Source organism: Hesperophylax consimilis, chromosome 8 (assembly GCF_061612785.1).
Source record: "Hesperophylax consimilis isolate HC1 chromosome 8, BYU_Hcon_1.0, whole genome shotgun sequence".
In the NCBI taxonomy this organism is placed as follows: domain Eukaryota; kingdom Metazoa; phylum Arthropoda; class Insecta; order Trichoptera; family Limnephilidae; genus Hesperophylax; species Hesperophylax consimilis.
The window spans coordinates 40,156,519-40,400,311 of NC_142843.1; the positions used below are offsets into that span (position 1 = coordinate 40,156,519).

Sequence of the window (243,793 nt, forward strand, 5' to 3'; positions counted from 1 at the left end):
TTAAATAGCCCCACAAGAAGAAGTCACATACCGTGAGGTCCGGTGAGCGAGGGGGCCAATGGAGATCTCCATTACGGGAAATCAAACGGCCAGGGAAAAGAGCGCGCACAGCTTGCATTGATATCCTAGCGGTATGTGCAGTTGCCCCGTCTTGTTGGAACCACATATTGTCCATGTCGTAATTGTTCTCTTCAAGTTGTGGGAGAAGAAATTCTTCAATCATGTTCACATAACGCTGCGAATTAACAGTAACCGCCTGCTCCCTTTCATTTTCAAAAAAGTAAGGCCCAATTATCCCTACCTTAGAAACCCCACACCAAACCGTCACTTTGTGACTATGGAGAGGCCGTTGGTGTAGGTCTCTTGGGTTAGTGTCGGCCCAGTAACGGCAATTTTGCTTGTTGACGTAGCCGTTAATGTGAAAGTGAGCCTCGTCAGACATCATGATAATCAGGTTTTCATCTTCCAATAACTCCAACATCCGTTGGCTAGACTGAAGCCTTTGAAGATGGTCTGTTGGGAGAATCTTCTGGACCACCATGATTTTATAGGGGTGGAATTTCAGTTCTTTGTTAAGAATCCTTTGAAGGCTTCGACGTGACATTCCAAGAGCTTGAGCACGATGTCTCGTTGATCGACGTGGGCTCGTAATGACATCGCGTCTCACACGCTCCACGTTCTGAGGCGTTCTTATTTTTCGAGGTCCAGACGTCCATTTTGGAGCACATGAACCAGTAGTGCGGAAATTATGCACCCAACTCAATATCGTATCTCGCTTAGGAACACTACCTCGAGTTGGGATGTTGAAACGCTTGCGAAAGGCACGCGTCACAGCAACAATTGACTCGTTATTGCGTATAAACTCTTCCACTGCGAAAACACGATGCTCAACGGACCACGTAGCCATCGCGATTGACTGCCAGTCTGCAACTGAAACTTCCCGTCCCCCCCACCACAGCACGAAGACCGCCGAACACCTGGCTCCCCCACTCCAGACGTACAGTCCACTTCATAACCACCCGATACCCGGAATTCAGGAGTTGAAGGCAGCAATTCACAACGAAATCACATTAATTCCTGGTGATGTGCTTGAGCGGGCAATGCGGAACGTTAAGGACCGACTCCAAGAATGCGTCGCTCGAGAAGGAGGGCATTTGATGGATGTAATTTTTAAAAACTAGCTTTACCAATTGTTTGTTAATAAACTTCCATTGTAACTACACGTTTTGCACTTTATTTCAATCCAATACCTTTAAAATTGACAGTTTTACAAGTATTTTAAAACCACCCGATCCATCTGCGCCACCCAGTACAACATGAGTATCAGATATTTATAAAGATTCAAAGAAGTCATTGCAGGTGATAAAGTTATCCATAACTATAAATTAAGTGGTACAAACCTCATGAACATGTAAAGGGCTGCAGTGGATACGGCAAAAATGATGAAAGAATATGCTCCGATCCAGAACTGCAGTGTAGGAAACAACATCCCCACTATGAAATTCCCTCCCCAGTTACTTAGAGACCCTAAAGCCATGGCAGCAGGCCTGGGACCAACTTCAAATAATTCTGAAATAAATTATAATAACTATTAATGACAAAATGAAAAATAAATTGCTTTTATTTTTTGATTTTATAAATTCACATTGTGATACTATGTATGTATTTGAGTTGGAAAATTAATTAATTTTTTAGAAATCTTCATAAAACTTGCCGTAACTCTTTCTAGAAAAAAAGCGATTTAAAATTTTGTATGTATTTTGATGCATGTACGAGGAATTCTCAAAGACGTATTTGATAATATGAAGGTTGGTACACTTACCCGATGCAATAAAATACGGGATTGGTCCAATTCCCAATCCATAGAACAAGACATAAAATAAAACGGCTGCAATACACAGCTTAGGCATCCAATCTTCGTAGACATCCTGTAATAAGATTAAAAAAAACATTATAATGGATTTAACAGAATATGTACAAAATTTATTGATGAAAAAGTCTGAACCCTAACATTCTTTGTGCCTCCTTTCTGTATTCAAAAGGGAAAAAATTATGACCGCTACAGAAGATATTCTTGATCGTTTTAATGCCAGCATATCCCTAGTGGACACACTAGCACCTGAACCGCACTTGACTCGATTTTATGGTATTTTGAGCTTTAAAAAATGCTCTTACCATATATTTTATTCACTTGGCAAGGTAATAATATTTCTTAATATTACTCTAGCTTGTTTCGTTACATGCAAACATATTTATTTTATCTGTGAAAAATTGAGTTGCCATTGTAGAAGTGTCATCGACCTATTACAAAAATAAATTTCGAATTACGAATTAACGAATTTCAAATTAAAAAACCATTTTGAATGAAATTTTTTTTCTGGGTATAATAATATTTTTTGGCGAAAATTTCGAATTACGCGTTTTTTAGAAGTATCGGGCTTCGAATTAACGGTGTTCTACCATTATATAATTATTTCTATATTTATTTAGACATAAATATCATATTATTTCAAGGGTACAACACAAATTTTTAAGATTTATTAACTTTAAACTGAATATTCCAATCCAAAATATAAATTATATCCAACTCATGCATCAACTAAATTTGATTACGCTATCAGATAGGCGAATTATCTCCGACCTTGTTCTACTAAATAAAATTATTAATTATAGAATCGACAACCCTGAAATTCTTGCCACAATAAAATTATTTGTACCTTCCAAAAATACAAGACAAAATTCCACCTTTTTCTGTGACAATTTCAAATCTAATTATCATGCGCACATATCGTTAAATCGAATACAAAATTTTGGTAATAAATTTGGTAATGTTGTTGATATATTTAGAGATTCCGTAGCAGTGCTTAAACAAAATCTACATAAACACTTTGCTGAAATGTATGACTTCTCCACTCCATAGTGAAAAACCCATTTTTTAGCTTCTGTTTTTTCACTCTTTTCTTTTATGACTTTTTAACTTTAATATATATGTTTTAACTTTACAAATTAATATTGTAATTTAAATAACAATTCGAATATGATTTTAAGTCCCTATAAATGCTGATTAATTTCAATCCATTTATTTTTCTAAGTAAAAAAAAAAACTGTTCTCCATAATGGTATTCTGTATTATTTGTAAAACATTTATGTACTACAGATATAATAACTATTTTATTTATATATGTACGTAAACTTTTAAATGTCACATAGTTAATGTAATAACACTAATAACAATGTATGTAAAAGCCCAATGGGCGTTTAAATAAATAAATAAATAAATTATTTTATTTGTGAAGGACACTTGCCGAGTCTTTTGCCGGAAGCGAATTCCACTCCTACCACTACATTTTTAGGTGAGTTTTGGCTCCAGGAAGGTTCAAGAATGCTTTGAATAAACTACGACATCAGTTGAATGTTGACCGCCCAAGAGCACACATTCAAATAACCGGACCCAGAAAGTAAAGTTTGCTAAAGTAAGACAATGATTCACAGTGCAGTCCATAGTGGGACTTTTCTGCACCGGATGTGAATGTTCGTAAAAAACGGTCAAAAAACCAAGCCGCCTTAAAATCAGGTTGCATAGCGATGCTAAAAATGAGTGAGATGGGTTAATTATAACACATCTGTTAAAGTGTCTAACTAAATAGTGTAATAAAACATTCAATTTTGGAAACACATCCAAACTTTTGTTTCCCTGATTTGGGATTTGTAGTTCTGTTTTATGCAGCCAATAGTTTGCAGGCTATTATAGAAAGGACTAGTAATCCTTAAGTAGTAATTATTTTCACAGACTAAATGTTGATATTACAATACGAGTTGCCTGTATATTGTCAGAAAGCATTAGTCACTGGCAGTCGGCCTATAAGTGAAGTGATTTGAACGGCCGTCTTAAGTAAATTTAACTTACAATTAAATTGATGGTAAGGCACAGGGCGAGCAGGCAGATGGTGGAGGCGAGTGCGGAGGCCAGGGCGAGGGGGCGACGGCCGCAGCGGGACATGAGCGGGATGGCGAGCACGCCCATGGTGAGATTCACCACGCCCGCGCCGATGGTGGCCATTTGCGCTTCGTGCTCGTCCAGCTTGGCCTTCTTGAATATGGAGGCGGAGTAGTAGAACACCTACAATATACGCATTTACAAAGCATTACATTATCATTATCTTCAAGAACACAATATGTTGCATAAAGTGAAACGTCTTTCTATCGTTTTTGAAAGGGACCTATTGAAAAAAACGATGAATGTGGGACACTTAGGACCGGTTATTTCGGAGAATTTGAACAATTCATCAAATTTCAACGTTAATTTGCGAGTTCTGTGAAAGTCCTATTCAAGTTCTGATATTATATCATTATAGGCTAGTTTCTTGACAGAACTGAAATAATAACAGAACTAGAAAATATCTTTCACAGAGCTCGCAAATTAACATTGAAATTTGAAGAATTGTTCAAATTCTCCGAAACAACCCGTCCTTAAAAATGCTAAATTCTTACAAATGTCATTTTTTTTATATTTACTCCACACAGGAGGCCCTGAAGAAAATAATTTCCCTCAGGGCCTATGTCATCTTTGGGGATGCTGTGTGGAGGGTCTTTTTGTGGAGAGGAAGGAGTGAACATGGGTCTTGAAGAGTCCCATGTTGTAGGAGGGAGGAAACACAGAGGCCGGCAGTTGGTTCCACAGCCGAGCTGTTGAACTTAAGAACGAATCGTAGAAGCGACCCGTTCTCATGTGATAAATGTCAACCGTGTACAAATGTTGGGCGCGCATTTGGCGTGTATCCCGACTACGCACCGGTGCCGAAGGGATCAATGACGCTAGTTCCTCATGTCTCTTGGGTGAGCTACACACCAAGCGCGGTCCCTGCATACGTACTTTGGATGCAACACGTCCCTTATTTTGAAGAGTAAAAAATATTAATAATAATTTTTTGAGCGGTCAGTAGCTGCGTTGGCATCGCGTTTGGGTCCCAGGCATCGCACATTCAATTCCTGGGCGGGCTAAGTCGTCCATAACAACACAAACAATATTTTCCGCTTACCGTGGTGGTAGTCAGAGATTTTTAAATATTGTCAGTTTATTCGTAACCCGAGAATGTTTGTCTTTCTTTAAAAAAAAATTTAAAATAATGATTAATTCTGAAAAAAAGCTTTGAAATTATTTTTTCTAGCTAAGTGTAAAAAGGACAAACATTACTGTCATCTTACATTTTTTTGTCATTTTATATAAAAATAATTAATAAAAAATTTGTCAAAAGGGTCATAATTTTTTTTTGAATTGCAGTCGGAACCTTTGGTTTCATAAAGGTGCCTATTTTAATCCTTCTGTGGATAACTCCCAGATTTGAATGAAAAGCGTGGTGTTTTCTTTTTATAGAACCGTTTAGACCATATTTATCACCATGACAGTAAGGTAGACACAACGATTCTTATGAGAGTTGTTCCCAAAAGCGAACAAATTAACCTGAGGGGTTAATATTAAAGAACTCCTTTTGTGAATGAGGTTACAGTCTAATTAAATAGAATGAACTTATTGCCAAAAAGTGGACTTACCTATTTTTATCAGAGCTATGAAGAAATTTGAAAAACATTTACAGTCTTACTAAAAAAAGTGGTGAAAATTTTATTCAATTGATAAACGACCATGTATGTGAAAATCTTACTAATTTAAATGTAAAATAGAAACTGACTTTAAATAGTTCATGGAAAGATATATACATTGCTTATCCAGTCAAAGGGGGTTGTTTATCTGCTGTGTAAACTTGAAATAATAATAATTTCTCATAAAATTTCGGAATTTTTTAAATGTTCTATTTATTTGATTATTTTGAAGATGCAGTAAAAACAAATACCATTTTGGAAACTAGATAAAATGACCTTTTTTTTATTTTTTTGTATTTTGTAATGTACTTTCATATTTAAAAAGTGCAATATTTTAATTACAAACATGAAATAAGTAGAAAAAAAGCTGATCACAAACATTTTTGATCAAAATGTCGAAAAATTTCACAGAATTCAAAATACACAGTCCTGAGTGAGTCTGCCAAAGGGCTATGTTGTCGGATATTTTTTTTCGAAAGACATTTTTTATTAGTAATAATTCTAATTAGAAATTGTACAGTGTGTAACAAAAACACCGTTTAACGTTTGTGAAGTGATTTTTTTTATTAGTAAGATTGTTAATGTTTTAATAAAGGACACATACAGCGTTAATTCCTGAGGTCTGTTGTCCCATCTGCATGGCACAGACCAGCAACAGTGGAAGTCGTAGATCAGAAGATTTGAGGAGTTGGAGTATTCCCCACTTCTTTCCGTCTTCCGAGTCGTCATCTGCTTCTCCCTCCAGGACAGCTATTTCATCATTCAGGTCTGCGGGGGGCTTGTTGGTGATTCGAGATAAAGCTACAAATAATATAATAAAGATATTATGTATTTATGTGTGCAAAAAAAATCAAAATAGAAATTAATTACAATAGATACTTTGGAGATAAATCAATTTAATTTGTTTTGTGTTCACATGTTTGATTGATCTAGGAGAAAGGCCTGAGGTATGAATATTACGATTAAAAGCTATAATTACCTTGAATTGCCATCTCAGGATCAGACTTTACGATGAATAAGTATTTTGGGCTTTCTGGCAGGAAAAGCAGAAGCGGAGTGAATACTATGACAAGAATTCCATAGAAACCCAACAAGTAGTGCCAGTCGTCATCCGAACCTATTAACCAAGAAGTCATTATTGCTTGCAGCAGAATATAGAAGATACACACTACAAATGGCCACCAACACATTTCAACTAACTAACTAACTAACCATCACGCCGTTTCTCGGCAGGGGTAGGCAGAGAGGACGGACCGCCATACAACTCGGTCACACCACACACTCCTTGCCTCATTCACATTCATACATCGTCTCATACATACTCTTCTATTGTTCTGACTCTTGACATGGCCCGACTCAAGTATCTGATTCACTTGGTCGTGCCATGTCTTTCTCGGGCGTCCCCGACTTCTGCTACCATTCACATTTGCATTGTATATTCTCCTTACACTCCTTTCTTCGCTCATTCGCTCTACATGCCCAAACCATCTAAGCGTCCCTTTCTTGATCTTACTCATTACGCTTACATCAGCCTTGCACTCTTTGCGGATCTCCACATTCCTCACACGATCATACATGGTTTTACCACACATACGCCTCAGAGATCTCATTTCAACAGCATTCAATCTACTTTCATCCTTTCTTTGCCAGTTCCATGCCTCACTTCCATACATCAGGGTAGGCACCAGCACTCCATTGTGGACTGCTAACTTCGCTTCTTTGGACAATTTTTTGTTAGCGCCAACTGCGTTCAGTCCTCCATTAATGGAGTTACCTGCATTTACTCTTCTTTCAATATCTCTGTCAGGCTTCCCATCTCTCGTAAACATGCTTCCTAAATACACAAACTCATCCACCTGCTCCAAGTATTCCTGTTTTACCAATAGTTTAATTGAAAGCTGTTAAGAACTATTTAGTGTTATTTTCAATGGTGATATAGGAGTGCACCATGTGAAGCAAACATTATAAAATATACATTATTTTCTTATTACCCAATAGTGATTTCAGTCCCATAACTTGTCCAATGAGCACACCGGTGGTGACTCCCAGGGGACACAGAACGCCCATCGCTCCACGTAGCTTCATTGGAGACAGCTCTGTAAGGTACATGGGAACAATACTGGTAGCCAGGCCTAGAACAAACAAGTCCAATCAATTTGAATAGCAAAAAAGACAAATATTATTATGTACAAAGCTTCAAGACAATTTAGTGGATTAATAACTAGAGATTCTTACCTCCCGATAATCCAATAATCAACCGCCCAAGAAATAACATTTCTACCGAGTTAGCCGAAAGACTGGCCACAAATAGAATTGAGGCAATAAAAGACAATCCATTGACAACAATTATTCCTCCTTTCCTAAAAAATTACACAATTTTTAATAACCCATTCGTATTATAAGCAAAACACTAACCATCTACTTATACATTGTTTGGGCAATATCTTTACCACATTTCCAAGGAAATGACCAACTGATAACTTATCCTACTCATGTGTAAAAATAAACACCTTCAATAAAAATAAAATTAACTATTAGGATTAACTTATTGAAGTTTAAACCTCATTGTAATATTATCAAGTATAAAGAGTACAAGGAAAAAAATTTCATTTTAGATTTCATTTTTTCAATCTCTGGTATCTTTATGCGATATCAAATTAAAAAATATGAATCAATTAAAATGAATGAATCACCCAAAACAAGTACCCACAGTTTATAAATTTGAAATCTGTCTTCTGAAAAGTTTTTGTTTTTGACTTGTACTCTTTATGCTTAGTCTCACTGTTCTGAGCTACGGAAACCTAATTAAGAGAAACTTCAATTTGGAATTGAGGCCAAAATACCCAAGGAAACTGAAAAATTACTTTATTAATCAAAAGGTATTGCAAATATTTAGTATGGATATGTGCTGCTTTATTTATATGTTTTAATTTATAAAATAATGGACATTTAAGAATTCAATTTTTCATGATTTTAGAGGCAATTATTTGGGAGTTAATATTAATTAAAAAAAAATTCTCTATCTACAACACAAATATGATGAAATATAAAATGAAAAATAATTTAATTTAAATGGAACACAAATTAACACAGTAGGTAGGGCAAGTTTTTTTTTTTAATAATTACAATAAAATCACAAAAAAATGCCAAAGTTGGCTAAATTATTTAATGGCCTATATTTATACCATAATTTAATTATTTAATGGCCTATATGTATACCATAATTTAATTATTTAATGGCCTATATGAATACCATAATTTGATTATTTAATGGCCTATATGTATACCATAATTTAATTATTTAATGGCCTATATGTATACCATAATTTAATTATTTAATGGCCTATATGTATACCATAATTTAATTATTTAATGGCCTATATGTATACCATAATTTAATTATTTAATGGCCTATATGTATACCATAATTTAAGATTTCGTCAACTGCAATCCATCACTGCGTAAGACATCGGATTATATAACATAGGATTTTTTCAATGTAAGGGAATAGTTCTACAATGAAAATAGTATCACTGCGCATCTAAAATGCCTTTCGTTTAGGTAAAATCATCGGCAGTTTGTCTCTCCTGAAAGTGGCAAAATATGATTTACGCAGTGATGGATTGCCATCAATTATTTGCTTTTGATTTTAAAATATATATATTATTCAGTTTGGTTAGGTACTGTAGCCTCAAATCCAACTTAAAGTTTTGTATGAAAAAGGCCGTTTCTCTTAATTTCGGTATTTTATTCAAATAGTGTCTTATTCCATTTTCATTGAGAGTTGTTAACATTAATAATTGATGAAATGTTGAAAGGAACTAACCTTCCGATATTATCAGCTATAGTAGCCCCCAGACAGGATCCAGTAACTCCCCCAATTATAAATATGGACACAATAGAAGACCACAGCAGATTTAGGGAGGCGGAACTGAGATGGCTGTCGAATCTACTGATTAAACTCTCATTGCAAAATTGTTTAATTACCTACAAAATAAATAATAAATGTTTTAAATGATTGAAGGGCAGTTATCACAGAAAACATTATGAGTAACAAGATGAAAATAGAAAATATATGACGCACAGAAGTAAGAGATTGAGTCTAGTTCTAATGAACTGAATATACTCAACTTTTTGTCAATGATGTGGTTTTTAAATATTGAATCATGTTATATTTATTTTGCTTAAAAAATCATACTATATATTTTGATTTGTCTAATTGTTCCTTGCAAGATACGTACGAGGTGACTTAACCCATATTTGACTGCTACCAGTTTGTGATGTTGGATATTAGAAATGACTAAGGCCATTCGTACATGGAGATACTTACAAGCGACGAGCTAGTGCGCGTAGCGTACGCACCGCTTGTGAGTACCCGCCATTCTATTTTGTAACTGTTCGTACACGACGCTACGTGTCGACTACTGGTTTGACGTTAGTTGCATGCTACTGATAGTGCTATTAGCGCGCTACGCAAGATGCATTCGTATCTGCTACTCGTTTGACAGAAATGACGTCCGAGCATGATTTGAACATGTTAAATTTGTTCTATAGGTTGGAAAATGTCCATGTTTAACTATAATTTCCCGGAATACGTTAAAAAGGCTTTAGCGGAGAAGGCGTGGATTGAGGTTGGAAAGAAAAGTTCATTTGACATCATTCCCATGGAGTTCTTTGGCGGCAACAAATGCCCTATAATTAACATTTATTTCGTTGTATGGGTAAACCCAAAATATTCTTTTAGATCGTTTTTTATGCTTGTAAATATAAAGAAGAACAATATGATTGTCTTCGTCGTTGGAATCATGTTCAGTATAATTGAGTTAGCGCCGTGTATGGAAACCAGTTTTATCGAGTAGCATATCGGTAGGTTACCTGTGGTTGCATTACAGTTACATAGCTTGTACGATATAGTATCTCCATGTCTGAAGGGCCTAAAACTTTTTCACATGTTAAAGATAATGTTTATTTAAAAACACATTACCCGACCCGAGCGCCATATTTTGACAAACTATGGAGAACCCAAGTACAAAACCAAATTTGTTTTGCCTGTTTTCTTCTAATCTAACAGTATGACCTTTTTAATGATTGCTTGAAGAAATAATGGTTATTCCTTATCAATTGTTCAAAATATGACCAGCATGCTGGCCATTGCGTTTTTGCACTATCAGCGTAATATGGGTTAAGTGAAACTTAAACTATTTTGCTCATCCCCTTCTTCCTTTCGCAAACAGAATAATGCAGGAGGATAAACTTACGTCCGCTGGTGTGTTGACTACTCCTATATTGTATCCTACGGGGAGTGAAGATCCGAGGGTAGTGACAATGCCGGCCAGGACTAAAGTGTATGTCCATTCTGACCAAAAGGTTTTTCTACTGCCGGCTACGTTCTCCTAAAATAGACGGAACCGAAAAATAACATACATTCGAACTTGAATTACATGTGAAAAATGTCAAAATATAACTAGTATTAAAAAATATAGAGAATAACTTAACTACTACAATAATTGATTTACGTCGGGATTGATGGTAAAAGATGCATTTTTATTCAAAGTTTAAAATTTACCTTATAAAACAATCCCTTTGCCACCATTTTGGACTTTTTTGTATAGAGTGGTACTTAAGAATGTTTTGTTTCAGTATAAATTACTTAACTAACCCAAACTAAGAACCTAATAACCTATTTTGTGCATGTAAATATTTGTTCGCTGTAGTAATTTCCATAATCTGTGCCTAAAAGTGCGGCGGTTAGGGAAATATTTATTGAATATAGCATGTTTAAATAATATTTCAGGATTTGAGAAACATTCATTTGTTTATAAAAAAAATATATCAAAATTTTATATATGAACACACATGAAACCGCTTTCAGATTAGTGACTTGTCACAATTAATGAGCGTTTTCTTAAAACTCAACAAAAAATGCTTTGCTCAATTTCATAACATATTTTTTTTTAAATTTACGGTTAAACTGTACATCAAAATTTGTTACGCTTCTTGTATTTATATTCATCGCAAATGTTTTAACGATAATATTCGAGTTTTATTACAATTTCCCTTTTTGACACAAAGCAATTTTAGAAAACAAATTTTCCCGAAAAAAAATGCATACCTGCATAAGTTTTGAAAAAACGCTCCTCAATTTCACAAATGTTAATGATAAATTTAATTGCCATGCATGTGATGAAATAATTTTGTCAAACATTACTTATAACTACAGTAAAAATATATCACCAAGCAAACCATTTTAGAATGTTAAAGGTTATTAAAATTCAGCAGGTGACAATGTCCAAAAGATACGTTTTCTAAAAACAACATCAAATTTTAAAATGACATATTGTACTGCACACGTCTATTCTGCCGTTGTAAGTTATGACATTACGACGTATAAAGTAGTTATGAATAACAATTTGATTGTTATTTTATGGCTTTGGCAGTTTTCATTAAAAATATACTTATCCATATTTCGCTCAAAGTTGTTGAGTACCTACAAAACTAACTTGTAAATTTTCCGGCCTCATCGAGAATTTTTTTTTATCACCGTCCGATTGATGGCCTTAGACAATGTAAACTGTAAAAATTTGTAAAAGTCGTTACTTTTAACCGACTTCCAAATGGAAACTGAGGTAAATCAAAATAATATATATCTTGTTCTCAAATAGTAAGTAGACAATACATATAATGTCATCCGTAGTCGTTGAATGGCTTGTACTAAATGTCGAAGGACGAGATGTCGTTTTCAGTTTGGGTAAAGGTCGGCAGCGAGCAAAGAAAACCTTATTGGTAGAACAGGGTTGTGTGAAGCATAACGTAATGATTTGTAGGCAAATATGAAGAAAAAAAAGTAAGGCATTACACTAGTGTGGAGTGTAAGGCAGTCGTCCCACGGGTCGGTAAAGAATCGACAAAAACCGAGTGCAGTATACCGAGAACCCACCGATTCATATATTTGTATTGTATCGGGGCCAGCAAACAGGTCAGGGGCTAGAGGGAATGATGCAATGTACTTCCCGTATACAATTAGCGGTACCAGGTTTCAATGGGCACTTGATATTTATCGCAACACCGCAGATATCAAAAAACGAATTTCATTTTGATCAATAACATCAATTTATTTTAGTTGAAAATGATTTAAAAATATTATGAATTTATTATTTAGGCACATTATTAATCACGAAAAATTACACAATCTCATTGTCACTTGGCGACCGACTTGATTCGCGGTCGTTTGTTATTGTTTACACATTCACACACCATTTAGCCGTCTTCTCAGTCTCTCGTCAATTTACATTAATATATTGAATTACCTGTTACAATGCTGCTGTGGTAAATAAAATCACAGAATCTTCCTTGAGAGTCTCAAGTTTATTTATGTATTGTGTTTTTAGTTACCGCAGCAGAATAGTACTCTTATAATAGTACCCGTGAGTAAATTCGCCAATGATAAGAGAATGACATTCAGCGTAAAGGCGGTAAATGCGAAAACAGAAATCTGCAATACCGACTGTTAGCTTGTAGGTCATACAAGCTACATAGCTTATCTGCTGTCTACAGAGATCGTGCAACATTTCTTGCGTCTTTACAGCACTCAGTTTTTGTCGATTCCTTACCGACCCATGGGACGACTGCCTTAATTTTCTTTTTAATAAGAATTATTTTTATTGATATAGTTGGCTAACTTATCAAACTACGTATTTGTCATATTTACATCACAGGTTGTAGAGAATTTTTTGCCTCATCAAATGGGGGAAGATGGTAGATTCCAATTAAAAAAACAGTATTTGCATAATACTTGAATAAGAAAAAGTACCTACTTATTATGAACATAATTTTTTTCACTTCATTTGGCTCTCCTGAACTATTTGCCGAAATGTAGATGAACAGTTTGAAAGGCTGACAATATAATGTAACCTTTGGTTCTGAACTTATTTAAATTATGTATTTTTTATAAATAGCTTCAGGCTGTGAGACACGTCATATCATTTGGAAGAGGGTTTCACATGAGAAGCACTTTTGAATTCTTTTAGATTTTGAATTATAAAAATATGTTTACAATACATTGTTTCCAACAAGCAACAGAGCAGTTTATCAAAAACTATTCTCATATCTCGGTCCTAAAATATGTATATAACAAAATCACTTCACAGCTGAAACTGTGGGAATTGTCATCCTTTGGTCCAAAAATAACAAAATGGTTATGAGATCTAGGCAGGACTGATTCCGAAATATTACTAAAAAATGTAATCTGATAATTATTTATCACAAGCGCCTAGTTGTATCTTCGCTTTTACATACTTATTTTCTCTCAAATTTTAAATTTTTTATTTTTCTTATATTGCCATTAGTGTATTAACTACTCAATTGTCATATAATTCAACAAGATAGTGTTACTATTATGTAATTGTGTTACTATCAGAGATGTGCAAAATGGGTACCCAAAACCATTTGAAATGCAAAATGGAAATGGGTCAAAATTTTTCCATTTGAAAATGCAAAATGGTTTTTAGAAAAGCATTTCAAATGCAAAATGCAAAATACCTATTTTCAAAATGCATTGAAAATGCAAAATGGTTTCTCAGGTCAAACAATAAAATAATTATAGAATTTCTAAATATTTTTGTCATTTAATAATGGATATCAATGTAGAACAAACATATTACATGATGGTAAATCCAAAAACACCACGACTACCGTAAAAACATAGAAACTTAGCAGTTAATATTACAGCGTCATGGCCCCATGTTCAGTTTTTGAATCAGTATTTTTTGTAATGGTATCACTAAATTGCCAGGGCTCCTAACAGAGAGCAACTTGACAAATGTAAATTATCTCTCATAGCGAGGTTGAGGACCGACTGATATTTGGGGCTTATGAAAAAAAGATGAGTGGAGATAGTAGGAAGAATGTTGCAAAAAAGCATTTAAAATAGAAAATGCATTAAGAAAAGCATTTAAAATGCAAAATGGTTTTTAGAAAAGCATTTAAAATGCAAAATGGAAAATACCCATTTTGCATTTCCATTTGAAATGGATTTATTTGAAATAAAGCACATCTCTGGTTACTATTATGTAATTGTGTTACTATTATGTATCATGTAATGTTACTGTTATGTAATTGTGTACATGTATAATCTGAAACCTGTTAATTTGACTGTCCTAAAAGGGGAAACCTTCCTAGTTGGACAGTCAAAAGCTTCCTTCCATATAATGTAATGTATCTTTTCAAATAAATAAATACTATCTTCACTTTATCATAATTTTTTTCAAATACTACAATTAAAAAATAACAAAAGTAATTCATATCTATCATATCAATAATCTAAGCCAAACATATTTCAAGATGCGTACTATAAATTAAGTGATAAAATGAAAATGAATGTTACCAAACAGTGTTTTTTCTGTTACCACAAAGATTACCGATCAAATTGATTACTCTTTCCTATTTTATTTATCAAGATTTTAGATGTTTTCTTAAAATGATTAACTGCGAACACATATTCCAGTGATGCAAAAAAAAAATACAACCTCGCAAATAATTTCTAACATTCCATTAAAGAGATAATGAAAAACAGTTATAGAGATATCCATTTGTAAAATACCAGCAACGATTTTCCAATACCAAATCAGCAACTAGAGTTCCATTACCAGTTAATAATAACAATAATAAAAACATTTAGCTAGCGAAAATCATTTTATTATCGTTTTATAAACACAGATATCACAGTAATAAGATCAAGCACGAACGGGAACACGGAACAGAATACAAATATGAACCAAAACCAGCCACACTGCCAAGAGTCCAGGATGAAGTAGGTTAACACTACGGTGGCCATTCCGTGGCATCCTGTAGCTGGGATTCAACAGGTTAAGGAAGCAATTGTCAACCAATGCAGTCAGTAATAATCAATTTAAGAATACATACAGTGAAACCCGCATTCAAGGATAAAAGTTTAGTTTTCTCGGTCCCTTGAAACGGGAAATTTAAAAAATGACCCAATTTATCCCATATACAAAGTTTTCTCACATAAGTTTACTTTCCTTGTCCACTGAAGTACCTTATAAGAGAGTTTCACAGTATTTGAATTAATAAAAAAATAGGCAAGCAACAGCATTGTCCAATGTTAAAATACTGAATATGTATAGCAATTTCATAAATTACACTGCAATAATTCAAAAAATGTCAGACTGAGATAATGGAAATTGAAGTTTGCTGTTCTTTTAAAGATATACTATCTATAGTTTCAATTCAAAACACCTGATTTTTTACTTATAACAATGTAGTTGCTGATGAGAAAAATGGTCACTAGAAGAGCCTATAGCCTGATAGCCCAGTGCACATCGTAGATCTCCATCCTATTTGAATTCATAATCACGGTTTTGTATAGGAAATGTAATCCTCGATTAGGCAAATATTGTATAATGAAATACGTCCACAAGGCACTCGTGTTATTCTGTATTCTATGAAAATGGTCAAGAGAAGCAAGCTAGTAACAGCCGCTCAGTGACTCATTCAAATATGGTTTTTGATTTCTAATTGATATACAAATTGATTGAGAAGTAGTCATTCTTGCATTATTTTGAAATCTGAAGCCAACACAATAACCTTTCTTTAGGCTGCCTTTACGCTTGTAAGTTTTTTCCTGTAAGTTGATCACGTAAGCGACTTATGACAAATTTACCAATGTAAACGACACCATAAGTCGCTTACCGTAATTTATACCAAGTTACAGAAGTTTTTCTTACGTAAGTTTTTGACAGGTCTAAACGCTCTCGCAGGAATTTACGGCTCTCTCACAGCTTATCAAAATAGATTGATAAGTTGAGACGCTCACAGTAAGTTTGGACTTTATTGTCGGGATGGTAAAACAGAAATCTGCAACACCGAAAGTAAGATTCAGTCTTCTGCCGTTGCTCCTCGGGACTTCTTATTTCTAATACTTATTGCATACATATTTATTTTTAAATATTCTTAATCTAGTAAGTTTTTAGATTCTCACGGCCAAAAGCATTTTTGTTTTTTGTTTTTGGGGTGTTATGCCGTGTTGCGCTAACTCCTTCTTTAGCCGACGTTTCGGACAGCGTTGCAGTGTCCATCATCAGGGCAGATCCGGTAGATCCGAAGATGTGTTCCTTCGGATCTACCGGATCTGCCCTGATGATGGACACTGCAACGCTGTCCGAAACGTCGGCTAAAGAAGGAGTTAGCGCAACACGGCATAACACCCCAAAAACAAACAACAACAAAAAAAAAATTCTTAATCTAAGTACTTTTTTATATATTAAATAATATTACTTTGTAAACCACTTTATATATATTTTTTTTAATAAATATTGCCAACCGGTTTCGAAAACACCGTTCCTTCTTCAGGGCAAAGTATAAAAATATAATATTTTGACAATTTGAATTTAAAAAAATATAATAGGTGAACATAATATTTACATGGGTGGTATCCAGGATACCCGATTGTTTATTCAGGAATTTGTAATTTTTAAATTTATTTTTAATTTGGATTGAATGGAAACGTGTCCAATATATTTATTTCACTGGGAACTAAGCTATACATTTGGACATCTTTATATACATAGTAAACATTTTTGATTTATTCAATCTTTATAATGTTTTCTTTCTGTCCTGTATGGTGTGTGTGGAAGTCTTCATTGTAATGAAATTTGTCTCTATAGCAAGTTGATAGTAAATTGTTGGTTTAACACTCATTATATCTAATTCCGGCCGGCATAGTCCAGTGGTAACGCATTGGACTGCCATTCCGAAGGTCGCGGGTTCGAACCCGGCGTGCGCAAATAAATTTTATTTGATTAATTTGTGTTATTTCACAATTAATTAATTAAAATAATATATAGTATATTTGCGGCACGTTCCAGAGTGGAAGATACTACCAGTATCGCCCTGGTGTAAGACCACCATTCAGAATTGAAACGTTGCTCCAAATGGCTTTAGCCGTGTTTAGTGACTAGATCTGAATAGCCAGGTACTTCCCCACCTTCCTCTTTCCCTTCCCCACTTACCTTCAGCCTCACAACATCCCCCAATTGGGGATGCCATTGTCTCACTGGCTCCAGACGGGAGCAGTTGGGACTCTTGTGAGGTATTCACTATAAAAAAAAAAAAAAAAAATTCCTTAGTACACTTCAATATTAGTCTCATTGCTCTATTCTGGATTATTTCCAGTTTTTTTAAGCTACTTGCATTACTAAGATAGAGAATATGTATTCAAAGTCAGTTGCTGTCATTCGGATAAAATTAAAGAATTGTTGTTGATCCTCAATTCTTAATTCTGCCGTTAAACGAACGAAAGCCCCACCAGTACTTCTTCTTTGAAGCCAACTCATAATCCAACACTCTCTATGGCCCCTCACATTTTTGTTTGACAAAATTGTGCATATTATCGCAGCGGCAATCCGTTGTGTGCGGAAATGGGGATCCATGATCTAACCGTAAATAAATTCTCGACTTTATGAAAAGTAAATAAACAAATCCATAACAAATCCCTGTTATCAAATGTTACTGACTGACAGCTGTCAAAGTCGGCAGCAACGCGTTGTTGTCAGGAAGCCATCTTACCAAAAATAGAATTACTGGTGTAGCGGTCTCTGTGAAAACTTCGTAAATTAAACTTCTAAACAGCTTGCGTGAGCGTTATTTACGATAAGTTGGATGCATATGTAAGCGCTCCTGTGAGTAACTTATCAAAAATTTACGAAAGTCGTAAATTTTACTTACAGGTGTAAACCCAGCCTTATACAGGGTGTTAAGGGATATATTTGACTTACTTGATTGTGTAATGATTCCTGACATTATTTGGAGCAAAATATGTAAATGAAATGGTCGTATACTGGTAGCTTAGAATGCATTCCGATCTGCCACGGTGGTTATAGGCGAATTACATATGGAAACTGTACTGAAAATACTTGTTATTTTCCTCAATCCTATCCAATATCCTCCATTAAGTTAAGAGATTGGGTGAACGTAGTTTTAAATTGTACCTCTCAGATTAAGAAAATAATACAAACCGAATATTGTAGAAATAAGACAGGAGGGCACCAAAACGAATGTATTATTTGGTAAAACCGAAGAAAGTAATTTTCAGGAACCACTTTTTCTTTTTAACTTACTTTGAAGATTATACCCATCAATGTAATATTTCATTGAAGTTACACATTTTTTACCATAAAACTAATAATATACTCACGTTTGTAAGATTTATGTGTAATTATTGTAAAAAAAAAACAATTTTACATTGGTATTTCAACAAAAGGATAGTATATTATTTGTTAGTGAAATAATGCAATTCCTGGAATGAGGGATTTTATGACCGTGAAACCCGATTCGAATCTTTCTCCGTTCCGCACCCACTCAACTTCTATGTGCAAGCGAGGGAGAGATGTCGGGCGTATTTAAAGAAAGCAGGTATGTATGGGCAAATACCGATAGGCAGACCGTAATAAACATATTAAAAGGTTAATTGAGTTGCATTTCAAATAATATTCGATTTTAGTTTAGTACTTTTATAGCTTGGGTATGCTGAGTTACTATGTAAAAAAATTTATTAAAATATTTTAAATATTTTCAAAGATATAGCGATTTAAAACAAATTAAAGAAATTCGCAGGGGATCTTTAGTTTCGCATGGACTCAGCATAGCGCCAGCGCAAAAAATACCCGGCCGAAATGTGCCAATTAATTTAATAATTAAATAGTGATTACATATTTAATTTGCGGTTAGAACAATGTGCATATATATTATCGGATTGATTTGAATAATACTCAGGAAACTGATATGTGGTCATTGATATGTAGTGCAATTTAAGAGGAAGTATAAATTTTATTTACAAGTTGGGTATGTGATTTCAGCCATGTTTTTAAAACTTGTGTAAAATTTATTCATACTAATAATCATTTTCAATTATAATTTTGAGATTTATTTTAATTGGTGCTAATTCGATTCACATCAAATGAAAAACCAACACTCAAATACAGGGTGTCCGGAAACTCGTAGTACAAGCGGGGAACTGGTGAATCTACATCACATTTGGAGTCGATTTTGTAGTAAATTTTTTTTTGATTTGAGCTTTCGTTATCGAGTAAATCGAGTTAGAAGTTGATTTTTTTTTTTTTTTTAATCAAATTCTTATAAATTATTACTGAAGATCAAAGTACCCAACTAATTAAAACTATTTGAAAGTAAAACAAATGAAGAAACTCGGATTTGAAGCATTATTTTGAAATCACCCTTCATTTAATCCGGTGTAATCATAAAATATTTCTGCTCTGCAGGGTTAAAACTTCTGTTGTTCAACCCTAAACACCAGAAAAAACTTTAACCCTAAAATAGCCGAAAAATATTTTTTTTTGGTTTTTTTTTTTTTTTTGTGAAAATGCTCAAATCAAAAAACTTTATGTTTATTTGGGTTCCCCATGTGGTGTAGATTCTCCAGTTTCCCGCTTGTACTACGAGTTTCCGGACACCATGTATACAACAGTTTATCAGAGTTTAAAAAGTCGTTAAGCTGGCAGCCAACATGATGAATTAAGAACCATTTTTTTTTAAACCACAGTATCATGGGTGATAATTCCTACAGTGTATTATCTAGTCATAACAAAGAAACCACAATTATTCAGTCATAACCTCAAAACAGTATAGGGTTGGATCAACCGTTTATTGATGTTGAACCATTCTACCCATGATAACCCAACACAATGACAATTCAACACACCTTTAAAAAGTGATATAAACTCATTAACCTCTCAGACAAAGACTTTTATTTACTGTGTGTTCCTTTGAGAACTGTCAAAACGTGATAATTTTTGTGTTATTTACGAGTTTTGCTAAAAGCTTCATAACTCACGTTTTGGGAAACATAGCCTCATTCTAAAAAATGTTTTGGAAAGATTATGAAATCCACTATCGCATTGTGTTGTTATACGTAAATATTTGCGTTTCTAAATATACATTTTATGAAAACGTCAAAAATATGTAAGAATCGCTTACCATTATTTCAAAGCCGTGAAAAATGTACTTTTTTCTGAGTATCATAAAGAAATAACACTTTATATATTGAAGAAATATAATTAAAAACTATTAGTCACCTCAAAATATTAACCGTCCAAACTAAAATATTTTTAATAAATTATTTAGAAACGCAATAAATTATGAACGAACAAGATGACAGATTCAATCGGCTTAGATAATGCACTTCTACGTTCCATAGATATTCTTGAATACAGACGCGTAGCGTTATTCATTATCGATACTCTGTTTTTTAAATCATGGCAGTCCGTATACTAGTGATGGAAATAAATCGATTTTTGTAAAATCTCGCGCGTTGACATGAAAAGACGTTCTAATGTCTTGACCGCTATTATCATATTTACGTCTTTTGACGTTCTAATGTTCTGAGTGGTTAAAAGCCATGAAAAAAAAACCTAACCTGAAAACCTAGCCTACTTAACCTAGTTTGTTTCATCACTTTTTAACATTTCCGCGCTGCAATAAAATCCAAATACATGGAATATTTCTGAACATATGTTTTAGAAAGTTGATACACATTGAAAATTTATTATTATTTAAAAAATATAATTTTTGATATATTTGAAATTTTCAGTGTGAACATAAAAAAAAATTTAAAATGGCTCATCTTACGTAACTGTTTTGATAATAAAAAAAAAAAAGGGTGAAATGCAGATCACGCCAAACTCTGGGAATTGAATAAAAATGCACTTTCTAGATGAGAAAAGTGTGTAGAAATTCATTAAAAAAAGAATTAAGGCGCGGAAGAATAAATTGAGGGAGATACAGCCGATCAAAGTTTAATAAAATTGCACTTCGCGATCTGAGGGTAAAATTCGGTTTATGGGAGTATAACCGAAATTGAACTTGATTTAGACTAATTTAGGGCTGGGGAATCCGAATCCGAAAGAATTAGGTGGGGGTCGGCACTATTAACTGAGTTATAGGGTTTTGAAACTTCGTACGCGATACATATAAACCATGTTTTATTTATCAATTATGACTTGAAAATCAAATTAACAACTATGTATTTACTTTTGAAATTTCAGTAGTGCCAACCAAAAAAAGAAAAGTGTTGCCATATAATAATAATATTTTTTTACAAAATAGGTTAGGTTTTTAGTTTGGGTTAGAGTAGGCAGAAGAACATGGGAAAAAGGTATTAGAATTAAATCACAAACCAGTCTATACAAACCTAGCGTAGCCCACAAACTACTTGAAAACTGGGATATAACTCTAAAGGGGACGCGAGTGGGCGTTATTAAAGGGGCAATTTTGTGTAACAGGAAATAACATGGAAAAAAGGTATTAGTATTAAATCACAAACCGTCTATACAAACCTAGCGTAGCCCACAAACTACTTGAAAACTGGGATAAAACTCTAAAGGGGACGCGAGTGGGCGTTATTAAAGGGTCATTTTTTGTTATGGAAAATCACAGTTAGGTTAGGTTATATTTATACATAAATTAAGTATTTACAAGATTTTAAATAATAAACTACCAATCTGGCAAATGATATTTAATTTTCAGAATTTTCCATGCATTGATATTATTATATGGCAACACTTTTTATTTCTTGGATGGCACTGCTGAAATTTCAAAAGTAAATACATAGTTGTTAATTTGATTTTCGTGACAAAATATGGCGGCGGACTGTCATAATGTGGTAATAATATCAGATCGCGAAGTGCAATTTATTAAACTTTGATCGGCTGTATCTCCCTCAATTTATTCTTCCGCGCCTTAATTCTTTTTTTAATGAATTTCTACACACTTTTCTCATCTAGAAAGTGCATTTTTATTCAATTCCCAGAGTTTGGCGTGATCTGCATTCCTCCCAAAAAAAAAACCCATGTATTGTATTAAACAAATGTATTACAAAGTTATTATCAATTCACATTTTTGTTGTTTCATATAAAAATAATTTATAAAAATATTCACGGAATTTCATATATATATTTTTTTAAATTTGTTAGGAACCTTTGGTTTCATAAAGTTGAACATTTTAATTCTTTTGTGGTTAATTTCAATAGTTGAATATAAAGCGTGGTGTTTTCTCTTTCTTACACTGTTTAGATCACATTTCTCACCATGACAGTAAGGGAGATATAATGATTTCCATGAGACCATATGAGTTGTTCCCAAAAACCAACAAATTAGCCTAAAGGATTAATAAAGGTGTGTTGAATTGTCAATGTGTTGCGTTAACCGGTTAACGAATTGTATATAATTTTGCGTACACGGTAGAAGTGAAGGTAATGAAAACCAATTCAGTAATTGATAACCCAAGAGATTTCTTATGAAACTAAAGCCAGTTATATTTGTTTGTTTGTGTTTTTAATGTTAAAAATGCTCACAACCGTCTGGAGAAAGTGAGACTGGCATCCCCAATTGAGGTATGTTGTGAGGCTGAAGGTAGTTGGGAGGCGAAGGAGACGAGGAAGGGGAAGGTGGCAAAGTAACTGGCTATTCAGATCTGATCACCAAAAATGGCAACAGCCATTTCAAGCAAATTCAATTCTGAATGGTGATCTTTCACCAGGGCGATACTGACAGTATCTTCCACTCTGGAATGTGCTGTAAATATACTACATATTATTTTACTAATTAATTATACAATTGTGAAACAATACAAATGATTTGAATCCCTAATTTACAGATTCACAGTGGAGAACCTTATCACTTATTTGCTATACATTTTTATGGTTTCTTGGGTGACGAAAAGAACCAGAGAACATAGGAGGAACAACTGGATCTCCAGATCTGGTCACTAAGTAAGTTCATGGCCCGACTCTAGTATCAGATACTAGAGTCGGGCCATGTCAAGAGTCAGAATAATAGAAGAGTATGTATGAGACGATGTATGAATGTGAATGAGGCAAGGAGTGTGTGCCAAGACCGAGTTGTTTGGCGGTCCGTCCTCTCTGCCTACCCCTGCGGAGAAACGGCGTGATGGTTAGTTAGTTAGTTAGTTAACTAAAGTTGACATGGCATTTATTATAAATATTATTAGAAGTAAAGTATTTACTGTAAAAACCAAATGGCATTCACCATTTCATTAATATTAAAATAACAATGCATTTCAATAAAATGCAAATTATGTATTGTACATATAGTTTTGTATTTGTGATCGACGAACCGGTGGATGTAATACTTAGTCTAGTATATGGTTATTGGTGGGATAGATCATTGTAGAAATAGATTATATATTTGTACAGCACCCTTGAGGTGATTTTTTACAAATACGGCGGTATACAAATATTATTATTAACAGGCTAGATGGATCATTTTTACCAGTGAGGAATGACTAACACTAATACAATTCCGTGGAGCAAACTCTTCAACTGGAAAGTTGTTATATGTTACAGGGTTTATAAATAAAATATTTTTCAATGTGCCAATATATTTTGCATTGTTGTGGGACCAATGGCAGTGAAAGAGTTAAGTGATAGCTTTGCAATACATATAGAAAAGTCAATTAATAAGGTTCCTTAATTTTTTTTATAGAATTTACTTTAAACGAATTCTTTTAGTGAATTATGTACATAATATTATACAAATTGGCAGAATTTTCCTGAATGTACAAATTTGTAAAACAGGAATCGGGCAGATAAGAGTTCCAGTACGATATATTATATCCAGTACAGATAAAGAATGCTATCAATATTTACACAGCATGCAAACCAGGCTTCAACAAATCTAATAATAACCCTTTTACAAAAAATGTTAATTTAATATCAAATTTATGCTAAATTAAATTGTTTGATTTGCATTCCTCGAGCATTTAATTAAATCCTATTTTAGACAAATAGTTTTTAACTGCACAAGAGATACAACTGCCTGGAGCTTTGTGATTATGGCGCTATCAATATTGCAGGGGCGTAAGAAAAGGGATTTCTAATTATAATCAGGTCTACAACCTAATTGTTCAACCTTACAGTGTTTGTAGCGACAATTAATGATTATGACAGTGGATAACACAACATTCAGCTGCCCACAGTTTGATAACTGACATTGAAATCTAATAAGGTATTGTACAATGTAGCATTTTTAATTCTCAGCTTGCGGGAAGCATCTAATGTCATTTCAATGCGCTTGCCTCTCATGAGGGAGCCGAATTAAGTCATTTCAAGGTTTGAGTCCTTGCTGTATTGCGTACAAACACATTACAAAACCGAAATTCATTTGCAAAAATTTTGCATTCATATATATAGAAATATGTTTAAGTAAATTTATTTATTTATCTTGGGTAAGGATTTAAAGTGACCAGACAGGTTTTCCCTTTCAGCTCGATTCAAATCTCCCGAGCCGGTACAAATGGCCTAGTTCGGCGTGCAGAAGCAATAAACAATTATTGCAATATCTGAAGAAAAGTGCGCTGATTTTCATTTTACGATGATTTTGCGACTAAAAGAATAGTCATCTAAAAAATGTGCAATATTCAGATGACTAATAGTTGTGTACAATATTTTGATATGTTAAATGTATAAACCACAAAAAAGAAATGTTTATGATAATTATTATTATTTACTTATCTTTGCCCTAAACAGAGATAACATTTTATTAAATCAAGGTGGGTTGTGGTAGCACCGGCATCGAATTGATAAGAAGTCAAATGTTATCTTAAGCGCAATAGAATCATTTGAAATCAATTCACTAAATTAATAATTGATACATGGTTGGTTTGTTAATAGCTAAATGTATTAATAAGGAATGTTAATAAAAAGGATACAGACAAAGGCTGTGGTGGAAGCAAACATGGTTATACCGGACAGGAATGTAATTAGTTCAATGCAAATAAAGGCAATTGAAGCACCATAACCACCAATCAATCTGAAATAAATATACTTGCATTAGCGCAACCGATCAATCAAGCACCCTCTAAATTTACAATGTTTTATTATAGCAGGCAGCATAGCAATTAAATAAGGAAGTATTCATGATGTATTGAAATATGAATTAAAGCAAGAAAGAACAACTTTTATCTGTTGAGTGTATGTCGGCCGAAAGGGTTTCGTCAACAAGAGAAACATACAATAACAAATCGATATAATGTTCTTCAGAGAATGAGAATGCAATTTATGGTATGACTGAAATGAATGTATTTATAAATTAAGTAGGGCATGGAAAGCAGCCAACTCAAGTTTTACAATGATGTGACTTACTGCTTCTGGAGCGACTTTAAATGTGTTTCGTGGAACTCCATCGGTAAACAATGTTTCACGCTCTGCTGGCTCTCCCATAGTAACGTTACAACAACACACAAGTGGGCAACTAAAGTGAGAAATCTAGCAGGAATAAGATTTCCCCTCATACCACGACCACTTTTATAGAATATTAAAATATCTGGTTATGTTATGCTATAAAGTTTCTTTCGTTTTTTATACATAAATTATAAGGTTGGCCTTAAAACTTTGACAAGGTAAAAAAAAACTTCGAACTCAGATCATGTAAAGAATTCTTGAAAGTGAAAGGTCATACAAGCGTTACTCGCCTTATCAATATTCAAGAAAATCTTAGCTTTATAACATCAATGTTAGTCACAATTTTATCAATTCTGAAAACTAAATAAGCTGAGCTCACGCCAGTAAACAAACTTGAAAATTAAAAAAATACTAATGAAAAACGATAAACCATAGAAACGAAATTTGAACTTTGACAATTCACATAAATGTTTCACACGACTAAACTTTGCTTTTACTTTTGTTGTGCTGTTTGTTGAGGTGCTGGAAGACTAGTCGGCGTCGCCGAGCGGTAACCGGCCGGTTTTTTCAGCGAGACAATTCACCGACTGTCGGGCGATTGTTGCAAACTGTACGAGTCAGTTGTGCGTTGGCGCCCAAATACGACATGTACAATGAAATAATAGAATCGAATAATATAGACATAAAACTGAGAATACTCCTCATCAAGACGTATGTATGGAGTATCTTGATGTACGGCTGCGAAACATGGTGCCTATCCGAAAGAGATAAACGGAGACTAGAGGCTTTTGAGATGTGGTCCTATAGAAGACTGTTAGGAATTTCCTGGAGAGACCATATTACAAATGAGGAGGTTCTCCAAAGAATCGAAGGAGGAAGGCACCTGCTCAGGACCTTGTCTGAAAGGCGTGCAAGATGGATCGGCCATGTTGTACGACAAGAAGGCCTCTTGCATGTCATAATGGAGGGTATGACCGAGGGGACCAACTCTAGGGGACGCCCACGCCGAGAGTACCTGGAGGACCTGCTGGTGGACGTGCGCTGCTCATCATATGCAGAAGTCAAAAGAGCCGCACAAGACAGGGAAGAATGGAAGAGGAGATTAGATGAAATTGCTGCAAACCAATCCCAGGATTGAAACCAGAGAGAGAGAGAATGAAATATTGAAAGTGAATTCTACAGAATAAAAAAAAAAAATACTTGCCTGAGAATATGGAACCCCTCGATCCCAATGAGAATCTAGCAACATATAAATTAATTAAAGCTTCAAAGGAGATTATATTAAATTGCCTCCGCGTTGATAACTTGAATTGTTCATACGATTTTTTTTTGTCATACAGGGTGTCCGGGGTGAAAGTGTAGTAACTTCGGGAGGTGATTCTACATGATGGTAGAAGTAAAAAAGAAAAAAAACTTTTTTCGAAATTTCAACTTTTAGATGTACTTTTCAGCTACAAACGAAAAATTGCGCTGGCGTGTGCGTTCGGCATTATTATTGCTTTTGGATCATTTGAAATCGACCGGCCGATCTTAGAACTAACACCCGCTACCCCCCGTAACAGAACAGCTGTGATTTGTTTACTTTAAAGAAATATCATAAACAAATACCTCACATGTACTCACTATACATGTGGGTTACATAACTCGATAATGGGTTAGAGGGCCTGAAGGCCACCCATTACGTAACAAGAGATTCATTCATTATTTCTTCTTAAAGCTGAATACTTCAATGATCGTTTCATGCCATGAAAAAGATAAGGATTTTTAATCCACATTTACGACAACATACCTCTCAACGACGGAAACTTCAACGAATACCTACAGTTGGAAGACACCAACACACTTTGCAACAAGGTACGAGTTGTAAATAATATCACTTTACGTTTACATACTTGCATGCAAGCTGAAGGTGGACATTATGAAAATCTGTTATATTAGTAAAAAAGCGATGACATTAGTTAAGTGTTCAATAAGATATTAATATGTTTTATCGTTTAAAGTGTAAATTCGTATTATTATTTTAGTGCAGTTCTCTTTGTTCTTCGAATTTGGTTTAAAACATCATAAAACGGACAATTTTGAAGCCCAGTGTTATAACTTCGAACTGGTTTACGCGTAACTGACAAATAATAAACAACGTCACCAGTCTCGCGCTCGACAAGCACACAGCGAATTTATCGGGTAAGTGTGTACCTCCACTAAGGATTTTTAGTAGGTATGTCTTTTTGTATGGAAAAAAAGTTGGAATTTCAGAAAAAGTTATTTTTCTTTTTTGCTCATACCATCGTCAATCACCTCCCGAAGTTACTTGGTGACCTCGGACACCCTGTATAATTAATTGTCAATTTGTCAGCGCGCAACGTCTTATTGTCGCCTACCGGGCCCGATGCTAGCTATGCTCCCGGTTCGCATACTGCCTTTACGATCCCATACGGGGTCGGTGTACGTAAATTACCTTGCGTGTAGTGCAATAGAAATCAGCACCGGCCGAAGAAAATCGGCGCGTCTGTTAGCACACTTCCGGCTATTTTCATACGATTTTCCCGCCATAGGTATCTGCCAGTTTAGGTTGTTGACGGCTTTTCGAAAAATATTAATAATTAACCCATGAAAAGAATGCATCATTTTCGGTGATTATTTCAGATGACTGAAATTACACTTTGTTTCAACAATCACTACAAGAAACAACTATTTACAAGCACTGGTAGGTTCTTAGTTTGGGTTAATTAATTAATTTATGCGTATTTAGAGTGAAACGAAAAAGTCGCAATGTCACTCCATAAAAACAAAGTCCAAAATGGCGGAAAAGGGTGAATTGTGAATAAAAATGTGATTATAACGCATCTTTTACCATTTATTCCGATGTAAATCGTTTTTTGTAGTAATTAAGTTGAAACGCAGCGTCTTTTTCATAATCTCAGCCTATTAAAAGTGCACCGGTTAGGGAAATATTTACCTCATTTTTAATTATTTGTTGATGGTGCTGGTGAGCAATTAATAAATAATGATTAATGTTTTATTTTTACAACTCACTATATTTAGAATAAATAATGATAATTGTTTCAAATAAAACCCATGTCTAAGAATTTATTTAGTCAAACATTGTATTTTAAACTATCTGTTGTGGACCGTGGACCGAAGATATAAATGTTTTTACGGAGTTCCAATTCCTCTTTTCATGGAAATGTTTTGATTTGTATTTTTTAAATGTGCCTACATATCAAAGAAGTAATTAAGTAGTCTCACATGAGCACTGTATTCTCATAATGGCTTGGCCTGTTTATTCAGTGTTGCCACAACAATTAAATTTTATAGTTCACAGACAGTATTTTCTGTGCGTTTATATGTTTTGTCACTTGAAGCTTTTCATTTTAATTTGGAAATATGTAGCTCATAATGGGCAGATAATGGATGGATCGATGCTCTGTAGGAGGGGGGGGGGGGGTAAATTCAGTTTTAAAAGTCAAAAATCTAAAAAAAATTTATGTAGAAAGGTATTACAAAATTGGCACATAAGTATAAAACACTCAAGGCGAGGCACTACACAGTAATGCAAAATCATTTGTTCTTTGTTTGAAAATTTATCACTTAAAAATATTTTACATGCGTTAACCGCTTCATGCTTTTTAACGAGTCACGCTCGCACGCTAAATGCGTTCCAATTTCTGCTAGCCCGGGTGACGCTTGCCGGTTTCGACTTGCAGCCTTCTATTTTTAGCTAACACGAGTAACGCTCGTTAGCGATGTGTTTTACTCAGTTTGAATTTGCCTGCAGTTGAGATCGGTCATGTTTTTGAGCTGCTTATTTCGTTCTTATTTATATTTTAATTGAAAAATGTATAAACATTGAATAAAACATTTAAAAGAAAAAACTTTTTATTAAAAAACCCTAGCATTAAGTGGTTAATTAAGTACTGAGAGTAGAACACACCTTGGCCTTTGAAATAATCAAGCATTTTTGCTAGTCTTTTTTATAAGCCCAGAAAACAATTAATCAGGGCTATAAAAACTACTTTAAAGTTCAAAATGTCCTACTTACAAACCTCTTTTCTGTTTTATTGCATAATGTGGAAAATTAAGTTCATTAGAAAATGATCATAAAACATTTAAATATTTGTGCATGAAATTCGCAAAATAAAATAAAACACACTTTTGATGATAAATCAAAACAAGAGACTGGTGTGGGAAACTAGGAGTAGGAATTTAAACTTTATCACCAGCTACATAAGGAGTGTTATTGTTAGCGGGACAATTCGAAATGTTACACAACGCAGTGCATCGCCTTTAGTAATTAGATAATATTATTCTTGTAAACAGGATCGATTAATTAATTTATTTAGAGTCTGTCAACTTTTCTTTGATCACTGCAACTTGTTCCGAGTATTCTATATAAAGTCTCTGCCATCTCAGGTGCTTTCCTACTATTGCTAATATTTCATCTAGCAGTAGATGTTTGTCAAAACCCTGCAAAATATTGTATGTTAATAAACATCACAAAGTCAATCATCTTTATTTTAAAATGAAATAAAAGCTATTATTTTTGGAAAAATTTAATGAGTAAAACCTCAAATTGTAATATTTAATCATCGGCGAACAAATGAAAATTTGAAACACAAAAAACAGGAAAAGATTCAGTTACATCTAGTATTTTCCTAGATTTTTCTGTTTCAAATTTCCATTTGAGAGTTTACTTTCCATTTGGATTAATATTGTCTTCAATGATTAAATAAAACGTGTTTTTTGAGAATTTGATATTTGGAAAAATTAGAAATTTCAGCATTTCATCAGCGTTTATAAGTGAGAGGCAAAAATTATTGTTACCATTAAGGTTGTTTATAAGTGAGAGGCAAAAAATATTGTTACCATTAAGGTTGTTTATAAGTGAGAGGCAAAAATTTGCTACCATTAAGGCTGTTTCCATTAAGGTTGTTTATAAGTGTGAGGCAAAAATTATTGTTACCATTAAGGTTGTTTCCCATGATTTTGATTTTGATGTGCAATGACTTGGTCCCATGAGATCATCCAGAATATTTCTTAGTCTAGTTTCAGGACCTAGAAGAAAAATAAATGGTCACCACATATTATATCCTGTTTTTACAGATTGTTCACAGGCATGGCCAACAATCAACATGTACTTGTACATATCCTGTTTTTACAGATTGTTCACAAGCATGGCCAAGAATCAACATGTACTTGTACATATTACATTCTGTTTTTACAAATTGTTCACAGGCATGGCCAACAATCAACATGTACTTATACATATTATATCTTGTTTTTACAGATTATTCACAAGCTGTGGAGCAATCCAATTATAAAAATTCTGTTGAAAGATACAAAATGAAATGGTTTCGGTTGCCTCCTTATTGTACCTTTTTTAAATGTCTTCTCAGAAGATTCTCAATTCTGAGCACAAACTGCCTTCTGTTTTATATTATGTTTTAGTTTTAATATTCTTGTTTTGTCCTGACCTGCTGTTATTGTTATTCTAAGTTTTGTCATCACTTTGTATAAACAGTATATTTAGTGTTATGATATTAGATCTGTATTGGGTAAGGCACACTGTAGGAATAATTTTAAGAACATTGTTTGTTATAGTAAAGCGCACTTGAAGTGAAATGACACTAAACTGCGCTATATAAATGCTATGTTATTATTATTAAAGAAGATATTAAAAAATAGACGAATAGTCAAAATGAAAGAAAAAAGGAGAAGAGAATACCGTTATAATAATGTGAATACCTTGTTGCATCAAATGTGAAGCCAGTGCCAAGAGCCAATGTTTGTACTCGGCAGGAGAGTCGACGAGCTGACTGTTTGCTAGTTGCCCTTCCAAATAACTCTGAATAGCTCCCGAGTGAAAACTCCTGAAAATAATATCACTAACTCAAATTTCAACGCACTCAAAGGTGGTTTAAAACATGAACGTACATATGAATACACTCTGATGGCTAATCAACATTTCTAAGATAATCATTTCAATGGCCTGTCTGTGACCTTATGGCGCGTTCTCTTCTCATTTATTCCATAATATATTTCATACACTATAGTCATAGATTGTTGCAACCTCATAAAGGTTAACCCTTATGTTATGATTATCTTCTAGATACTGCTTTATAATTTTCATTCTGTAATATTTTAATATAAAAAAACTAGACCTAATTTATAATTCATACATAAAACTATGTACAATGTGACCTGAGAACGGGGTACCCCAGTATGGTCACATTCTTTTCAACCTTTGTAAAAAAATATAAAATAATAATAGAATCTATGAAATAGATCACTGAGAACAGGCTTTCTACGCCATAGAACGCCTGGTAGAAAGAGAAACCCAATTTTGAATCAACTTCATTTTTCGTTTCTATTCTACAAAAAATCGAGAATAGAATATAACATGTTTGAATGAAATAGAATAGATCATTCTATGAAATGGATCAGGTGGATTCCCAGCAGAGTCGAAAGGTCTTATGTAATTTGGCGACATCAGTTTTCATTAAAATCGATATACAATGTACTTCAAACGGTTTATCTATTTAGTGGAATTGTAATCGAATAAACCAAAACAGTTACAAAAGAGAGCATAATAAAATAATATGTTGGGTTGAATTAGTTTTTTTTGTTTATCATTTTTCATGACTATATCACTTTTAAAAAGTGTTCTGTTTTGTCACTGTTCTGTTATTTCATGGAACAAGTGGAACATACCCTTGTTGGAAGAGGGACTGTGAGCCATGAGGGGGCCTCCCTCGGAAGGTGGCTTGCTGCAGGGCAGCCAGGGGCCCAACGGGGACGACATTGCTAGTGGGGCCCGGGGAGGGGGCGGGCAGGGGCACGCCCCCGGATCCCCGCCCCAGCCCCCCTCGGGCACACTTCCACAGGGGGTCCGTGCCGTCGCAAGCTAGAACCCTGGAAGTAAGAGAGATGATAATACATAACATTTTTACATCATTTATAAATTAAAAATGAAATCAATGTGTTGTTTGGTCGTTTATAATGCTGTCTAAAATAAAGGCAAAAGATTTAGAAATGATTATATTTACCAACTGCACATCTTTCTACAGTAGATGTATCCTTTCCCATTGGTTAAGGAGACCATGGGACTGCCATCATCAGATAAATTACAACTTGATACAGTCACTGCAAAAAAATTAAATCATTGAAATAATCTACAAGCAAAACTGCAACAGAAATTTAGCTTTGTCAGGCAGAAAGAAAATATATTATGTGTGTCACATTAAATTATGCATTATGGTGTAATCATTAACCTGCAACATCATAAATTTAATATTATATACGCCTTCATTTATTTGTAATATTTTTATATATTATTCATTAGTATTGTGTAGGGCAGGGGTCAGCAGACTTTCAAGTGAGAAGAGCCAAGTTATCAAGGAAACAGGATAAGAAATGCATCAGAGAGCCATACATATATTTATATTATATTAATTACACAGCTGTGCACAGCTTGCAGATAGGCGGATTTTTCTGACGATGTTCTCAATCCTAAAATAAAATTATATGTACCTACGAGAAATACGAGACAGAGTGCTAACTTTTTCTGTGACAATTTAAAAACAAATTATCAGGCTCATAAACCTATAAATCGATAGCATAATATTGGTAATAGATTTGGGAATGTTGTAGACATGTTTATAGATTCCTTATTAGTGGTGAAAAGAATTTTTCATAATTAATTTTCCGAATTGTCCGAGTTTACCTCTCCGCAGTGAATATATATCTTTTTCTGTCTCTTTATTTTTATATATTCCTGAATTATTTTTTTAAATACTTTTATATTTGGTTATAATTTACACTATTTAATTAAATTAGTTAATGTTATTTATTATTTTAAAGAAGTGAGTTGTCTAATATTATTTCAAATGTACTAAACTTAAATGTGATGTAAATTTATTTATTTTATAAATCAATACCATGTACTTGCTTTACCATTGTTACAATGTACAACTAATACCTAGTTAACACAACTGTATTACTTGCATTTATATTTACTTCATGTAAAAGCCCACTGGAGAGTAAATAAATAGATGTATCAGAGTATGAGAGATGCTGTTTATGAAAGTTTGTTGGGCGGTTCCATCTCATAAGGCTGGATAAGTTGAGGTGAAATTGGAGGCGTAAACCGATGGCGTAGGGCAGACTGCGGATCTTCAGTCATCAACTCCCAATAATTTCTCCTCCACTCAACCAGTCTTATGAGATGGAGCCGCCGAAAGACCTTTGACTCGAACAGCATCAGTGTTGCCAACTCAGCTATTTTAAAACAAGGTTTTTGTCGTTATTCTAGCTATTAACATGAATTAACACGTAAAAATGAGATTCGAGACCTTGGCGTAATTTTTGAAGCAAATCTCTCTTTCAAATCCCATATATCTGATATTGTCTCCCGTGCCAACAAAATGCTTGGATTTGTTCTTCGTAATTCAAGATCATTTACCAACGGAATCGCAATCCGAAGAACGTATGAAGCACTTGTTCGCAGTATCTTGGAATATAGCTCCATTATTTGGGCCCCTTCTGAGCAAAACCATATTCTCGAAATAGAAAAAGTACAAAAGAGATTCATGCGTTACCTATATATGAGGGAATATATGTACTACCCTTTCCTGTATCCATCCTTATTCTTAGCAGGAATGCTCGATCTTAATACATTAGAAGCCCGCCGAAAAATATTTTTAGGAAAACATTTTTTTAAGATAATCTCTGGAACTATACATAATCCACCTATTTTGAAAGAGATTAACTTATATGTCTCAGACAAGTATACTCGTGGAAGGTCCCATACCCTTTTTTATGCTCCAAAAGCGAGGACTTCTGCCTATCAGAACGCCCCAGTCAACAGAGCGACTGAACTGCTCAACGAGTCTGCATTGACCATCGACATTTTTAACGTAACCTACAGGCAGTTTAACAATTATCTTTTGACGTATGTCACAAAGTAGTGAAACTGACCTTTTTATGTGTTTTGCTATACTTTTTGTCTAATTTGTAATCTTCTCCATAATGTATTGGTGAATAACCGTTTTACGGAGAACATGAAAAATAAATAAATAAAATAAATAAATAAATAAATTTATTTTATACAGAACTCGGAACTTTACTGATTTAATAAAAGTATAATTCAAAAGTTATTAACTATTGAATTTAGCATCATTTTGTGGCAATATTTATTAGATAATATATAACATACGGGTTCAGAAAACAATCGGCATTAATCTCTAAATAGTATAAAACAAAGTCGCTATCCGCGTCTGGTCTGTTTGCGCGCTTAGCTCTTCTAAACTAGGTAACGGATTTTGATAGGGTTTTCACTATCATTCAGACAATTTCTTCCGGAAGGATATAAACATGCATATTATGTTTATAATAGAAAGTAGAGAAAAGTCGACTCATGTACTCAAGTTATAGTAAAGAGTGTAAAAAAAAAATATTTTCAGGCGCTTACATTAAGCTGGCTAAACCTTATGAGATACATCAAAATAATGTACTACGGAAATGTCCAACAGAAAAGTCCGCAATGGTATATGTCTATCTTATAAGGATAACCCCCAACAATGGCGGGTACACGTCAGCTAGTAAGAAACATAGTGGTTTAAACAAATCGTATTGTGAGATATTTGTATTATTCAGTGTTCCTTTCAAATCACATATAAAATTTAACCACTCAGAACATTAGAACGTCAAAAGACGTAAATATGATAAAAGCGGTCAAGACATTAGAACATCTTTTCACGTAAACGCGCGAGATTTTACAAAAATCGATTTATTTCCATCACTAGTATACGGATTGCCATGATTTAAAAAACAGAGTATCGATAATGAATAGCGCTACACGTCTGTATTCAAGAATATCTATGGAATGTAGAGGTGCATTATCTAAGTCGATTGGATCTGTCATCTTGTTCATTCATAATTTATTGCGTTTCTAAATAATTTATTAAAAATATTTTAGTTTGGACGGTTAATATTTTGAGGTGACTAATAGTTTTTAATTATAAATCTTCAATATATAAAGTGTTATTTCTTTATGATACTCAGAAAAAAGTACATTTTTCACAGCTTTGAAATAATGGTCAGCGATTTTTACATATTTTTGACATTTTCAGAAAATGTATATTTAGAAACGCAAATATTTACGAATAACAATACATTACGATAGTGAATTTCATAATCTTTCCAAAACATTTTTTAGAATGAAGCTACGTTTCCCAAAACGTGAGTTATGAAGCTTTTAACAAAACTCGTAAATATCACAAAAATTTTCACGTTTTGACAGTTCGCAAAGGAACACAAAGTAAATAAAAGTCTTTTTCTGAGAGGTTAACATAACTAAGACCATCATTGCAATCCACAGTAACTGACCACCATTCTGCATCAGATATCTAAGCGATATTGGCTGTAGAGCACACTTCCTCTCGTTCATATTCCAGACGGTGAGAGCGGCGGAGGTGGTGATGGCGCACAGGTGAGTGCCCCCGAAGTGGGGCGCCAGCGTGACGAGGGCAAGGCGGGCGGCGGGGGCCCCCAGGGCCAGGGTGCCCACCTCGCGCCGACCCGTGCCGGTGGCCAGTGTGTGCAGGGTGGCATCCTCGCAGCCCACGCAGATCCAGGTGGCGTCGCAGGCTATACTGTTGCACGGTGAACCTGGACATTAAACAATATATTAACCTTTGAGCTCCGGTGCCGTGTATTCAATACTGAGGGGGTACACATTTAGAATTTAATCGTTTTAAAAACGAATAAAAATTATTAGTTTACATTTTTATTACGAAATAAATCTTATGTAAGACACTACTAATGAAAACTGCGCATCGTGGAACGGTGAGTGTAATCCCATACCCCTCTCACTCACTACCGCACCACTCGGCAAGTTATTAATGCGCGCAGACAAACATATATACAAATGATTTTTTTTCCTCAGCAATACATTTATACACCTAAAATATGAACTATGTGTTTGGTATATGTACAGAGATATTGAAATAATTATAGGCATGTGAAATCACTTGACAGCACCGGTAAGGAAGGGTTAACGATTTGTTCACAATTCATTAGTTTGGTACAGACTCCTAGGGCGTGCAACAACTGGGCTAGAAAAGATCAAACAAATATCAAGCAATAGTTGAGCACTAATGGAAATATCCGACTACATATATATTACTGCACACACATAGTCACAATAATTGATTTGATACACTCTATTGGGCCCCTTTGAGGGCTTAATTATTTATATGCTAGTTGGGAATATGTGTTAGGCATTATGTGGACTATTTGGACGGAGCTATTAAGAAATAGTACATTTAATTCCAAATATAATATTTTTTTTAAATATGTATATTGATTTCACTTTCGTTTTCGTGAATGAATGGAATTCTTGGAAGTGGAATTTATCCCACTTCCCGATATCCGATCAAGCTGAAACTCGGGAAATACATTCATCGTCGATGACAATGCATTATATCAATTTTTGGTGGCAATCACGCATACACACATGGACATATACGCCTTTCTCTGAAATTCGATAACATTACAGCAGTTAATACACGTAATAAATGTCTGTTCTATCCAATCGGGATTTGGCTCGGTTGGTAGAGTTGTCGACTCCAGTTTCTGGGTAGGAAGGTTCATTCCTCAGTAAAAGCCAAAAAAAAAAATTAAGTTTTAAAAGAGATTTGAAAATAGATATATAAATATACACGGTGTCCGGAAACTCGTAGTACAAGCGGGAAACTGGAGAATCTACACCACATGGGGAACCCAAATAAACATAAAGTTTTTTGATTTGAGCATTTTCACAAAAAAAAAAAAAAAAACAAAAAAAAATATTTTTCGGCTATTTTAGGGAGTGTTTTCTGGTGTTTAGGGTTGAACAACAGATGTTTTAACCCTGCAGAGCAGAAATATTTTATGATTACACCGGATTAAATGAAGGGTGATTTCAAAATAATGCTTCAAATCCGAGTTTCTTCATTTGTTTTACTTTCAAATAGTTTTAATTAGTTGGGTACTTTGATCTTCAGTAATAATTTATTAGAATTTGATTAAAAAAAAAAAATAAATAAAAAAAATCAACTTCTAACTCGATTTACTCGATAACGAAAGCTCAAATCAAAAAAATATATACTACAAAATCAACTCCAAATGTGATGAAGATTCACCAGTTTCCCGCTTGTACTACGAGTTTCCGGACACCCTGTATATTTATATAAATATGTAAAAAAGAACCTAAGTGAAATAAATAAAATTACCTTGTTTTAAACCACTTTATTCAGTTATATAGTCGACCTATATAAAGTGGTTTGAAACAAAGTAAAAAAAAAAATCATTAATAATGTCAAGCCACAAAGTGTTTGCCTTCTTAGATAAAAAATAATAATTAAATAAGGGTATATTTTTTAAAAATTATGGGAGACCCTGAAGAAAATAATTTCCATTCCGGTAAACTGAAATACCGGCCCTTAGTGACAACAATGGCAGCCTTTTTATGGCTATCATTGGCAGGTTTTAAACCTCATGGGACGAGAACTGGCCTAGAAACCCAGGTATATCGAAATAAATATGTAGCATTCAAAATTTGCTTCTGTGTCAGGTAATAATATTTCGCTGATTGAAAGTCGGTTTACATGTAACAAAGTTCTCAAAGAGAAAATCCACAAAATTCAATTGAGGCCCCTAGAAACAAAGACGGAAGTGTCCACCAAACGTCAAAAATGAGTTGAATATGCAGTTTTATAGAGAAAGGTTCATTCTATCTCGAGAATATATCTGTTTTTAATATAATTGTCATTAAACCATAGTATTTTGGCTTTAAAGTTTTGTTGTTGTAACAAATACGGCAGTGTCCACCTCCTTCCGAAACAAAAGCGGCAGTTTTTCAAATAGCCAATCAGGAGCCTTTATTCATAATGGCGGCCGTACTTGAATTCATACAAACTCGTGCGGAAGCGTCAGTGAATCGTGTAGTGAAAAGTTGTTATTTTTTGTGGAAATAACCATTTATTGTTAGTGGACGTCAAATATTCCAAGAATGGAAACTTTCCCCGATATATTGCCACCGGAATCAGTGAGAAAACGTGTCAAACAACCGCATAAATGGAAGGCAAACATCGCCAAGAAAAAAAGGTAAACCGTCATCATGTTGTAGGCAAATGTCAAAATATGACATTTTTAGATTTATCTGAATTTGTTCACAATTTTTTTTCGCAATTAATCAAGTAAGGGGAGATGTCTACTAAATAATAGTAACTAATCGTTTTAATATTATTCACAGATATTCTCCAACGTGTTTACCATCTGCTCCCGCTTGCAACCACAAAACTTCAAAAAGTTTTCAATGCAGTAGCATTAAAATGACAGATTTGATACGTTTTCACAAGATTTTTTACTCACGTAAGGACAAAAAATATCAAGATGCACTAATTTTCAACTTTCCATAATATCTGCAAGAGGAATTTAACTGCAAATATGATAAATCCCAGTTTAATTGAGGCTAATCAAATTTCGGTTAATCCTTTAAAATTACGAGATGTTGCAAAACTGCTAAATATCCACTTTGGCGGTGACTGGAGAAATATTCCCGAATTGAATTTCTACTTGAAATTATGTCCAACTACTTCTCTTGTACCTCAAGAAGAAGAAGATGATTATGTTCACATAGAATGTAATGAGGAATCGGCAGAAATCGTGTCAGACTTATTAATGATTTAGTTAATTTTTGTATTATATTATAATTTAGTTAACTTTTCTTTAAATCTATTTTTACCTTTAATTAAATCTATTTTACCTTTTTTAAATTTATTTTCTGTTATCCAGAATTTATGAAAATTTCTAAGATAGAAGTGACCTATCAACTTTCAATAATATCTTCAAGAGGGACTCAACTGCAACTTTTTCAATAAAAAAAATCTTCTTAAAAATATTGTTTTCTTACATTGACTGCAACATCTTTGAAATTGTCATTTACATCAAAAGCGGCAGTTTCCAACTGTTTGTGAAACAAAACAGCAAGTGTCCAAAATGGTCAAAATGATTGAAACAAAAACGGAAGTGTCCATCAAAAAAATTCATTTTTTAAAGAAACTGGGGCATTTAGATACATACATGATTTAAAATAGTATTCTTAAACCGGTTTACTATCATATTATTAAAATTTCCTTGCATATTGATGAATAACGGACTGATTAAACGTTTTTTTTAGATTGCCAACAATTTAACAAAGTGGACACTTCCGTCTTTGTTTCTAGGGGCCTCAATTGTTTGTTTTCAAAATTTGAATATTTCAAAATTGTATATTTATTTTTAATAACAAAATTTGAAAGCGTATTTCATCACCTTTCAAAAACAGTTTTTAGTTTTCGGATGTTCAGAAATATTCCATTTGTTGGATTTTATTGCAAAGTGGAAATATGTACACACAAATTCTCTGACTTTCTGACAGCGTCTTTAAGAAATATAACGGTCAATATTGCAGATGCCTGACGGATTGAGTACAATTATTTCTACACAGTACTTAATTTTTTTACAGTAAATTATGAAGTTTGTAACACGTTTGGTACCAACCTAGAAAGCTTTCCCAGATGGGATCATTGGAAGCAGAGTTTCCTGGCAGTAACTGTATCCTGGAGAGTTTACCATGGGGAGTATTACAAGCATTATTCAATACCTGCAATCAAAACATCATCAAATTTATCATCTTTATCGCCAAGCAAAGTACAGTATATACAGTCGATTCCGTTCAATTGGTACACATCGGGACGGCCGGTTGTTTGGGCCAAAACCCAAGGAACAGAAACCAAATAAAGAAACTTCTGATTTTTCTGTTTCAGATTTTCGTTTAGAAATCGCTAATATTGTCTTCAATAATTAAATATTACAATTTGAGGTTTTACTCAATAAAGTTATTCCGAAAAATAAATAATACTAATTTACTTCAGTTATCTGGGACATCATTCCGTTTAATTGGGACAAATTCCCATCTGAAGTCGATAGTAAGTCCTAATTAGTTAGCACATAATTATATATATTTTTTTAAATTAATAAAGCTTCAAAACACATTCCAGAGAACTCAAATAATAGAGTGTAATACATACATATATGCACATAAAAAAAGCTAATTTAATTAATTAATTAAACACATAATTTTATTTACCCACCTACATTAAATTTCGCTTCTTTTGGACATCTGCTTATTTGGGACAGTCGTTTAATTGGGACAGCCGCTTATTGCAGCCCGCCGTGCATTGGCTGGGCTTATTGTTGAAATAACTTACTTGTTTTTTGCATAATGATGTTTTTGTAAATTTTACCGTCTTACTAGATAATGTGTTTACATATTTATAGACATTGCATACATCGATCATAACTAGTATAAGAGAAATGATTCTTAGTATTATAACGAAAATAAAACGTTTCCACAATGGCCGCGCATTTGTTCAAAAATAAAATTAGGTAAAACAACAGGATAGAATAATATTATATCCTTGCAAGCAAATAAAATATAATTTTGTTAGCTAGCAGCATTTTCTTAAGGCCAAAATCCCAAAACAAGAAATAATGTTTTTACCTTTCTGAAAGGCGAGGCTGAGGGTGCAACAGAAATATTTTTTACATTTAACCACTCAGAACATTAGAACGTCAAAAGACGTAAATATGATAAAAGCGGTCAAGACATTAGAACGCCTTTTCACGTAAACGCGCGAGATTTTACAAAAATTGATTTATTTCCATCACTAGTATACGGATTCCCATGATTTAAAAAACAGAGTATCGATAATGAATAACGCTACGCGTCTGTATTCAAGAATATCTATGGAACGTAGAGGTGCATTATCTAAGCCGATTGAAACTGTCAAGATGTTCGTTAATAATTTATTGCGTTTCTAAATAATTTATTAAAAATATTTTAGTTTGGACGGTTAATATTTTGAGGTGACTAATAGTTTTTAAATATATTTCTTCAATATATAAAGTGTTATTTCTTTATGATACTCAGAAAAAAGTACATTTTTCAAGGCTTTGAAATAATGGTAAGCGATTTTTACATACTTTGACGTTTTCATAAAATGTATATTTAGAAACGCAAATATTTACGTATAACAACACAATGCGATAGTGGATTTCATAATCTTTCCAAAAAAATTTTTAGAATGAGGCTACGTTTCCCAAAACGTGAGTTATGAAGCTTTCAGTAAAACTCGTAAATAACACAAAAATTATCTTCTCAAAGGGACACATAATAAATAAAATTCTATGTCTGAGAGGTTAATTCTTTTTAAAAATCATTTTGAAGATAAAAAAGATTACAGAGAAAAGAAAGGCGATAGACAAAATAAAATGCAGAAATGTATTTACAAACCTGTACTCTATATTTCCCAGCATGCCTAACTATAGGTCCCGCGGTTCCCAAAGTTGGTTTGGCCATCCTCTCCACGTTATCTTGGTGCACGGCCGGCGCCTGAACCCAAGTGCTCTCGGCGGGCTTCACGCTCGTCAGTTTCTGCCTCTTTGTCACATCGTCCACTTTGGGTCCAGGAAGGATTTCACCTCGACGCTTCAGACGGGTATCCAGTTGACTACAAAAATAAATACCTACATGAAACTTTTAATTTTGACAGGAAGAACTACACAGAACAATTTAGTAAATATTTTTAACCCATACAAATTCAATCTGTTAACTCGCATATGCCAAACTATATTACATAGTGTTTTTTTAACTTGAAATTGTTAATTGAAATAATCTTTATAGCTTTCCACTTGCGTTTGAGGGCTCAGTTCATTTTACAAACTCATTGGTGATATCTAAAGCATGTGTACTCTGTACTGTATTTTTGACATAAATAATAAACACCTACAGATTACCAGAAAGTGGCCCGTCATAGTTCACTAATACAAATAAACAAAGAGATAATATGATCATATGCACATCTCACTAACATAATCGTAATTAACTCTTTGCACGTGGCCGTATCAACTGTTGTTACGGCAAAAAGTCTATACTCACACGCCGCTGTATCAACAGTTGATACGGAAACTTTGACGGCCGATATTCCAGCGCTCTTTCGTCATAAATGTATTTCTTGCTCACTTGGACTAGAACTATCACAATGCTGACATCTATAAGAATTTCTCAAAAATAAAATTGTATTTCATAAAAAAAGATTGATAATCAAGTGCGCCTCTTCGCGCCTTTAAGTCGTTTAGTTTATATTTTTGTCAACGGATGGCGTTAGTACTAGTATGTCATTCATAACTTTTCTTAACTAAAAATGATAGAGATCATGGTGTCCCACTTGTGTCTATCAACGCAGGGGCCTCAGTACACACACGCCGAGTGAATAGCGGGACCACATTCAAAAGATGCGGTACGTCTTTGTATGAAATTTTATGTTTTTGTTTTTATAAACATCTAAGAGTGTTGACACACGAGGATTTGTTTTCATATTGTGGAGAATAATCTGTTCTGTCTATATAGTCCAATAAATCATGCGAGAATGCTATAATTTGACATTTAATTGCGTGCATAGGTATTTGAAAATATGTACCGCGTACGGGTATAGATAAAACAGAGCAAATTAACGCTTTCAAAAGGTTAAGAGTCTCTGCAATGATTCTCCAACATTCACTATAATATATTGTAATCGGTCACTTTTCTTGATTTTAGTCTAACTTTTGTGTTTGAAGAAACATAACAGTTTTATTCCCAGTATTTTCTCAAATTCGTAGTCAAGATCGAGAAATAATTCTCTGATATAAGCAAGCGCGCGCGGCTCTATATAAACGCAGTCACATCGCGGCGCAGTTCAGTCTACATCAACACACCGTGTCCGCGCAGGGCCGCCTTTCATCCAGCCACCGCCCGCCACGCGTTGAGCACGGAATCACATCCCGTCTGTGACCTACATGCATTCCATCTTGATGCACATATGCACAACTACACTGACTACAAAAATAAAGACACTGTGATGCTATCATTGTTTCTACCTAAGCAGCCAAAGGTGCGCATGGTAGCCAAAGGATTAAAAAGTAAGGACGGGTTGTTTCGGAGGATTTGAACAATTCATCAAATTTCAATGTTGATTTCCGGGTTCTGTGAAAGTCCTATTCAAGTTCTGTTATTATATCAGCATAGGGTAGTTGCTTGACAGAACTGAAATAAAAACAGAACTTGAAAAAATCTTTCACAGAACCTGAAAATTAACTTTGAAATTTGAAGAATTGTTCAAATTCTCCGAAACAACCCGTCCTTAGTAAGTAGGGAAAATATCCTGATTAACATTACCAAAAAAAACCACATATTAGAGAAGGCTTACAAATCTTGATAGTCGGAAGTTATTCCAACAATGTCGTGGAAACTATCAAGAGAAATGTAATGTCATTAATCTATTAATCCATATAAATAAAAATGTAAATGTTCCTTTGTTAAAAATCTTAAATCCAGCCAGCACTGAGCCAACGCGGTGCGAGTAAAATGTTAATGTCCATTCTTAAAACCAGAAGACGCCTAGGTAGGTGATCACAGTGGTCAATAATATTCTCAAAGGCGATGTGTTAGAACTGGTAGGTGTCAAATAATTTATTCAAAATTTTTTTTTAATTTCAATTCTTCGATGAAGGTGGTTGGGGCCCCCCTAGGTGGCTGGGGGCAAGACTCTGGCGTGATTGCTGACGTTGGGTACGGTGATGATGACGTCTATCTTCTCCACTATTATTAGAATTGTCCTAGTTAGTATAATGAACGTAATCTCACTTGTCGGCAGGTGGGTTGGTAACTCCGATGAAGGTGTTGGGGCCCCCCTGGGTGGCTGGGGGCAGGACGCTGGCGTGATTGCTGACGTTGGGTACGATGATGATGTCGTCTCGCTTCTCCACTATTATTTTACTCTTCGCCTGCGAAGAGCTGCTGAAGCAACCGTCTGTATTTGTGGCATTGGTGAAACTTTCACTGCAAAACAAAATGTTTTCTTTAGGAAATTAATTACCAATTAAATATATAATCGAGAGCTTAGTGACAAACAACATTATCGACAAAAAATGTACAGTAAATTCTTGATCTGAAAGTTAAACAAACTTATCTACAAAGACATAACATTAATTCGAGGACTTAAAGTTAAACAATGTTATCTGCAAAAAATGTACAGTAAATTCTTGATCTGAAAGTTAAAGAAACTTATCTACAAAAACATAACATTAATTTGAGGACTTAAAGTCAAACAATGTTATCTGCAAAAAAGACATCCCAATTATTATAACTGGTATTTTCTAGAAATTATTATTTGACTTTGAGCCCTCGAATTGTTTGCACTTTTTTTAATCTCTCTTAATGTCAATAAATTTTCATTGGTTAACTTTTGGACTGTCGACTGAAGTCGCACCAAAAAAAGGGTCCTCATTATCCTGGTGATTTTTAACATTGTGAAGCCGGGCTACTTACTGATGATCCGAGGGATGGTTAAGAGGTATAAACATGGGTGTGATCCTCCTCTTCCCGTCTGAGGTCCTGGTCTCTATCTGCCGGTTAATAGGCCGCACCGGAGAGATCATGGACAAGGAGTTGTTGACCGTGTTCACAGTTGTGACATTCTTGTCGTCCACAGTCCCATTGCTGGTGACAGGCCTAAAAATTAAACAATCAATGGGAATACAGTGAGAAAGAAATGCTTGAAAACTCTTCTAGCAAATACTGCATTTCAGCCAGTTTGTTTATAAATTTGCCAGGAAGATAAGGGATCTTACTTGGGTTTATTCTCTGCAGATAAAGCTATCTTTGTTGCTTCCTTTTTATCCAATTCCTCCCGCACTTTGAGTATTTCGGGCGTTTCCACAAGTAAGTTGGCATATGACAAGTCATTGTCTGTAGCGGAAGCTAGCGATTTCCCGTACATTCTCTCATATAAAACATTCTGAAAATAAATTATAAATAAGTAAAGCAAAATAAATACCACAAAATATACAGACATTATTGATCGAATTCAGTTAACAAAATTACCTTTTCTTGTGTGGATAAAGGAAGGCCAATTTCTTTCTTTGTAAACTGAATGCACGCCACTGTGCCATCCCAACTGCAGGCCAAAAGGTTCAAGCCTGGAATAAAGGTACAGTCCGTCAAAAGTTTAAAAATTGAATAAAATGGAACTAAAAAAATCACTGTGGCAACACTGATTTGGGAACTAATTTTAGTAAATTAAAATGTGAGGTTATGTATATTATTACAATTCTTGACAATCTTTGATATTTGTTGCATCACTTGTTTCTTATTACTAATCCTTATTTATTAAATTTAATATTTTACTATGTACGTATCATGCAAGTAATGTAATAAAATGTAAAAGTCTAAAAGGGTAAGAAAAAAAAAATAATACAAGACGTTGTTGCGACGTTCCTGACATTTGTAGAAAAATGGCATAAGCCTTTAAAAATATTTTTGCTAAAACTGCTTGTAAGACATTATTTTTTTACAAATTAAAGAAAATGAGTCTAACATTAATCTAACGCTAATCTAACTTAAAACCTAAATTATTATTATTATTTAATGAGCAGGCAGCAAGTTAATCCTATCTTCTCTCCAAATAAGAATCTAATCGAGTTTTAAAAAGGTTTGTATTAGTAGAATGGATGACTAGTTGTGGAAGTTTGTTCCATGCATCCACTACTCTATGGTAGAATGGATGACATGTTGTGGAAGTTTGTTCCATGCATCCACTACTCTATACATATTAGAATGGATGACATGTTGTGGAAGTTTGTTCCATGCATCCACTACTCTTTAGTAGAGTGGATGACATGTTGTGGAAGTTTGTTCCATGCATCCACTACTCTTTAGTAGAGTGGATGACATGTTGTGGAAGTTTGTTCCATGCATCCACTACTCTTTAGTAGAGTGGATGACATGATGTGGAAGTTTGTTTCATGCATCCAGCACTCTATTTGCAAAGAAGTGTTTCCTAGGATTGGATGCAAAAGGTGTTTTATTAATTTTGTGTCCACAGAAACATATATTTTAGAAAAAAAAAGAAATAATAATAAATGACCAAGACCAAATCAACAAGACGCAGAAAAATAAAAAGATAACGGTCTCAACTTATTATTATTATTTATATTTTTGTTAATGGTGAAAATTTTTTGGATGCCAGGGCAACTATAATGTCCAGTTAAAATAATTAAATTATGAACAGATATAATAATCAGACCGCAGAAATATTATATTTTAAGTAACCTTATAGCTGCTACAATATTGATTGTACATATATCTTCCACATAAGTTTTAGATTTAAAAAAAAGAAATTTATGAAAATACGAACCATCTTTGCTCCAAGAGAGATCCAGCACGCTGTCGGTGAAGAGTTCGTGTATCACGACGAGGGGGCGCTTGAGTGCCGTGCACCAGACGGACAGTGAGCGGTCGCGTGAACCAATGGCGGCGCAGCAATAGTACTGCAGGCCCCGTGAGCCCCCCGACCGACAGCGGCTTAGGATGTTGGAGTTGAAGCGCTGAAAACATACTATTCTAAATTTCTAAGCTCCAGATATTTTTAAAGTATACAATTTGATGACCATCACTTTTGATGACCATCACATTTGATGATCATTATATTTGATGACCGTCACATCGTCACATGAAATCCCAAATCCCAACAAGAGCGCTTACAGGATATAGAGTAATGATAACGAAGCATCAGCTTGAGAACCAATAGAAAGTTCAAATATTCACTAACAAAGTACCATTTCATATTAGTGGATTTCGCAATACATACCTACCATCACTTTTATATTTCAACTTACTAGAAAATATAGATAATATTATCAGATAACTCTCTTGAAGTGGAAGTGTTACAGAATTATTGATAAGAGAATAAAGCAAAAAAATATCTGCTAATTGCAAAAACAGCCTGATTTACAATTGGTTTATGCCAAAAATGTATTTTTCAGTCCCAAACATTCAAAATATCGATGCTAAGCTAAACATTTAACATTTCAGGCCTCTTGCACATTGACCGTTATATTTTTTAAAGATGCTGACAGAAAAACAGAAGAATTTGTGTGTATTTCCACTTCACAATAAAATCTAAATATGTAAATGGAATATTTCTGAACCTATCCAAAAACTAAAAACTGGTTTTGAAATGTGATGCAATACGCTTTCAAATTTTGTTAATAAAAATAAATATATCATTTTTGTAAACAAACATAATTTTTTTTTAAAGTGGCTCACACTTCTAGATATTTTCGGTACAGTGGCTGATACTTTTAGGGGGTATTTCACTATCTCTGATTATGTTCTGACCAAGCACTAATCCGCGGATTAGTCATTTTTTCGTTTTCACTATATCTGAATAACGCTAACGCTCGGGTTAAAGTTAGATTTGACTAATCAGTGCTCGAACTTCACGTTAGGCGCTATTCCTCGAATCAAAGATGGCGTCAAAACATTCCGAGTTTAACAGCTGAGAAGTGAGTTGAATTTGGTAGAATGAATTTGAATGCTTGTATGATCCATCCTGAATTATTTGATTGTGTTCAAAATAAGAAACAATGTATTAATTCGACACGAATCTATCTAAAATGACCTGATAATCAACATAACATAACCAAAAAAATGCACATTCGCGGTGTGCGGACTGTGACGCATGACAGCCGTGGCAGTAGATGGAGTAACTGCAAACATTTTGCGATGTTGCCAGACTATTTCGAGTGTTATCTATCCGTAAGCTCGAAACAATGGTGAAACGGTCGCCGTTGAATAACGAAGTTATTCTGATCTTTAAAGCCAGCCAACGGATAGTTAGTCAGATATTTAGCCCGGACATAGTGAAATACCCCCTTAGCCTGGTTAAGATTTTAGTAAAATTAAAAGTCAGCAACTTACCACACAAGTGACGGCTTTCCGATGTCCCACAAAATCCTTGTCACATCTCCAGCCGTCCCTCTCCACAATCTGCGCCGTGGGCCCCCCTCCATTCATGGCATGAGCACTCACCACGTACTGTCCATCGGGGGACCAAGACAGTCGCAGCACGTGAGTTGTTCCTGGAGAAAATATTGCAGATTGATTATCACTATTTATATATTTGTAGCATATTTGAATGAACCATAATGCAGCATTTAACGGGGGCGAAATCGCTGCTAACGCATTGTGGCGCGTAATAACAAGTAGTCTCCAACACTTGTAAGTATCCTACGTGACAAATAACACGTGACCTGCGGTGCGATGCAGCGCGGGACAGACGCGAGTGAGATTTACACATTTTCGTGCGGAGTGGACATGGCAGACAATTGAGTATTATATTAGATAATCATTACTTAAATGTTTTAATAAGACACCGTTGTGCTTGGCGTAGCTTCGCTTTGCATCTCATCAAACCGCGTCGCAATCGCGCTTACATCGTCTACATAAGTTTGTCACAAGTAATAAAACCTCATACGATTTTATTATTATTTAGAATGACAGTCATTTATTATTACGAAAATACATCATTCTTTATTTACCATTTTAATGACATGTGAAAGAAAACTAAAAAATCTTTCCGAATATACGTACAAACATAGCTATTCTATATTCAATAATTTTATTAACACACATTTTTCGTGAATACATAATATTAACCTCTCAGACATAGAATTTTATTTATTATGTGTCCCTTTGAGAACTGTCAGAACGTGATAATTTTTGTGTTATTTACGAGTTTTACTAAAAGCTTCATAACTCACGTTTTGGGAAACGTAGCCTCATTCTAAAAAATGTTTTGGAAAGATTATGAAATCCACTATCGCATTGTGTTGTTATACGTAAATATTTGCGTTTCTAAATATACATTTTATGAAAACGTCAAAAATATGTAAAAATCGCTTACCATTATTTCAAAGCCTTGAAAAATGTACTTTTTTCAGAGTAGCATAAAGAAATAACACTTTATATATTGAAGAAATATATTTGTAGCGGTTATGTCACCGCTCCTAGAGGCATCAAAATCATAACCAGACGGCATGTGTTAAAACAGCCGAGACAGCAATTATTCTTTCAAGACTTCAATAATAATATCAGTACCATCATACGTAGACTGCTGACTTGCATATAGGGTGATGCAAACGCCCAGACAGTAAACCGAGTCAGCGGTCCTGCGAGTTCGAAGTCCAGACGCTACTCCAACCCGTGGCAGACGAGAACAAAGAAGTCGGCAGCTATATAAGCGGTGGAGGACTTGAGTACATCAGTCAGTCATCATCGGTCTTTATACCACATCACTCCAGTCAACAAGTTCCACGCGACATCATCCTACTCGAGATCTCCGACTCAGCGTAATGGAGGAATCGGCCACCATGGCCGGTTCCCCCCACGTCACGCTTCGATCCTTCTTCACCTCAAGTCAGTCAGTCATTCATTCCACATCGTTCCAGTGACAACTGGGGGGCCCGCGCCCCTCCACGAAGGACATATACCCGGCTTAGCCCTTACCATCATGGACTCTACTGGGACATCAACCTAGCGCCTTGTCCGGATCGTCGTCCCTGGCAAGCGCTACTCGGATTACAAGCGCCCTGGTCCCAGCGTCTCTGACCAGCGCTTCTTCCACGCATCATGACCACCACGAGGACACGCAGCATCCTCACTGGTCACACCGCGCCCGTTCAACTGCCTACAAGGTCCACCGCACCTTTGGCCGTCTCGTCAGCACTGGAGTGCCTGAAGACCTACGTTCTTCGCCAGTACCTGACCTTCATCCCGGAGTCCCGGTCACCAGCGCCCGGCGTCGACTCACTGACCCGCGCTTGACAACCACATCATCGCAGCAACCGGAGTATTCAACATCTGTCCTACATCATCTCCTCGTCACGGCAACTGACTCAATAAATGTATTATCCTGACTCTTAATAAACACTACAACAACAACATCCATATCTTACATTGTCTCACTACCAATTCCCAAATATTTAAAAACTATTAGTCACCTCAAAATATTAACCGTCCAAACTAAAATATTTTTAATAAATTATTTAGAAACGCAATAAATTATTAACGAACATCTTGACAGTTTCAATCGGCTTAGATAATGCACCTCTACGTTCCATAGATATTCTTGAATACAGACGCGTAGCGTTATTCATTAGAGATACTCTGTTTTTTAAATCATGGGAATCCGTATACTAGATGGAAATAAATCAATTTTTGTAAAATCTTGCACGTTTACGTGAAAAGACGTTCTAATGTCTTGACCGCTATTATCATATTTACGTCTTTTGACGTTCTAATGTTCTGAGTGGTTAAATACTTATACATTATCTGATAATTTAGTGATGGAGCAATTTAAAAAACATCATTTTGTAAAACTTAGGTTAGTAATTGCAGTCAGCAAGGTCATGGCGCGCAGAACCTCTCTTATGCCCAGAACAAGACACTGTAGGTTAAACCATTTTCTCTAACTCTTCCTGTATATTACTCGCCTTCATGTTAATAATACGGGTATCCGATGAGACAAGGAATGGTATACATATGCCATTTAAAAATTTAAGTAGGTTTTGGCATTTACCACACATCTCCCCTCACCCCGCGACTTCAAATTGTTCTAGAATTGCTCCGTCCAGGGCTTTTTAGGTCCATGATTGAAATTGACTCATTATCTTTTCTTTAGTTCACTTCAAAAATGGAACACATTCAAATGCAAACAAAAATCTTAAAAGATAAGTACCTAGCCTAATTTCATAACAATAATATGTGTATTACATTTATGCAAATTAACTTGGCCAGTATCCAATTTTAAAACCTACCTCCGCATTCTTCAAAGGGATCAGTGACTACAGCTTCCTGTGTCCAATCTGCCGTTTTCCAAATTCTCAAACTCTTATCATCTGATTGAGAAGCTAAGTATTTGCCAACCTGAAAAATAAAATGTGATTGAGAAAATTACAAAAAATATACATTATTTAGGCATAGTGATGTGCACCCATAAATAATCCCCAAACTAATATAACTTCCCAGAAGTCGGGAATTTTTGTTTTTACTAAGAAAGTTCTTTATTTTTATCTATTTATGCATTTTCACATATCTATTGTACAATCAATGTGTATATCTATATGGGACAAGTGGGATTGCACTAACCTCCCCACATCCTGGAATAAATTTCTTTTTCCGATTTTATGTCCGGGTTAAATATTCCCCATAGGAAAAACTAAACCCTTCCACACACTTTTCCACAAATGATCATCTAGTCAATCAACATTATGCAAGTGCATTATATAAGCATAATAAATACAAGAACAACACGTCAACCCACCAGAGATCAAATGGGAACATAATTCACCGACTCCAGATATTTTCATATCAGAGGGTTCGGCTCGGTAGAACTCCTAACAGGGCCTATAAATCCTACTGATCCCTCAACATAAAATTATTATTATTATTATGTATTCTGAATGAAATAGTTTTTTTTCAATGAAAATGTATTATATTTAAAAAAGTTAATAACTAACGTAAAATTAGTTTTACGATATCACAAACATGACGAAGTTATGAGCTTTCAAAGTAAACTTGGGTAATACATATACAATCACGTCTCGTGATGTCACACGAGATACTATTCGGTACAGTTCATAATTCTAATTGCGGTGCTGCAGTACTGTTACGCCATTCATTTTACCATTTAGATTAAAATTCCCGTAATATTCCCTATTTCGGGAATGTTCCCCAAAAATAATTTACACATATTATTGGGGCATAATACAAAAAAAACTATAACTTACTGGATCCCAAGCTACTCCTTTCACCAGACCAGAATGCCCATTAAGCACACAGACCATTTCAGGAAACTTCTCAGCATTCCAGACTATCACCGAGTTGTCCACACTGCAGCTGGCCAGCCATTTGTCCAAGGGAGACCACGCCAAGTCTAATACATCTCCTGTAAGAAACAATTCAAAACTCATTCATTTGATGGATCAATAACCTCAAAATAGTGACTACAAAAGTTTATATTTTATATTTTATCTGGAAACCCTGATATCTCACAAACATGTGCCATTCACTTAATTTCAAAGCAAACGGGTATTGGGCTACACACCATCAAATATACATTATTGCGGTATACAAGAACCGGTGAAGTTAAATCGCCAAATAAAAAGAGAAAGCGACTGAACTTTTTTGCTAAAATTGATGATTTCGATAAAAATGCCATAAGATCAAAGATTCACACTTTTTACATGGAAAAGCAATATCTTACAATAAAAAAAGTTTTTCAGAATGTCAATAACGATGATTCCTTGCCAAATTTTAAGCGCAACACTTTCCACAAGGTAATCAAAGAATTGGGTTTTCAATATTGTAATCGAAAACGTGACAGTTTGTTGACGGAGCGTGAAGACTTAATTCTTTGGCGTAGAGATTACTTAAGAGCAATCGAGAGACACCGTAGGGAAGGTTGTACGATATACTACCTCGATGAAACCTGGATTAATGCTGGTGATGTATCAAAAAAAAATTGGGTTGATAATACTGTTAAATCGAGACGAGATGCTTTCGCACGCGGCCTTTCCGTAGGATCCCCTAATCCAACCGGTAAGGGAAAACGGTTAATAGTGTTACACATTGGAAGTGCTGCAGGATTTGTTCCAAATGATAAATCTGATGCCAAATAAAGTACAATATGTATTGTAATACTATCATCATCATTATTTGAATGTATAAAATGTTTTAATAATATAAAATGTTTTAATACCGACAAATAAAATAAAATAATTAATTTATTAAAATAGTGGGTCTGAATGTGTTAACGCTCGTCCTTGTAGAAGTGGGGAGAAGGGGCGGAGAAATGCACGTCCACGGGTTGTTCTAATGTTGGACCGAGAATAGAAATAAGTCATTTTACCAGCATGTCCTCGGAGAGTGGCCACGCACCTCCAGGTCTCTGCATTGAGTTTTCCATTGCCCCCAAACACAGCGGATCCCCCCGAGCCGGACATCTTCCACACCATCACCAGCTTGTCGTCTCCGCCGGACGCCAGATATTGCCCTCCACGACTCCATCGGACACAGTTCACACAGGCTGGAAAATATTAAACATCATTTCCTATGGGTGAACTTTTCAAAAGTGAAACTGATGGAGGTGCTGAGAAAAATATATAAAGAATCTTTCCAAATAGAAAATATGCAAGTCTAGTTACACTCCGATTTTTCACAGGCAACAAACATATTTATTGTTTGTCCCTTTCTAAACAAATATCCTCTCTTCTATCAAGCCATATGTAAAATTGCCTACCCCTCTGTTCAACATCTCCTCTCTTCTTATGAAATTTGCCCGAATAAAATGAATATATAAATTTACCTTCCCCCTCTTCATAATTTGACATTATGGCGTAGAACGCCCTCAAAGGGTGAGACAGAATATTAGAAAAAAAAAAATTATATTCACTTGACCGATTTTCGGCATATTATGCCAAGTTTGCAAAAACATTTTGAGCGATCGCTTACCTAAGAATATGGGATAAAATTAATATTTCGATGAATGGTATAAATTAAATAATGGTATATGTATATATGATGATGATACCAATCGCTCGAGTGGATATAAGACAAATAAATAACAGATAAAACAGATTCAGTAATACCTACGCACGTAATATAACATAACAGATAAATAATTCACGTTAAGATGTCTGAAGGTATTAGCTATTTGACGGGCTTCATTGCAGAGGAGCTGTGTGGTGTTTCACAATAGAATTTCCAATTATTTGGTTACTACCGGCATGACTAATTACCTCAGTTTTAGAGATTCGTTTACTATTTATTTGGGGAAAACCTTATTGAATTGTTTTCATCTAATTACAGTTGTCAGGCAGGTGTCTATTGCTAATATTATTGTATTCTCGGTAACATGGGATTATTTAATTGAAATTTGTTATGTCAGACTTTAACGGGACATTTTATGTATCAAAAATAGAAATATCCTTTCTATAGTTGAAGATTACAATGGAGAGGCCGCCATTTAAATATATGCTCTGTAATAGCTTTAATTATCTTTCAATCGGTTTATCCTAGCGATCCTCTTCCATTTTCCCTTGTAAATTTCCCTTTGCCTCATAATAAATTCTTAACAAATAGGGTTCTTGCATATCTTGTGAAAATAATTAACACATTACTGAGAGCTACTAGAGCTCTAGTTAAGTAATACTAATCTCTCGGAGATATATTATCAATCATAGTATTGTATCTCTTCAAAAGCATCTAGAATGAATATATAAAAAAATTAAAATAAAACTAGGTACCTAAGTGATTATCCATCTGGCACAGCATCTTTGGAATAGTGGGGTCCAGTTCTGCAGACTCCTGCATCACAGCGTTCAGGTTCCACACTACCACCCGACCCGAGTCGCCCCCTTGGCCCCCGGTGGCGAACCTGCCCCCCGCCGGGTGGATGTCCACGGAGAATATTGGCTTCTCTGTCGACAAATAAACATAAAGCCATGCACTAATTTATTCAGTAGATAGGTTTGCATTTTGCACAAAAATGATGTACATATTAATCTGCCTTCCAGTGACAAATAAAGAACTGTTGAACAATTTAGGTAGTCAATATTACAATTTTTCATTCTATAAATGAAAATCTATTCGTATGTTTGAAGAATCAAGCAAATAAAATTATCCTGTGTACATTTATCCCGGTAATATGTGTTTGAAATACATACCATCGTGAGAAACCCAAGCCGGTTTTAGAAGTTTCATTTTTAATGCGATATTCTTTTATAAAGGCATTTTGTTTATTCACATACGATGTTTACGTGCAAAAATAATTTATTAGCCGCCCGCTTGCCGCAAATAAATAATGTCAAGCTCGTTTTATGTCATCTTTTGACATCGTTTCATCTGTGGTTTTCAAAACAAAAAATGTAAGTAGGTACCGACTAAGAGTAATTTTTTTTTTAATTTCATAGAAGGCTAGATAATATTTTGCGCAATCTACCAAAAAAAATAAAACATCAACTGTCAAAATATGAAAATAACACTGAGTCGAATGGTCGAGATAACACGTATTCAAATTAAAACAAGAACTCGACTCCGAATTTCCGATGTTCTCACTGTTCAAGGCCTGCTTAGTATTTTAGTAATAATTGTGCAGTTATAGCTCATATCAATATGTCTAATATATTTTCTGAAAATTTGCGAGAATGGAAAGAGACCGTCGGCGATCTCGCTGTCATAGTCACCCTACTGCAGTTTTTATCTGGATCGTAATAATATTAACCTTACATGTCTTTAAACATAATTAAATTAGGATAATAATCTATGAGCGAAAATTCAATGTTTTTAATTTTTAAATATATTTTCAGAATTGTATGCTTGCGATATATGAAAACATATTCTACTGGTGACTCTTCAGGGTTCTCATTTGTGTGCGGATTTTTTTCGTAAGTCTTGGAAGCTGCTTTTATTGTTATCAGTACGATTGGTCTCTTCAATAACATGACTCAATAATTATCCTCAATAGAGCTTATCTGAAGTACCTGTTCATCGTATTATGACCTTGATCTTCCTTTCAACTTAATTTATGCATTGATGTAATAAAGCTTTATTTTTACAGGTGTAATCTGTGGCTAAAATATGGGTTACTAAAACATGACGATCTTGTAATCTTAGTAAATTTGGTCGGAGCATTCCTTTTCTTTGTATATGTATGCATATATTTCCGGTATGTGGCCCACAAGTCAACTATTGTTTATCAATTTTTGTCAATTTGCCTCTTGCTGTGTGTATTTCACGTATACATCGCATTTGAAGCAAGTCCTCTTGTCGCCCTCAATCGAACTGGTAAGTTCCTGGATTTATTTGGATTCTTATTTATTTATTAACACCCTTTCTAGGGGTTACACATGACTAGCAAAAATTATACATAACTAAACTGCCTCAGTAACAATCTTTTGTATTTGTTAAGTGATAACTTGAGGATGTCCACTGACTCAGTATAGTTATTTCCCTCTGTAAGAATTCTGGGAAATGAGGAATACTCTAGACTCTAGGCTCTAGGATCTAGGCTCTGTAGGCCCTAGGCCCTAGGCTCTAGGCTCTATAGGCCCTAGGCCCTGGGCTCTAGGCACTAGGCTCTTGGCCCTAGGCTCTAGGCCCTACTCTAGGCCCTAGGCTTTAGGTTGGTTGGTGATTACTTTGATAAATAATATTTGGATGATTTGTTTTATTGTGTAGCTTCATTTTTATAAAAAATAATCTCAAGGGCGATGTACTAGGTATTATCAGCCCCTTGGCAATTGGGCACCCGGAGCCGACAGCTTCAATTTTCGCCTGCATAGGGCCGGCCCTGTATTCGCCCATAGTAAAATACCGTAGTCAACATTCATGCTCTCTCCCACATTAAATAAACTTTATTGTAAGACAATAATGTTTAAAATGAAACAAATAATGCATTCATCTTATCCATATTTGCCTAATTTTTATAGTTCTCTTATTGTGAAACATCACGTCACTTGCATTGAGCTTGTACTTGTATCTTTCAAGTTGTGTAGATATTCTTCAATGGGAAATCCAACTTAGTGTACGCAAATGTATTGATATGTAATGCGTAATTTAATTTTGTAGGTTTTATAAGTTGCGTGGTAACATTGATATTCATTGCCTCTCCGCTGACCATGCTGTTCCATGTGATACGAGTGCGCAGTACGGAAACACTGCCATTCCCCATCATCTTGACGTCCTTCTTCGTGTCCGCCCTATGGTACATCTACGGTTCTATCATTGAGGATGCATTCATGGAGGTAAATATATCTCTCCGGCCTAGAATGGTGACAGAAACCTTACTTTACTTTATTAACCATTAATTTATTTATCAAACACTTACAATCAATAATGCCAGTTATTTAACATTAAGTGTGAATACATAAAGATAATACATTGAGTACTTAAAGTTATAGGTTGAAGTTAAAAGTTTATTTCTAAAAACATGAAATTATACTCGTAAAAGATAGTTTAATAGTATATTTCGACCATAAAAAAAATGCTATTCCCTAGCTTTATCTGGACTGAAGCAAAAGGAGTAATGAATTCTGGCGAACTAGTAATAAATCACGCCCTTTCTGCGTGGCAACAGATATGCGTCTACACCAGTGGCGGCCAGCTAATATGTGCTCCCGAGCGCCGAACAACCAACGAGATTTCCGACATGGCTAATCACAATACGAAACTCTGTTCGGTTATAGTATCTCATTCAAAAGGTACCTACTTATTAAGCGCGCTTAACTTGCAGACCGACTTGTGCCTATCTTCGTAGCAGTTCGTTTTCGATTGCGATCCAAAATTTAACTGCTTTGTCGCATATTCTGTTGAACAGTCGAAAGCGTGGGTACATACCAATGCATACTATTCTTTGCAAATAATACCATATAAAGGACGGCGTTCGGGGTTTTACCACCACATCAGAAGGAACGGTTTATTCAGAAGAAAATTAAATTAAAACGCGTATGTTTGATATTATTGTCGAAATCGTGGTTTCAATTTACCATCTGCTATTTTTCAGCGAATGTTCCGCTTCTTCGATACAAGCATACAGGATAAAACTTGTCATTAAGAGATGAGTGAGAGTCAGATTACTTATTATCAGTTCAGTCAGTACTCGCCGTTGCCGGGCATTGTCTGTTGCAATTGAAACTTTTCTTACTCTGCGAAAGTTTTGAAGTTTAATTTGCAGGTTATATCGATCTTGTATATCAATTATTAATAAGGCATATCAATTGCAGGTTATACTAATTTATGATTACTTTGTGTTTGTTCAACGTATAAATTAGGAATGAGTTTGAATGTGGAATACATTAAGAACAATAGGTCGAGATTTGAAAAAAAAGTGATAATAAAAAATGCCGGTTCACCTAAACCTGAACTGATAATAAAACAAGAGTGCAAATCTGGATCGAAGAAGTTTACTCGATCATTTAACAAAACAATGTATAACAAAGCTTCGTGGCTCTGTGGATGTGATCAATTGAATAGTTTATTTTGTTTTCCGTATTTAATTTACGATGTTGATTCAGTTTGGACAATCAGCGGTGTTTCTGATGTAACTCACCTTTCTGATAAAATCAAAAAACATAATTCTTGTCATTTACATTTACAAAAAATTTTGGGCTTAAAGGTTTTAGGAAAAGTTGACATAAGAATGCAATTGGATTCAGTCTACCGTGCCTAAGTTAAACACCATAATGAGCTAGTTAATAAAAATCGATACAGGTCAAATTTCCCACAACATGATTACAATGTGAAGCTTAAAACATATGACTTCCTAAATAAAGTTCAGTTAAAAGGTGAACTCTGTGCAATTTACGCCCGCGACGATTTTTCAAAAGCTAACGGCGCTTTATCAATTTTACAACTTTTTTATAGTACTTGTTTATTAGAAGACTTTTCCGAGACTGTGAAATTACTAAAACGTGTGTTCACCATTCATGACCTTTGGGATGACCTCAGTTGAAAGCTAAAGATGTTTCTCAACGTTAAAAAGAATAAAATCATTTAAACACGTTGAGCCCGGACAGACTGAACGTAATATCAGTGTTAAGCATTGAAAAAAGGTTTATTCAGTCTATGCCTGATTTCAACACGAGAATCATAGAGGTCTTCGCTAAACAAAATGAGCGGAGAAAAGAACTTCTTTATTAATACGTATGTACTTTTATTTAATTTATTTTCTGACTTAATGTTGTAATCCGGTGAACCCCCACATATTTTGACCACCGGCCGCCACTGGTCTACACACCTTGTTTTGTTTGCGGTCTAGCTATAATTATGTGCATTTAAAATCTTTCTTACCCACAGGCCAGAACACCATTCTTCATTCTTTCAATAACATTTCATTATTGTGAAATTAAATTAAACTAAATTTACCAACAAAAGGATTGAGTTTATTAAATTAAAGAAAAATGCTAGAACCTGCAGACAAGCTGCCTCGTGGTAGCTTTGCGTGACTAATTTTTTGTTATTTTTAAAATTCAAGTAATATCAATGTTTTATAGTAAAAACAATAACTACATAAATTTGTTTTAAATCATTAATTTTGACCGAGTTTTGACAATTATCGTGATTTGTTATCGGTTTTTGGGGTATTATACATCCTTCTTTAGCCAACGTTTCACGCTGCTTTCAGAGCACACCTAATTACGGAGGCAATTGAAATCCATAAAACCACATTAATATGAAAAGAGACAACGGGGCTAGGCTTAGTTCTTAGTAGCCCGTACTTGACAGCTACACCAAACCTAAACACCAGTCCTTAGGATTGGAGTGTACAACACGGTATCGCATCTACATAAGCACACACTACAACACGGTATCGCATCTACATAAGCACACACTCCAACACAATCTACAATTACACATCTGCCCTGATGATGGCCACTGCAAAGCTGTCCGAAAGAGGTAGTGCAACACGACATAATACCCCAAAAATAAATCACGATAGTACTTTTAGTCGTGAAAATCTCAAACCAAATCTGAGTGTTAACAAGTTTTGTTTTATTTTATTTTTCAGTTTCCGAATGCCCTCGGTGCCGTACTGTCGGCTTTCCAGCTTTCATTATTCGTATTCTGCCCGAGTTCCAGCGCCTCTTTGCCACAATATAATAAATTGAGACAAGTTATCTAAAACTAATTCCAATTTTATTATAATATTACTGTATGCTGTATAATAAGTTTTTAACGATAATTATTCTTAAGACATTTATAATTAACTTTAAATGGCCAAAATTTTGAAAGAATCTCATTAGTAGATTATACATAGTTAGCAAATCAGATTAACTTACTTGATGAAAGCTGTCGAAATATTTACCCATTTTACGCCCAAGATTTAGTACCAACTTATGTTGAGGTTTTTGATGGCCTCCGTTGGCCGACTATGAATCTGGAGGTCGCGGGTTAAAATCCCAGCGTGCGCACATACATTTTATTGAATTACTACTTGTTGTTACACAATTAATTAATTTAAAATAATATATTATAGTATATTTTCAGCACATTCCAGAGTGGAAGATACTCTTAGTATCGCCCTGATGAAAAGCAATCATTCAGATTTGAAACATTGATTAAATGGCTTTAGCCGTGTTTGGTTAACAGATCTGAATAGTCATGTACCTTCTCTGTCCCATATCCTTCCCCTCCTCACTACCTTGAGCCTGGTACATCCTTACCACAGTTAGGGATGTCGTATTCTCACTGGCTCCAGAACTGACTCCTCGGTCGCAGTTGGGACTCTTGTGTGGTACAGTAGAACCCCTTTAATTTGAACCCCGATAATTCGAAAAAACGCGTAATTCGAAATTTTTGCCAAAAAAATTTAAACAGAAATTTTTTTCATACAAAATGGTTTTTGTATGAATATACTTCAAATATATGCATTTAAAAGGCCGGCCGCGACGAAAATCTGCCGAGAAAATTCGATTTACGCGGAAATATATCGTATTTTTACGAATTTATTATAAATATCTGACTTTAAAGGGTCGGCCACGACGAAAATCGGCCGCGAAATCTCGATTTACGCTTAAATATATTGCATTTTTACGAGTTTATTTCAAATATCTGAGTTTCAAAGATCCAGTGCGACGGAAATCGGCTCCGAATTTTCAATTTAAGCGGAAATATATCGTATTTTTGCTAAATTTACTTTGAATATCTCAGTTAAAAGATCCGTCGCTACGGAAATCGGCCGCAAAAATTTCGATTCACGCGGAAATATGACGTATTTTTACGAAATTTACTTAAAATATCTGAATTTAAAGGATCGTCCACTACCGAAATCGGCCGCAAAATTTCGGTTTACGAATAAATATATCGTATTTTTCGAATATCCGAGTTTAAAGGACCGGTCGCGACGTTAATCGGCCGCGAAAATTTGATTTACGCAGAAATGTGTGGTATTTTTATGAATTTGCTTAGAATAACTGAACTTGAAGGGCCAATCGCGACGGAAATCGGGTGCAAAAATTCGATTTAAACGGGAATAATTGGTATCAATACGAGTTTACTCCAAAGATACCAACCGAATTTGAAGGGGCGGCCGAAGAACTCGATTTTCGCCGTCTTTTTTTTTTTTTGTTCATAAAATTTCGAATTACGTGGGAATTCGTTAATTCGAAATTTGATTTTTGATGTCCGCTGGATTTCGAATTAACGAGGTTCTACTGTATTCACATAAAAAAGACAAAATAGTCATAATACCAAAAAAAGAGTATCAGAAGATGGAAGAATGTGACGATTGAAGAGCAGATATTTGTGCTGCAATCCCTGCAGCGAGTGTATTATCTAGTTGTGAATATTTCCGTAAATCTTGCTTTTAACGAATAATCGGTACGCATAAGTTTTTTCACATGAAAGATGTTAGTGTTAAGCGCGTGCATGAATTGTATATGAGAAGGAGCCATTGGCAGTGGTGTGATAAAAATCTGGTAACGGCAATGAATAAATAACATTTTTAATTATGACATTGTTTTCGGCATGACTGCAGTTTTCTAGTGATGTCTCTACAAAGCATTTAATAGTGGTGAGAAATTCTTTGCTGTGATATAAAAAGAAGTCTACAGGAAGAAGAGATTGCTATGAAATCTGGTTTAATCCCCATTAATTTATTAAATAGGATTGTGCCAATGTACTAAATTTTAAACCAAAAATGGCAAGTTATAAATTATTTTTGTTTCAAAATTTTATTTTTCATCCTTTTGTAAATTCAAGTTAAATGGTCTAATCCAGTGATTCCTAATTAGTTTTTGCTGAGTACCCCTTCGAGAATGAGCCCAAATTCGCTTACCCCTTGTAGCCAAAATGATCGTACCGAAGTGTCCATACAATGCATGCTATGGGGGTACGCGTACCACTAGTTGGGAACCATTGTGTTTTTGTATTTTCTCAGTATAATTGTTTGTACTTAGATATACTGAGATTTGTTGCATTTCATCACATTTATCCTGTCAGATTTAATTATTTTACTCAATGTTTCTTCTCAATGTACTTAATAATATACCTATTATTAATCTATGTATTAATATTTCATTATCTTATCTTTCTCTTTTGTAGCCTATGTAGTTACATAATAGTTAATAAATTATCATTATTGTGAAGAAATTATTATTATAATAATCTTCAGGAATCAGTAGTACAAAAAAAAGTTTGCCATCAAGATAACAAATATTTAAGTACATACTTAGAACTTACATAAGGGCATTCTAAAATGTACATGTGTGTAATCTCTCAATAATATTAATTCATGAATTTCCCGAGATAAAAGACTTGGGGGGCGGGGGACGAGCTCAGAACATTTTCCTATCCAGATAATTGAGCACTACCCCTGCTGATTATAATGTTACCAGTATCTCCAGTGATAATTTACATGAATGTAAAATGATATGGAATGAAAAAAATTGACATTTAGTCAAATTATTATTTCACCTTGTGTATGTATGTTCATAATTATTATTCTACCTTATAATATGTGTATTGTTTGATTGACGAGGACTAAATTATATAAATTGTTAAATAATAAAGAATTTTAATATGCGTGCTATGATTGTAATTTTTACACCTTTTCACAAGTGTGTCAAGATCATAATAAGAATTAAGTAATGCTAAATGTTAAAAGACGGTCAAATGAGCAAATGGACTTCTGCACTTAACTTCTTGTGCGCCAGCTGATTTTCGTAATAAATTACTTGTTTTTTTTTGCAAAATGATGTTTTGTAAATTATACCGATGTGTTTATATATTTATAAAAATAGTTTATAATCTACCGTAAGAGTTTCCCCAGAATAGCTAGTTATATTCAGACAAATAATTTTTTTTCAAATAATAATGATAGCGCAAATAGTGCTGAAAGTGATACTTTACTAGGCCCAAGGACAAACAAATAAATGCTGTTGATTCTTAGCATTCAAAAAGTTTTATATAAAAGATTATAAAAACGCTTTTGCCACGAAATCTTTTTGAATTTTATGAAATCTAAACCTTTAAATTGCATCGAACGTAGATCTCAACAAAAAGTTCTGAATTATCTAGTGAGTTTGTCAATAACCCAGAATTGTGTTAACCCCTACAGTGCAGCTGGCTACAATTGCAGTCCAGTGTAATTTTGACTACCTTGAGGTCCACTGCAGTTACTGCAGAGTATGTCGTGTAGAGCTATGTTTTAGAAGTTTTGAATGTATTTCTTTACTGTTCCAAAGTAAAAAAAGTTGATATTGTAGAAGCGTCAATTTTTTCAATTATAATTTTCAATATTATATTTGCTTTGAGATATTTACTAAATATCACCTGTCTCATAGGGATTAAAATCACCTCCAAAAGCACTTTTAATTGTTGATTGCCCCACAAGCAACTTAAATCGCCCAAACACATAGTTGGCAATTTTGCCCACGATGGGATCCACCGATCTACTAACTACTTACTTACTACAAACTTAACATCTTTACAGCGGCGAGTAGCAGGCGTCCCCGGTACGGGCCAAAACTGTTGGTAAATTTTGCCAACATTCGCGGCCTGCACACAAATTTAAATTCCGTCCATCACCATCTTTTGTCCCAACCTTCTTTTCCTATCCGAAACTCAGATAGCCGAGCCGCCAGACTCCTCCTATCTGGACTGCCCGGGCTTTACCCTCGCAAGCAAATTCCGACTGAAAGGAGGAGTCTGCCTCTATAGTCGAGCTGACGTCAACTGTGTGCGACTATTGAGTCTGGAAAACTCCAGATTCGACGTAATGTGGGTGCGCGTCAATCTTGCCAGTACGGCAAGATTCTACGCATGTCTATACCGCTCACCGAACCATAGCGAATCAGACACTTCCGAGCTCTTCAAACATTTGAGCGATACTATTGATGATCTCTTGCCCCGCTACCCTTCGGCCGAGTTTGTTGTTCTGGGGGACTTCAACGTTCATAACGAACCATGGTTGAAGTTCTCAGGCCCAACGGACTCGGCTGGCCGACAGGCGGAATCCTTTGCCATTTGCTACGGATTAGAGCAATTGGTTCAGGAGCCTACAAGGGTTCCTGATGTCCAGACTCACCGCTCCAATCTGTTAGACCTATTCTTAACTACTGTGCCACACGGTTATAAGATTGACGTCACAGCGCCTCTGGGATCATCTGACCACTGCCTAGTGACGACATCAATCCCCGTTAGCCTCAGACCAACCAATGAGAGGCTGAGGAGAAAAGTGTGGCACTATAGGTCAGCAGATTGGTTCGGTATGCGGGCCCATTTCAATGCTTTTCCGTGGTCAGCTGTTTGTTTTCGGACTTCGGACCCTTCAAGATGTGCCCAGGAGATTGGTGAAGTCATCAATTCGGCGATGGATGGCTTCATACAATCGACTACTAAAGAAACTGGTGTGGGCTCAAAGCCGTGGTTCAGTCGACAATGCTCCGAAGCAGTTCGACGAAAAAACGCGGCTTACCGAGCCTACAACACATCTCGAACGCCCGAAAGCAGATCAGCATACAACAAATCGGCAAAGGAATGCAAGAGAATCATCAATAGGTCAAAATTCGAACACGACCTGCAGATCAGCAAAAAGCTGGCTGCCTGCCCGCATGGCAGCAGAGCATTCTGGTCGCTTGCGGGCTCAATAGGTCGAAATTTTTGCAAACCCAGTTTGCCACCTCTTACCAGACCTGACGGCTCACTAGCAAACACCGCCACCGAAAAGGCAAACCTTTTAGGGAAAATGTTTGCGGAAAACTCGACCCTCGACGACGGGGGTGCTGTTCCGCCGTCGGTTCCTCACTGCGGCTTCTATATGAAAAAGCTGAGGATCCGGCATCGGGATGTACTCCACGTCATACGGGGGCTCGATGTTAACAAAGCTAGTGGACCTGATGGAATACCTGCCCTGGTATTGCAGAGGTGTGCTGCGGAAATAGTTCCAGTTTTGACAAAGCTCTTCAAAATGTCCCTGAAGTGTGGCACTGTGCCCTCTGGTTGGAAAAAAGCGGTAATTCACCCTATTCCCAAGAAAGGTGACCGCTCCAACCCGGCCAACTACCGCCCCATAGCGATCACATCAGTTCTGTCCAAAGTGATGGAACGTGTGATCAACGACAAACTGCTCACATACCTCGAGAAGAACAAAATTATCAACGACCGTCAATACGGATTCCGGCGGAACCGCTCGTGCGGTGATCTTCTCGCGTATGTGACGCATGTTTGGGGGCGGTGCCTGGAACGTCACGGTGAGACCCAAACGGTCGCACTAGACATATCACATATCCAAGGCCTTTGACCGGGTCTGGCACCGAGGACTTGTCAACAAATTGCATTCTTACGGACTTCCCGCATCCCTGTGTACGTGGATTGCTGACTTTTTAAGGGATAGGTCGATTCAGGCGGTTGCTGAAGGTTTCACCTCTTCCTCGCACTCCATAAATGCTGGCGTCCCACAGGGATCGGTTCTGTCTCCGACTTTGTTTTTGTTGCACATCAATGACCTTTTGACATGTGCACCGATTCATTGTTACGCGGATGACAGTACAGTTCATGATAGCTTTTTGTTTGACAAGCCCCCAAAGGGCACACAAACTCCAACGGCTCGGAGGGCTTTGAAGCAGAGAATGGACGGTTATCTCGAGAGTATTTCCTCCTGGGGTAAAAATAATCTCGTCGAATTTAATGTTTCAAAGACCCAATCCTGTCTGATTACGTCTAAAAGGGATCCAAATGATAATCTAGTCTCCTTCAACGGAAGCAATCTTCCGAACAGGCCTTCCATTGATATGCTTGGTGTAACTATAAGTGACCAGCTCAGGTACGGGGGCTCCATCGAAGCTAGAGTAAAGTTAGCCTCTCAGAAGCTGGGCGTACTGTACAGGGCCCGCAGATACTTTAATAGTACACAACTGCTCACCCTGTACAAATCGCAAGTGCGCCCTACTGTCGAATTTGGCAGCCATCTCTGGTCTGGAGCCCCAAAATACCTGAAAAAAACCCTTGACTCTGTGCAGAAACGGGCGGTCCGTTTGATAGATTCCCCAATCTTAACAAACGGACTGCAATCTTTAGAGCACAGGCGTCAGGTAGGTATGCTGTCCTTGTTCTATCGGTATTACAATGGAAGATGCTCTGAGGAACTAGCGTCATTGATCCCTTCGGCACCGGTGCGTAGTCGGGATACACGCCAAACGCGCGCCCAACATTTGTACACAGTTGACACTTGTCACATGAGAACGGGTCGCTTCTATGATTCGTTCTTAAGTTCAACAGCTCGGCTGTGGAACGAACTGCCGGCCTCTGTGTTTCCTCCCTCCTACAACATGGGACTCTTCAAGACCCATGTTCACTCCTTCCTCTCCACAAAAAGACCCTCCACACAGCATCCCCAAAGATGACATAGGCCCTGAGGGAAATTATTTTCTTCAGGGCCTCCTGTGTGGAGTAAATATAAAAAAAAAAAAAAAAAACTTACAACGACACTTGTGCCCCAGTCGTCTATGTACGAAAGTAAGCTCCAGTTGTAATTCCTGCCAGGTCATTATTTGAGCTATCTTCTAGTACAAGATTCCCGCAGAAGAGCAAGCGGGCACAGAAACATGTTTTACTATACCACTGAAACAGCATCGGGCGGTATCGAGACAGCCCGACCTAGCCAAAACGGTGACATGAGCGAAACAGATTACACTCTTAACGTCAAATCACGTGTTAGAGCAGTGCAGATATATAACTCATCCTGTGCATTATCGAAGCGCCTTGACGGCGAGTTTTTTGAGAATTTTGCAACACTTTGATCGCGTCTTCGTAATTTAAATGTGTCTGGAATGTATTTCCTTAGAAATACTAATGTATAATGTTAGCGCTACGACATTTACACATTGGAACTTGTTCGGTGAATTCAAACCAGTATTATTTAACAATTGTTTTACAAATATAACTTGAAGAATGAATTGCAGTAGGTAATTTGCTCCACCTAAATAACACACTAGCTACATTTTAAAAGTGAAATGCAGTGCTGGCAATTTCAGTCAAGGGCCGCCTCTGGTCACAGCCCAAGTCAAAGCGTTGAGAGCAGGAAGTAATGAAGAAGATGTATTATCAGGGTGGCCACAGACCTGGAAAACCGGGAAAACCGGGAATTATCAGGGAATTTTACCGAACCGGGAATTATCAGGGAAATGTCAGGGAATTTTAAAATATTCTTAAAATATCAGGGAATTCCAACAATAAAACGAAATTCGTTATTTACGATTTGTGAAGTCCCAAAGTTGTGTTTTATTACTTTTACTTGCGGCCTGTGTAACAAAAGATATGCCTACAAAGACAAACTAAATAAGTAGGTATTTTTTATTATTATTTTCGTAAATAGCCCTTGCAACACAATCATGTCGTAAACCACCCGCCTTGATTTTTACCCTATACTATGTAGGTGCGAAATCTGTAAAGAAAAAGCTAGCAAAGTTACAACAAAGTGTCAAAAGGGTCGGACACCCAGTACGGTCGTAATAAAATTTAAAGATCATCATTATCAACATTTTTACAAAGTATCAATACAGTAGAACCTTGTTAATTCGAAATCCACGGGACATCAAAAATCAAATTTCGAATTAAGGAATTCCCACGTAATTCGAATTTTTATGAAAAAAAAAATAGGCCGAAAATCGATTTTCTCGGCCGCCTCTTCAAATCCGGGTGGTATTTTAGTTGTAAATTCGTATTAATACCAATTATTTCTTTATTTTCGCGGCCGATTACCGTAGCGGCGGGCCCTTTAAATTCAGATATTCGCAATAAATTCGTAAAAATGCTATATATTTACGCGTAAATCGAGATTTCGCTGCCGATTTCGGTCGCGGCCTACCATTTAAATTGAGATATTCGTAAAAATACGATATATTTCCGCGTAAATCGAGATTTCGCGGTAATTTTCCGTCGTAGCCGGCACATTATTTCAAATATCTGAATTTAAATTCGTAAAAATACGATATATTTCCGCGTTAAACGAGAATTCGCGGCCGTATTCCGTCGCGGCCAGCTCTTAAAATTCAGATTCGAAAAAAATTCGCAAAAATACGATATATTTCCGTGTAAATCGAGAATGCGCGGCCGATTTCGGTCGCGGCCTACCCTTTAAATTGAGATATTCGTAAAAATACGATATATTTCCGCGTAAATCGAGATTTCGCGGTAATTTTCCGTCGCAGCCGGCACATTATTTCAAATATCTGAATTTAAATTCGTAAAAATACGATATATTTCCGCGTTAAACGAGAATTCGCGGCCGTATTCCGTCGCGGCCAGCTCTTAAAATTCAGATTCGAAAAAAATTCTCAAAAATACGATATATTTCCGTGTAAATCAAGAATGCGCGGCCGATTTCCGTCGCGGCCGACCCTTTAAATTAAGATATTTCATGTAAATTCGTAAAAATATGAAATATTTCCGCGTAAATCGAATTTTATCGGCAGTTTTTCGTCGCGGCCGGCCTTTTAAGTTCAGATATTTGAAGTAAATTCGTAAAAATATGTCATATTTCGGCGTGAATCGAAATTTTTCGGCCAACTTTCCGTCACGCCGTATTTTTTAACTCGGATATTCGAAGTAAAGTTGGTAAAAATACGATATATTTCCGCGTAAATTGAAATTTCGCGTCCGATTTCCGTCGCGGCGGGCCCTTAAAATTTCAGATATTCGAAATAAATTCGTAAAAATACGAACTATTTACGCGTAAATCGAGATTTCGAGGCCGATTTCGTCGCAGCGGGCCATTTAAATTCAAATATTCGAAATAAATTCGTAAATATACGATACATTTACGCGTAAATCGAAATTTCGCGGCCGAGTTTCGTCGCGGCCGACCCTTTAAATACTATATTTGGTGTAAACTCGTAAAACTACGACATATATCCGCGTAAAACGTATTTTCTCCGCCCTTCAAACTCGGATATTCGAAATAAATTTGAAAAAATACAACATTCCAGTGTAAATCGATTCAGATTTACACAATAATAATACTAATTAGGATGATGTATAACCACGTAAAAATACATTTTTCGGCGTTTTACCGCCACGGCTGACTTTTAGATTCAGATTTACGAAATATTATGATTTATTTTCGCAAAAATCAAATTTTTTCGAATTTCACGAACAAATTTTCGTGCGCGGAGAAAAATAAATTTCGAATTACGAATTAACGAATTTCGAATTAAAAAAAATTTTGTATGAAAAATTTTTTTGGCGAAAATTTCGAATTACGCGTTTTTTCGAATTATCGGGGTTCTACTGTACTTACTTTTGTTTATTTGTCTATTTTTGTCTGGTCTTTTCATTTGTACACAAATTGTCTTCAGGCGAAATATCATAAATGCGGAATATACACAAAAGAAAATTGGTAAAAAAATATCTTTTTTGGGAAGAATTCGCCAAAAACTGTCGAAAAAACTGCAATCACCATTTATAACTCCATTATTGCTCCACATTTTAATTACTGCTTAACTATCCTTTTCCTGTGTAACGACCGAGAGCAAAATAAATTTCAAATTCTCCAAAATAGGGCAATGAGAATAATACTCAGACGAAATAGGTATTCAAAAGTAAATAAAATGTTAAACGAACTAAATTGGCTAACGGTGAAACAGATGTTGACCTTGAACACGATGATATTTTTACACAAAATTGTAAACAACCTGCTACCCAAATATTTTTCGAATAAAATTGTATACAACAAGGACATACACAAACATAAAACTAGGACGTACAATCAAATTAGACTACCAAAGAAGGACAAAGCGAATACCCAGAATAGTATATTATATAAAGGGATGAAATACTATAACGCGCTGCCGGAAAACCTTAAGTCTGCCCCAATTGAAAAGTTCAAGATGTTGTGTAGGAGCCACATCTAACAAGAAAAAAAACATAGTATATTTGTATGTAATAATTAATTAGTCATTTGTAAACTTAAATGTACAAATTACTAAAATAAAAACAATAAATAAAAAATAAAAAAAAAATAAAAAAATTGTAATAAGTGTATTTTGTTTTGAATAGATCATTGTGGTGCAAAGAAATAATAAATGCTTTAGATGACGGAATTCCTTTTATTTATGTATCTGTTCTAATTTTCTGGCGTAGATGAAAATCGTGTTTCAAAAATAAAATTTTGAACGATATGTCCTTTATACCAAATAAAACATATCAGGGAAAAATATAGAAACTGCCCTGGAAAACCTGGAATTATCAGGGAATTTTGAAATCCGTTTTTTGTGGCCACCCTGATTATGGGATAGCAAAAAACAATAAATAATCGTAATCATCTTTTATTTCAATGAATGAAATGTCATTTCAGTTGTGCTGTACATAATATTTATTACTTACAAAAATATTTAAAACCAACCTTATAATTTTGAGGACTTAATAATAATTTTCAATATTTTAACAATAAATGTTATTATTCCATATTATCACAATCATGTTGTATACATTTTTATATACCATTTATTTGATTTGTTAACGAGCTGTCTTTGAATTAAATGACACTATAAAACTAATCAAACAAGAAATGCATAAAAATACATGGATTTCCAGTGAATACAAACCCTAAACTTTTGTACTCAAGTTAAGGCACATTTCCAATTATTATTAATTTACTAGACATAATGTATTATTGCTATACTGACTATAATTACATACTTTCTTGCTTGTGAATTAATGAAAAGGGCATGATAATCTATCCAGTGAAAGGAATGTATTAAAAGTAGTTAATAATCCTACACATGAAGTCAATAACAATAAATCTAATGTGATTAATGGAATCATTACAAAGGCTACTTTCTTCTCTGAAAATATTGCTTTTTAATTTATATATATAATCATTTACAACTATGTATAATGGAAGTGGTTAAGCATCAAGAGTCCAAGCACCAAAGAATACAAACAGTACAAACTGTATACACTTTTTGTGTCTTTGTAAATAATAATAGATTATTGGTGGTTAGCTGGTTGATGCATAACATTGTTATTTTGTAAACAATGAAAAAATGTGTACGGTTATTGTACTAAATTTGGCTAGACGGTACAAAAAATTTACTAATATTAATTAGAGGTTCCTAATTAGTTTTCTTAACTTTATTCTTCTTGGTTTCAGCCTTGACCGGCTTGGCGGGGTAGATGGCCATCAGGGTCAACTGGATCGCACTCAAGGCAAGACCCATCAGGTTCTGCAGCTAAAATTATAAATTTTTTTATTTATTTTTTTATAAAATCCAAAAAATTAACCCTTGGAATGCTACCTTCCTTGCCGCGATCGAGTACTTCGTAGTGTGCCGGGGGTAAAATGCAGATCGCCCGCCGTACGCCGGTTGACATTATTTTCATAATCACTTGCTTGTTTTTTTGCAAAGTTATGTTTTTGTAAATTGCACCGTCTTACCGAATAATGTGTTTACATATTTATAAAAATTGTATGTGTCTATCTTCTGTAGTTTCTCCTGGATAGTTACTAATATTGATAGAAATGGTTTTTTTTTATGTTATAAAAAATTATAATATAACGAAGACATACGAAAATATCCTTGAGTTTTACAGCTAAATAAGCGTTCTTCACAATATGAGGCTTTCCTGTAAATGAATATGGTTCTATGACTTTTTAAAATCGGAATTATGACAGTTGACAAGGAATTTAATGAAATGACAAGATACAATATTTATATATTTAGAAGCAATTTTTAAGGTTCAAAATATCATAAAATCTAGGCAAGTGAGATGAACTACTAGCAAATCTACAGTGGCTTTGCCAGCACACGACAGATACAAACGTTATAAATCCACGGTGGATTTCTTAGCGTTCAAAAAATGTTTGTAGAGAAATTTATTCGCTATGATGAAGGGTCACAGGTTAGGGAGAAAAACAAGAATAATATTGGTAAACTTACAACAATGAAGTCATTCCTCAAGATGATTCCATAAAGCAGCCAAAGGAATGTTACGATTGTTCCAGAAAAGATGATTGGGAAAGGCATTCCAGCGGTGCTTTTTGTTCTAATTATGGTGGGCTGAAAATATTAATAACATTTCTTTAAAAAAACTCAAGTAGGTATATTACTGCATAAAAGAAAGAAAACAGATCCAAAGTGAGAAATAAAAAGCAGTATGTTTGTCAGATTCAAAAGTATTATTGTTTGTTTTTGGGGTATTGTGCCGTGATGCGTTTCCTCCTTCTTTAGCCAATGTTTTACGCAGTGTTACAGTGTCCGATACGTTGGCTAAAAGAGGAGGAAGCGAAATACGGCAAAATATCCCAAAAATTAATCGCTATAAAAATATGACTGTCATTAAGATTTTAGAAGTTAACTTGTATCCACACTTCATCAAAGTTGTATAGTATTAAAAACCCAAAAGGCATCTAAGAAATTAATAAATTGTAAGTTGTAAAAAAAGTTATTGTTTCTATTATTTCATTTATGCTTGTTACACACGAGTTTGACACATAATATATAAATTTTTGTGGGCATCGCTTATATCACAATATCGCTAGCCATACAGTCTCATTGGGAGCTCTTATAATTCCTACGGCTAACGCATGGCAATGGCACAAACAAAGCAAAAAAAGTATGTTCTTTAATCACAATAATACTGCGGTTCCTTCTTACACACTAAATAATAGAGTACAAGAAAGAGCTGTTGAAAATGAGATAAGATGTACGTATGTCTGCTTCCCCCAAAAGAAAAATGTAATCATTTCACATCCCCTTCAAATGAATCATATACCTCGTACCAAAGAAATGAAACAAATTAAAATGTAGAAATTATAAAAGCACCCATACAATCATCACAGACGGGTAATATACAGCGCCCTTGAGGTGATTTTGCACAAAAACGGCGCTATACAAATCATCCAAATATTATTATCCGTGTTGACTGTATGGCAGGCGTAGGCCACGTCCATAAATATCTATATATTATATTCCTTTTGTGTAACAAGCTTTATAATATCACACCACAAAGCATTTTTTTTAAAATGAAAACATTTGTTTAAATTATTTTGTCAACAATATTATGTCTAATTTATGATGCATTAATGTTAATGATAGGCGTTTAATGACAAGGTCATTTAAGAGGAACATTAAATGCACATCATTAAAGGTGTTATCGACACCATAAAGCACATTCAAGGTAACACATCTGGAAAACATTTTAGATTTGTTGATATTTTGTGAACTCACAAAAAGAATCCAAACATGCTCCCGTTTGCAAATGTTTTATGCCGAGGTATTTAACTGATGATGACGAAAATTTAACTGACGTAGATGATGATTTAACTGATAACGAAAAAACTTACTAGGTTAAACAAAGGCGAAGCGATCAAGATCATCATCATAGTGGTGACGATCAAGCCCAGTCGGTATTCTCCGATGGCGGGTTCCTGCTGCAGCGTGTAGCCGATAATGGCGGCGGTAAAGGCGCCCCCAAGCCCCGTCTGCATCCAGGCCGCCCCCTTGTTCTCGGTGTACACGTAATAGATCATGAAGTATATGATGTTGAGGAACACTCCCGCAAAGCTGACCCGGATCATGGTGTCGTCCCTCAGCATGAGACCATACTGGAGATTGAGCACACCACTGCAACAATTAAACACTTCATAAGTCATCTACCAGTGTTCCTTTCTACAGTTTTAGAGGCCTAAAGGTCTATTGGAAGGTCTTGGGGAAATAAAGATCCAAATCCAGACAAACCACTGCTACAGCAACATTAAATTGTCAATATTTTGGAATTCAATAATAATAGTTTTATTGCAATTAAAACTATGTGTTCATCTTCATCTCTTCGTGGCTTCATCAGAATTACTCAATCACACTCCACTCCTGGCAGAACATAATAGTATGTATGTTATGATAAATGAAAAATCCATGTAAATATGCAATGCGTTGCATGGGAATCAAACCCGCAACCTCTGACTCCTAGTGAAATTTAATTAATTAATTTATTGAACGAATTTTACTAATATAATGTGTACAAGTCATATTTTAGATAGTGCACAAATATAATGTATAGCAGTACAGTGCAGTAGTGGTAGTTTTAGATGTTCGTAACAGATATCAATCACAGGTTGGTAAAATAACAGATAATAATGGATAATTGGGAACAACTTCAAAAAGTGTACATGTAAGGTACTGCAGAGCAAAATAGTAACATGTTAGGTGCTGCAGAACAAAATAGTAACATGCAAGGAACAATATAAAATGCGAAAATTATCTAAGGTGAGTCAGGGAAAATGGAAACCGGGTATGTACATCTATCAGGATTTATGAGAAACATAAGCAATTTGTGACTATGGGTGACATCTAGGAACACACTATATACTAAACCCGTTGCAGTTTACTAGTGCTAGATGGCTGTGTGCGAGCCAATTTTTTTTCTGACAGCCATTTTATTTTTGGTGTGATTTTTAGTCCCTGAAAGTAGTAAAACCCTTCTTTACTTGTTTTTGATTATGTCGCCAAACTGCAAGAGCTGGCGTATAAAGTCAATTTTCAGTATATTAATAAATTTCTGTATTCATTCTAAAAATTAAATAATAACGGTTAGATGGACATACCCCATTTAACGGGTGAAAGGTGACAGCTTTTACTAAAATGATTATATTACATTCTACAATGCCTTTATGGCTCCCGCCCCCCGCCCCCCCATATGTATCCGCCACTGCCATACTTCGACTAAGAAGTACCAACATTATTTTCATTTTCTTAAAGCATATTTTTATTGGCTAATAAATTGTAAGATTGCAAGATTCATCCCAAACTAAATGCAATCTAGAGAGTGTCTTGGATAAATAAATCCATTTTTATTTTTATGTGCGACATCTATTGACTTTTCTACAAGTCTAGGATAAATAATATTATATTTTATTAGATTTTATGCCTAGGTGGGGTTTTACATATGCTGCACTTCCCCTGGCTGACCTTACCTGAGCTGTATTTTTGTGTGGATGAATGTGTTAAACTCATCTAGCATCATTGGAAATCTCAAATGGCTTTTAATTTTAAAGACACTAACAATTGCACAGACAAAAACATCGAAATATATAAATCCATTACACCATACACTTATGCCTTCAATTTAAATTTAAAGTTGTGAATTAAACGTTGCAATTTCATGGTGGTGTAGTTGAAGGTCAAATAATTGAGACAATTGGACATATAAATGATGAAGCATGTTATTCTCACGTACATGTACGGCAGAAAAATGGTGGGTGGCACCGACAAGGTACTAGACAACTTCCGCACTCATTTCTGTACCTGAGAGGCCAATGGTATTACGTTAAAAAAATGCAAAATACATTTGTAATGGTGTTTGTGTGTCTATGTAATAGCAAAGATCTTTAACTATCCAACTGCAAAACAAACAAACAAAATTATATGAATTTCTCTGCCTCTACACTGTACAGACAGGGGCGCTCTTGTGAGATGTCAAATATAGTTTAATATAAGTTTGGTCTGTTTGATGTGTTTTGTTAGGAATAAGGTATTGAGGTACAAGGACTTACAGCACAATACCACCGAGGAAGGGCATGATGGGAATGCCGCGGGTGTTGCCCTGCTTGCGCATGTCATTGCACAGGAAGGCCGGCGAGAAGAACTGCCCCACGGTGCAGATGGCCGCTGTGTTGCCCACCAGCTCCTTGTACCCCTCCAGGGATTGGGCCAAAACCTCCATTTTCTATTATCAAACCAACTGAACAGTTAAATACACATCTTACTATCATGTATGTACATTGAAATGAAAATAACAATGTTTTACTATGTACATATTACTAAATATCTTTAGAATTATGTCTTTGAGCAATGTCTGGGTTATATTATGTATCATCAAATATGTAAAGATTACCAACATTGTATCAATCACAGTTACTGATATACATACAAGTCCAAGTCACTTGTAGTTCACTGTCAAACATACATACATAACTTCATATTATTTTGTAGGTGCAAGTTGTCATGAGTTCAGAGATGTGCTTTATTTCAAATAAATCCATTTCAAATGGAAATGCAAAATGGGTATTTTCCATTTTGCATTTTAAATGTTTTTCTAAAAACCATTTTGCATTTTAAATGCTTTTCTCAACGCATTTTCCATTTTAAATGCTTTTTTGCAACATTCTTCCTACTATCTCCACTCATCTTTTTTTCATAAGCCCCAAATATCAGTCGGTCCTCAACCTCGCTATGAGAGATAATTTACATTTGTCAAGTTGCTCCCTGGTAGGAGCCCTGGCAATTGAGTGATACCATTACAAAAAATACTGATTCAAATACTGAACATGGGGCCATGACGCTGTAATATTAAATATTAGATAGCAGTTTCTATGTTTTTACGTTGGCAACATTAGATCCGCGCAAATTTTTTGTGGTTTCATAATCTGTAGTCGTGGTGTTTTTGGATGTACCATCATGTAATATGTTTGTTCTACATTGATGTCCATTATTAAATGACAAAATTGTTTAAAAATTCTATAATTATTTTAATTGTTTGACCTGAGAAACCATTTTGCATTTTCAATGCATTTTGAAAATAGGTATTTTGCATTTTGCATTTGAAATGCTTTTCTAAAAACCATTTTGCATTTTCAAATGGAAAAGTTTTGACCCATTTCCATTTTGCATTTCAAATGGTTTTGGGTACCCATTTTGCACATCTCTGCATGAGTTACACATAATAATTATATAATAATAAAGCATCATTTAAGAAGATAATACTAATATATCTAAATGAAACATGACAGAAAGACACAGACAAATAAAAAGATAAAGGTCACAACTACGAATCGAACCCAGGATCTCCTTGTCTCACCAGGACAAGCGTCTTAAACCACTCGACCATTGGGATCTATTTATGAAGCGTCATATTTGTCAATCTAATATTTAAAATTCAGAATTAGCAATACCATCTTGCAACTAATTTTTCCCATATTTTTGGCATCTACCTTTTTATATGGAAACAAAGTTTCTTTCAATAACAAAAATATATAATAATAATAATATTCAAACAATCTTTCTTGTAATAATCAGTTAGGTAATATGATTACATGGTAATTGCATGATAATCAGAATTCATATTGTGTTGTCAGCGATGATGATTAGCTATTTTTCTAATCTTAGAATTGATATTCAAATAAATCATTGCATCCCTCTGACTTTCTGGTTGGAATGCAAGGAGGACTAAAAGGAGAACAATTGCAATGGTGATAGATACACATAAACTGCTCAATGGACATATTTGCAAACTAGGCAGAGAGCTAGGCAGCACAGGCATTTTTATTTTTCCAAGAAGCAGGACCAATCTACCAATGATCGTGCCTCTGGGGAGAATGACTACACTTTTAAACCAACTTCCTCCAGAGATAGACATTTTTCAGTCAAACCTCAGTGAATTCAAGATTAGAATAAGTATTTTTCAGTCCAACCTCAGTAAACTCAAGATTAGAATAAGTATTTTTCAGTTCAACCTCAGTGAATTCAAGATTAGAATAAGTATTTTTTTATATAAGACTGCATCGCATCTCATATAATTAATGTATGTAATTGGTTTTTCACAATATACAATAAATAAATGTAGGATAGAAACTGTGTAGGTCTACTAGTGTAATAATATACAGTCCTTAACTAAACAGGAATAAACAACACCTACAGGACATTAAATCAGTAGGAGCAGAAGGATGAAATGATCTGTTTGAATTGCAAATACCAATTTAAGAGCTGTGAGGGGGGCCTGAACTGCAAATGTAAATATCCTCTACACGCAAACCTAATGTATGCATATAAATAACCACTCGTATCTGACAAGTCAAATCTAATACGCGTATATTCATTTATCCTAATTGTTTCCCAGCTACGGCACGTAACCACATGTTACTAAAGCCAAAATGTAGCTCCAAAATCTTATTGCGATGCTACAACTTATCCCTAATGACGGCTCAGTAAACTTTATTTATTTTTTTGAGTTAGGTACTATTTTTTTTTCTTTTGACTGCTAGAAAGTCTACTACTATCTACTTGTTCAATTGGTACTGCCCCCCGGGAAAAATCTATTGGATAACCAACACCTCTGCCACAGGTCACCCCAAGTGGTTCGCTATGTTTGGTGACCTAGCAGGGGTGCCCGGGTTCATTGGGTGAGGTTTGTCTACATCTTGGCGGTGGATAAGTCTGCCCACCTACTGCGTAGCGGCCAGGATAGGGAGACACTGGTTAACGGAGACCCTTTGACCTCTCTAGCAGAACTCTATTGACCCATCGCCTTGCACCGCAGTGGGAGAAATGGATTCATACATCCGTCACTCCTACACATACTAATCCCCATCCTCACACCTGTTTCCTTCCCAGAGCTTCCTCTCCTTTATTTCCTTAAAAATACCATCTACACAGCATCCCCAAAGGTGACATGGGACATTATTTTCCTCAGGGCCTACTGTGTGGAGCTAATGTAACAAAAAGGAAAGGCTCAGAGATTTGAAACAGTCTGAAACAGACAAAATAGCGGACAATATTCTGTGTGGCAAATACCTCTTTTAACTCCAACCCACAGCAAATGTTATCAGACTGCTTGAATTTATTTATTCAAGCCAATATTTGCAATTAGATGACACTAATTTATTATCAACATTACCTCATTTAGCAATAAATAATATCAGTAAGGCGACACAAGACTCTAATAAGGAGGATTTGCTCGAAGCTTACAATTTAATTATTTCTGATGAATGTATTATTAACATCTCAAATGTTTCTAGAGGGATCACTGCGGGTGTAAGTCATTTGTATTTAAAATTAATAAAAACAGGACCTTACCATTAAAATATGTTATATAAAACGGTTCGATAATTTTATAACACGTTTTTCAACTATAAATTAGTGGTAAGCACCTGATTCTATTATTCTAGATGATGAATTAGTAACTTCTCGAGGGATACCTATAGAAACATTTGAGATTTTGGTATACTTTCATTGGAAATAATTGAAATAAACCTCACGGAAAGATCGATTTTTCATAGTCAACCAAAGGTCCGTCTATTACGCCGGGCCACGCGCCGAATATTTTTTTTACACAATTTCATCACTTTTGTCATTTAGATTTTCGCTTTATTTAGGATATTTGATAGGGCAAATTCAACCGCAGGTTTGTCCAATACACCAGGGCTGCATGTCGTATATTTTTGTGCACAGCTGCTTCACTTACGTCTTTAAGATTCTGGCTTTATTTATAATACATCAATAATATGAAGATAGACACAAGGAACTAAGATTACCAATGTTACAATAAAGACTTGATTGAGACTTTCAAAATTTTATCTGGACATTATAATTACCCTGGCATCCAAGAAATCTTCTCCACCAGCAAAACTTTAAACTGTAATTAATAAAACACCTTTTGCATCCAATCCTACAAAACACAAATAGAGTAGTAGATGCAAGGAAAAAACTTCCACAACATGTGTCATCGATGAGTGTGTCTTTCACAACATCTTATCGATTCTACTAATACAAACCAATTTAAAGTTTGATTGAATTAGATTTAAAACAACTCAATTACTGTTAAACTTATTGTGAAATCAGATATGAGCATATCAGCAGAATGCTGCCAGCTCATTAAATAATAACAATAATCATTATTATTATATTATATTGCAGTTATTTTTATTTTTTTAATAGAAAGACAAACATTCCCGGGTTATGAATAACCTGACAATATTTGAAAATCTCCTACTACTACCACAGTAAGCGGAAAATGTTGCTTGTGTTGTGATAAAGGATTAAGCCAGCTGAGGTATTGAACACACTACGCCTGGGTGGGACCCAAACGCGATGTCAACTCAGCCACCAAGCGGTCAAAAAGATTATTTTATTGCATGTAATATTATTATGTACATAAATTCCCATATTCACATTTTGTAATATATAAATTAGAGATGTTCCGACTAGTCGGTAAAGCCGACTATCCGGCCACTATTGTAGTCGGCGACTAATCGGCAAAGAGCGCCGACTATCCGGCTTCTTACGTTGTATGTATTTCTCAATAATATGAATGCAGGGGAACTACATGAAATAAAAACCTTGATTATATAAATTTTTTTTTTATAATCAGTCATATACATTAAAAAATGTAAAGCAATCTTTCCTTTGGTAATCAGTTTTTAAAATTACTTGCTTGTAAAGAAAACATAATTATGACATTTATTGAACAAAATTAGTATCTATCCTAATTAACATAAAAAAACAACATAATATCTTCTTATCTTCAATGAACATTTATAAGTATTTCTTATTATTAAAATAAAAAGTAGATTTTTTAAATTAACAAACTGAGTTTTTTGTATTAAATCAAGATTGTATGTACAAGATGCACAGTAATATATGTATATATTATATATATATCCAAAAATTCTAAACATGAACTGTTTGATAAAAACAAAAAAAAATGAAAAAAACATATTTCTTATAACCATACCTACATAATCTAATCAAATCAAAGTCACAATTGTGACAACCAAAAATATCATAATCTCCTTATATTTTTTATAACTTACTTATATTTTTTAATTAAGGGTAAATTATGATGTAAGAAGACTAAAGCTTCTGCCCTTTCTGGTAGCAATCGATTTCTTTTTGTTTCATATATGTTTCCGGCCTCTGAGAACAGCCTCTCACTGTAAACAGAACTTGCGGGACAGCAGAGGTACACTTTGGCCATGCGCGACATTTCAGGGTACCTAGAACTATCCCCGAAACCGTAATCGGCTTAGCCGACTAGTCGGCCGACTAGTCGGTCTTATTACAACCGACTAATCGGCTAGTCGACTAGTCGGCGAAAGTCATAATCGGCACATCTCTAATATAAATATAATTAAAATTTAGAACTTATTTTAAATATATAAAAAATTCTACATTTTCATACGAGTGTGGGAAGATACCGAGAGGGGAAATTGTATGCACCAAGAAGTTACTATCTACTTACAAAATATAAACAAATTGTTATTATAGCCACTGTGCCAGTGAGCTTAGAACTATGCTGATGCTAGATAACAAAATGAATTTCAATTTCAGTATTTTACACAAGTTAAACTGAAATCAGAACCAAATAAGAAAATTTTATTTATTATATTCATGTACATTTTGGTCAGTACAAAATTCGGTTTTAAACAGTCGTTCAGATTATTATTTTTGTTAATAATTGTGGTAAGAGATTGGTTATCAATTTGTTTGCTTCTGATAAGAAGTACGAAGAGTCTGAATACTCTACTACTTATTGGTGGTTGTTTCTCGAACTCTTTTATTCAAGACAATGGCCTTTGAATCTACTCCTCTTATCTCTAACACATGAGAACTAAAATGTTGACTGTATTTACTGGGATTTACAAAATCAGGAGGTTTTTCCACGATGAGGTGAATCAAATGGTGACAAAATATGGTGGATAAATCATCACAATGATAATTCATCACAACTTTAAAAAGCTATATAAAGTCATGGAAAGTGATGAAACAAAAACTTTATTAACTGGGTTAAGTAGGTTAGGTTAGGTTAAAAAATATATAATTCATCATTTATAATGACTTTATATCACTTTTTAAAAGTGTGTTGAGTTATCATGGAACCGAATCAAATATCTACAAAAATTATCTTTTTCAATTGATAATGTATTTCCACCGTAAAACTACACCCAATTTTCTAGAATTCATAACTTCAAACCATTAATAACCCCATGCAAGGTCGGGTTCACTTCAGCTATTTATTTAAAGAAGATTGTCTGTGGCAGCCGGCGTTTGGTTGTTTTTTTATACAAATCTACAGTTTTATTCCGAGATTGATGAAATTTTGCACACCTGACCTTCAAAAAAAGCAGAACATCACTATCTAAGTCTGATTTAGAAAAAGTCTGTATAAAACCCGAGCAACGCCGACAAGTTTAGCTAGTTTCCAATAATGAAGGATATCATTTCAATTCAAGGATTTATATTATGTGAAAAACTTTGTAATTAATTTGGTAAACAAAAATAACCTTTATTCATTTTAATCAAATTTGAGCTTCCTCGCATAATTACTTTCAAAACTGTCGCATAAAATTAAAGATAAATAGCAAATAAAATAATCACATGAGAGTTTGGCTTTCAAAGCACATACTTTTTTTTTTTTCAAATTGTGTAACTAACTCATTGACTTATGTAGGTCCAACGGGAGATAAGAAAAATCTAATATTTTTATACTTGACACAATAATTCATTATCAAGTGTTTGCACAATAATTGAGGTGGGAAAATAAAACCTTAAGGCGATGCCATACGTAGTAATGCAAAATCATGTGTTTTTGATTTGAAAATTTGGTCGCCTAGAAATGTTTCAGATGCTTTAATTAAATACTGCGAGTAGAATACATCTTGGCCTTTGAAATAATCGAGTATTTTTTAGATAAGTCTTTTTAAAAGCCCAGAAAAAAATAATGTATAAGGCCTATGAAAACTGCTTTAAAGTTCAAAATCTCCTACTTACGAACCCATTTTCAGCTATGATTTAATTGTATAATGTGGAAAATTAAGTTATTTATAAAATTATTGAAAAAAAATTTAATATTTATGCCTGAACATCCACAAAATAAAATAAAAGGCACTTTTTGGCTATGTTTTTTTCTTGCCTAAATCAAAACAGCTGGATGGTGTTAAGCTAAGTAAGTAACTTTTTAACTTCTGCAGAGAGAAATAATGTAAAGTATTTTATTTTCATTTAATCAAATTATTAAATTTAAATAGGTATTCAATTAGATTCTGACAGGTGACACGGACGGAAATATTCATTCTGAGCTGAGTTTTCTCAAAGAGCTGAAAGTGAAAGTGATTATAATTGAATGCTGAAATTATGTACGGTTTTGTTGGCAAGACAATATTTGTTACACGAACTGTTGATAACTCAAGCAAAGAAGAGAATGTTTAACTTTAAAAAAAACGTTGTTAGTAATTTTATCAGTTAAAACACGGAGAGATCTTTAAGACTTCAGAGTTTCATTTCATAATAGATGCATCGTAGAATCGTCATCGACAATCGACATCGTTAGAATCGGGGTTATAATTATCAAAATATCGGATATACAGGGTGTCCGGGGGTAAAGTGCACAAACTTTGGGAGGTGATTCTACATGATGGTAGAAGATATACAGGGTGTCCGGGGGTAAAGTGCACAAACTTTGGGAGGTGATTCTACATGATGGTAGAAGATATACAGGGTGTCCGGGGGTAAAGTGCACAAACTTTGGGAGGTGATTCTACATGATGGTAGAAGATATACAGGGTGTCCGGGGGTAAAGTGCACAAACTTTGGGAGGTGATTCTACATGATGGTAGAAGATATACAGGGTGTCCGGTAAAGTGCACAAACTTCGGGAGGTGATTCTACATGATGGTAGAATATATACAGGGTGTCCGGTAAAGTGCGAAAACTTTGGGAGGTTATTCTACATGATGGTAGAAGATATACAGGGTGTCCGGTAAAGTGCACAAACTTCGGGAGGTGATTCTACATTATGGTAGAAGATATACAGGGTGTCCGGGGGTAAAGTGCACAAACTTCTGTAGTTGATTCTACATGATGGTAGAATATATACAGGGTGTCCGGTAAAGTGCGAAAACTTTGGGAGGTTATTCTACATGATGGGAGAAGATATACAGGGTGTCCGGTAAAGTGCACAAACTTCGGTAGGTGATTCTACATGGTGGTAGAATATATACAGGGTGTCCGGTAAAGTGCGAAAACTTTGGGAGGTTATTCTACATGATGGTAGAAGATATACAGGGTGTCCGGGGGTAAAGTGCACAAACTTTGGGAGGTGATTCTACATGATGGTAGAAGATATACAGGGTGTCCGGGGGTAAAGTGCACAAACTTTGGGAGGTGATTCTACATGATGGTAGAAGATATACAGGGTGTCCGGGGGTAAAGTGCACAAACTTTGGGAGGTGATTCTACATGATGGTAGAAGATATACAGGGTGTCCGGGGGTAAAGTGCACAAACTTTGGGAGGTGATTCTACATGATGGTAGAAGATATACAGGGTGTCCGGGGGTAAAGTGCACAAACTTTGGGAGGTGATTCTACATGATGGTAGAAGATATACAGGGTGTCCGGGGGTAAAGTGCACAAACTTTGGGAGGTGATTCTACATGATGGTAGAAGATATACAGGGTGTCCGGTAAAGTGCACAAACTTCGGGAGGTGATTCTACATGATGGTAGAATATATACAGGGTGTCCGGTAAAGTGCGAAAACTTTGGGAGGTTATTCTACATGATGGTAGAAGATATACAGGGTGTCCGGTAAAGTGCACAAACTTCGGGAGGTGATTCTACATTATGGTAGAAGATATACAGGGTGTCCGGGGGTAAAGTGCACAAACTTCTGTAGTTGATTCTACATGATGGTAGAATATATACAGGGTGTCCGGTAAAGTGCGAAAACTTTGGGAGGTTATTCTACATGATGGGAGAAGATATACAGGGTGTCCGGTAAAGTGCACAAACTTCGGTAGGTGATTCTACATGGTGGTAGAATATATACAGGGTGTCCGGTAAAGTGCGAAAACTTTGGGAGGTTATTCTACATGATGGTAGAAGATATACAGGGTGTCCGGGGGTAAAGTGCACAAACTTTGGGAGGTGATTCTACATGATGGTAGAAGATATACAGGGTGTCCGGGGGTAAAGTGCACAAACTTTGGGAGGTGATTCTACATGATGGTAGAAGATATACAGGGTGTCCGGGGGTAAAGTGCACAAACTTTGGGAGGTGATTCTACATGATGGTAGAAGATATACAGGGTGTCCGGGGGTAAAGTGCACAAACTTTGGGAGGTGATTCTACATGATGGTAGAAGATATACAGGGTGTCCGGGGGTAAAGTGCACAAACTTTGGGAGGTGATTCTACATGATGGTAGAAGATATACAGGGTGTCCGGTAAAGTGCACAAACTTCGGGAGGTGATTCTACATGATGGTAGAATATATACAGGGTGTCCGGTAAAGTGCGAAAACTTTGGGAGGTTATTCTACATGATGGTAGAAGATATACAGGGTGTCCGGTAAAGTGCACAAACTTCGGGAGGTGATTCTACATTATGGTAGAAGATATACAGGGTGTCCGGGGGTAAAGTGCACAAACTTCTGTAGTTGATTCTACATGATGGTAGAATATATACAGGGTGTCCGGTAAAGTGCGAAAACTTTGGGAGGTTATTCTACATGATGGGAGAAGATATACAGGGTGTCCGGTAAAGTGCACAAACTTCGGTAGGTGATTCTACATGGTGGTAGAATATATACAGGGTGTCCGGTAAAGTGCGAAAACTTTGGGAGGTTATTCTACATGATGGTAGAAGATATACAGGGTGTCCGGGGGTAAAGTGCACAAACTTTGGGAGGTGATTCTACATGATGGTAGAAGATATACAGGGTGTCCGGTAAAGTGCACAAACTTCTGTAGTTGATTCTACATGATGGTAGAATATATACAGGGTGTCCGGTAAAGTGCGAAAACTTTGGGAGGTTATTCTACATGATGGTAGAAGATATACAGGGTGTCCGGTAAAGTGCACAAACTTTGGGAGGTGATTCTACATGATGGTAGAAGATATACAGGGTGTCCGGTAAAGTGCACAAACTTCGGGAGGTGATTCTACATGATGGTAGAATATATACAGGGTGTCCGGTAAAGTGCGAAAACTTTGGGAGGTTATTCTACATGATGGTAGAAGATATACAGGGTGTCCGGTAAAGTGCACAAACTTCGGGAGGTGATTCTACATTATGGTAGAAGATATACAGGGTGTCCGGGGGTAAAGTGCACAAACTTCTGTAGTTGATTCTACATGATGGTAGAATATATACAGGGTGTCCGGTAAAGTGCGAAAACTTTGGGAGGTTATTCTACATGATGGGAGAAGATATACAGGGTGTCCGGTAAAGTGCACAAACTTCGGTAGGTGATTCTACATGGTGGTAGAATATATACAGGGTGTCCGGTAAAGTGCGAAAACTTTGGGAGGTTATTCTACATGATGGTAGAAGATATACAGGGTGTCCGGGGGTAAAGTGCACAAACTTTGGGAGGTGATTCTACATGATGGTAGAAGATATACAGGGTGTCCGGTAAAGTGCACAAACTTCTGTAGTTGATTCTACATGATGGTAGAATATATACAGGGTGTCCGGTAAAGTGCGAAAACTTTGGGAGGTTATTCTACATGATGGTAGAAGATATACAGGGTGTCCGGTAAAGTGCACAAACTTCGGGAGGTGATTCTACGTGATGGTAGAAGATATACAGGGTGTCCGGGGGTAAAGTGCACAAACTTTGGGAGGTGATTCTACATGATGGTAGAAGATATACAGGGTGTCCGGGGGTAAAGTGCACAAACTTCGGGAGGTGATTTTACATGATGGTAGAAGATATACAGGGTGTCCGGTAAAGTGCACAAACTTCGGGAGGTGATTCTACGTGATGGTAGAAGATATACAGGGTGTCCGGGGGTAAAGTGCACAAACTTCGGGAGGTGATTCTATATGATGGTACAAGTAAAAGAGATAAATAACTTTTTTCGAAATCCCAATGTATTTTCCCATCCTAGAATATTTTTCCTTGGAAGAATATTTATTTTTCCATAAAAAACAATTCAACTTATTTACCTTGAACTCAAACTTTAAGCCATTTTTTACTTGCATAATCATGTTGAATCACCTCTCAAAGTTAGTGCACTTTACCCCGGACACATTGTATTATTTCGATGTGTATCCAATATAAATCAAAAAATAATATGTATTTATTTTATAATAACACATTAGAAACACAGTTTTAAAAAGGATGCAAAGTATCTCTCTAGAGTTGTTACTGCATGAGTAGTAATTTTTGTTAGTAATTTGACTGGTCAGTGGCTGAATTGACATCGCGTTTGGGTCCCACCCAGGCTTCATGAGTTCTATTCCTGGGCTGGCTTAGTCACTACCATCACGACACAAGCAACAATTTCTGCTTACTGTGACGGTAGTAGAAGATTTTCATATATAGTCAGGTTATTCGTAACCAGGGAATGTTAGTCTTTCTTTTTAAAGTTAGTTATTTAATAATCGATTTTTTTCATTTAAAGACAACCTGGAGGCAAACCACAAGACCATATTTTTGGCACCAGAAGGGTTCGAGGTTGCTTTGAATAAACTATGGCATCAGTCGTACACTGACCAAGAGCGCACATTGAAAAAACCAACCTATGCACGGAAAATTAAAGTTTGCTAAAATAAGGCAACGGTTTGCAGCGCAGTCCATTGTGGGAGTTTTCTGCGCGAATGTTAAAAAACTAAACCGCCTTTAAATCGGGTTGCGTAGAGACGCTAAAAATGAGTGAGGTGGAAAAATTATAACACTTTGTATAAGTGTCTAATTAAATAGTGTAAAAAATTTAAAATTTCAAAAACAACTTCCGAACATTTGTTTAACCGATTTGGGATATGTAGTTAAGTTTTTTACTTAGCCACCAATGTGCGCTCCATTGTAAAAAGCACTAGTAATTCGTAAACAGACTTTATTTTTGAGGACCGAATGGTGATATTTCAATGTGAGTTGCCTGTATACTGTCAGATTCATTTAGTGACAAATCACCGAAAGTGGGACAGTCCCACCGTCCCCTGCGCTTAGTGCAAGTTGGTTTGTTCCCCTTTTCCTGATTGGCTTGTTTATTAATTTTTATGTTAATAAACATAAAAAATATTATATTTAATGCACACTTCACTTCTATCCACAAGCGAATTCTTAAAGAAAGAGAAGTACAAATCATATTATAATATATCAAACTTATTGTGGATTGTAAAACATAACTTGTATGTTTTATTAAAACATAAATGGCGGGAGATTGGAGCCGCCAAGAATTAGGGACATTGTTTTTGAAGTAAAGATAATTTATTCTTGAATGTTTCAACAGAATATGTCAATGGAATAAACAATAGGCCACATTCATGCATTCCTCAATATTTAAATTTGTATCTTGGATGCCGCTCGATCACACACGTGTGCGTCAGCTGCGCCGTGGGTTTGACTTTACAAATCACATAACGTGTGAATCAGCCGCCGATAAAAAAATTATTTTATGACGGAAAAGAACACGTTACTAGAGTTTTGGAAAGTTGCCAATGAGTATATGAGGGCAGAAGAACTGTAAAATTTTTGGAACTCTAAATGTAATTAAAACCAAACATCGTACAAATCAAGTTAAAAAAAGGAAAATATACAGAAGAGTGGAACACGGCTAATACACACATTTTAATTTAAAAACTTTTTGTATCAGTTAGATAACATTTTAATAGTTATTTTGTTAAAATTAAAGTCGATTGTTCACTTGGCAGCCATTTTTATTGATGTAAAAGTCTTAGGGTTAGTTTTCTTCTTTTATTTAACCCAAAAAATGAACCTAAAATTTAGTTAATCTTTTTTTTTAAATAAATTTATAAAAACTAGCCTGAAAAACCTGTTTTAGTACTAACTGTGTCCCGCATTTCTGTATATTTACTAAAAAATATATATGATGCAATTGTAAAATTTATTACATTTTAAAATCTCAGACTTCTCATAAAATCTGGTCCCAGCAAGCAACTGCTTTGCAGTAGATAGGGATTCACTAATTGCAGATAAACTGGTACCTCTTAGATTGCCTCTAATTGCTTCACCACTTCATTATCTACAATCTCAATATTAGCTTTCAGGCTGTAACTTCAATTAAGTTAATTTTAGCCAACTAAATAATAAACGAAATAGGTACTAAACAGAACATTTTAAAATAATTGTAAGCCCGAAGCTTTTGGGTTTTCATGTTATATTATATTTTTATTTATTAAAAACTCGAGTTTTATTGCTATTCCATCCGTTTGGATTGGAATTAGAAACCAAGCAGAACACTAAAATTCTAACAGATTGTTCCTGGTAGTGTAATTAGTGCTAAATGATAAAAGGAAATAAATTCAATCCAAAATTCACAGTAATAATCATAATATATATATTTACCAATAAGGATAAAAGCCGCACTTAAAAGGTAATGTCATTTATTACAACTGATCAATACATCATAGTAAATTGACATTCGTGATTCCTTTGCACAAATAATTAGGATGTGGAGGTCAAACATTCACTTCTATCTCGATAATTAATTACACCGACATAAGTAACACCATTAGTTACCAGAAAAATATTATGCCCCAAATTCGTGAAAAACATTCAAATTTTAATTTATGATCTTAAAATTTGTAAGTAAGCGTAATATTTTTACCTTATAAGTGATCCGATTAAAACTCAAAATTTAACACTAGTCTCCCGCCTCCACGAATTGCAAGTGACGTGAAGTGACAAGCGTGACAAGTGACCATAAATATACCACTCAAGTGACGTTGTTTTCTGACAATCTGATAAAAAAAACTCAGATGAAAACTAACCTCCAAGGCCATTCCGTGCTGTCACTTTTGTTTTATAGAGATGATATTACATGTTGAACCTATCACAATCACATAGTTATCATTGATTTGAAGGTTCTGACGTCACAAAATGTAAATGTTGACTCATAAAGCACGATAATTTCATAGACAACGTAATATTTTTATGAAAATTTGAGCCATGTGAAACAATGCTGTATTGTGAAGTTTGTGAGGGTGTCCTGCGTCTATTTTCGGATCAGTGACTGATAGCAAATCAAAAATTACCCCTGCTTCCTCCATCTGTGAACAATTTCATGGCAATGATCAATATTTTGGAAATTTTATATAAATTGTGAATTTCGAGTCAGTTCGTTTCTCATATTGATAATTCTTAATGAATTCACTCATCTAAAAATTGTAAAATGAGATGGAAATGGGGGAGTCTGAGCCCACTGAGATTGGCAGTGTACTTTATTTTTATATTATGTTTAAGCTCTTTAGTAGCTTTGCAAAATATAGATGACCCTTATAAGATTTTAGGGATAAATCGTCGCGCCAGCCTCCAGGATATAAGGAGAGCGTATAAACAACTAGCGAAGGAATGGTAAGGAAAATAATTCTTAATTTATCATTATGTTGCTCAAAACACGCCAAATGTCAGATCACATTTTTTATAGAAGTATTTTGTTTTAGATAATATAAGCTCTTTTTTGAATAAATGCTTGTTGTGTGTGAACCCCGTCCACTATAAAGAGGCATATTTGCTACTAGGATACTTAAAATCCATTTAAGAATAGAAACATAGTGACGAAGTTATTAAAATAATAATTTGTTAAATTTAATAAGCCATTGGGACGAATTTTGGCAATTTGTAACTCCAATTATATGTGATATTCCAGGCACCCTGATAAGAACGAGAAGCCCAATGCAGAGGATAAGTTCGTTGAGATCAAGCAGGCCTATGAGCTGTTGTCAGACTCTGAACGAAGGAAAGCCTATGACTTGCACGGAATAACATCAGAAGACAGCACTTTATACAAAGAAAGACATGATTATAGTCTGTATGGAAGATTCAGGTATTTAGCTCTGTTTAAATTCTTTATTTTTTGTATGGATCTTTCAAATATTTAGGTTTGTTGTTCCATGTTTCCATCGATTTGTGTAGATCAAAACTATAAGGTACTTATTTAATTACTTTATTTTCAGAAATGATCCCTTTGAGGATCTCTTTGGAGGACGTTTCCACTTCCAAGACCAGGATATTACTTTGTTCCATAAGCTTTCTGTCACAACTCGGTAAGATTCTTCATACAACAGTTTTATAAGAAAATGTATGAATATCACAAAGAGTGCCGCGCAAGCCTGTTATTGTATGTACGTACATACAGTGACATTTATTGCTCTATGAACAAAGGTATCCTATTCATATCGATCAGGTGCATGACAACGCTAGTGAACAAAATCTCAGTTTTCATTATTTTAAGTTGGCGTTGTTATTATTACGTTTATTTTTGTTGGTTTTTCTACTACAATTTGTTTATTTTACTTTCAGCTCTTTTATTCATTGGACATGTATACTACTAATAAATATAGGATACAGACAATGGCTGATGCTGATCATATATGCACATATCTATCAATATAGATATGTTTCTACTAAGCTGATGATTTAAAAATATATTAACTTCCCTGTATAAATATGCGCAATGTCCTTTGTCTTGTTTAGGCCTAGCAGAAAAGAGACAGTTAATATGTTTAAGGTGTTAGAATATTCTTAGAGCGCATTCCTTCATTGTTTATTACGCATCTGAATTCATTCCTGGAGATTATCAAATTCAGATAAACTATTTTAATAATCTTCAGTACTTAAACAACAATGAAATAAAACAATATTCAGCATGCTAAAATGCATTCTATATAACCAACTTCAACACGCTTTGGCTTCGAACTCTGAATTGTGAAATAATCATCAATTGTTTTTATTTTTTATTAAATTGTAAACGAAATTCGCTGTATGTAAGTTATGCATCTATGGGAGTACCGTGATGAATTCAACTAAGGTTGTTAAGACTTATACCAACAGATTGAACTGATTCTTACATTTGTGGTATGAACAAAAAGGGACGTCCTTTTTCAACAATAACACAACGGAGTCTTCCCTTGAACATGCTTTATGCAAACATGTACTTTGTGTAAAATACAACATTTGAGTATGACGTGTGCGTCATTTCACATACTTAGTTCCTGCTTTTGACACGTTTTAGTAGGGCGGTTGGCATTTTTTAAAGCGTAGATTAATTTCTTGTAATAATTTTTACCCATTGTATATTTGTAGCCACTTTGAAAACAAACTGGTGGAAAAGAGCAGTCGCGAAGTGGTGCTCGTCTTGTTCTACTCGGACTGGTGCATGGAGTGCCTGAGGGTGGCCCCCGCGTGGCGCCGCCTGGTGGAAGCGCTGCGCCCCCGTGGGGTCACCCTGGCCACAGTGCACGCGGGCCACGAACCCCTGCTGGCCCGACAGCTGGGGCTCGCGGGCCTGCCTGGGCTCGTGGCACTGGTCAACAGGCGGGCTTATGTCTACAGGGAGACTACTTTGTCCGTGCAAAAAGTTGTCGGTAAGGAATCACAATTTTTTTAATAAATTGCCTTTAATTGGTTAATTAAATCATAAAATTCTCTTGAATATAATTTAGAATCCTTTCAGAAAGTACCACTAATTTCTGAACACCGTTTGGTTAAAGTAAAACATATGCACTTGGACCATTGTATTTCTTTTAAACTTACTTTCATTTTCCTATGAGCCATCTTGGTGCTGCATTTAAAGCCATTTAAAAATATTTTAATAATCGCAGTGCCATCAATTTCTGTCTATTATTAAAAGTCAGGCTTTGTTTATATGATTTGGACAAAGTACACTACATAATGTATGTTTCTCAATATGATCTTTTTTTAATCATTGTTTTTACCAAAATTCCTTTCTAGAATTTATTAAAAGCAAGATGCCTTATAAGCTGGTGAAGACTATAACTGATGACACGGTGGACAATTTCCTGGCGGGCTGGGAGGACAACAAGGTCCGTGGGCTGATCTTTGAAGACAAGCAGTCCGTCAGGCTGCGCTATCTCCTGGCTGCTTATCACTTCAGGGACCGCGTCACCTTCGGGTAAGTCCAATTGTTGTTTACCCATTTTTATATTTATTATATTCGTTTTACGCCCAGTTAAGCTTTTACATGGATTTTAAGAACAGAATATACCAAGTGAGCTATCTAAAATTATACACAAAAAAATTAAAACATGATATAACAGTAAACTGAATATGAAACAATATTAGTAAAACATGTAACAGTAATATCAAATAATATAGAAACTAGAACAATACTACATACAAGAAATATCACTAAAACTACCATAATTTGTAGGATTCAACCAAGTGCTGGTATAGATTGTGCTTAATTGTATAAATGGAGTCAATAAATATATCAATAGTACCCCTAAACTTGTTGCCCAGATCATGCATCCTATTGGTTAGTGAGTTTGTCTGATAGTTGGTTGTGTATGTATTGCAGAAGAATGTTACAGTTTGTCTTGTGTTTCTAGTTGGCACATGATATTTAATAGTTGCAACAATAGCAGGGCTGTCAATTAAGTTGTTAATGACTCTGTGTAGCACAACCAGGTTTGGCATAATTCTCCTGTCAGATCAGACAGCGTTATTAGATGCAATTGATTAATCAATTAATGACATAATTCATGTATTCAATTGTAATTTTGTTCTTAAAATTTACATACCTAAGAAATTTGTGCTGAACTCTTTCTATATTGTTAGAGTGAACTTTATACAAAGGGGACCAAATAGCTGAATTTTATTTTACTTGACTTCTAACCAACGAAATATACAGGGATCTCACACAATCTAAGGACTTAAAATCTGTCATGGAGTCATATTATCCTCTATAAAATAATCTTGCAGTTACAGACAATACGTGGGAGACAATATGCTTGCGCTTTTAAACACCTATACTATAAAGGTAAAAGCATCCTTTTTTGAAAACCAGCGTCATATGTTGGGTGTAAAAGCAAAACACGCTATTGTTTCTCTATCTGTACAGACAGACAGTGCCACAGCGGGGTACAGCTAGGTCACAAAGGTTTTATAATTATTATTTGCTTGTTCACTCACTTGGAGATTAAAAAAATAAATAAAAACTCAAAATTTAAATATCGAAATCTCCAGTATCGCTGGGAACTATTTACATTAACTTCTTCAGAATCACTGTCCAATTCAAAAATGTCGTATCCTCTGGATCTCTTCATATTGATAAACAGTAGTCAAATTCAAGAAAAATATTTTTTAAAAACACCAATGTGCACTTAACAAACGTAGTTTTTCGCATTAAAATTTTGACGAGCCAACCAGAGCACAGCGCACCATCTTCTTTTCAGAGTAGTTTGAAAGATCAAGTAGGTATCGAATATCGTACTCAATGAAGAAAATAATTACACCCCGATCGTGTTTCTAAATAGTAAAAATATGTATGTTTGAAGCGTAAACAGGCATAAAACGAAAAATTCTGTTTATTTCAATCAGTGACGTTTGTCATACCAAAATATTCCAAATTAACTAAAAATGCTGTTTTACCGACAAAGTCAATAATGCTTTTGGAAATAAATTAATGATATTCTATTATTTAGTGACATCTGTATTCCGGAAGATAATCGGTGCAAACAATAATTTACCTCCCTAAAATAATAGGGGAACTCCCGAAAAAACATTTTTATTTTGCCCTAAATGTTGAGTGACATCTGTGTGGATTCTTAGTGTGCAAGATTGAACCCCAAACACTTTTTCTGCTATTACTTCCCGAGTCTATGGGCGGAGCTCAAGCCGCCGCGGTATGGCGTGCGGTATTTGGACGCGAAAGAAACGCAATGCCCGATCGCGGCGGCAGATACGCCGATGAGTTAAGGGTACAGTGGAAAATATCAATATATCTTAGGGCATTATAAGATTTGCAGATACGTCTGAGCAAAAAGTTTTGTGCTTATTTCGATTTGAAACATGGTGTATAAAATAAGATAATCGATCTGGTATTGCGTTCAGGGAAACGAAGAGCAATCCTTTCTTATAGAGTTGGTGATTCAATAAGGCAGTTCACGATCTTATACAGAACAGCACATCAAAAATTTGTAAAGAGTTAATAACACAGGTGATTCAAATTTTTTTTAATATTTTTTTATTTGGTCAATATATGTTTGGTATTGAGGATTCCAAATGACAAAGATCTTACATATGCCATATATAGTATTTCAAGTGTAAAAAGTTTATTGAATGGATATGTGTAGAATGAATCCCTTTTGTTTGTAGGCTTTTTCTAAGATGTGTTCAATATGATCTCTACAGTCAAGTAATACCCCAAGGTCTCTAATTTTTTTTACTCGTCGAAGAGGAACATGGTCCAGGTGGTAAGTATGTAGCATAAGAGAAACGTGATGTAGTGTTATCTGGACAAATGGATTCTAAAGGCAGATGGGCGCATTACAAAGGAACTGCACCAATGCCACATGTCTAAAGCTTGTTGTCCAGTTCTTCAACCACATTGCCCAGAGAGACCCCAGCTCAAATCCATTTACTTTATTAACTAACAAACCATCTCACTGTTTTTCGCAGGGGTAAGCAGAGAGGATGGACTGCTAAATATTTGATTCATTTAATAGTGCCATGTCTTCCTCAGGCGTCTCCGACTTCTTCTATCATTCACATTCAAATTATTTGATTGATTTAAATTTTGATGTTAAATTCAACTGCCAAAAAGCTATTACATTTATTTGTGATTGCTGTTTCAATCATCGCTATAAAATCTATTGTCCTATTCCTGAAAATTGTCATCCCTTGCTGCAGATTTGTGGACCTGACCTCTCCAGAGACTGAGAAGTTGAGGAGTCGCTATGCCGTGCAGTCGGGGCTGGACACGGTGATGCTGTTCCGTGAAGACTGGACGCGCGCGGCCGCCTCGGTCAGCATGGCTGATATCCCCACCACAACCCTGCATCAGGTTATTGCAGATAACCAACTGCTCACGCTGCCACGGCTGTCTTCCCAGGTAATTCTGTTTTATTTTCTTCTCCTTCTTGAGCCAACGTTTTGGACAACCTTGCAGAGTCACCTGGACTATTAAGGCAGATTTGATGAAATGGTGGAAAATGCAAGACTGTCAACTCACCTAACAACGCACAAGAGACTTTGACCGTGAAAATCTCATTTCATATCTGTAGGATTAGCCAAAATATAATTATTTTGCATAATCATTTCTTTTTTTTTGTTATTTGTTTTTGGGGTGTTGCGCTAACTCCTTCTTTAGCCAACGTTTCGGACAGCATTGCAGTGTCCATCATCAGGGCAGATGTGTTATTTAAATAACACTTATATAACTGTCCGAAACGTTGGCTAAAGAAGGAGTTAGCGCAACACGGCATAACACCCAAAAACAAATAACAAAAATACTTTTGGCCGTGAAAATCTTAAATCATATTTAATCATTTCTTGTTGTAAATGCTATAAACACAGAATTGCTGGCATCATTATTACAGCTAAAACCTTTTATTATCAACATTGTTGAACTTGTTTTATGTCTAGACAAATTTACCGTAGATTATTAAAAATTCTTGATTAAGATTTATGACCCCATGACAGATGATAATTTAGTAATTTAAAAACAAAATTCATACATTGTAAACTAATATATGTGATCAAATAAATTTACAGGGCATCCTAGAGACGGTATGCCCAGCGGAGTGGCAGGGCGGGCGCCGCCGGCTGTGCGCTGTGCTGGTGTCGCGCGAGGGCGCTGCGCACGAGGCAGCACGCACTCGCCTGCGACGCTACGCCGGCTCTGCCCCGCTGCCGCAGGACCGCGTACGCTTTGCGCATGTCTACATGGACGTACAGAAGCAGTTTGTGGAGGCTCTCGCATCCACTGGTTAGTTTCTTGTCTTAATAAATACTTGTTTCTTTCTTTCGTTCCTCGTGGAAAATTATTCCCTTCATCTTGACATTTCTGTCCTTTTTTTATATCACCAGATTCGCAATGAGGAAATTGCACAAATTATCAAATTTTGTAACAGCGAAAAATTGACCGCTTTCTACAAATAACCCAGAGGTTGCAAGTATTACATAATAAAAGTAGTGAGGATTTTTTCTGATATTTATATTAAAAGCTCTTTTTTTTCTTTATGTACTGGTTTAAAATATTGAGTTAGTATGTAACTTTAAGGTGAAACGTAAGCGGCAATTTTCATACAAACTGTTTGTTTGCCCCATTCGAAATTTACAGATAATATTTTATTTATTTTAGTACTGAAAAATAATACTAATAATGATTTTTTTGCGCGAACGCAAATTTTACTGTTATATTACTTATAATAACCGAGTAATTACATTAACAAAAGTCATTATTTTTCATCTAATTACTGTAAGTGTTAGTGACACAAGTAGGTAAAAACGCTACTCTAGCCTGTCCGTACACTAGAAGAGATATACTTCTGTGGGAGCAGTTCCGATATATATTTCACAAGAACGTTTGCAACACATTCCTACGGTTCTAAAGTACCTAGTTAGATGCATTTGTAGTAAAAATGTCAAGTTGCATGGAATGGTTTTTTATGCTGATAGAATAATGTTTTCGCTTTTTTATAAATGTTCCAGTATTACTGAGCGCACGGAATATTTGCGACGGAGGCTTACAGTAAAAGGGCTAAATTAACTGTCTTACGATAACAATTACGACTTTAATAATTTAGAACTTTCTTGAATCTGTAAAAATTACTATAGATAGACTTGCCTAGTTATTTTGATGTACTAAACAATAAAATGCATAGATCGAGCTACGTAGGTACCTATATACTCTAGCATAACATTATCTGTCTGCCACTTGCCACGGGTTTGAGATGTTATAAAAAACTATCGAAAAAGTGTAAACAATTGAAGTGACCTACCACAAGACACGGAACAACAATCGATGCAGTTTTCTCTAAATATCTTTCTAATTTTCATTCGAAAACATATGTGTCTAATTTCTCATACCATAGCCCTATTGTCTCGGTCTTAAAATCATCCACAGTAATTACTGATGTATCCGATAATGAAAATAATGAATAAAAATAAAAAATCTATTCTTTACTAGCTGGGGTACCCAGCTTCTAGAACTTTCTCCTTCCACAATTTTCTAAAGCATTTGCAAACCATCCAGAACCTTCTAGACTCACCGCCAAGAAAAGTACATAATTATACATAGGTAGACATACTCCTCCACTCCACTCCATTTGCCAGTTTATTCCCCAAGCAAGTCAAGCAAGCGCGCCTAAAGAAGTTTTACTTCAATAAATAAATAAATATATATACACCACTAATTATATTTAAAATTTACCGACATACTTCGACACCGATGGTTTCTTCGTCAGGATAATTATAACTAAAGGTATTGTTTCATTATATTAAAAATGACACCACAAAGAGAATTTGCAAAGATTGAAGAAGGAAGTTTTACGTTTATAAATAAATAAACAACATAAACACTGATAAAATATGGTTTGATTTTATTTTGTATCTAAATAAAGATAGCATAAAATTGTGCACAAAGTGATTTTTATTATAAAATACTATTCATATCATGTATTTGTAAATTTTATATAGCTACAATAAAAATAAAATAAATGCGGTGTGGTCCCCTTTTTGACTGCTCTAGTATCAACGCACCAAAAGCGATAAGGCCTAGCGGCACGACGAATTTGATTCTCCATCTGGTAATTCTAACCACTTAGTTGGTTTCGGTACATACGCCGCGTACAAATATACGAACAGATATAACTTTTTGACTTACACAAAACATATTAGATGCAAAGAACAAGATAGGTCATGGTTAATAAATAGGTATGTACCTACATCGCTTGTTGTCGTAAAGCCCATTTAACACGACAAGACATTTTGTGTACGAATTTTGTGTTCAAATCAACCACGTCTCGTTCGATAATTCTGGAAGGCCTTTACGTGGACAAGCGCTTTTTTTTAAATTAACTCCACACAGGAGGCCTTGAGGAAAATAATTTCCCTCAGGGCCTATGTCATATTTGAAGATGCTGTGAGGAGGGTTTTTTTTAAGGAGAGTAAGGAGTGAACAAGGGTCTTGAAGAGACCCATGTTGTAGGAAAGAGGAAACATAGAGGCCGGCAAATCGTTCCACAGCCGAGCTGTTGAACTCATGAAAGAGTCGCGAGCGGCGACCCGTTCTCATGTGACAAATGTCAACCGTGTACACATGTTGGGCGCGCGCTTGGCGTGTTGCCCGACTATGCACCGGTGCCGGGGGATCAATGATGCTAGTTCCTCGGAGCATCTTCCATTGAAATACCGGTAAAACAAGAATAGCATTCCTACCCGACGCCTGTGCTCTAAAAATTGCAATCTGTTTGTGAAGACTAGAGAATCTATCAAACGGACATGATTGGGTCTTTGAAACATTAAATTTGACGAGATTATTCTTTCCCCAAGAGAAAACACTCGAGGGAACAACACGGAAGCACTTAAAATTACTAAAAAATATAATAATAATAATAATAGAGCAAGTGAGACTACGGATACATCTCCATGATTTTACGTGGAGGGAAGATATAAAAAAAAAACTATGAGAGGTGGTACATTATTTTGAATGAGAAACAACTTCCGTATAAGAAAAAAATACTGTTGACGATTTTTCTAGATGCGATAGGTACCGATAGGTAAGTCGATATTTTTTTAAACTTTACACGCTGAAAAGGGTTATTCCAAAGTTTAAAAAACTCCATCTTTTTCGTTGAAAAAGTTATAAATCACCAGTAAAAAATATATACGTTATCGGTAACCATGTAAAACGGACTTCTCTCGATTTCCCGAAGTTCGTAGGATTGTATAGAGTGATAATATTCTTATTACGCTATGGATTGTACAATGTACATGGCCATAGTAAGTCGTGCAAGCGGCCTTTAAAAAAAAGGTCCAGTTAAGGCCAGCAACGCGCCATATGCTTTGTTACCTAGCCAGCGCTTTTTATAAAAAATTCAATCTCCCCAAGCGACGATTTAAATTACTGAATTCAACAATATTTTTATCATCCTTCTCTTTTAGACTTGAGCATTTTACCGTAGAAATTTTGAAATGCACGATTTTTTACAAATATCTTTTGGTTTGGTATTAAAATTCTTCCGCGCCAAATGTTTTCTGTTCGTGTTGGTTTTACAATAAAATTGTGTGTTTTTCTGCCGTTCTGTAAAATTATAAAAGTATTGGTACGAAAAATAATTTAAACAGATTAATATATTTTATGTGCATGCGCGAACCAATAACTTACCTCAATATTAAAAAGCATAACGCGTTAAAAGAGTTTTAATTGACAATATTGAAAATAACGCCATCTATCGGTGTAAAGTTTCTAAATATATTTTAAGAATAACCTTAATAATAATAATGACATGGCATGGTAAGTTCACCACATACTAGCACACATGCGTCCTTACAAACAATGTACTTTTATCCAAATAATTTTATCGAGACAATGGTCAACATTTTAAACTCAAACATTTATCTTTCCAGCTGGCGACGCATCCAAAGACCCCGCCTGGGCCGAGCTGCGGATCGTGATAATCTGGCGGCGAGATGAGTCCCGCGTTCGCCACGAGTGGCTCTCAGAGCGCTGGCCCGAAGAGGAGGATGGGGCTGAAGGGGCGGGCGCGGAAGATGGCCGGGCCCTGGGGGGCGAGGGGAGGGTCAACAAGACGCAGAAGCAGCTGGCTGACACGCTCCGGAGATTGCTACGTCCTACGGAGGTGCTGTCTTACGAGACTGTTGTAAAGGTAGAGATAATGAACATATATAATGCAGAATAAGGAAGTCTTGAATAGGGTATTTTCACAGATGTTTTTTTTTATTGTTCAAAAACTTTATGAAAAAAATTACAATTGTTATACCATTTTTTATGTTGACAAGTAAATTTTATATAACAATTTAAAATGTCTCATTTTTGATTTGGTGCCAAAATGACACGTTTGTTCATTTTTGTAGGTGAATGTGGCGTTGTTGGCGTCACGCCGGCCAACGTCATTGACGGCTGTCTTACAGCCAGTAGCGTTTTCCACGTCATAATGACGTTGTAGCTAGTTCGAACCATTTAGGAATGTAGAGTTTTTAGAATGTCAGTTTCATCAGCATTTATCCAATGACTTTTGAACAAAGTAACAAGTATTTAATCTGTACAGGTTTACAAAGACAAAAATATTAAAATTACATTTGATGGTTGCTAGGAGCTGATAGATGAACACACGGCTGGGCTGTGGGGGCGGCTGGTGGAGTCGCTGAGCATGCTGCTGGAGTACGCCGCCGACTCCATGAGGAAGGACACCCTGCTGCCCGTGCTTTCCGTGCTGGCCACCATCCTGCTAATCCTGGCTGCCGGCTACCTCATGGCACACCTCGTGTAAGGATCCATAATTGCATAGCGTGGAAACAACCGATGTACATAGATTCAATTTAACGGTTAATTTTTCATGTTGGAACCAATCAAAATCATTTTACAGCAGGCCTACTCAAAAAATTCAAGTGGAATTCAATAAATTCCGAACATAAGATTCCCATTATCATTTATTATTTATTACTAGCTGTACCCCGCTGCGCGTTGCTGTGACTCAGTTTGTCTGTGGAGATAGAGAAACAATAGCGCGCTTTTACGTCTAACAAATGTGGGCTGTTTTTACCTGTCACAGTTGACATCTATATAATATAAGTTGTATATAAAAACAGGCGTATTCGAATGTAACGTTTTGGCAAAATTTCAAAGCAATCGGTGAAGAACTTTTCGGAGATTTAAGATTTTGAACAAACATTTTTATTTAGATGGATGATAGATAGATGGATGATTAATGAAAGATACTAACATCTGTCTAATATGACTTCATTACTTCAGACCTTGACATTAGACTTGTTTTGGTGATAGATCACAGATGATCATAAGCATAGCTTCCTGTAGTAGTGATGTGGCACACATAACAATTAGACCTGTGACTTATATCTTCGTAACAGTGAAAATATTATGATACTGCCAGATATCAGATATATCGATACGGGATCAAACTGAATGAAATTGACCATTCCTAGAGTGGAAGTGGGAGAGCCAATGCTCCACTGACAAATGCCATGGGCCCTAGCGAAAGAGGCAAACATATTTTATTGTATGCCAAAGAGTGTTTAAGTGGGAAAACCGATGCTTCCTTGCCATGGGTCCTACGAGGGCATAAGAGACAAATATGTTTAATTGCTTATCGAATTATGTTCTGATATTAATATCATTCAGGTTTAACTATCATGATATGTGATATCATGAAATATTTAGTATCGTCGGTATCGCTTTAATATTTGACATCGATAGTCGATATATGGTTGGATTGCTGTATTGTATCATTCCAAGTTCTAACGCTTTTTCTGCACTCTACGATCTGAGACTGAGAGGTATTTTCAATATACTGATTTTATTTTTGACTGGTAGTAATTTAGAGTCTAACGACGGGTTTTTTCGCAGAATTTGAACAATTCATCAAATTTCAATATGAATTTTCAATTACAATTTGAAAGTCCTATTCAAGTTCTGTTATTATACCATTATGGGCCAGTTGTCTCATATAACTTAAATAATAACAGAACTTGAATAGAACTTTCTCACTTCTTGAAAATTAACTTTGAAATTGGATAAATTCTTCAAATTCTGTGAAACGTAAGTAATTACGATAAAAATTTTGGAAAAATAAACAACCTCTGTTTTTGTCAATAATCTATGATAATATACATGAAAAACTGGCCGTTCTGCCAACATTTAATCAAGAGAAAGTGAGAATTTTAAGGATTGGTGCAAATGCTGATCTAGCTTCCTGAAACTTTTAAAGTATTCCCACATAAGAGTTTTTTTCTCAGCTCCTCTGCATACCCTGCAAGAGAATTTCACTGTAAATATCATAATTACAATTACATATTTATAATTTTCTTGTTAATTTCTAAATATTTTACGCCTTATTATAATAGTATTATAAAACTCTTGCTTATTGAACAATATTAAAAAAAGGTTTCAACTAGCAATAATCGCACCTCTGATAAACCTCATTGGTTACGATATCGCCACCTCGCAAAGTTAATGAATTATTTTTATTACTGATGTTTCAACAGTCGCCTTGAAGAAGAATCCATCCAACGCCGCAAGACGGAGAAGCAGTCCAACGGCAGCTCCGACTCCACAAAAGCCTCCCAAAACAACAATAATGGTTCTCCCAGCATTCCGCGCCCCATCGTCACCACACAGTCGGAGCTCAAACTTCACGAGCTCAGGGCTGAGAAGTACAACGGTCTTGTAAGGTATGTAATGTATACACATTGCATCATCACTATAAACTTTGTTGTTTTAAGCCATCATTAAATTATTTATGCTTTTCAGATTATTGAAGCCTGGATGTCGGACAATAGTTCTGCTCATAGATCAGCAATCTCGAGCCCAGCTTCTTGCCATGTTCCACAAGACGGTTTGGCCCTACAGAAAGTGAGTACCACGTTTAAATATGCATTATAAGTATTTAATTACGCTTTTAGATACACCTGAGCGCATTCATATGTGAATGAGTGAGTACCTTAAATATACACTTGTAATGCTCCCTTAACCTTTTAAATGCCAGTAGGTAGAAGTGTAGCTGTGCACAGCAGGCCAAGAATGCGAGTTAACTCGCTCTTGGCACAGAAGCGGTTAATTCGTAACGGGCGAGAAGATTAAATAAATTAAAATATATTATTGTTAAAGCCAACACGTAGACCTTCCCTTAGGGGTTAAATTACTCCGCATCACAATGGCATAGTCTATAAGTCACTTACAAAAATGCTTATTGCCAACTATTCCACCAACCGAAATACTGCAGCGCCACGGAAATGTTTCAAATTATGGAGGGGCGAGTGCACTCTTTCAGAGCACATCTCTGCAACCTCATGGGTAGCTTATGGCGCAGACTATGCCAATCGAAGAATGCCATCATGACTGCCGTTGTTGCCTGAATGGAATCCCCCTTGATAGCACTCTGGAGATGGGTGACAGACATATGAGTCGTGTAATTTCTATACCCGCTATATCAACTTTCATTGATTTGGAGAAAACCGCAAAAAACTGTCACATCTTTAGCGTACATAAGTAATTGCATTACAATTTTTTATATAATGAATTGGAGTAATAAAATTTCGAAAAGCATTTATTTTTCTATATATGTCTAGCGATAATTAAGTAATTTCGATAAATAAAATGAATAAAGCGTATTTTGATACTCACTTCGTGATTTTGAAAGTCAACTGAGCCGACATGGCGGGTTTAGAAACTCACGCGTAGATCATTTTGACACACGAGCGTGGCGTCAGAGCGGCGGCCATATTGTATTTTGGCAAAATAACTGCTTGTGATTGGTTGAATCCGATATAGCGGGTTTTGATAGTAACTTTCTGTATGATATAGCGGATTTGGTTTCTCACTCGCAGTTTTAACATGGTTTTTGGTCGTGATAAGGAGGGTTTTGAAACTCAATTTTAGGCTCCCCTTGTTGCTCGCAAAAATGTGAACAAGATGTCATACTCAGATCATTTTGTCAAAAAATCGGATATAGCGGGTATAGAAATTATAGGATTCATATATCCTCCATAAACGGCTGTTTGCTTACATTTTTGTAAATATTGTTTTTTTCTTTTTCCTTTCGAAATATGCAATGTATTTAATTGCACTGCACTACCCTTACATATATTCTGGAATAAACTATTGTTATTAATAAACATTTAAAAGTTTACCTTTGGCAAATTTTTTTTACTGGTTGTCATTTGTTAAAAAATTCTGAATGATTTTTAAAGCCTGTCTGAGCGTGGTGTGAAGCGTACATGTACTTATGTGCTTGTAGTAAATAATGAAGCTTTAAAAAGTATGAACTGTACAAGGCTTAAACTTTATGCAAATAGGATTCATTTTACTCCGTGTATTAATTATATTGAAAAATATGTATGTTTCTAGAAACAAAACTCTTCAGTTCTCCCACCTGGATGTGGATCGCCATGTCAACTGGTACCGACACCTGCTGCAGCTGTCCCTGCCGGAGCCGCGGGAGCTCCGCATCAACCCGCGCAACTGCGTGGGCACTGTGCTGGCGCTCAACGGACACCGCAAGTACTACTGCATGTTCCATGCCAAGCACCCGGAGACCACCAAAGGCACCAAGGTAATGCTACTCAACTATCTATATGTTTTGCCAACATACTGTTTTAATGTAATACTGTACTGGGATAGGCAGAGATGTGAGAGAATATGGGAAACTCTTTGTTTAATTTGGTGTATAAATATTTTTTTTGCAGTATTAATCACGACAATTCCTAAAAATTAGGAGTGTTAGAGCAAAAATGTTATTTAGGTATGTAATTAGAGGATGGCGAAGACATTATCTAATATTGAGCATATTTATATTCTTATAAATTTATTATCTGATTAGTTTATGATAATATGTATCTGTATTATAGCGGTTTTTAAAAAAATAGACATTTCAAAAATTGCTCATCAATAAATTTACCGAAAGACCTTTGTATCATATGGTCGATCTTAAGGCTGGGTATAGACAGACTGCTTCAAGCAGTCGATATTGACCGCTTTAAGTGGTGACAGTTCTCGTAGAAAAAACATATTGGAAATACACTGAATTCCGTGAGTCAAGTTGTTGTCAAGGTGTTGTTTGTTGCAGAGAATGGCACGCATGACCCGGCGGCTGGGCGGGGGCGGGGGCGACAAGGCAGACCCCGAAGCCGGCGCCTTCATGGGCTTCCACAGCTCCGAATCCTCGGACAGCGAGGGCGGCGGCCTGCCACTGCTGCAGGGCTCGCTGCTGGACGGCCTGGACAACTGGCTGGACCGCCTCTTCGAGGGCACCACTCACCGCTACTACATCAACTACTGGCCCGACTTCACCACCAAGTAGTGCAAACAAACAACACCACCAATGTTATGTCGGCATTTGCTGAAACTCTTCATCAGCTGTTGTTGTCAATATCCACTGTAAAAATGTCAGCCATAAACTTTTTGCTTGGGAAAATTTGAAAAATGTCACAACACATCACTATGGGAGTTTTGTTGGTTTTTACAACATTTACAGAATTTAGACGCTGAAACCCAATGAGAATAATATTTTCTGCCTAGCACACTATTTTAACAAAATTTTGCAGGGTTACATGAAAATATGATTGTTTTTACCAATTTTTTAAAAGTAGTCTTGCAAGCAGGTAGAATAGTGCTTTATTGGTAGGCCAATTTCTATGATCTTCAGTGCCAAACAATACAGTGCATGATCGATTATTGTGACAGTTAAAGTAAATTATATCTTGCTGTTGGCATCAGAAGAGTTGAGGTAAACCTTGGGACCAAATGTTCAAGAATGTAAATGAACCTGAGGGTTTTGTGAAATGCCGACATTCATTTAATACTATGTACTTTGTTATATGTAATGCAGTAAGGTACACCAAGTACAAATACTTATTGACGATCATAGTGATATCAATTATCTGGGATAATTATTTCATAATATTTTAACAGTTCTGTTAAACATTTCTTCCAAATTTGACTACGTATCTTGTTACCAATTCTTAAATATAAGACATAGGTACATCATTCTTACATTTATAGTAAACGACTTTTCACTTTTTATAAAGCGAATGTCAGTTGCAAGTTTAAACAAATATTCCATAGCCAAATTAACTGAAGGTATCAAATAACTACAACCTACAAAAGCAACAATGTTGTTTACTCAAGGTTGCTGTAGAAAATTGATCATTTGTAATTATTACCAGGGCCGGCCCTATGCGGATGCTGAATTGCCAATGCGCTGATAATACCACACCTGGTGCTACATGAAAACACAAATCATTAAAATATTATTAATTAGTGATCTTGTAGTGATAAAATTTTACTTGCACCAGGCACCGTTTGGCTCAGAACCGGCCCTGATTATTATATACGTTATTCAAAGCGGTAGGTAACACTCGACTAGTTAATCTCGAGTACTACAGATTGTGAAATATCGCCCGGTCGAACAAACAGTTTTATTTAAGACCATAAAATGTAATCACTTATTTTAATTTAATAATAATAAAATCTAGAGAATTTATACTCTCATTCACTTATAAACACTGCTAGGCTGATTCTCTTATTGAACCTTATTTTAAAATTGATTTTATTTGCTTGCAGTTATAAATAGCTCGTCTCTTTGCACTTAAAAGTAGACATGAATTCACATTAAAAATAAATCTTGCACACCACAAAGTAAAGTTTAATATCACTGGGTGGATGGATATCTGTAAAATAATTATGAATGAGATTTTATTGTTTCCAATGCGACTTGTGTCAGTTTTATAATACATATGTATATGTTAAAGTATTGCAATTAATTTGCACATCAAATTGAACATTTTCACAGCTTACTTGTAATGTTATACGAGTGATTGACATATGTTAAAATATTTGTTGTTTATGTTGTTTTGTAACAAATGATTTGGTCTAAAATAATATAAACACAATCATATTTCGTAAGATTTTGTACGTCACACAAATACACTAGACTCGATCGAGTCTGAGAAAGAAAATTGTAATGTTTCAATTTGTTTGCATTATGTTTTGTATTTAAAAAGTTTTTCGGTGTCATTTTTCTTCCCACCGCCCTGAATTATCGAAGTTTTGTTTAATTTGTACTTTCAACAATGTAGATGTGTAGAAAGCACTTTATACATTTACAGTTTTCCAAATTTATAAACTATAAATAGTTAATATTTAAAATTAACCAACTCTACGACATGTAGCGCTTATAGAACTTGCCATAATTAGTTAATCTAGAATAATAGAGTATGTAATTTGGCGATAAATTGAATATTACTTAAATTAAGAACAATGTAGCTTTAAATACTCCCCTTTTTTAGGTAAGTCACTCGCTGGAATCTGTTTATTTATTACTCCCTATTTAAACCACAATAAGATTAATGGAACATTATGATTAAATACCAAAAATTAGTCCTAAGTAAACCCAATGCACGTTGCCCTCCTAATTACATATTTGATTCTGATTAATTTATTCGATTGCCTTTCCCAGGCAAACAGATCTTAATCAATTTGAAAATCATATTAAAAGAAATAACATTGGACGATTTGACAGGAAAAAAATCAATACAGAAATGTATTGCAATAAACGTTTCTTTAATAATGAATAGGAAAACTCCTCCATGGGAGGGCCAACTATATAAGCCTGCAGTGCTGATTATTCTAGTCTTAAATTATTATTGTTGACTGTCGTTATGTATTTATTACGTTTGTGACAAACTCACATGTTATTCATGTAACTATTATTTATTTATATACTTTTACGATATAATCTTACTTTGTTTCACACAATTATGACATGTAAGAAACTTAATAAAATATACACATTAAACCAAACAACCTTCTTATATACGCCTGCCCACTTGCTAACTTTCTCACAATCCCTTTAATCTTCCATCGGGCGCAATGTCCTCGATGGGCACACTTTGAAAAAACATATTAAACGCCTAGTAAGTTCAGTTATACAACTGTCATGTGATGAATTCTATATTATTAGGGGCGTCAAAAGAAAAAAAAAGTAGAAGTATTTGCAAAAAACCTTCTCAAGTAAACCCGGTCAAAACTTTATTAAAGGGACTGGGTTGTTAAAAGATTGAGGTAATATGGGAGATAGCACAATGGGCCTACGGCCTAAGTACTCACTGGAACTATATGTAAACCGTCTCCACTAAAAAAAAAACAAGGTCAAGGACAAACCAAGTGGGGAGGTTGCATAGCGCATGTCAAAAAAGGAAGCTACTGGGAGGCCAGGTGCTTTAAAAATGGCCCCTTTGTGCCTGGCAGATCAATGTGCCAGACGGTAGGTTAAATATTCATTATCATTGTCTCATACTGAATTTGTAAATAAGAGGGGCATCCAGAAAGTAAGATTACAACATTTATGTAGAACCGAAAAATGCTTTTTTAATTGAAATTCACAGGATACTTCACAAATGTATTAAAATATTTTTCAATGTAATCGCCGTCGAGACATTTCTGTAGTTGGGGCACCAGTTATTGTATGCCAGTGTCACAGACCTCCACCCCCAGCTCTTTCAGCCACTTCTCTACAGCTTCCTCGACCTCCTGATCGTTCAAAAACTCCTTTAGTTTAGTGAAAAGGTGATAGTCCAAAGGCGCCAAGTTGGGGAATATGAGGGGTGGGATACAATATCCCATCCAAACGATGTCGCGGAGTGTCAGTTAGGAGGCTGACTTCCCGGGTCAGCATTCCCCCGTCTACGGTTCTGAGTTGTTTTTAGGGTTATCGCAGTAAGCTTCTGCATTAATGGCATAAAATTCACCAATAGCCTTATGGTCCTAAAAAACAGATTGCATGACTTTTCCGGCTGAATGGGTCGTCTTAAACTTTTTGGTGGCTGGGGAGAATGAATGACACCACTGAAGTTATTGTCTTTTGGGTTCTGGAGTGTAGTGACATACCCACGTCTCATCCCCCCATAAACTTCCGAGAGCTTCCAATGGATATTCACGTCGGTATTGTTCAGAGTCAAAAAACTTATAACCGCAAGGATGTCGCATGGACAGGAGTTTGCATGAGCGAGCGACGACCTCTTCATCGGAAGAATTTACTATGACTGAACAAAATGGCCAACAAACAAACTGACGTTTAGGATCCCCCTACACGCCAGGTGCACCAACTTCGAAACGTGTTATGTTGTGGAAGATAAAAAAAGATGCATAGTTCCATTTTTTCTCAAAGTTAAGTTTGAAGGTTAGGAAATACGCATAAATTATTAAAATATCTCAAACTAACGCCCTAAAAATCTGTTTTTTGCATGTTTACTCAAGCCCTCGACTGAAATAGTTGTCTCCATTAGATATGTTGAAATTAAGAGTTTTTGCATGCAGTGGAATTCGTCAAGTTTACCCTATTTTCTTTTGGCCTACCCTGATTGAGAAATGTAGTAGGTGTATTAAGATGTGTAAGAAAGTTGTGATACCAAAAATGAGTAAAACATACCAAATAGGCGAATATCACAAATCACATTGTAAATAAGTAGCAGAATAAAAAAAAATCTCATTGTGAAGTTGCTGAATCCTCTATATATTGATTTTATTTGTGAACAAAGATGAAATAAAGATATTATACGTTATATCGGAAAACAATATTTATTCCATAGTTATTATAGTATATCGTTTAACAAAAGTATAGTACACTTGATTCTACAGTAATCACTGGTAAACTTAAAACATAATAGTAGTTAGTTACTTTATTTCTTTGACAACAGGACTTCACCGTCTTTACCTCCTTTGTTGTTGAATGTCGGGGATTTGAACAATTCGTTTATACTAATTTCGCAACTCGTGTAAGCCATGCCGATTCCAACTCCCGCACCAACCAGCAGTGGCCATCCTCGTCTTTTGAAGAACAGCAGAGAAAGCACGCCTCCCAGGACGGTTCCTCCCCCTAAAACAATACAAACATTAGGATAACACACACAATACACTTCTAGTAGTAGTATATTAGTAGTATTTCTCACCTAATTTAATGACTCCGTCTGTGAGACATTTATCGAATTTGGATCCAACGAGGTCTTCGAAATTGACAGCCATTTTGGCTGAAACTAAATACAAAAAATACAAAATTAGGAATATGCTAATTCACCTAGAAAGATATAATTTATAACAAATAACCATAAAAATTGTAAAACAACCTTTCAAGTTTTCATAAATATGAACCCGGTTATGTCACAGACTGACAAGTGAAGTTTTTCTGTTGGCACCTCCGAAAATAAGTTTCTCTATGGAATTGGACCACATTACGCAGAACCTAAAATAGACAATATTTTATTTTCGTAATATTTTCAAGTTTTATGTATTTCAAGCTAGTTCATGCTCGTTTCAGAGTGGTATATTTATGCTCGTTTCTGCCCAAAAGATTTTTGGTAGCAACACTTTTTGTCCTGTCAAAATACTCAAAATTCTAACCTAAAAATCTGAGGTGCTTGACGTTTGTGGATTATTTTGTTTGCAACTAGGTTTCTCATTTAAAATAAAAGATTCGTCGACGGAGGAAACAATAATTAATTATGGTTCGTTTTAAAAACAGGTATATTTTTTCTTTGAATTTGAATGACTTTATTTACATTTATTTTAAAATTATTATTGTGCTCAATTACCATTATTTGAAATTATCAATGGTCATCACAGTTTTTTCATAATCAAAAGTTAATTCATTTAACCATTTTCAGATATTTTGTGGTTGAAGTAAATGAACCCGGGAGGAAGGAAAATTCCTTGTTGGCGTTTAAGCCATTTTCATTCCACAATGCAATCTCAAACAAAGTTCAACAATTGCATGGGGATTTTGGATCAGCCGCGATAAAGGCCGGTTTTACAACTAAGTACTGCAATGAAAAAACTAAAATTGCCTTAATCAAAGTTAGACATGGTCCCCACAGAATATTAGCGAGTTCTTTGCCATTCGTTGACCAAATAGAAGGGAAGAATATATTTCTTAGAACGCTGTATCTGGGAGCAACGCTGAAACAGTGTTTTAAATTTTTACAAATGTATCAGAGGAAGCGCTTGATGGAAGTTTTTGCTACTCTGAAAACAGACTCAGATAAGGAAGCTTATAAAGCCGCTGTTATGGATATGACAATAGATAACATAGAAATGACTTGAGCATCATGTTTTAATTTCCAAAGTGTACATTCTTTCAATTCTGGTGTTTATGTTATGGTATCCAGATCTGTATAACACTAGAAAATAAATTATTTGTAAGTAATCTGGAAATTTTCCTTCAACGCATGATAAGCAATGTGTTGTATGATTGTATTAATTAACCTTTAATAAAAATTTAAGTTGTCTTCATTTTTTTATGCGACAGCTCATAAGAGTGCCCCTGAATGTATAGCATAAAGACGGGAACTATGTCGCCACCCCGTTGGGCACCGATGTGAGGTGGGTTAAGGTAGGGGCTTCAGGAAGGAATTTATTGATGCGGGTCTTGAAGAAGCCCGGATTATATGAAGGAGGAAAAACAAACAAATATAGCGTTATTAAAATGTTTAGACTCACCATGTATGATGGATCCTCCAAAGAGAAATAATGAATCCTGTACATGCTGCAATATGTTTTACACCATTTTGCTGCATTTGTGAATTGTAACACATCTTCAGTTGCCTTTCATGGCAGCAGTGATGAAAAGAAAGCTTTTAAAAGAACTGATGACCTCAACAGTCTACTTTTTTCATGTTCTTAGAAAACCTTTACAAAGTAAATGAATAAAACATTTAAGCACCACCGATAATGATTTAGTATGATTAGTTTTATCATGGTCAGTTTTTGTTTGATATACATAAATAAAACACTTAACTGATATCCGTGAACACGCACAATGTGCACAACAAAAATAAACCAAATCATAATGAACCAAATGACCAAAGAAATACCCTAAATAAACCACTCACAACAAATAGTGCACACCATACATAAACCACTCGCACCTTAATTTTAAATCAAATTCTATATTTAAAAATGTTGGGTTTTTGTATTTAGCGGTTCTGGTTAATCATTACTTTGTATTTATTGGTAATGGCAATATTCTTTTGAATATACCCTGTATCGACTACGCAAAATGCAAGGGGTTGAAACCTTTTTTTATTTCTATTGGCTATAAATCCGTTTCGAATCAAAATTGACATTTTGTACCCACAGAAAGTGGTGAAAAATTATTATTCTACCTATTAAAATATAGTTGACCGTTTGGCATTTCATCTCTCTGAAAAAATGTTTGTTCGTTCCGTATCCGGCTTAGAAAATCCGCTGCATCCATTTTATCATTCAAGCAAGCCTTATAGGCCACACACGATCTAACCCGCGGGAACCCAAAATTTCAGGTCGGAACGAGTGCGGGCAAAACTGCCGACCGAATTATTATTTGACGAGAGGTCTGGTCTGATTCACAGAACTAATAGTTTACCCATCGTCCCACGGGTCGGTAAGTAATCGACATAAACCGAATGCTGCAAGACCCTGCGCAGAAAAGTTCAACAGTGAAATGCGCTCCAGATCGTTACCATAATATGGTAAACTTAATTTTCTGCGCAGGGTCTTGCAGTATTCAATTTATGTCAATTGCTTACCAACCTGTGGGACGACGGGCTTTATCAATATTTCGGAGAACAAAAAAATTTCGTCGTCGCTAGGTGAAAATGTTTTTCTTTATTTCAAATTATACGACTATCAAATAATGAAAATATATAATTTATTAGCATTTTTCTATTCATTCAAATTTTTGTTTATAATCCCTCCGCTTTAATTTTAGAAGCTGGATCCGCCCCAAACCGCAATATGCGTAGTCGATACTAGCTGGCGGCCCCTGTCAGTGAAGTTTGTAGTTATGTATTCAACCGTTTATTATCGTGGCGTGTTGTTGTGAGTCGGTTGTCTGTCCGTCGATTTGAGAATCCGTCCTTTTCTCGTGCTTGTGAATATTATAGTGGTGTTTTCAAACAACTTATAACTGAAATTAAAATCAAAGACCGTGCTTCAGAAATTGTGTTTTAATTTAATATAATTTACAGCTGTTTTGTTGTTAGTTAAGTGTAAAGAAACAAATCATTTACTCGTCAATTTGCTTGATGTAAGTATAATTATTATGACTTAAACCATTTACACCGTGAAACCAATACCTTTCTAACGAATGAATGAACTTTTAAATTAAACATGTATCGATATGCATTTTAAATTATGATGTTTTTCTCACGCGAGGTGCTAGTGTAGAAAGTCATTTCACTTACAGCGTTCAAATTTGTATTACGAGGTATTACTGTTGTGCAATCAATAATAACTGCGGTAGTTATCCAAATAAACCACTTAACTATGCTTCAATTGTTATGTAGATCATGGTTTTGTCTTCAATTTAAAAACGCCACTTTTTGAAATCAATTCATAAATTAATGTTGAGAGAATAATATATAAATGAAGTTACCTTTTCATAATAACAGCACGTGCCAGCCTGTCTACCTGTGTTTGTTTTCAATTAGGATTTAGGAAGTAAAATCAGACTCTTCGATGCTTGCCTCGAATATTATTACTTAGAGACCCGTGAAAAATCACGGTAAAATAAAAATAAAAGTGTATAATATAAATGGTATCCTCGTTAGGTATGTGATTTTTAACAACTAGTCACTAAGAAATAAAGGTTTATAAAAATAACCAAAGGGAAATCATTTTTCTGTGCTACTATAGTATTAGTATTTTTTCGGCAGATTCACTCTTTGACTTTTGTATAAATATCAATTGTTACATTAGCACCACTGTGAAAATGAACACAAAATACCTTGAATAATAAATTGACATTTCTGTCCTGGTATTTTTTGTTCCCGACAGGTTCACGTTTTTACTTTTATTATTTTTACGCAGATCCGTGACAAATCACGGGTTATTATAATTCCAATTTAAAAAAGACAAATAAAATATTACATTATGTAGTTACCTTAGTACTTTATCTATTCATTTACTGCCACATTGAGCCACAAATCAACATTATTAGCACTTTTATGGGGGTGGAAAAAAGATTCATACATATTAGAATTAATATCAAAAATATGAGGTTTAAATAGTCTAACAGTGCTTTTTTATTTAATCCATTTTTTATTGGCCGGGAGCAGTGGTCCTATGACATCCACAATGATGGGAAATGTTGCTAAAAATATAGGAGGATAAATCATATGACTGACTGGAGTATTTCTCTGGTTATGCAGATTTAGTCAATACACTGCAGAAATTAAGCCATGTTTATTTTTTTACAGTTTACATGAATCTCTTTTAGGGTTCTAAATTTAAAAGAAAAATGCGTTGATCATTGTTGAAACATAAAATTACTAAATTAATGATTTATCGTCGAGGAGGCCAACAAAACCTCAACCTGTTTTTCAGGTGCATTCACGCCTACGATCTATGAATATCACAAATAAATAATAATACCATTAATAAATTCCACCTGCGGGTTATATTATACCTGCTCCTGGCTACACTGCACTGTACCGGACGTTTCATCTCCGCGGAGTTGGTCCACCGCAGCCTCCAGTTCTCCCGCATCGAGATTTTAACCGATCGATTTATTTAATAACATTTTTTTAAACATTATATGTATTTAGGTATAACACTGTTGTATTCTACACGAAAGCTACACAATTAGGATACAAAAATACTTCTAATTTTATGTTATTAGCATAGTATCAGCTTTTGTATATATATATTTAATATTTTTTAGAGTACCTACATAATTATCATCAGACCTGTTCATTTAATAATAATTTCCATTTCTGTAATTTTCCCCCAAATTAAAAACAAAATAGCACGATAGCGTTAGCATATTCGTCATAAAATTAATCGTTCGTCACTAAAATAAATTAGTATGCCCTGTTATTTGACTGGATATAGAAAAATTCATAAAGCTTGGTTCACACATGTTAACTTGCTAATCAGGGTAGGTACCTTATATACACAACTAGTCTTCCGGATTCCTGGGTACCTACCTAAATACAAATATTGTTCTGGATTCAAATATATAACCACCAAAGAAATGAAAAGGGCAAACTATTTGCGAGCATTGCACTTTTTCTATTTCCTGTAAAATTGCGGATTCATCGACCTGTGCCTTCAGCGAGAAGTATTCCTAACAAAGCACACCAAGCGTAGAGGGGCATCAACTTGCCTGGCTAGCGACTAGCGACATGGCCGGAGCAATGCCCCTATTTGTGCGTCTGGGGTCTGGAATCCTGGGGGGATGGTTCTGACTACCCTATCCCGAGGAAGTCCCAGGAGATCTATTTATTAAACCCACAAATTCTCGCAACATTCGTGTTGTTTTGGGACTATTTTTCGTGTTTATTTACATTTTCATGACACCAGGCCTGGAGGGCGTCGAAGTAAGACATAGTTAATCGAAATAACTTTATACTTACGGTAGACATGGTATACTTAATAACAATAAAGAATCGTACATACTATAAAGATGTGAAATTTTTATGTCCCCAAAAATAGCATCATAAAGTTTTAGTTGATTACAATAAAGGCAACATTTTTCTGAAAATATTGAATAATCTGAATCATGTATCGAATGTCTCAACCCAAACGAATGATAAGATCCAAATACCCCGAACACAATTGCACATTAAATTTGTCGTCTGGCCATAATCGATCATCAAATCGGCGTAATTTTGTAGATGATTTGTAACATTATTATATTACCAATTAATTCGGATACATTTTAATCGATTGATTTGCCTATCTCTTATGACCGGATTCCACTCACCGTTTTATCCAAGAGAATGTACCTATAACATCGATTATTCCCCCGATTTTATCAGCAGGTATTAGTGACACGCCCGAGCCCGACCCACCTGGGCGAGCCGTCGACCAAATGGGTTACTATCCCATTTCCTATCAATGTACCAATTAATAAATATGGTGCAGCTAATGTTCCAATGTTTAATGGGACTGGGGCGTGTCGTGTGAGAGGTCATCGTCTGGCAATTATAAAAGTTACATTGTTGTGGATTCTGTAAACTGGCACATATTTTGCCTCTATTCCCGTGGAAATTCCGGAACGTTGGATAAAAGTTGACCACGATGTGCCCATTCGTTTCCTTTCAACCTAACCTATACAATAATGTATTTAGGTATGGACTTATATTTGGCTAAGGTTTTGCGGTTTCAACCAGTGTTATCAATAGCAGTATAAATATTGATGCAGCTAATCTCGGTTGACATTCATGTATTGTGTTCTGCATGACTGCTTAAGTGGCAGTTTTGTATACCTATTTTATGACTGCAAATAATCAATGACAAGTAAAGTAAATCACAGTTTCATTCGGTTTATCCATAGACATATGAATATTAGTAGACCTGCCCTAAGTGATTAAAAGCGTATTATTCCCACTCCCCGTACCGGTTCCATTGGAGCCGGCTGTGCTCGCGTATGGCCTCAAGTGAAATTTGAAAACGTGACGTCATCATTCTTGTGCGAACTATGGTCGAGGCATCATCGGTTCATTTTACGAAATAACACGGCAAAATGTTGACTTGTGATATGAAAACTTGTAAATTTAGATGTGAAAAAGAGAATAAACCCAATTGTCGTATTACATTCCATAAGTAAGCATTATTTTACTTTATTTAAAGCTTATTCACACCGTATTATATGGATCAGTTTTAGAAACATATACTATCACATCACAATGTAGCGATTCTCAAGTGTGCTCATCGTTGTTTACTGGGGTAAGTAAATTATGAAACATTTGTAAAAGTGTCTTAACTAAATACTCGGAAACTAACTACGACTCTGCAAACAGAAGAAATTTACTTTGCCGAATTTGGACTTCGCAAATTAGTTCATAACGTGGCGAGTAATTTGCGCTCCCATGTAAAAATGTCTATTCATTCAAAAGCAGATTTTACTTTTAAGAACTAAATGGTGATATTATAATGCGAGATGCCTATTTACTGTCAGATTGATTTATTGACGAATCACAGTCAGCTTAACCCCCTTCGTTCTTCAACAGTTGATTTTACCCCTCGCCATTATCTTCTCGTCTATTAATTCCTATGTCTGTGGGTTTATCTTTCGAGACATGTCCCTGGAGTATGTAACTTACAGCTTCCTTGACGATATTGCACATCTCTTTTCCAAACGGTCTCTAGAGAAAAGTGGTTCCGCAGAGTTAATTCTTCTGCTTCTGAGAATTAATTAATTTTCTCCCCTTTATTAAATTTGCACGAATACGTTCATTGTTATTTTTTTCTTCGTTGTTAGGTACAGCTTATTATGTTGACATTGTGTTGTACTGTATTTGCAATTTATGGCCGCGAGGTTTATCTGGTCGTGAAGGTAATCCCGAGTTAATGGCAATGAATCCTCTTGAGAAATTGTGAAAGTGTTCCTTGAAATTGAACCTATCCAATAAAAATCTGTTTTAAGTAGCCTAAAACTTTAATATTTTTTTCTTCGTTGTTAGGTACAGCTTATTATGTTGACATTGTGTTGTACTGTATTTGCAATTTATGGCCGCGAGGTTTATCTGGTCGTGAAGGTAATCCCGAGTTAATGGCAATGAATCCTCTTGAGAAATTGTGAAAGTGTTCCTTGAAATTGAACCTATCCAATAAAAATCTGTTTTAAGTAGCCTAAAACTTTAATACTTAGTTATTCATTCTGGCTAAGTGCAGGAATTCCCCACATTATTCACTTGACCCTTGCGCCTTGATCGTTATGACTATTTTAGTCTAAACTGAGGGAGAATTCAGGATGCACTCACCGCTCCTGTTCAAACACATATAACTAATATTATCTGAAAGTAGTCCTCTTTTAGTTTCTTGCTCATAAAACGTTATCTGCCACGATAAACTAGTTAAGTGAATGGCTTTTGAACGAATTTATGGAGAGCTACGTGTCTAAAATAATTTACGTAAAATATGAATCTCTCTCTTCGTCTTCGGTAGGTACATAAATAATCTATTTTCTTTAAGACTTGAAATTGGTATAGGTATATATTATGTTTTACATTCATATCTTTATCCCGGATTACCAGTTATGAGACATTCCTAAGATCATCCGAGATTTCGTTGACTTGTGCTCGTTTTTTTTTTCAAATTTTAAGTTCAACGATTTCTCATGAGTCTGCAGTCTTCCATATAAGGGATGTAAAGATCTGACGGGGTCCGGGTTCGACAGCCAAAAAAAGTTTATGGATGTCTTAAAGCTTTACGTGTTTTTAAAATGTGCCCCTTTTGGGCATCTGCAAGGCAGTTGTTGGAGTTGCCAGCAAATCGGTGAGTTGGTGCGTGCTCCAGAATACGGAAGCGTGAAGCCTCGCTCCTTGTAAGGCGTAATGAGGTAATGGAAAGCTTCACCGACATACTCAGCTCTGTCACCAGTTTGTTGACATGTTGGACGTTGCACAATGGACTTCTGCAGCCAGCCTGGCTTTTTGTGGGTGGTAATTGCGAGTCACCTGCGTTCCTTGTTGCAGTTCGTTTACCTCGTGCACTGGAGGTCGTGTATGTTAGAGGTGTTGGGTATTGTGTTGTAGTTTACGAGATTTCTTGTTTTGGTAGCTTTATTAGTGCCGTTTATTTACGTATTGACTGCTATTTATTTATTTGACTAACGGTCTAGGTACTGTCCAATTATACGAAATGATAAAAAAATAAAATTTACACCTGACACTTGTCGTAAGACTTTTTGTTATTATTTTTTAATCACATAATAATTTCGTTTTCTCTCTCCTCTCTGCACTTTAAATCGATGACTAAGAATATTCTATACTGAACTTAGTAACATACATTTGAAGGTTGAAAGCCACTAACTAACTAACTAACCATCACGCCGTTTCCCCGCAGGGATAGGCAGAGAGGATAGACCGCCAAACAACTCGGTCTTGGCACACACTTCTTGCCTCATTCACATTCATACATCGTCTCATACATACTCTTCTATTATTCTGACTCTTGACATGGCCCGACTCGAGTATCTGATTCACTTGATCGTGCCATGTCTTCCTCGGGCGTCCCGACTTCTGCTACCATTCGTATTTGCATCATATATCCTCCTTACACTCCTATCTTTGCTCATTCGCTCTACATGCCCAAACCATCTAAGCGTCCCTTTCTTTCTTAATCTTATATTGATGCGTATGTTATTCAATGTTTCGTAAGTACAATGATTGGTCTCGTTAAGTCACAATATATTGTTCCAGTAGAATTCTGTTGATAATAAACACTGAGCTAGTACCAGCGAATTATCCGGGGAGGAGGACCGCCTGTCAAAGAACTATAACAATCCGAGACCGTTGTGCAGGCAGTGCAGGACAACCAGCGCTCGCAGTAAAGGTGACGATATGGACTACAATAGGTAATAATTCGCGCCAGGTTTAATGGGTGTTTGTTACCCGGCTCCGGGCTCAGGTGCTTTACAGTTGTGAATGGAGTGTTGGAGAGTTGCAGTTGATTGCACTATAACTGAGTGCAGTAATTCGACTCACGCCCGAATGACTGCGCTTGGTCGGGTAGGTACTGTAACAGGCGCGGGCGAGACTGCGTGGGCTAGCCGGCACTAATGGGGTTAAACACATTATAATGTTTATACATAGTAATCATTTTATATTTCGCACGTGTGGGAGGCTGGTATTCTGCGAACCTTTGGGAATATATTATTATTATGTATTTTTTAAATAACCTCTGACACTCTATATTGTATTTTTGTCGAGGAAAGTTGGTTTTTTCTAACACATGAAGGCAAACTGCGAGTTTATGGAAACATTTCTTCAGTTTGCTTTGTAGTATGGTTGGCTAGGATTGATCTAGCGATCGACATAATTCAGATATTATACTTATCGAAATAATCGATAATTTAAAAACAGAAATGGTAAATATTCTTATGGGCAGGTAATCGAAGTCGAACGAATCAGTAATAATATTGTTTATTTATTTTCATTTTTCACGCATAGCTGGGCTTTTACATGTTTCTTTTCTTTTTAAGACAAGGCATATCTAAATGAGCACAACAACATTTTTATTTTTTTATTTACATTGCAAAATGAAACGAATTAGATTAGGAATATTACAATAAATAAATTAAAATAAGTCGAAGAGCTAGGCAGTTTGTTCAATTAGATTTATTGTTCTGCTTGCCGATATAAATTGTACTAAGACCTATTTATAATTATTGTGATTCCGTGTTGCAGTTGTGGCAATAATACTATACACATAGTTATGTGTTCGATGTCATTGAATCGCCTATTACTCAAATCCAGTCATAGCAAGGGTCTGTACTCGTAAATCCTAATGATTATAGATATCAACGTATTCATTATAAAAAAGTTTTATATAAACGTCCACGATTTTCTTCAGTTTTCTCTTTTCATTAAAAAATATTCTAATTCAATTCAATATTCCTGGCGTTTAACCTTTACCGCAAACGCGAATCGAATACAATAAATATTTATTTATTTATTTAACGCCCAGAGGGCTTTTACATGGTTGGTAGTATAATTTTAATTTCACAGTTACTTTGAAACACAAAAAATAAGAATAAAATTACATTTGATAAAAGCTATGCAACAAGTCATACAAACACAAGAAACAAAAACAGAAAATTACAGCTATTTGTAGGTTTACATGATGTGTTTAGGAGTATTGAGTATAAATGTATAAAATAGTTAATCAAAATTGGGAAAATAAATATATGATGCCTTTATAGTCTTTGTACCACAGAGGAGAACGTTTTTATGCGTTTATTATTTCTCTCTCCTTCGGGATTTAGTAAGGTGTAATAATAAATTACCGTTTTAAAATAATGTACAGGTGTACATTCAGATTCTCTTCGATTTGTCTTTTTGTTTAGGTTCGCATCCTGAGACATGAATTAAGACTGGCAGAATAGTCGCGTCGCGACCACCGTAGTATAATTCTTGCGGCTAAAGCACCCGCACTTTGGGCTTGTCTGGAATCAATAAATACACAAGTTTATGGGGCGATTCGTCGCTTCATGAACCCCTTTCATCTCTATTGGCATTTCTGGAAACATCCGAACAAGCGGAGCTTGAAACGGAGATGAATGCTGATATTTCCCATCTCACAAACTGGTTGAGAATAAACAAACTAACTCTTAACGTAAAAAAAACCCATTATATACTTTTCGGTAACAAGAAAAATTTCAGCCTCGATATTAAAATTGGAGACAACTGCCTCGAAAAGAAAATGAACACAAAATATTTGGGTCTGATCGTAGATTCCCAACTCACGTGGGATCTCCATATAAATCATATAAAAGAGAAAATTACCCCTATAACTGGTGTACTATATAGGCTTCAAGGGTTACTACCCATTCCTTTACTAACTTCAGTATACTATGCCATGGTACATTCACACCTTTCCTATCTCTGCTGTATCTGGGGTTTTGCCTCAAAGAAATTGATAGCTGACCTGCAGGTGGCTCAAAACCGAGCTCTCAGAAATGTGTTTGAACTTCCATGGGACACTCATGTTAGGGACATCTATTCAGTTTCTGGTATCCTTCCAATTACAATCCTTCCTAAATATGAAATCACAAGCACCATCCTACAAATTACCCAAAAATCAACTCACACCAACATCAAGCCACTTTACAATCAAGACATCCACAACCACAATACTCGAAATAACAATAAAATCCGCATTCCTCAAACACACACTACAAAATATGGGTTAAAATCACTGAACTATATTGCCTATACACTATATAATTCGCTTCCAGATATGTACAAACACATCCACCACAATAAAAAATTGCAAAGCAATGCTTTAAAAGAATATTTTTTAACTACATTTAAAAATGAAAATATGTAACTGTGTTGTCATTTCTTGTTGTATCTTATCCATGTTTTTTTTTTCTTTCTGTACTTGTTTTCTATTGTTGTTTGTTCTACTTAACGTGTCATTATTTTAATTTTTAATTTTTATGCTGTATTGAATGTGAAACTTATATTTGATATCAAAATACCGTTGTAAAATTGTTCCTACTACCTCCTACATATGAATTGTAAGTTCCTCCTGTCCTAAAATGAGTTCTGTTACTCATCGGGATTGCTCTAGCAAGAAATAAACACAATAAAAAAAAAAAAAAAAAAAAAAAATCTTGATCTCATGACTCGAGGTAATGGCGTGTGTTGACACTGTTCCCGATTCGATCTGTTAGTTGGTAATCTTCCATGTGAGTGAAATGATCTTATAACAAAACTAATTTTGAATGCTTTTACCAGTTTCGTTATATTTCCTGGATTTTTTCTTTGTTTTTGTGTCTGGCATTCTATCGTGCCAAAATTTACGGCGGACAAAATGAGGACGCAATGTGCTGGTGGAAAAAATGTACACATCTGTTATTACATATACCCACATCTTGTAATTCATAAATATTACCATCTAATAATAAACATGCTGTAAGTCACAAGCCAGGGAACATTTTAAAATATGTTTTTAAGTTGGTGCTGGTAGATTCGTCTATATAATAATTTCTCGAACTATCAGTATTACTCGCGAGTAATGTTTTGTTTTTTATGAAGATGCCCGCATCGTCTGAGGCATCTATGATGAGACAATTTAAATTTTAAATTACTCAAGTCTCGTATAAATAAACGTAGTGTGGTCCGATGAGAAATGCGTTGAAAGATGGGCCCATGAAGGTGCTTGTAGCCCAAAAGAATGCACTCAATTAAGTTTCTGTCATCAGCCAAATTCCCTCCAGAGACAACGAGGGTATTTTTAACACCGGCTTCCAGGTTTATATATGGTATGGTTCAGTATGGTTCAGTGTTTCACGTGCCGTTTCAACATCTTGTCACAGTTTCTCTCGATATATGTGCATTTTTATCTATAAATACGATTTTCGCTTTCGACGCTCTCATGCTAGACAAAATGCAAACATGTTTGTCTCGACAGCTTACTTCCTACGAGAAACCTCGACAATTGTAATATGTATATTTATGTACTAGTTAAGTTTAGTAACGATTATTGGCATAGTGAGGTATTAATTCGCCACGACTTCCGCTTATTGCAGTTTCTAAACGGGTAACTTGAATATTATATATTCGCCGTTAATCTCTCCAGAACATCCAGTATAAAGGAGTGATGCGTGGGTCAGTGAGTCAGTTTCCTAACTGCTGTTCCCACAACAAACCTTGTCTTTCTGTGTCAAATTAATTAATCTCCAAGCAACAACTATCACCGAGGAAAACGGGCAAGACGTCATTCTGTAGGAGTTGCTGAACTTAATGATCTGGCTTCGTGGTTTCCTTTCACGTGATAATTCTTTCAATGTTCAATTTATTACCTCAGTAATCATAATTATTTACAAGCTTAATAATTGGCAATTGCTGCGTGTCCATGTATTAATTGGCAATAAACGTTCGATCGGATTATGAGCCCATGTAATAAAGGATGTTTTAGCATAGCGGGAGCCGAATCAATGACGGGACGAAACCAGAGCTGGTATCATCGCGCTGTCTCCGTTTATTTGTATCTGGTGATCCACCGCTTAGATGTTTGCTGAACTGGAAATTGACAAATAAACCCAGACGCGGAATGCATCGCCTTCGGTACATACTCGCTCCAGAAATAATATTCAGAGTATCCCTCACAAGGCGGCATATTAAAGATGCATATTATAAATTGAGATAGAGATAGTCAATGTGAGCTGGATTATCTAGTTTAGATTATTTAAAAAAATGAATGAAAATCAATTTTAATAATTTCACTATTATTATGTTCCGCAAGGAAATTTGTTTATTTCCCACTTCTCAGTATGTTCACAAGACCTAAACAGTATAACACATTTAAAGAAGCTAATAGTCATTATTAAACAATTAAGGCGATGCACTACGTAGTAATGCAAAATCACGTGTTTTTGGATTGAAAATTTGGTCGCCTAGAAATGTTTCAGATGCTTTAATTAAATACTGCGAGTAGAATACATCCTGGCCTTTGAAATAATCGAGTATTTTTTAGATAAGTCTTTTTATAAGCCCAGAAAAAATAATGTATAAGGCCTATGAAAACTGCTTTAAAGTTCAAAATCTCCTACTTAAGAACCCATTTTCGGTTATAATGTGGCAAATTAAGTTATTTATAAAATGATCGGAAAAAATATATATTTATGCCTGAACATCCACAAAACAAAATAAAAGGCACTTTTTGGCCATGTTTTTTTTTTGCATAAATCAAAACAAGCGGATGGTGTTTTATGCGGGAATTTAAACCTTATCGCCGTCTACGTAAGGGGTGTTATTGATAGCGGCTCGATTTAAAATATTACACGACGTAGTGCATCGCCTTAAGAAAAATTACCATTTAATGTGGGGAAAACAGATTTCAAAGTACCTACCCCACAGAATCTATTGTCACAATTAATTTCTCAGTAAATCGGTTTAACCGGTAATAAATCATTTTAGACATCATAAAATTGGAATTGAAATAGAATCATATAAATAAGTCGTCTCACAGTTTGAAAATGGCCTTGAACGCCGAAACAGCTGTCACAATAATAAAAATAAATAAAATACATACGGAACGTAGTAATAAAATTTTTAAATTTCATTTTCATTAAATAAAAATAACAATTAAATGGAGTTCTATGAATTAAACACAAAACAATAATACTTTAGATTAGATCTTAGTTAATTTTCGCGTGGGATTATACTGCCCTTGTAATAAATAGTTTTTATAATATTATATTTTTATGCTTGTTTTTCGCAGTTTCAATAAGGCTTTTTCTGGAAATTTAACCAATGAATTTCAGTGTTTTGTTTTTGGGGTATTATGCCGAGTTGCGCTACCTTCGTCTTTAGCCAACGTTTCGGACGGCATTGCAGATGTGTAATCTGATGATGATGGACACTGCAATGCTGTCCGAAACGTTGGCTAAAGGAGGAGGTAGCGTAACACGGCATAATACCCCAAAAACAAATCACTATAATACTTTTGGACGTGAAAATCTCAAATCATACCTAATGAATTTCAGATTTCGCTTGTAGTCATAAAAAGTCAGGAAACGAACTATCCTTGCTTCATATAAGGGAGTAATATGACGTTTTGAGGTTTTTGGTAAAGATTCCGTATTATCGTAGATCAATTTGATAAACTTTTATTAATTTCTATCATAATATTTTTGAGGTTTCTCAGCTTTTTATTTGACTTTAATAATAATAATTATATTTCCCTTTTACTCTTGACGAGCTTCTAACTAGCATTATAAATGGCACGTTTTCTTAATATTTATCGTGAATTATTTATAAACTTCAACTCTCCAGCTGCAATCGGAATCAGCTTCGATTATTTTGTAAATGTTTTTATTCTTCAAAGACGGTGTACCGCTACCCGGCTGTTTTGAATATAGAGATTTAGGGGGTATTTCACTATGTCGGGCTAAATATCTGAATAGCTATCTGTTGGCTGGCTTTAAAGTTCAGAATAACTTCGTTATTCAACGGCGACCGTTTTACCATTGTTTCGAGCTGCCGGATAGATAACACTCGAAATAGTCTGGCAACATCGCAAAATGTTTGCAGTTTCTCCATCTACTGCCACGGCTGTCACGCGTCACAGTCCGCACACCGCGAAGTGTGCATTTTTTTGGTTATGTTATGTTGATTATCAGGTCATTTTAGATAGATTCGTGTCGAATTAATACATTGTTTCTTATTTTGAACACAATCAAATAATTCAGGATGGATCATACAAGCATTCAAATTCATTCTACAAAATTCGACTCACTTCTCAGCTGTTAAACTCGGAATGTTTTGACGCCATCTTTGATTCGAGGAATAGCGCCTAACGTGAAGTTCGAGCACTGATTAGTCAAATCTAACTTTAACCCGAGCGTTAGCGTTATTCAGATATAGTGAAAACGAAAAAATGACTAATCCGCGGATTAGTGCTTGGTCAGAACATAATCAGAGATAGTGAAATACCCCCTTAATAGCGCCATAAAGTTTTGTTCTGTGGTCACCATCGCTTCCAGAGTTCAATATTTCAATACCAATGCTAATCCTATCCGAATCACATTCAACACGTGTACACTGTACGGTGCTGCCTCTTCTCCTTTATGAGTTATTATTATAGTACTATAACAGCTTTTTAAGGCGATGCCATACGCAGTAATGCAAAATCATGTGTTTTTGGTTTGAAAATTTGGACGCCTAGAAATGTTTCAGAAGCTTTAATTAAATACTGCGAGTAGAATACATCTTAGCCTTTGAAATAATCGAGTATTTTTTAGATAAGTATTTTTATAAGCCCAGAAAAAAATAATGTAAAGGCCTACGAAAATTGCTTTAAAGTTAAAAATCTCCTACTTACAAACCCATTTTCGGTTATGATTTTATTGTATAATGTGGCAAATTAAGTTATTTATAAAATGATAGAAATTTTTTTAAAATGTTTATGCCTGAACATCCACAAAATAAAATAAAAGGCACTTTTTGGCCATGTTTTTTTCTTGCATAAATCTAAACAGGCGGATGGTGTTAAGCGGGAATTTAAACCTTATCGCCATCTACGTAAGGGTTGTTATTGATAGCGGCTCAATTTAAAATATTACACGACGTAGTGCATCGCCTTAATCACACAATCTCGGTGTCACCAACGCTAATGACCGCATGTTTCGGCTGTACCGACCGCACCGGTAAAGCTCTTGCAAACCTTTGTATGGATTAACCTCGGCTACATTATATTATAATACACTGTCACTGTCACAGTGGCACTCTATTCTCTAATGTGTTTGTTCAAATTAAAGTCATATACATTTATTTTATAAAAATTATGTCACATCATTTACAAAAAATGTGATACAATATAAATAAGTAATAATGTTTACAAATTAAAAAAAAAAATTATTACTTTTAGAATTCACAGTCTTGACGTTAAAAAAATAGTAGTGTTATTTTTTTTAGCTTTTACTGAATTTAAATTTGTGGAATGCAGTTGAATAGTGTATAAATGTATTGCCCTGATCTAATCCCTGTCTCCAACCCTTCGTTCCTAGAATTACCATCTCCCCTAAAGCTCCGGTGAGCAGCAGACTGGAAAGCGTAATTGACTCTATTAGGCACCAGGAGTAGACAGTCCTGGCAGTCCTGGCTGGCATGTGCCGATTTGGACAGGAGGGTTGTTAATTACCTATTTATCTCTCGCGGAACTTAACTTTAACAACTCTGTTCGGCGGGTTATAGTAATAATAATATTTGGATGATTTGTATAGCGCCGTTTTTGTGTAAAATCACCTCAAGGGTGCTTTACAAATATATAATACATTTCTACAATGATCTATGTTATTACTAACTATATATGAAGATAATATACAGTACAATACTTACCTGGTAGGTCACTTGAGATTAACACTTAACATTAACTAATTGTTTATTAGCGAAATTTAGACACATGATTTAGGACATGATTGGATATAACTGGACTTTCTCTCAGGAATGGTATATTTAATTTAAGGGTATGACAGCTTAAAAAGGTAAGTTTTTAGTTTAGACCTGAATTCTTTTGGACTTGTTATGGATCTTAGTTCCATGCTGCGTTGCAAGTTCTGTTCTCTCTCAGATTTAGTATTATTCGGCGAACTTTTTTAACAAATTTTCATGACACTGCCTGTTGTTATATTATTTAAGCCAACCGACGTGATTTACCCCATAATTTAAATTCGATCCCTCTCAAAAATTTTTATCAACTTTGGAAAATATATTTTTTCTTAGATTTTGTATTATTCACCAAAAGTAATTGTTATTTTGAATTATGAAGTCACAAACTTTTGGGCTTTGGTTTTCCCCCAAGATTGGCATAATAAATATTACGGTTCAGTCGACGAGGCAATTAGTTGTTATGAAAACAACATTGTTTAAGGCTAGCTCATTGCTTTGTAACCATCTCACCAGTTATATTCTTTATTTTATTAAAGCTTAATTCCCTCCACATACTTTTCTTTTCATAATTTCGTAATGACGATATAAAGTCACACAATTTATGACGTGTATTTCTTTGTATACAATTTGCCATTATCTACTACGTCCTCACTTCCAAACTTTGCGTTTTTGTTCTGAAGTCTTTTCTCACGACTTTTTCATTAATAAAAAAGGTTTATGAATACTAACTATAGGTACTTGGACGGCCGCTATTTTATACACCATCGTTTTTGGAATTGTCAAAGCCAATCAAAAGGCATAATTACTTGAGAGGTTTCACATAAATTCTCGCTGCATTCCAGCGTTGCTCATGGCGGAGTTTGTCTCCAGATGATATTTTGAGCGCGGGAATCCGGCGTTTATTTGCGCGCCAATCTGTTGGATGTCTTCTGTTTTCCCTAAACGTTTTGTTCCTTTTTTGTTTGTTACCCGGCCACACAAATCCTCCACCTGTCTGCCATACGTGTATTTCGGACTGGAGAGTCCCGTGGCTCGCACGCTCCAGGAATTCCATCAGATATGTCGCCCTGCAAATTTATTCGACTCGCACCCATTTTAATTATGTTAATCACACGGAATTTCAGCTTTATTTTCATAGATCACACGGAAGCCATTTGAATGCCACACTCAAATAGAAAGCTTTCAGTGAACTAAAAAAATATAAGTCTCGCTACCAATATGATTTGATTATTATATATTATGTTAATTTAGTTTGTGCTGAACAGCAAGTATGAGAATGGGCTAGAATGTTGTCGTTGAACAGGAATGATGTGAACGAACTTTATCAAAACTAATTACCTACTACCTGTATTTATTAAATGCGTGACTGCGCAAAAAAATGTTGGTTTTCTTACTGTGAAAGTTGTAACTTGAATGTATCTATTACAGATTTTTTTGCAAACTTTCTTTGTACCTATATAAACTGTATTTATGACTTTTTTCTGAAAACGTTTTAAATTTTCTAAACGATACAATCGGCAATTAAATGTAATTACTGTCCAGCGTATATTTCGCCGACGGGCCTGATTGATACGCCGCTGACACAAACACCATTCTATATTTTCGTGCATCTTTTATAAACGACGACGTTGTTTATGGCCCAATATTTCCTCAGGAGATTAGCCCTGTCCCTTGCTTATGGGCCGTGTTAAGAGTTTACTATTTATTTTGTCCGCTATACCTTGGATATAAAAAAGTGAATGCGTTATCCGACCGTTGTACGTTCCTTGTTATGATGATTAATAATTTCCTGTGTAACATCCGACAGCACTGGGATTTGTTTTAAAAAATAGGTCGGAATCGCAGACACTCCTTTTGTACTTAGTTCCTGCCTGGGAATATAATCTTCTGGGTAGTTTATGTCCAGTACATACCTACAGTGTAATAATATATCCTGAGTGGATTTCTTGCAAGGAACGCTTTGTTGTACCGGGTGTTTGAATAATTCCATCGAGATCGTTGAGTCCTGTAATCTCCCCAGCCTTAGGGACATAGGATCGTAATTGAAATTTAAAAATTGATAACTCGTGTTTGAGTATGAAAGATAAAGGCCGGAATTACCTTATTACTGAGAAGCTTAGCGCCTTTAGGATGATGATAATGTTTGATGCGTAACGGTTTTCAATGAGAAATTTTTTTACTGCTAAAACCACAAGAGGATACCCTTGTTTTTTTGTGAAAATTACTGGTTGTATGCACAGTAAGCATCACGGCAAAATGGAAATAAGGCTCATAGTAATTTAACCATGATTTTAATTAGCCTTCATTAAGAAATCAATGCATGGAAGAGCGACTTTAGTTGCTTAAAACCCTTTTAACCTTCAGTACTTTCAGCACTAAAGGTTAAAGTTTGAAATGTTTTCTGTGTATTAAAACCACATTTTTACTTAATTTTTTAACTCCAATCATAGAAAAATTTAGAGAACTCGGTATTTCTAATACACATTCGTTTTGTTTGGGAAATTTGTAAGAAAACTGTACCTTCACTTTTATCTCGTTCATATAATAAAAAAAATAAGAAATAACTAAAGAAATAAAATTAAATCGATTGCGAAATTTGAATAATTCATTTTGACATTTTTTAGGATTTTATTAATAGATACCTTTATAAATATTTTAGGCAAACTGGAAAGCGTTATTATTTCTCATTCTAACGTCAAAAATTACGAATATCCGCATGTAAAAAAAAAACGATTAACATACTTTTATAAAATATGGACGCCCGGTCATATATGACCATGAAACGCTGGAGGGGTTTAAATATGGATAATGGAAACCATGCAACCGCATTTGCCTTGATAATGCCTTGTAATGACATAAACAACGAACATTTTATAACTTTTATGAACGCGTTTTCCGACGACGTGATAATTCATTCCTCTTTTTCAAAAAGTTTAAACCTATCAATTCATTCGTTAAGGGCCTGCAGTCCCGTTTTCTATCTCTTTAGGTAAACCAACTGCAGGAATTATTGTACCGTAGTAGTGGTTACTGGCTACTGACTGGTAACCAGGATCTCGGAGGGGATTCAAGGTGGATTCATTAGACCATAAAGGGCGTCTCGGAGAGCCAGCGGTACCTACCTCCGATAGCCGTGGGAGATGCACTGGACCGGAGCATATAGACTTACAAGCCAGATGACGAGCTGCAGTCTCAGCCATTGTTTGAGTTAGCCATGCATGCGCACACCGCCGATAGCTCCCTTGGAAGATGTAACCTCTCCTTCTTTTTCATAAACGACCTGTGCAACAGAAAGAGAGATCTCAGTGGCAGGCGTATCGACAATTTTTTAATGGGTGTAAATGGTGGTCCTCTTCAATGAATAAATTACAGAATGTCAGTGACTAAAGCGCAAAACCGTCAACAACGACTTGTAATTAGATTTTAGATTAGCTACCGAAGATAACCAATAACTTGCTTTATGTACCTACACTCTACGTGATCTATTGTTTGCAGAAAAAGTACCTACCAATAATAATTCTGTGGCTTGCTTCTAAAAGGGTCGCTGTCACTATTATAATATTTATAACTTTATAGTTTACTGTATTTTATGCTTTATTATTTGTGGTTTTAAATTTATGTTGTGATCTTTATGTAAAAGCCCAGTAGGGCGTTGACAAATAAATAAATATTTATGCGATTTCGCTTCAAAATCGGGTTAACTTCCGAATTCCAAAAGAACCATTCGATTTTCGGGGATCCAATCTTACACTAAACATTCGTTTTTTCTTAAAATTAATGCACCTCGTGAAATTTTAAAAACTTGCTTTGGTCATTTTTTATGTGAATACCGCAAAAGAATCCCAACTGCTCCCATCCGTATGGAGCCAGTGAGTACAATTGGAGTACTGAAGGTACTGGAGAGTGTAAGGAGATGGGTAAGAGGAAGGTAGGGGAGTATCTGGCTATTCAGATCTGTTCACCAAACACGGCTAATTCCATTTGAAGCAACGTTTCAATTCTGAATGGTGGTCTTGCACCAGGGCGATACTGAGAGTATCTTCCACTCTGCCCTTTTAGAAACAAGCCACAGAATTATTAGCTGGTGACTGCTTTTTTAAAATAACCTCTACGTACGTTTAGAGGGATTGTTTTTGATAAAGTTTTTCAACAATGTGGTGGGCGATAATATTTATTTATTTAGAATTAATTAGGATAGTAATTGACAGTCATAGTAAAAATAATATAAAATATAGAATGTAAGAAAAGAACATGTTTGATTATGCACGGATAAAAATGAGTATTGCTAATTTATTAAGAATCTCTTCATATTATTGGTCCCTTCAGGAAAAAAACACAGAGTCAAAAGTCATTGATGTACGGAGCGTTGAAGATATTTGGAGAGCTACCAGAAGAAATAAAATCAGAAGAAAACATAAAAACATTTAAAATTAAATTAAGAAAATATGTGATTGATTCATTTTAAACGTGTTACCATAATTATATGTATATGTATATAAGGATTGTATTAGGACATAGATAACTATGTACCTACTTAAAATAACACAATAAACAATAATAAACAATTGGTAATCCGGTTAAAAATGGGATTGCATTCCTTGAAGCCAGACCACGCAAATAGAGAGCATTTATTGGTTTGCCCCTAGATTTTTTTTGCCTGCGGCACTTTTTCCATGTCTGTGAATGGCATTATTCATATCCCCCAATTGAAAATAACAGAGAAAAAAATTAATGCTTGTTTGATCATTCCAAATGCAAATGAATATTTTGGGCTCTATTCTAACTACCTCCTTGTTCCTTTTCCCTGTAATCTTTATGAAAAAAATAAACTGCCCCCCCCCCCTCCCTCAAACTACAATCATACAATGCACCACGATGCAGATGAACACCGAGAATGTTTCTGTGCGTTATTTGTAATTAGTAATTACTCAATTATCAGTCCTCACGCGCTATTCGACCAATTAGTTTAATTAAGTTGACGGTTTTTATTGAATTTGTGAAATCGTGTTCCAGTTTTCACACAAGCCCGAGTTGTCATATTAAAAAAAAGTGGATTCAACACTATTTAATTAAAATTATTAACGGGGAAAAATGTCCGATCTACTACTCTATCGATGTATCTACTGTGCCAGTAAATATTTGTTGGAGACTTGTTATCATTATAAGCGTAAAATGTTGCTTGTGCAATGATGGAGAACTTATTTAGCAGAGGAATATTACCCACGACGCCTGACAACGCCTTTAACAACTCCGCCTCTAGGTCGTTAAAATGTATAACATCCTAACTCTGGTATAATAATAACAACATAATATCTTTATGGTAATAAATATAACATAAAGATTATGAATAATTAGATACATAAAATGAACAATTGAAATAAAACTAAAAATATTACCGAATATCTATTAATTTTTTACTTGCATAGAAAATCTTATTTATTTAATTTTATAGCACTTTTTGTTTCTTTTTTATTTGACGCCCACAAATAGTAATAAAAATAATTATTGCTTAATTGTAGGCATATAGCAACGTTTAGTGATTAAATCAACTCAAGTTATGTATTATTTTAGTGGTTAAGTGATTCTTTCTTTGGTTTATAATTTTCAAAACGTTAACTTTCTGAAAATAAATTTTGTGCCGGCAGAGAAGCACTCACTTTGTTAATTGGCTTAATTATCACCCCGATTTTTGTTGTTTAGGCTGGAAATAGTGCCACGCGTCATACGTCGATCGCTTGCGGTAATATGTAGGTGAATTAATGAAGGGCTGTAGTGTCACGCGTGGCGTACGCGAGGACCATCGGTACAGCTCGTCATCATCGGTCGACTACATCGTGACACTATTTTCAGCTTTACTGTATTTTGTTATTTGTTTTGGATGTTTCGCCTTATTCCCAAGCATTAGCCTCATTTTTTTGTTCCTCTCGGATCCGAAGGTCACGTTTTGGTATTGTTCGACTACATACGTGCAGTAGTGTTTGTTTCCCGTTCAGATGCAACAAAAAATTCTGATATTGTATTGTGTTCTGTGATTATTCCGACCACGCTTTTGCGCACTGATTATTACACGCATGGAAAACTCCAAACACAGATTATTGCGCACAAATATTTTTTGGATATTGATTATTGCGCATATTTGAAATTCCGTTCACCGATTATTAAAAATATATTTGTACGAAAAAAATTTACTTGTAGAATTAATCACATTACAAAATTACTGCACTTTATTCCCCGGAGACCCTATTCTCTAAGATTGGTTGGCTGAAATTTCAATGTCCGAGGGATTAGTAACAAATGAAATTATGATTGTTTGTAATTATTGGACAGTAATCCAGTGCATTTAAATGCTTTCGTAACATTTAACAAATACATTTTTTAAACTTTTTTGTTTAGCATAATCAGCATTCGTGTTCGTAATAATCAATATGCTGTGTTCTGAGTTTTCCATGAATGTGCAGAATAGGGTATCTTCACTGTTTTTTTTTTTATTCTGGATCAAAATTACGATCGTGAAGGTATTTTTTTATGTTGACAGATAAATTTTCAATAACGGCCTAAAATGTGTCATTTTCAATTTGCCTCCAAATCGCAATGTTCGTCTTTATTCGTGAAATCGGCGACGATGACATCACGCCGGGCGACATTGGTTACAGCCGTCTTACCAGACATTGGCTGTTTCTATAATGAAGTTGTTGCCAATTCGAACCGTTTCAGAATGCGCGGTTTTTCCAATCAATAATTATGAATGAAAACAAAATTACACATTTTTAGTACAATAAAATCAGAAAATAAACTTTAAATCTTCCACCTGTTTTTAACGGTATTCATAGTTTGTGCAAATACCCCTTTATCATGTGCGGAATAATCTGCCCGAAATATGATGTGCGTAGTATTCGTGGACGGAATAATCCGATCATAATATGAGGTGGGTAGCTTGTAGCCGCTCCCTCATGTGCGGAGTTCGGCCGTTGGCTACGCCGGACAATGAGGTCACATCCTCCTGCAGTGCGGGTGTCATAATATAATCCATTAGCACCCGGGATACTAGGTACTAGTTATACCCAACGCGTATTGATAATAATATTACTATGCTTTCTGTGCGTCTTTCGATATTAGATAAGGAAATATTCCAATGTGTAACTGGGAAAACCGCACCAAGTTTTTGTATCATTTCCTCACATTAAGTACCTTAAAATTTAAAAGTTTTTCGTATAGATGCTCTGCAGCTGTTCAGAGATGTTATTTAAAAAAAAATAATAATGTATATTATTTTAATGTTTATCCAGACTGTCAATATTAACGATCTATTGTTCTTATCAAGAGATTAAGACTGTTTTAGTGTCCATTAGTTAAACCGTATTTGAATGGTAAAAATGTTGAAAAGAAGAAGATGGAAAAATCCAATATAATTAAGTTTTGTAGGAGCACTTGCTAATCCGAGTCATTGAAATTTACAGTAATGTTTCCTATATTTTAGTTACAAACATGATGTTACCTTTCAAACGTCATATTTATGCACTTGCATCAACAATAAATTACAATCTCTTCCGTATATCCTCGCTGAAGTGAATTATAAAGTTTTATCTCGTGCATGATGCACTCGCCTGTGTAAATGGACGGATTTTGCCGGTCAAAGATCGACCAGTCAGTTGCCGAGTTATTAACGCGTCTGGTTCCCACCAGGCGTCGTGAGTTCAATTCCTCGACAGGCTAAGTCCTCCATCACGAGCAACATTTTCCGCATTGTTAAAAAGTAGTAGGATATTTTCAAATATTGACAGTTTATTCATAATTCATAACCCGGGAATGTTTGTCTTTCTTTAAAAAAATTAATAAAGCACGAGGTCCACTATTGAGAATTGGAATACACGTCTATTCCCAGTATTCTCATCAATAAATTGTTTCTCTAATTCTGCGGTGTTTTGGTTATTACGTCGATTGTAGCCCGAAGTGACTTTCAAACAATTATTGCCTGCTATAAACGACAAAGGAATATAGTTTTATAATGGCTTAACTACTGTTATTGCTTTGTCTCGTCAGATTGTCAAATAAAATGATTCGCTCGGCTTCGTCCGTAACTATTATGAACTATTATTCACTTTTTTTGTTTCAATACTTCCGCCTTTTATGATAACCGTATTTCTTTGTCGGTTCCATTTTTATTATATTTGCGCAATTCAATTGCTTCTTCAAGAAATTCTGTCATTGTATTAAATTACACGTTGAATTAACGGCTCCACAAATACATTCAATAACTGTTTCGGTTAAATCAGAACTTAATCTCCGTGATTAAATGGGAATACCATGATAACATATGTTATTGAATGGAAATACTATAATAACATATGTTATTGAATGGGAATACCGTAATAACATATGTTATTGAATGGGAATACCATAATAACTTATGTTGTTGAAAGTGCATACCAAATAACATATGACATTGAATGGGAATACCAAAATAACTTATGTTGTTGAATGGGAATACCATAATAACATATGTTATTTAATGAGAATACCATAATAACATATGTTATTGAATGGGAATACCATAATAATATATGTTATTGAATAGAAATACTATAATAACATATGTTATTGAATGGGAATACCATAATAACATATTTTATTGAATGGGAATACCATAATAACATACGTTATTGAATGGGAATACCATAATAACATAGGTTGTTGAATGGTAGGCCCTGAATGGCCTGCGATTACAGAAGACGTCATGCACCTTGAAAAGTAAAGAAGTTTGAGAGTGAATAAATAAGGATTTAGAAATATATATTTTTAATAGTTCTATTGCAATTTAGCTTTATAGATCCGGTCATGTCATCATGTTGTTTTTTAAGATTATGCAAACACCTCGAATATGCATCCTCTTATCGGCACCTCAGTTGAACAAGGTTCTAACTGACATTTATTTTAAAAATGACATTTGAATGCAAATCCATTTCTTTTGCTCATCTCTACAACCAAAATAACTTTCAGAGCCACTCTGTGTTGTATTTCCGTAGATACCTGTATGACGAATTTCTATCGTCAAGTTTTTAAAGCTTTTTTTTTACAAGGTTCTAACATCACTTTGAAACTTTTGCAATTGCCATTTTGTTTGTATCTGACCGCCTTACCATGTTCTGAGGTATCAAAGTTTGCTAAGATGATTGATTACTCATAATCTATTTGACATGTTCTGATTTCGTGGCCCTATCTTGGAATGATATTAGGGAAAGTACTTAATGAATTTTATATGAATACGTCATATTTTAATAATTTCCTTTAAAATATGTTAAACTAAAATACTTTACCCAACATTGAACTTCAAAATCAGAATTCGGTAAATAGATTATGAGAAATCATTGCAAACTTCGACACCACATATCTCAGAACAAGTGAAGTTAGAACCCTGTTTAACTGAGGTGATGTTACGTCACACTTGAATGTTAATTTGTTTCGAGAGCAAGAATCTGTTTGTATCGAAAGGAAAACGTTATGTCGCGTAACATAATTGAATTGAGAGCAGTCAGTCAATGAACCATCTCACTTTTATATCGGACACTAATTCTAAACACAAATTCTCTGGCACCAAGGATCATTCATCACTCAAGTATCGGGGGCGACCAAGCACGGAGATAATTTGCTAATAGAATGGAGAAGGGTTGAATGCCATATGATCTGATCAGTAGACACTCAATCGCAGTCATCTGTGATGCAACTGAAGTCACTGTGTATTGACTTGGCGGCAATTAAAGCGTTCAGCGCAGGAGCTCAATATCACTTTGCCCGTATACCGGGTGCTCAATGATAGATTTATCGCTCCGATTTATAGACTGCGAACACATTTAACAATTTAAAGATACTACGCCATTGAGATTGTTTGGGATATTAAGCCGTGTTCCGCTTCTGCTGTTATTTCTAATGTGTGTCGGACGATCGACTCTTCTCTGAAAATCTGCCCATTGAATGATCGTTTTTCCTCGGGTTCTCTAATCTCTGTGTCATCGCGTAAACTTCCTCCCCGCGGAGGTCTGTCAGATAAAATTTATGGTTTTCACGGCCGATCGTCTCATTTTGTTTCGGTGTTTGGTAAGTTGAGTCATGTTGTACTAAGTTGTATGTGGCACGATTTTCGATACACGAAAAAATATTGTCTGTATACTATACGTATAACATCTGCTCCGGTGATGTACACTACAAGGCTGTTTGTTCCGCTGTTTCAAGATGCACGGAGAAAAATGTGTATTGCTGATTTATTAAAAACGGGACTCCAGGCCGTTTCCTAATAAACTTTTAGTACATTCATAATAAATTGGAACACGTGTTCATGCACCTGCGTTTGTCCTGATATTATATGTATAATAACGAAATGGGTTTTTTTTTTTAATTATTATCAACACGTGTTTCGACTTACGATAATACATTCACACATTCTTGTTTTACTGAAAGTTTATTAGGAAACCTATCAATTCATTCGTTAAAGGTCTGTAATCCCGGTTTTAACCACATTACGAATAATTTGCAGAGATTCTCAGAAAAAGAATATCTCCTTGTTTGAAGATTCGAGTAATAGATAATATTATAACCCTTGTGAACATAATGAATTATCTTTGAAAATGTATACAGAAAAGTTCGATTAATCCTCTGACTAATTTTATTAAACTAAGACCATTTTATTTTTATTTTAACTGTGTTATAGGAGTAGTGATAAAGGATTATTTATCATCGATAATAATTATTAAGGACTGATTTTCCAACACACCTCCTTTGTTACAGGGACACAAACGCTCCGAAACATGCTCTGTAAATATCAGCTACTTAACCAATTTATAATTAATTATGATTTTCAATTATTTTCTAATTAGTATTGATCTGACTGACACACGACTGGTGATTGGCAATGTACATTATCCGTTTCGATGGTTGAAATGATCGATCCATTAGTAATTTATTTGGCTACCACTACTTTGTTCTACCCACTGCAACGCGTTACCAGTAAAACGTTTGCAATGTCGATAGGATGTTTTATCTATCCGTAATCTGCTCATTATTTCCCAGCGGCACATGGAGGATTGTAATTTAGGCAGTGTGACAGTAGCCGGTCCACGTAGAAGACGCGTGTCAGCGCGTTAATCCTCCTGTGTCCGGCGTACTGTCAGCTGTGTATTTACACAGTTTTCTCAGCTATGTAACTAGTATGCGGGCAATGTGTAGGAAAACGCCTTGAATGTAGGTTATCTACAAAATATTCAAATGATATGAAATAGTACTAACCGGACTATACAGAACAGCGACGAAACAGAGAAAGAAGAAAACAAGGTTAGTTTAGGTTTTTAGGCTTGTTTTCATCTCTTTTAATGACTTCATATTACTTTTCAAAGTTGTTGTTTATTAATTGATTTATACTGGGTTTTTACAGATGATCTCGCTTACGTGCGAACAATCCAGATATTAAAACTCAGTTAATACACAGACATAGGTAGACACAATTAAAAAAATTAGAATAAGAATACATTTTTTTATTTTACAAGATAATACATTACAAAATGATAACAAAGTAATAATGTATTATTCCCAGTGAGTTTATAAAACTCATTTCGGGAAAGACAACATTAGATTAAAGACAAGACAAATAATACATTATAATAAATAAACGCAGATGTTATTATGGAGTTCCAGAGAAAGATTGTGTTAGTCAAACTGCTAAGGAAATATGATTTAAGATTTTCACGGCCAAAAGTATTTTTGGTATTTGTTTTTGGGGTATTATGCCGTGTTGCGCTAACTCCTTCTTTAGCCAACGTTTCGGACAGCATTGCAGTGTCCATCATCAGGGCAGATGTGTTATTTGGATGTGTCAAATAACACATCTGCCCTGCATGATAGACACTGCAATGCTGTCCGAAACGTTGGCTAAAGAAGGAGTTAGCGCAACACGGCATAATACCCCAAAAACAAATACCAAAAATGCTAAGGAAATAGCTTTTAAGAGCTTTTGCCAATGTTTTTTTGTTCGTTGCCGGCAGTTTTAAATTACTAGGTAATGCTTTATATTGTTTATGTGCAATGTATTAGATGTAATGTAAGTAGATGACGATAAATGTATTTGATTTTGTGATCGTGTTTTGTGCTGGTGTATGTCAGAATTAAAGACTGGTTTAGTGTTGGTGTGTGAGGAGTGTTGAATTATTTGTAGAATGGCAGTTGTGATGTTATACTTTGGCAGGACTGTAAAAGGAAGTATTTGTGTCTGTGAGTATATATCTTTGACATGTGTATCCCATGGCAGATTATATATATTACGTACGGCTCTATTTTGAATGACTTGTATTTCGGAACTTTTTTTTTTGTAATGGTTCCACAGATACTAACTAGATAACTCAGGTGGGAGTGGATCATAGCATAATATGTTGCACGCAGTAAAGATGTGGGGAGCACACCTTGGAGTCGATAAAGTACACCGGTTATCGGGGAAATTTTGGATTTTACATTCTCAACATGGGAGTTCCACGAGAATCTATGAGTAACCCCAAATATTTCGTTACTTGAACATGTTGTAGCTTTTCATTTCCAAGAAGATATTCATACCCATGTTATCTTTTTTTTCCGAATTTTTTTTTCATTAATTTGTATATATCTAAATAAAGTTTCAAAAACAAAACAAATAAAAATACATTTTATATTTTGTCACTGTTCTATTTAATGTTTGCAATGGAACCGAAATAGTCACGTGTTAATAATATAGACCATATAAGGCCATGTGACTGATGTGATGGTTCTCACGGCCAATAATATTGTGTTTATATAATTTGGGTGTTGTGCTTTGTGCTCCTCATTTATCTTGAAGTGACATTTCGGACAGCCTTGGCAGATAATATTATTTGGGTGTTGTGCTTTGTGCTACCTCATTTATCTTGAAGTGACATTAAGGACAGCCTTGACAGATAATATTTTGCTCATTTTTATTTTGGCATTTTTAGAAATACCAATAATCACCTCAAGGACCCTTAAATGTACATCTAGGCTCATATTGACCATCTTTCTTGGTGATGGCCACTGCAAGGCTCTTCGAAACGTTTGCTCGAGAAGATGGAGGTAGCAAAACATGGATTAATACTATAATAATAAGTAGCTGATTTAACATTTATACACAGAATTCTAAACAGTACCCTCGACCGTACCGAACTTCTGTCCCTAATTCATTATAACATACCTTTGAGACATACACGACATACAGCGCTATTCCAAACGCTTAATTACTATACTAATGCAGCTTTAAATTCTCCAATTAACCGTGCTCTTCATACATTCAATAATATCGGTCCACACACACCTATAAATTACACAAGTAATTTATAGGTTTGTGCTAGTTAGTTGCTAAATATACATACCACATAATATAAGGGTGCGTATGAACAGGACAAAATTTCCGCGAGCTAAGCCACGAATTACGGGAAATTAACAAAGCAATCGCAAGCGTTTTGCGCCGTTTGCGGATGCTTCTTACCTTCGTTCCTCTCTCATAATTCGCGGCTCGGCTCTCGGAAATTTTGTCCTGTTTATATACGGCATAAGGCATATCAAAAGTACTCACGTTGAAATATTTAATATCTGTTCTGTTTCATAACTGTAACCAATGTTTGTTTCTATAATATTATAAAATAAATACATATTAAGTGCATGTGCACTTGGCTATATTTGATTTTAATTAAATATGAGATCGACTTTATCTCAAGGAAGGAGGGAAAAAAGAACTACGACTTCCTTTATCCCAGAGGTGTACCTACTCGGTGTAGGTACTATTACTATTAGGCGTACCTATTCGATGTAGGTACTATTACTATTAGGCGTACCTATTCGGTGTAGGTACTATTACTATTAGGCGTACCTATTCGGTGTAGGTACTATTACTATTAGGCGTACCTATTCGGTGTAGGTACTATTACTATTAGGCGTACCTACTCGGTGTAGGTAAACCACACCGTGCTTAGTCAGATTTTCGTTTTTCAGCACGTTTCTTTTGTTGTCACTAATTCTGTGCAATATAATATTGGCTACTCTTCATATATCTTATTTAGCTATAATTTTTTTACATTTTACATGTTGTTTAAGTATATTTATTCTAAAACTACTATATTAATATTCTGCTAACTAAAATTCACAACATTGAGACAGAAAGCACATAAAACTGCAAGCCTTTTGGCTTCTTTAACATTAATCTGTGTGCTGGAGCAGCAAAAAAAATCAAACGGTGTGCTCTGGCGTTTTGAAATTTGCAAGGGTTTTGTTTGCAGAATTTCTAGGTCAGTGCTGTTTTTAAAAAAAGCAAGTTCATCAGATTACGCTGTTTTTCAAAATAAGCATGATTTTAACTGTCACAGTTGACCTCTATATGTATAATATAGGTATAAAAAACACATGCGTATTCGAATGCAACAATGTGTCAACATTTCAAAGCAATCGGCGAAGAACTTTCGGAAATTTAAGATTTTGGACAAACTAATATCTCAATTTGTATTTATATAGATAAATTAAGCTTCAAAAATAAGATGATACACCGCGTGGTTGGTTAGTAAGATAAAATAGTGTTGACATTATGTAGCATCTACGTACTTTCATTGAATATATGTACAAGTATATTAAGTTGAAAATCGTACTTTAAATATATGTTAAAACCCTTCAAGCCACATTTTTTTGAGAATGTTACTATCAGTTATTTCGTATAGAATAGTCCTCAAAGTACAACATGGTAACGTAATTTATTGCTGATTAAACATATTTAATAGTAAAAGTAAAATTTAAGTGTTCATTTATTTTTTATTTCAATAAAACCGTAATAATAATAATAATATAGCGTCGTTTTTGTGAAAAATCATCTTAAAGGCGCTGTACAATTTATTACCGATTCCTAGGCTCCATCGAATTTTATTTTCATCTTTTATTTACAAACAGATTCAGAAAAAACATACTTATTACTTACAAACAGATTCAGAAAAACATACTTATTATTTACAAACAGATTCAGAAAACATACTTATTATTTAATTAGCAAACAGATTCAGAAAAAAACATAATTATTATTACAAACAGATTCTGAAAAACATACTTATTATTTACAAACAGATTCAGAAAACCATACTTATTATTTACAAACAGATTCAGAAAACCATTCTTATTATTTACAAACAGATTCAGAAAAACATACTTATTATTTAAAAACAGATTCAGAAAAACATACTTATTATTTACAAACAGATACAGAAAAAAACATACTTACCTGGCAGGTCACTTCAGATAAACAGACTCTAACGACTTTGCACGCGGAGGACAATATAGTAAAAACACTGAACATTGATATTATATTTGCTATTTTACCTTCCATTTCCATAGATATTACATTTATTAGAAGATTGGTAGAGTTGATTTTTCTTTTAATGGACTTGAGAATTTAATTCTCTTTAGGACTGGAGAATTTTTATGAAATGACCTTAAAAGTTTACAAATTCTTAGTTGTTGAAGGTTTCTGACTTTATGGATGGCTGTCTAAAAAAGAAGTAATTACACAACCCTCAGATCTCTTATAGATTATAAATAGAATTGTTTTATTTTACATCAAAATTTTGTACAAAAAAACCACAAATTTTCATACGAACTTAAATATTTTTAATTAGTTTTAAGATTTTTTAAATATTCTGTCTAGTCTCCAGTATTTTTTTTGTTTTGTGCCTTGAAGGGTTTTACCAAACCAAGGTCGATATAGATATAATATTACACGTGTCAAAGCCTACGTCGAGCACGTGTTGTAAATATGAATAATATTCCAAAAGCTCGCGGCAGCATAACATAGCGGCCACATATTATATTCCAAAGAATATTCGCGTCTAGTGTCAACGCTCTCTTCTGACCGAACTCACCGACACTTGCATAGGAAGTCGATGTTAATTCCTAAATGTTAACAGCCTAGAACGGGTTGTATAATGCTTCGTGGAAGTGTAATTGGTGTTATATGTTATTATTGTCTTGTTAAAACTTACAAGACGTCTAATAACGTTTCCAATTATCGCCCGACTGACCGACTTAGTTCGTTATTACGTTATTATAAAAAATACTCCCTTTGCACCAATCAATCCAAAGTTTGGAAAATATTTACTGTGATTTAGTGACTAGTGACTTACTTAAAGCATATGAATTTACTGTGACTTAGTGACTAGTGACTTATACAGTTAAAACACTTATAGTAGTTGTAGTATCGCTCTGGTGAAAGACCACCATTATAAATCGAAACGTAGCTTGAAATGGCTTTAGCCGTATTCGTTGATCACATCTGAATAGCAAGGTACATACTTTTCCAACATACCTGTTCCCAAACTTCCTCTACTCCATCTCCCAGAGTGAAAGATACAACACGTGTTCCGACATTGTTGATAATATATTCGTAGTTTACTAAAAGTTTATTAGGAAACCTGTTAATTCATTATTTGAAGGTAATCAATCCATTTTTTAACCGGATTAACAATAATCTGAAGAGATTCTTAATAAATTAGGAATTCTCATTTTTCTCCGTGCACCATTCAGAATTTAAAAAGTTACTTGAAATGGCTTTAGTCGTGTTTGGTCAACGGATCTGAATAACAATATACTTCCTCACCATTATGTTCCCTATCTACTTGGTTTCCCCCTTCTTTCTGCCTCACAACATACTCCATTTGAGGGTCCATAGTACCTCTGGCTCCTGACGGTTTGGAGCAGTTCTTGGGGCTCGTGCGGTATTCACAAAAAAAAATTGTAGCAGTCAGTTTTGATTTAATTTTAAAATATAAGGTATTAATGAAAAAAAAACTTGTCTAGTTGTGCTTTGGTCTAAGCGTCTATAAGTGTGAAATCATTTCAGCTCATGCATTATTCTGAAGCCGAGATCGAAAGCTGGTGAAGTTTGTTTGAAACAAAAAGCATCATACCCACTGTTCTATTCAAGTCACAAACTGGCGAAATTTATTTTTAATTCTTCTTGATAAAACACATCAGTTATTCTTTTGTGAAATATTAACACGTTGTCTGATTTTATGAAGTATTCAAAAACAGTTTACGAGATCGTAGATATAAAAATAAATTGCCGGAAAACTGGGCAGCGGAATAATGGACCGGTTAAATCGATTGTTGTGATTATTGGCCGATAAAATTATGTTGTTGTATTTACACGAAATTTATTGAAGTTCCACAAACGTTTTTATTGACTTCCATAGAAGAGAAACGGAACACTAATGGCTATCTCACAGTGCTGACATTTTGGTTGCTAGAAAGTTGTCAGTATCACTATCAATATCACTCTTGTATTAATAAAACAAACAAAAAATATTTATTGGGGCGGTCTCGTGGAGTGACTTTTTTAAATGACCGTCTGTCTCTATAGTCTCAATGTGGCTGCTTCATTGTGTAGAATTTTTTTGGGAATTATTTAAATGAGCATCAAAGAATTTTTTGGGCACAACACTTTGGTGATACAATAATATTTTGATATCCGGTGAAAATATAGGATATTGGTTGATCAAGCTGATAACTAACTAACTAAATAACCATCACGCTGTTCCCAGCGTCATACGGAGAAAACTGAAACAATGTGTAAAGAAAATCTTCAAATTATTGGTAATCCTGTTAATAACGGGATTGCATGCATTAACGAAAGGTTTAAACAGGTTTCCTGATAAACTTTTAGTAAATTACGAATATATTATCACGATGTCGGAACGCATGCACGTGCATATTCCTTGATAGTATATGTTGACGAACTGCCCATATATACACACGAACACGTGAAAATCCAAATATATATTTACTAAAAGGAAACTTGTTAATTCATTCTTTGAGGCCTGCAATCCCGTTTTGACCAGAATTACCAATAATTTGAAGAGATTCTAATAAATTAGCAATACTTTTTTTTCTCCGTGCAGGCGCTGGTAGAATCGACCGTCACACAAATTGTCAGGGCACAAACTCCTTGCTCCATTCGCATTAGTACTTAATCCGTTATTCTGGCTCTATGTTCCATGTCTCACTGCCGTACATCAGGGCTGGTATTAGTACTCCATAGTGGACCGTTATCAAATTCAGATTACAAATATGTTGGAGAGAAATCGACAACCCCTGTACTACCTAACTTTTGATGTATGCATCATTTGTTGTTGACACCACCATCTATTTGGTGCTAAGTTAAATTTAAGCCGGTTTATCTTGCTAAGTTAAATTTAAGCCGGTTTATCTTATACGTCAAAACACATGTATACTTTTTGTATTTCCATTTGGGACTAACTTCTGTAAATTCTCAGTTTAATCTTATCGAAGATCGTTAGAATCCCAGCAAGAAAAAAGCTGATCTTAACTTCAGAGTTCGCTGATGTGTTGCATGCTCAAGGTCTTCGAAGTATGTTTACGTTGTAACATAATAATGTGATCTCATGGGAACGAGCAGACTGAAACATATTATAATGTCATTATTTCAAAATGGTCTCTTTATAAACAACGACCACGATTGGATCCTTCTGCCTTCTGTACTCGCAATAAGAATGTCCTCCTCTAATACTTGTGATCCATTAGTTATTGTTCTCTTTGATCCCCGTGCCTTGTTGTAGAGCCTCTATAATTAAGCACAATAATTTGCGGTGGTTGTTGGGTTTTCTCAACCTTCACAAGATTTCCGCGGCGTTCACGGTTCAAGAGTAAATATACATTATAGCTGTTTTTCTCATTTTGTATTTACAATGTGCTCGAATAAAAAAAAATCGTCAAGTTAACAACAATACTTGTTATTTTGTATCTTCTCCTTGTTTTGATCATGTAAATAAATACAAAGTGACATGAACAATAAATTCATCGTTACGACTTAATATATTATATTTATGTCGAACAACATCTGGTACGTTTCATAATATTATAAAAATACCACTGTATTCATTGTGCTTACACTGTTACCTAACGAGTACACATGTCATTTGCTAACGACATGAGTCAACTCCGAATAATAGATTTTTGTACTTCTGCACAGGTCTAAAAAGAGAAATTCTTTGCTTGTAAACTCTCATGATTGTTGGTCATTTACCTGCTGCTTCTATGTTATTTGTTTATGGAAAGTATGTTGGTCTGTGCTTTTGTTTGGGGAACCAAATACCCCGGTCACAGTTGGTGGCGTATTTTGTTCGTCTCGAAGAATTCTCGGGGGACACGCGGCCACCTCTGTTTGTTTTAAACGGAGTATGTTATTCTGGAGTAAACATCACATGTCGCGTTCTACCATGTTCACCACGCTTTATTTCTAACACCTTCCTAGTAGGAAGTTCCTACTAGCTTTTCAACAAAAAATCGAGAGGCTGACAATGTTCGCTTATCTAAACGTATTTTTGTTTGCACGGATCGAGATATTTTTAGATCTAATACAGCTATAAGGCTACAAAAGGGCGACGAATTTCATTCCGAAACTTCAACCTAGCCACGAAGCGTGTCTACGATGTCTAAAATGCATAAATGTTTATCTTTGCCTGATATTGTGCAGCGTTTTATTTCTGTTCGTAAATGATTCGGTCCCGTTCCGCTTTGTGACTTGCACTTATCACGCTAGCATTTCATCTGACCTCTTTTTTCCCTAGCGAAGCATGGATGACCTCTTCAAGGTCGCTGGCTTCACTGCATCGCCCGCCTTCGTCGACAACGGAAACTAACGGATGGAGAACAGACCAAATCTACATTGCGAGATGAAATGTTTTCACGTTCCATTCCATGTATGATTCACGGTGAAAGGAAATACCTAGTTCATCTTTATTTGACGGAAAACGTTGTAAACACTAATGTTTATTATTGCACCACCTCATTATTTTTAGGAAGGTGTGGTAACTTATTAATCAGCCATAATCCAGTTTCAGTTGGCCTGAGCCTGCTCCCCAAAAATCTCCGGTAGCAGATGATAGCTTTATTCGATTACCAACTGTAGAAAGGCAAAGTTAGCGAAACATTTGTCTTCGTACGGCTACGGACCGGTGCCGGTTTATTGATTAAAAGATTAGCCGAAACTACCGTCTGTCCCTGAACTTTATTTTTTTTATTTTGGGCTGTATTATCCACCGGTAATAATTTGACATTTCGGAGTGTGACTACATATTTTGAAAGGTGTTACCTTCCATTTTTTCAATTATTTTTTTATGCTTTCCGATAAAATTGTAATTTTTACCTTTCATTTTCTCGAGCGAATTATTTTTTTTATGCCGATAAAATTCCGATTCTTTTTACGATGAAATGATTTATTCGGTCGCTCGTGTTGGCTTATCGGGCTTATTATTTGGTTGTGAGTCCAACGGTTTACACATACGAGTAAGAAGGCTTGCCCCGAGGTTCAAAACTCTTTTAACAAAGTATAATATGGAGTCTTCTAGAGAAAAAATGCCGTGCTAATTTCACGGTGCCAGAACTTTTACTTCCGAACAAATTTTCTGCTTCATATGTAAGTTAAGGGTTCCAATCATTTTATTAATAAATTTTATTACTTGTAAAATATTTCTTTAGCGCCCTTCTTGTGGGAATATCACTTAACAACAAGGGAGTTTTACCATCATGACTTATAACTTATAAATAATTATTTACAGCTAAGATTTACAGCTGAATTGGTGACTTAATACTGAGACTTATTATAGCCAGCGACTTATAACGAATTACAAAAAAGTAGATACTTTGTAAATGTATTTGGTTTTTCACCCTTAGGACACCTCTTTCAAAAAAGTTTTTTCACTTTTAACAAAAAGGAATTCAAATTCTTATCTGCGCCACCTTACATTATCCCGCAGTCTTGGCACGTGGCCACAATTTGTCACGGACTGCTTTTTTGAACGTCTTCTGATTATGTTGGCATTTGGGAGCCTTTTTCTGAATACGTAACTCCCCTGCCACCCCCGCCCTTTCCTGGAGAAGGTAGGGGGGGGTGAAGGGTGGCTAGAAAACACGAGAAAGATGTCTTACAGCAGTGAGGCAAAAAAACACCAGAATGGTTTCGCCCACGGCTTAATTTCTATCAGTAGTTGTAATAATATTTTGTAATAAATCAGAATCCGTCTTGTTTCCAGGCAAAGTTAAAGGGCATGTTTTCGGCGGTTGTAACTTTTCTTAAAGTATTTTCATAGATGTAGATAAATTTTATTCCGTTATTTATGGCTTGATGAAAGCATCTGGGATAATTTACGATGGTTGACCTCAAAGAAGCCGCCATTGGTTCGAAGCCGCCGTGAAAGTGTATTATTATTAATAATAAGCGTGGTCTTCCCCGACCTGAGACCGCTGAGGGACCGAAACTATCTAAATTATGTTTCAAGAAATTAAGAATTTTCAAAATAATTACTTTGTTTTACCTGAACAGAACGCTGTTTGAGACCAACGCAAGTCAAAAATTGTATCTGACTTCGGAGAGTTACGTTATTCTATTACTTATCTAACTTCATTGTACAACTTTCGGTATATCATTATATCTTTTATAGATCTTCGTGTGCACCCCTTATCGCCGTATTAATTTATCCATGTTCTGTAAAACACCCAATCTGGCGTAATAAAGGTTTGCTAAATACAAACATGCGTTACGACAAACTGTTCATGTTTATTTTTATAATAGCTGTACTCTGCAACGCGTTGCTGTGGCTCAGTTTGTCTGTGCAGATAGAGAAGCATCATCGCGTTTTGCTTTTACATCCAACAGTGGGCTGCTTAAAAAAAAACTGTTTTTACCTGTCACAGGTGACATCTACATAATATAGGTAAATAAACACGCGTATTCGAATTCAACGTTGTCAAAATCTCAAAAAAATCAGTGGAACTTTCGGAGATTTAAGATTTTTAACAAACGAACATTACATTTTTATTTAGAAGATTATCAACAAAGTTACTACACTTTGCTCTGTAACTACTTTCATAGTACATTATGTAGTTATTTTGTACTCTCGTTATTATATACACTTATTGAACTCCTTTGTACAACAGATCTCTCTACGACAACTTGTATTTTACCTGCTTATATCGTTCATAGTCAGTTTATAATGTTATGTACTATACACTTATTATTGTACTCCTGAATAAGTTACCCATAACAATGCATACGTGTAAAAGCCTTCAAGGTGTGAATAAATGAATAATTAGTTTAATAGCGGTACATTTTGGTAGGTTTAATTAACAGAGTAAAAAATCAGTGTTTATTCTGTTGAATGTTTATTACATTTCCTTAAATTAGTGAAAATATTCATAATTATTATGTATTTGTGGGTTTTAGAATGTTCATACCATCACATCACAAATAACATTGTATCTAATAATGAATTTAAACATATTTTTTTAAAATTATTATTGAGTTAGTTTACTGAGTTATTTATTGAGTTAGTTACTGGCCTCAATGAAAGACTAAAACTGAAAATATTATATCATTATAAAGTTAATAATGGCGATAAATTGATATCTACTTGTATTGGTATTGCTTTCATTCGTAGGGTAAGTATCCGAGTTTTCCAAATAATTACGTAATAACTCGTTGACGAGTTTCGACAGGATTACTGAGAGTATTATTTATTTAATTAGAATTTCCATCAATTTTCCCCGCCCATACTCCCTACTTCCCACCACCTCTAGTTCCCGCCCTGGTCCCCGCCTCATGACGAAAGCCTACAGTTTTCGTAACATACGTACCCTTACACGTTCTCGAAGAATAATGAACTCTAGTAAATATATAAATAAAATTAAAATAATATATAATAAAACTTATGTATTCAGAATCAGCGTTTGTTGATCCAAATTAATATATTTTTAAGGCATAATATTTTTCACTGAAGTTCCTTATTCGTTTCTTTCTTTCAACTGACAAAGTATTGTAGCGTATTGTCATTGCTTTGTATGACCGTTTGTTTAGTTACTGTCCTCTGTAGAAATAGTCTTGTGTAAAAGGAGCAGGTCGTTTGGCCGGGAACCCAAAATCGATGGCATGCCAGGCACTGCCTGAGCCAACCTACAAATTACCCAACGTGGAATCATAATCACGGAGTTACGCAATTACCTCTGATTACGTGTATAACCGTTGAAGACACCACCTATTACCGTTGTAACTAATGTCTGTTCTCTACGGTTTCTGTGCGGCGATTGTCTGCGGTGAGAAGCCTTCCGTAATCATCGTGAACTGAAATATGACGGCAATTTAATTATTACAATAAATATATCGAGATATCAAATATTTCGTACATTGGCGAAAACTGAAAACCATGACGAATGATGGAACATTTAATGGAATTTAGAAGGCTATGGTATTTTTTTACAGCGGTTAAAATATACAGGAAATGTGTTTCAGTAGGTACACGGAGAAAATTTGTATTTTTTTAAATTTATGTAGAATTTCTCCAAATTATTAGTAATCCGGTTAAAAATGGGATGGCAGGTCGTTTCCTAATAAACTTATAGTACATTAATAATATATCGTAACATGTGTTCATGCACCTGCGTGTGTCCTCATAATAAACAATGACGAAATTCGAAAATGACATCGCCATAATACTCGTGTTTTGCTGAAAGTTTATTAGGACACCTATCAATTCATTCGTTATGGTCCTGCAATCCCGTTTTTAACCGGATTTCGAATAATTTGAAGAGAATCTTAATAAATTAGCAATGTTTTATGTCAGTCAGTTTTCTCCGTGTAGGTACTTTTTATTTTTCTTTCCATCGGATTAGAGTAGGTAGGTAGCTATTGTACCCACGTGAATGTCAAATGTCTAATGATATATTGTGATGTTTTGACCGTCAGAAAATTGCGATAGTGGGATTAAGTTATCTTATCTGGTTGGTATTAGTTTTTAACAACGAAAAACCTTGCAGCACTTTTCAACTACACCTACTTACTACGCTTAGCAGTAATTAAAATTTCGACCTCATTTTTTGTGTACCTATCATCTAATTATTTTTACGTAAAATGAGATTATCTACTTAATGTTTAACATTTATTTATTTTTTGTTTTCGGTTCATTGAAAACATTTTTTTCGTGACTATAATTAAAAAAAAAATCACAGCTAAATATATATTTTTTAAGGAGCTTTTTTGGTAGCTTGTCATAGAAATGACGTTTAGCATCGAAGATAGTTACGTTGAAATATAAATTACAGTAAGAAAAAGTTTTGCAAGTTTCAAGACGCCACTTCGCGGTTCGATGTTTTCTAGCTTTCGTCGTTTCTTACTGCCATACGTTTTTTTCCGATTATGTAAAACTTTGATAACATTGATAGTCGCCTCAACGTTCATTAAATGTAGATAAAAATTGTTATTAAAATTATCATAATAGATATGTGATAAAGATAACACAACACTTATTATAAACATAACAGACGTAACAGTTTTATATGAACATTAAAACTGTGTGCGCAGAGCACCCACGAGATTATAAAGATCTTCATAGCTTTATGTATTCTAATTGTTTAAAGTGTCTTTACCCCACCCCGTTTTGTGGCTGGAACTGGAAGCCTTTACAAACTTTCATCTGGACAAACACCCGGCGCACCCTACTGCCTACTATTATGGTCCTACCGGTGAGAGCTTTGTTTTAAACTCTTACAACAAAGCCTTACTAATATGGTCCTATCGATGAGAGCTTTGTTTTAAACTCTTACAACAAAGCCTTACTAATATGGTCCTATCGATGAGAGCTTTGTTTCAAACTCTTACAACAAAGCCTTACTAATATGGTCCTATCGATGAGAGCTTTGTTTTAAACTCTTACAACAAAGCCTTACTAATAATAATAATAATGATATTTGGCTGATTTATATATAGCCATTTTCGTGAAAAATCACCTCAAGTGCGCCAATAAAGGTAATTTAATTTTGCAACAACCATTTTTGTATGATAAACGGTAGTTTATTAGTAAGGCTGTCACTGTTTCGTGTTTTGTTTATGAGAAAGAGGGAAATGTTACAACGGAGTTTTCTGCGGTACATGAAACTTACTAATGTATAATATTGCTATTCATAAAAATTCTAATATTTTCGCCATTGTATATTATGAGAATAAACGCAGGTGCATAAACACGTGTTCCGATATATTATGAATTTTCTAAAAGTTTATTAGGAAACGGTCTGCAATCCCGTTTTTAACTGGATTACAAATAATTTGAAGAGATTCTTAATAAATTAATATTTTCGGATTTCATCGTTATATATTATCAGTGCAAATGCAGGTGCACGAACAAGCGTTACAATATATCAGGAATGTACTAAAAGCCAGGAAACGGTCTGCAATTCCGTTTTTAACCGGATTTTTATAAATCAGCAACACTCATGTTTCTCCGTATACGCCTGTACATTAGGGTGGAGTGACATTGCAAAAATCAAATCTCGGTATTGTAATAGCTGCCAAAAGATGCTTCATGTCATTCACATTCTCGTAAAAATACTTTAAAAAATCTAAACTTATGTCTTCATTCAACAACCTAGCGATTTCGTAACGTAAAAAACGTAAATTTAGCCTTTTTTTCACAAAATCTGAGTACAGTCTCAAAAATATAAAATAATATCCATTACTTTCAATTGCATTTACCTTATTGAACATTACATGTTTTATAAAAAAAAAACACTGCATAAATTGCTCTTAAACTAGTGAGTTTGTGAGCGCTGTGGAGGTGGGGGGGATAATTTCGCTTCTATTGTTTCGTCGCAGAAACTAGATGCGACTTGCATCTAGTTTCGTTTCGGCTACCGCTGACGGTAGACGTGTTAGAATCCTTGTCCGATTAAATTTTAACACATATAATTGTTGTGAAAATGAATGCAAATTACACGAGAAGCAAAATTTTATGTCCAATATTCGGGGCACCAACTGAAATGAACTCTCAAGTGTTACCTACTGTCTCAGAAGTGATTAAACATTATTTGTTCTTACGATATGAGCGTAATCTTAACTCTACAAAAAAACCGTCAGTATTCGAAATAAAAAGTGTTATATCTGCAATTGTTGAAGGAATTTGGAAGCGCGCTTCTATTCCCATTGTTTCACACAATCGAGTGATGAAACTGATCCAAGATCATTATAACGAATACTTGAAACTTAAAAATTGGCCAAAAAAAGTGTGCATTATTATGTTAAGTTAAATTCTTATAAAATCAAAATGAATAAACTTTTCGATATTGCTTCATGCAAATGTGACAATCTGAATATGTGTTCCTGCGAAAAGACGCGCAAGGTACCCACCAAAGAACAAGAATTCCTTGAAGACCAAAGATCCTCGAGAAAAATGATGCTGGGAGCAATAGACACCGACACAACAAAAAAATTACATCGGAAAATGAGGATGCAAGCTCGTTTATCTGAACTTGCTTCGAAGGTCAGCTCATCTACAGCATCAGCGACAAAACCACGTCAACCCTTTTTTGATGAAAACCAATCATTTTCTTCACATTCTTCGCAACCTCCAGAAAATTCCCGTATGATGTTAAAACTCCCCACTTTGGCCAGAATCTGCGATCAGTATGGTTTGTCAGACAGGTCGGCATCAGCTGTTGCAAGTGCTACATTACAAGATTTTGGCATAGTAACCGAAGACGACTCTAAAATGGTGATTGATAGGAGCAAACTCAGACGAGCTAGACAAACGTGTCGCACTTCTTTAATAAAAACATGGCAGATGTCGTCGGAGTCAACAAAAATTCGAGGTCTATATTTCGATGGAAAGAAGGATAAAACACTGTCTCAGGAAAAAATAGGGGATAGATATCATCGGAGAACGATTTCAGAAGAACATTATTCCATTTTATCTGAGCCGGGGTCTCAATATGTTGGACATGTTACACCATCATCAGGAACTGGCAAAAACATCGCAAAGAGCATGTTACACCATTTAAAAGTGAACGGTTTTAATTTGAATGATTTATCAGCGATTGGATGTGATGGGACTGCTGTCAATACAGGCAAAAGAAATGGAACTATTAGATTCATGGAATTGGAATTAGGTCATCCGTTACAATGGTTTATCTGTCAGCTGCATGCAAACGAACTTCCCCTTCGCCACTTGTTTCAACACTTAGATGGTGCTACAACAGGACCTAAAGGGTTTTCAGGACCTATTGGAAAACTTCTTTCAAGCAGCTCTGAAAACACCGTTATAAATTATTCACCAATACACTTTGAGATGCACAAACTCAACGCAGAGGAATTGCAAAATTTGAGCACGGACCAAAAATACTTGTACGAAATATGTTTTGCAGTTACAACAGGTAGTATTTGTCACTCACGCTGGTTGACGACAGCAAACTCAATACTTCGATTATATATAGGAACAACTAACCCTTCAGTGAACCTAAAAATTCTTGCTGAATATGTTGTTAAAGCATATGCTCCGACATGGATTGAGATAAAGAGGCACCCGTCGTGTAAAGATGGGGCATTACATGACTATAATAAAACTCACCCGATATTTGAACACCGATCTACGAGATATAATTAATCCAGTAATTCAAAGAAACGCCTATTTTTGCCACCCGGAAAATCTGCTACTATCCATGATAATGGATGACAACCTTATTGTAAGAGAATTGGGTTTGAGACGAATATTAAAGGCGCGAGATAGATGTCCGAGTCCATCTGTTGTTAGAGACTTTATTATTCCAACAATAAACTTTTCAGCAAGTAAATATTACGATATTATCAACTGGCAGGAATGCGAAGTTACACCGCCACCGATACTATCCGAAATCAGTAATGATGGCCTAGTCAAAATGATAAATAATTTCGGTGAAGAAAAGGACAGTATTGAATTTCCCAGATTTCCCTGCCACACTCAAGCAGTCGAGAGGTGCATCAAATTAGTTACCCAGGCATCGTTGTCTACAGTTGGGCCTGAAGCAAGAGATGGATTCATTCGGGCGACAATAATATCTAGGCATATAATGCCTGAATTTCACACCAAATCTCATTTCAAAACACGATAAATATTATAAAACTTCGATAATGTTTAAAAAAATTCTCTTTGTTAAAGTATTTTATTTAATAAAAAAACATGTTTCTCAAAAACACGAAAAAAACAATAAAAATCAATAATCCTCTTCAAAAAACCAAAAATAGACCCCGCCTTGAAACTATGGTAATTTTATTTTTATTTTCAGATGTGTTATGCACCTTATTAGCTATAAAACCCCTAATAAAATTGTATTTTTGCTATGAATATCGCTTGTTTATAATACTTGGCAGAGTTTTCAGCGACTTTTTTCATACAATTTTTTTCTAAATATAAATGTGCTGGTTGTTGAATAAAGGAATGTTTCGATCGAGTTGATTTTTTTAGACGAAAGAGGTGTTATATAAAGGCAACTTTTTTTTGCTATTACAGTACTGGCATCTTTAAAAAAAAAAGTCCCATACAACGTCACTCCACCCTACTGTACATTCTGCTAAACCTTAACTGGGTGTGAAAAAAATTAAACTCGTGTCTATTGCTTAACATTCTTAACTGCGACATATATTATTAAATTATTACCCACCTGGGACCTTTTTACCTTCAAAATAGCCAGACTCGTTAGGAAGTCCTTCTTTCTCTCTCTTCTTTTCTCTTTTTTAACGTTTTATGTCCATTTTAAAATAAAAATCTGTTACCTGGTGCTATAATGGCAGGGGCCGTGTTAATCGCCATGATTTACTGGAAACAAAAAAGCTCATTATACATTTTACGCAAAACTGAGTGGAAAAACGTAGCAAGTGAAAATATTTAGATTGTTTAAAAGTTAAACAATTTATTTTGTGAATTAAAAATGTACGTTTTTTTTCATAATATATTATTTATTAGAAATTTGACTTGTCAAAACATCAAGAACACGTCAAGCACAGTTGTTTTACATTGAAAGGTTCAAAAATTCCTTTTCATAATACGTTATTTTAAGAGAAAAGCTAGCTTTGATCTATAATCCCCAGTATATCAGTCCGTATCCTCGCTATGTACGACTTTCCTCGCTCAAATCTACCGCTATATCGCTTTTGTTAGCCAAGCAAGCTTTGATAAGCAGCGAAATAGATCCTTTTTTAGACTCCGAGGCGCTAGCAGTTACATGTCAAGCTGGACGTTTACGTAAATAATTTTATACTTAAATGACCTAATTTTTTGACAATGGACTATTATGTTCATCGAGTAAATAGTCTGGTAAGGGATTTTAAAAGTTTCAACGTCAGAACAGTTTGTTTTCAACCGTTAGTTCATCATAATTTTGTGAAGAGTTGAACAAAACAAATGCTAGTTAAAATTAATATCCTCGCATAGCATATCACGCTGATTGAAGTGGGGGAACTTTATCAAAAATCAAATCGTAAACGCTGCCGCCGGTGTCGTTGACATTTTGACAGCTCAGTTTCCCTATAACAGTAGAGAGCATAGATATATTACTAACACAGTTTGGTTTTACAAAGAAAAATAAGCATATTCCTCTATTCATATAGGTATAAATCATAGATAATGCGTGTAAAATTGGTGATATCTAGGCTTTCGACCTATATGCGGATTATATTCCGAGCCGCGCTAAGCTCAACATTCCAACACCGCTATTATTTTTACAGCAAATACGGCCGCCTTCGAAAATCAAACTGAGCGACCGCTCATTATTTCGATATCACCAGCGCGGTTGAATTTTCTTTTCACTTAGCGCCAGCGGTTATATTACATTCTCCCAGAAATTAATCTATTTGTATGGATTAACCTTCCCTAGGTGTTTAAATACGAAAGTGAGGCCCGCGTAGTTGTTTGCAGGTCTTTATCATAACTTTTTACGAATGTGTGAAAAAAGTAAACCATAAGTAATTCAGTAATCTTTCGCTCAGGGTCATTTTTTTTATTTAGCAATTTCTCCTTTGCGCATATTTTAACACTTTTTTCTTCTTTTTACAGGTGCTGAGATTACTGGAACACAATTCAACATTATAGTTTTCCTTCTGTCTGAGGTAATTTTTTAAAAATATTATACATTGATATTATACCTTATAGTTGTAGCTTTCTACCTGTGAAAAATCACCGGAAGTCTTTTATTCGCTGACTGTTAAGTAATGTACGCAGAAAAAAATTATTTGAAGGTATCTAATTTTAAAGTTTTAATTGAAACAACCAGAAACAACCCGACTGCTTTTGAGGACGAGGGGTGTTCGTTTATCCAGGATAAAAGTTTTTGGTTGGTTTTTCACAATTAGATTTTCACAAACTAGAAAACTAAATTTTAAAGTAACGAAAAAACTTGAGTATTAAATTATACTACCAGTAATAATAATGACCACTGAACGCCGCATTATTTATACGTTTTCAGAAAACCCCCTGGGCCTACCAGTCAATATTGTGATTCAAATTAGTTTATAATATATGACGTATGTATGCATGTCCGTACTATGTGATTCTTTTTAATATTGGTGAGTTTGTATCCCCCTAAAATCTACTTACCTATAAATATTTATGATTTTTTGGTCCATACAACGGATGTTCGAAGCTTTTATGGCACGTAAACATTACCGAACGTGCGCGCGCTGCAATGTTTGTGACATTATCGAATTAAAATATGAACCATAGTATGAACGAATATCTCTGTTGCCTAATCGAAACTCTCTTGCATTTATAATGATGAAGCCACCAGCCACAATGCATTAAACATTATCCGCAAACTTTGTGAACGGGCAGCCGGTGAACTTTGCTAAATATTCAAGGTTGTCAGGTCCAAAGCCGATTGCCCCACTGTTACTGGCACTGTCGAGTGACGATGAGGCACTCATTGTTCAACAGTTTATGGCTCCGATTGGCCGTGGCCTTGTTATTCCGATTAGAATCCGAAAGACTGTCATTTTGACATCTCTAAAAGTGCTTTCACTTTTTCATTGTTTTTTTATCCTCTATTTAAGTCGAAAGAAATAGACTGACTACGTCTAGTATATTGTTCCATCAGCCTGTATTGTAATCTTCTTATGCGCTATTTTTTTTTATTGAAAACCAAATTTGATTTCCATCTCGTAGTTTATAGCGTTGTGTACTGTTTGGTTTCGAAATGAGAGTATGCTTAGTTCCTACCGGCATGTCATTTATCCAGTTCCTAACTATCCCTAACCATCACCAGCTTGCGTTAAGAGTGCGTTGGTTTGGAAAAAAAACAGAAGAAGATTAAACTCCTGGAAGCAAGTTTTAGGTGTTTTTCGTGCACGTAATGTTTCAAAAGAAGGACTATATTGGAAATGCTTAATATCCTTTGAAGTGCTCCTTTTGTTGTGGCGGTAGTTACCTCAAGGCATCGCGGTGGAACTCTTTTATTATATTGTGATTGTGTTGTGCTTAAACTCACTATATTATTGTGTTGTACGCTCTTTCTTCGTTAAGTGATTGGTCATCCTGTTTTTCTTCTTTCCGTACCTTTCATTCCGTACACATACTTCCAACAATCATCATTCATTTCGTATCCTTTTAATTCATTTACAGTCCTCAATTCACGTTCATCTGAAGCCGCAATTCGGAAGCAGTTTCGGAATCAAAGCAAAACCTTTTGTGAAAAGAAAAATTTCCTGTTAAATGTTTATATCGCAGAACAAACCTCAAAACTCAAGCACATTTAACACTTGACAGGCCAAGACGTCAAACAAAACGTCTGCAACCATGTGGGTCTTCCGACATCCCCATGCTTTTTTCTGTATTGTGGGCTTTTAAAATATAGAAATCCCAATTAATCAGTCAATTATTAATGGTAACTTCGTATTACTAAAATTATATGTCAAATATTTAAGCTAATATAAGGAGGATAGTAATTTTGGGTACTACCTACTCCCCCACTTGGCTGCGGGATAGTTAAAAACCACCGTGCAATCCTTGTAAATCCCCCATCGAAGGCATTCTGCATTAAGATGTCTCAGTTTGGTTCATGGTGTGAACGCTCCTGCTTGATCTTCGATTTTCTTCGTGATATTTTTGATATGCCGCCAGAACGACTTGTTCGTTCTCTTTCTGTCATACGGGCCAACGTCGGTGACAGTCGTCTGTCTACAAGCAGCCAGTAGCGTTTTCTACATCATAATGACGTTGTAGGTTTTAGCCCGTTGGAACCTTTTTGAAATGTTCGATTTTAGTTTTTTTTCAATAATTTTGAATCAAATTATTACAATCACACATTTTTCTAACGAAAATCGAAATCAGAAAAATACCCCATTATGATGATTGCTGATGTTTTTTACTCTGGAAAACCCTTTGACTAATGATGTAAAGGGTGAAAACTACATATTCTACGTGAAGATATTTCTTCTTCTACATAAATTCGGCCTACTTGTAATGCAGATGAATTTCCCTCTACTACATTACGTATGTTTATGAAAGCGCGTTCCTTTTCTGAGTGCGCTGAAAAAATACCGAAGTAATTCAAGTAATAAAAATAAATGGAGGATTTTATTATTCAGTGACTCTGGTTCCTTACATTTTCCCATTGATCACTTTCGCCGCCTATCGACGTGAATATTTTATTTAAATTCTCAAATCGGTCAGTTCATAACTCTCTTCCACTTGCTTGTTTGTTATACGCACCATCTGGTTATAACCATGTTATTCTAGTTTTTTGTGTCACGATGCTTCATACTGCTTTAATTATTTTCGTGCATTTATAATCGTTGCCTAGATCTCAAAAGCAGTATGTTAGCTCAGAGAATAACTGCACAGCACATACCGCATCAAATTCAATCAGTCCGCGTAATCCATCCTAATTTTTCCGTTTCCTCATTTCACTGTTGTGCTCTGCGTGCAGAATCCGGTTTGTAATAAAAGTATATTATTGCTGACAGTTATTGTAACAAAAGAAAGGAGGCACCCTATAGGCGAACTGTACAGTGTACATAGCCTCTATTGAGTTTGGTAATTACATCTGGTCTAAACCCCTCTATATAGTTATAGTATATCCTATACTGTATAGTACGGATCATAAGATTTGGAACACCAACGACAGATGATGGGAATTTTATTTCAATGGAAGGTGTTTCGAAGAAACAGCGTCATTGACCCTTCCGACACCGCCAGTCGGAAGATACGCCAAACGGTTGTACATTGCCTCAAAATGGGTCACTTCTATTACTAGTTTCTTGGCTGTGGAACGACTTTTGTGTTTCCTCTCTCGTGCAACATGGATCTCGTCATTTATTTATGTGATACCTCACAAGAGCTCCCCTGTCTGTACAGTGTAAATAAAAGAGAACTATGTCGCCACCCGGTTGGGCAGCGTTGTGAGGCGGGTCATAACTAAGTTTCGGATTCACTTCTAACTCTCTTGAAAAAACCTTTCGAACAATTTCCCCAGAAATGACATAGGCCTAAAGATTAGAAAAATAACCAAAGAGAGGCCTCTTATAATATTGTGTACTTATTTTTTTTTAAATCACCAGTATTTTTTATAGCTCGAGATTTAACCATCATCGGTCACAGTATTAAAATGTTGGTCATCATTACAATGCCCGACAGAAGTCACGCCACCAATCCTAAATTTGACCTTTTGTTAGCTAAATCAGGACCAATTTTCCTAGAGGTCATTTTGCGGCCTACATCGTCTGGACCATTCATCCTTGTTAGTTGTCACCTTGCCTGAAATAGATTGTAAAGCCCGTAATTGGCTGATGTGAAATATATTATTATTGAATTTATACACTCGGATGTCTCGGCCACAAGAAAAGAGGTACATCTGGACCTACCTCATATTGCGAGTTTTATTTATCAATAACAATAATTATTTATAGATTATGGAACAGTATTTATATAGTCCCTGAGAATGTGGAGGTTGTGCAAGAATAAACGACACCACCACGGTTTTTGTGCTTAATTTGTAGAATAGATATATTAGGTACTTCTTTTATAAATGAATACAAAGGCAAGTTTCATTATTTATTGTTTTGGTGTTTAATTCGTAGAACTCCCTTTTTTTTTAAATAAATTTAAAATAAATCAAATTTAATAATGTTATAATAATTATTAAGTTCTGCAAGTATTTCTGTTATTTTTTCAAACATAACCCTAATTAATAATCAAACAAAAATGATCAATTCTCCCCTGCTTAATATTTTCAAAAAACCCAAAAAATATAATTCCTTAACATAATCACCCACGTACCAACAATTAAGAAAACCCTTAGGTCATTAATTTGAACAGGTGCGCAAACACTGCTGGATTCCCAAATATTTTGGTTATTCCAATTCTTAATGAATCATTTTAGTAATTGAATTTCAAATTTATGTAAACCTGACTGCTCTGTACTTACTGTTAAAACTAATGTAAAATATCTAGGTGTAATTATAGATAGTAACATAAAGTGGAAATTACAAATCAATGCAATAGTAGAAAGATTAAGAAAATTATTGTACATTTTTCTTAGAATACGAAACATACTAAATTTTAAATTATTAAGAACCATTTATTTTTCACTAATTCAATCAGTATTACAATACGGAATTGTTGGTTGGGGTGGAGCATTCAAAACTTCTCTCTTACCTTTAGAAATCATCCAAAGAATATTAGTAAAAATAATTTTGAAAAAACCGTATGATTACCCCACAATTAGATTATTTTAAGAATTTAAAGTCCCTTCACTTCATATTATTTATAAAAAAATAACTCTTTTTCAAATACATAAAGATTGTTTCAACATTGACAACTTAATAACTTTTTCGAACAGCAATAGACAAAGTATTCTTGGCTCTATAACTATCCCGCGCTGTAACACCACCACAGCCCAACAATTTTATAAATATTTTGGTGTCAAATGGTTTAACCAATTACCTCTTAACTTAAGATTGGAAATGAATTATAAAAAATTCAAAAGCTCAATAAAAGCACTATATCAATAGCATATTAAAATCGTTTATACTTAAAAAGACAATATAATCTCTCAATTATTATTATATTGAAATCCTTTTCTCTTATTTCTTATTCTTATCTCTTTCTTTCTTTTACATCCTTTTTTCTTTTCTATTTGATAAAATTTTGTTACATATAAAATTTTTATTTTGTTATATTAAAAAATAAAAATTCTTTTCATTATCATTACACTCTCTGAAAAAATATGTTAAATTACTATTTACACGCGTTTCTCCGCCTTTTTAACACGAGCATTTGCTCTAAAAAAAGGTGTATCACGATGTACTGTAACAAAAAGAAAATAAACTTAATGTAATGTAATAACATGTAATTGTAAATTTAATATTAAATAAAAATTAAATACTAAAAAAAAAAAAAATTAAATACTAAAAAAAAAAAAATTTTTTTGAACATTATAGAAATTTAAATGGGTGGGGATAAATAAGTCGTCGCCGTGTGGACATATCCCCAGTTTGATAATGGCCTCAAAAGCCGAAACAGCTGTCAAAAAACTGTAAAAATAACAGAAATACTTGCAGAACTTAATAATTATTATAACATTATTAAATTTGATTTATTTTAAATTTATTTAAAAAAAATGAAGTTTCATTGTTTATGATTATTCATAATTCATGGTTATGTATTTAATTATGAACCGGGCATTAGTGAGATGAAAAAACCTACCCGTTGTTGCGAAATATAACCCCATAAATTATTCTCAATTAATGGGGAAATTTGATAACTTTTCGTATATAATATTAGTAGGTATTTATTATGTTTTATTAGTTATGTTTTAAAATGCTTATATGATTATATAAAACCGTTCATATGTCGGTGGAAGTTATAGGAAATCGCACAAAAAATTCAAACTATCGCTGAGATATTTTCAAAAAAAAATGAACTCGGACAATTCCCTAAAATAAGGTCGGAATCTTAACGGCGTAAGAAGACGTGCACAAAAATATGAGAGTATTGAACAGACCCACAGTTGAATTTTCCCTAGCAATTCTCTAAAATAAAGTGGGAATCTTATGAGGAATGGCTGCGCTGCCTTCTTCATACAAAAATTAAATTTGAATTTGACGCCAAAATACTTGACCAAATTGAATAATTATTTTTTTAATCAAGAGTATAGCAAATATCTAGTACGGATACGGGCTGCTTTATTTATTCTTTCAAATTATAAAATATGGTCAGTTAGATAATAATATATTTTAGAGGCAACTACTTTTTGTCTTAAAAAGGATCGCTCCCAGGAGCTTTTTCACCCCTTATATTTTTTAACCCCAGGCTAATTTGTTCGATTTTAGAAACAAAGGGTTACCCTTTGAGTCAATTTTGTTCGCTTTTCCGAACAGCTCATATGGTATCATAGAAATCGTTGTTTCTCCCTTACCGCCATAATAAGAAATATGAACTAAAGTACACCAGAACCCTACATTCAAATGGTTCCATGCTAACTCAACACAGTGACTATTCAACACACTTTTAAAAAGTGATATAAAGTCATTAAAAACGATGCAAAAATATTTTTTTATAACCTAACCTAATCTAACCCAACCTAACATACTTAACCCATTTAATAAAGTTTTTGTTATCACTTTCCATGACTTTATATAACATTTTAAAGATGTGATGAATTATCATTTTGATGATTTATCCGGTCACCCATTCAAATATATAAGTCAACCGCGGAATAATTAACCGAAGGTTCCGACCGCAATTTGAGAAAAAAATATGGAACTTTATAATTGTTTTATTAATTATTTCCATATGAAAAGTCAAACAATATGAGGTGGCAGTAATGTTTAGAATACATTCGTCTAATAAAATTTGTGTTTTTTTTTCGTTATAAGTAATTTTAGTTCACTGTTTAAACGAAAAAACTTAAGGTGAGCCATTTTTAAAACTTACTTATGTTTGATAACAAAATTTAAATATTTCAAAAATTATTATGTTTATTTAAATAATAGAATTTAAAGGCTTATTTCATCACCGTTCGAAAAAAGTGGTTTTCGGAAACGTTCAGAAATACCCCATTTATTTGATTTTTATTGGAAATGTACACAAATTCTCTGATAGCATCTTGAAGAAATATAACGGTCAATATGCCAGAGGCCTAAAGGCTTAAAATCACGATGCCTTTATGATTATTTTATAAATACTCAAGACTATAGAACCCATGTTATACATTTAATGTATTGTCTGAGAAACAGAATATATTTATTTATCATAACGAGGTAAACAATCCGCCGCATGATGAAAGCCTGTTTAGCGGGACAACATTCTTCGTAGTGGTTCCAGCCGGGATACATTGATTGCCAATTCCTTTGCAACACCAGACACGAGAGCCGACTTGGTGAGGAGATCAGAACGCGGAAGGTGGTGAGTGGTGAAGTAACACAGTGGTCCGTCGTTGTTTTTCCCAGGTCTGCTCTAACATTAACCAGGCCGCTGTACCGGATCTGTGGGGCCGATAACACGCTGATCCAACCAAACTCGCATCGGCCTGAGGATCCAAATCGTGGCCCTAACTGTGTACATAAAATGTGCAATTACCCGAATCTTTTAAACCCATCATTTATATTTTTTACATCATTGAAGAAAAAGATAATAATAAAAAGATAAGAATTGAACCCAGTATTTCTGTCTTACCGGACAACCTCATAACCACTTTATTTTCTGCAATGATATATTACATTGATGGGTATAACTTTTGAAGGCATAAAAAAAAAATATATATGTTATATTTTTTTTTTCTAAGTCCAGGGTTTTCCAATAAGTTGTGTTATTTTGAATAGCCCGCTATTTCGGTAGATGTTACTTTTGAAGTTGTCATTTTTTGACATTTGACAAGTAGAAACTACGCCATTGATAAAAATGGAACGATACACGCTTCAACAAAGCATTGAAATTATTAAAATTCACTTGAGTGAATCAAATACAAATCATCTTGAGTGAAGAGGCCCATTTCCACCTCGGTGGCTTCGTCAACAAGCAAAATTGTCGCATCTGGGGCTCGGAAAACCCAAAAGTTATTGTTGAAAAGCCTCTCTATCCTCAACGTGTGACTGTTTGGTGCGGTTTATGGTCCGGCGGAGTCATTGGATCTTACTTTTTCGAAAATGAGTCTGGAGCAACAGTTACGGTGAATGGATTGCGCTATCGAGAGATGATTAATGATTTTTTATGGCCGGAATTGGATGGTATTGATCTGGACAACGTTTAATTTCAACAAGACGGCGCTACATGCCACACAAGCAACGATACCATTGATCTTTTACGATTGAATATCAAAATAACACATCTTATTGGAAAACCCTGTATATTTTATTTAGATATAAAATTTAACATTTTACATCTATTCTAAAACTACTATAAAAATATTTTATTAGCTACGTACTAATATTTGAACTTCACAACATTGAGCCATTACCCACGAAAAACTGCAAAACTTTTAGCTTCCTTAACATTTAAAGGGAGTTCATGAAAATGTTTACGCTTATTTACATATATTGAATTTTCTCCATGCTCTATGGATGCCTGAAATGCTTTGTTGAAATTCTGTTGCATTATCTATATTACTATGCATATTATTGCCTCAATATTTCGGTATTTTTTGCGTAGTTGTGGTGTCTATCTACATTTATTTTTCACAATCTTTCTCTTGCGTGTTCTGGTGACATCAGTCGTGTTATTGTTTTAATGTAGATTACTTATAATCATGTCAATGTCGTAAACTCTATGAACCCGCTGATGGGCTTTAAAACCACATTTAGTACTAAACCGTATTCATTATCCTTGTTTCATTTTCCTTGATATATTGACTACATTTACCTTTTAGGGAGAAATATGTATTATAGGTGCTTATAATATATACTTACCTTTTTCTTTACGTTAGCTCCACACAGGAGGCTATGCCATTTCTGGATATGCCGTGTGCGAGATTTTCTTTACGTTAGCTCCACACAGGAGGCTATGCCATTTCTGGATATGCCGTGTGCGAGATTTTCTTTACGTTACCTCCACACAGCAGGCTATGCCATTTCTGTATATGCCGTTTGCGAGGTTTTCTTTACGTTAGCTCCACACAGGAGGCAATGCCATTTCTGGATATGCCGTGTGCGAGGTGTTCTTTACGTTAGCTCCACACAGGAGGCTATGCCATTTCTGGATATGCCGTGCGCGAGGTTTTCTCCACACAGGAGGCTATGCCATTCCTAGGTATGCCGCGTGTGAGGTTTTCTTTACGTTAGCCCCACACAGGAGGCTATGCCATCTCTGGATATGCTGTGTGCGAAGTTTTTTTAAGGAGAGGAAGATCTGGGAAGGAAAAGGGTATGAGAGGTTGGTAGGAATCTTAGGGTCAGTGTGTCCAGGAGTGACGGACGTTTGAATTCATCCCTCCAACTGCGGTACAATGCGATGAGTCGAAAGAGTCCTGCTGGAGAGATGAAAAGATCCTCCACGATCAGTCTCTCCAAATCCGGCCCGCCACACAGTACGTGGGTAGAGGCATCCGCCACCGAAACCTAGATAATCCTCACGCCATGAACCCGGGAACCTCTGCTAAGTCATTAAACGTAACGAACCACTCGGGGTGACCCATGGCAGACAACTACTGTATATATCTATAAATAATTATTGTTTATGGTGTCAGTGTTTTCGTCATAATTCATAATTTATATTTGAGTAGTGATAAAATAACCTTTTTATTAATATTAAAAAATTCCAGACATGATTTAAGCCATTCGGATATGGTACGTAGAAAAATTCATGAAAATCGTACATCTAAAATGACCCCTCCATGTTCCGCAGTTAACCTTCATTTTTACTAGCCCAATTTCCGGACATTTCTCCCGTCATGGCTGAATTTGTGAATAATAATAACTTTCGGATTTGTATAGAATTCCGCAATGCCTTTTGCCCCTCAATTTTGACCTTTACTTTAAATCATGTATATTATTATAAAATATGTATTTATGGCATTTTATATTACATCCTGAGTTGTGGGCTTCGGTTGGTCATTATATCGTGTAGATAGTATGAAAATACGAATTATTAAGACTTTTATTACTAAAAACTAAATTCAGGCGTAAATAAGGTTATTCCGAGAAAACCGTAGATGAAATTACCCAACCCTAAAATCTTCATCATGATTATAAATAGAATTATAATACTTTACATCAATATTTTGAAAAACTTTAATATAAACCAAGATTTTTTAATTAGTTTTGAATTTGTTTATTTTTATTTTCTCCGACTTTATGTCCGGGTTAAATCATCCCCACAGGACAAACTAAACCCTTCCACACACTTTTCCACAAATGATCATCTAGTCAATCCACACTATGCAAGTGCTTTATATAAGCATAATAAATACAAAGCAATACAAGAACAACACGTCAAATCACCAGAGATCAAATGGGAAAATAATTCACCGACTCCAGATATTTTCATATCAGAGGGTTCGGCTCGGTAGAACTTCTAATTGGACCTATAAATCCTACTGATCCCTCAACATAAATATTTAAAAAAATCTTTCGTAATCCTACATTACTTAAAATGACTGATTTTTGCATTTTTATAAATAAATTCTTTGACAGATCTGGGTTCGGCTCGGTAGAACTTCTAATTGGACCTATAAATCCTACTGATCCCTCAACATAAATATTTTAAAAAATCTTTCGTAACCCTACATTACTTAAAATGACTGATTTTTGCATTTTTATAAATAAATTCTTTGACAGATTTAATACGCCTAAATTTTGAATGAGAGAGCTAGGTATAATGCCAGTAGCCGAAATAACAAATGGTAATATTTTTAGAGTCTGAGAATGCCAAATTCTTTTAATCTAATAAATAATTGTTTTTATCGTCTTCTGTAAAGTTTTCATAATGTGGCTAGACCAAACCACAGTCTATGTAGTTTTATCAGTGGTTGCAATCTGTTAGCCATAAGTTGTTGTAATAATTTGTTTACTCTACAGAGTTGGTCGGTTTAGCTTCGTTCTTTAAATGTAGAGTCGTTCATGAAAAAAAAATTAGAGTCCATGCTAGTGCCCTGAAGGGGTAACCATAAGTTACCTATACCGGGGCGGGTAAGTGGTGGGATCCTCGAAAGTTGGTAAGTAATAAGACAGATCTTTTTAGAAATCTTAAGATATAAAAATTCAGCCTGCGTATGTTTGCGCTCGCAAAACTCCAAAAGTAGTCGACCGATAATGTTGAAAACTTCAAAGTTTATTCTTATTAGTGCCAGGAGTGTTTAGAGAGTGGTTTGAATGGTGGAAGAAGTCGGGGACGCCTGAGGAATACTTAACGCAATATCTCAGCGCCGGAATGAGATATGGAGTCAAATTATAGTCGATGTAATGTAGTTTTTTAACAGTTATATTGTCGTATACAGTAGTGAATGGTGGATGAAGTCGCAGACGCTCGAGAAAGACATTAGCAATTGCGAAGCATTGCGGGGTCCACTAGTATATTATATATTTGTACAGCGCTCTTGAGGTTATTGAGGTTTCACAAAAACGGCGTTATACAAATCCTCCAATTATCATTACACTGTCGTGACTCATGACGAAATTTGTAGCTTTTAATTATCTGTTTTCATGTCTCGTCTTCGGCTGGGTTCAAAGACTTAAATTAAAGCGCGCTCTTTAATTGACATTTATTACTAGCGATTCTCTCCGAGACGAGCTTAACCTGTTTAAAGGGATAAAGCCCAGTGTCGGAACAGTAGCAAGCATTTTCAGGATCGTTCCTGTCATTGTTAACTTACCTTAGAAGTCGAAATTTCCGTTGCGTAAACTCTCCCGTTTGTGATGTGGCAATAAAATAACGCTAGGACGGAATGGGTCACTGTCGCCAACCCCGTACAGTGTTCCGAGATCATATTGATTTATTTCGTCCGTAAACTGATCGTAATGTACGTTTTAATCTACGCATTCATAGATGGCGTTTATTTAATGAAAATACACTTTTTACATGTTTTGCTTTAAAATATTTCTACGAATTATTTGTTTGCGCCTGTGCATACGCGATATGATTTTGAATAAATAGTCTGCATAAAAATACAATATTGGATTGAATCACCGATGTAATGGTGTATTTGTACAAAACTATTTATTCATATTCATATTGCGTATGTATTGGCGCAAACAAATAATTCGTCTTAATATTTTAAAGCAAAACATGTAAAAAGTGTATTTTCATTAAATAATTAAATCAACGCCATCTATGAACGCATAGTTTATACCGTACGTTACGTTTACCTCTTAAACAATGTGGTATAATTCATGGGTAGTCACAATTTCATACTATGGAAAAACATGTATGGAAATTTGAGCAACTCGGGGGGTTAACAGTTAAGGCGATGCACTACGTCGTGTAATATTTTAAATTGAGCCGCTATCAATACCAACCCTTACGTAGATGGCGATAAGGTTTAAATTCCCGTTTAACACCATCCGCCTGTTTTGATTTATGCAAGAAAAAAACGTGGCCAAAAAGTGTCTTTTATTTTATTTTGTGGATGTTCAGGCATAAATATTTAATTTTTTTCCGATCATTTTATAAATAACTTAATTTTCCACATTATACAATAATATCATAACCGAAAATGGGTTCGTAAGTAGTAGATTTTGAACTTTAAAGCAGTTTTCATAGGCCTAAACATTATTATTTTCTTGGCTTATAAAAAGACTTATATAAAAAATACTCGATTATTTCAAAGGCCAAGACGTATTCTACTCGCAGTATTTAATTAAAGCATCTGAAACATTTCTAGGCGACCAAATTTTCAAACCAAAAACACATGATTTTGCATTACTACGTATGGCATCGCCTTAACAACATCTAACAGCAGAGAACTAGCACTGGAAATGTTAAACACTTACTCATTTCCTCTCAGAATTAACCTTGAGACTTGGGAAAACTTGTGAAATTATGTAATTAAGATGTTTAATGGGAAATGTCCCTATTCTTACGAACTGTTGTGAGATTATGGAATAGTATAGAGAAATGAGTGTGTTGCTAGGGGCAGAAAGTAACAACATAAACTAGGATCCTTTTTCGTACGATTTCACCCCATGTCCACAGTACAAATTGTGGCATGACGTAGTACCTACACTATTTTATTTAACGAGGTAGAAGAGTGGGTGGAAGGGTCATTGTTTCTGATAATATTACAGACAAATTTGTCACGCTTTTTTGATTCTTGTGACCTTAAAATTGTTTTTGCTCTCCCCCAGGGATGATTATATTCATTACTAGCTGAATGTACCCGGCGTTTCTGGGGGTTATCCTATGGAGATAGACGTATATTATCATGGACTTTTCTGTAGGCCTTTTTAAGACGTACAATTCCGTAGTACATTATTTTGATGTATCTCATAAGGTTTAGCCAGCGTTAACAATGTAGTGCCCGATTATAAAACATCTAATAATAATAATAACATGGCATTTATATAGCGCAGTTTAGTGTCATTTCACTTCAAGTGCGCTTAGTCTACTTTAATCTACTTTCTATAAATATAATATACATGTATTATATATGTAAACCTTCACTTCATTCTCTAAATGATAGTGAAATTCGTATCAAAATCCGTTGCGTGGTTTAGAAGAAGCAAGCGCACAAACAGGCATACGCGGATAGCGACTTTTTTATATCTTAGATTAATGATTTTTGATCCAGAAACTTAATCCAGTTTAAATTGACCAGCCATTTTGTGTGTCATCTTGTCCAATCTGTCAAATGATAAAATGAATCATTCTCTATTTTTTTATCAATAAACGACTGTATTATATGAGTATTTATTTTGTTACGTGCTAGTAGAAATGAATTTGGCAGGGAAGAAGATGGGTGAATAGTAATAATTGTATAATTTGTATAGCGCCGTCATTAAAAAAAAATCATCTCAATCAGTTTTGATCAAACTTAAAAATAACAATCCAGCATGCAATGGTCATGCTCTTAAAATTACAGTGCGTCTTACCTAATACAGAACAAATAATAATACGCAAAAATGTACAGTAAATACCAAAGCGAGGACAAGAGAACAAAAGAACAAAATGACAAATTAGTCGGCCTCTTCCTGTTGATTCATTCGTTAAGCCTGCAAGCCCGTTTTTAACCTGCATTGCCAATAATTTGAAGAGAATTCTTAATAAATTATGAATACCTTTTTCTCCGTGTAGGCTCTATCTAATTTTATGATATACAAACAGATACAGAAAACATCCTTACCTTAGTTATTGTCAGCGCTCTATTAGCAGCAGACACATACCTGGACGGAAGACGAACCTCGTGGTGGCACTGTTGGTGGACGCGGTGGACTCTCTCGCTGCAGCAGCTGGTCCAGTTTCTTCACCACCTAGGGTTCTTGCTGCAGAGTCTTCATCTTCGTGTCACTTGTTTCTGTACTTCATCACCTGTTCCTGTACTTCATTTTATTTAACTTAATTTCAATTTATTTTTGTAATTTTTTTTTTTGTAATAACTGTAAAGCGCCCCTGAGGTGATATCTCACAAAAGCGGCGCTATACAAATTTTCCAATAAATAAATAAATAAAATAAAGATAAAATAGGGTGGAAGGGGGAAATAATTGAAAATTAAACAATAATCATATACATTACGTACGATCGTTAAAACTCAGGTCAATCAATAGTTCGTCGGTTATCGAGGGTCGAGACATTGGTTGCATCTATTAATAGGCCTTCGTCACACAGTTTCCCCTGTCATCATCATCAGGCCATTCCGAGAACATAGTTTTATTTCTTACAACACAAAACAACAAATGTATGCATATAATAGTTTGTGCATATTGCACATGTTATGCCCCCCCCGTTAATAGCTTGGATTAAAATGTTATCTGCGCCTTGCGATTTAGAGACACTTTATGAAAAGATTATAATTTATAGACTTTTAGGTAAGGAACTAAATAATTTATGAGAGACTGCTTTACTAAGTGCCACGTGACTCGACTGAAAAGTGGACGACATGTGTCGCTGCTTCCCTGGCATGTGGGGACCCTTTCAGTTGGTCGTAATGAAATAATCATTTGAATCAGTCGATCCGAGGGAGACCAAGCGGTATTACGAATGTAAAATCAAAGTCTTTCAACCATTCTCAATTAATATCTGCCGACTGGTCACCTATTCATTTTTAGGAGAGAACCCTACTTTTACCTGTCGAAATAGTGTGTTTTCCGCATCATAATATTATTGAAATAACAAATAACAATAATAGAAAATATTTAAAATAATGAACTGGTACAACAACGTTTTATAGTTAATATAATTTGTTTTTTATTTGTTTATTTTTTATTTTTTTATAGTGAATACCTCACAAGAGTCCCAACTGCTCCCGTCTGGAGCCAGTGAGACTATGGCATCCCCAATTGGGGGATGTTGTGAGGCTGAAGGTAAGTGGGGAAGGGAAAGAGGAAGGTGGGGAAGTACCTGGCTATTCAGATCTAGTCACTAAACACAGCTAAAGCCATTTGGAGCAACGTTTCAATTCTGAATGGTGGTCTTACACTGGGCGATACTGGTAGTATCTTCCACTCTGGAACGTGCCGCAAATATACTATATATTATTTTAATTAATTAATTGTGAAATAACACAAATTAATCAAATAAAATTTATTTGCGCACGCCGGGATCGAACCCGCGACCTTCGGAATGGCAGTCCAATGCGTTACCACTGGACTATGCCGGCCGTCAAAACAATATTAACACAATTTTCTTTGCTTATTAAAATATCACTTGTTTTACGTTTCAATAGTTATTTCATTGATCGATTAAAAACGCGCTATTATCTGATTATGTAATAAAAATTCTTCTCAAAACTTGCTGCCTATATATATCTATAGATTAAAAAATAAGAGTTTTTATGAAATGTACATTTACAGTTAATAACTCAACCGATAATAAATATGCAACATATTTAGTTAAATAATATCAAGATTTTGAATGTTCAATTGAAAAGTATCTATGTCAGGGGACAAGTTATTTAATAGCAGAATCTTTTTTTCCCAGCGGCATTACAGATACGACCGTTCAGAAGATTATGTGCTGTTATCAGCAAAGCAGTTTTCCTTCTATCGGCGAGGCTGTTTATACTCAGCACTTTGGACAGAAAAGCTGATGGATATAACCAAGGATAATACCCGAAGTATCTAAGATATAAATATCTCTGAAACTTCTTTTGTACTTTCTCTGCCATTAGAGAGTAAGTTTTGTTAAACCGCATACGTCAGAAATCATTGTGTTACTAATTTTAATTCATCACTATTGAACAAAGAACGCGTATAAAATATCCTGTTTTGAGATAACGGCGTGATTTTCTTTGCGACACCGATGTGTTATTTTACTAGAGATGTTACAATAAGAAAATTGATATCAGAATTGCCATTGTATCGCAGACGAAAAAAATCCTCGTCACCCTAATCACAGACACTGGTAAAATAACATTGCCCGGTTGGGCTCCCCGCTTCACACTCCACACGTGTTAACCTTTTCATTGCAAACTGTGCTCCTTTTCATCAAAACCAGTTCCTCCCATCTGCAGTTACCATTCATACAAAACAAATAAGTACTCACTTACCGCTTTATCGCAGCTTTTTAAATGTTTGTTTTTACCAACCTGTTTACAAACACTGATAATTAATGTGATAATGCACACCTTTATAAATTTAAGTTATATTCTCACCGTTTCAGTTTTTTTAGACGCACCGCACGAGGGTCCTAACTGGCCTGAGTCAATGGAATTATGGCTTCTCTTATTTGAGGGATGTTGTGAGCTTAGAGTATATATTGTTACTCTAAAGTTGTGAGACTGAAGGAAGTGAGGGAGGGGATGGTTGTGAAGTTCTTAGCTATTCAGATCTAGTCACTAAACATATCTATAGCCATTTCACGAACGATATCTTTTCTAAGTTATGATATCTCAACCCAAGGGGTACTAACGGCTGCTGAGTCCAATCTTTCAATGGCCACATCAATGTTAAGTAGAAATTGACACTAGCATCTATTTGGCTCTAACCAACCGACTTAACTTAGATAATTCCAATGTTTCACAATAGCTTTCATCTTTGGGATTGTCTGTTATGTACATTAATATCAGACTAAGTGTCTTTACTAGTATCGCCCACTTGGGATTAAAGAATATTAATATATCAACCGCACTTTTTCAGTTAGATACCCATCCTATAATATGACTATTATTCTTGGAAAGTCGGCCCCCCTGCGACTTGTAATGTGCGTATTTCTCTGCATGTCCATTAGTGCCCAGTTCCCGGGTATACACAGCACACATACAGTATACCTACATACAATGGCGTGAGCAGAGGTGACCCTGTCCCGGCGAGGGAGCCCTTGCGCCCTACGCTCGTTAGGGGAAGTTCGCGGATGTTTGTAGGAGGCCCGGGAGGGGAATAAATTACAAATCACCAACTGTTACCACACACAGAACAAATCTAAACTTCAAATGTACAGAAAACAACGGAATCATAAAACAACTGATAAAGAAGAAAATAGTAGAAGAAATAGTTTTTCATATTCTTTACGTTATTATCTTGTTTTGTGTTTTGTTACAGGCTAAGGCTAGCTTTCAGAATAATAAAATATACCAACCCGAATGGTAATGTAAAGCTCTGAATATAACTCTCAACAGTTTGACACACCCGCAAACGAATTGAATATTAAATTACCTTGACGGGTGATAAGATCCTTCAATGTGCCTGTTTTACCTTTCACTGTTAGTTATTGTGCTCGTAAAGTGAAAACTCAACAAAAATTTTGACTGAATACCATACTACACATTTCCACAATCTTGGTTAACAAGACTGGGTCAAGGGCAATGTTTTTTCTCCATGGAATACGGAATTTCCTTACCTCTGTTTATTAACGTCTTTTGTGTAGGTAATTTTCCTCAGTCGCCCGATCAGTTACATCCAAATGGTCTGACTTTGTTAAATTCCAATTCGGCTAAACTTTCGAACTACTAATGTCGCATAAAATAAATGGTGCATATAAAGTGTACATTTTGTAACCCCGTCCAACCATTCAACCCTGTGTACTGTAAATTTATGGGCTTTTTTTTTCATATGAATACATTTTAAAATTAGATCGAGTTGGAACGCTCACCGTATCTACTCTATACAAAAGCAGGACGGCGAGGGCTTTTTCAGCAGCTTCTATAATATAGAAATATAGATTGTAAACATGAAAGATGCTATTCTTTTTGTAGTTTTTGTTCTTATTCTTTAACGCTGGTCTTCCCATTGGTGGGTTTAAGCCTCCTTCTGGATTATTCTCCTACCAGTGATTTTTTTTTCAGATTTTAGTAGTATTATTATTTAGTATTATTTTAATAGTATTAGCGGCATTTGCTGTTGCTTCGTTCCTTTCCCATAATTCGAGGCTCAACTCGCGTTTCGGCTCACAAATATATTCGTGCCATTAGATACACAATGACCCAAGATAATTATATTTTCCGTTAATTTATTGTTATTAGTGAAAGCTCGATATGGGTAATGAGTTCCTTTTTTTCAGGTGGGTGCTTTCTTTTTAGTTTATTTATTTCTATTTATCCATTTCTCTCCTCTTACAACAGTTTACATAATAAGTAACAGTTAAAAAAATAATAATCAGGTTCTGTATTTCTAGCAATTAATATAGTTATTATTCCACGCATGATTTTGAACTATATTCAATTGACTCGTTTAAAGTTTGATTCGGAAATTCAATATGCAGTAAAATAGTGACGTTAATATTTATTTCCTATTTCTCTCAAAGACCCCCAATTTAAACGCCTGTTTAAATTGGGGGTCCAAAAACTAGCAACGTCCTTTTTGAACTGTCACGACAACAAATACCGACCATTAATTTAGCGCACTGACACTTTGTTTGTGGCATTGGCTAAAACACATACTGTGATACTTTTTTTACTTCCATTAAAACTTGCTTACATTTTTATTAAACTTTATTATAGACATTTTGATTATCGTTTACCTTGAGATCTGTCTTTACTGATCGTCCACATTCGCGTTTCGTCTTGTTAATATACCATATCATTATTTTTTAGTTAAATCTTTAGCAACACACATAACTTGAATCGTTCACGACGTACAGTAAAATCACTTCAAATAATGTGAGCAGTATAATTTAAACGGTGATGCAACTGGTGAGAACTGAGTACAGCGTGTTTGTCCGTGATTAAAAAGGACCACAAAATGGCCAACGGTGGATGCGATAATGGCGTAATTGATCAATGGTGTCTTGACACACTAAGCAATTATAATACATTATGAAATTGGCTGTTATGTATGATTACTTGACATTTATGGTATGCAATATGTTATAATAAGCGCATAAGTGGTTGACGGTGCACACACTTTATATAAGTAACTAGTGAACGCATTTTATTCGCGATATCATCAATCATCATCCAATATATTTTATGAATTGAATTTGAAACTATTAGTAATGGAAGGGAATGTAAATTAGCATTTGAACGTTGTTATTGAATATATATGTATACGGTTGATTTTTGTCGCATGAGAATGGATCGTTTCTACGACTTGTTCTTGAGTTCAGCAGCTCGGCTGTAGAACGATTTGCCGGCCTCGGTCTCTTCAAGACACTCTGACACTCTTCACTCCTTCCTCTCCTCAAAAAAAGTTACACCACACAGCATCCCCAAAGATGATATAGGCCCTGAGGGAAAATTATTTTCCTATGAGCCTCCTGTGTGGTGTTAATGTAAATATATAGCGCCCTAGAGGTGATTTTGCACAAAAACGGCGCTGTACAAATCATCCAAATATCATTATTACATACATATTTTATTTTTTTAATAATATGAAAATTGATATGTTATCAGTGAAAGAGCAATACCGCGTTAAAAAGGGGAAATAATAATGTTTCGAAAAGCCTGATAAAATTTTCTATATCGAGTCTTTCCCGGCAGAAGATTGTAAGCGGCAATTTCACGTTTTTTTTTTTTTTAAATTGATTTCGCTCAAAACACATATCCGCACGAACTGGCAAATGATTGCATGAAATGCAGCAACCGAAGTCATTAGAAACGCGTTTTTCATTTTATCGTATGATTTTTTTCTTTCATTTTTTGGCCAACCAAAGCATTGTAAGCGTCATATGAAGGAGTACATTCTTAAAATGCATCGTGAGCATATTGAACAAATTAATAATAGAAATAAAGGCAGTAAGAAATAACTACCAATGGAATTCAGAAATATTAAAAATATACATGGTGTTCGGAAATTCGTAGTATAAGCGTGTACACTGTCTAATATTTTTTCTTGATTTTAAGTTTAGTTTTGGAGTAAATTAACTTCGAAGTTGGAATTAATTCCTGTTAAATTTGAAATAAAAGGTCGCTGGGGGGTCAATATCAACTTTTTAAAGTCTTTTAACCTTACATCGAAACAAAAGTTTTTTTTTACTTTCCTTATGTGATGTCACAGACATAGGAATTATTCATATGTCTATGTGTGATGTAGATTTACCAGTTTCCTGCTTGAGTTTCCGGACAAAAATATTTAATAATTATTTGGACACGGAAAGGCTGAGAATTATCTCTAGTCTATGTGTTTTTCATTAAAAAAATATTGTAAAAAGATTAAAAATATTACACCAAAAGGACAAAATATAGAATTTCAAAGCGAACTTTAAAAACACCATTTACTCGACAAGATTGAATGTAAAAAATCACTTTTAGTCAACCACAAGAGGAAGAAGAATCCAAATTTGAAAATAGCGGTATTTGAAAAGCAATGATCTCTTAAGTCTCTCTGTGCCAAGGGAATAATAATAATTATTCATTTTGGATTCGTAGAAGAATAAATATCTCGCGTTTCCCCATAAAGCTGATTTATACACCATGTGTTTTGACAGAAAATGATAAGAAAGACGAATGAATAATAATTTATATAACAAAGATTATTAATAAACTGTTATTTTACGTTCAATTTAAAAACTAATTATAAATCGTGCATTCTTTGATTGTAAATAGAGTTCACTGAATTTATTAGCAAAATGGCTTAGGTTGGTATTTTAACCATACAAAAATACACAAAAATTGTTTTCACCTATACATACGCGTTTCTACCTATACATACGTTTTTCTTCCTATACATACGTGTTCTACCTATACATAAGTGTTTCTACCTATACATGCGTTTTTCTACATACACATTTAACGAAGTAGTGATACTTTTTATTACAAATAAAAATCTATAAAACAAATCTCTTAATTATTATTCAGCCTTATTCGAAAACTACACTCATTTGTGCCAAACAAAACATCGTAAAAGCCAAAGATACTTGAATCTGAGTCTGTTATCATGTTTTAATTAAATCTTATTTTACTTTACTAAATAATAAACACATGTTTTTATTTAAATGAATTTATTAAACACAACCTCAGATATTTAGAAAAAACCTCCTCCTGTAAAATGCGATATTTACGCTTACGATCTTATGCCGGGAAAGGGTCGATATTTGCTTACAGTAGGGCTTATTTTCTATTTCTGTAAATATCAGATTATACTTCCAAGAAAAACTCTGTAGTAAAAATATTCAGTGGAAATAAAATATATTGAAATTTGATATTCGACCTCCATTTTAATTTGCGGTATAAAATAAACTTTGAACTTTACGGACTAAATTATTATTTACTTCACAATGTAGAAATTTCAGAATACTCTTTATATTTAATGGTTATTACTTCATTTTGCTTCTTGGCTTTAGCGACCTTTAAACGATGTTGACCTTTCGGGTATATTTTATTAACTTTGAGCTTTTTTTATATAATTCGTTTATATATTTATTCGCCCATCTTCGGGCAGATTGGAGATGAGGTAATTCTCGGATCTGTGTGAGGGGTTTTGTGTCTTGAATTCGGCTGGAAATTATGAGCGCAGATTGTGTACAAGATTGCCGGTTCAAACCATAACTATCAAGTTTCAGCTTATTTTCGTTTGAAACGCTTATTTAATTTTACAATGGTTACGATTCGTGCCATCCAATGTTTTCTCCGAATAGAAACAAAGCCATAATAAATATTATCTTTCGGAGTCATGATATTGTAGTAACTGCGCTGTAAAAACATTGGATAATGGTTTATAATTTTATTTTACTTAGCGGACGAGGAAACAAAAGGTAATATTGATGGTTTCTGCGACCTTCATCACGCTATTGGCTGTGGCAGTGTTGGACAACGTAGGGTAAACAGTAAACATGAATAATAATATGCACATCGGTGTACCGATTACTTGCTCAATCTCACCGGCATGTCGTGTGATCGAGTCGGGACGGGGTGGTACGAACAGCTGACGACTGCTGCTGGTAAACACCATTGCCGAACTTTCACAACGCGAGGTTCTGTTCCCTACGAAATAATGAAACGCTCGATTGATTTACTCCGATACGAACCACCTGCCTCTGTGCGACACGCAACTATCATTGTCAGCTCTGAGTTACCCTGTAGTTTAGTTTTGAGCCTTTGCAATCGTGAAACTTTTCTCATCAATTTATAGATAGCCAAAAGTCACTTTAACTAGCTGTCCAGATTAGCTTTCCGACCTCAATGATCTGTTGAATTATACATTATATTATCTTACATATTCAAGTACGACGATTTAGCAATGAAATTGGTTACACAAATAATCTGGTGACATTTATAGCGATTTATGCATGCGTGGGTTTATTTTCTTCCTATCGAGCCTGGCTTGGGGTGGGTCCTGATTTATTGTCGACGTTGTTTGTCCTAGGGTTGTAAAAGTGTGTCACAGTGTACTATTATAACTACCTACCTACATAACCTACTTCAGAAAGAATCAATCCGTTACAGTATGCACAGTCTTTAATCACATCTATTAGTCATTAATCCTAATCTAGTTGATAATTTAATTGATATAAACTTGTTCACCACTCCCTGCATGATAACAATCAATCAATGTTGATGTGTTGTGCGCTACTTTAGTTTCCTGCTTCCTCGAGTCCCTTGCATTCCCTTTGTCCATAGTGTGCTGACATTCTCTGGCTATTCCCGGCCCTTCTAACGATCGTTTTATAACTCATTTCCTATCGCCACGAACAGTATGTATTGAACAGCCGATGCGCGTTTCACAAGCTGCCGTAAATCTTCGCTGTAAACAAATCGAAATGATGAGTTCCTACCTCCTCCTCCTTGGTACTGGATGGAGCCGGAAGCGTCAGTTTAAGAGCGGATCACTCAACCCAGTCGAGCATTGTGTACCACGGCTAAACTAATAATTATTGAATGTTTATACAAAGAGAACAATGATAAAACGTTCAGTCGTCATCATGCGCCCTGCCGTTTTGTTTAGTACCGCGATGAGCTGGTCCAGCGAGTTAGATCGGTGTCCATTTATCTATTTACGTGTAGAAATTGTACATGATGTACATGTAAACGGGTTTCAAGGTCACCGCATCCGCAGGTATCCGCGACGGCCGCAGTTTTTTTGTTTCTTTTGTTATTAATCGTGACTGTCGGCAGTGTTGAATTATCTCGGTCATCGAATACTCTGCCTTCTTGTCGTGTACATAGTTGTTTGAAGGTTCTCTTCGGTCAATTTTTAAATTATCTTATTCAATTCCGATACTTTCTATATTCTTCCGTTCCTCAATACAATTCTTTCCATGATTTGTTTACAGTTAGAATTTAGATTTCGAGCTTTGTGTAGTTTTCAAATCTAATTTGAACCTATTGTATAGTTTGAAATGGTAAATACGAGAAATGCCTATAAAGTTCTCCATGTTTAGAATGTTGTGAAAATTGTACTGTTTTCAATCAATTCTAATTCGTCATTTTTTAATTGAACGTCGCGATTTATAGTCATTTCAATTTGGCGATGTAAAAAACTCATTTGTAAAAGTTTTAACTGCAGGTCTTCGGAAAATTTACTTATATTATGTTTTTAGTATTTTGTTTTGCAATTTGTGTGAGATTAGCCACAATCGGTCGTTCGATAAACCGGCAGATAAGTACCTGATATAAATTAAAGAGAAGTTTCACAAAGCGTTGTGGTTTGCAATTGTATTGTAGCGATTTTTTCTTTATTGTGGCAGGCGACCTCATTCGTAACATACGCGGCCATTTTTTATTCAATGTCTGCGGGCTCTCACTGCCCCAGACCCCCTAGCCAGAACACAGCACACTATGGGCAGCGGCAGGAACGACTCCAACACCTCAACTTGGAAACCAACCTGCCGAATTCGTGCCAGTATGCTTCATATCAACTGAGCGTGACTTGGCAATTCCGCCCTGGGACGGGCCTACAACACGGAACCAAATTATAATTGTTCTGTTTTACGTAACCTGTTTTTATTGAAAGTGCGTGTTACGTCCTTATAAGGTAGATTTTCGGTTAAAATGGTTAGTATGATACTAGAGTTTATATAATCAATCAATGTTTAGTGTAGAACGATCTGAATTACTTTGGCTATGCTCTGATGTCTCTGGGCACATTTAGCCTAAGCTTCCAAGGATGTTTGTCTCAGTATTCCCTTTGATAACATGACACGATGCGCCATACATTATATTGTACACAGGTCATAAATAATGCACCTGAACGCATCCATAAATTTAGCGCGTGCGCATTAAGCGTGATCCTGTGTAGTTAATTCACATAACAATAATTATTTACCAATAATTCAAATTATTATTATTCGTAAATAGTAAAATCTACTTGTTATCTTATCTATGTAAGATTCCAAGAAGACAAGCATAAATTCTCGGAGACTATTCAATACAAATGCAATCAATGAAACTTCATTATGTTCTCGTTTAATATTTAAGTTACCGGCCCGGCCCTATGCGGGCGCAATGAGAGCAGTTTGCCCCGGGCGCCAATTGAGAAGGCGCTGATGATACCTAACACGTCCTACACATCGCCCTAGAGATTAATTTTCACCAAAACGACGCTACACAAAAATACAAATCATCCTAATATTATTGATACCGTATCGCTTACCTACTATCTACTGCCTACAGCTTACTGCCTACTGCCTACTGCCTACTGCCTACTGCCTATTACCTACATCCTACTGCCTACTACCTAGGACCTAGAACCTTGGGCCTAGGCCCTAGAGCCGAGGGGCGAGGCGTCTACTGATTTTGACAAGGGGCGTAAAAATTTTTCTCGCGCCAGGCGCCGTTTGGCTCAGGGCCGGCCCTGACTTTACCTACATAAATATTACAATTAAATTAATCGAAACTCATCAGTAATGACCGTATTTAGATGATAGAATGAGTAGTAATTATATAATTTTGTTCTTTGGTATGTAATGGTCAGCAGTAACATCAGCTATCGGAAGGTTGAAGGAACCAAAGCGCGCACCAGAGACTATGTTTGATGAGCGTGCTTTCGGAGTGTCAGGACCTAAAGCCTGGAATGAACTGCCACCTGATTTAAGAATGATCACAGACTTGACAGAATTTAGAGCTAATAAACTTAAAACTCACTTTTTTTCACAGTCATGTCCATAAAGTCAGAAACCTCTCACCTTCACAGACCGCAACCTTGTAAATAACTAAAGATATTAAAAATGTAAACATTTAAGAATTTGTAAGCTTTTTAAGGTGATTTCATAAAATTTCTCCACTTTATTAAAAGAAATATCAACTCTACTTTTGCCACTAATCTTCCGATAAAAGTAAAATCAATAGTAATGGAAGGTAAAATAGCAAAAGTAAAAGCAATGTCAATTATTTTTACTAGTTAACTTTTTAATAAAAGTGTGTGTATCTGAAGTGACCTGCCACAGCCAGGTAAGTATGTTTTTCTGTAGTTGTTTGTTTGTAAATAATAAATTAGAGTGTAGGAACTCGTAATAAATTTCCCTTGAGGTGATTTTTCACAAAAACGGCGCTGAAAAATTATCTAATTGTTAGTATTATAAGAGGTAGGATATTGAAATGCTGTACTACAGTTGTTATCTCATTTCGCCCATCGGATTGATTTATATACATATATTATACGCTGTTGAATATGTTGACAGTACAGCAAGGTAGGTAAATACATACCATTTAAAAATCAACCTATTATGATATAACGAGTAAATATAGTAATTTAGTTTCGTTGTTGTTATCACCATGTTTGACTGTCTATTGTATATACTCGTATATATCGTAAATCCTGAAGCAATCGTATATAATATAGTTAATGCACAAACTTTCGGGGGGGGTGATTCTACACGATAGTACAATTAAAAAAGATAAATAACTTTTATCGAAACGTTTTAATGTATTTTTTAGGTAAAAAAGGTGAATTGTGTGTATGGGAAAGTAAATAGAAGATTGCTTGCGGCTACCTTTTAGATTAAAATTTTATGCTAGTGAAAATTCTCGTCACAAATAGCAGGTTCGTTCGCGATATAGATTTATTACCACCAATGGCGCCACGATAAGCAGGAAATTCTGCTGATATATTCGTTTGCGATTCTGAATTTTATCAGAGCACTTAACACACGGTTATTCGGTTATTGTTTCAGTTTCAAAGACTTTTCATCATTTCGAAATCGTGTTAATGTTATTACCGCACAAGGTCCAAACTGGCCGGAGCATCCCTAATTTGGGGAATGGCGAGGAGGGGAGGGGGAGGAATAATGGAAATGTGCCTGTTTCTTCAGATTTTAATTTATTTATTTCTAACAAACAACATTTGGCATAATACATATATTTAAACAGATAGGTAGTCCCGCGAAGCTGCCACGTGGCTGCTTGTCTGCAGGTTCTACCTCAATATAAATCCATTTATATTTATATATAAAGATATACATACTTTCAAAGGTAAAAATATTTTAATAGCCTTCCCGATGAATAAAATAATAAAATAACATATTTGGTATCATTCAAGAAAAAGGTCTAACATTTGGTATCATTCAAGAAAAAGGTAAAATTATTCTTAAAGTTAACAACTCTTCGTCCACTAAAGGCGACAAAAGCTTCAAGCATTGGTAATAGTGGATCTGGTAATTGTTTCCGTTACAATAGCTAACTATGTATGACAGTGACGCATGGACAGCCGGAGGAAGGATGAAAGTAGACTGAATGCTCTATAAAAGAGATCTCCGACACATATGTGTATTAAAAGCATGTATGATCAATGCAATGCAAGGAATGCAAGGCTGAGGTAAGCGTAGTGATTGAATGCAGAACTAACTGTAGTTAACTTTATTAATTATTTTATTTTATCCTTTGTCTTCTCTCCCCTTTTTGTTATTTTATAAACAAATATGTATGTTGCATTATATAACAAAAATAAAAACAGAACTTCAAATGTTGATGTTTTGATATTCGTTTTGATATATGTATGTATAAATATTCTTCCTCTTACAATATCTGCATGTAGGACTAATTTTGTTATTTTTTGTTCTTTGGTTCTACCAAATATGTATATAATATGGAATGCAACCAACAGTTACATGTTTTTTTTTGTTTTAACCCTTTATTATTAATTTCTTATTTTAATAAATTTGGCAATCAGACGTTAATTCTTTATGTTTTAACCTATCTTAATTTTTTTATCATTCCTTTCATTTTCTTTTCTTTTCTTTTTATAGTCTGTTGTACAAAATATATATGTCTATTTAATTTAATTATGCCTGTCCTAAAACGGGAATTTCTCCTAGTCGGACAGACAAAAAACATTTTTCTAAATAAAATATATTTTTTAATGTCTTTTAAATCTTTTAAAAAATTATAATTGTAGTTTGACTGAGTACTGAATCTTCATACCCAGAAACTGGAGTCGACAATTCTACCGATCACTCCGAATGCCAATGGGGTAGGACCGACATTTATTTCGTATATTAACAGCTTTAGTTTCATCCGATTTCAGAAAAATGCGTTTATGTCCGCGTGTGAGTACGTGACCAGAATGTATTGTTATCGGCAACGAGTCTATCTGCCGAGTTGCAACTCGATCGGATGTCGGGAAGTGGGTTAATTTCCGCATCCAAGATTTACATTAATTCATTACCGAAAACAAAAGTGAAATTCAAATAGATATATTTAAAAATGGGTGTAAGGAGAACATACTCATGTGAATGAAGAAGAAATCGAAGACGCCAGAGGAAGACATGGCATGATCTAGTAAACCAAATACTTGATTCGGGCTATGTCAAGAGTAATACAAGGGTAGGTATGAAGCAAGGAGTGTGTGCCAAGTCAGAGGCTTTTGCGGTTCTTCCTCTCTACCTACCCTGCGGGGAACGGGACGGTGGTTAGTTAGATTGAGTTAGTTAGCGCCCTTTGTGGCAGCTGGACGCGTCATGCCACTTCCAACCGCTTTGTGTTTTTTTTTAGTATTTTCAAGGGAAACGAGGCAACATCCCTTTGAAATTATTTTAAAAATCAGTCAATCAACATTTTAAATTAACTTACCAATTAGTAATCAGAACTTTATAGTAATGTGATTAGAGTGCAGTGTGTTAAAAATGAATAATCGAAAATAATAATAAGAGAACTTGGGACGAGAATCGGTAACTGTAGGTACGCCAGATGTTTTCAATGGAATTCTTGGAAGCCCTAACAAGTGCCCAGGGTAATTTATTATGACAATGCACCACTAACATAATCACCAGGAACAAGTGTACAAGGAGATGGACTTGCCGAACGTCACAGCTGTGCGGCCAAGGTTTGTTATCTATGTGAGGATATTGTGTCAGCGCTCTATTAGCAGCAGACACATACCTGGACGGATGACGAACCTCGTGCTGGCACTGTTGGTGGGCACGGTGCACTCTTTCGCTGCAGCAGCTGGTCCAGTTTCCTCACCACCTAGGATTCTTGCTGCAGAGTCTCCATCCTCTACCTTCGTCGAATGTCACAGCGGTGCTGCCAAGGTCTGGAATCCATGAGAGGACATTGTGTCAGCGCTCTATTAGCAGCAGACACATACCTGGACGGATGACGAACCTCGTGCTGGCACTGTTGGTGGGCACGGTGCACTCTTTCGCTGCAGCAGCTGGTCCAGTTTCCTCACCACCTAGGATTCTTGCTGCAGAGTCTCCATCCTCTACCTTCGTCGAATGTCACAGCGGTGCTGCCAAGGTCTGGAATCCATGAGAGGACATTGTGTCAGCGCTCTATTAGCAGCAGACACATACCTGGACGGATGACGAACCTCGTGCTGGCACTGTTGGTGGGCACGGTGCACTCTTTCGCTGCAGCAGCTGGTCCAGTTTCCTCACCACCTAGGATTCTTGCTGCAGAGTCTCCATCCTCTACCTTCGTCGAATGTCACAGCGGTGCTGCCAAGGTCTGGAATCCATGAGAGGACATTGTGTCAGCGCTCTATTAGCAGCAGACACATACCTGGACGGATGACGAACCTCGTGCTGGCACTGTTGGTGGGCACGGTGCACTCTTTCGCTGCAGCAGCTGGTCCAGTTTCCTCACCACCTAGGATTCTTGCTGCAGAGTCTCCATCCTCTACCTTCGTCGAATGTCACAGCGGTGCTGCCAAGGTCTGGAATCCATGAGAGGACATTGTGTCAGCGCTCTATTAGCAGCAGACACATACCTGGACGGATGACGAACCTCGTGCTGGCACTGTTGGTGGGCACGGTGCACTCTTTCGCTGCAGCAGCTGGTCCAGTTTCCTCACCACCTAGGATTCTTGCTGCAGAGTCTCCATCCTCTACCTTCGTCGAATGTCACAGCGGTGCTGCCAAGGTCTGGAATCCATGAGAGGACATTGTGTCAGCGCTCTATTAGCAGCAGACACATACCTGGACGGATGACGAACCTCGTGCTGGCACTGTTGGTGGGCACGGTGCACTCTTTCGCTGCAGCAGCTGGTCCAGTTTCCTCACCACCTAGGATTCTTGCTGCAGAGTCTCCATCCTCTACCTTCGTCGAATGTCACAGCGGTGCTGCCAAGGTCTGGAATCCATGAGAGGACATTGTGTCAGCGCTCTATTAGCAGCAGACACATACCTGGACGGATGACGAACCTCGTGCTGGCACTGTTGGTGGGCACGGTGCACTCTTTCGCTGCAGCAGCTGGTCCAGTTTCCTCACCACCTAGGATTCTTGCTGCAGAGTCTCCATCCTCTACCTTCGTCGAATGTCACAGCGGTGCTGCCAAGGTCTGGAATCCATGAGAGGACATTGTGTCAGCGCTCTATTAGCAGCAGACACATACCTGGACGGATGACGAACCTCGTGCTGGCACTGTTGGTGGGCACGGTGCACTCTTTCGCTGCAGCAGCTGGTCCAGTTTCCTCACCACCTAGGATTCTTGCTGCAGAGTCTCCATCCTCTACCTTCGTCGAATGTCACAGCGGTGCTGCCAAGGTCTGGAATCCATGAGAGGACATTGTGTCAGCGCTCTATTAGCAGCAGACACATACCTGGACGGATGACGAACCTCGTGCTGGCACTGTTGGTGGGCACGGTGCACTCTTTCGCTGCAGCAGCTGGTCCAGTTTCCTCACCACCTAGGATTCTTGCTGCAGAGTCTCCATCCTCTACCTTCGTCGAATGTCACAGCGGTGCTGCCAAGGTCTGGAATCCATGAGAGGACATTGTGTCAGCGCTCTATTAGCAGCAGACACATACCTGGACGGATGACGAACCTCGTGCTGGCACTGTTGGTGGGCACGGTGCACTCTTTCGCTGCAGCAGCTGGTCCAGTTTCCTCACCACCTAGGATTCTTGCTGCAGAGTCTCCATCCTCTACCTTCGTCGAATGTCACAGCGGTGCTGCCAAGGTCTGGAATCCATGAGAGGACATTGTGTCAGCGCTCTATTAGCAGCAGACACATACCTGGACGGATGACGAACCTCGTGCTGGCACTGTTGGTGGGCACGGTGCACTCTTTCGCTGCAGCAGCTGGTCCAGTTTCCTCACCACCTAGGATTCTTGCTGCAGAGTCTCCATCCTCTACCTTCGTCGAATGTCACAGCGGTGCTGCCAAGGTCTGGAATCCATGAGAGGACATTGTGTCAGCGCTCTATTAGCAGCAGACACATACCTGGACGGATGACGAACCTCGTGCTGGCACTGTTGGTGGGCACGGTGCACTCTTTCGCTGCAGCAGCTGGTCCAGTTTCCTCACCACCTAGGATTCTTGCTGCAGAGTCTCCATCCTCTACCTTCGTCGAATGTCACAGCGGTGCTGCCAAGGTCTGGAATCCATGAGAGGACATTGTGTCAGCGCTCTATTAGCAGCAGACACATACCTGGACGGATGACGAACCTCGTGCTGGCACTGTTGGTGGGCACGGTGCACTCTTTCGCTGCAGCAGCTGGTCCAGTTTCCTCACCACCTAGGATTCTTGCTGCAGAGTCTCCATCCTCTACCTTCGTCGAATGTCACAGCGGTGCTGCCAAGGTCTGGAATCCATGAGAGGACATTGTGTCAGCGCTCTATTAGCAGCAGACACATACCTGGACGGATGACGAACCTCGTGCTGGCACTGTTGGTGGGCACGGTGCACTCTTTCGCTGCAGCAGCTGGTCCAGTTTCCTCACCACCTAGGATTCTTGCTGCAGAGTCTCCATCCTCTACCTTCGTCGAATGTCACAGCGGTGCTGCCAAGGTCTGGAATCCATGAGAGGACATTGTGTCAGCGCTCTATTAGCAGCAGACACATACCTGGACGGATGACGAACCTCGTGCTGGCACTGTTGGTGGGCACGGTGCACTCTTTCGCTGCAGCAGCTGGTCCAGTTTCCTCACCACCTAGGATTCTTGCTGCAGAGTCTCCATCCTCTACCTTCGTCGAATGTCACAGCGGTGCTGCCAAGGTCTGGAATCCATGAGAGGACATTGTGTCAGCGCTCTATTAGCAGCAGACACATACCTGGACGGATGACGAACCTCGTGCTGGCACTGTTGGTGGGCACGGTGCACTCTTTCGCTGCAGCAGCTGGTCCAGTTTCCTCACCACCTAGGATTCTTGCTGCAGAGTCTCCATCCTCTACCTTCGTCGAATGTCACAGCGGTGCTGCCAAGGTCTGGAATCCATGAGAGGACATTGTGTCAGCGCTCTATTAGCAGCAGACACATACCTGGACGGATGACGAACCTCGTGCTGGCACTGTTGGTGGGCACGGTGCACTCTTTCGCTGCAGCAGCTGGTCCAGTTTCCTCACCACCTAGGATTCTTGCTGCAGAGTCTCCATCCTCTACCTTCGTCGAATGTCACAGCGGTGCTGCCAAGGTCTGGAATCCATGAGAGGACATTGTGTCAGCGCTCTATTAGCAGCAGACACATACCTGGACGGATGACGAACCTCGTGCTGGCACTGTTGGTGGGCACGGTGCACTCTTTCGCTGCAGCAGCTGGTCCAGTTTCCTCACCACCTAGGATTCTTGCTGCAGAGTCTCCATCCTCTACCTTCGTCGAATGTCACAGCGGTGCTGCCAAGGTCTGGAATCCATGAGAGGACATTGTGTCAGCGCTCTATTAGCAGCAGACACATACCTGGACGGATGACGAACCTCGTGCTGGCACTGTTGGTGGGCACGGTGCACTCTTTCGCTGCAGCAGCTGGTCCAGTTTCCTCACCACCTAGGATTCTTGCTGCAGAGTCTCCATCCTCTACCTTCGTCGAATGTCACAGCGGTGCTGCCAAGGTCTGGAATCCATGAGAGGACATTGTGTCAGCGCTCTATTAGCAGCAGACACATACCTGGACGGATGACGAACCTCGTGCTGGCACTGTTGGTGGGCACGGTGCACTCTTTCGCTGCAGCAGCTGGTCCAGTTTCCTCACCACCTAGGATTCTTGCTGCAGAGTCTCCATCCTCTACCTTCGTCGAATGTCACAGCGGTGCTGCCAAGGTCTGGAATCCATGAGAGGACATTGTGTCAGCGCTCTATTAGCAGCAGACACATACCTGGACGGATGACGAACCTCGTGCTGGCACTGTTGGTGGGCACGGTGCACTCTTTCGCTGCAGCAGCTGGTCCAGTTTCCTCACCACCTAGGATTCTTGCTGCAGAGTCTCCATCCTCTACCTTCGTCGAATGTCACAGCGGTGCTGCCAAGGTCTGGAATCCATGAGAGGACATTGTGTCAGCGCTCTATTAGCAGCAGACACATACCTGGACGGATGACGAACCTCGTGCTGGCACTGTTGGTGGGCACGGTGCACTCTTTCGCTGCAGCAGCTGGTCCAGTTTCCTCACCACCTAGGATTCTTGCTGCAGAGTCTCCATCCTCTACCTTCGTCGAATGTCACAGCGGTGCTGCCAAGGTCTGGAATCCATGAGAGGACATTGTGTCAGCGCTCTATTAGCAGCAGACACATACCTGGACGGATGACGAACCTCGTGCTGGCACTGTTGGTGGGCACGGTGCACTCTTTCGCTGCAGCAGCTGGTCCAGTTTCCTCACCACCTAGGATTCTTGCTGCAGAGTCTCCATCCTCTACCTTCGTCGAATGTCACAGCGGTGCTGCCAAGGTCTGGAATCCATGAGAGGACATTGTGTCAGCGCTCTATTAGCAGCAGACACATACCTGGACGGATGACGAACCTCGTGCTGGCACTGTTGGTGGGCACGGTGCACTCTTTCGCTGCAGCAGCTGGTCCAGTTTCCTCACCACCTAGGATTCTTGCTGCAGAGTCTCCATCCTCTACCTTCGTCGAATGTCACAGCGGTGCTGCCAAGGTCTGGAATCCATGAGAGGACATTGTGTCAGCGCTCTATTAGCAGCAGACACATACCTGGACGGATGACGAACCTCGTGCTGGCACTGTTGGTGGGCACGGTGCACTCTTTCGCTGCAGCAGCTGGTCCAGTTTCCTCACCACCTAGGATTCTTGCTGCAGAGTCTCCATCCTCTACCTTCGTCGAATGTCACAGCGGTGCTGCCAAGGTCTGGAATCCATGAGAGGACATTGTGTCAGCGCTCTATTAGCAGCAGACACATACCTGGACGGATGACGAACCTCGTGCTGGCACTGTTGGTGGGCACGGTGCACTCTTTCGCTGCAGCAGCTGGTCCAGTTTCCTCACCACCTAGGATTCTTGCTGCAGAGTCTCCATCCTCTACCTTCGTCGAATGTCACAGCGGTGCTGCCAAGGTCTGGAATCCATGAGAGGACATTGTGTCAGCGCTCTATTAGCAGCAGACACATACCTGGACGGATGACGAACCTCGTGCTGGCACTGTTGGTGGGCACGGTGCACTCTTTCGCTGCAGCAGCTGGTCCAGTTTCCTCACCACCTAGGATTCTTGCTGCAGAGTCTCCATCCTCTACCTTCGTCGAATGTCACAGCGGTGCTGCCAAGGTCTGGAATCCATGAGAGGACATTGTGTCAGCGCTCTATTAGCAGCAGACACATACCTGGACGGATGACGAACCTCGTGCTGGCACTGTTGGTGGGCACGGTGCACTCTTTCGCTGCAGCAGCTGGTCCAGTTTCCTCACCACCTAGGATTCTTGCTGCAGAGTCTCCATCCTCTACCTTCGTCGAATGTCACAGCGGTGCTGCCAAGGTCTGGAATCCATGAGAGGACATTGTGTCAGCGCTCTATTAGCAGCAGACACATACCTGGACGGATGACGAACCTCGTGCTGGCACTGTTGGTGGGCACGGTGCACTCTTTCGCTGCAGCAGCTGGTCCAGTTTCCTCACCACCTAGGATTCTTGCTGCAGAGTCTCCATCCTCTACCTTCGTCGAATGTCACAGCGGTGCTGCCAAGGTCTGGAATCCATGAGAGGACATTGTGTCAGCGCTCTATTAGCAGCAGACACATACCTGGACGGATGACGAACCTCGTGCTGGCACTGTTGGTGGGCACGGTGCACTCTTTCGCTGCAGCAGCTGGTCCAGTTTCCTCACCACCTAGGATTCTTGCTGCAGAGTCTCCATCCTCTACCTTCGTCGAATGTCACAGCGGTGCTGCCAAGGTCTGGAATCCATGAGAGGACATTGTGTCAGCGCTCTATTAGCAGCAGACACATACCTGGACGGATGACGAACCTCGTGCTGGCACTGTTGGTGGGCACGGTGCACTCTTTCGCTGCAGCAGCTGGTCCAGTTTCCTCACCACCTAGGATTCTTGCTGCAGAGTCTCCATCCTCTACCTTCGTCGAATGTCACAGCGGTGCTGCCAAGGTCTGGAATCCATGAGAGGACATTGTGTCAGCGCTCTATTAGCAGCAGACACATACCTGGACGGATGACGAACCTCGTGCTGGCACTGTTGGTGGGCACGGTGCACTCTTTCGCTGCAGCAGCTGGTCCAGTTTCCTCACCACCTAGGATTCTTGCTGCAGAGTCTCCATCCTCTACCTTCGTCGAATGTCACAGCGGTGCTGCCAAGGTCTGGAATCCATGAGAGGACATTGTGTCAGCGCTCTATTAGCAGCAGACACATACCTGGACGGATGACGAACCTCGTGCTGGCACTGTTGGTGGGCACGGTGCACTCTTTCGCTGCAGCAGCTGGTCCAGTTTCCTCACCACCTAGGATTCTTGCTGCAGAGTCTCCATCCTCTACCTTCGTCGAATGTCACAGCGGTGCTGCCAAGGTCTGGAATCCATGAGAGGACATTGTGTCAGCGCTCTATTAGCAGCAGACACATACCTGGACGGATGACGAACCTCGTGCTGGCACTGTTGGTGGGCACGGTGCACTCTTTCGCTGCAGCAGCTGGTCCAGTTTCCTCACCACCTAGGATTCTTGCTGCAGAGTCTCCATCCTCTACCTTCGTCGAATGTCACAGCGGTGCTGCCAAGGTCTGGAATCCATGAGAGGACATTGTGTCAGCGCTCTATTAGCAGCAGACACATACCTGGACGGATGACGAACCTCGTGCTGGCACTGTTGGTGGGCACGGTGCACTCTTTCGCTGCAGCAGCTGGTCCAGTTTCCTCACCACCTAGGATTCTTGCTGCAGAGTCTCCATCCTCTACCTTCGTCGAATGTCACAGCGGTGCTGCCAAGGTCTGGAATCCATGAGAGGACATTGTGTCAGCGCTCTATTAGCAGCAGACACATACCTGGACGGATGACGAACCTCGTGCTGGCACTGTTGGTGGGCACGGTGCACTCTTTCGCTGCAGCAGCTGGTCCAGTTTCCTCACCACCTAGGATTCTTGCTGCAGAGTCTCCATCCTCTACCTTCGTCGAATGTCACAGCGGTGCTGCCAAGGTCTGGAATCCATGAGAGGACATTGTGTCAGCGCTCTATTAGCAGCAGACACATACCTGGACGGATGACGAACCTCGTGCTGGCACTGTTGGTGGGCACGGTGCACTCTTTCGCTGCAGCAGCTGGTCCAGTTTCCTCACCACCTAGGATTCTTGCTGCAGAGTCTCCATCCTCTACCTTCGTCGAATGTCACAGCGGTGCTGCCAAGGTCTGGAATCCATGAGAGGACATTGTGTCAGCGCTCTATTAGCAGCAGACACATACCTGGACGGATGACGAACCTCGTGCTGGCACTGTTGGTGGGCACGGTGCACTCTTTCGCTGCAGCAGCTGGTCCAGTTTCCTCACCACCTAGGATTCTTGCTGCAGAGTCTCCATCCTCTACCTTCGTCGAATGTCACAGCGGTGCTGCCAAGGTCTGGAATCCATGAGAGGACATTGTGTCAGCGCTCTATTAGCAGCAGACACATACCTGGACGGATGACGAACCTCGTGCTGGCACTGTTGGTGGGCACGGTGCACTCTTTCGCTGCAGCAGCTGGTCCAGTTTCCTCACCACCTAGGATTCTTGCTGCAGAGTCTCCATCCTCTACCTTCGTCGAATGTCACAGCGGTGCTGCCAAGGTCTGGAATCCATGAGAGGACATTGTGTCAGCGCTCTATTAGCAGCAGACACATACCTGGACGGATGACGAACCTCGTGCTGGCACTGTTGGTGGGCACGGTGCACTCTTTCGCTGCAGCAGCTGGTCCAGTTTCCTCACCACCTAGGATTCTTGCTGCAGAGTCTCCATCCTCTACCTTCGTCGAATGTCACAGCGGTGCTGCCAAGGTCTGGAATCCATGAGAGGACATTGTGTCAGCGCTCTATTAGCAGCAGACACATACCTGGACGGATGACGAACCTCGTGCTGGCACTGTTGGTGGACGCGGTGGACTGTTTCGCTACAGCAGCTGGTCCAGAGGTGATATCTCACAAAAGCGGCGCTATATAAATCATCCAATAAATAAATAAATAAATAAATTTTGTAACGAGTTCTAATTGCCTTTAATGAAGGTACTGTTATAATATCCGTGGGAAATTTAGAAATAATAAGAATGCTTTGTTCCTATTCTAGTAACCGTATCAGACCGTATTCAGCGAGGGAGGAGATTAATCTCATTCTTTACGTTACCTATGTTTTTCTATCACAAAATTTTCACAAGGCAGATACGTGATTTGTGCGTTGTGGGTTCAACTGCTCTTTCCCGCCGAAATCTACTTCTTTGGTTTAATCATCTATTTATTAGCTTCTCCCTGTGTAAAATTTAAAGAAAAGTTCTCATCGCGTGAGTTATGAATTAAGGTTAATGTTATATTTTACTGGTTTCTATCTTTTCTTCCAATATTATTAAAAAACGTTGTCTAAATTAATAATATTATACCATTTCTCAATTAATTTGACAGGTCTGTATCTAAAGTGCCAACTTAACAAACGAATACTCTGTGCATTATGCATTCTCATTATCTCTACATTTATCTCAATACAAAACTTGGATTTTTGTATACTTCATATTTCATTATATATTTTTTTTAACTATACATATGTATAATAATGTTATATATAGTTATATTATAATATTAGTATATTGTGTTAACCTTTTTCCAGCATGATAACTTATCTTGTTCTAATCTAGTTATCACATTTACCTATTATCTTTATAAATGCTTAGGTTACATTTAGTTTGTACTTAAATAATCATTTTTAGCACGAGTAATAATTTGATCACGGTAATCCTAAAAAGGGGAACAAATACATTGTTTTTAAATCTAATTTTATTTAGTAGATAATATTTTGTGTACCTTTGTAGTTTAGAACCCATAGGTTTTTATGAAGATATTAAAACATTAATTCAAAACTACATCTATTCATAATTTTTAAATTTTTACCCCCTTACTAATGGACGTGTTTTAGATTTTTGCAGCTGATAAACAACCGTTTACTCTGCAAGGGTTAGTTATCAGTTATGTAGGGTTTGAAACACGTTTATTAGTAAGGTTCGAAATCTTAAATTATATTGTTTACACTTTATGGTCACCATGAAATAGGCAGTTGCCTAGTATGGTTATTCAATGCATGAATGCCTTGTAAATAAATGCCAGTTTAATACCACCATACGAAAGAAGAAGAAGAAGTTTAATGCAGTGTATTTTATAAATAAAAAACTACATACTGAAATTTTAATTTAGGGCATTTTTTTAATATATTTATTATTGATGACACATTCAAATTGTTGTTCGTTCTATAAATACTTTTGTAAATCAAGTGTGTTGACTATAAAGATGAAATCTGTATGTTTGTGTGTAGCATTAAAAACTCTTGAACTGTAGGTCATTTCCTTGTAGAATTACTGGATCTTCGCAACTATTTTCAGCTCCCAACGTCAATTCCACCACGACGTAATATCGCGCTGATGCTGGTGCTTTGAAATACATATGTATTTATTTAATTTTCAAAAGACAATACCTGCGCTATACTACAGTGGGTTGCCATATTAATAGGGACACCTATGGAAAATGTGTTTTTCACACTTTGTGTTCATAAAACACAGATGTTTATGATTTTAGGTGCGGTTATTATTATTTATTAACAAGGATATTGAATTTTGAAAATTTAAAAACCGTTTTTGTCCTTAATCTGCGATTATTATATATTTTTTATTATTTTTAAACATTATCGAACAAAAAGTTAATATTTCGTAATTTCGCCTTTAGCCGCAATAACAGCTTGTACACGCCGTGGTATGCTCTCAATGCACAATTTTGCAGTAATCTTTGGGTCAGGACAATGAGATGAGGGTTTCGATGAGCTGCTGCTTCGTTGTGATCATCTCCTTGGCAATCTTCCTCTTGGTGAGCTCCTACAGGTTTTCAATAGGGTTCATGTTAGGGGAATTCCCTGGCCAAGGTAAAACCTTCACATTTTTTTCTAGAAAATGCAGAGACAGTCCTGGCTTTATGCCAGGGTGCGGAGTTGTGCATGAAGACGTATTCCTGGTCACCATTCTCCGACTTGAGGCAGTAATGGATTTTCCAGTACTTGTATGTACTGATCCTGCCTCATAGTCCCTTCCACGATGTGGAGGCGCCCCATCCCTTTGGAAAAGGTGACTGACCATACCATGGTACTGGTAGGGTGTTTGATCGTCTCTACAAGGCAGTCCGGATGAAATTTCTCTCCTGGGCGTCGTCGGACGAACGATGATTTGTCCAACAAAATTTGGAATATGGACTCGTCAGAGAAGCACACACAAAAAAAGGGCAATAATCAAACTAATTGAATTTTTTTAAAGCTTGAAAAGCACAAAAATGTTAATTACCATATTCCAGGTCTCTATAGTTATGTTTTGGTGAGCGTTGGCCAATTCCAGTAGTTTTTTCCTCATATATACTGTGAGCAGTGGCGGCCGGTGGTCAAAATATGTGGGGGTTCACCGGATTACAACATTAAGTCATAAAATAAATTAAATAAAGGTAGATACCTATTTATAAAGAAGTTCTATTCTCTGCTCCTTTTGTTTAGCGAAGACCTCTATCAATGCTTAACACTGATAGTGCGTTCAGTCTGTCCTGGCTCAACGTGTTTAAAAAAGATTTTATTCTTTTTAACGTTGAGAAAAATCTTTAGCTTTCAACTGAGGTCATTCCAAAGGTCATGAATGGTGCACAAAAGTTTTAGTAATTTCACAGTCTCGGGAAAGTCTTCTAATAAACAAGTAGATACTATAAAAAGTTGTAAAATTGATAAAGCGCCGTTAGCTTTTGAAAAATCGTCGCGGGCGTAAATTGCACAGAGTTTACCTTTTACTGATCTTTATTTAGGAAGTCATACGTTTTATGCGTCACATTTAAATCATTTTCTGAGAAATTTGACCTGTATCGATTTTTATTAAATAGCTCATTATGGTGTTTAACTTAGGCACGGTAGCCTGAATCCAATTGCATTCTGATGTCAACATTTCCTAAAACCTTTAAGTTCAAAACTTTTTGTAAATGTAAATGACAAGAATTATGTTTTTTGATTTTTTCAGAAAGGTGAGTTACATCAGTAACACCGCTGATTGTCCAAACTGAATCAACATCGTAAATTAAACACGGAAAACAAAATAAACTTTTGAATTGATCACATGCACAGAGCTACCAAGCTTTGTTATACAATGTTTTGTTAAATAATCGGGTAAACTTCTTCGATCCAGATTTTCACTCTTGTTTTATTATCAGTTCAGGTTTTAGGTGGAACGGCATTTTTTATTATCACTTTGTTTTCAAAACTCGACCTATTGTTCTTAATGTATTCCACATTCAAACTCATTCTTAATTTATACTTTGAACAAACACAAAAGTAATCATAAATTAGTATAACCTACAGTTGATATGCCTTATTAATAATTGATATACAAGATCGATATAACCTGCAATTAAACTTCAAAACTTTCGCAGAGTAAGAAAAGTTTTAAATTCAACAGACAATGCCCGTACCCGGCAACGGCGAGTACTGACTAAACTGATAATAAGTAATCTGACCATCACTCATCTCTTAATGACAAGTTTTATCATGTATGCTTGTATCGAAGAAGCGGAACATTCGCTGAAAAATAGCAGATGGTAAATTGAAACCACGATATCGACAATAATATCAAACATACGCGTTTTAGTTTAACTTTCTACTGAATAAACCGTTCCTTCTGATGTGGTGGTAAAACCCCGAACGCCGTCCTTGATATGGTATTATTTGCAAAGAATAGTATGAACTGGTATGTACCCACGCTTTCGACTGTTCCACAGAATATGCTACAAAGCAGTTAAATTTTGGATCGCAATCGAAAACGAACTGCTACGAACATAGGCACAAGTCAAAGTCGGTCTGCAAGTTAAGCGCGCCTAATAAGTAGGTACCTTTTGAATGAGATATTATAACTGAACCGAGTTTCGTATTGTGATTAGCCATGTCGGAAATCTTGTTGGTTGTTCGGCGCTCGGGAGCACATATTAGCTAGCCGCCACTGACTGTGAGGCGAGGTTTTTTAGCTGGCCGATGACCAATGAGGTTCTCCTCAGCCAATCTCCTCTGGACTCTCCTTTGGGAGACTTCGATATCTTCTTCGTTGATCATCAAGGTCAGACGAGCCACACTCTTTTTGCGGTTTTGGAGACAGACGTCTTTTATTTTGCGGTCAGTACGAGGTGTAGTGATTCGTTTTCTGCCAAATTTCCCATTGTGATGCAATTCAAGGGGCAGGTTTTGATTGATTTTCTAATTTATCATGTTAACCACAGACTTTGAAATACCTGTAATGGCTGCTATTTCCCTTTGGGAATGTTGACTGTTTAACAATAGTGTCTTCACTTCCGGACATTTTCTTGGGGACGTGTCTGATGACCTGGCCATGCTGAAAAAACAGAACATTGGACTCAATATGGAAAAACTATTCACTGAAATAAGATATGAAAAAAAAAATACAAAATTGATAGATAATTAATAATTACTTACATTTTTGTACAGCTAAACTGTTAAAACTCGTAAATATAATTATTATGTATATTTATTTACCAGAACTTCAATCACGCATTTTCACAAAAATGCTGGCCATGTGGAAAAAACCTGAAATTTTCGAGGGATGTGGCACTTTGCGAGTGTTGCCACTTCTTAAAAGTGTCAGTGGTGATACCAGCAACAAAAATAACGAAGGAATGGCCAACATATCCAAGTTATTTAGAAGTAGAGACAACGTAAACATAAAAATCAGGAAATATTGGAACTGTCCCTATTAATATGGCAACCCACTGTATTTGTTCCCTACATTTCAATCCACATCTTTAGCAAAGCCAGGTTATAAAGCTACTTTACTTATTAGTGTGTATTCGTTCTTACCTGTTTTATATACCTAATACACTCGGCGTCACAAAAATCGCACATCTTCGAAAATAAGATTGAAGCGTAAGATTCCCCGAGCCCCGAGCCAACACATCTAATCAAAACAATATATTGATATCAATCTAAAGTAATTATTATTTTTTTGGTAAACTAATGTTTTAAGACAAGATTTTTTATGCATAGCACAAAGGGTAACAATTATTTTACAAGCAATAATTATTCGCCTGAAACACTCATCCACATTGAAAAATCTCCTGATAAAAGATACATGACGCCAACGGGTCTCGAACCCGTGTCCCTTCGATTGGCGTCATGTATCTTTTATCAGGAGATTTTTCATTGTGGATGAGTGTTTCAGGCGAATAATTATTGCTTGTAAAATAATTGTTTCAATCTAAAGTTCATTTAACGACCTCTTATCGGACAATAATTTCATTTCATAAAGGGTACAACTTTTCCGAGTATGGGACGGTAAAAATATGTTGCGCGTATACTCTCTACAGGTGCCACAACTTGTGTCATCTTCCTCGGCTATAAAACGAGCAGTTTAAGTCAAATTTAGTTCATTCACTATCCGAAAGTTGAAGAGGATACACACGTAAAAAATTAGCTCTAGAAAAAACCCCACCAAAAAATAGACACCACTGCCAACGAAGCTGCTCAAGTGGTGGCACTGCTGCAATCAAGGATGCGACAGTGTGATGCTGCTCGGCAACTAAACTTAAGCCGTTTTTGCCGTTCGACGGGTTAATCAAGAGACTGGTGGCTTCATCCGGGGGCGTGTATCAGGGCGACAATACTGGACATCCGAAAGATACGATTTATAAGACGTAATTTTGCAATAGGTGCGATTTTTGTGACCCCGAGTGTAATAACTTCACCAAGCGACCGTGAATATCTAAATTCCTGAACTGAAAGTAAACTAATGCTATTCGTTTTTTTCAGAACATTCATTGAACAAAAAAAATCAGAATTTATAAAGTTTTTTTCTATATTAAGCTATGTTACGTATTTTATAATAGTGCGTTGTTTTTTTCTGTTATACTTTAAGACTTATAATGTTATCGTGTTGTTTATCTCGTCAACGGATTAAGTTTCCTTTAATCTCATTATGTGATAATGCTCACGACCGTCGTTTTTCAGTTCAAACTAAGAAGTTTATGAGTTGGTAGATAGAGCGAAGTACTTTGAGTCTGAACCTTCTCTCCAAAAGTAGTTCTACTCTCGTACACGACACGTACGAGATAATGTAGACGTAATGTAGACTAAGATGAGTTTACAGTAAATCGTAGCGGTCCTTCGCAGCTTCCGTGGCGCCTGGCTGTCTGCTCCTAAACGTGAACTATGGATTATACGCCGGTATTCAATAACGTGAAAGTGATACATTATGCCAGGTTCGCCCCAACATTTTGCCCCGGGCGCAGAAAGTATATGGCGTCAATTGACAAACAATATAATGGCCGGTATACTTACAATTAAGTCTCTGAATGTGATCTCAAATAATGACAATCGACATATTTTATAAATTTTCACAAGACACTAAAAGGAGATATTTTGAATTGAGAAAATAATGTAGACGATAAACATATAATGGCATGTTGTTGTTCTATCTAATTCCACCATGAATAATAAAAGTTATTGAAAAAAGACGTAAATGGTTTACGTGTTGACTATTTCCAACTATTTGCTAATATGGTATTTACGAACATGATGCTTGTGTATCAAATATTAAGGTTCAAATGGTTTACGATAGAAAATGTTGTTAAATAATAAAAAAGGAAAACACTTTGTTTAAAGTCACTTTATTTTTTTAAAGTCTACCGGTTTCGGTACCTCCGTACCATCATCAGGACTGTTATAAAAATACTAACAAATACAGAATAATACACATATATATAAACAAATAGTTAATAGAGAAAGAGATAGAAAAATAATGGATAGTGGAAGCGTTGGAAATAAAAAAATCAATCAATTCAAAGGCTGAAATCATCAATAATCAATTAAATTTAACATTCAGCCCTATAATGAATATGTTTCCTGTTATCCCAAACTCCCCACCCCCACTTCCCTCCCACAACTGATACTGTCTCTCTCTGTTTTTCTATCTCTTTCTCTATTAACTATTTGTTTATATACATGTGTATTATTCTGTATTTGTTAGTATTTTTATAACAGTCCTGATGATGGTACGGAGGTACCGAAACCGGTAGACTTTAAAAATTTCATTAAAGTGACTTTAAACAAAGTGTTTTCCTTTTTTATTATTTAAAATGTCAAGTCACAATGTGTTTGCTTCTTTTGGAAAATATTATTTATTTCTGCACCTCGTACATTGATCGCACAGATGACATTGCAGACATTGCAGACATTGCAGACATTGAAGACACTGCAGACACTGCAGACACAACTAATGTTAAAGGAATGGAATGTGCATTCTCGTGATTATTTTGTAAAAATGACTGGTGGTTCTTTTTACGATTGTTTGTCCTGGTTACGCGCTCCATCTACCCCCGTACGGTAGATCCGGCACTGAATTATTTAACCTTATTTTGGTAGTGGCTGAATATTTAAAAAAAAATGACTTACTGTGCTGTTCTCTCCGGGCAGTCAAAGAAGATATGGCGTAGACGTGAAGATGTTTCAGGGCGGGCGAACGATGGCTGAAAAGCTTTTAAAATTTTAGATCTTATTTCCCAAGTTTACTTCTGTGTACAACCTACTTTACTTTTAAATTGCCCCTCAATTTTAATATTCTTTTGATATTTGATTCCACAAGCGATACAGAATTAGAGCAGGTCAAAGATATAATAATATTATTTTATTGGTTTCTTTACTATTACAATATATGCGGTCAGGTTCTGTATGGTTTTCTGAGGTAAAGCATTTTTTTTGCTTATTTTATCACAATATTACGATGAAATGGTATGGTTTTATTTCTGTGACGATTATGACCACGATTACGATAAAGTATAATGGGTTATAGGCGAAATGATCCCAGACAATTAGTAAGCAAATGATTGTAAGCAAACTTAACAGTTTGATTCGAGTGGTGCAGATCGTTTCCTTACTCACGATATTTTTAAAGTAAAATAACAATAAAATTATAATTACGATCAGTGGCGGCTCTTCTAAGAAAGTCATTTGGTCAATGACGTCCCAAAAATAAGCTGCAATAGTATTAATATAAAAAAGGATTTAAAAAACTACCCGATTATTGATTTGGTCGTAATATTCGTGCAGATTTGTACTTTTTCGATTCGTTTCGGTGCCATCTAGCGTCTAAATGAGAAGTTATTTTATGTACCTACCGTGGAAAATCTTAAATATTGTTCCAAACCAATCTCCTTTCTTTCTCTTTGCTATAGAGACAAAGGAGGTAAACACTATAATATCTGACGTATGCTTAAAATCATACAAAATTAAATTTTAAGGTTATTTCAGACATGGCCGCGGTGAGATAGAGATATTTACGACCTAGGAATATTAGGGTATTAGAGGTAGTGTGAAAATTTGTCAGTTGAAAGTTTTTTATGTGTTAAACGATAATGTCAAATGTCAAATTATGTGGATATCATTATGTGGATAATAATTTAAAATGTCAAATTATGTGTGGATATTAAAAGAAATCGCAAACAATTAATTGAATCATGACAAACGTATTTAAATATAGTGACAATATGTTACAAGATTATGTTACAAGAGAGAAAAATAAAGCAGTTAAAAACGATATTTTAAAACGAAAATTTATAGGTACGATTTGAGATTTTCACGGCCAAAAGTATTATAGTGATTTGTTTTTGGGTTATTATGCCGTGTTGCGCTACCTCCTTCTTTAGCCAACGTTTCGGACAGCATTGCAGTGTCCACCATCAGGGCAGATGTGAAATCAAGTCGCATCACTACTGTTTATAGTTGCTCCCGGAACTGCATTGGTTGTAATATTATGCTGTTCTTTGGATGAGTAGGTAATTGTAAAGATTAATGAAAGTATTGTTTTTTAACGATACTTATTTCCACCCGATAAACTCCTCGCTGTTCCGCGTTCAGCGACTCCGCCCCACAGAGAGTGCCTATTCTTACAAAGATAAAACACGGCGTACGTAATTATTTCCTTCCGTATTTCCAGCTGCCTCGCCGCTGCAAGAACCATAAAGCCAGTTAAACTAAGATAAACTAACCGATCTCTTGCATCTTGATTGTTCTGTTTATGATATGTAGCTGTTTCGTTGATTCGGCTTCTTACTTCTTGTCTGGTGGAGTACAAATCGGAATTCGCAAACATTCAATATTGACCACACTTGCTGCGAACGAAAAGCAGGCAACAAGAAAACAATGCAGGCCACAGCGGTGTCGTCCGCAAAAAATCAGATATGCTCTAATTGCAGTGAAATACATTATATCGTGTTGTTATTTACTTTAAACTTGCATTATAGTATGTTGAATTTTGATGCATTTGAATTTAATAATTAACACGCAGGTTAATCATTTTTTATAGTTCGACATAATAATGTTATCTAAAAGAATGGAGCCTCTCCCAAGAATACTATTTTTATAAAGAAAAACGATTATATGATTTCAGATTTTCACGGCCAAAAGTATTATAGTGATTTATTTTTGGGGTATTATGCCGAGTTGCGCTACCTCCTTATTTGCCCAACGTTTCGGACAGCATTACAGTGTCCATCATCTGCCCTGATGATGGACAATGTAACGCTGTCCGAAATGTTGGCTAAAGAAGGAGGTAACGGAACTCGGCATAATACCAAAAAAATAAATCACTATAAGAAAAACCATCAAATTTTTGTCTGTTACGTGTTGCCGTATTTCTGAGATGATTCGACAGTTTATTCGATTTGATATACACGATCTGGTTCCATGTCGGATGGGATTTATATATTTCAAAGGTTAACCGTTCTTATGCTTCAGGGTGTTTTGATTTTTTGAAAGTCATAAATTCTAGAAAAGGTCATTTTTGAAGGTCAGGCTCCGAAACTCCGTTTTCAGTAAGGGAGTTTTTACTGCCTCAGACAGCTTCCTGTTTAATAGCTAAGGTTATAAAAGGTATGCTAAAATATTAATTTTATATAAATAAGTTGGTATATACATGGCTCATTTAATTTGTCTTATTACGATAAAACTGCTGTGATAATAGCAAAGTGAAGCCCGTACAAGAGTTTTAAACTACTGCCAACTATCTGGAGCCAGTGAGACTATGATATCCCCAATGGAGGTATGTTGTGAGACTGGAGATAAATGTATGGAAGTAGATACCTACCTTCCTGGCTTTTAAGAACTGGTCACCAAACACGGCAAAAGCCATTTCAAGCAAGTTTCGATTCTGAATGGTGGTTTTTCAGCAGGGCGATACTGAGAATATCTTCCACTCTGAAACGTGCTATTATACTATACATATATTATTTTCAATGAATTAATTGTGAAGCAACTAGAATAAATTTTAAAAATTTACTTGCGCACGCCGGGATTCGAATCCGCGACGTCCTGGTTAACAGTCAAGAGCCCTACCCATCGACCACGAAGACCGTCACTAAACTTGACTGAAATGAAAATATTTAATCGTATTTATTTTATTCTCCCTTGTGACTGAAGTTCTAAAAAAAATGTTATCATATTATTATTTTAGACGTACATAATAGTGTCTATTCTAGAGGTGAGGCGTATTTATCGTACCCAGCAAAAGTACCGGGTATTTTCATGCGATACTTTGTACTTGTGACAAATCTCCAAAATACCTGGTTCCAAAATACTCACAAGTATTTTATACCGGGATTAAATATTTTTAATAGGTACATTTACCAGGTATTTTTGATAGGTATTTTTGATGGGTATTTCTGATGGATATTTTTACTAGGTATTTTTGACGGGTATTTTTGATGGGTATTCCTGATGGGTATTTTTGAATGGTACTTTTTATGATTTTTTGTGATCGGAAAAATGTGGAGAATTTTTTGACAGGGAATTCCGGAGCTACCCCCCTATGGATTTGGAAAAATTATTGTGGGGAATCGCATATGAATTTTTGTTTGTGGGGAATTTTTTTCACTGAAGTTCTGTAACAACCCCCCTCCCCGATGTAACTACTCATTTGAAATTTTTTTGTGGGGAATTATGTTTTGCGGAAATTTTCTAACAACCCGCCCCCATAGATTTCGAATGAATCAAGCTTACGTATACAAATTTGTGGGGAATATGTGGGTAGAATTCAGGACTTATTCTGAATCAATCCTCTGGTCGGTATTAAATACTTTTGAGTATTTTGTCACCAGTATTTTTACCAGGTATTTCTTTGTACCTGTACTCATTGTACCCAGTAACGAAAAGTACTCATAGGACCCACCTCTAGTGTATTCCGGTTCGTTTGCTTGGGCAGCATTATTTTATTTGGACTTCAACTAGCGACCTTTTGATCTTCAGAGGCCGGAACACTTCTCTACCAAGAACAGAACTGTATCGAGCGGATAAGCCGAAGATAGATTTCAATAATCGATTATTTCTTATCTTGCCCGTGTTACTAACCATAATATATATTAAACGTACAAACCCTGTACAACTTGGCATGACATAGTTAACTATGCAGGCGATCAAAATAGGAAATAAAGAACTACATTTTTTTGTTATTTGACTGTCATTTTTTTGTCGAAGGAAGGCGAAGTTTGTAAAGATTTTTTACATTTATGTACAAACAAATACAAAGACAAAATCTATAAAAAAAGATAACTCCAGTATAAGGACTAGTTACCACCGTTTTGAATTATGTTAACTTCCTGATAAATAATTACACACAGAATTCGTGATTGGTTATTGCATTTTACACAATTACTACATATAGTGTACATATGGTGTGCAATTGTGGCAACTTTGCGTGACTACTTTTTTATTATTAAATTCAAGTAATTTATAATAATAAATAAATAAATAATGGATAAATTTAGGCACCTTAACTCTTTCAGACCATATTTTATGCATTATACAACACCTTATACATATTTGGGGTATACATTTTTTCTAATTTAAGTTTTTTTCTAATTCGATTTTTATTATTTTTATGCCTCGGAGGGTTATTTTTTATTAGCGAGGAAAAAACCTATAACACAAACAAGTGTTTAATTTTAAAATATATTAATTTATAGTGTAAAATGCTGTCTTATGAAGGTAAAAAAACTAACAAGGGATCCCAGTCCAAGCAAAACAGCCGAAGCGGGATCTGTCATTATATATTTGCAGTTTTTGGAGCTGGAATAAAGATTGCAATCTATCAGAAAAATAGACGGCATGAGGAATATCTTCACAAGCGATTCGCAAAATACGTGGCGATTTTTTTCTTAAAAACGAGGGATATTAATTTTTTCTTCAAAAGAACTCTGGTTTGAATGGGTTAATGTTTTCATTTTTACAATTATTTTTGAATTTCAAACAAATACTCTTTTTTTCAACGTTTCTGGCTTTCACCCTAGGGTGTTGTTCTAGGCCAGGGTCGGCAGACCGCGGCTCGCTGTTTTTTGCATAGGCGTTTGCGGCCCTTCAGATATCAACTCCAATTAAACCTCCACTCAACCAGCTTTATGAGATGGAGCCACCGAACGAACTTTCAGTCGGGTAGCATCAGTGTTGCCAACTCGGCACTTTTAGAACTAGATTCATTATATGTAAAGATTTTATACCGAACTCATTCACGTAAAATGATCATTTCAAAGTTAGTTTTTTAAGGAACCAGTTGTTTCTGTGTTGAAGTTCAAGAGTTGAAGGAAAACATTCTCTAGCCAACCCTCCTCCCCCAAAAAAGAGTAAAAAATATGTGATTTAAAGTTCCCACTTCTAGACAGCTAAATAAATTAAATGTATGTAATAATTCATTGATATCCCCAATATCTCGGTGGCGGTTTCACCGACTGCAAAGTTAAGTGTGTCGGACTGTAGTTAGTTTTATTGTTGTGAAGTTCATCATGCTTGGCGTGGCTTCCGGAGGAGGCACAACGCCGAGTACTATAGAGACAAGTAGGAGAGAAAGAAAGAAAGTGAGAGTTGTCGTGAGAATTGTCAACTTAAGTAGGTAGACTCCTACCTTCCTGGAACACAGAACCATCGTGCTTTATAAATTACAACAGAAGCCTATTATTATAATGTCACCTCGAGATATTCTATTTCCTACGCACAAGTGATATCTCGCGTTTCTGTGACACTTCTTTTTGTCGTTGAGTTAATTGACCGCATTACACGCAAAAAAACTTGGATAGTAACTTGTTGTTGTCGACTACGAAGTTTTTTTTTTTTTTACTAGGTAGCTTCCTGCCATTCCAGTGAAATTAAAGCCAACAGTGAAGTAATTTTACGTCTGTCTGTCTTTCAAATAAATAAATTTATTTTAAATAAACAAATTTATTTTAAATAAAATAAATCACTACACCGTTTAATCGAAATAATCGACATGTTACAATTAGATAACATTGAAATTTTAGAAATCATAAAAAGTGTTGACAGTCAATTTATTATTATTAATAACCTATTATTAAATTAATCATTTTTTTCAATTTGGGAGGCGGGTTTGGGTACCCGGGAACCATTTATTAGATAACAAACCTCTGCCGTAGAGTTACTCAAGGTGGTTCACTACGTTTGTGATTTAGCAGGGGTGCCCGGGTTCATCGGGTGAGGTTTGTTCAAGATATACTTGCCCAGATGGGGAGAGGCTGATTTAGGGACACCATTTGACCCCTCCAACTGTTATCTCGACCCATCGCCTTGCGCCGCAGTGAGAAGTATATATTTATACTCCTGGACACATTGATCCCTAGATTCTTACCCAACTCTCGTACATTTTACCTTTTCAGAACTTTCTCTCCCTCCTGTCCTTAAAAAAGTCCTTCCACACAGCATCCCAAAAGATGACATAGGCCCTGAGGGAAATTATTTTCCTTAGACCATTGGTTTCGAAACATGTCCAATATTTTGGCTAAATGGTGGAGTATACAAACTGATTTATTTTATTTAAGGCGATGCCATACGTATTAATGCAAAATCATGTGTTTTTGGTTTGAAAATTTGGTCGCCTAGAAATGTTTCACATGCTTTAATTAAATACTGCGATTAGAATATATCTTGGCCTTTGAAATAATCGAGTATTTTTTAGATAAGTCTTTTTATAAGCCCAGAAAAAAATACTGTAAAGGCCTATGAAAACTGCTTTAAAGTTCAAAATCTCCTACTTACGAACCCATTTTCGGTTATGATTTTATTGTATAATGTGGCAAATTATGTTATTTATAAAATGATCGAAAAAAATTAAATATTTATGCCCGAACATCCACAAAATAAAATAAAAGGCACTTTTTGGCCATGTTTTTTTCTTGCATAAATTAAAACAGGCGGGTTGTGTTAAGCAGGAATTTAAACCTTATCGCCATCTACGTAAGGGTTGTTATTGATAGCGGCTCAATTTAAAATATTACACGACGTAGTGCATCGCCTTAAATAAACATGAAGGAAAGTGAATTAGGAATTCAATGTGTAGTCTAGATTTCTTTCGTGAATGTAGGTCCATGTTGAGTTATTCCTGAAGCCGAAGCTGAGGGTGAAATTGAAATATTACATAATCTCTTTCGGGAGGTATATCGTATAACTGTGCTCTTTAGTTTACAGTTTAAAGCCCTTAACGTTTTCCCCGGTGTTTTCTTCAAATTTAATTAAGTCGTCGTATTTTCAGTTTAGCGAGTAGAAAATTCAGAGCCTGAAAGGTTTTAATCCGTCAATGTCATAAAAAAATCACCTTTAATGCGGTTCATTAAAGTATGTTAAGGAAAACCCGGCGCCCCTCGGCGACTGCTCGATTACTCATGTTAATTATTATCAATCTTTTTTAAGATTTTGATTAAATTACGCTTATTAATGATCATTTTTATCAGGATGAAACCTTATCATAAATAAATATCTTACGATTTGAGATATTGTCAATTGTCTGACATTTTTAACATTTTATCTACATAATATTTTATAATTAATAATTTTTAGATACCGATAGTGCAAAACAGCGATATCACTTCCCCTAGTCGTTCCCTTACTTTCTTATAATCGCCCAATTAAATTGAATTATTTCGACTTAATAACTGTACGATTCGTTGTCATGCCTTTCTTTTGGAGAATCCCATCAATTTGGGAGGCGGGTACGGGTACCGCTGCCTCGGGGACCATTTATTGGATAACCAACACCCCTTCCGTAGGTCACCCAAGTGGTTAGCTACGTGTTCTAATCAATTTGTTTTCCATTTGTTTCCAATCAAAATAACGTTTACGATACTTCATGTATTTTTCATGCTGAATCAAACAACCTTGTACCAAGTTAATATAATAGTGTTGTTATCAACATTCATTGCTTTTGATTGTGTATTTTAAGTCGCTGCATTCCGTTTTCCTTGTGACCTAAATATGCCTCCATTTAGAGGCAATGGGGCATTGTAGCTACTTGCAGAATTATTCTGCATCTCTGGCGCAGAACGTATTGTTATCTGAGCACTCGCATCCTGGATTGAAGTGCTGGAAACAGTAATGAATGAATCTGAAATCAAAGAAAAGCTCTCTTCACCGCACGTTCCAAATGCTGTTGGTTTTCATCCCTTGTTATCTTTGTGCGCCTCATTTTGAAGCGTGTTCTCTCTTATAGTCACACGTCATTTTAAGAGAAAATATGTTAAATTCAGTAATAATGCTTACATCTCATCCCTTCGGCACCTATGCATAGTTGGGAAACACGCTAAACGCGCGCCCAATATTTCTGCACGGTTGACATATGTCACAAGAGAACTGGTCGCTTCTACGACTCGTTCTTGAGTTCAATAGCTCTACTGTGGAACGATTTGCGGGCCTATGTGTTCCTCCCTCCTACAAAATGTTCACTCCTTCCTTTCCTCAAAAAGACCCCCCACTCAGCATTCCCAAATATGATATAGGCCCTGAGGGAAATTATTTTCCTCAGGGTCGCCTCCTCTGTGGGGTGTTAATTTAATATAACAATATCAAATCACATTGCAAATATGTGCTTCTCGCGTGCGTTTTTTCTATTTTTTCAATTATGTAAAATGATCCATTTTATCTTTTATTTTACTTTTATCGCAGTAGCTTCATTAATCAATTGATATTAAATTGCCTAATATAAGATAAGGCTATTATCGTCATCAAGTCGCGTGTTTTATTACAATAATACAATTATTCCTTTCTTAATTTTCCGCTTTCTTTCAACAAGTGTAGTCGACATCAGAATCTGTCAGATTCAAACAGAGTTTTCCCCCAAAGGAAAAGTGTATTCTCGCGTCAACTTCGTGTGTTACCGTCATGAAGAAAAGAGTGAGGTATGAAAGGCGCAATAAAGACAATGTGTCTTTTATCGCTTGAATTAGTGGATATGCACATGGCTGTTATTATGAAAACAATAAGTGTCTCGGACAAAATAAATCTGTATTAGTGTATATGTTAAGAAATGTTAGTCAGTTGTAATTTTCCGAAGGTTTCTTCTGGTCTTCGTCACGTGCGGTGACCAACCGGTGGTCGTGGCAGTGATTCCCTAATTATTTATGTTACAAGTGGCTTTTTCATTCAATTATATTGTTTCGAAGCTTTCTAGCAGCGGCTACGTGGAAAAGTGGCATTTAGCGTTTATATGGCTCTTGAATCCGAGAAGGTCAGGCCCACTTTCAGTTGAAAGCAAAAAAAAACACCCGTCATCTTTTCTAGGCTTTGTCGCCATTGTCAATTCTTTTAAGTGACTATCACTGGCTAGAAAAATAATCCCGGGTGTTTTTTTTCAATCCCGTCAGAATGGGAATATATTACTTGTGTGATTTCATAAAACTATAACGATGATATTCATCTTTGAAAGAACATCAAACATTTACGTGTTATCTGAAAATTGTTTAGCCTTATCAATGCATTTTTGTTTTGTGTGTTATCGGATAACCTATTAATGTAATTCGCTGTTTCTGTAATTTAGCAATAACAAAACCTTTTACATTAAATCAGTATTATGAAATTGATCAGTAGATGATTTTTTGACACAAGGTATTATTAGAGTAGGTTGCTTAGTAACAGAATCATCGAAGGGCACTAAGGTTCATATAAATTGAGCTCTACTTTAGTAATTATTATTGTGTTAGTTGCTTTGTATTTCGGTGGACCTTGTGTGGTGGCTTTTTGTACAGGTCTACCAGTTTAATAACGCTTGTGGGTTGGTTATCTGCAACTCTCCACCTAAACCCCCCCACCCCCAGTGAATGCGAGCGCGCATACTGCACTGCGGTGACCAGCACCACCCAGATCTGCTCTCGTTACCATCCCCCAACGTTCACATCTACATCCACACAATACCCAGCCTCCCAGTACTAACTGTACTTTAGTACCTCTCTCTTTACATTACTACACCTACGATGTGTTGTACTAATTATTAAAGCGTCCGGGTTTTGCCTACCAAGTTACAATCTGATTAAAAATGGGAAGACCGCTGCTAATTTAACATTGTTGCCGGTTGTTGGCTGATAAAGAAAGCCAAAGTAAAATAATAACAATGGACATTGAGTTTCACTTTTCATTTTCAATAATTAACATTTAATCAAACCTAGCTGTTAGTGAACACTACATCTTATATAGTAGATACTTGATTTTGTACCCGGATTGATCTACATTTTATTATAGACTGTATCGTAGCCCAGGTTTGTGTAACTTTAAGAAGTTCTAAATAGCAAATATTCTTGAAGATCATTCGGTTTTAACCCATACTGTCCGGCTGGCTACATTTGCAGTCCAGTGAAATTGTGACTACCTTCCCTTCAGAACTTTCATCACTTTCGGTCAATTGGCAATGTTTTCTGTGTATTTCAAGAACGCATCTTAATTTTTTTTAATTTTCCGTAAAAATAAATACTGTTTTAGAAACTAAACATTTAAAATAAACATTACTTTTTCTAAATAATTAAATTTTTAATACCAAACGTGAAAAATGTTGTCAAAAACGCTAACCACATTTTTACTTAATTTTTTACTCCATTTGTAGAAAAATTGAGAGAACTCGACATTTCGAAAACACATTCGTTTTTGTTTGGGGAATTTGTAAGAAAACTGTAACTTCAATTTTATTTCGTAATCCAATAATAAATAATTTTTAAGGTTAAACCGATTGTTACTATAGCGACGCGAAATATGAATTATTAATTTTTGCTATTTTTAGGATTTTATTAACGTCATCCAGTATTGCTTCCTAAATAAAAATAAATAAATAAAAATATATTTGAGGCAAACTGGAAAGAATTATTATTTCTCTTTCTAACGTTAAAAAATACGTATTTCGGCTTGATAGAAAAAATATAAAAATACTTTTATAAAATATGGACCCCGGTCATATATGACCCTAAAACGCTGAAGGGGTTAAGATACACTGCAATGCGCTGTGTGTAGAGCTAAATTTTATATGTTTTTAACGTATTTCGTTACTGTCAATGAAAATTCCAATTTTAAAATGTTGTAGAAGTGTGTCTATTACTTCATTTATAATTTTAAATATTATTTTTGAGGTATTTACCGAATTTAACCCATCCCATATGATGAATGATATATGCAACGTAAAGGGAGCTGTGTATGTGTATTATATTTTAATATGATTGTTCTCACTCTGGTCGTATGTTCACCATAGCTGTTGTTATAAATGTCATTTTGTTGAATTACTTGACTCTCACTTACGAGACTCTACTTGACTTGACCATGACACGAGAGAAGCGTTCTCGAAAGTTAATTGTGTCACGTCGAGCAATTGTCATTGTAACACTAAACTTATTCTATTGTCAGAATTTAAAGTTTTTTCTTTTTGCTGTTCGTAAACTTTTAAACTTAATTCATTTTTTTTATTTATTTTTAACAAAGCACATGGTCATAATATTTAGACAATAGATATGTAGAACCTGCAGAGAAGCTGCCACATGGCTGCTTGTCTGCAGGTTCCACCTCAGTATAAATCCATTTATATTTATATATAAAGAAATACATACTTTCAAAGGTACAAAAATATTTTAATAGACTTCCCGAAGAATAAAATTAATAACATATTTGGTATCATTCAAGAAAAAGGTCAAATTATTCTTAATGTTAACAACCTCACCACTGTTTTCTTTTTTTTTCTTTGTTTAGTTTATTTTTTAGAGATATATAGATTTTTCATTCATAAGCCGCATCTTTATATTTTTCACGCTTAAACTTTAATTTTCCCAGAGGCATATTTATTTTTGAACTTATTAAAAATCACTGGTACACAGTACTCCAGCGTTCGACTTCCATACTTATTTGATATAGTTACGTAACTACCCGCATAATATCATTTTATTATTTTTAAGCAGTATTAGTTTTCCAATTAATATTTAGCTTTCTGAGACCTAATTTATTAGTTTTACTTTATAGAAGTAACACTTGGATAACTTTTAGTGTGTCATTTTTACTAAATATCACCTAAAGGGGGCTACATGAAACAAGAAAATAACTTTAAACTCGAGCTGAATTACATTTAAAACCCGTGCCCTGCATAGTTCTCCACGTAGATTAAGCAATAAAATATTTACAGATGTAACGAATAAAAAATATATTTATTGACTAAGTAATTAATCTGAAGTGGGTAATTTCATATTCGTAGAACACCATTTTTATGCAGGTGGTTAAAATGTTTAAATTTAGTATTTTCACGTAAAGATATACTAGCCGAAAGCAGTGGCAATACAAGACTCTAATAACGGGAGTTTGCTCGAGGCTCACATTTTAATTACTTCCGACGAATTCGTAACTATAATATATTTATATTTTTTGACCAATCCTCGCGGATGTAAGTTATTTATATTTCAGATTAATAAAAACAGTACCTTACCATTAAAATATTTTGTTTTACGTTTTACACAAAATATTTTGTGTAAAACGGTTTGAAAATTTTATAAAACGTCTCAACTATAATATATTTTCAACAGTAAGCACCAGATGTTATTTTATAAAACGTCTCAACTATAATATATTTTCAACAGTAAGCACCAGATGTTATTTTATAAAACGTCTCAACTATAATATATTTTCAACAGTAAGCACCAGATGTTATTTTATAAAACGTCTCAATTATAATATATTTTCAACAGTAAGCACCAGATGTTATTTTATAAAACGTCTCAACTATAATATATTTTCAACAGTAAGCACCAGATGTTATTTTATAAAACGTCTCAACTATAATATATTTTCAACAGTAAGCACCAGATGTTATTTTATAAAACGTCTCAACTATAATATATTTTCAACAGTAAGCACCAGATGTTATTTTATAAAACGTCTCAACTATAATATATATTTTCAACAGTAAGCACCAGATGTTATTTTATAAAACGTCTCAACTATAATATATTTTCAACAGTAAGCACCAGATGTTATTTTATAAAACGTCTCAACTATAATATATTTTCAACAGTAAGCACCAGATGTTATTTTTCTAGGCGATGAATTAGTAACTTCCCGGGTATTGAAATATCTGAGATTTTAATAAAACGTTCATCAGATATAATTCCAATAAACCTCACGGATAGATCAATTTTCTAGGCCTGCTAGGGAAAATTAGACCGTAAGTCCGACCATTACGACGGGTCGCTCGCCGAATATTTTTTGAGAAGACTTCTTCACTTATATCGTTTATTTTCCCACTTTATTTTAGAGATCTGCTAGGGCAAATTCAACCGCAGGTCTGTCCAATTACCAGGGCGGCGCATCGCACATTTGTGTACATGGCTGCTTCACTTACGTCGACTTTATTTTCGGGTATTGTCCCGTCTTATGCACCACTTTGTATTTGTATACGGTTTCAACCATCGGACACATATTAATGGGTCCACGTATTTATATACTGCAGCCTTAAATCCGACCTTTCCCTTTTCTCTACGTGAATTCTAATATTTTATACTGCCTTTCGTAGGCAGACCTTTTCCAATTCACGAGATGCATCAATGTGACCCCATTCCTCGTCGCAACGCGCCAAGTAAGCAAAGGTTACTTGGGTTCGATTCGTACTATTTATTTTGAAAGCCAGATTTATATGTAGGTTAATTATTTTACTTTAACTATCTGTCTGTTTTATGCGTCATTAACCTCGAATAACTGACAGGCCCTAAAGTTAATCTTTTCTCTTTACTGGTTTTCTTGTTGGAAACGAGTTATTTCCCACCGTGATCGAACTGTTATTCCAAAGATAAAAATATACACTGGTGCGCAATATAGATTTACCTTATCTAGTAATAGTATAATTCCTTTGAATTGCAAATAGGTCACTGGCATTTAGAATATATCCGGACATCAAGACAGATGACTATTTGTTAAACATTGCTTTTCTGTATATTCCTCCAGTACTTTTATTTAGTTATCCTGTCATTGCCAAAATTACTTTCTGCTTGTTCCGTCTTCCTTTGTAAAGCACACGGAGAAAAATGTATTGCTAATTTATTAAGAATTCTCTTCTAATTATTGGTAATTACAAAAAAGTATTCACGCTGTGTTGCCACAAGGCAGTTTGTCTGCAGATTCTACAACTATTCTTTAATTGAATAAACATATTAACATTTTGTTGGTAAATTTAGTAAAATTTAATTTCAGGCCTTACAAATGAATTAATAGGACGATTGGACGCGAAGTATCAGAATTTGTTAATTACGGATATATGTCATGAAACACGTGTTGATGAAAATTCGAATATTTTATTATAATGTATTTTTCTTTGTATGCACATGATGTATATATATTATCAAGGCAAATAGATAAAACCCTTTTTGAAATTGATGGTTTATTAATAAGGGCCTGTTAATTTATCGTGTGGGCAAAAATCGATTTCTCTCCGCGCATGATCACTTTTCTTTTTGATATTATTACATAAAACATGTACCGCAGTCCAATAATATATTTCAAATGAGTTTTTACGTTTTTCGAAACATCGGTTAAATTCAAAATTTAAAAAAATATTTACTGCGCAAAAATACAGAGTACAAAGGGTATAGCTTGTAGGTTACATCCTATTTCTTACAGCTAACCCAACAAATACAAATTATATTACATAACCCAACAATTACATGTTAACAAATGTATGTAAATAAAAAATAAAAATCAGAGGTATTTAATTTATGTAATGTGTTCATTTAATTAAGGTGTAGTGACATTTGTTTAAAATAAATGTTTTTAGTGATGATTTAAATTTAAGTGTGTCGGTTATTTGTTTGATGCTATGTGGAAGGTTGTTATATTCTTTAACCCTTACCACTCCTTTGTCGAGTGTGGCTCGACATTATATTTCTTACACCAACTCCTATGTCGAGTCATACTCGACATTATAGTAACGCAATTTCGAAAAATAATTTAAATTATCAAATGTATTTTTTTTTCTTTTAAACACTTTATATCTCATTCTGAATATTCCGAATACGCAAAATACATATATCTCGTCAAGTTTCGCCTTTTAGATAATTTTTAAAATCATATTATTTTTAACCTTGTAAATGCACTGCGCAGTTATTTGGTTGCGACGCATGTAAGTAGGTAGGTACTTGCCTGTCTACCTGCGTAACAATAGGAAGCGCTGAGGGATTTCTCCCAACACATAACAAAGGATTCTTATACCTATTCACTTGTTATCACATAATATTTTGTTCTGTTTGTGTATTTACATTTGTTTTTACTGTTTTTAGTAGCAAATATTTCGTGGCCGAGAAAGCACTGAAAAAGTTTAAGTGAATAAGGGCATATTAAGTTGTTAATTTTATATATTTCTATGTTTTTTGTACTCTTGTTTAACTTTTTATTGAGGCCACTTTTTATCCCTTTTTTGTAAATTAATTAAGGAGTTGGTAGTAGGTAATTAAAAAAAAAATTAGGAGTGCAAAAAGTTAATGGCCATGTAGTGTGGACCTTTTGGAAATATAGTTTTGTTTGCTTTTGGGATTAATAAGTTTTCTGTGAACCTTGTAGCGTGTTTATGTGTTGAGTTTTTTTGTGGGAACTTTTCTGGAGATTATCGAACTAACAGGCATAACTCCATTATATATATTTCCGTCACTGTCCGAAGTTTGAGATTTAAAAAAAATTGGTCTACACAAATCCCTTTACGAAGGAAGGAAAAAAAAATTTAGGAAGGCTTTTTAGTCTACTTATACCGGTCGGTATTTTGAATTAATTTCACTAACAGGAACGGTAAGGCCGATGGATTTCTCGAACCGGAACAGCGACCCGGTTCGCTCCGGTTGAATCGTTCAATAAAATTAGGAACTTTATTCAGAGGGTATGAAGAAAAAAAACTGAGGGCCAGTTTTTTCACGGAATTTGAACAATTCATCAAATTTCAAAGGTAATTTTCAAGTTCTGTTATTATTTCAGTTGTGTGACACAACTGGCCCATAATGATAATAACAAAACTTGAATAGAACTTTCGCAGATTTGATGAAATATTATTAAAATGGTGTGAGCTACCCGTCCTGAATGTGAATTTGGAGTAATTGTTCTCGCGGAATATTCCTTCCACCGCGCGCGCCGGTAACTTCGGCTGTAGATTATAGAAGGATTAAAAAGACGCCGTTGACAGGAAACTCTACAAGAGAAGCCAGTATCGATTTACAAAGCGGCTCTTGAAGGGAAATTATAACTTCCTTTCCACCCAACTGAAAATTTAATATTACGCAAATATTCCATTGGCTTATCACCGCTTTGTTTGGATCGAGCCATGATTCTGACTTATAACAGAATATTTACAGTAGGTATAAAGCATGGAAAAGCAAACGTTATTTTGCACGGTGAGAAAATTACACAATGGCATTGGTGGCAGTCCATTGTATGGAGGAGTAAAAACTGTTCTGCGTGTAAATTAGTGCCGAGGGCGCAACCAGCTCTTGCATGAACCGCATCACTTCGATCTTAACACTTTTCGTAATACCGACTTTAATATTTTAATTATAAACTTCCCACGGTTCAGCCTGTTACTAATCAAGCGATCTTTCATCTTGTTCTAAGCCGATTTATTCTCGTTATTGTTTTTACTCGGGGCGAGGTGGGGGTTAAATAATTGATAGAGTAGTTATCAGTTTAGTTTGTAATTAGTGTTAGTTATGCATTACCAGCTGACGTGTCCACGGCCTTGCTCGGAGAATTTTCTATTAATATAATATGCTTGTATTATATATATAAACCTTCCGGAAGAAATTCTCGGAAAAGATTACACTGAGAAAAATTAGTATTGCTGATTGATCAAAAATCTATTCAAATTATTCGTAATACGGTTAAAAATGGGATTACAGGCTGTTTCCTGTTAAAATTTTAGTATATTCCTAATATATTTGAAGGCGTGTTTTTGCACCTGCACTATGTCTTGATAATATATGATGACGAAATACATTCCTCTTTTACTAAAAGTTTAACAGGAAACCTACCAATTCATTCGTTAAGGGCCTGCAGTCCCGTTTTTAACCGGTTCAAGAATAATTTGAAGAGATTCTTAATAAATTAGCAATATTTTATATCAGTAAGTTTTCTTCGTGTAATATATAATATGTGTATCCCTTATTTTTTATGTCTACTATCAGGAGTGGTGTGGAAATAGAAGGATTAACAAATCTATTTCAATTTTGTCTATTACTAATGGCACAATGATATAATCGATACGATTTTGTCCATTACTAATGGCATAATTATTATAATCGATATGATTTTGTCCATTACTAATGGCACAATTATAATAATCGATACGATTTTGTCCATTACTAATGGCACAATGATATAATCGATACGATTTTGTCCATTACTAATGGCACTATTATAATAATCGATACGATTTTGTCCATTACTAATGGCACAATGATATAATCGATACGATTTTATCCATTACTAATGGCACAGTGATATAATAATCGATACGATTTATTAATTGAGTTTCAATAATTAATAATTGTAATTACATAGTAAATTCAGTGAGGTTTTTTAACTTCTCAAGCACGTATTAAGCTATAGTATGATACTTCGCATTTTTCTTCTAATAAATACACTTTATTTATATTTGCATGACTCCACTTGAAATTAATTTAGTCGCTCCATTTCATCGTTCAGTTAGCCAAGGGTGGGAAATCAATAGTTGCCTTGTAAAATGAATTAATATTCATAAATAAATGCTTTCGCTGAACAAGAACAATAACCGTGCTATGTTCGTTACATGATCATCGTGAGCTGGAATTCTAAAGTTGCTTTTGTTCCTTTTTACCGCTTTATCTTTTATTACTGTTCGGGCATTTTATTTGATATTATTTATAATAATCGCGGTGAAATAGACCGACCTGAATATCGCGCCAAGAATCCTCTCTCCACGTATATCAATTACGCATTTAATAGGTTAGTGTTGGCGATGTAACTTGACAAAGATCTAGTTAATCGTTCTGTAAAAACATACAATAATAGTATGTAATTTCACGATTAGCGCAGCCTTTCTAAACCGCATTCACAACACTTAGACAGGATTGCAGAACCTGGCTCCAATGAGATAGTTACTCAGAATATGCATTCTTGGAATAGTATTTCTATCTATCGCCTATCGATGTTGATGCGACTAGTTTTTTCAACGGATGCATAATTCCGCTGGAAAATGACACATTTCTTTATGGTCATTTAATGTCATTATCATGTCGATGTTATTCTATATCGCCGATAGTATCTATTTATTTATTTGCGCAGATTATACGTATCTCAGTTAATCTGACTCTCATTATTTGTTTCAGATGGTTTGATTCGGTTGATATGTGTGGTGACGCCATGACTGACCCAGCAGAAGAGACCGACAGTCCCCGCGCCGTCCCGACCACAGCGCGGGAAGATAGCTCCGGAGTTTCCGACCCCGGGGTCATCGAGCCCCCCTGCGTTCCTCAACATGTGCAGGCTGATGTAGATCCCGATCACAAGCCGATCGACCCTGAACCCGCGGCCATCCCGCCCGTGTGCCATGAAAGTAGTCAATTAAATGCGTATAAAGCAGACGGGATGGAGCTTGGCATAGCCCCGGGGCACGACAGCGGGGTGGAGGTGGCGGGGGGTGAGTATGCCAGCAGTGGAGCCCCCGACCCTCTCTCCCGCGCCTCCAGCCTCATCAGCTGCGGCTCCGGCTGCGATGACTCCTTCGATATACTGTCCTGCAAGAATGCAGATCGTCTCGATGACTATAAGGGAGGCGTCGCCGGAGACGGTACCAGCGAGGGCGGGAGCGAGAGCTCGTCAGTGACTGGAGGTAACTCCGCCAGAGGGGGCACGGGCACTACGAGAAGATCTTCTGCTGGATCGAAGAAGCGAGTTGTGGTGGCGGAGCCGGGACGACCCATCCGACCTAAGCCCGCTACTGCCCCCCGCCCCACTCAGGGCCGAGCTCCCAACCTCGCCACCAAGGAGAGGGCCAGATCCAGAGACAAGTCCGGCTCTGTGGATAAGCCCCCTCCCCCAGGGCCTAAACCGACCGTAGTCCCGAGATCTCGATTACGAACTACTCCAGATTCTCTGCCCCTTAATGTCAGAGAACCTCCGTCATTCAAAGTGAAAGCTACGAAAACATCAACAGCGCGGTGTCGCACCCCCAGTACCCCGCCTGAAGAGTCTCGTGGAATGCGGCCCGCTCTCTCCGGGCCCTCCACTCCACGAGGACAACCTTTCGATTCTCCTCTAAGCCTTAAATTACGCATTTCTCAAGATTCTAAAGCGGCGTTTGATAAATACGCCACGCTCCCGCGAAGAAAAAGAGAGAACTCCCCAGATATAGCTCAGCTCAGAAGAGAAGCCCGAAGCACCTCTGCCAATCGAGAGACCAGCATGACTCGGAGTGCGGCGACCCTGAGAAGGAGCGTAACGCGCGACAGAGACTCCCCGCCCCTGAGGAGCTTGCCCCCATATCCTAAGCACAAAATGGCCAATAGAATTAAAATTTACCACGAAACTTCTGTACAGACTGTTCTGCTCGGTGGCGACGTGGAGTGCGCTCTCGCCGGAATCGGAATAATGGAAGTGAGAACAGATTTAGTTCCAGTGGAGAAGGCCGATAGAGGAATACAGGTGGACAACAGAGACGCTGAGATGGATCGCCTCGAGCAGAGGGTGAGGCTGCTGCTGGAAGCCAACTCAAATTTGCAGATCCACTCCGACATGCAGGCCGGGAAGCTGGAGGTGGTCGAAGCCCGGCTGCAGGAGGAACGCGCGGAGAAGATGAACGCCCAGCAGGAGCTGCAGCGGAACACGGAGCGGCTGCTGGGCCTGGTGGGTGGGAGCGGCGGAGGCGGGGATAGCCTGGTGCTACTGGAGGCGCAGTTACACTCCTCTGCCAACATTGTCACCAAGCAGCAGGACGAAATCAACAAATTGCACGCCACTTGCCGAGAAATGCAAAGGGTAATTTGGCTCATTTCCTAAAATGTTCTTTCATTTTATTACATAAATTTTTTTCTACTTTAACCATATCATATTTTTACAATTTTCATGTTGATATTTCTCAATAAATTGAAATCTTCCACTGATGCAACATTACATTTTGTAAATTTTAAGATCATCTGCAAACAGAAGTAACTTGACTGCACCAGAAACTGTGGTATTTTCATTTATAAACATAAATCATTGTAAACAACATAGTTCCCACATGTGACACCGTTGGAAATTTACAAATTGTTGATAATATTATTATCATGAACAATTTCCAGGAATTGGAGAGTAGTCAACGTGCCCAACGCACGCTCGAGTCCCACCTTCGAGATGCCGAACGAGAAGCCTTGGAGCTGCAGGACTTCCTCCAAGCCGAGAAGGGTACCCTGGTGGAGGCCTTGCGTGACTCCGATTCCAGCTTGGAGCGAGCGGAGCGTGAGAGAGCGCGCGCACGGGCCGACTGCCGCGCAACGCTGCGCCTGGCCGAGCAGCGGCGGCAGGAGGCACTGGCTCTGCGCGCGCGCATCGTGGGTCTCACTCGCCCGGGGGCGCCGCGCCCCACCAAGGCCCCTGCGCTGCCCGGCCTGGCCACGGGGCTAAAGGCGCTGCTTGGGGCACTGATTGCGGAGCACAAGATCTCACCAGAAGACCTCGAGGTTTGAAAAGTTCTTAAGTATTAATACAATGATTCTGTTCCAGTTCAATTCATGAACATACATACTAAGGACGGGTTATTTCAGAGAATTTGAACAATTCTTAAATTTCAAAGTTAATTTTCAAGTTCTGTGAAAGTTCTTTTCAGGTTCTGGTATTATTTCAGTTATGTGAAGTAACTGGCTATAATGGTATAATAACAGAACTTGAATAGGACTTTCACGGAACGCGAAAATGAACGTTGAAATTTGACAAATTGTTCAAATTCTATGAAACAACCCATCCTAAGATATTAATCTTTAGTGATGATGAAATTTACCTAAATTTCCATGAATTTTAACAACTAACCACTTACTGAAAGCTTGTGAAATAGAAGCATACTAGGGCCCGTTCTTTTCACAATTTACATAAATGAACTTTTCAACATCGAAATAGATGGAGAAATAATTAGTTACGCAGACGACACAGTTTTACTATTTAAATCTAAGGATTGGAATAAGGTATATATAGCGAATCTAGGAATCACGCAAGTGAAAAAATGGTTGGACTCAAATACACTCACACTAAACATATCGAAAATAAAATTCACAACGTACAGCATAACCAACACAGGACAGCCAAAAAACAATACAAACACCATAAAAATACACGAATGCATAAACACCAACATCTGCGATTGCCCCCCCTCTAGAAAAAACAGAACAAATAAAGTATCTAGGAATCGTAATTGACACATCACATCAAACAAATCACAAATAGGCTCCTCAGAACAATACACATTTTCCTAAATATAAGAAACATATATAAAATAAAACAATTGAAACCAATATATTTTGCACTATGCCAATCAATAATAGAATATGGAATAATTGCTTGGGGAGGAGCAACAAACGCAGCTATCACTCAAATAGAAATCGCACAGAAAACGATATTAAAGGTAATACTCAAAAAACATAAACTAACCGACACAGGCCAAATATTTAAAAGCTGTGACGTACTTGATATACGCCAATTATATGTTAAAACACTACTAAACTACATTTTCGACCAAAAAAACAAACCCCAACAACCACAAAATATCACTAATAGACCGGTCAGACAAGCGTACAAAGAAAACATAAAAACTCCGACAGTAAACACTACCTTTGGACAAAGACACCATAAATACCACACTATTAAAGCATTCAACAGTCTTCCACTTGAAACAAAAATTGAGGAAAATAAAAATAAATTCAAACACAAAATAAAAAAAATGGATTAAAGAACAAAAAGACAATATTACCAAAATTCTATAACATAAAAGAATAAAACATATACACGCAACACAAAAAAATATATAAAACACGCAACACGCACAAACACATAAATCATTATAAATGCCGATTTACATTCTCTTTTAATATTTTTCTTTTAGTGTGATAATTATATTTTAATTTTTAATCTTAATTTTTAGTTTAAATTTATCTTTATTTTAATGTTGTTTTTCTTTTTTTTTTAAATGTATAAATTCTTATATTATAAAATGGGGGCCTCAGCACGGGTAAACAACACAGTGAAGCCAACATTACTGAATAAGAATATTTTTTTTTTTTTTTTTATTCTTTATTTTGGCTTTCACCCATTAAGAGTGATCTTGGCCATACATTACAACATTTTTCTTATTAATAAATACAACAAATTACAGGATAAAATTGACATGATTGACAAAACAACATTGATAAAACAACATAACATAACATAAAGTAACATAAATAAACCAAACATAACATAAACATAACATAACATAAATATAACATAACATAAGCATAACATAACATAAACATAACATACTTAAAATAAACGGTACACAGCTGGTAACAGTAGATTATCACAAAATTATAAAAATAGGAACCTGTGTACAATATAAGTGGGCGCTTTTCGTTATTAAACCAAAGATTTTTCTAAAATTAGTAGCGTTTTTTAAAAATAGAATTATGAAATGGGCAATCTTATAAACAAACACAGCATATGGGAGTAAACAAATGTGATTATAAAACATAAAGAAAAACATAACACAAACATACTATGAACATAACATAAACATATCATAACATAACATGCACATAACATGAACATAACATATCATAAACATAAACCTACCATAAACATAACATGGGTGTAACATAAACATAACTTAACAAAAACAATACAGAGCTGGTAATAATGGGTAATTACAAAATTATAAAAATAGGAACCTGTGTACAATATAAGTGGGCGCTTTTCGTTATTAAACCAAAGATTTTTCTAAAATTAGTAGCGTTTTTTAAAAATAGAATTATGAAATGGGCAATCTTATAAACAAACACAGCATATGGGAGTAAACAAATGTGATTATAAAACATAAAGAAAAACATAACACAAACATACTATGAACATAACATAAACATATCATAACATAACATGCACATAACATGAACATAACATATCATAAACATAAACCTACCATAAACATAACATGGGTGTAACATAAACATAACTTAACAAAAACAATACAGAGCTGGTAATAATGGGTAATTACAAAATTATAAAAATAGGAACCTGTGCACAATAGTAGTGGGCATTTTTTGTTATTTAAAAGAACAGATTTTTCCAAAATTAGAAGCATTATTTTTTTAAAACAGTTCTATGATATGAATATAAACAAATACAATAAAAGGATCAAGAAAAATATACAAATGCATAAAGAATAGTGTTTTAACTCAGTCAAAATATGCAGAATTGGGATTAGTAAAAATAGATGAAAATAGGAACCTGAACAAGTGAATACAAATGAAAGTGAAAGAAATTTGGTTTATATTTATTATTATGGTCAGATATTAAGGCCATTTTTATAAATAAATTTTGCCAACAAATGGTAAATTTCAGGAGTGTTTAAACTAAGAAGGCAGGGAATACTGGTAGGCAATTTAATATCAAGTTTTACCAATTCATGCATGAAGTTTGGAAATTGGTCATTGATAGGACACTCAAAAAAATTATGGTCCAGAGTATCCTCTGACCCACAATCACAGTACGGGGAACTGACTATGTGGAACCTGGCAAGATGGCTAAGACAACAAGTGTGACCCAGCCGCATTCGGGTTAAGGAAGAAATATATTTTTTAGGCATGGTAGTGTATTCGTGAAACCAGGGCTTAACAGGAATAGAAGGTTGAATTAATGAGTACTGGTGACCTTTTATCAGAGAAGATTTTTTCCATTCAGAAGACCATTGGAGTTGGTACTTAATTTTTAGAATAGGGAAATGGTCTCTAACCGGAATAGGGATATCACTTAACGGACCATGGGCAGTGGCTTCCTTAGCTACATGATCAGCCATGTCATTCCCAGTAATACCGAGATGTCCCGGTATCCAGGCTAGGACCACTGATGCATGAACCAGTGACATGGAATGCAGTAGGTCTCTGATCGAGCAGATTAGAGAGTCGCTACTGGAATTGAGTGGGGATGCGCTTATTTTTTGTAGTGAGCTAAGCGAGTCTGAAAGGATGAGTGCGTTTTTAATATTTAATGATTTGACGAGTAGAAGAGCTTCTATGATAGCTATGCATTCTGCAGAGAAAATGGAGCATTCTTTGGGAAGTTTGTGTGGGAAACACAATTTTCTGTGAGGAACATAGACACTGGCCCCGCAATGGGAGTCCTGACTGAGTTTGGAGCCATCTGTGAAAAATTTTATGTAGTTTGGCCAGTTGTTTTCAATAATTGTGTTAAATTCTGCATTATTTAACCTTTTCTCTGCGGGAGACGCACGCCTGCGACGCACTGTACATGCCCTGTACGCGGGTGGCACATCTGTGCGACGCAAAGTTTCTTCGGCGTTATGGGTATGAAACATGCTTGAGCACGGTAAAACTTATACTCCTAAAAAATCTCACATCTTTACACTACTGACATCTTACGATATTTATCCATAATACGTATCCTAATCATGGATACAAAGATTTGAAGGGATCTTCCAACTCAGAGCGAAAAATGAATCAGTTTGAATTCTTCCCGCGTCTTTACACACGTTATTGCGCAGGCGCATTTTATAAGATTCTCAAACAGAGACGCTCGCCGTGTAGATTACATTGTTTTATCGAATTATTGTTTGCTTTTTCGTGGATATGAACTATTTTAATTACAGTGTACATTAAATCTGATTTATCACATTTTAAAATAAGTTCAGTTACATACATTCATTCAAACTATTGAAGAAATATAAAATTTCGTCAGTGTTAGATTATTTTCAAATAAAGATACGTGGTTAAAACTTTTTTATAGTGAAAAATCAAGTGTAAAGTTGTACAAGTTTGACTTTTTATCAATTCTTGAAAGTATTTTTATTGCCAAAATACAAAATGTCGGGTCGTGGTCTTAATGACGAAGAAATATTTGGTGCTACTTTAGAAATAGATTCAGATTTTGAAATTAGTGACAGTGATAATAATAATAATAATAATAATAATAATTGGATAATTTGTAGAGCGCCGTTTTTGTGAAAAATCACCTCAAGGGCGTTGTACAATTTATTTCCTAGGATCTACCTTTGTTATTTAGAAATGATACCAAAACATACTTACCTGGCAAGTCACTTCCAACAAACACACTTATATTAAAAAGTTTATGCTTATAAAAGATAGAACTGCACGCAGAGGACACTATATCAAAAAACACTGATCGTCGCATGATCTTAAGTCTGCTATAGTTTTTTTTATTTTAATTTAAATGTATTTTAACTGTCTTAAAAGCCTACAAATTGTTATCGTTTTTATTTATTTATTTTTAATTATTATTTTTATTTATTTTATTTTATTTTTAGTATTTTTTACATTTTGTTAATTTAAATTTAAATTGCCGTCAACTGTGAAAGTTTAGGTTTCTGAAATTATGGATACGACTGTCTGAAAAGGTGCGTTTTAAGTTTAGACCTAAATTCTGTCGAGTCTGCGATCATTCTCAAATCATGTGGCAGTCCATTCCAGGCTTTAGGTCCTGACACGGCAAAAGCACGCTCACCGAACTTAGTATCTGGTGTGCACTTTGGTTCCTTCAACCTTCCGATAGCTGATGACGTTGCTGACCTAAGGGTTGATTGTCGGGAGTTGGAATCTTCTGGAATACACAATTCTGATAAATAAGCCGGAGCCATTCCGTTAAGTGACTTAAATACCATCCAGCATACCTTGAACTGGATTCTTTCAGGACATTTGATGTCGATAATAATTGCGAAGCTGCTGAAATACATGAAAGCCATGATTCTGCCGTTATGCGTTGAGAACTGTTTCAAAATCACGATAAAAAAATATATTGAGTGATACATATTTACGGTGACATAATAACAGAAAAATTATTTCATTATTTTTGTAAATTTAAGTGTAGTTATTTTTTATTATATGAACCTTTTTAAGTGTGTCAATATTTCATGTATCCAGTCAAACGCGACATCGCACCCATAAATCAACCACTTACATCGCACCACAGTTGAAGAGCTCTACTCCGGCATGTTTATAATCATGTGTATCGTTAACCTTGAAATAAACATGGCCGCCCGGGCAAACCATATCAGTTACATTATGAATATATACTTCGAATTTTTATCAAGCCCCATTGATGTTCGGATTGTTTATTTATACTTGAAAAGATAATTCAAGACATAAGCGACGTATTTTTTAAAACAAATTTTAAAATCCATGCGTGATTATTGTTTAAAGTCATAAATTAGATTGATAATAAATAGCCCCGCGTGTGAACGAAGTGATACAAATTAATGACGCATAGAAAAGGTTAATTGAGTTGAGTTTTTAATGTTTTTTTTACTTATTCCTATAAATTGATGGACCTTCGGATAGAAAGTAAGGCTTTCATAGGGGTATGAGTATAAGGGAAGAGATTCATTGAGATAGGTGTTTGTAGATAAATCCAGGAAAGAGTTGTAGCAATCATAAAAAAGGGGAGGGGTATGATTTTTCCAAAAGTGATTTGAATTAACATCATACTTTAAGGATTGAAGTATAGGAATCAAGGGATGGGATGTTATTGAACATGTTTTGTAAACATATTTTTCTGCTAGGCATCGCCTTCTTATATGTAAGGGAGGTTCGCAACATTCCACTTGCATTGCGTTGATTGGAGAAGATTTCATGGCTCCTAAGACAAGGCGAAGTGATTTTGACTGGATTTTATCTAATTTATGAGAATTTGAAGTGGACATTGGATCAAACAGACAAGATCCGTAATCGAGATGGCTTCGGATGAGGGCATTGTATAGAAGTTTTAATGAAGCTGGGTGGGATCCCCACCACACTCCTGCTAGAAATCTGAGGGGATTGATGTTGCTTTCACATTTTGTAACAACGTGATTTATATGAGAGTTCCAAGTAAGCTTGGAGTCCAAAAACATTCCAAGGAATTTAACTTCCTTCGAGATAGGGATCACTTCATCGCCAAATATTACCTGAATATCCGGAAGCTTTCGTCGACGAGTGAAGATGACAACTTTGCTTTTGGCAGGGGAAAGTTCAAGACCATTACTATTTAACCAAGCCAAGAGTTTTCTAAGAGCGTTGTTAATTGCTGATGCTGCGATGAAAAGATTGGCGGATATTTTGTAAAACGTTAAGTCGTCAGCATATTGGAGTATGTTGCACATAAAATTAATAGATTTTTCCAGATCGTATGTGTAAATATTATACAGAATCGGGCTTAAGACAGACCCTTGCGGGAGTCCTTTGAATATTTGTCTTATGTGGGGAGAGGATTCGGATCCATCTACAAAAACAGTTCTTTCGCAGAGCAAATTCATAATGAATTGAACCAATTTAGGAGGAATGCCAATCGCCAGTAACTTTTCTTTAAGAATGGGTATATTTACATTGTCGTATGCTCCACAGATGTCTAAAAATACTGCAATACAATATTCGTTTTTAGATAACGCTAATTGACATCTGTAACAAGAGAGGAAAGGTTGTCAAGGGTACTTTTACCCTTTCTAAATCCAAACTGGGAAGGGGGAAGAATATGATTTTTCTCTACAAAACCAGTCTAATCTATTCTTAATCATTCTTTCAGCTACTTTGCAAAGTGTTGAAGAGAGAGCAATCGGTCTGTAACTTGAGCCTAGACTTGGATCTTTGGTACTTTTGCAAATGGGAATGATTTTTTGAATTTTCCAGTCCGGGGGAATAATACCAGAGTCCAGAAAGATATTGATGAGAGAGAGAAAGTAGGAAAGGGAATCGTCATCAGTGTGGCGGATGAATATGTTCAAGATTTCGTCATTGCCCGGAGCCGAGTCTTTTAGGTCTTCCGTGGCTCTTTTTAACTCGTCTATGGAAAATGGAGCATCTAGCCAAGATGAAGAATTTGGGGAGTAAGATAAAACAGGCACTTCGTCAAGATTAGGTACATAAGGGGGAGCAATTTTGTTAAGAAAGTCAGAAATCCAAATACCAGAATTGTGAGATGACTTCGGCAGGGAAAAGGAAGACCTAAACCTGCGAATCATGGACCAAACCTCCCCCGCCGGAGTAGCAGGGGATATATTAGTGCAGAAATTACGCCAGCTGTTTTTTTTTTTTAAACGGAATGTACGTTTAGCAACAGCTTGGGCATTCTTGGCTTTCAAGAAATTTTCCATTGTCATCTGTTGGCAGTATATCTTATTGGCCGCTTTCCTCTCCTTCAGCACTCGAAGGCATTCTTCATCCCACCAGGGGGGAGGGTGAGCCTTCGTGCTTACAGGGGATGATTTGGGAATAGACTTGTCTGCAGATTTTAGAATGGAATCAGACCAAGATTTGTAAGAGGAGGTGCAGTTATCTGAAGAAGGTGTAGGCAGGGAAAGGGTGTGACCCTGGACAGATTCTCTAAAATGGCACCAGTCGGCTTTTTTTGTGATAAATTTTGGCTTTCTTTTAAAGAGGTTAGTATTTAACCCTTGAGCCAGATTTATAATAATTGGATAGTGGTCACTGCCGCAGGGGTCTGATGAAGTTCTCCAGGAAATTATTGGATATATATTTGGGGAACAAAGAGTTATATCCACCGCACTAGGGCTCTGCCCAGGTTGACTTAACCTTGTTGGGGATCCGTCATTTAGAAGGCACATGTTCAAGGAGTCCATAAGGTCAATTATTTTGATTCCTGAGGGATCCGTTGATGAAGAACCCCAGAGAGGGGAGTGGGCATTGAAGTCACCCAGAATGACCAGGGGAGAAGATATTTTTCTAAACATGTTGGTCCATAATGAAATGTCAAATGGGGTAGAAGGGGGAATGTAGAGGGATACAAATGTAATATTAGAGACAGTAGCTGCCACTAACTGGAAGGATGAATCTGGGGGTTTAATGGAAATAGGGGTGAAGGACAGGGAGTTTTTGATTAGAAGGGCTGCACCACCCTTCCCATCAATGCGGTCGTCCCGCAGACATTGGTAGCCACTCACCTTGAAGAGCTGAGACGGTTTAAACCAAGTCTCAGAGATGGCAGCAATAGAAATTGTGTGTAATTGTAGAAGGCGGATGAGGTCAGCCTTATTGGAGAAGGCGCTTCTACTATTCCACTGAAGAATCCCTGCTGTCAGGGCAGCCATTGGAAACAAGAGAATTTAAGGAGGAGAGTAAAGAGGCAGCGTTGGACGGTAGGGAATTATTGTTATTAATTATAGAGATCAGTAACATGATGAGAGTTTGAATAATATTAGAATTGTCATTAGAAATTATGTTATTTAGAGAATTGCCATTTGAATCAGGGATAAAGGAATTGCAGTTCGAAGTATTGTTGTTAGGAAAGACGGCATTTTGTGGAAATGAGGAGCTGATGTTACCATTTGGGAACAAGAGCTGGGAGTTATGGCCAAGATGATCATATCCGGGGGTTTTAAGAGGACGAGATGCAGATTTCGTCATTACAGTCTTCCTGTATGACGAGTTTGGAGTAATAATGTTTTGAGTTAACTGGGGTTGAGAGGCGACTTCAGCAAAAGATTTTTTAGAGGGAGCTATTATTTTAGAAGCGTGGAAGTATGATACGCTATTGGAAGCCATATAACTTTTAATGTTTTTTTGGCGTGAAAGTTCGGGGCAGGATGGATTTATGGCTGTGTGAGAGCCTGAGCAGTTGATGCAAGTAGGGGGATTGGAAGGAGAGGGGCATTGCTCTGCTAAATGACTTTCTGCACATTTAAAGCAGCGAGGAGAAGAACGACATGATAGCTTGGAATGGCCAAACCGACAACAGTTAAAGCACTGAATTGTCGGGTATGAATAAATTTCCACTGGGAGAGAGTTGTGGAAAAGGTACACATGAGAGGGAAGAGATTGGCCTTCAAATGTAAGAACTACAGTTTGGGAGGGTTTCCAAACTATAGAATCGGAAGTCCTATCTTTATAATTCAGCCGCCTAGTCTTTAAAACTTTCCCCGAAGATGCTGGGATAATAAGTTCCGTGATAAGTTCTTCCTCGGATAGGTCTGTGGGGATACCTCTCACTAGACCCATGCGGGAGACATTGAATGAAGGGATGTAAGCCTTGTATTTTTTGGCAGAGAGGTAGTCAATGGAATTTATAAATTTATTGGCATTGAGTGCAGTTGTGAACTCTACACAAATGCGAAATCTTCCTTCCGATCTGATACCACCTGGGGAAATGCCAAGTGGTTTTTTTCCAACAAATTTACCGAAATCAAGGGGATGCAGTGAGTGGCCTTGTGTGTTGTTTTGCACATACACGATGAAGGGGGCTTTTGCTGAAGTCGGGTACAGTGAAGCGAGTGGAGGAGCGGCAGTCTCTACAGGAACTGTAACCTGAGAAGATTCCTTTTTCGGAAGGACGCTAACTTTTCGTTTTTTGGGAGTAGAGGAATCAGTCATTATTTCAACCTCGCTAGCAATGTCATTATCAAAATTAACAGGGTCAGGATCAGGAGGGACGGGATCTGGTGGTTTTTTACCCATGGCAAAGGCCATTGGGGCAAAAGGAATGTATATTAATATAAAATAACACTTACTGGACTTGGTCAGCAATAAAGGCACTCAAAGAGAACAAAAAATATAGTTTTAACCGAAAAAAGGCAATAAAATTAGGTTTTTTCGTATTCGAACGGAAAAAAGACAAGTGAGTTCTTCAACTGTCAAAGTTCGAATCCGAATAAGAATATGAAATATTGTAAAATAATGTATCAACAATAAAAAAAATAAAACACTTGCAAATAGAGTAGTGGAAGCATGGAACAAACTTCCACAATATGTCATCGATGTTTTTAAGATAAACCAATTTAAAGCTCATTTGGTTTCTTATTTGGAGAGCAGAAAGGATTAACTTATTTTTAAATATAAAACTACTCAATTAGTGTTAAACTTATTGTGAAATCTGATATGAGTGCAACGTCTCCTCATTAAATAATAATTATAAATTAAGAACTATCACTATGAAGGATCGGTTACTGTAGGTACGCCAAATGTTTTCAAACGGAATTCTTGGAAACTCTGAAGGCCCTAAGAAGTGTTTCGTTAAGCTCAGGGTAATTTATTATCCCGACCGTCGCTTTTTATTGCGGGCACAATGCACCACTAACACAATCACCAGGAACGAGACTACATGGAGATGAATGATGGAATTGCCGAACGTCACAGCGGTGCTGCCAAGGTCTGGTATATATGTGAGGATACTGTGTCAGCGCTTTATTAGCAGCAGACACATACCTGGATGGATGACGAACCTCGTGCTGGCACTGTTGGTGGATGCGGTGTACTCTTTCGCTGCACAAGCTGGTCTAGTTTCCCCACCACCTAGGAATCTTGCTGCAGAGTCTCTATCTTCTATCTTCGTGTCACCTGTTCCCAAAGATATTAGAAGAACGAGATATGCTATGTTGGCCGCCGGACCGTAGGCGGAGTACTACCTAATTAGGGTACTTTAAATACTATCAGGACGTGTACGCACAGAAATCTGTTCTATGTATTAGTGCGGATACCTTAGCGCAAGCGAAGGTGTGCAGTAGTATTGGTGAACAAAACCGGCGACACTGGGCAAAACAATTCCACACAGTATGAACTGCTCATAGCACATCTCGTTCTTCTAATATCTTTGCCTGTTCCTGTACTTCATTTTGTTTAACTTAATTTCACTTTATTTTTGTAATATTTATATTTTTTGTAACACCTGCATCCACTGTAAAGCGCCCCTGAGGTGATATCTCACAAAAGCGGCGCTATACAAATTGTCCAATAAATAAATAATAAAATAAATATGAAATTATTTTAGTTTTTAATTTACTGGTAACTCTAGTACAGTGAAATCGATAACATTACAATATCAGATCGATAGGCGTAACTACTGATAATTTTATACCGATTTCCCAAGCACGGTCGCGCGGTCGATAGCAAGACCGATATTGATAATGCAATAAATTAAAAATCGATATACATTGGGAACACTGGCGCATCTGTTGATGAATTGTGTACACGATTTCTTTCAATTCTAAGAGTTTCGATGGTTCACCTCCATTAATTAAAAAGCCAGTTATTTTGCGTAACGACCGACATTGTTAACAAAGTAGACACCTTGTGGAGGCTACTCTAAAAGCAGCGGCACTAAAAGCACTGGCTGTCATATTCTGACTGTGCTCGCAAAAATCTAACTGACCGTAGTTGACAATTTCGTCAATATAGTATTGATATAGGATGCTAGGATGAAAATTGCATAATATTTTTTTGACGTATGTTAATATTGCTACTGTAATACATGTTTTGTTTTGTTTCCAGGATGTGATATTTCACAACGAGGCCTTCAGCCGCAGCGCCAGCAGTGAAGGCTGCTCCCCCGGCAGCCCCCCGCCCCACCCCCCGCACCCTCAGGCCACCCACCCCCCACCAGTCACTACACAAAACAGCACCACCTGCCGTCTTTCAGATGGTAATTACAAACTTACATTACCTTTTGTGTATGCTTTTTTGAAGTCGTATGGCATTATTTCAATGCCTTGAAAATCACTCCATAAAAATTCACTCACCGAGTGGGATGCAGTGTTAAATCATTTTTCCTTATGTTTATAAGAATTGTCTTAACGTATAATTGTCTAATGTCTAGGATTGCGAATTTTTTAAAAAGTGGATCTGAAGGGTGAGATGGGTGACATTTTAACCCTTAAATGCATGATTTATTTATTTTTCTGGAAAAATATATATTTTGTAGATATCTACATGCATATGCAAGGAAATATAAAGAATTTTATTTTTTTGTATTTTTTTATTAATATTTGATTTTAAAAAAATTGTTGCAGGTTTACAACACCATTTATTTAATAAAAATTAATATGAATAATTTAGGTATGAAAAAAAAATAAAAAACCTAAAAAAATTTCTCAAAACTAATAAGTGTACTGGAAAAATACGAGTTATTACATATAAGTATTGTATTATTGTATCTACTTACCTAAGAAAATCAAAATAATAACAGCAAAACAAAACTGTAATTCTAACCTGCAACCAATTTTCGAGAATCTTCACTTTGTTAAAGAAAAAGTGACATTTGACATTCGCGAAAGAAAAAAAAGGTGATGCCACTCGATAAAATATATTACCGTGAACTTGATAATTCTAAAACGGCATGCATTAAGTATACACCAAAGAGTTAAAGGTGGTTTGAACGGTATGTTGCAGTTTTGCAACAGTATGCATTTAAGGGTTAATATAATCCTTAGTAGCAGTTTTTGAATTAAGATCATGGGATTAATAATCGAAGCTGCACAGCCTCCCCATCCCACGATACCGTATGTAGCTATTGATTGGAAAAGTGCAAAATATATGCATCTCATTGTTTGAAGGTTCAGGATTGATCTGAGAGAGAGAAATATATAGCACAATTTGCGGAGTTTTTTTGTTATGAAATTGACATGATCCTCCCAACGTAGTTGATCATCTATAACAAGGCTTTTATTTGCGGCACGTTCCAGAGTGGAAGATACTACCAGTATCGCCCTGGTGTAAGACCACCATTCAGAATTGAAACGTTGCTCCAAATGGCTTTAGCCGTGTTTAGTGACTAGATCTGAATAGCCAGGTACTTCCCCACCTTCCTCTTTCCCTTCCCCACTTACCTTCAGCCTCACAACATCCCCCAATTGGGGATGCCATAGTCTCACTGGCTCCAGACGGGAGCAGTTGGGACTCTTGTGAGGTAATCACTATAAAAAAAAAAAAAAGGCTGCCCAACCCCAGGCCCGCGGGCCACAATGTGGCCCGCGAACGAATTATAAGTGGCCCGCGTGAACCATTTTCAAAAAACCCGCCAATCCCCCAATTTGAAAAAGTGTCGCGGGCCCGCGGTAAAACAAACAATGAAGCTTGCGCGCGGTCACCAGTGTTGCCAACGAAGGCGATTTATCGCTATTTAGAACGAGAATCAGCGACGAAAAAATCTAACCTGTTGAACTTACTTTTTAAACCGAAATGGAATCTTGTAGCCACCCCCCCCCCCATGGAATTCGAAAATTGTTGTGGGGAATCACATATGATGATTTTGGGTACGCGGAATTTTTTCTCAGCGAAGTTCCGTAACAACCCCCCCCCCATGGATTTCAAATATTTTGTGGGGAGCACTCATTTTGAATTTTTTTTGTGGGGAATTATGTTTTATAGAAATTCTCTAACAACCCCCCCCCCCCATGGAAATAGGAACCGTCAGGTATTCAGTGGCCCGCCAGTGATTCAAAATCGTCAATTTCGCCCAACTGTTAAAAAGGTTGGGCAGCCTTGATCTATAACAACCCCTAGATATTTAATTTGGTCGGATTTTTTTAGGTTGGTGCATGAGCAATTATTGAGGAGAGGCGTAAGGGTAATATGGTTTTGTGGGCATGAGTGAATGATAAGATTAGGACAGTTTTGAGGAGTAGTGACTTTGCGTATGGAGAAAAGTAAGTATTTTGTTTTGTCAATATTAAGAGTCAGAAGGTTGTCGTCTAACCAATGTTTTACTTTATTTAGGCCCTTATTTGCTTTTTCCATAGTTGAGTTCCAATTATCAGATTCAAACATGATTACCGTATCATCAGCAAAAGAAATTATAGTTCCATCAATTGCCAAGTTACATAAAGTGTTTATATATATTAGAAAGAGAAGTGGGCCTAATACACTGCCTTGAGGCACACCGTACGTGATTGGTAAACTTGTACTTCTATATTCCTTAGCAGAATTTATAAGAGACGATTGCGATCTATTTGTTAAATAGTTCTCAAACCATTTAAGGGGAGTAGCTTTTATTCCTACCTGAAGGAGTTTCTTCAAAAGTAAGCGGTGAGAGACAGTATCAAAGGCTTTGGCTAGATCCAAGAAAACAGCAAGGGGCTTGCGGCCTTTATCAAGGTTATCAGAGACTACTTTTGTAAAATTTGCAATTGCATCTGCGGCACTACGACCTTTGCGGAAGCCATATTGATTTCCTGAAAGAATGTTATTGTCTTCAAGAAATTTGTATAGCCTTCGTTTTACCGTTTTTTCAATTATTTTTGATATCGGACTAAGCAAGGATATTGGTCTATAGTTATTCACTGATGATCTGTCCCCTGATTTATAGATAGGAATAATTGTTGAGTGTTTGTAAGAATTTGGGAAGAGGCCAGTTTGAAAGCTTAGATTTATTACATGTTCAAGGGGCTTAGTGATGATTGGTTTGAGGTGTTTGATCAATTTAGTGGATATATTGTCGATTCCAGTTGAATGTGTGTTTTTGAGTGATGAAATAATTACAGTGATTTCATTGGATATTTGGCTCCTCCTCCCATCTCCTGGTTCTACAATGTGTCTTCCCGATGATTCTGGTATCTGAGCCTTGGTCCCCGTCATGGCTGGACATTGGCACCATTGGTGAATTGGAGTCTGTTTATCCTCTTCTTATACCCTGCATCTATTGGTGTTCCACTCCCAACAGTTGCATGCATCTCATGAGATGGCAGTATTCCGTTAGTAGTATTTATTACCAATTCCTTCAGTGAGTTTCTGTCTGTATTGAGTAGTTGCCTGGTAAAAGAAAATAATGATGTTATTTTATTATTCCAGATGAAAATTCTGCCGACCTTCTGGATTCCGAGACCGAACCTTGCCTAATGATGGAGAGTGTCCTGGAGGATGTTCATGTTGCCGACACGTATTCGCAGAACCTCGTCTCATCGCATCATAGCGTTGTGTCTTGCCCCGCCAATGCCATAGGACAAGTCAACCACCGAGAGACTACATCACTTTTACAGACAAACGATAACAAATTCCTCAACATATTCAGCAAAGAAGACTCTTGCAGCTCGCTACAAAACCTAACTACTTTTAGCGGTGATGAACTATCTCCTGTTATAGCCGAAGATAAGTTTGTGACGGAGTGTTACCAAGGAATGGACATGGCCCACCTGGATTACTCGGAGAATGATTCTCTGAACAATCTGTCGCAGGCTATTCTTCAGAGGCAGCGGTCGGAAGCGGAGTGCAGCATGTCTGAAGACTACCTCGGACACAGAGAGATGGAAGATAATCCTAAATCCTCCAATTACATAGTGGACCAGGTCATCCTCGTGGACAATCTGGTGAACAAGCTGCTGAAGGTTCTGAAGATAATCCACTCCAGAGAAAAGGAGCACACGGATGTTCCTCAGGCCCAGACTTTTGAGTTAGTATGCTTTTTTGTTTATTTAAAAAAAAAAGTCATTTCCCTTAATAAGTATTTATCAGACCTACTAATGGTAAAACTTTTCTCACATTGTTTAGTGATAAAATATGAAATAAATAAATAGCATGCGGCATGTTATTATTTTTGTTTTCAATCGTTCAGATATTTGTGTGTTATGAAATGATGTGGATAATTGAACCAGGCTTGGTATCTTCTAACGCAGGGAGAAGTCGCCTGAGGAACCTCTAGCCAACGATCTGGCTGCCGCAATGGCTGAGCTGACCATCGACCGTGTGCACCACGCACACACACACGCACAAGATGAGCAAAAGGTGAGTTTAACACTTCATGATGTAATCAATCTAACAAGCTTACATAAATTATATTTTATTATGCCAGAGACGGGCTCTCGTCGCTAAGTGGTAATTTCTTCAGCAACCTATTGTTTTATCATTAATGTATGAGAAAACTGTGTGTATTGAGTTATGTTGTCCTAAAAATGGCACATGCATCAGAAAGAGAGATTAGAATCAAACTTCCTGCAGCAGGACCATACAATTTGCTGTGGTACACTTTTAACAGATAATATTTTTATTTATATAAAATTAAATATTAAGGACGGGTCATTCATTATAGGCTAGTTGCTTGACAAAACTGAAATTAAAACAGAACTTGAAAAATTCTTTCACAGAACTGGAAAATGAACGTTGAAATTTGATGAATTGTTCAAATTCTCCGAAACAACCCGTCCTAAGTTCACTTTGATCTTAAGTAAAACCTTAATTCTTCTATTATTGAATTATTGTTTTGTATTTGATTTGCTTATTATGTAAAGTGAAAAAATTATTATGAAATAGATTTCAAATATGGTTAACATTAAGGAAAAATCTGTTTAAAAGTACTTATACAAGAAACTTACATGATTTGATATTAGATACAATGTAAAAGGTAATAATGCTATACATGTTTTTAATTTTGCAAATTTCCTTTTCCAGCCTGCCGACTCGGACAGGAGACTGCAGTTCATATCGGAGGAGGAGAATCCTTCGCAGGCGCTGTGCGAAGAGTCGTGTCAGCTGGACGAGGAGTGGAATATGTGCCCCAGCGACGGGGGGCGCTGCGCCGGCCCTGCCAGCCCCCGGCACTCTCTGGGAGACTGCAATGCCAACTCCCCGCAGCCCATCAACTTGGCAGCCTAATGGCGGACATGCCCCAACGAATCCACCAAGCCAACAAGGTTTATCAACGATTAGGCAAAGGCAACAGCTAATATTAACGGCCTTACGGAACTGTATATGTTAACGCATTTAACTTTAATGAGTGTATTTTTTGATGTTGGTTGTTGTTTTGTCAACTTGCCACAATGACTTTAAATGGGACATTAACAGATCTCCGTTGTCGTGACCTAAGAGGCTTTGCTGTTGGCCAACTGTTGAAAAACAACAATTGGATTGAGTAAGTGGAAACTGGCTAATGGCTGTCGCGCCAAGGTTTGGTGCATCAGCTAACTAAAGACTCGGAATTCACAGAGGAATACTAATTTATTAGTTATTCTCTAGAATACTCCTTTGCAAATCGCGTGATAAAATTAAAACTGCATCAATATTAATTAAATAGAACCTTCCGAGTCCAAAATATTCATATTAAAATTATGGACAATTTTATTGCGTGTTCCTTAGTTTACAGCATATTTTTATTTATATTATGTTTGTGTTAATCATATTGTGTGGTACATTGATTAAATAAACATGCAAAATACGCGGTTCAATTTTTTCACTATTGATACAAACATATAATTTGGTTTGCTCTGACATCAGGTCCATGTTCCAATCATCTGATGTATTTTTAAAGACGATTTAGGATAGTAAATAGTTGTGAAATTCCCTAAAACATTTACTAGAACTAGAATCACTCATTCTAAAAGTCAAATTACTAACCTGGGCAATATGCTCCGAGCCATATGTCAAATTATTACAATTGACTATAATATAATACTATTTATTGTTTGTCGTAACTTAGCCAGAAGTATGTCATTGTAAAATATGCACAAAAAATACTTAAATAAGTAAAGGTTACTTGAAATATTGTTTTTTTAGTTGGCTTGAATGAAATTCGAGATCCTTAAATTGAAAATGCTGTGGGATTGATTGACTGTTCAATATTGCACAAGAGGTATTTATGTTTGTGAAGCACATTGTGATGAAGATGAGACTGAAGTAAGTGACGAGACGGAGATGATAACAATTTTTCTTTGTAATTATTTTATATTTTGATGCAAATCAAATCACAGAATCGTGTTACATTGTTTTTGTCTAGGATTCAAAAATTACTTTTGTAACAATGACAACAGATATTTTTAGTACAAGCCTAAAATCATAGTTCCTTAGTTCCGTTTAGTTTTACGCATTTATTTTGAAAGGACGTTTCGTGTTGGACGGTAGAGCTTGATACTTGAATGGATTTTAATGTGACAAAAGTTAAGCCGAGAGAATCAAAGCCAATATATTGATTATTTATTGGTACTACTAATAATATGTACATGCATACATATTATACTAAAAAAATCCTTTTCCTTTGCCAAAACCACCGTGTTATTTATCAGGCCAACAGTATTATTGTTGCCTCATAACTAATAATAGTCTTCTGTGACGCGTACATTTAGTTTTAATAAGTTTCAATGATTAGTGTAAGTATATATTATTATGACTTATACAATCTGATATTTTTTTAAATATAAAATTGTGTTTTCGCTACTTATATTCATTTTCTTAAAACTGAAATTGACTTTTAAAGTATTTTTGTGTAATAACTTTTGCCGAAGCGAATGAGACAGATCTCGTATATTAATAGATTTGATGCTTTTGACATATTTTATTGTGTTTTAAATTGGTAAAATTTAAAAAGAGTTAAGTTTGACGTGATATTCAATTTCAATTTGAATCCTTACTGAGACATTGAGATTAATTATATTTTTTTAGATAGGTGTATAAAACATTTTCAATCAGATGTTAATTTAAGATATATTATTATTTATCTATCTGCATAGAATCCAGTTTTTTTTTCTTAATACATTATTATTTTGTATGTATATATATCATATCGTGAACACACCTCACCTGATGTAGAGGTGATTTCCACTCAGTCGTCGAGACTTTAAACATGGCTTTTAACAAGAATGGTGGCGTTGCGGGTTTCGTGATTTCAAAGCGACGTTAAGGGGCTGTGCGCGAAGCAGTTTGCGACATGAGTACACAACATGTGTATCTGATACTTGATTATTCCTGTGGAAAGAGGGCCTAAGATCAAACTGAATTTTTTTATTAAGATTTAAATCAAGGTGATGATTTAATACAAAGAAATTTATTTGAATGAATTAGTACATATTATTGTACATCCCAAATATATGTATTTGGTGGGAAGTTCTTGAGAAAAATATTTGATTTTATCGATGAGTTAATCTGGTTCTGTGGTAGATACCAATTTATTATAGCTAGTTTTCGATTCCTGAATTTTTATAATATTTTGTTTTCTGTTTGATAAAGTAAGTTTGTTAAACTTGAAAAAAATGAATTGAGGTTATCATGAACCGGAAAACAGATTATCGCACTCATATCATCTCGGCATCGGATCGGTACCGCCTCGCCTCATTTCACTAGCTTATCCCACGCGAGGCGATGCCGTTACAATGCTGATAGTGTGTATTGCAGTGTTGCGTTTCAAACAAAGAATTCTGAACGGCTCGAGCCGAGGCAGTGCCGATCTGGTGCTGGGGTAATATGTGTGCGATTACCTTTGATCTACTACGACAGCAGTTGTCAAACCTGCTTATTTCTTGTGTTAAAAGTTTTTTTGTAAATCAAATTGTATTTTGGTTAAACTTTTATGCTTTTATTTATCCAGCATTTTTTATTAGTTTATAAAATATTGCTATTTATAATCATTTGGAACTTTAATTTTCTTCCAATGTTACTAATATAAAAGCGGTAAAATTCTCAGGAATTCTTTTGTTGTACGGCATTACAATATTGACTCTATCTTAGTTAGGTGTTGTATTTATCCCTGATAAATAAATCCCATAGCGATAAGCTTATGATAGGTTCATAGTTTTTATGTATTTTCAGTTTGAAGTTAAAATATATATCTATGGACCTACCCTTTAACTTATCACAAATCATCTGGTGTAACAAAATTGTAAATTTGTAAATAAAATATAGTTTTTTGAAGATAATGTTGTTTTTATAATTTCCCACCCTTATTATCCAAATACCTACATAATATTGTTAATGATAATTTCCAGAAGGGACAAAAAACTAGCTAATTAATCAAATAAAAAATAATTATTTTGTAAAACCTTATAAAGTCTTTTCCACAAATTAATTAGTTATCTTTGAGCCCCAGTCCAAGTCTGTGGAAACAAACTATCCCTATGCCGGGCATTTACCAACAAGTATGTACAATTTTTTATTTGCCCTAGATACTTGCTATAATAACTAAATAAATAATTTTGCCGAAATTGGTCTCGATCAAGTTTTTATTTATTTATTTGGACCCAGAATGAAATATAAACTACAGTTGGTTTGATCAATCATCTTACACGA

The 243,793-nt window shown here is 36.0% G+C and overlaps 8 protein-coding genes and 1 pseudogene across 9 annotated transcripts in view; 4 read left to right on the forward strand and 5 right to left on the reverse strand.

Annotated features, from left to right (window-relative positions):
• Positions 1 to 26,285, reverse strand: part of LOC149422044 (solute carrier family 2, facilitated glucose transporter member 3-like) — a 32,049-nt gene extending 5,764 nt beyond the window's left edge. Inside the window, exons 1-11 of the mRNA XM_089634265.1 lie at positions 26,120 to 26,285; positions 25,791 to 25,954; positions 10,857 to 10,991; positions 9,425 to 9,585; positions 7,834 to 7,958; positions 7,590 to 7,730; positions 6,578 to 6,715; positions 6,203 to 6,399; positions 3,908 to 4,120; positions 1,823 to 1,928; positions 1,401 to 1,569 (exon numbers count right to left, since the gene is read on the reverse strand). Coding sequence (XP_089490391.1) covers positions 1,401 to 1,569; positions 1,823 to 1,928; positions 3,908 to 4,120; positions 6,203 to 6,399; positions 6,578 to 6,715; positions 7,590 to 7,730; positions 7,834 to 7,958; positions 9,425 to 9,585; positions 10,857 to 10,991; positions 25,791 to 25,868 — 1,463 coding nt within the window. The 5' untranslated portion in view covers positions 25,869 to 25,954; positions 26,120 to 26,285. The remainder of the gene's footprint in view (positions 1 to 1,400; positions 1,570 to 1,822; positions 1,929 to 3,907; positions 4,121 to 6,202; positions 6,400 to 6,577; positions 6,716 to 7,589; positions 7,731 to 7,833; positions 7,959 to 9,424; positions 9,586 to 10,856; positions 10,992 to 25,790; positions 25,955 to 26,119) is intronic.
• A 3,000-nt stretch (positions 26,286 to 29,285) lies between these two features.
• Hira (histone cell cycle regulator-like protein) lies at positions 29,286 to 55,667 on the reverse strand. The gene is made up of 19 exons (XM_089634658.1): positions 55,518 to 55,667; positions 55,098 to 55,271; positions 53,702 to 53,878; positions 52,581 to 52,738; positions 51,609 to 51,717; positions 48,712 to 48,872; positions 47,147 to 47,336; positions 45,835 to 45,929; positions 45,582 to 45,748; positions 45,280 to 45,462; positions 44,596 to 44,790; positions 42,205 to 42,421; positions 40,410 to 40,512; positions 36,213 to 36,494; positions 32,873 to 32,969; positions 32,538 to 32,738; positions 31,572 to 31,696; positions 30,790 to 30,881; positions 29,286 to 30,293 (listed from the first exon to the last, which is right to left on the reverse strand). The coding sequence occupies exons 1-19, from the start codon at positions 55,552 to 55,554 to the stop codon at positions 30,162 to 30,164; spliced, it is 2,895 nt and encodes a 964-aa protein (XP_089490784.1). The 5' UTR covers positions 55,555 to 55,667; the 3' UTR covers positions 29,286 to 30,161.
• A 157-nt stretch (positions 55,668 to 55,824) lies between these two features.
• slv (sugar transporter SWEET1) lies at positions 55,825 to 63,492 on the forward strand. Of its 2 annotated transcripts, none has more exons than XM_089634660.1 (5): positions 55,825 to 55,933; positions 56,160 to 56,237; positions 56,411 to 56,637; positions 57,421 to 57,596; positions 60,359 to 63,492. In XM_089634660.1, the coding sequence occupies exons 2-5, from the start codon at positions 56,179 to 56,181 to the stop codon at positions 60,470 to 60,472; spliced, it is 576 nt and encodes a 191-aa protein (XP_089490786.1). In that variant the 5' UTR covers positions 55,825 to 55,933; positions 56,160 to 56,178; the 3' UTR covers positions 60,473 to 63,492. The 2 variants fall into 2 exon arrangements, with proteins under 2 accessions (XP_089490786.1, XP_089490785.1); XM_089634659.1 differs by having other exon boundaries at positions 55,831 to 56,060; positions 60,359 to 63,490.
• A 7,606-nt stretch (positions 63,493 to 71,098) lies between these two features.
• On the reverse strand, positions 71,099 to 90,306 carry LOC149422047 (sugar transporter SWEET1). Its single transcript, XM_089634662.1, has 6 exons — positions 90,244 to 90,306; positions 90,135 to 90,211; positions 76,340 to 76,512; positions 74,135 to 74,414; positions 72,729 to 72,848; positions 71,099 to 72,020 (listed from the first exon to the last, which is right to left on the reverse strand). Exons 3-6 carry the CDS (start codon positions 76,507 to 76,509, stop codon positions 71,904 to 71,906), a joined length of 687 nt encoding a protein of 228 aa, XP_089490788.1. The 5' UTR covers positions 76,510 to 76,512; positions 90,135 to 90,211; positions 90,244 to 90,306; the 3' UTR covers positions 71,099 to 71,903.
• A 244-nt stretch (positions 90,307 to 90,550) lies between these two features.
• l(3)80Fg (dnaJ homolog subfamily C member 16 l(3)80Fg) lies at positions 90,551 to 108,821 on the forward strand. The gene is made up of 13 exons (XM_089634663.1): positions 90,551 to 90,880; positions 91,176 to 91,352; positions 91,483 to 91,572; positions 92,612 to 92,892; positions 93,260 to 93,440; positions 96,179 to 96,380; positions 97,043 to 97,256; positions 100,901 to 101,160; positions 101,608 to 101,780; positions 103,517 to 103,702; positions 103,782 to 103,883; positions 105,378 to 105,582; positions 106,096 to 108,821. The coding sequence occupies exons 1-13, from the start codon at positions 90,699 to 90,701 to the stop codon at positions 106,327 to 106,329; spliced, it is 2,487 nt and encodes an 828-aa protein (XP_089490789.1). The 5' UTR covers positions 90,551 to 90,698; the 3' UTR covers positions 106,330 to 108,821.
• LOC149422049 (U4 spliceosomal RNA) lies at positions 103,364 to 103,483 on the reverse strand (annotated as a pseudogene).
• Positions 108,822 to 110,591: 1,770 nt separating the features above from the next.
• On the reverse strand, positions 110,592 to 111,242 carry LOC149422050 (MICOS complex subunit Mic10-like). Its single transcript, XM_089634665.1, has 3 exons — positions 111,152 to 111,242; positions 110,978 to 111,061; positions 110,592 to 110,904 (listed from the first exon to the last, which is right to left on the reverse strand). Exons 2-3 carry the CDS (start codon positions 111,048 to 111,050, stop codon positions 110,708 to 110,710), a joined length of 270 nt encoding a protein of 89 aa, XP_089490791.1. The 5' UTR covers positions 111,051 to 111,061; positions 111,152 to 111,242; the 3' UTR covers positions 110,592 to 110,707.
• A 124-nt stretch (positions 111,243 to 111,366) lies between these two features.
• On the forward strand, positions 111,367 to 112,309 carry Pop5 (POP5 ribonuclease P/MRP subunit). The gene is made up of 2 exons (XM_089634664.1): positions 111,367 to 111,546; positions 111,689 to 112,309. Exons 1-2 carry the CDS (start codon positions 111,527 to 111,529, stop codon positions 112,122 to 112,124), a joined length of 456 nt encoding a protein of 151 aa, XP_089490790.1. The 5' UTR covers positions 111,367 to 111,526; the 3' UTR covers positions 112,125 to 112,309.
• Positions 112,310 to 113,872: 1,563 nt separating this feature from the next.
• corn (microtubule-binding protein cornetto) lies at positions 113,873 to 243,415 on the forward strand. The gene is made up of 8 exons (XM_089634266.1): positions 113,873 to 114,087; positions 158,326 to 158,378; positions 221,189 to 222,836; positions 223,142 to 223,519; positions 235,304 to 235,454; positions 238,598 to 239,195; positions 239,419 to 239,527; positions 240,191 to 243,415. Exons 3-8 carry the CDS (start codon positions 221,208 to 221,210, stop codon positions 240,392 to 240,394), a joined length of 3,069 nt encoding a protein of 1,022 aa, XP_089490392.1. The 5' UTR covers positions 113,873 to 114,087; positions 158,326 to 158,378; positions 221,189 to 221,207; the 3' UTR covers positions 240,395 to 243,415.
• The last annotated feature ends 378 nt before the right edge of the window (positions 243,416 to 243,793 follow it).

Coding starts and splice junctions, on each gene's coding strand:
- LOC149422047 (XM_089634662.1), bottom strand. CDS start 76,509: ATGGAGGTTTTGGCCCAATCCCTGGAGGGGTACAAGGAGCTGGTGGGC. Junction 74,415..76,339: donor TTCCTCGGTGGTATTGTGCT/GTAAGTCCTTGT, acceptor TAATTGTTGCAG/TGGTGTGCTCAATCTCCAGT. Junction 72,021..72,728: donor TGAGGAATGACTTCATTGTT/GTAAGTTTACCA, acceptor TTATAATTTTAG/CTGCAGAACCTGATGGGTCT.
- LOC149422050 (XM_089634665.1), bottom strand. CDS start 111,050: ATGGCTGTCAATTTCGAAGACCTCGTTGGATCCAAATTCGATAAATGT. Junction 110,905..110,977: donor AGACGGAGTCATTAAATTAG/GTGAGAAATACT, acceptor GTATTGTTTTAG/GGGGAGGAACCGTCCTGGGA.
- Hira (XM_089634658.1), bottom strand. CDS start 55,554: ATGAAACTTCTAAAACCGGCTTGGGTTTCTCACGATG. Junction 32,970..36,212: donor ATATCTGATGCAGAATGGTG/GTCAGTTACTGT, acceptor ATTTTTTTGCAG/TGACTGTATCAAGTTGTAAT. Junction 31,697..32,537: donor CAGTCCCTCTTCCAACAAGG/GTATGTTCCACT, acceptor TATTATTTTCAG/GAGTTTTCACTCGGGAGCTA.
- corn (XM_089634266.1), top strand. CDS start 221,208: ATGTGTGGTGACGCCATGACTGACCCAGCAGAAGAGACCGACAGTCCC. Junction 235,455..238,597: donor CACCTGCCGTCTTTCAGATG/GTAATTACAAAC, acceptor TTATTATTCCAG/ATGAAAATTCTGCCGACCTT. Junction 239,528..240,190: donor ACGCACAAGATGAGCAAAAG/GTGAGTTTAACA, acceptor TTCCTTTTCCAG/CCTGCCGACTCGGACAGGAG.
- Pop5 (XM_089634664.1), top strand. CDS start 111,527: ATGGTTCGTTTTAAAAACAG. Junction 111,547..111,688: donor ATGGTTCGTTTTAAAAACAG/GTATATTTTTTC, acceptor AACCATTTTCAG/ATATTTTGTGGTTGAAGTAA.
- slv (XM_089634659.1), top strand. CDS start 55,966: ATGTCTAATATATTTTCTGAAAATTTGCGAGAATGGAAAGAGACCGTC. Junction 56,238..56,410: donor TTTGTGTGCGGATTTTTTTC/GTAAGTCTTGGA, acceptor TTATTTTTACAG/GTGTAATCTGTGGCTAAAAT. Junction 57,597..60,358: donor TTGAGGATGCATTCATGGAG/GTAAATATATCT, acceptor TTTATTTTTCAG/TTTCCGAATGCCCTCGGTGC.